The sequence below is a fragment of the Narcine bancroftii genome, chromosome 8 (assembly GCF_036971445.1).
Source record: "Narcine bancroftii isolate sNarBan1 chromosome 8, sNarBan1.hap1, whole genome shotgun sequence".
Lineage (NCBI taxonomy): Eukaryota > Metazoa > Chordata > Chondrichthyes > Torpediniformes > Narcinidae > Narcine > Narcine bancroftii.
In genome coordinates this window covers 28338927-28627284 of record NC_091476.1, presented here as the reverse complement: position 1 = coordinate 28627284, position 288358 = coordinate 28338927, and the positions used below count along the sequence as shown (strand labels likewise).

The 288358-nt window shown below is 38.9% G+C and overlaps 3 protein-coding genes and 3 long non-coding RNA genes across 20 annotated transcripts in view; 2 read left to right on the top strand and 4 right to left on the bottom strand.

Moving 5' to 3' along the window:
* The window catches only part of LOC138740561 (uncharacterized), a 58226-nt gene extending 18469 nt beyond the window's left edge, over positions 1–39757 (bottom strand). Inside the window, exon 1 of one of the 2 annotated variants that reach the window (XR_011342996.1) lies at positions 39650–39757. This is a non-coding gene — a long non-coding RNA (uncharacterized lncRNA). Of the gene's footprint in view, positions 1–13517; positions 13581–39649 lie in introns of those variants that run through there. The other variant, XR_011343000.1, reaches the window with a different exon arrangement.
* A 9919-nt stretch (positions 39758–49676) lies between these two features.
* On the top strand, positions 49677–131831 carry pof1b (POF1B actin binding protein). 2 transcript variants are annotated; one of them, XM_069893408.1, is made up of 16 exons: positions 49677–50011; positions 66831–66923; positions 69724–69846; positions 70632–70745; positions 72385–72501; positions 76544–76686; positions 84254–84287; positions 89849–89929; positions 92928–93020; positions 98965–99078; positions 101367–101519; positions 108437–108550; positions 111150–111278; positions 114331–114395; positions 116811–116905; positions 131677–131831. In XM_069893408.1, exons 1-15 carry the CDS (start codon positions 49820–49822, stop codon positions 116902–116904), a joined length of 1659 nt encoding a protein of 552 aa, XP_069749509.1. In that variant the 5' UTR covers positions 49677–49819; the 3' UTR covers position 116905; positions 131677–131831. The 2 variants fall into 2 exon arrangements, with proteins under 2 accessions (XP_069749509.1, XP_069749508.1); XM_069893407.1 differs by lacking the exon at positions 131677–131831 and adding an exon at positions 117099–118330 and having other exon boundaries at positions 49679–50011.
* LOC138740560 (uncharacterized) lies at positions 92897–122725 on the bottom strand. Of its 7 annotated transcripts, none has more exons than XR_011342993.1 (8): positions 122649–122725; positions 122241–122304; positions 121660–122048; positions 120609–120948; positions 118332–118370; positions 113041–113109; positions 101088–101159; positions 92897–93064 (listed from the first exon to the last, which is right to left on the bottom strand). It is a non-coding gene; the product is annotated as an uncharacterized lncRNA (long non-coding RNA). The 7 variants fall into 7 exon arrangements; XR_011342989.1 differs by having other exon boundaries at positions 121660–122059; positions 122596–122719; XR_011342988.1 differs by having other exon boundaries at positions 122596–122719.
* On the bottom strand, positions 131571–189002 carry znf711 (zinc finger protein 711). Of its 6 annotated transcripts, XM_069893399.1 has the most exons (10): positions 188368–189002; positions 180044–180173; positions 179398–179566; positions 155339–155438; positions 154189–154746; positions 143548–143703; positions 141409–141552; positions 137185–137322; positions 134581–134724; positions 131571–133881 (listed from the first exon to the last, which is right to left on the bottom strand). In XM_069893399.1, exons 4-10 carry the CDS (start codon positions 155415–155417, stop codon positions 132713–132715), a joined length of 2388 nt encoding a protein of 795 aa, XP_069749500.1. In that variant the 5' UTR covers positions 155418–155438; positions 179398–179566; positions 180044–180173; positions 188368–189002; the 3' UTR covers positions 131571–132712. The 6 variants fall into 6 exon arrangements, with proteins under 6 accessions (XP_069749500.1, XP_069749499.1, XP_069749501.1 ...); XM_069893398.1 differs by lacking the exon at positions 179398–179566; XM_069893400.1 differs by lacking the exons at positions 179398–179566; positions 180044–180173.
* On the top strand, positions 188675–241752 carry LOC138740562 (uncharacterized). 2 transcript variants are annotated; one of them, XR_011343002.1, is made up of 7 exons: positions 188675–189009; positions 197031–197125; positions 228735–228860; positions 236932–237133; positions 237251–237358; positions 239564–239677; positions 240884–241752. It is a non-coding gene; the product is annotated as an uncharacterized lncRNA (long non-coding RNA). The 2 variants fall into 2 exon arrangements; XR_011343001.1 differs by lacking the exon at positions 197031–197125.
* Positions 241753–243412: 1660 nt separating this feature from the next.
* Positions 243413–278622, bottom strand: LOC138741981 (ADP-ribosylation factor-like protein 13B). Its single transcript, XM_069896178.1, has 9 exons — positions 278564–278622; positions 277163–277233; positions 272167–272416; positions 269326–269431; positions 262835–263037; positions 252340–252460; positions 247964–248222; positions 245617–245730; positions 243413–243447 (listed from the first exon to the last, which is right to left on the bottom strand). The coding sequence occupies exons 1-9, from the start codon at positions 278620–278622 to the stop codon at positions 243413–243415; spliced, it is 1218 nt and encodes a 405-aa protein (XP_069752279.1).
* Between the last annotated feature and the right edge of the window lie 9736 nt (positions 278623–288358).

Below are 288358 nucleotides of genomic sequence, written 5' to 3'. Positions count from 1 at the left end.
CCAAGGTGCTCGGAGGTCTAAACTCAACGGTCAAGCCAAGGAGCTCGGAGGTCTAAACGCAACGGTCAGACCAAGGAGCTCGGAGGTCTAAACTCAACGGTCAAGCCAAGGTGCTCGGAGGTCTAAACTCAACGGTCAAGCCAAGGAGCTCGGAGGTCTAAACTCAACGGTCAAGCCAAAGAGCTCAGAGGTCTAAACTCAATGGTCAAGCCAAGGAGCTCAGAGGTCTAAACTCAACGGTCAAGCCAAGGAGCTCGGAGGTCTGAACTCAACGGTCAAGCCAAGGAGCTCGGAGGTCTAATCTCTGCTGAAAATTATTTATGAATGAATTAATGGTTGGAGAGAGGAAAGTAGGTTCTTGCAGTTGAGTTTGGACATGGGATCTCAACAAATCTGTGAAATGGATGAACAATTTAACAGCAGCAACTATTCATCCCGTGATCCCTGTAATGACATTTTACTGGAGCAGTTCACAGATAATGCATCACTTTTCACTTTCTACACCGTCTTGTAGAATTATGCTGTTCCTTAAATATGTTTTCCATATTCCTTTAGTAGTCAAAGTTTCTGCCTCCTTGTTTGCAAAACATTTCATGCTCTAACAATTTCCTGCATCAAAATGTCTTCCTCTTCCATACTGAGTAATGTTTTATTTACAGCCCCTCATCCCTGACCGTTCAAACAAAGAAACTGGTTTTCCCCTATCCATTCATGCAAAATAAGTAAATGGTACAGATATTTTAACCTGATTTCTCTGGAATCATTTTATTTTTTTTATTGTAACTACGTATCATGTTCAATTTTCATCACCATAAATCCCAAGCCTGAAAAACATGAACTATAACTTAACGCTTGGTGATTTATAGTAATGTGTGTGGAAGCTGAGAATTGCTTAAGTGTATGAAAGCTCTGTGATTTTGAAGGCAAGCTGAAGGGTAAGTAAGGGTTATAAGACAAAATTGTAGTCTGATCTCATAAAGGCAGACAAAGCTATTTTCTTTAAAAAAAAAATGTTATTAATTTTCGTATAGGACATGTACAGATAATAAAATTCAATAAAATGATATGGGTAATTATATAGAATAAAAAATATTAAATGTAACAAAAACATACATGATGTAAATCATATCCATAATTTGTTTTCCAAGTACTATATAAATTTTTAAAAATCATAATAAAGAGAAGAGGGAAAAAAAGGAAAAAAAATCTCAACCTCACTGCCTCACAGGTAAAGGAAAAAAAACATGAAAGATGTGTCAGACAATTTGATTACCCTAAGAAAGTGAATCATGAATGATCCCCATAACGTACGGAATCTTGTATCTGAATTATTGAATAATGAATCTTTTCCATATTCAAATGTGACAAGAAGTCACGCAACCACTGATCATGAATAGATGGGGCACTACCCTTTCATTTAAGCAAAATCACTCACCTCACCAAAAGGGAGGGAAAAGAGATAGTACAAGTGAACCAAAGACAAGAGAAGAATCATTCTCTCCCATTGTGCCGAAGAGGGCCATCAAAGGATTCGGTATTAAATCTATGTTAAAATTTTTTGGAGAAGTATGGAAAACCTCCCCAGTATTTTTCTAGACTAGGACAAATCTAGAACATATGAATTAGTGACGCTTCTCCACTCTTACCCTTGGCACAGCAAGAACTCCTATTCGAATAGAACCTTTAGATAAGTGTGCTCTGCGTATCCCGATCCACATCCGAAAAAAGTCAAATTTAAATCCTGTTCCCAAGCATTTTTAATTCTAACTTACAAAGTCTGATTTAAATATAACAGTTTCTCATAAATAATGGATATTAAACCTTTGAACTAAAAAAAAAAATGCATCAACAAAATTTGATTCAGACTCCATTGGAAAATCAGATAGATGTGATTCAAGAAAATGCTGGATTTGTAAATATCTGGGGGGGAGAGAAAAGATGTGGGAAGGTTAAATTTAACAGAAAGCTGCTCAAATGATGCAAAATATCCATCAATTAACAATCTTTAAAACTTCAATTCCCTTTCTGTACCATCTTTGAAAAGTAACATCATGGAAAGAAGGTTGAAAAAAGAGATTGGATATGATAGGCCTTGAAAGAGGGAAATTATGAAATGCAAAATGTTTTCTAAACTGTGGCCAAATTCTCATAGAATATTTAACAATTGATTATTAATTAACTTAGTTGCAAATGGAAGTGAAGAGCCAAGAAGTACTAAATTAGACAAATTCTGGGGGGATTCAACTCCATACTGTCCAGTCAGAGTAATTATGAATAAAGGACCAAAATGTAAGATTTTGTACATTGACTGCCCAATAATAAAATCTGATGTTAGACAGAGCCATTCCACCATCTCTTTTTGGTCTTTGTGGGAAAACTTTATTAAGCCAAGGACGCCTAAGATGATATGGTGAATCAAGTAAGTCAAAAAATTTAGGAACAAAAGTTGGAACAGATTTAAAAAGGTATAAAAATTTAGGTAATGTATTATAATAGAATTTATACGCCCTACTAAAGTTATAAACAAACGTGACCAATGGGTCATGGAATGGTTCACTTGTTTAAGCATAGCTAGATAATTCGAATTAAAAAGATGTTTAATTCTTTATAATTGTAAAACCAAGAGAGGTAAACTGATTTTTGACAATCTGAAAAGGAGAGCCATCGTATGTTGCTGCAGGAGAGTTTGGCAGAAGAAGTTCACTTTTATGTACATTCAACTTGTATCCCGAAAATTGGCTGAATTGTGAAAGTAATTCCATCTTATGGGGGAGGGAGATAACTGGATCCAAAATGAAAAGTAGGAGATTATCTGCATAAAGGGAGACCTTGTGCTCTATCCCTTTCCTCCGTATCCCCAAGATGTCCCCACACTCACAAAATGCAATGGCCAATGGTTGAATTGCCACATCAAATAATAAAGGACTTGACAGGTATCCTTGACAAGTGCCACATTGCAGATTAAAAGGTTGAGAATATTGCAAGTTAATAAAATTTGTGGTAATTGGTTGTGAGTTCAATAATTTAACCCATGTAATAAAATCAGAACCAAAATTAAAATTTTCAAGGGTTGTAAACAGTTATGTCCATTCTATCCGATTTTAAAAAGCTTGTTCTGGATCCAATGAAAGAATACATTCAGGAGTTTTCCCAGAGGCAAAATCGTAATATTTTCGTAAATGACGTATTTTAAAATAGGAATAATAATTTTTAATAAACCCCTTCTGATCTTTAGGTAAAATGGAGTCAACATTCAGTAAGGAGATCAGTCTATAGGATGAACATTTGGTTATGTCTTTACCTAATAGCCTGAGATGGTCTAATCTGGGAAGCTAAGTAGGCTTAACATATTCAAGAACATCCATAGGCTTGAATGAATATGCAACAGGTGTCACCAACTTCAAGACCTGCGTGGATGAGTGTGTGCCCACATGCACATACTGGGTGTTCCCCAACCAGAAGCCCTGGATGAATCAGAGAATCAACAACCTACTGAGGGCGAGAACAAGGGTTTTTAAAGCCAGGGCTCAAAGTTTTTACAAGAGGTCCAGGTATGACCTGCAGAAGGTAATCTTGAAATCAAAGTGGCAATTTCAGAAGAGGAGGCTAGAGACAGATACACGCCAGCTACAGCAGGGAGTGCAGCCCATTAAAGCCAACAAAGTGACGGTGAACACTATAGATGGCTGCGATGCTTAATTACCCAATGAACTGAACCTCTTCTATGTCCACTTGAGAAGTCTGAGGACCCTGAAATATCTATCACTTGAGGGCAACATCTGAACATAATTCAAGAGGGTGAACCCTCGCAAGGTGTCAGGCCCTGATGGCTCACCTGGCAGGGCACTGAAAATCTGCACAAACCAAATAGCCAGAGTGCTCATGGGCATTTTCATTGTGGCAGTCAGAGATTCCCACCAGCTTCAAAAGGTCATCAATCATCCCGGTACCACCCAGCATCACTAACTTACACTGATTAAATGCTTCAAGAGGCTGGTCATGGCCAGCATTAACACATACCTAAGTAAAAATCTGGACCCACTGCAATTCGGTTATCGTCAGGATTGCTCCATGGCAGATGCAATATCATTAGCTCTCCACTCGGCTCTGGATCACCTTGAAAACAACAATTCATACACAGACAGCTGCTCTTCATAGACAACAGCTCGGCCTGCAATACCATTATTCCCTCAGTGCTGGTCAAGAAGCTACAAACTCTAGGTCTTTATATCCTTCTTTGCAAATGGATCTTTGACTTTCCCATTGGAAGACCACAGTCAGTACAAATTGGAAACAATATCTCCTCACTGATCGTCAACACAGGCATATCCCAAGATGCGTGCTTAGTCCACAGCTCTACTCGTTATTCACCCATGACCGTGAGGCCAGGCACAATTCCAATGCCATCTACATGTTTGCCAATCACAGTTGTCGGCAGAATCATAAACTGCAATGAAGAAGCTTGTTGAATGGTGCAACAACTACAAAACGGCTATACTTTGTGAGGTGTCTGTGGATGTTCGGTATGTCAACTTCTACAAGTGTACCAGGAGAGCATTCTGCCTGGTTGCATCACTGCCTGGCACTGCCAGACTTCACTCCATCAATGATATCTACATGAAGCAGTGTCTTAAAACAGCAGCCTCTATCCTCAAAGACCAGTCACCACCCAGGCCACACCCTCTTCACTCTGCTACCATCGGGGAAAAGGTACTGGAGCCTAAAGACGAGCACACAACAATGACAGCTTCTTCCCCGTTGCCATCAGATTCCTGAATAATCAACAAACCAATTTCAGCATTTAGATTGCTCCCTGCCAGAACGTTTTCTTATTTAGCTTTTCTGTCTTGTACGTGCAAGATACGGCAAAAAAAAAATTCTCTTCGCCATATATTTGGGAAGAGAGAGAAAAAGAGATTTTGAATGTTATGTCTACTAAGAGGACAAGAACGAGACAAAGGAAATTTTCTGGGTCTTCTGTAAGTCGGAAATAGCGTACCAACATAGAAGAAAAAAGAAGTCTGCTTTTATATGTTATTGGAAACCATATTATATAAAATTTCTTTTATTACCTTTGCAAATATTCATTCATAATTTTTTTTAAAAAACAATAACAATGTTGTTAAGCATTCATAGCGCATTATTAACTGAAGCAAATAATGTTTCACTTCATGCTAAAGTGATTTTTTGGGGGGAGTGCAGAGCAATGCAGGTATGAACAGAGAAACAAAATCATGTTTCCTTACAACCCCACATGCTAATTAAGTCGTGAGTTAATTCAGGTTTTATTTGAAGGATGTCTTTCTTCTGCCTCAACCTTCTCCAGATCCATGTTTGTTCTTTGAAAAGCCCTGTTGCTGAAATATCTTACATTCTAGTAATATTTATCTAAAAATAGCAGAAGGAAATTGGCATCTTCCCCATGTTTCCCAATTCAATAGTATCAAAGAAGATAATCCCCAGCCATATGACCTTGGTCTTAGCACCCCTCTCTGCAATTGGATCCATGATTTTCCATCCCACAGGCAGAGTGGGGATCAATGACAGGTGGAGGTTTCAGTTGAACTGTTTATTTGAATTTCGCGCACACCCCTTTAAGGCCAATGGGAGTTCTGCCCCCTGCAGTGGTGACATCACATTGCCCGGGGCGCGAGCTGTGGCCTAAGCTTCGAGGCAGTGAGCAAGCTCAGATGGTGCCATCTTTCTGCAGCTGCCCCGCCAGCGCAGCGGTACAACCGGGGCCGTTTCACTCATGGAGATGTGCGCCACCACATAAGAATAAATTAATAGGTAAAATATACGTAAGAGTAAAGTTGTAAAAGTAAATGTCCCTCAAGTAACATACAAATCTTTGGTTAAGATGGGAGCAAATATTCAACCATCAGAATGGCTTGGTTATGCTTTGCTTGTTGCAGCTGTTTGAATAAAGTTGCATGAAACAGCAATAGTGTCTACCAGGATGAAGAGCTGGTTGATGCCTATCGCCAATGGGGTGGCCCTCTTAAAGTGCCTCCTTATCCCTGCTTAGTAAGAATCACCCTGGTCACAGGCTTCATCAGTAAACTTGAGGAAGGAGGGGGGGTTAAAATTATTATTTGTCTTTTGGGTAACTCCATGGAGGGGGATGAACCTGCAGATGCAGCAATAGTTAAATGTTTTCAAAGAATGTGACTGAAAATAAAGTAAAATACTTTAAGGTTTATATATTCATGCAAGTGAATTTTGTTCAGTGAAAGTTCAATATAGTTTTTGTTTTTGCCCTTTAAACTGTTTAATCTTGATGCAGGTGGATTAGTTAGGCATTATAAGAGTAAGTCTCAAGAAACCAGAAAATATATTTATCCAGCATCTACCAATCCCCATAGGTGCTGGATACTAGAGGTTTTACTGTATTTGCTAGAAACGCTCTGGATATCAAATAGTATCTGTGGAAGGAGAACAAGTGAACATTTTGGTTCAAAGGTTTTTCATCAGAACCCTTTCTCCACAGATGCTCCCTGATGTGCTGAGTGTATCCAGCATTTTTGTTTTTATTTCAGATTTCAATCAACTTCATTGTGTAGAAATGTTTCAACTCTTAGCAATACAGAGAAATGCAAAAAAAACTAAACAGACTTTTTCCACCAAAACAATTGATTTCTGAAGAAATGTTATTGTGCTAAGTCCATGATTTCTACCTGTTAGGAAGTTAGTTTTTCCATTTAATTTCTTCATTAGGCAGTGGAAGGTTTAGTTATTCCAAGAGAGCTGGTGTCTTTTTAAAAAAAAAATTGTTTATGCATTGTTTTTAGTTGTAAATATTTTTTCATGGATACAGCAGCAGAATTAAGTTGCTCACCATATCAGCAAGCACGTTTATCCAAAACTATATTATTTAGTTTGAGTAAATTGTTTAATGTAGTAACTTTGGAGTAAAACTAAAATCACAACAAATTAATGCTTCCATTGTACTGTAGCAGGAGGCTTAATCGAACTGGCTCTGGAGGTTCTGAGTGACATCATGATGTCACAATGCGATGATGTCATTTGGAGCACGTGGGGTTTTCAAAAGCTCTGCGTGACTGTTTGAGTGAACGACTTTTACTGAACTTCGAATCGACTACGTCTGGTCATTTTCTCACTCTTCATTTCACACTGCGACACAGTTGCTACATTGGTGACCCCAATAGGTCCAAACAGATTTTAGATCGAAAGTGAACAACGCAGCAGTTCGCTCACGCTGCCTGTCTTTTGGACCATTCAACCTGAAGATTGGTTCAGGCAGGCTGAGGTGCAGGTCCACGTTCACAAGATCGAAGTGGATGCCGCTAAGTTCTATCATCTGGTCAGCGCTTTCGACCAGGACACAGCCGGTTGAGTAGTGGATTTCCTTCGAGACCCATTAGCTCTTGACAAGTATGAAGCCCCAAAAGCCCTCCTTCTCCAGAGTTATAGTCTCTCATGGTGTGAACAAGCTGCACAGCTTCTCCATATCGATGGCCTGGGGGACAGTGCTCTTTCGGAGTTGATGAATGACATGCTGGCACTGGTAGACGGCCAGAGGCCTTGCTTGCTCTTTGAGAATTGTTTTTAGAGCACATGCCAGAAAATATTTGCTGGCTTTATCTAACGAGGACTTCGATAACCCTCGAACAATGGCCACCCATGCAGACGTTCTGTGGCGTGTGAAACAACAAGGGGCAAGGCCCACAGAAATTAATGCTGCATCACATCCAAAGGCCCAGGCTCCATGAGTACTGGCGATGAGGGCGCATGTTTCCCCAGAGAAGCATGACTCCTTGACAGCCATCTGGTGTTTTTTAACCATCAATGCTGGGGTTCTGGTGGTTGCCGCCACCGACCACCTTGCACTTCTCCAGGAAAATGCCATGGCCAGTCATTGCTAATGGCTATGGCAGCTGTCCACCATATCAACCTATTCTACATCTGGGATGAACTCTCCCAGCGCAAATTTCTAGTTCACATGAGTGCGGAGGTTAGTGTCTTTCCTCCTTTTGGCTTTGACACTTGTACCAGGAGCTCGGGTCCGACACTCACTGCGATGAATAACAGTTTGATTCATACATATGTCACTTGGACTATACCCCTGAAATTCAGTGGAAGTTCGTTCTTGCTGATGTGTCCCGGCTGTTGCTGGGTGCTGACTTTCTCAGAGTTCACTCACTGATGGTGGACTTAAAAGGTTGCTGGTTGGTGAACACCACCACGTTCCAGACTTTCCACTTTGGAAAAGCCTAACTACCCGCCCCGAAGTGGATGCCACTAAGTACGACTCAACCAATAAATTTGCCAAATTTCTTGCAGAGTTTCCGTATATTGTCACTCCACTGCCACACCCCGACGTGATCTTGCACACCACATCTTTACCCAAGGACCTCCTCGACATGCCCAAGCTTAACTCCTGCCGCCTGACAAGTTGTGGTTTGCAAAACAAAAGTTCCATAAAATGGAGGAACTTAGAATCATACGCAGTTCTGTGCCCCATATATATCGGCTCATCTTCATGGGATCAGGATATTTTCTAAAGTTTCCTTAGTGTGAGGATACCAATAAATACCTGTAAACCCGAAGAAGGGGCCCAAGACTACCATCTTAACACCATTTGGCCTCTTCAAATTTTTGAGAATGCCTTTTAGACTAAAAAATGCTGTACAAACATTCCAGCAACTGATGGACGTAGTGGGGCCTGGCATGGATTTCCTTTTCGTACACTTGGACGACATACTCATCGCCAGCCACTCCCACGAAGAGCACCTGCAGCATCTGTATTTATTCTCTCACTGCCTACAAGAGTTCAGGCTAACTGTGAACCCTGCCAAGTGCAAATTCACGCAGTCCTCTATCGAGTTCTTGGGACATCAGATAAATAGTGGGGTGTCATTCCATTGCCTAGCAAGGTGGAAGCCATCCTCAAATTTGTGAGGCCGATACCAACAAAGGACTTCAGGAATTTGTGGGGATGGTCATTTTCTATCGTTGCTTTCTACCCTCTACAGCTCATATTATGAAACTCGTCTTCGACCTCATGTCCAGCGATGCCTAAGAACTCAAGTGGATAGAGGAGACAATGGTAGCATTCCAGCAGACCAAAGATGCCCTAGCGAAGTCAACATTGCTGGTCCATCCACAAATGGATGCACCAATAGCCATGACAATAGACATGTCCGACGCGGCAGTAGGCGGGTGTTGAAACAGTACACCAATGGACAATGGAACCTCTAGCGTTTTTAGTAGGCACCTCCGCCCTCTGAAAACGAAATACAGCACATTCGATGGGGAACTGCTGGTGCTCTACATAGCTTCAGCTATTTTTTTGGAAGGCAGGAACTTCACGGTTTTAGGACGACTGCCGAAGAGCGATGGACAGTAATGGCACCAGAGGTTCATCCTCTATCGCTGGTTCTGGGGGTGGGGGGCCATGTAGTGGCTTACCAGATGTTTTATCGAACTGGTTCTGGAGGTTCTGAGTGACATCATGACGTCACAATGCGATTACATCATTTCCAACTTGGGGTTTTAAAAAGCTGCACGTGACTGAGTAAACAACTTTTACTGAATTTCAATTCGACTGCATCTGATCATTTTCTCATTCTTCATTTCACACTGCGACACAGTTGCTACAGTACTGCGAATATTGAGGAAGGAATTGTTTTGAATTGAAAGTAAAACAAGAAAATCTGTAGACCCGATAGTTAGTCAAATAGTGTCCTTAATATAGTAAAGTTTAAAAATACGTAACTGATGTTTCGGCTTGAGCTCTTCAAGATGTGGAAAAATGTCAGTAGGTGTCTGAATATTGGGGTGGGGGGCGGCGCGCTCGCAAAGGCAGGAAGTGATGGGTGAGAAAGGAGGGGGAGGAAAGCAGCAAGCAAGGGGAGGAGGGATGGCTGGGCGAATAGAGGGGGGGGGGAGGAGAGATGCAAGGGGGAATTGTTCAGATCGTTGGATCTCCATTGGGATGGTGGCTGCGCTAGTATTCGGGTCGGCAGCTGAAGTGTTGGGAGCTCCGGTGAGAACTGCTTTTGAATTGTCAACTCTACAACTCTCTCAGATCGTGCACCTTACTCCCATGTGAGACATAAACTAGCAATCTGACTGAGAACTGACTGGATTTACTGTGGTAAATGAATTTGATTTATAGACGCACTGAAGTTCTCACTTCTAGCTTCTTGGATGAAGGTCAACATCACCTGTAAAAGCCAACTGCCTTCTATTTACATAATTAATGTATTTTATGAATTCAGATGCATCCTGAGAAAATTAGCATTGAAACTGCCTTTGCCAGGGTTGCTTCAATAGCCTATTCCACATGCGCTTTCAAGAGTTTTAAAATTGACAAACTGCAGTGAAGACAATAGACTACAGTGAAGGATATCTATGACAACATAATTTATGTAACACCCTTAAAGATTTCAGGGCTGAAAGGTGTTGCAGAGAGACTGTAAATCTACATCATTCCACAATCAGTAGTGAGGTAAGATTTATCACAAATATTTTTATGAAGCAAGTTGCCATGCTTATAATTCACTGTCTGGAGAGGTGTTCATGGGTGATTCAGTGATAACTTTCAAAAGGAAATTTGGATATATTTTGCATGGATAAAAAAATACAGGAATAAGGGGAACGTGCAGAAGAATGGACTAAAGAGTTAGCTTCTTAACATTGAATGTCCCAAAGGCTTCCCTGTGTACTCTGACTTCCAGTGGTCATTCTCTTGATAAAGATTTGTTCCTTTGACCCAGCCTTTATATCTGATGCATTGCTTGGTAAGGCAGTCTAGTCTACCTTGCAACCTGAGCAGAAATTCCTCACAACTGCAATTAAATCTTCCCCACCCCCCCCCCCCCCCAGAATTAATGTTAAGCCATTGATGAGGTAAATGCTGGCACCACATTGTAATTTCATATAATAATTGTGAAAAATATAAAATATTCACTTTCAAGTTTGTTAATTTATCACAAAATACTTTGTACAGTAAGAAGGTTAAATGTTTTGACAGAAACTGGTTTTACAGATTGACTAACTTGACTCAATTATTCCGCATATTTTATCGCTCGGTAGAAACCTACCTCTTTTCAATCTTCTTCAGCATGATGCTGAACCAAGCCATGAAAGACCCCAACAATGAAGACGCTGTTTACATCCGGTACCGCGCGGATGGCAGTCTCTTCAATCTGAGGCGCCTGCAAGCTCACACCAAGACACAAGAGAAACTTGTCTGTGAACTACTCTTTGCAGACGATGCTGCTTTAGTTGCCCATTCAGAGCCAGCTCTTCAGCGCTTGACGTCCTGCTTTGCGGAAACTGCCAAAATGTTTGGCCTGGAAGTCAGCCTGAAGAAAACTGAGGTCCTCCATCAGCCAGCTCCCCACCATGATTACCAGCCCCCCCACATCTCCATCGGGCACACAAAACTCAAAACGGTCAACCAGTTTACCTATCTCGGCTGCACCATTTCATCAGATGCAAGGATTCTCAATGAGATAGACAACAGACTCGCCAAGGCAAATAGCGCCTTTGGAAGACTACACAAAAGAGTCTGGAAAAACAACCAACTGAAAAACCTCACAAAGATAAGAGTATACAGAGCCGTTGTCATACCCACACTCCTGTTCGGCTCCGAATCATGGGTCCTCTACCGGCACCACCTACGGCTCCTAGAACGCTTCCACCAGCGTTGTCTCCGCTCCATCCTCAACATCCATTGGAGCGCTTACATCCCTAACGTCGAAGTACTCGAGATGGCAGAGGTCGACAGCATCGAGTCCACGCTGCTGAAGATCCAGCTGCGCTGGATGGGTCACGTCTCCAGAATGGAGGACCATCGCCTTCCCAAGATCGTGTTATATGGCGAGCTCTCCACTGGCCACTGTGACAGAGGTGCACCAAAGAAAAGGTACAAGGACTGTCTAAAGAAATCTCTTGGTGCCTGCCACATTGACCACCGCCAGTGGGCTGATAACGCCTCAAACCGTGCATCTTGGCGCCTCACAGTTTGGCGGGCAGCAACCTCCTTTGAAGAAGACCGCAGAGCCCACCTCACTGACAAAAGGCAAAGGAGGAAACACCCAACCCCAACCAACCAATTTTCCCCTGCAACCGCTGCAATCGTGTCTGCCTGTCCCGCATCGGACTTGTCAGCCACAAACGAGCCTGCAGCTGACGTGGACTTTTTACCCCCTCCATAAATCTTCGTCCGCGAAGCCAAGCCAAAGAAAAAAGAAACCTACTATACCGAAAACAAACGAGAACACTAAAGTGCTTGAAGTTCTCATCATAAATCATTTGCAGAACAACTCTTATAACACCCATGACTATCACATTCTTTTTTTCCCTCCCACGCTTAACCCACGTCTTCTTGTTTTTATCTCACCTTATCACAGTGAAATAAAGCTGCTTGCATTTAATCTATCTATATTCATCATAATATTGTTTTCCACCATCAAATTGCCCCTCATTTGTTGCACTCCAGGAACCTCTTTAACTTTTCAAGCCTGGGCAACACCCTTGTAAATCCCCTCTGCACTCTTTCAATCTTATTGTTATCTTACCTGCACAGAATACTCCAAATTTTGCCTCACCAATGTCTTGTACAACTTCACCATAACGTCTTAACTCCAGTACTTTGATCTATGAAGGCTAATGAGCCAAAAGCTCTCTTAACGACCCTATTTATGTGTGGCACCACTTTCAGAAAATTAGGTATCTGTACTTCCAGATCCCTCTTCAACAGCACTCTATTGTTTACAGTGTATGACCTATCTTGGTTTGTCCTTCCAAAGTGCAACACCTTACATTTGTCTGCATTAAATTCCATCTGCCAATTTGAGCCCATTTTTCCAGCTGATCCAAATCCCTCTGCAAGTTTTGAAAGCCTTCCTCACTGTTTGTTGCTCTTGTATCTTTGTGTCATCTGCAAACTTGCTGATCCAATTTACGACATTGTCATCCAGATCATTGATCTAGATGACAAACAACAGTGGACCCAGAACCATTCTTTGAGGCACACCACTCGTCATCGGCCTCCCATCTGAGAGGTAATTATCCTCCACCACTCTCTGGTTTCTACTGTAAAGCCAATGTCTAATCCAGTTTATTATGTCACCATAAATATTGAGTGACTAATTTCCCATGCAGGACCTGGTTGAAGAGCTTATTCAACTCCATGAAGACAACCTCCTTCCTTTAATCAACTTTCCTGGAAACCTTCTTGAAAACTCTATAATATTGATTAAATACCGATTGCCATGCACAAAGCCACGTTGAAGATCCCTAAACAGTCCCTGACTATCCAAATATATATACATTTTCTTGGAAAACCTTCCAATAACTTTCATCAGGCTCAGTGAGCTACAATTTCCCATGTTATTTTAGAGACATTTTTAAACAACATGACCTACCCTCTAAACATCTGGCACCTCGCCCATGCCAGGGCCTCTGTAATTTCTACTTTAGCCCCCCTCAAGGTCTGTGGGAATACCTTGTCAGGTCCTGGGGATTTATTTATACTTACTTACCTTTAGACAGCAAGCTCCTCCTTCTCTTTAATCTGTATTGGTTCCTCGACCTTATTGCTTGTTTACCTCACTTCCAGTGACTCTATGCCAGTTTCTTGAGTAAATACAGATGCAAAAAGAAAGCAATTTCAGAACTCTCCCATCTCTTTTGGCTCCATACGTAGCCAACCATTCTGATCTTCAAGATGACCAATTTTGACCCTAACTATCCTTTTTCTCAATATACCTGGAGAAGCCCTTGGGATTTCACCTTGTCTGCCAAAGCAACTTGATGTCTTCATTTAACCCTCTTGATATCTTGAAGACTGGCTCAAGCCTGAAACGTTGTTTATGTATCCTTATCTTTGCTCTATAAAATACAGTTTGACTGCTGAGTTTCTCCAGCTTTGTGTTTTTACTTCAACCAGATGTTTGTTTTTCTTCTAGACCTGATTTGAGTTTTAAGTACTTGCATTTTTTATACTCGAGTACCTCATTTGCTCCTTATTGCATATACCTGCTATACATCTCTCTATCCTCCTTAACCAAATCTCCAATATCCTTCAAAAACCAAGGTTTTTTTTTAATTTTTTTATTTTTCACACCATAAATCACATTAGCCATGATATACACTATTTCTTTTTCACACATATACAGTGACTTTTTCTCCCCCCCCTCCCTCCTCCCAAGCCACCCCCCCACCCCCCCCCCCTCATCCATTTTAGGTATACAATCTAGGTTGCATTAAGCCAGTCAGACAATGTTGTCATTCAACAAAAATACACCAGAAATTCTACTGAGTCCATTCTTTTCTTTCCTTCTCCTTCCATCAACTTAGGTAATGTTTGTCCCCGGTAGGTTTTCGCTATTGTATTTAATGTAAGGCTCCCATACTTGTTCGAATATTTCAATATTATTTCTTAACCTATATGTTATTTTTTCTAATGGAATACATTTATTCATTTAAATTTAGTAGTTCCTTCCTTTTAATTTGGTTATGTATTCCATTAATATTTAAAGTCATATAGTTCAGCGTAGCCCTTTTATATTTTGTTTATCTTCTCTTTCCGTTTTTCCATCATTACCTTTCCTCCTTTTCCATTTCTGTTTTCTTATTTTCAACTCTTTATAAGACAACATTCCTACAACATCCAACATTTTCCTTATTCTCCTATTTCTATCTTCTTTATCCCCAATCTCCCCTTCCCCTCCTGAGTTGTCCTTTATCCCTTGTCGGACAACCACATCTCCCCTCTCCATTTGGATTTGCGAATCCACTCGCAAGCGTCAACTGATTTTGCAGTGACCGCTATTTCCCCCCACCCAGCCCCCCCCCAGAAAAGATTTCACTTTTCATATGTCACAAAGGTCACTCTTTTAATTCCCTCCTTATTCTCTCTATTCCATTACCTTCCCTTATTAATTCTTGTCTATACTATCTATATTTTCCTCTAAGTACAGATACATTCACGTATGCACATTGTCTCTATTCACTCTTATACCTCTTTACCCGCATACATATCAACCGTGATCATTTTTACTCTCATTACCCGTCTTCATCCCTCAGTCTATTTTTGTAATTGTTCTGCAAATTTTCGTGCTTCTTCTGGATCCGAGAATAGTCTGTTTTGTTGTCCTAGAATAAATATTTTCAATACCACTGGATGCTTTAGTATAAATTTATACCCTTTCTTCCATAAAATCGCCTTTGCTATATTGAACTCTTTTCTCTTCTTTAGGAGTTCAAAACTTATATCTGGATAAATGAAGATTTTTTGCCCTTTATACTCCAGTGGTTTGTTGCCCTCTCTTACTTTTTCCATTGTCTTCTCCAGCACCTTTTCTCTTGTAGAATATCTTAGGAATTTTACTACAATAGATCTTGGTTTTTGTTGTGGTTGTGGTTTAGAGGCCAATACTCTATGTGCCCTTTCTATTTCCATTTCTTGCTGTAGTTCTGGACATCCTAGGGTCTTAGGGATCCACTCTTTTATAAACTCCCTCATATTCTTGCCTTCTTCATCTTCCTTAAGGCCCACTATCTTTATGTTATTTCTTCTGTTATAATTTTCCATTGTATCTATTTTTTGAGCTAGTAGTTCTTGTGTCTCTTTAGTTTTTTTATTAGATTCCTCCAATTTCTTTTTTAAGTCTTCTACCTCCATTTCTGCTGCTACTGCCCGCTCTTCCATCTTGTCCATTTTCTTTCCCATTTCTGTTAAGGTCATCTCTATTTTATTCATTTTCTCTTCTGTGTTGTTTATTCTTTTTCTTAAATCATTAAATTCCTGTGTTTGCCATTCTTTAAATGACTCCATGTATCCTTTAATAAGAGAAAGTACCTCCTTTATCTTGCCTTTCTTTTCTTCTTCTATTTCACTGTACTCTTCCTCTTCCTCTTCTTCTTCCTCTGGGTTGGCCATCTGTTGTTTCTTTGTTGCCCTTTCCTTCTCTTCTTTCTTGTTTCTATTGTCTTCTGTGGTCTCTTCTTGCTGCAGGTGTTCTGCAGCTGTCGTTGCCGGCTGTGGAAATCGACTCCCCAGCTGGTCCCCCCTCCCGTCGGTGTGTTTTTTTTCATGCGCGGTTGCGCACTTTTACTCGGCTCAGCGAGCCATTTTTGTAGTCCATTATTTACCGACCTGAGGGAGCGGGTTTCTCTCTCCGCAGCGGGCCTCTTTGGACAGGTAAGGCCTTCACCTTTTTCCTCCATTGTCTTCTCTTCCTCTCTTCTTACCGTTGATTTTGATTTTTCTTTTTTTGTCGCCATCTTCTTTCCACCTTTATACTCACTTTTCTGTAACTTTTATTTCTGTGCCTTTGTGTTTTCCTTTGTTTTTCCCGACTTTTCTGGAGAGGGCTGGAGTTCACTGTCCGGCCACTACTCCATCACGTGACTCCCAAAAACCAAGGTTCTTTATGCCTATTAACTTTGCCTTTAATCCTTATTGGAACATACAAATGCTGTACTCTCAAACTTGCACCTTTGAAGGCCTCCTACTTATCAAGCACATCCTTGCCAGAAAACAACAGAGCCCAATCCAGGCTTTCCCGATCCTTTCTCATTTCCTCAAAATTAGCTTTTCTCCATTTGTGAATCTCAACCAGCAGTCCTCATCCATAATTATCTTGAAATTAATGGCATTATGATCACTGGATACAGTGTTCCTTATGCACAATTCCATCACCTGTCTTGCCTCGTTCACTAATAGGAAGTCCAGGATTGTACTCACTCGAGTTGGTACCTCTATATAGTGATTTAGAAATCTTTCCTTACTACATTTGACAAACTCATCCAGCCCTTTTACAGTAGAGCAGGGGTGTCAAACTCAAATTCACGGAGGGCCAAAATTAAAAACTTGGACTAAGTCGAGGGCCGAACTAAATATTTATTGAAATTTTCAACAACATCTGCATGTTTTCTCTTCTTTCAACATATGTAATGTTAAACTTTAGGATATAACTTTAGGAGGATAATGTTACAGGTCAGGAGTAGGTAGCTCAAGTTCACCCTTTGCTTGACCTGAGGGAAACATATTTGGTCCCTGTGGAGATGTAGTCAGCATTCACAGGCTGTGTCCATTTTGACCTGCATCAGGACTCAGCATTTCCTGCTCACTCCTCAGACTCTAGGCCTCTATTCACCCTCGACCCACCATCCCTCTACCTGACCAGTCCTTTACCCAACCTCTACTCACCCCTCACTCCACTCGCTCTGCCTCTACCCACACCATCCTATACACACCCCTCTACTGCCTCTCCCCTCAACCTGTTCCTCCCTCTACCCGTCTCTCACCCTCTAATCACCCCACCCCACTCACCCTGCCCCTCCCCTTTTACCTCTTCCCTATCCACCCCTCCTTCTACTCATCCCTCCCTCTAACTGCCCCTTGCACCACCATAACTTCCCCTGACCATTACTCCTCACCTACACCCTCTGCCCACCCCTGCTTACCCACCCACTCAGGCCCAGCGCGCTGCCGATCAGCCTTTGCGGACAGCCACCATCTCTCTCTTCACGTGCAGGGCCGAACCAGCCGTCCCTGGGGTCCGCGCGGGTGCAAGCGCTGAAGGCCGTGGCGACCGGGAGAAATGCGCTCGCACTGTGGAAGGGCCGTCCGGTGCCAGTCACACGGGGCTCGCGCTGCCCGGGGGCTGTACGCAGCCTGCCATGCCCGTCGCGCCGACAGGAAATCACAGGCGCTCGCCAATCCACCGCACCGCTCGACAGGTGGGAGAAGTGACTGGTTGTGCGGGGAGCCTTCCAACCGGCTTGCCGGCTGATGACATCGACAGACTTCTCGTGTTACAATAGGGAAGGATGTGCAATGAAGGGGGAGGATGGTGGTGGTGACATTACCAAAAAACAGCATCGGCTCTCGCTGCAGGGCGGGCCACCTCTAATACATTTTTTAAATGATCTTGCGGGCCAAATATAATTATATCGCGGGCCAAATTCGGCCTGCGGGCCAGAGTTTGACATGTGTGCAGTAGAGGAATCCCAGTCAATATGTGGAAAGTTGAAGTCATCTGATCTCAGAACTTTGTTTCCTGCAGCTGTGTGCTATCTTTCTGCAGATTTACTCCTCAATGGTCCATAATACAATCCCAATACCTTTCCCATTCCTCAGTTCTACCCATATAGTTCCTGAGCCCTCTGGTTTGTCCTGTCTGTGACATTTTCCCTAACGAGCAATGCTGCTCCTCCCTCTCTATTGATACAATGGATTCGTGGAACATTGAGCTGCCAGTCCTGCTCCTCCAACAGCCAAGTGACAAGAATATGTCTGGTTGCATGTTTTGCACCGAGGACCAGAGAATGCTGTTCTGTCTGGTTGTACAATCAGATGACAATAAACTTGACTTGCAAGAGGACCATATCCTTGCCCTGACTGCCATTTCCGATGTCTAAGAACTATAAAGGGAAAAGAAAGATGACCTGCCCTTACCTGTGGCTTCTTACTGAATCCTTTTGGTCTGTCAACTCGTGCACCACCACTTCCGCCTCTTCCCAATGAAACCTCTTGAGCCAAAGCCTCAACTCCCCACACTAACTCTGGCCCACTCATACAATGGCTGCTCCACTTGTAATTCTCACCATCAGAAGCTGTCCCGCTCTCAAGAAACCTTGCTTCAACTCCCGTTCACTAGTAAAGAAACTTGGCAGAACAGCACTCACCAACATAAGCTGCCCCACTCTCATCCAACTCCACTGTACAAGAAATTTTTGATTATGGAATTTTCCAATTCCATAATTATTCTAAGCTTGAGTGACCAAATAACATAAAGTTAAATATAAAATCAGAAAGTTCCATTTTAGAAGATAAATTTTTGCCCTCTCACTTGTGACGTAGAGTCTCGATACAAAATGTTAGCTTGCACCTTTTGCCTCGACAGTTGCTTCTTGATCCACTGAGATTTTCAGCAGATTTTTTTGTTCCAAGTTCCAGTATTTGCAGTCACTTTTGACTTATTAATTTTCATTTGTAAGTTCTCTTTCACCTTTTCTTGTTTGTTACCATTATAAATCTTTACCAGGAAAGAAAAACAAGATGGAGATGTATTGGATCTGAAGGGCAGTGAGGTAGAGAATTTACCAACATTTTCCACCAGGTGTCAGGGTATTCATACTCTGCATTGTTTCTGTACTGGTAAGCCCACAGCTTGTGCAGGTGTTTAGATACCTGGCCTGCTCAAATTACACTGCTGCAGTGGAAGCTGTTTCATTGCACAGTTATTGATGCAGCTATTTCTTTCATCTTTGCTGCATAAGAGACTGAGTCCATTCACAGTGCAGCTGCATGAATGGATTGATTGCATTTTTTTAAAATCAGACCTTTTACTTAAAACAGTTGAGTACAAGTGGTGAACATGGTTAAGTCCTCACCTATAAAACCCCACATCTCTTCGCCTTCTCTGACTGTATTTCGTGTCGAGTCTTGATAAAGGGTTTTCACTTGAAACATTAGCCCTGTTTATGGTGCAACCCTGCATTAAAGACAGCTCAAGGATTAAAAAAAAAGGTGCATGTACCTTTTATGGTGATGGCCTATAATGCAGCTTCAGCATTGCCTTTCAGGAGAGCAGGGTCAGGAGCCGTCTTCTGGAGCTGAGGGAGGCGGGGCAAGTGGTGCAGTAGTGCCGCCCATCACAATGATGACAAACTTGCACGCCAGCAAGTGAAAAATTAAAATAGGCATTCCCTCCCACCCAAAAGAACAAAAGCTTTAGCCATCACTCATATAAATAATGATCCTTTAGAGACAAATCACAGTTGCTATTGGCCTGTATCTGAACACACTGAGTGCTTTAAAATTCACCGTTGGGTCACAGGCTGACGACATCATCGGGATGTCATCAGCCCTCCCCTTTGCAGCCACTGTCAGCAAGGTTCATTTTATGGAGGAGCAGGAGCGCTGCACTCCACCTTGCAATGTCCCCCCCCCCCAGGCAGATGGAAGCTGGAGCGTATTCTAGCAGTCCATCCACCTTTGGACCTTTTTATGGAGGTGAGTGCAGCGATGTAAAGAGGGAGAATCTCTGTCTTTACATTGGTCCTTTTTTTTTCTCTATAAAAGGTCCTATTGACTGACCATGGATGTGGTCTGACCAGTTGAGTTCCTCCAGCAATTCTTTGTGAGCATGAGATTCCAGCATCTGCAGCTTTAACATTTCTCTACCCAGAATCCTGAAATCATTCAAAGTTCAAATTTATTGTCAGAGTACAAACATGATGTCACAAACATTTCCATTTTTTTTTACTACGGGCCAAGCAGAATTTCTACTTGTCAGTAGTGCAAAAAAACTACTGGGGAAAATACATATGCAAATAAGAAATATAAACAAACCAATACAGAAAATAAATATTCATTAATAAATAATGTGCAAGTAAAAGCCCTTGAATGAGTCTCTGATTGAGTTTGTTGTTGGGGAGTCAACATCTGTTCCTGAACCTGGTGGTGCATGTCTTGTGGCCCCGAGACCTCTTTCCTGATATTCTATATTTGGATTCTCTCATTGCTAGAGATTACCAGTTGAACACATTCAAACGTGTTGTCAAAGCCTCCTGGAAAACTTGAAACATTCTTGTATCTTTTGGCCCATCTCTGATTTCTGGTGACATGGAGGACCCAAGGCCATTAGTTGGAAGCTCAAAGAATCTCAGCATTAATGAATGAAGGAAGGTAGATTCCACCTCACACTGATGGTCACTCTGTCCACCTCCTGTCCTACTGGACTAGAAGGTGCAGCTTCCACACTGGCCTCATCGGCCATCTCATTACACACATAACCAGAGTCGGAGCAATCCCCAATGACTCTCTTAAAATAAAAGGGTAGAAAGCGCATTGCCGTATCCTAAAATAGTGAGGAGTGTCGTATTAATGAAATCTGACATTTCTTATTGGAATCCTGTTTCTGCTCATTCCTTCAAATGCTTCCTTGTGCTGACATAAAGAATAGTTCATCTCCTATACCTTCATGTGGTGTGTTCAAGTTACTCTGCAAATGCTCACTTCAACAGCAGAGGGCACTGTTGTTCCAGTTCTTTTTATTTCGGCACAGACCAAACTAATCACAGGTTTCTTGAAACATTAGAAAACTGTACCAAGACATAAAGCAGTATGTGTAAGCTTATATGTGTGTATTTTTTGCAATTGTTCAGTTTGCTGTTTTTGTGATAATATTTTTCTTCAAATAAGCATTGACAAAAAAAACTGCTGAATTTAATTTTACAGTGACATAACCTATGATTCAATGTGTACTAACAACTGGTTCAAAAACACGCAACATTCTGCACAGTCTTTATAAGTCATTCTCAACCAATATCATTCATTTGTTATTTTTATGGGGACCTCATTTTAGCTGTGATACTTTAGAAGACAGGCATGTTTCATGCAATTATATGTGTGACAAGTAACCCATTCATACACCTGGATCAGGCTTGTGATGTTCCATTTATTGTAAAAAAAAATAAAAAAGATGGCAGAGGTCGACACCCAGCTGCGCTGGGTGGGTCACGTCTCCAGAATGGAGGACCATCGCCTTCCCAAGATCGTGTTATATGGCGAGCTCTCCACTGGCCACCGTGACAGAGATGCACCAAAGAAAAGGTACAAGGACTGCCTAAAGAAATCTCTTGGTGCCTGCCACATTGACCACCGCCAGTGGGCTGATATCGCCTCAAACCATGCATCTTGGCGCCTCACAGTTTGGCGGGCAGCAACCTCCTTTGAAGAAGACCGCAGAGCCCACCTCAATGACAAAAGGCAAAGGAGGAAAAACCCAACACCCAACCCCAACCAACCAATTTTCCCCTGCAACCGTGTCTGCCTGTCCCGCATCGGACTTGTCAGCCACAAACGAGCCTGCAGCTGACGTGGACATTTACCCCCTCCATAAATCTTCGTCCGCGAAGCCAAGCCAAGAAAAAGAAATAAAAAAACTTGGGTTCTTATAAAACAACTATACTTGATTAGCTATTAGAACTCGTGACCGTGTGGAGGCATTCATCTTGAATCCACTTGAGCTGACACAAACTAGTCTCTGACTCCCTTTAGCAGTCAGGAGTATCAAAACCATTCTATTGTTACAAGACTTTTTTTTAAAACAAGGAATCAATCAGATTGCCCAGCTATGTAATTATTGAACATTTAAGGTGCAAAGTTGGAGATACAATGGGTAGCTTACAATAGGTAGCGTTGGTGAATGGGCAAATGTGATATCACTTCTGATTTGAATTCCAGGCACACTGCAACTTGCCCTCTCTGGACCATCACTTCAATCCTGGTCAAAGGGCCAGGAAGGTGAGGCAGCATAGTGTCTGATGAGGAGGTGGAGAGAGGAATTCCAGAAGACCGTCCTTTTTGGAATGTCAAAACAGCAAGGTCAGAAAGGCACAGGGTTTCCTTGTCGTTCTGGGATAATTTTAGTAAGTTTGTCACATGGGTAGAAATTAAAAAGACTAGGACAGACAGAAAAAGCATAATGCTGGAGAAACTTAGCAGGTAAAACAGTACTGTACTTCGTACAGCAAAGATAAAGATACATAACCGGCGTTTTGGGCTGAGCCCTTCATCGAGGTATGGGAAAGATGTAGGCATGGTGAGGGGGAGGAGTATGGTCCCAAAGGCAAGAGGTGATAGGTGGAGAAGGGAGGGAGGTACAGCAGCAAGCAGGGAGAGGAGGGATGGCTGGGTGAATGGAGAGGGAAGGGAATGGAGAGCTGAGGGGAAAGAAAACGGGGAAGGGAGGGAGAAAGGAGAGCAGGTCAGCAGAAACCGAAGTCGATGTTAATGCCATCTGGTTGGAAAATCAAGTGTTGCTACTCCAATTTACAGGTGGTCTTGGTGGGATAGTACACGAGGCCAAATGCAGACATGTGAGTATGGGAGTGGGTTGCAGACTGAAATGGTTGGCCACTGGGAGGCCTCTGTCACTGGCACGGACTGAGTGAAGATACTCAGTGAAGCGGTCTCCCATTCTGCACCCAGTCTCTCTGGTGGCTGTTGCTTCACTTGTGAAAGGCCTGTTTAGTGCCAAAAACTGCAGAGAGAGAAGAGCCGTGGGTGCAAGAGTGGCACCGCCTGCGGCCACAGGGGAAGGTGCCAGGGTGGGGGCGGGGGAAGAGGGTGCAATTGGTGGGGAAGAATGTGTGGGTGAGGGTGTCATGGAGGGACCTCCCAGTGGCCAACCATTTCAGTTCTGCATCCCACTCCTATATTCACATGTCCGTCCATGTTCGAACTATCCCACCAAGACCACCAGTAAATTGGAGAAACAACATCTGATATCTGTCTGGGCACTCCAGCTGGATGGAATTAACATTGGCCTCCAGTTTCTGCTAACCTGCTCTCCTTTCTCCCTCCCTTCCCCTTGTCTTCTTTCCTTCAGCCCATTCCCTCTCTATTCACCTTGCCATCTCTCCTCCCCTGCTCGCTGCTGTGCCCTCCCTCCAGTTTTTACCTTTGTGACCATGCCTGCCCCCTTACTTTTTATTCGGATATCTGCCGAGATTTTTCCATTCATTGATGAAGAGTTCAAGCCTGAAACACTGGTTATGTACCTTTATCTTTGCTATATAAAGTACAGTTTGACCTGCTGAGTTCCTCCAGCATTGTGTATTTTTATTTCATCCATGGTGTCTGCGGACTTTTGTGCTTTACCACTGAGACAGACTGATTTACTTGAGATTGAATGGGGGAAAGGACTCAAAATATTAATGTCATTCATTGGCTTGCCAAGCAAACAAAGCTAAAACCAATGGTCATTATATTAATTTAAGGGCTAAATTTTGTTGAGTTTTATTGGCAAGACATCTATTGGCAGCTGTAAACAGACTAAAATGAGGTAAAGACATCGGTAATTGTGGTTTTTAAAGCCAATTTGTAAAGTCTGAATTAAAATGTTGGGCATCCCTAGTTGAACATTATAAGGTGCTTCAGAATACAAGGGGTAAAATTTAGCTTTGTGCCTGCTGGAGGCAGATGGAATGCACTTTAAATATTTCTAGCTACTCATTACAAGGGGAATGTTTAATTTTCTGTTAATAGTCCACAGGACTATTTTGAGCCTTTAATTCAAAGAACATTCCTCAGATTCCTCAACAATAAATTGAATCAGCCCCTTTTACACAGAGAAGTTCCAGTCGTCCCTTTCCCTTCCACCCACCCAGCCATCCTTCCTCCCCCTGATTGCTGTTGTCCTCTCCCTCCCTTCTCCATCTATCATTTCCTGCCTTCCCCCTGCACCCCCCCATCCTTTTGTTCAGACGCCTGCCAACATTCCTCCATACCTTGATGAAAGGTTCAAGCCCCAAACATTGATGTATTTTTACCTTTCCTACATAAAGGATGCGGTTTGACCAGCTGATTTTCTCTAGTATTTTGTTCTTTTACACAGAGATCCCACTAAATTGGCTGGTCAACGACCTATGCTTAGTCAGGTTGGGTCGTATCGGAGTTTGCACACTGAACTAAGCAAAGCTGGTTCAGTGCGACCTTTCACATAGGGGACCTGGTATCCTGGTGTTAAAGGAGGTGGGATCTGCAGTATTGCAGCGTTGGTGTCCCGGGATGGTGTATAAGCCTTTTACATGGAGCTGATGCGATGATGCTACCTACCTTGGCAGGTAGGTACTGGGATGAAAATGACACCCCCCCCCCCCCCCATTCTGGTTTCATCGCGTTCACACAGGTAAATGAAGCAGTTAAAAGGCAGTTAATTACTATCTTTCAAGGGCAGGGTAAAAGGGCCTTCGGAGACTAATTTAAGGACTTTTTTGCATTTTATTTAGTGAATCACAAAAGAAGTTACTTGGCCACATAAGCAAAAATACTAGTTAAAGGGGTAGAAAAGAATATAATGAATAGAATGAATGTGAAGTTTTAAAGTGCAGTGGTTCCTGCCAACATAAGAATTTGATGGTTAAAACTGTTGAATCCTGTAAAGCTCCATAAAACTTTTCTAATCTGTTAAACTGTTCAAAAATCCTGATGGCTTGGTATCCAGTTCTCCAGGCTGTTTCCCAAGCTCCCTTTACACTGGGTTCTATTTTTCATGCTTGTTAGAAACTCGCCTGGTTCAAATGAATAAAAAAATTTATTCCACCATGTAACCTCTTGAGTGAATTAAAAATATGCTGGGGTATGAAGAGAAATAATGTACAAGTTTTACTCTATGGCCTTTAAAATAATAACATTTTTCTCATCACATCTTGCATCGTATTTCCAATAAAATGCCAACTTTGAGGGAGATAAATGAATTTTTTTTTATTAGTTTGCCATGAGGTGATAGCAGACATTTTTTTTTTAAAAAAAGAGTAAATTAATAGTATGTTGGGATATTAGTGCGAGTAAGATCCAAAACTCCAGAAAAGGTCCAGCGCTACTAAAATAGAGAATCAGTGCAGGAGTAGGCCATTTGGCCCTTTGAGCCAGCACCACTATTCACTGTGATCATGGCTGATCATCCATAATCAGTACCCCATTCTTGCTCCCCATATTCCCCGACTCCACTATCTTTAAGAGATCTATCTAACTCTTTCTTGAAAGCATCCAGAGAATTGACCTCCACTATCTTCTGAGGCTGAGCATTCCACAGATCCTCCACTCTCTGGGTGGAAAGATTTTTTTTCTCAACTCCATTCTAAATGGCCTACCCCTTATTCTTAAACTGTGGCCTCTGGTTCTGGACTTCTGCCTCTAGCGTGTCCAATCCCTTAATAATCTGAACTAATTTTTTTCCTCTTCATATACCTAAAGAAGCTTTTACTATCCTCCTTTATATTCTTGACTAGCTTACCTTCGTACCTCATCTTTTCTCCCCATATTACCTTTTTAGTTGCCTTCTGTTGCTCTTTAAATGTTTCCCAATCCTCTGGCTTCCCACCCATCTTTACTATGTTGTACTCCTCTTATTTTTATACTATCTTTGACCTCCCTGGTCAGCCACAGTCACCCTTTACTCCCCTTAGAATCTTTCTTCCTCTTTGGAATGAACTTATCATGCACCTTCTGTATTATTCCCAGAAATGCCTGCCATTGTTGTTCCACTCTCATCCCTACTAGGGGTATCTTTCCAGCCAACTTTAACCAGCAACTTCATCATGACTCCATAGTCCCCCCTAATATTGACTTTTGTGATTTTTTTTAACCTTCTCCCTCCTAAATGGTAAATTAAAACATCATATTATGATCACTTCTTCCTAATGGCTCCCTGGTAAGCTTTAGTATAAGCTGCTCTAAGAATCCATCTCGGAGGCACTCCACGAACTCCCTTTCTTGCGGTGCAGTACCAACCTGATTTTCCCAGTTTTATCTGCATGTTGAAATCCCCCATAACAACTGTAACATTGCTTTTGCAACATTCCAATTTTAACTCTTGATTCAACTTGCACCTCACGTCCAGGCTACTTCCATCAGGGTCTTTTTGCCCTTACAATTTCTCAGTTCTACCTGTGCTGACCCTACATCTCCTGATTCTATGTCACCCCTCGCAAGGGACTGAACTTCATTCCTCACTAGCAGAGCCACTCCACTCCCTCTGCTCACCAGTATGTCCTTTCGATTGGATGTCAACCTTGAATATTCATTGCAGCCATGTCTCTGTTATTCCCACAAACATCACACGTGCCAATTTCCCACTGAGCCTCCAGTTCATCCACTTTAATTCTTATACTTTGTGTATATATAATACTCTTAATCCATTTCTCCCCTCCCCTTTCACATCAAGGATGCAGAGTGTTTTGAATTTTATTGTTCACTTTTGCCAAAGGATATCTGTTTAAAGATGGGTGGATGAAAGTTTAGGGAAGGTATCAAAAGTTTTTTTTTAGAGAGAAGTGGATGCTGAGAATGATGGTGAGTGATACAAAAGGGATGTTTAAAAGACTTGAATAGGGACATGGATGTGAGAGAGGGAAGGAAGGTTTAGATTGATGGTATTGTAGGTTTGTGTAGGTCAGCACAACATCATGGGCTGATGGCCCTCTGCTGTGCTGCACTATTCTGTTACTTCTGATGAATTCAAGTGCTCTTTTGTTGTGAAGTACAAGTCAGATAAAAGTCACATAGGTAGTATGAGTAGGCCTTTATCGTACATCTTCATCTTGTGAAGAATCTGGATCATGCGTATTGAAAAGTCCCTGCTGTCCATATTCAGCTTTCCAGGGGGCATTGGGCCTTTTCTCCAGGGGTGCAGTGTTCATTTTTTAGGGGCCAGAGCTCATCAAAAATGCTGACATGGAGGTCTTGCAAGACCTGGCTTTGGTGTCCACCATGTTCTATTTGGTGTTGTATAATGGAGACCAAACAAGGACAAACTGCATTGGAAGAAGCAAATACCTTGTACATTCAGAATAGCACTCAGCAGGTGGGGTGGCTGCCACCCAGAGTGATGAGGTGCCGGAGCAGTGACCGCATGAGGTGCCGGAGCAGTGACCGCATGAGGTGCCGGAGCAGTGACCGCATGAGGTGCCGGAGCAGTGACCGCATGAGGTGCCGGAGCAGTGACCGCATGAGGTGCCGGAGCAGTGACCGCATGAGGTGCCGGAGCAGTGACCGCATGAGGTGCCGGAGCAGTGACCGCATGAGGTGCCGGAGCAGTGACCGCATGAGGTGCCGGAGCAGTGACCGCATGAGGTGCCGGAGCAGTGACCGCATGAGGTGCCGGAGCAGTGACCGCATGAGGTGCCGGAGCAGTGACCGCATGAGGTGCCGGAGCAGTGACCGCATGAGGTGCCGGAGCAGTGACCGCATGAGGTGCCGGAGCAGTGACCGCATGAGGTGCCGGAGCAGTGACCGCATGAGGTGCCGGAGCAGTGACCGCATGAGGTGCCGGAGCAGTGGCACTGCACCCCTGTTTTTCCTCCTGCAAATTCTGTAAAACCTTTCCCAGTACCTTCTCTGTCTCTGCTATACAGAAAAAAATGTTTTTTGCAGTATTAGGTCTCTTTTCAACCTTCCTTTCAGTCATACATTTTTCTGGTGTTAACCCACAGTTGGACCGAACCCGCTCGGGTGCTTTCTGGTTCCACCTCCACCTTTGGCCCTTTTGCATAATTAACTCTTTCCTTTCTAAGATCTTTCCCTTTTGAACATGGGGTTAATGCATGTTGTTCTTGAATCAGGGCGACGTTAGTATCTGGGTGTAGTCTGTTACAATTATCATCCTGGTACCTTGGGCAATATTGCACTCCCAGTTTCTCCAATGTATGCAATATTATTAGTGGGACTCCTCCAAAGTTGCATCCGTGGGTGTCTGGTCGCGTTGCTAGGTGATCTGCTGTATCTGTGCCTATTACAATTGCGTAAACTAGCTGCAATCTTTTGCTATCTCACCATACCATTCAACATTCATTCCTTGATGGTACTGAATTCATACAACCCCTCTCCTCCAGCTGTTTTCAATTGCTGCATCTCCGTGCTTTCAACAATTGGGCTGTACTAAGCTGGCACATGTTTATTTTAACAAATGGCTACCAGGTGACTTGGACTGTAGCTTTTAGGGGCTGGTCGAAGTTATATGCTTTCCCTGACTTTGGCAATCGAAATTTACTTCTCATGTATAGTCATGTGACTTTTTTTTTTAAAGTTTAAATTTAGACATACAGCATGGTAACAGGCCATTTCTGTCTATGAGGCTGTGCCACCCAATTAACCTACAACCCCAGTATGATTTGAACAGTGAGAGGAAACCGGAGCCCCCTGGGGAAAACCCACACAAACACAGGAAGAACGTACCACTCCTTCCATCTTTTAAGTTCGATTATTCGCTGGCTTGCTGAGAAATGCATGAAGAATCTCTGGGAGGGAAGAAATAGCCACATTTTTCTAATTTTTAGACAATGGCCTCGAGTTCTAGTTTCGTCCACAAGCAGAAACATCCTCTTCATATCCAGGACCTGATAGTCGTCACTCAAATCTACTCCCATTCTGCTAAACTCCAGTGGTACAAGCCTATCCTGTCCAACCTTTCCTCAAGTAACTCCTCACCGAGTCCCAGTTACGAGATAGAAATCCGAGTAAGAATTCGGCTCCTCAAATTTGCTCCAGCGCTTAGCAAGTCTCGTCATTTTCTATTAGGTGGGGAAGGAGTGGAAAGGGCAAAGGAATTCCAAAGATGTAGAACTCTGGGATGAGAAAAAATTTCTTCTCTTGATCTCAAATGGATAACCTTATTCTGAGACTGTGCCCAGAGGCCCCACATTCTCTCACAGATGCCTCATACACCAGGCCGCTGTTCATCAACTTCAGCTCGGCATTTCGTATGATCATTCCCAGAGGCTGATGGAGAAGCTGTCCTCGCTGGGAATCGGTACCCCTCTCTGGAATTCTATCTTGCTCTTCTTAATGGAAAGACCACATTCTGTCTGGGTCAATAGCAGAATATTGTGCACTGTCTAGCTGAGCACTGGTGCCCCCTTAGGGCTGTGTGCTCAGCCCACTCCTGTTCAAGCTATTGACCCAAAACTGCATCACCAGATCCAACTCCAACAGTGTGATCAAGTTTGCAAACGACACTCCATCAGCTGACTTCATCAGCAACAACAATGAGTCACACGACAGAGAAGAGGTGGAAAATCTTATGAAGTGGTGCAAGATTAATAACCTGAGTCTCCATCTGGACAAGTCGAAGGAGATGACCATGGATTTCAGAAAGACCAGAAACGACAACCGTCCACCACACATCAACATCTCTGTAGTAGAGGGAGAGGCACCAAATTCCTTGGAGTTCACTTAACTAGTCACTTTTCATGGACACTCAACATCTCCGCATTTATCAGGAAGGCGCAACAGCGACTATATTTCCTGAGAAGACTGAAGTGGGTAAGGCGATTGGCCTCCATTATGCTATATCAAGAGCATTATGCTTTATCAAGAGCATCCTCACCAGCTGCATCACAGTGTGGTACGGTTGCTGCAGAGAAATGGATCGGAGGTCAGTTCACAGGACCGTAAAAGGGGCAGAGGGGATCGCAGAAATCCTTCCCCCATCTATGTGATCTACCAGGATCGTTGTTTGAAAAGGGCTCACAAAATCATTGCGGACTCCTCCACCCTGCACACAGCATCTTTCAGTTACTCCCATCGGGGAAGAGATAAGGGAGTATCAGAGCTAGCACCATCAGGCTGAGGAACAGCTTCTTCCCACGGTCAGTGAGAATGCTGAATGACCGAAGGAACGTCTTACACTAAACATCTGAGACTCTCATTGATACAAAACTATTATTTATTTTTTTAGCTATAATACTTGTCCTGCATATGTATTATTTGTCTGTATGTGTGTTATGTCTGGTTATGTGCCTGCATATTTTTGCTCTGAGGACCAGAGAAAGTTGTTTTGTTGGGTTGCACTTGTACAATCAGATGACAATAAACTTGACTTGAGATGTTAACATCTCCAGGCACTTGCACTGTTCAGCCCCTAACACCTCCCATTCTAGATTTCATTAAATTCAAATCCAATAGTCAACCTTTCATTGTACGATATTTCCTCCATATCATCGTGAATTATCCTTTAAGGCAATGGTTCTCAGCCTTTTTCTTTCCACTCACATACCACTAAGTATTACCTATGTCATAAGTTTGAAGACCACTGTTTTAATCGTACCTAATTGACTCGTTATGTGCATGGTTTCATAACTCCAAAGGAAATGGGCCAATTACTATTTTTCTCAAGCAAAATATTTTGGAAACAATTCAGTGAGTGATTTTTCAACCTTCCCTTCCCATTCACGAACCACCTTAAGCAATCCTTTACTAGGAAGGTCAAAATTGAAGACAGAGTTCACAGTTTATGATTGGATATTTAACAGTGTGGAAAAATAGAGGAAACTTGGGGTCAAAATCCATAGATCTCTCAAAGTTGCCGTGCAAATTATAGGATAGTTAAGAAGGCCAATGGTTCACTGGGCTTCATTAGTCAGGGGGATTGAGTTTAGGAGTCAAGATGTTATGTTGCAGATCTATAAATCTCTGACCACACTTAGAATATTGGGTTCAGTTTTGATCACATCATTACAGAAAGGATATAGAAGCTACGGAGAAGATTCAAAGGAGATTTACGAAGACGTTGCCTGGTTTGGAAGTTATGTCTAATGGGCAAGGTTAGCAGAACTAGGGCTTTCCTCTAGAGTGAAAAACCATGAGAGGTGAGTTCATAGAGGTCTACAGGATTATGAGAGGCATAGATAAGGTGGCCAACTCTCACTTTTCTCCCAAGGCAGGAATACCAAATACCAGAGGACATTTGTTCAAATTGAAGGGAGGAAAGTTTAGGGGGGGCATCTGGGGTAAGTTTTATTTTTACACAGAGTTGTGGGTGCCGGGAATGTATTGCCAGGGGTGCTGGTGGAGGCTGGGTCAAAAGGGGCATTTAACAAACTCTTCGATGTATGGATGGAAGAAAAATAGAGGTTATTGAGGTAGGGAAGGTTTAGTTTTTTTTTGTTTAGGCATATAGGTGAGCCAAAGGGCCTGTACTGTGCTGTAACGTTCTATTCACTCTAATGTGTTACATGCATTGTGCTGTTCCTCAGTTAAGTATATTTACTCTGGGAGGGAGTCACGTGATGGAGTAGTGGCCGGACGGTGAACTCCAGCCCTCTCCAGAAAAGTCGGGAAAAACGAGAGAAAATACAAAGGCACAGAAATACAAGTAAAAGAAAAGTGAATATAAAGGTGGAAAGAAGATGGAGACAAAAGGAGAAAAATCAAAATCAACGGAAAGAAGAGAGGAAGAGAAGACAACGGAGGAAAAAGGTGAAGGCCTTACCTGTCCGAAGAGGCCCGCTGCGGAGAGAAGACCCCACTACCTCAGGTCGGTAGAAAGAGAACTACAACAATGGCTCACAGAGCCGAGTAAAAGTGCGCAACCGCGCATGCGCGACTCCTCGCGCATGCGCGATGCGCATACAAAAAAACACACCGACGGGAGGGGGGACCAGCTGGGGAGTCGATCTCCACAGCCGGCAACGACAGCTGCAGAACACCTGCAGCAAGAAGACACCACAGAAGACAATGGAAACAAGAAAGAAGAGGAGGAAAGGGCAGCAAAGAAACAACAGATGGTCAACCTAGAGGAAGAAGAAGAGGAAGAGGAAGAGTACAGGGAAATAGAAGAAGAAAAGATAGGCAAGGTAAAGGAGGTACTTGCTCTTGTTAGAGGATACATGGAGTCATTTAAAGAATGGCAAACACAGGAATTCAATGATTTAAGAAGAAGAATAAACAACACAGAAAAGAAAATAAATAAAATGGATATGACCTTAACAGAAATGGGGAAAAAAATGGACAAGATGGAAGAACGGGCAATAGCAGCAGAAATGGAGGTAGAAGACTTAAAAAAGAAATTGGAGGAATCTAATAAAAAAACTAAAGAGACACAAGAATTACTAGCCCAAAAAATAGATATAATGGAAAATTATAACAGAAGAAATAACATAAAGATAGTGGGCCTTAAGGAAGATGTAGAAGGCAAGAATATGAGGGAGTTTATAAAAGAATGGATCCCTAAGGCCCTAGGATGTCCAGAACTACAGCAAGAAATGGAAATAGAAAGGGCACATAGAGCATTGGCCCCTAAACCACAACCACAACAAAAACCAAGATCTATTGTAGTAAAATTCCTAAGATATACTACAAGAGAAAAGGTGCTGGAGAAGACAATGGAAAAAGTAAGAGAGGGCAACAAACCACTGGAGTATAAAGGGCAAAAAATCTTCATTTATCCAGATATAAGCTTTGAACTCCTAAAGAAGAGAAAAGAGTTCAATGCAGCAAAAGCGATTTTATGGAAGAAAGGATATAAATTTACACTGAAGCATCCTGCGGTATTGAAAATATTTATTCCAGGACAACAAAACAGACTATTCTCGGATCCAGAAGAAGCACGAAAATTTGCAGAACAATTACAAAAATAGACTGAGGGATGAAGACGGGTAATGAGAGCAAAAATTATCACGATTGATATGTATGTGGGTAAAGACAAAAATAGACTGAGGGATGAAGACGGGTAAGGAGGGTAAAAATGACCACGATTGATATGTATGCGGGTAAAGAGGTATAAGAGTGAATAGAGACAACGGGCATATGTGAAAGTATCTGTAATTAGAGGAAAACATAGAAAGTATAGACAAGAATTAATAAGGGAAGGTAATGGAATAGAGAGAATAAGGAGGGAACTAAAAGAGTGACCTTTGTGACATATAAAAAACGAAATCTTTTCTGGGGGGGGCTGGGTGGGGGGAAAAGAGCGGTCACTGCAAAATCAGTTGACGCTTGCGAGTGGATTCGCAAATCCAAATGGAGAGGGGAGATGTGGTTGTCCGACAAGGGATAAAGGGCAACTCAGGAGGGGAAGGGGAGATTGGGGATAAAGAAGATAGAAATAGGAGAATAAGGAAAATGTTGGATGTTGTAGGAATGTTGTCTGGTAAAGAGTTGAAAATAAGAAAACAGAAATGGAAAAGGAGGAAAGGTAATGATGGAAAAACGGAAAGAGAAGATAAACAAAATATAAAATGGCTACGCTGAACTATATGACTCTAAATATTAATGGAATACATAACCAAATTAAAAGGAAGAAACTACTAAATTTACTGAAAAAGGAAAAAATTGATATAGCATTTGTCCAAGAAACACATTTAACTGAATTGGAGCACAAGAAATTAAAGAGAGATTGGGTAGGACATGTAACAGCAGCATCGTATAATTCAAAAGCAAGAGGAGTGGCTATATTAATTAGCAAAAATGTGCCATTTAAAATAGAAGAGGAAATAATAGATCCAGCAGGGAGATATGTTATGATAAAATGTCAGATATATTCAGAGCTTTGGAATCTACTTAATATATATTCACCTAACGAAGAAGATCAAAAGTTTATGCAAGATATCTTTTTGAAGGTAGCTAATACGCAAGGGAACATACTAATAGGAGGGGATTTCAATCTGAATTTGGATCCAAATATGGATAAAACGGGGAAAAAAATTAACAGGAAGAACAAAGTAACCAAATTTATAATTAAATCAATGCAAGAAATGAAACTTGTGGACATATGGAGGAAACAAAACCCAAAAGAAAAGGAATACTCATACTACTCGACTAGACATAAAACATACTCAAGGATAGACCTATTCCTGTTATCAGCCCACATACAAGGGAGAGTTAGGAAAACGGAATATAAAGCTAGACTATTATCGGACCACTCACCCCTGTTATTGGCAATAGAGCTAGAAGACATCCCTCCAAGAATGTATAGATGGAGATTAAACCCCATGCTACTTAAAAGACAGGATTTTAGAGAATTTATTGAAAAACAATTAAAAATGTACTTTGAAGTAAATACGGAATCAGTGGAAGATAAGTTTATACTATGGGACGCAATGAAAGCATTCATTAGAGGGCAAATAATAAGTTATGCAACCAAGATGAAGAAGGACTATAATCAGGAAACAGAGCAGTTGGAAAGGGAAATAATAAACATAGAAAAAAAATTAGCAATAAAGGAAGATACAACCAAAAGAAGAGAATTGGCGGATAAAAAAATAAAATATGAAACATTACAAACATATAAGGTGGAGAAGAATATAATGAAGACAAAACAGAAATATTATGAACTAGGGGAAAAAACACACAAAATCCTAGCATGGCAGCTTAAGACAGAGCAAACTAAGAAAACGGTATTGGCAACAAGGAAAAAAGACAAACAAATTACATATAATCCAAAAGAAATTAAGGAAAACTTCAGAGAATTCTATGAACAATTATACCGAACCGAAAACGAAGGGAAAGAAGGGAAAATAGATGAATTTTTGACTAAAATTGAACTACCAAAACTACAAATAGAGGAACAAAATAAATTAACAGAACCATTTGGAACAGTAGAAATACAAGAGATAATAAAAAATTTACCAAATAATAAGACACCAGGAGAGGATGGACTCCCAATAGAATTCTACAAAACATTTAAAGACCTAATAATACCGCCCCTCCTGGATGTAATCAACCAGATTGATGAGACACAAAACTTACCAGATTCATGTAAAACAGCAATAATTACAGTGATACTAAAACAAGGGAAAGATCCACTCTCACCAGCGTCATATAGACCAATATCTTTGCTAAACACAGATTATAAGATAATAGCTAAACTATTAGCGAACAGATTAGCAGAACAGGTACCGAAAATGGTAAATTTAGACCAAACTGGATTTATCAAAAAAAGACGCACAACAGACAATATTTGTAAATTTATTAACTTAATTCATGCAGTAGAAGGAAATAAAGCACCGGCAGTAGCAGTTGCTTTAGACGCAGAGAAGGCCTTCGACAGAGTAGAATGGAATTACTTGTTCAAAGTATTGCAAAAATTCAGTTTACCGGAGAAGTATATTAATTGGATTAAAGCATTATATAAGGGACCGTTAGCGAAAGTGACAGTAAATGGACATGTATCAAAGCAATTTAACTTAAGCAGGTCAACGCGGCAGGGATGCCCACTATCACCATTATTGTTTGCGCTAGCTATAGAACCACTAGCAGAATCGATAAGAAGAGATAATAATATAAAAGGAATAAAAATAAAAGACAGGGAATATAAAATCAGTCTGTTTGCGGATGATGTGATAGTGTACTTAACAGAACCAGAACTATCAATAAAAGAACTATATAAGAAATTGAAGGAATATGGAGAAGTGTCGGGATACAAGATAAACGTAAATAAAAGTGAAGCAATGCCTATGAATAACGCGGATTTCTCAAAATTTAAGGAGGAATCCCCATTCAGATGGCAAACGCAGGCAATAAGATACCTAGGTGTGCAAATAAACAAAAATCTAGGCCAATTATATAAACTCAATTACAATCCACTAATGAAAAAACTACAGGACGATTTAGAGCATTGGAAAGAGCTACCACTAACACTGATAGGAAGGATAAACTGTATTAAAATGAACATTTTTCCAAGGATACTATACTTATTTCAGGCATTGCCAATACAACTGACAGAAAAATTCTTCAAAGAGTTAAAGAAAATAATAAGGAGATTTTTATGGAGAGGGGGGAAACCGAGGATAGCACTAGACAAATTAACAGAATGGTATAAACAAGGAGGCTTACAATTGCCAAACTTCAAAAATTATTATAGAGCCGCACAATTAAGGTACCTATCAGATTTTTATCAAACAAGGGAAAAACCAGACTGGACGAGACTAGAATTAGATAAAATAGGGGAAAAGATACCTGAACACATATTATATAAATGGGACGAAAAATTGGTACAACATAGAACTTCTCCAGTATTACACCATCTCCTCAATATATGGAAGAAGATACATGTAGAAAGAAATAAAATAAATTACCAAATACCAAAACTAATATTGACGCAAAATAAGCTACTCCCTTTTACAATAGACAACCTTGCCTTTAGAAAATGGGAAAAAAAAGGGATTAAAAGAATAGAAAATTGTTTTTCAGGAAGTAGATTCTTATCCTTTGAACAAATGAGAGATAAGTACAATATAACGGGAGATACAGCGCTGGCATATTACCAACTGAGATCCTACTTGAAAGATAAATTAGGAAGCAACTTGAGTTTACCAGAGGGAAGTAACCTTGAATATGTGATTACAGATACAATGTTAATCAAAAGATTTATAAAAAATATGTATATTAAACTGCAAGAAAAGGAAAATGAGGAAACAAATGGTAAAACTAAACAAAAATGGGAACAAGATTTAAATATAAAGATAAAAAAGGAAACATGGGAGAAGTTATGCTCTGGAACGATGAGAAATACAATAAATACGAGGCTGCGTATGATACAATATAATTGGTTACACAGACTATACATTACACCGCAAAAGTTAAATAAATGGGACCCAACAGTATCTGATAGATGTTTTCGATGTAAAAAAGAAAGGGGAACAACAATTCATGCAATCTGGACATGTGAGAGAGTAGAAAAATTTTGGGATGATCTCAATCAGATATTAAATAAAATAACAGAAAACAATATACCAAAGAATCCAGAGATCTTTCTCCTAAGTAACATAAAAAATAAAGAATTTGGAATTGACTTGGAGGATGCACAAAAAAGATTTGTTAAGATAGCCCTAGCTGTAGCAAAAAAATGTATTATGTCAACCTGGAAATTGGAAGATAATTTGAAAATACAACAATGGTATATAGAAATGAATAAATGTATTCCATTAGAAAAAATAACATATAGTTTAAGAAATAATATTGAAATATTCGAACAAGTATGGGAGCCTTACATTAAATACAATAGCGAAAACCTACCGGGAACAAACATTACCTAAGTTGATGGAAGGAGAAGAGAAGAAAAAAATGGACTCAGTAGAATTTCTGGTGTATTTTTGTTGAATGACAACATTGTCTAACTGAATTAATGCAACCTAGATTGTATAACTAAAATGGATGAGAGGGGGGAGGGATGGGGGGGTGGCTTGGGAGGAGGGAGGGGGGAGGGAGAAAAAGTCACTGTAAATGTGTGGAAAAGAAAAAGTGTATATCATGGCTATTGTGATTTATGGTGTGAAAAATAAAAAAAAAAAAAAAAAAAAAAAAAAAAAAAAAAAAAGTATATTTACTCTGATAATACTGGAATCCATACCTAGGTTTAGCAGTACAAAACATTATTTTCAGAAAAGGGAATTAAAAGTGCCATCAGTAATTATAGCCTTATCAGGAGTGCAGCATATGATCAGGAAAGCAATCAATGCTGATTGGGTATACTCTCCAGCTGCAGGTTATGAGGATGTGACCTGTGTGCTGCAGGCATCAGTACTGGGAGCCCAGCTGCTCTTGATCTACATCAATGATTTGAATGAGGGGATGAACAAAAACACAGAGATTTGCGGCTGATATGAAGCTGTGTGGCTCTGAGTTGTGAGAGGGTTAAAAAGCCTTCAGGAGCTTATGAACAGGTTAAGTGAATGGTCGATAGAGATGTATCCAGAACCAGTGTCAAAATAAAAGGTTGACCATTCCAAATTAAGATGAGACATTTCTATTCTGAGGGTTATAATATTTGGAATTTTATACCCAAGAAGGTTATACTTTAACCAGAAAGTATATTTACAAAAGGAAGATGAGCAAGGATGTCATTAAGCTGGAAAGGGGTGCAGAAAAGATTCACAAGGATGTTCATAGGACTGGAAGGTTCAAGCTACAAGAAGAGACTGGATTTGCTTGGGATTTTTTAATCGCTGAAGTAGAGGAGGCTGAGGGGTGTCCTTGAGAAGTCTATAAATTCATGGGGACATGGATAATGTGAATGCTTAAAGGTTTTCTGTCAGGTAAAATAATTCAAGAACATGGGTTTAAGGTGAGAGGGAAGAAATTTATGAGGAATGGGGATGTGATAAGGCTTTACAAGGCACGATGAGACTTTGTGGAGTATTGAGCAGTTTTGGGCTCCTCAAGAAATTATGTGCTGACGGTGAAGGGGAGATTGGGGATAAATAAGATAGAAATAGGAGAATAAGGAAAATGTTGGATGTTGTAGGAATGTTGTCTTATAAAGAGTTGAAAATAAGAAAACAGAAATGGAAAAGGAGGAAAGGTAATGATGGAAAAACGGAAAGAGAAGATAAACAAAATATAAAAGGGCTACGCTGAACTATATGTCTTTAAATATTAATGGAATACATAACCAAATTAAAAGGAAGAAACTACTAAATTTAAATGAATAAATGTATTCCATTAGAAAAAATAACATATAGTTTAAGAAATAATATTGAAATATTCGAACAAGTATGGGAGCCTTACATTAAATACAATAGCGAAAACCTACCGGGGACAAACATTACCTAAGTTGATGGAAGGAGAAGGAAAGAAAAGAATGAACTCTGTAGAATTTCTGGTGTATTTTTGTTGAATGACAACATTGTCTGACTGAATTAATGCAACCTAGATTGTATACCTAAAATGGATGAGGGGGGGGGGTGCGGGGGTGGTTTGGGAGGAAAGGGGGGGGGGAGAAAAAGTCACTGTATATGTGTGAAAAAGAAATAGTGTATATCATGGCTAATGTGATTTATGGTGTGAAAAATAAAAAATAAAAATAAAAAATTATGTGCTGACTTTGGAGAAGGTTCAAAGGAGGTGCACCTGGATGATTCTGGGAATGAAAAGGTTATATGAGGAGTGTTTGACAGCTCTTGGCCTGCATTAGTTGGAATTTTGGAGATTGAAACATTTCAAATGTTGAAAGGCATGGACAGAGGTTGTGTAGAAAGGTTGTTTCCCATGGAGGGAAAGTTCAGGACGAAAGGGTGTCCTCTTAAAATGGAGAGATGTAGGAATTTCTTTCGCCAAAGGGTAGTAAATCTATGAAAATTTTTGCCACAAGTGGACATGGAGGCCAGGTCATTGGGTGTATTAAAGACAGAGATTGATAGGTTCTTGATGAGCCAGGGCATCACAGGTCATGGGGAGAAGGCAAAGCATGGGGAAATGGTTCAGCTCGTGATTGAATGGTGAGGGCAGACTTGATGGGGGGCTGAATAGCCTATTTCTGCTCCTTTGTGTTATGAAAACTGGATTCAATCAAATCATCACAGTTATTTCGGCATCTCACCAATAAAATTGGGTGGGTCGCCTAATTGCCCCACCCAACACTCACCTGAAACTCACATTTGTAGGACTGATGCAAACATCAGCTTCTGCCCAGAGAGCACGACCTCTAAATCACAAATGTACTAAATTGCACAGGTCACTTCACACTCTCGAGTTCACTTTGTCTTTGCTGAATTCACCTTTTATTTCAAAGGCTGATAACACCCAAATAATTGCATGAATTATGATGTCATTGAGACTACGATAATGGATGAATTTGTGTATAGATTCATTATTTTGCAAGAAGGCACACCCTTTCAAGTCTCTACTTGTGGGACATTTTTTTTTGCCAAACACTTACTACTTTATAAAAAAAAACTTCAAAAACCTCTGAGTATTCTGATAAACCAATAATGTGCTGACAGTTGTTTGCAGTTTCAACCCAGCCCAATTTCATTTTTTGTTCTCTCCCTGCCTCTGTGTACCATAATCATTATCTCGACTCACTCTCCTGTGGTCTCACATGCTAAAACACATTAGTTTGTTCACTGAGCCTCCTGCATTTGAAGGACTACATATTTTGGGATTTTTCAGTTGCTAATGAGATTGAGCAGATCTTATGGAAAAGGAAATAAACTTTTCATTTAATCTCCAAGTCAACAAGTGAATCAAAAAAGTGAGACATTCCAGTTGTTTGGTTCATTTCAGATGTGAGCAATATATGGTCAAGGAGTGATACTGTTGGCTTAGCAGGCCCATTGCAAACACTAATCAATAGCAGATGAGAGACAATTCTTTGTATTATGTATGTATCCAAAAATGGTGCTATTTTCACTCACAACATGAGATGATGATCGTGGGGGGAATATTTGATTTAGTGATGTTAAAAGGACAGAAGTACCTGGCAACTATTGAACTTTTTCACTGTACACATAGCTTGCTGTGTGGTATATTGCCTCTAGCACAAAGTGGTATTAGAATACTGCAATAACAAAGAAACTAAGTATGGCCTTGGGATATTTTGATATTTCACAAGTAATGTAAGAACACTTTCAAACAAAATGACTTGGAAAAAGATTCTAGCATGCTAAATGTTATCTTTATTTGAAAATCTTTTAATCAAAGCAAATGTGAAGGATTTCGCCCAGTTTCGGTAAAGTATTTATTATAAACGAGTAAATCTGCTCCAAAGTTGCTTTGGCTTTGAAAGTAATCTTCCTGTAACATGTCCTTGTATTTCCTTGGCTTTTTTCCTCAGGCTCTGCCTTGTTATATGTGGAATTCTTTGCGCAAGGAAGCAGTAGAAGTTGCTTCATTAAATATTTTAAAGACACAGGTTTTTACATAGTTGGGAAATTGAGGGTTCTGGGGAAAAGACATAGTTGGAGTTGAGTCCATGGCCTGATCAGCCATTTTCTCATTGAATGGCACAGCAGGCTCAATGGGCCAGATGGCCCTCTCCTGCTCTTATTTCTTGTGTCCTTTTGATGAATTGTCGAGGAATAAAATTTATGCAGATGCAAAAGAGGCCACTTAGATAGTTGTTCGATTTGGGAAGGTGTTCTGACAAACCTTTTTACGGGTAGAGGCAAAATATTTCCTTTGGTCAGAAAGGCAAGGCATTTTTTAAGCTGACTAACGTAAATAGAACATGCTCTGACTTCTCATCCAAAGCCGAGTCCAAACTGGTATAAGACAGTTAGGAAAAAAAATCAATTAACATAATGTGTGTGGTAAACCACTGTATATTTAATTGTCTGGGCAAGCCCATGGGGTGATGGTACCTGTGGCTCCTCCCACAGACTCCTGAATAAGTGTGACTGTCCCACAGCCCCCTCCCCAGTTCAGGAGAGTCGACCAACAAGGACATGACTCCATTCTATTGTGAATAAGAGCCTATCAATTTTACATAACTTCCAGTCTTTTGGAGTTTTTGGATCATAGTGTAATTGTGATATTTAATTTTAGATATCCAAAATGTAGTTTGTTTTGCTTCTTTATTCTCAATTTCAACTTTGACTTAGACTTTGAATTTTCTTTATCCCTCATACAAGTAATTGGGAGTTACTTCTATCCTAATAACTGTGGCCAAGTATCTGATGGCCTGGTCTATGGTCTGGCATCTAATTAAAGATCATCAAACTGAAATGCAACAGTTTCTCTGTCTACAGTTGTATAGGACCTGCCAAGAATCTCCACCATTTCCTGCTTTAATTACTGATGTCCATCTTGAATTTTTCATTGTGATTCGACCTTCCATCTTCTATCACTTGCTAGTTTTGCTGAGTGGCTGAATATTATCATAACCCTACGGTGTTCCAAGACACTGAGAAACAACTTGATGGATAATGTTTATGGAATTCTTTGGTACCTCTTTGACCAACTCTCAATCCCCATTTCATCTAATCTGACCTACATGTTGCAACATTCACCAACATCTTCCAGAATGCTGTTACAGAAAAACCTGTAAATACATTAAAAAAGGACAAAGTCCAGTGTGCAATCCCCTCTGGGAAATGCAAGTTCCCTTCTCTTGATACCTACACTTGGATTTGAATCACCTTCTGTTTCTACCCCTTACTCCGATTTCCTGCCTGCACCAGATACAGGAAAATTACTTGGACACAAAGGGAATTTTGTTGCCAGAAGACATAAAGGAAATCTTCTCCACCAAGCCTTAGACATTGTATCCATTAGCCACTATCAATCTGTATTCAATTCATCCTGAAATAAAATGAAGAAATATTGACAATGGCAGTAAATGAGTCAACATGCAAAGAATGAATTCTATCTCTGAATTACTTAGACAAAACTTTCTGACCCCTCAAAAATACTTTGTGGCATGCAATGCTAAGAATCCAGTCAATAGCTTTTGAAGTTTGATGCTGGGTGTTTAAACCAGATGGTTGCAATATCAGACCAATAGATGGATGCTTCTTTTCATTGGTTGCTCACTGCAACCGTTTATGTTGAAAAATCTTCTAAAATTTAACAAGACATAATTTTGTAAGGTGCTGACCGTACTAAGTCTGTGCCTTGAAATTCAATAAGTTTATTGGAATTTTAAATTGATAAAGGATTTGACCTTTTTTTACTGAAGTGAAAGTGTAACACTTTAAGTTTAAAACAATGTCATTTTCTTCACAGTAATGTAGACCTCCAGAAGATGGTTGTTGAAACCTAAGCCATAAAAGGTTAATCTTGTGTGTAAGTTGAGATAGGATGGACAGCCAGTGCCTTTTTCCCAGGGCAGGAATAGCAAACACCAGGGGAAGAATGTTTAGGGGAGACTATAGGGTTAAGTTTTTTTTACACAGAATGGAGGGTGCCTGGAATGCCTTGCCAGGGCTGAAACATTTGGGATCTGCCACCTGAGACCTCATCATTGTGGACCTCATAGGATGACAGTAAGGTCATTTAAAATTGCACTGCCATAAATAGTCAGCGTGGTCACATGAATAGCATTGGGGCTTGAGAGTGGTGAGGCGTGGGATAAGCATGATCTGGACTGCTCGGGCATGATGTGACTGGCTGGGCAAATTACTACTAAAAGCTGATGTAATACTCTTTCATTGTAAGTATATTGTAGTGGGATAGCTAATCTTGGTATGGCAGCTTAAAGAAAATAAGATTCAATTACTGGTAAAGAGCCTTGGTACTGAGTGTCATTTTATTTATCTCCTCCTGCAATGTTTGTGATTAAGTGCCCCTCCTGAAGTAAGTTTGCTCTGATAGTTGAACAGGTGAAAACTAAATTCTAATTCTAATTCTGAAGATTCACTTTTGATCCCTAGTCGGTACTGACTTGTTTAAGTTAAAGCAGTAAAAAGAGAATTCTGATGAATTAGTCCTCTTGACCGTGGATTAAGATCAGGACGTGAGCTAGAAATGCTTATTATTCTGCACTTCAACTGTAAATGAGTATTTCCACTTTGGTTGAGTGCCGGAGTAGTTTGAGGATAGATTAACTCTCTCCATCTGTTGGGAATTTCCACTTGATTTCCCCCCGCCCCCTCCATTTACTGCCCTTTATATCCATCACTCACTCTCATGCACGATGTCTATTGTCTGTACATCCTACAAAATGCCATTACTCACCAGTACTTTTCTACCCCAACACCATGACTTCCACCTCCAAAAGAACAATGGTCTCAGGTGTATGGGAAGCAGTACCACCTGACGGGAATCCCCTTCAAGTTGCATGTCCTCCTGACTTGAAATATATATTACTATTCCTTTGTCATCATGAGCTCTAAATTCGGGAATTGCTGACTCCGTTGAACTTTGTCATAATTTTCTCAGAAGTTTTGAAGAGGTTCAAGAAATTCAACAACAATTAGCAATGGGCAGTAAATGAAGCCAGATCCTAAAATTCAAAGAATTAAAATGAAGCATGAATGTAAACTATTGTAATCTGGATTTTAAAGATAAAAATGCTTGACTTCTTTTCTTTCGAAGGCAAACAATCCCATGTTATAATCTCACTTCACCTGAAGTTGATGTTTGATCTGGAAAAGAAAACAAAGCTCACTACGTACATGGCTTGTCCAGCAACACTTCCTTTGGCCCATGCTTTTTGTTAATATTTAATATTGTAAATCACCATGTCCTATTTAATTCTGAGACAATGGATCCCTTGTTGCAATATAATTATGACACACAGGGTGGTATGTATTATGTTGTCCATTCATTTCACCCAGAATGTTAAAACAAAAAAAATTTGCATTTTTCCAGCACACAAATTTAAAGGACAAAAACAAAATTCAGATATTATTATGATCTATTATCTTTTTGTCATTGAAGCTTGCATTACAAGTTTAACTTAAAGTTCTCAATTCCCCACAAAACCCATGAGGTCAATTTCATTATTTCACAAAATGCTCTGGCTCCAGTGGCCAAAATCACCTTGCAGAATCAGATTGTGTAAGGAAGCTGCTCATTTGTCCATGTTCTATCAACTTGTTGAGTGGTTTACTTTGGCATAATTTATTTCTGCTGAATTAATTTTCATACTTATTAGATGCAGTTGTGACCAAACTAGCTTGCCAATAGACTTGGCCTTAAAATACTTGCAGTGGTGTGGACCTATTTTATCTGTCCATCAATTCCACACAATTTTGGGCTGATGTGTGGAACCATAGGTTTTAGAGACATGATTTGTTAAAAGGACTACAGAATTTCTCTGACACTGAAATCTTGCTTTTATCTGGGGTGGTGGAGGAGGGGTCACTTGAGGCATCCTGAGAGGGCCGCTTTTCTTTTGCTATGTTATTGTTTAAACAGCATTCCTAAAATTTTCAAAGCAATCTCATCTGCTACTAGCAGGGGTGCAGTGCTAATTTTTTAGGTGCTGTAGCCCACAAAAATGATGACAAGGAGGTGCCAGAGTAATCCCGTGAGTTGCTTGGAGCAGCTCGATAAGGTGCCGGAGCTGCCCCAAGGTGCCAATCTGGCGCACCAGCAGCACTGCTCCCCTGGCATGTCACGATATAATCTTAGAAGCAAGAAAGACATTTTATCGCTAACTGAAGGAACAACCAGACCCTCATATTTTGCAAAGATGGTGACTGGCTCTGGAAAAACTTACCCTCAAGATAATTATGATGGCCATTTGGGAAAGCAAGGAAAATTATAAACACGAATTGACATTAAAAAAAACTGACATCCAGTCCTCGTTAATTAAAATAGAATCTGCAGTATCAATACTAGCTGACTAAGTTAAGAGAATAGAGGGGCATGTATTGGCTAATGAAGACGATAAAAGTTACCATGCACGTCATGGAATTGGAGAAAGGGAGGCAGTTGTTAATTGGCAAAGTGGATGACTTGGAAATCGGGAGCAGGTGAAACAATATTTGGATTCTTAATCTCCCTGAGAAAGCTGAAGGTCGTGATGCAGCTGTATTTTTGGAATGAAAATCCTATCAGAAATCTTTGATGTCAGAAGCTTTCCTGCTCTCATGGCTGGCGAGAGAGCCCACTGCTTGGAAAACCATTCCCCTGGTAGTGATGACTCATGGAGACCAAGACCTAAAATTGTGAAGCTCCTCAACTTTAATAACAAGGAGATTATGTGCCTGGCCAGGTGAAAAGGAGAGATTCATTAACAGGATTTACATATTTCCTGACTGTAGCCCAAGATTGCAATGCCTTAAGGACACCTTCAAGGAGGTTAAGAAGAGCCCATGGGAGAGGGACATTGACTATTCCCTGCACTTTCCAGCTAAACTTTGAGTTACACATAAGGGAGTCACCAACTGGTTTGTTATTCCAGCTGCAATGGTGGAGCTTTTGAAATCTAATGACAATAATGGATGATGGTCTTCTTGCTCCGTGAGTGACGTTTACTTAAGTGATCATTGGGCTGTGATCCTGATATGAGGACATGAGTAAGTTTCACAATATAGATTCTTTAAGGTTGACTCAACACTTTGTCTCACACTAGTCCTTAAAGATATTTTTGATTTGTGATGTTTCTTTTACTAAACTTTTACAAAATAAAAAAATGTCATGAGCATTAAACCACTTTAATTAAGAATTCTGGGTTCCTCAACCTCTAAACAAATGCAGTCAAAGCCGAGGAGCATGTACATGAAAACTTGATAAAGCAACAAGAATAGAACTTAGATTCAGTGGTTCTCAACCTTTTTCTTTCCACTCACTTACCACTTTAAGTATTCCCTATGCCATAGGAGGTCTGTGATTAGTGAGGGATTGCTTAAAGTGGTATGTGGGTGGGAAGAAAAAGCTTGAAAACTACTGTTTTAATCCTACCTAATTGACTCGTTATGTGCACAGTTTTGTAACTCCAAAGGAAATGAGCCATTGACCATGTTCACCAAGCAAAATTCTTCAGTAACAATTAGGTCTAGAGCAGTGATTCTCAACCTTTCCTTCCCACCCATACCCCCTGAAACAATCCCTTACTAATCACCGATGGCACAGGAATTACTCAAAGTGGTATGTGAGTGGAAAGAAAAAGGCTGAGAACCACTGAATCTAAGTTCTATTCTTGTTGCTTTACCAAGTTTTCATGTACATGCTCCTGGGCTTTGACTGCACTTGTTGAGAGGTTGTAGAACCCAGAATTCTTAATTAAAGTGGTTTAACGCTCATGACATTTTTAATTTTTTTGCACTACTGTATAAAAAAAACCTCTTGTCTATTTAGAGAGAGTAGCCTACCCCCTGGGGATGTTTAGTGTAGGGGGTGTTAACAGGTGGTCTCGTATGGGGATATGGTATGGTTCTGTTTTTTAATCATTCTTATAGTTCTTGCTCTAACTCTATTTTTTTTTAATTTTCTTTATTTTATGACTAGTCACACCTTAATCTTGAATATATGGAGGATTAATTCTCCAATTAAGAGGGGAAAATTTCTTGTGTATTTCAAGAGACATTCCACCTATATTGCATTTATACAAGAGACTCGCCTCTCTGACACAAGACATATAAAGTTAAAAAGGGATTGGTTTGGACATATTTACTATACTTCATTTACCACAAAAGCAAGGGGAGTAGCTATACTTGTTCATAAAAATGTGAGGTTTAAACAATATCAACAGAAAAAGACAAGAACAGCAGAATTCTTTTAGTTAATTATGAACTGAAAATGAACAGGGACACGCTGATTAACTATGATCCCTTTTTAATGATTTGGTATTAAAATTTACGACAGCTTTGGACCACTGTCTGGTTGGTTGTGATTTCATTTTGGTCCTAGACCCAGCAATGGAGCAATCCACACCAAGATATTTTAATCGTTCAAGGGCAGCATCAAACCTGAATCAGAATGTTCCCTTAAAAGTTCTTACCTTTTTAACATCTAAGAAAACACTCTTAAATATTACTAACCCTATAATTCTAAAATCTTTTGCAGTACGGCAAGAAGATCATTAAATTATTAGTACAAATACCTCATTGTTTTGGAAATCTCTGTGGAATAATCCCAATATCTCCCACCTGATTGCAGATGGAATTTTTAAAAATTGGGTTAATAGTGGTATAAAAAACATCTGAAGATTTATATAGCCAAGATAACTTTGCCAATTTTCAGCAATTGTCTTGTAAATTTATTCTACCAAATCATAATTTATTCAAATATTTTTAGATTAGACACTGGGTCCGTAACAGTTACACAGACTATCCTTTAATTTCAACAGAATTCCATTTGAAAAGCATTTGCTTAGAGAAGCCCTGTACACTACAAAGGGTCTGACCTCATCTATTTATATTATTTTAAATAGTAGCTTGCCAATCTATACTAAGAGTGAATTTAAAAATAAATGGGAATCAGATCTTGAATGCAATTATGTTGATGCTAAAACAGTTCAATTGTGGAGTTCTTCAAAGGGAAATCAAGACAATGTCTTCTGCTTGAATTCTTTAGAAAAACCACATAATTGGATAATGCATATGTAATGCATGTGCTATCCATTCCTGATGAAGGGTCCAACTTCAAAACATTGGTTACCCTTTACTTCGGATGGATGTTGCATGATCTGCTGAGTTTCTCCAATGTATTTGGGTATTGCAGCTCAAATAGTTCAGTGTCTTGAAATTACAACGTAATCCTACAATACTAGAACTGTCTCAGGTTTAATAATCAATCAGTAGTTTTTCCATTCAAGTTACAAAATTTACAGTCCAAATCCAATGAACTCATTGAAAACTGTTATTAGATTCAAAACAAAATATTTGATGGGCAACCAAAATTATGTAATCTCATTCATACTGCATTTCCCTTTATGCTGCATTTATTTTTAAACAGTAATGCCTTGCATCTCACCTAGGGTGCTTTTATCAATGCAGTGGTTTACCTTGAAGATGTTCATGATCCACTCTTTCAATTTTATTTTGTTAGTTGACTACTGATAGCACCATCATTGGTTTGGAGGGGATGTTATTTTCTGCCATGGCTTTTGCATATTTAAAACTATTTTTGATATTCACTTCCTCAAATTATTTCTTCACAAAATTCTTCAGCATTTACTTTTTAAAGTCCTGTCATTCATTAATGCTTTACAATTATACTTTGACCTCTCCCACAGCGATATTCAAACAGATCACTCTCTGGCCAACACTCTCCTGAATTTTTAGAAAAAACAATTTGTAGGAACTTGCTATGTGCAAAACAGACTGTCACATTTAGTTATAGAATAATTAAAATGCATTAAAGAAAGTAATTTTCATGAAGTGTGTTGGGTTATGAATTATAACCATAACCATATAACCATTTATAAAACTATCTTGCATGTCATCTTTAACAGGAACATTGTGACTTTGTCCATATAATCTTTCTTTGACTCATTTCATAACTGTTAACTGTGAGTGAAGTACTATCAACATTTTATCTCCAGATTTCTTCTCCTGGATCCAGATAATCATCATTACTTCAGGATTACAACATTGGTTTCCTATTTATTATCTACATGATATTGAATGTAAACAAATACAAACACCTTAACTCTGCTGGCTTCAGGGTATTTCTATCAAACTTCCTCCATTACAACTTCAATAAACCTTTCTCCTTTAAATACCTGAATACTTCCAACTGAACCTCAATCTTCACTCCTGCATCTCAATCCATGCATTTGATGCAATCTCAAGCTAAAGATCTGATTTTTGATCAATACAGTGGCTCAGGACATGTGGTGTAGCTTCACAGTTGCAGAGATGCTGGTTTGATCTTGACCTTGGGTGCATTCTGTGCAGAGATTACTTGCTTTTATTTCCTTCAATATGCTGATGTGCCAGTTCATGGGTTAATTCACTGTAAATTGCTGTCTGTGTGAGTGGGTGGCAGGAGAATTTGGTGGCTGGTGGCAGTTAATGGAGACGTATAGCATGAATGGTGTCAACAGGAACAAGCCTTTTGGACAGCGGGCCAAAGGATTATTTCCATGCTGTATGACTGACGATTTAATGCTCCTGCGAGTTTTGAGTGAATCATGACTGGGGTTTAAGGAGGTACAAAGTAGAGCAGGCATCTGGACACAGATTCAAGCTTGGCATCTTGGGGCAGTGGAGGTGGCTACCTCAGAGAAGGCAGTGTATTTCTCAACCGTGTCTCACCTGGGCTCGGCTCCTCTCCGAGTCCAGCCAAGGCGTGTCTCAGCTGGGCTCGGCCCCTCTCCGAGTCCAGCCAAGGCGTGTCTCAGCTGGATTTGGCTCCGCTCCGTCGGCGTTGCCTGTTTTCTTGCATCGTTTCCGCCGGCCGGCCGAGGTTTTCGGCCGCCTGTTGCCCAACATGTCATCGCGACTGCGGCCGGAGAGTTCATCCACCGTCTCGGAAAGCTCGTACTACGGGAGTATCGAGCGCTGCGTCTCCCCCAACCCCGTGTTCATCCAGGAGCAGAAACAGAACCGTGGCGTGGCCAGTCCCACCGCCACCATCACCAGGGTGTTCCGACAGGGATCCAGTCCGCACACCTTTGAGCGGGTGAGCCAAGTGCTGATATTGAGGGGGTTTGTTTCAGTGAAGTCAGTTTCCAATCGATCGGCACCGCGTTCTGCTGTGTCGATGCTCGAAGAATTTTGAGTGATCGGTAAATTGGAGTCTATTGCGAACTTTTAGAAACTATGTGGCTCAAAGTAAGACTGGCGATGGAATCAGCTTTCCTGCGTGAGTGCTGCCCCTGCCCCAGTCCCTGCCCCAGTCCCTGCCCCAGTCCCTGCCCCAGTCCCTGCCCCAGTCCCTGCCCCAGTCCCTGCCCCAGTCCCTGCCCCAGTCCCTGCCCCAGTCCCTGCCCCAGTCCCTGCCCCAGTCCCTGCCCCAGTCCCTGCCCCAGTCCCTGCCCCAGTCCCTGCCCCAGTCCCTGCCCCAGTCCCTGCCCCAGCCCCTGCCCCAGCCCCTGCCCCTGCCCCTGCCCCTGCCCCTGCCCCTGCCCCTGCCCCTGCCCCTGCCCCTGCCCCTGCCCCTGCCCCTGCCCCTGCCCCTGCCCCTGCCCCTGCCCCTGCCCCTGCCCCTGCCCCTGCCCCTGCCCCTGCCCCTGCCCCTGCCCCCTCAAACTGCGCACAGCAGCTGGTTTTATGTTGCCTACGAGCATAAATGGCGATTTGAATTTCACTTCCAGCAGCCTTTTTTATTTTAAAACAAAAACTTCACCTCCAATTTCTCTTTTATCTTTCCTTGCCAAATTCCTCTTTTGTCCGTTTCTCCTTCCCCCAAATTCTTCTTCGCGTCCCCACTTCTACAGTTTCCTCAGCAAATAATGTGCCATTTGAGATGTGGCAGTTTATTGTCATACACGCAAGTAAAATTTACAGAGGCCCTGAAAGTCTTGCTTGCTGTCGCCTCACGGTGGGTAAGGTGCACCACCACCACCAGTTCGAATTAAATTACTGTAATGCCTTGAGACCAACTGATATGCCCACTTCCAAAATTGCCCATGGCTGGATTCAGTGAGGCATTTGAACAGTAAAACCTTATGATGTACTAACAATGATATCACAGGGGAAAGTTTGCGTGATTGACGTTATAATTTCCATTTCTATTTTAGTGCCTGTCATTAGCCAGCCTGTGTATACATATTTTCAAGATTAAGCATCCATCTCCTTCCTTATCTGTTTGAAAGGAAGAGATTTTCCTCTGTTTATTGGCAGGTGGAAGATCTTGGGATCATTTCCAGCCCATTTCTGCTGCTTGATGCTTGAGAAGATTGGATACAATTTAGATTGAGTTGGAGTGAATGGAGGAAGAGTCACAGTGAGGTGTTAGCCTTTGGTGGGGAGGGGGGGTTGTTTTGATTGATTACTGAAGCAGAATAGACAGATCTTTATTCTTAAGCAACTGCAGCAAAATGACAGCACTGGGACAAAACAAAGCAGATGACAAAAGATTTTTGTTTTTTATTGCTGTGGCAGCATGTGGAAGGGAGATTTTGTGAAAGATAGATAAGAGGAGCTGAATTTAAACAATTCCTCTCAGGATCTTTGGGTCTCCCCATGCATCTTAGAACTGCTTTGGTAGTTTCAATGAGATAAACTTGTAATACAGGAAATAAATGCTGCAGCCAGTTGAGTACATGATTAGGTACTGCTCATAGCAAGGGGACCATGTTGAGATAATGTGCAGCAGGTGTTGTTCGAGGTTTAATATTGACCACAATACAGGAGAACATCCCTGGTCTTCTGCAAAAGTGGTGTCTTTTGCAAAGGCAGGGAGAACCAGGTAAACACTGCCCATCAAGTCCTGAGTACTACCAGCTCATGTTCACATAAGGATACCTTTCACTTGATATTTCTTCCAGATCTTTGAAATTTCTCCTAAAAGTTTATCAGTCTTGATGATCTTTTATTTGACTTTCAAGTTTGATCTTGGCTGGAACTCCATTGAGATGAAGATTGAAAGGTTGGAGGGAACCCATTCAGAACGTATAAACTCATTACAGACATAATGGGATTCACACCCAGGTCCCGATCGCTGGCTCTGTAACAGCATTGCGCTAACTGCTACGCTGACCATTCCACCCCTTTTGCACTTTTTGATGTGAAATTTCTCATCCTACCATTTCAAGAATATGTGAGTTTTCCTTCTGGATTGATCAATATTTGTCACTTAACATGTTTGATTATAACTTTTCATTGATTTGCGAGATCTTGATGCACTCAGGCTTCCTGTTGCAACTCCCCACCTTGCAACTGTGTATGCACATCAGATCATTAGTTCTGACATGGCTAAACATTGCCATAGAGACAGAAGAAAAAGTTCAAGAACACCATCAAAGCATTCTGAAAATGTTTAACATTTTCCCATGACTTGTAGGAATCCTTGGGCTATGGTTGTCGAAAATGGAGTAGGATTGTTTAGATCAGTGGTTTTCAAACTTGGTGGTATGTGAGTGGAAAGAAAATGTTTGAAAGCCATTATTTTAATCGTACCTAATTGATGTGTGTGCACGGTTTCATAGCTCCAAAGGAAATGGAGCAATGACAATTTTTCTCAAGCAAAATATTTCAGTAACAATTGGGTCTAGAGCGGTGATTCTCAACCTTTTTCCCCCATTCACATATCACCTTAAGTAATCCCTTACTATTCACAGAGCACCTATGGCATAGGGATTACTTATGGTGATATGTGAGTGGAAAGAAAAAGTTTGAAAACCACTGATCGAGATGATGCCAAGAACCTCAAGCCCGCATAATGGAAAGTTGAGAATAGCTGATTGAAGGAGTGCATCAACCCCTAAACTACTCACCACTTCCCTTTAAGCATCTCCTTGGCCAAACATGCAGGGTCTGCATGTTCCATGTGGGCCTCATCAGTAACTCAGAATCTGGTCATTCTTGATCCTGAGGGACTTTCAAATGCATTGCTTTCTTGAGCTAGGAATTCCTCTATATTTGTATTAGCTGCCTCATTTGTGAAGTGCCTTGGCTTGTTATTGTTATGGATGGTAGAAAAGTACAAGATGTTGGTAGGTCACGAGGATTTAGTCATGAGCTTGCTATTTTTAAATAAAAAACAATGCAGCAACAATTTGAATTCCAGTCCAATGAATTAATGGGAATAGTTCCTTGGCTTCATTGTAATCTGGATATCCTCTATGTTCTGGTCACTGTGTTCCTACATCATTAGTTGCAGCAAAAGTAATTTGTGCAAGTGAGATGATAATGCGCGCTATTGCCATATGCATTGTACATCTTTTTAAAACTTTATTTATTAGTTCAAAAAACAAATAATATATGACATATACAACAATTAACCATAAACATGAACGTTATTTTTTATAAATAAAAAAAGAAAAGAAAAGAACCCCCCCCCCCCACTTCAGCCAACTCTCCTAAGGAGAGCCATAAAGAAAGAAAAAAGAAAAAATATTAAAGAAAAATTAAATATACATATTAAGATCTAATCAATATAAATTGAAATGTAAATATTCTGAATATAACAACCACTTATTAATTTAAAAATTATAATTATCATGTGAAACATATGTGATTTTTTTCCATTATTAAACAATATTTCATCTCATTATGAAATCTATTAATATCAGTCATATTTGTATCTTTCCACGTACTAGGAATACATTTTTTTGCTATGGATAAAGCTAAATGTACAAAAGCAAGCTGAAACTTACCTAATCCCAAGCTTTTCAAGGGTTGCAAACTGCCCAATAAAAATACTGTTGGATCTAAAACTATTTTAATCTTATACAGATATTCCAAAAACAATTGAATTTTCTTCCAAAAAAATTGTATATGTATACATGACCAAACGGCATGAAAAAAAGTTCCAACTGTATCACCACATCTAAAACACAAGTCTGATTCATGAAAAATATACTTTTTTTAATTTTTCAGGTGTTAAATATAATTGATGTAAAAAATTATAGTTAATCATTGCATAACGAGCATTTATCAATCTAGTTACACTATCATAACAAATATCTAACCAATCATCTTCGGAAAAATTAAAACCAGTATCCGCTTCCTATTTACTTTTAGATCTATCCCAACCCTTTTTATCCATACCATCCTGTAATATTTGATACATAGATGAAATACAACCCTTCTCTGGTACCTTCAATAAGAAAAGTCTCAAATGTCATTTCAGGTAAAATCATATCTCTATGCATTGTAGATCTAAACTAATATTCTTTGTGGCAGCTCAACAAGTATATCATTAAAAAAAACAATTACTATCTTTGTTTTTTTCCCTCATGATCCCATAGTTATTTTTATTAGTAATGGAATTTTCAACTTGGACAACAATCCTCATAGGGTGGGGTTTAATTCTTAGTTTAGGAATTTTTTTTTCTCTCTTTTCGTTTTTTTACGTGTAATAACATGGGGTCACATGTACCATGTTCATTGTTATTTAATGTGTGTAACTCAATATTCATTTACCTTATTATTATTATTACCATATGTACCTATGTATTTTGCAGATGTTAAAACCAATTCAAAAGATTGAATTAAAAAACCAATTGCATCAGTATATGTTAATTTAAATTGAACAAGAGATAATAATTACAAAAGCTAGATAGATAATTGTGCTTTATACCATAGTGCAAAAAAAAACGAAGGTGGCATTAGTGAAGACGATCCTCTTGTGGTGTTGGAGCAGTCCGTGATTAATGCAACAAGGGATGTTCAAGTGCTTGATACTTGCTGGAAATAAACTGTTCTTGAACAATAAGGTGTTGCTCTTCAGGCTCTGTAGCTTCACCCAAAGGTAGCAGAGAGAAGAGGTTGTGACCAAGATGACGGGAGTCTTTTATGATGTTGGCTGCCTGCCTGATGTCTTCAGTGGATGGGAGGTCAGAGCTTTCGATGGACTTTCAGGACCCTCAGCAGCTACCGCAGTGTTAGTGCAGCATCGGGAAGTGGTTCTGAGACCTCTGAGCTTGTTGAAGAGATTATTTGATGGTTCTTTATCTCTCATTTCCATGTCTAAACAAATGAAAGTCTGCTTTAAGGGTCAGCTCAAGATGGGAGTGAAGATGTGAACTTAGCAGTGCCGATTGGTTGGGCAGAGGGTACAGTCTGTCCTATTACTAGTCGCTGTGCATTATAGCCATTTTATGGGTCAAGGGCTTTGAATATACATTACTTGCCTCATTTATTTTCATTAGATTTCTGTGGTAAAATCATGAGAATTTGGTTATGAATTTGCTACTTGCAGTAGAAGCATTGATTAGAAAATTCCTTAGACCATTATTTCTCAACTTGTGGTCCTTGGGTTGGTTATTGGTACTCTGTTGTGACATGGCAAAGACAAATAATATTGGTTTAATAAATTAGTAAAATTAAGTTTTAAATTTTACACACAAAAAAAATTCCCACAAAAATAAAATTCTCAGTCTGGGAAGGAGCTTGAGTTCTTCAGAATTCCCCTGCACTAGTGGATTGTGGGTTTGTTACAGGCAGACCACAGTAAGTAAAAAAAATACATATAGGTGAGAAAACAGAGAACAATAGGCTTCACACCCTTAGCCTTGTTTGAGTAAACAGATGGGGAGGAATTGAGAAGAATTTACAAGCCAGGAATTTCCAATATGAAGTGTCAACATTTTTTCACAAAAGAGGTTTCAATGAAAGCAATTCATAACTTCTGCTAATCTGTAAAATCTTTACCTAATAGGTTCTTCAATTGACAAGAACTCACATCCATTTCGTGGAAAAAACATGAATGCAATTGCAGATTAGAATGATTATTTCCTGATTTTTTTAAATTTATTCCGGCATGGACTATTCGCTGATATATTTTAAGCACACCTTTCAGCTCTTAAACAAGTATTGACACTACTTCAAATGTTGAAATGGTTTAATTGCATATTGAGTGAAGTAGGACTTAAGGGTGTATCCAAAAGCAAATGAATTCACTGAAAGCACATTAGCAGCAACATCAAAGCTAATGATTGGGAATGGAGGCGGACAATGAAACCCCTATCTTTTATTTTGACACAAGATCCCGCTGTATTATTTTTTCTGTCTTTTAATGTCCTTGTGGAATTATCCCTTAAATGTATTTTCTTTCTCTATCCTTTTCTCCATTTTCTCACCTTGTTTTCCTTCCTATTTGGCTTTCTATGTTCCCTTGCTCTTATCCTTTAGATTTATGCAACCATTTTCCTGATTTTCTTTTTCCTTATTTATTTTCCTCTTTTTTTTGCACTTCTGGTCTTTTCCCATGCCTTCTCTGTCCCTCTTTTCCCTCCCTTCCTTCCCTCTTCCTGGTGAGTCCTTGCTCTGATTTGTGAATTATTCAGGTGAGAAAAAAGTTGTATTTGGAAGCTGCCTTGAAACATTGTGGTCTGCAATCATAATGTTGTGATTAACTATTTAAAACTACTGATGAAAGTAATGGAGGCATAAATCACTTAACTGCATTCCTGTTCCATAATCATTGCTTTACAATTATTGTTAAGCAAAAACAAATATTTGCTATGTATTTCTGTGCAAAAATACTGTTCTTAAAGGGCCCAGATCCAGATTACACCTAAAAAAACAAACACCCATTTGACATCAAAACTTACCTGGAATTTATTTCAAAAAGGAAAGTAATCTCCTAATTAATTTGTGGACAAATATTATTTGGAGGTTTTTTGGGGGGTTGGTGAGGTTAAGGGTGAATATTTACTGCACTGCCAAGCCGAAGAATGTTAAATTTCTCACTATCTCATGTGTTGAAGGGAAGAGGAGGGCCTTTATTCCAGATTGTGAAAGAAAACCTGTGGAGTTAGTAGTAATGATTTTCTCAATGTTGTTATTGCTAAAGAAACGGCAGTTGCTTCATGTTGATCAGCCACAATAAAAGCAAGAATGAACTGGAAAAAGCCAAATCCAAGTCCAAAACAAGGAAATACTTTTCATATGGAGCCAGTACATTGGATGCAAAGACACCATCGGCTTTGGTAAATCACTTGAAAGTACAGCCTGCTTATTCATGGAATCATTGAAACTTAACAACAATAGAAGGAGGCCTTTATGCTTTTAGTCTCTAGGCTCTGCATGTCTTCCGTACGCATCCAAGCACCTTCTAATTGTGATGAGGATTTTTTTTTCCCGGCACCACTCATGCAGTGAATTTCAGACCTCTACTGCTCTCTGCACCTCTCCTCTAATCCTTTTACCAGTTACTTTTGCTTTTCAATGACTTTTTTTTTTCAAATTTTAGAGTTACTGCATGTTAACAGGCACTTCCAGCCAACAAACTCATGCTGCCCAAATTAGTGTACAAACTCCATACGTTTTGGAGGTGGGAGCACCTGGAGGAAATCCATGTAGGTCACGGATAGAACATACAAACTCATTACAGTTGTCAGTGTTGAATTTGAACCCAGGTCACTGCCGCTCCAATAGTATTGTGCATGAACTGTGCCATCTAGCTTGTTAGGAATTAAAGTACCTTTAAAGAAATTGCTCGAGACAAAAATTGAGAACAAAGAACATTTATTACTACAACAATGCAAAGTTGGGTGCTTCCCCTTACCCTGGGAATACACACACATACTGGGGCTCACCCAACTTTTATACAGTCAATTTCAGTATCAGAATGCCCTCCCCCTTACATTCTTCTGCCCCCTGGATGGGTTTGGCATAGGTAATTCTTCCTGCCTACGTGCAGTTTCAGTACACTTGGAGGACCAGGGGGTATCCTGTGGGTGTCCCATCATGTCATTGTCCTTATTCACACCTTCCTGATTCTCTGGGCTACAGTCTCTTGATATGCAGAGTTGACTCATTCTATCTAGGGTTGGCTAATTTCATATGTATAAATCTGTGTATGGTTAGCTAATTAGAAATGTATGACTTGGTACTTCTGTCCAGGGCTAGGAGACCCTTATCTGATCCAGACTACCTCAACTTCCTACATTCTATTGTACCTTACCATTCCTTATCTTAGTCCTATGGTCTTGTCACAAAGGATAGAAGATTCTTATGTTAATCGTGCTGACTCTGCTTTCCTGCATCCTAAGCCCCAAACTTATCCTGTTTGAACTGGTTTCAGCCATTTTACTGATGAACTTTAGTTTCTTCCATGTTCATAATTTTAGGTCAATTTTCCCATCTCTCACAAGCTCAATCCTGTTTACCTATGCTTGTCCATGCACTGTACACCAAAATGAAAATGTCTCTCATCCCCTTTTGTCCAAATAACAACCCTCTTCTTAGCAAACCCCTAATTTTCCAGTCCTGATAACATCTGTATAAACTTTCTCTTAAGGTACAATTTGTATCTTGCCCATTTTGTAGTAATTAGAATTAAATGTAATACTCACGCTGTGCTTTAACTAGTGTGGCACAGTGAAAATGAAAAGCAAGAACCTCGTGCATGGTGGAATCTGTATGGAATCTTTGCCTTGGCTGATAAAAGAAAATATATGTTTGTCCTTCTTACTAAACTTGCTGATTTTTAACCCTTAATGATTTGTGGGTTGAATCCACTTCTGGCATGTGTTTTATTTTCTTTTGCCTGGTTCTGTATTGTGCATCTCTGGTTTAAGTGCAAATATAATAATGAGTTTATCGTCATACACATGTACAATGCACATGTGTACCAAAGTTCTTATTTGCTGCAGCCAAACATGTACTTGAGTGGAAAGAAAACAACAGTAATGTACATTAGGTTATCCCAGTATGGAAAGAGAGAACAAATATTCACATTTACTGTTAATGCAAGAAAAATGTTTGAAATGATTGAGTGTCTGCAACAACTGCAGACAGTGATCTTCACAGATTTTGAGAATGCAATTGGGTCAAATACTTTCTGAGGATTCATCCTCTTGAAGGTTTTTTTTCTGGTAAGACTCAGAAGCTGCAGAACAGAGTCTCCAGGGGATGTGAGGGCTTATTGTTTTCCCTCTTAAGCAAGCAGTTGTGGGAAAGTTAATACTTTCCTGCAATTGACCCACTTGTCCTAACCAAATCCATCTTTCTGGAATATTAAGTTAATCATAAACTAATTTAATATAATTTGAAAAGTTCTTTTCATGTCCTCTTGAGATTTATCTGGGTTTTGTGAATGATTCCAATAATTTCCCCACCAAAATGCCAAAATATATGCCTAACTGGCTGTAATTACTTCTGCGGCTTGAAGGCATTGTTTATCTCTCTTTTTATATTCAAGGGTACGACAGGCACATTTTAATTCTCTGACACCACGGCTGAAGTCAGAGTATTGAAAAACTTTAGAGCCCCACAGTGCTTCTTCTCTGAATTAGTTTCTTTGGCTTGGCTTCGCGGACGAAGATTTATGGAGGGGTAATGTCCACGTCAGCTGCAGGCTCGTTTGTGGCTGACAAGTCCGATGCGGGACAGGCAGACACGGTTGCAGCGGTTGCAGGGGAAAATTGGTTGGTTGGGGTTGGGTGTTGGGTTTTTCCTCCTTTGTCTTTTGTCAGTGAGGTGGGCTCTGCGGTCTTCTTCAAAGGAGGTTGCTGACCGCCGAACTGTGAGGCGCCAAGATGCACGGTTTGAGGCAATATCAGCCCACTGGCGGTGGTCAATGGGGCAGGCACCAAGAGATTTCTTTAGGCAGTCCTTGTACCTCTTCTTTGGTTTAATTTTCATTGTAAGAGCATTGAACAAAGTGATATGATTGGGGAACGCTGGATGTGAAGTCGAAAGCAAATGTAATCAAGTAATGAGTCTGGGGCTATTTTTCGTTCTATTTTGCACACCAAATTGGATGTACTTTGGAGGAATAGAAGAAGAGAGGTGACCCTTGTGTTTGTAGTGTATGTAATGGAAAGAATATTCTTTCAATACAAATATTGCCGCAATTTTATCATATTAGGAACCGTTTTGATTTTTTTCTATCAGTATAGACATAAAATAATGACAACTTTTGCTTAGACAAAGAAAATACGAACAACAATTATGATAAATCAGAGCAAGTTTGGTATCTGTCTTTTTCTATATATTGACTTTTCTAGTGGACCGTTCCTCTTCATTGTAAAGGAATGGAAATGTAGACATAGAGCAGGGTAACAGGCCATTTCAGCCTATACAAGTTTGTGGTGCCCAATTTACACCCAATTAACTTTTACCCCAGTACACTTCAAATGGTGGGAGGAATCTGGAGCCCCCCAGGGATAACCCACACAGACACAAACTCCTTACAGACAGTGTGGGATTTGAACCCAAGTCCAGATCACCAGTGCTAACTGCTAACACCAACCGTGCTGCCCTTTGTGGGAAATCTCTTGCATCCTGTGGCATGACCCATAACTCATTTATTTGAAGAGTTATTGTAGGATTGTTAAAATAAAGTGGACTGCAGTTTTTAAAGATTGCTCATATTTAATTTTGTTTTTAATTTTTTTGGTAATTTTTATTGCATTTAATATAAATATATCAGTTTTTACATGCTGATCTTCAAGTATTTTAAACTGTCACAAGTTCCTGGCAAGTGTTGACATGCCACACAAAGCCCACAACAAATGTCTCTTGGGTTATGCTTCCCAGACACACCTGTGAATGTGAGACACAGAAAAGGCAAGTATGCTCTTCAAATTCCTCTGTTTCTGAGAAGCTGACAGTTTGCTTTTTAAAAATGATCACAGAGTTTGCAAGCTGAGGTTCAGCCTCATATTGAAGACCATTTTTAATTGAAGATTAACAGGTGAAAATTTTTTAAAAGTGAAGTTTATTCCAGTTTAGAGTGGAATTTCAAACAATAACAAAGACTGAACTGTTTAAAATGCATTAACCATTTCAATAGAAATGAATTTATCTCAGTTTTTGACATTTTAAATGGGTCATTCTTTTAGAGAAAATTGCTTTACACTTCCAGTAGCCTTCTGAACGGCCTTAGCTGAACAAAGCTGTGATGAATTTATGGATGAATTGTGGGAGTTGACTCAAATGTGGGCATTAATTTGCCTGGAGCAGTAGTTGCTGGCCCAAGTCAGACAGGGTGTGTTAAATAAATCACATCATCCAACTTTGTTGTATGAGAGAATAAGGAAGGAGGTTTTTTTTTCTTTGATAATACAATAGATAATTATTTTGTTTAATTGAGAATTGTAAATATTGATTACATTATAGAAGGAGAAGAAGAGGGTAGAGAATTGTCAATCCTTTTTTTAAATAAGGGAAATTATTTAACTTCCTTGATAAGAAATTATAATTTCTTTTTTTTCCCCCTTGATTGTTTGTTTTTAACTATTATGTTTTGATAGATTAATAAGAATGTGCTTTGGAGTGTTCATATTTTGAGATAATTTCTTAAATATATTTGGGCTATTGTATAATTGAAATGTTCAATTGTTAATGCTTTAAATAAGATCTAAAATATTATAAAGAAAAGAATTACAGATGATTTACAATTTTTGTTAGTGTTATACAGAATGTCTTATTTATTCTGTGTAATGGTTTATATCATTTTACTGAATTGTACTTTGTATATATTTTTAAAAAATCATTTAAAAGAGAAAAATTATAAATAGAAGGAAGTTAACAGACTGCTGCCTTTGCACCTCTATCTCAGTGGACACCCTGTTGGGCACATTGGATCAGAGTCATAACAGTCATTAAAGCTGAAAGAGTTACTTAAATAGATTAATCTGGATAAGAAACGGGTCGATTGTGGCTGATGGTTATTTTTGAGACTGGAGGGAAGTGAATTTTGGTATTCGACAGGGATTGATGCAAGGAGCATTTCATTTTTCATTTTCATTGATACCTAGACTTGCAGATAAATCACAATGTCTAAGTCTGTGGATATCCCAGAACCTGGTGGCATTGAAAACTGTGGAGAGAATAGTGCCAAGCTGCAGCAGGATAATAATAGGCTGATGGAATGGGTAGATGCATAGCAGATGATGTTTAATGTGGTAAAATGTTAGGAAGAATGAGGAGAGACAACTTTAAAGGATGCTACTCTGAAAGTGGGGCAGGAGGAGAGTGTTCACAAATCATTGAAACATCAGGGACCCTTAAGAAGCGGATCCAAGGCTACAGATGTTGGAATCTGGAACAAAGGACAATCTGCTGGAGGAACTCAACAGCTTGAGCAGCATCTGCGGTGAGGTGGGGGGGCATGAAATTGTCAACATTATGTCTCGTGAACATTGTCATTCATTAACATTTTATCATTAGTAATGTTTTCCAGTTCCCTTATACAGAGCAGGGAGCTGCTGACATCATAGAATTGTTACAGCGCAGATCATTCAGCCCATCACATCCATGCTGGTTGTCTATCGAAGCCACTCTCATGCTCCAAGGTTTTCTCATCATGAAATATTATTCAATGCGCTCTTGAACACCACAATGCCTCCATTACATCTGCAGGTTGAGATTCCAATCACGTTCTGCATAAAACAGTTTCATCCTTGTGTCACTCTTCATTCCCTTCTTGATTTTATGACCAGAGCTCTTGACCCTTGCACCAAAGGGGACATGCTTCCACCAACCGCTCTGTCCAAACCTCCCTTCCATCAAATCTCATCCGCTTCCTCCTCGAAAATCTGTACCTACCTCTCATCTCGTCTGAAAGCTATCTCTCCTTATTCCAATAAAAATAGTCGTCTTTTTCCAGAACCTCTCTAGTACTTTCACATCTTTCTGAAACCATGACAGTCAGATTCAAAGTAATACCCCATCGTTTTCTGAAAGTCAACAAGAAGTGATCTCTAGCCATTACCTTTTACAAGTACTTAAATTAGTTCATTGTAAACACTTTTGACCAAGCTTTTTCAAATCAAAATCATTTGGAAACCATGTCTTTTAAAATCAAGTCATCATTAGTGTTTAATTGTATTAAAGAGTTTTTTTTGTAATACATTTAGACTTTTTTTGTGAAAATTTATTGGGATTTTCTGTCACATGACCCTTTATTATTTTCTCCAATCATTCACCTTCCATGCTGATTTTTTTTTTAAAATGCCGACTCAACAGGTTAGACTATCTGTTGGAAGAGAAACAGTCAACCTTTCAGGTTGAAGACCCTTTATTGGAACTGTAGGAGATAAAATCTTGTTTAAATGCAAATAAGGTGAGGAAGGAAGGATGGTTCAGATAGGCTGAAAACAGGGGTGACCTTGGGGATAAGCTGTGAACAATGTTATTTTGTCATTGGAGGTAGTTGGACAGCAAAAACATAGACAAAAGAATGCGGGAGTTGCCAAATGCAGAACAGGAAGTCATGTCCGGCAGGGCAGGCTGAATGACTAAACATTGCAATGTACTATTGAGTGCCTTGATAAGATTTCAAGATGGAAAATAGAAAATGAAACTTGAAGCACTTTCTGTCAGTCCTCCTTCAATAACCATATAACCATTTACGGCGCAGAAACAGGCCATGCTGGCCTTTCGAGTCCATACCGGTTCACTCGAACAACTCCACTAGCTCAAACCTCACGCTCACTGCCAATTACCCTCCAACCCCCTCACCACCATGTACACATCCAACCTTCCCTGTCTTAGATGTCCAGAAATCTGAATGAAGGAATGAACTGAAATTGTAATGTTGGTGCCAGCCATTATGTTGATAATCCAGCGTTCAACAAAGAGCATAATGATCTGTTGGTTCTGAATATTTGTTTTATGGTGTCATAATTCTTGGTTGATCTTCATTCTGCAAAAGCCAAGCTGCTGTTTGATTCTAAATAAAACCACTTGATACATGAAGAATTTTCAACAATGATTTGACTTGCTCTTGGCAATGTAGGAAGTTGGCTACATAATGTCGGTCTATTATTTATATGGGGTTTGATCACGTTGCTACTTATGATGCCATACATTTGACCATTTGTCATTTCCCTATTGTTTGCAGTTGCCTTTTCATTCTGAGTGAACAAGACCAAGCAATATTTAAACTTTTGGGAAGACAATCAACATAATTCAAAAATGAAACAATATATGTACTTTGAAGTTTCAAAAGCTAATTCTGTAATGTTTCTACTTCAATTCAACTTCTGACCAAAGTTTAGTCAATTCAGTTAAAACCTATCTATAACATCAGACTGTTCGATTGCACTTCCATGAAACACCTTTCTATACTAAAGGCACAAAAAACAGCTTTCAGTAAATGCCCACTTGGCTTTGTCGAAATAACTTATTTGCAGTGTAAGGCCTCTTCTACCAGTTCTGATCCAATAGGACCTTTCCATCTCCAGTCTTCTACGTGAAATTTATCCTCAACCATCTTGACAGATTTAACTGATCAGTCATCTCATCATTTTCATGTTTGGTCTGTTCCACGGCTCCATTTGCCAACAAAATGATTGAGATCATATTTTTAAAAATTGAAATCCGCTGTTTCACTTCCTCAGGGCTCAAAAGGTGTTTAAGAAACTCTCTAATTGTACTTTTTTTTATCACATTGGATTATTATGCTCACATACAGCCAAAGGGTCCTGTAGCAATTTGAATAGCAAACCTCCTCAAGCAAGTTTGCTTCCGAATATGGCACCACAGACAGAAATCACATCAAGGATGACTTGAGTCCCAAAGTCTAATAATATTCCCATTATAATGTGAAGTAACCCGACATGTACTTCCTCCATTTCATTCCAGAAAAAGGAAGTGATTCTCAATTGCATACAATAAAAACCCCTGTTTTTGGGAATTCAAGCAATTGGAAGCCTCAAGCAACCAGGAAAACAATTGGGAAAAATAGTTAAAAGTATGGATGTTAAAAATTAGCGCATCTCGCCTTCATGCAACGCGTAATCTCAAGCAACTGGAAAATTCACTTTGCCGGCATCTCCCAATCCCCATAAATGCTGGATACTGGGGTGTTACTGTATTGAACATTTGCAGTATTACCTTGAATATAGGTATACAAAATTCCAAATATGTTTGGGGTTAATTGGTCACATGGGTGTATTTGGACAGAGTTGAGGGGTCTTGCCTGTGTAGGCTTACAGCATGGATTGCTCCACAAACAGGCAGGTATAGTTGGGACCCATGGCTACTCCTTTGATTTGGAAAAAGAAGTTGTTTAAAGTGAGGACAAGTTCTGCCAGGCATAGAAGGGTGGTGGAAGAGGGTGACTTGTATTTCTGGTCCAGAAAGAAGCAAAGTACTTTAAGATGTTCAGTCTGGGGAATGGAGGTATAAAGGGATTGGACATCCTTCGTAAAGATGAGGCAGTCCGATTTGGGGAAGCTGAAGTCATTGAAGATATGGAAAGCATGTGAGGTATCGCAGATGTAGGTGGGGAGGGATTGGACCAGGGGAGAAAAGATAGAGTCAAGGAAGATGAAACTAGTTTGGTCTACCCAGATGGTTGGGTTTGTGTATCTTAGGTACAAACAAGCAGTATGGGGATAGGAGGCAATGAGGTTGGCAACTGTGACAGGGAAGTGACCAGAGGTGATGAGGTTGGAGATGGTGTTGAAGACGGTGGCTTGATGCACAGTGGTGGGGCCCTGTGAGAGGGGTAGATAGGAGGAGGTGTCTGAGAGCTGTCGTCTGCCCTAAGCAATGTAAAGATCAATGCACCAGACCACAACAGCAGCTCCTTTGTCTGTGGGTTTGATGGTCGTTGAGGAGAGTGGAGGGAGGAGTGTTCAGAGGAAGTAAAATTAGAATACAAGGGAGGGGGTGGAGAAGTTGAGGTGGTTGATGTCTTGGAGGCAGTTGGGAAAAGGTCCAGAGTGGGCAGTTGGCCAGGATGAGGTGTCCAGGAGGAGGAAGAAGACGTAAAGTGGGAGAAAGGATCTTGGATGGGGAGTGGAGAGTCACGGTCATGGAAGTAAGCCCAGTGGTGGAGGCAACAGAAGAATAGTTCGGCAATGTGGTGTTCATGGAACTCTTTAAGGTTGGGGATGTGGGAGAGGTCAGAGGGGAGGTGGGGGTGTGAGAGATTAGGGGAGGGAGAAGGAGGAGGAGGGTGTGGGTCAGAGGGAAGGTGGGGGTGTGGGAGATTAGGGAGGGGAGAAGGAGGAGGGGGGTGTGGGTTAGAGGGGAGGTGGGGGTGTGGGTTAGAGGGGAGGTGGGGGTGTGGGAGATTAGGGAGGGGAGAAGGAGGAGGAAGATTAAGGGGTAACCAGAGAAAGGGGATGGGAGATGAGGTCTGAGAGTTAGGATTAGAGAAGAGGGGGACAAGGGGAGATTGGGGTGGAGTAAGGAGAGGTGAAGGGGGTTAGGGAAGAGTAAGGGGATGAGTAAGTGGGATCTAGCAGTGAGATCGGGACTACAGTAGGAGTCTATGACGGGTGCCACATGGCTGGAGTCAGCATGGGAAGCTCTGGCCCAAGGGTGGTTGGGGCTCAGGTGAGAGTCGGAGCCATCAGTGTCGGGACCTCCTACAGGTTGGTGGACTGGTTCAACTCTGGGTTCAGCGGTCGATGAAGGGCTCGAGCCCCAAATATCAGTAATGTATCTTTATCTTTGCTATATAAAGGACACTGTTTGATCTGCTGAGTTTCTTCAACATTCTGTTTTTACTTGGTAACATTTTAATCGAGTCACACTTAAATCAACCAAGATTGTGCAACAATGGGACAAGTTTTATCTTGTATCTTTGTTAAACACTGCACATACCAAACTGGGAAAAGAAATGTATTGATTTGAAGCAGCAAAGTTAATTGGACCACATTTGTCTATGCACATGATTTTGAATCATTTTGTGTTTTGCATGTGGGTTTATTTTAATGATATATTTTGGATTTTGTTTAAAAATAACTTTTCCTCCCATAAAATAAAATACAGGGATGTAATAATTAACAAAAATGTGATATTACACTTGTTTGCTGCTAGCCATAAAATTGATCAAATTAGGGAATGGGTTTGAAAGAACTAGTAAAGTTTACTGATCATCAATTTTCTGACTCTTGATTATGGTGGATTTTTCTGTGCAGGTACAAAGTAATCAGCAACAATATTTATGTGGAAATGAAGACACTTTTCTACCGAATAGCTTTGGGCAAGTGGGGCTGTCAAGCCCAACAGAGGTATGAATTGGCAGTTTTACAAACATGTCTGGGTGGAACCTGTAATTGTCTTGTCACATTTATTTTGCTGTACAAGGTGTAAAATGGTAAAGCAGCAGATTTATTCTCTCTGCCTCACTGATTATTGTGTGCACAACAACGAACTGCAGCTAAATCTATCTTGTAACTATTTATTTTAGTTTTGTAGAATCTATTCAGGAGATAAATCCTTTGCATGTTTTTGTTTTTTGTCAAATCCAGACATTTCTTCTCGTAGAATCTTTTGACAATTGAATTTAATTACAATGGTTATACTGACTGCATTGAGGCAAGTAAAAGAATTTGAGCCAAGGCTAACACGAATGGAATAATGTGGGTCAGTTTTGTATTGCATGAAGCTTTATACACAGGAGAGAACTGGGCATTGTGTCACTTCCTTGTTACATGACTAAGTCTCATAACCTACAAAGTTGTAAAAGCTCTTGGTAAATTGAAGTAGTGTAATGCGCAACATAAAGTTTAAACATCCATGCATCTTCCAAAAAAACCCCATGAGTAGATCAGCTGTCTCGTTCTTGACAATAATTCTGCAAGGGAATCCAGAATTAATTAACCATCCTAATGTCAATGCAGAATCAAAATTGTGTCCTATTGATATGAAATTATATTAAGCACATCTCATAACAACCTTTGTGCCTGTTCAATTATTTAAGAATCATAATTGAACTTTACAGACATGAAAAGTTGGAGTCCACGGCTTTCCTTCTAAATTCCTCTTTCTTAAGAAAATAACAGGAGCAAATAGGAAGTTGAATTTCTTTTTCCCCTTCCTATTTCCTGATGCTTATTTTTGACCTTTTAATTTTTAATTTAAATTTATTTATTTTTTAAATTTAAACATAGAGCACAGTAACAGCCATTTCAGCCCACAAGATTGTGCCACCCAATTTACACCCAATTGCCCTTCACACCTGTATGTTTATATGGTGGGAAGAAACTGGAACCCCCAGGGCAGACACGGGAGAACATTCAAACTCCTTACAAACATGAGATTTGAACCCTTGACCCAATCACGGGCGCTGTAAAGGCGTTGCACTAACCACTACGCCAACCATGCCACCCCTTTCTTCCTAAATAAGAATACAAGATAGTGGATCAGGAGGTCATGTATGCAGACATTAATATAAGGAGTATGGCTCGGCCATTCAATCCCTTGTGTCTACTCCACTCTTCAGCAAGATCATGGCTGACCTTTAACCTCAGTGCCCCCTTACTGCACAGACTCTTTATTCCTTGATTCCACCAATATTGAATAAACTATCCATTTCAGTTTTCAATAGATACAGTGCCTTTGCAGCCCTGCAGAAAATATGAAAGGTTCATTGCTCACCAGAAATGTCTTCTCATCACTTTTGTAGATACCCGAGTTTGTTTGATGAGACAATAGCCTTTGATTCTGAATGCTCTTGGCAGGGAAAACATTATCTCTGCATCTGGCTTGCCAAGCTCCATAAGAAATTTGAACATTTCAGAGAGATCACCTATTGTTCTGAGTTTAAGAAATTAAAGCCTGTATCTGTTTAATCCGTCCTCAAACAGCAAACCTGCTTCTATAAGCCTGTCCACTGTTTTAAATTGTTCTGCTCTTTGGCTTCAATTCTAGTTTCATGCTACTTGAGCTGAGTTCAGATGAAGATAACAATATCAACAAGATTCATTTGACTATTTTTTTTTTTTTTTTTAAATATTTTATTTTTCACACCATAAATCGCAATAGCCATGATATACACTTTTTCTTTTCCACACATTTACAGTGACTTTTTCTAGATTCATTTGACTATTGATGCATTTTTAGAACTTGTAGGTCATTGTTAGGACACACTGTCAATGAATCATCACTGCACTTTGATTTTAATAAAATATTATACAGTGGACCACATTTGTTTACTTAAAGAACTTTAAAACCCTCAATCGAGAAATCAGTAAACATAGAATCATGACAGACCGTGGCAACTCGGCCATGTGAATACACTCTGATGCATCTTCACTTTGAGAGAATGCCTTTGAATTTATCATGCTTATGTGTTAAAGTCAGACCAAATTTTTTTTAAAACTAATATAGGCTTTTCAGTCGAACATTGAGCCATGACATCAATTCATTCAAAACCACGAGTGTGTTTGTTTTTAAACTCTCACAAATGGATGAAGCAAGGCAATTTTAGCTCCTATTGGTTGCGAAGATTTGGGTACCCTATCCTCTGTGAAGTGTTTTGAGAGATAATGGCAGCACAGTATCAATGAAACCTTTTTCTATCGTTTATCTTTTTTCATTAAAGTTTGTTTAAATTAAGTGAAGTGTCATGCTATGTGCATGTATGGGTTGACAACACCTTCCCTTGGATGCTTAGGAGGTAGAGATTGGTTTAGGATTAGTGGGTATTTTATGAAAAAAAATGGGTGGCACAATTTGTAACGGTGCTGCTTCACAACAACACGGCTCAATCCTGAATGCTATCTGTGTGGAGTTGCATATTCTCACTGTGACCCTGGTCGTTTCTCCTGGGTGTCCCAGTTTCCTCCTATATCCTAAAGATGTCGGTGAGCTAAATTGCTTCTATAAGTTGCCCCCTAGTGTGCAGGTGAGGAGTAGAGTCTGGGCGGAGTTAATGGGGAAGTGGAATTCACATAGGATGAGTGTGAATGGCTGCTTGTTGGTCTCAGTGGGCCAAATGGCCCATTTCCATGCTGTGTTTCTATATGACTCTGAGATGGTTTTATTCATAACTGTGTAAATCTCAATTGACATTTCTCTGTGACACAGCTACAAAACAGACAGCATCAACATGTACTGGCTCAAAGCTTGAAAGGAATAAATATTCCCAAAGATTCGGAAGTCATAGTACATAAAACCTACGTGACGGTTGATCCAGTTCCTTCCATGCAGGTACGAGTTAATATAAATAATTATTAATTTTATCTAACCATGCCAATGTGATATTTTTTGATTCTGTAGAAATTAAAGAATAAACAAAATAGAATAATTAATTTCACCAAAGTTGAATTATTAGATATAAGTGTGCTCATTGCTAGGCAGATTAACCTTTTTTCAGAGTGATTCATTTGGAGTCTGTTCGTGGACTGAGTTTCAGTAAAATTGAAGCCTTTATATACCATATCATGTTTCCAGCAGCTAATCTGTATCTCTGTTAAGATTAATTTTGGAGTTGCTTTGCTGGTAAAGTATAAATGAAAGTTTTTTTTGTCTGAACAAAATCAGTATGTCTACTCAGAGCCATATCCAATGGTTCAAATCAAGTTGGATGCAGCTGGTGTGCCCAAGGGAATCCCTGCCATTCTGTCCCTAATATAAAAGTACGTCCCCGATACGTTGATCTCTGGGATGAGCGACAGACACTGGTGCCAATATTACATCTCTCTGTCACTGGACTCAACATGGTCCAGTGATGGAGTTGGATCTTACAAGGGCTCTCCAGTGTTGTACCAGAGAATTTAACTCTATGAGACCTAGTTTAGAATTGGAACACCCTGTCATTGAAAAGGAATTTTTTGATTGGGTGATTCGGTGTTTTAAAGTATTTTTTATAAATGTTATTTACTTTTTAGAATTGTTTATTAATGTAAACTATCTCTAAAATAAATCCTGTGAGACTCTGATAGTCATCAACGCCCTGAGGTAATTACCCAACTCTCAATTGACTCTGTTTATAGGTGTACAACACGAAGGACTTTCAATCCTATCAGAACATTGGAAATACGCAAACCCAATGGGAAAATGTCAAATACAATGAAAGTCAGATAAGAAATGTGCAAAGTCCTGTGCAGGTACGGTTCACAACACTGCCTTCCAATGAATTTTAAGGAAGACTTTTTCACATTTGTAATTCCCATAAAAATAATAGTTGTCCCTTTCGTTGTTAGTGCTTGGATAATTAATTTGTGTTGTCATTGTTGATAGAATAACGTGGAGGCAGATGATTGGATGCACTATTTCACAATTATGGATTTTACTTTGCAGGATTGATTTTGGCATTTTATTCTCAATTTACGTTTTGAAAGAGCTTTTACAAAATGAAATGCTCTTTAGTTGAAGGAATAGAATTTCATAGGAAAATGTACATGTGAATTCTTTGTTTGTGCCTTTGTCCTATATAGTAATTGCAGGTGGATTTAGAATACAAATACCGTACATTTCGGCAGATAAGATGACCTTTGAAGCACCCAAAAAATTACCCCAAAAGAGGGGGTTGTCTTGTAGGCCAGAAACAAAAACCGGTGACCTTAAAATTCTGGCCGGAAAAGTGGACCGGTCCCGACACCTCCCCACTGCCACCGCTGTCGCAAACCACCTCCTCACCGCCGCCACTAGTCCCCAGCCACCTCATCACCGGTCCCTGACCACCTCCCCACCGGTCCCCGACACCTTCCCATTGCCACCTCTGGTCCCCAACCACCTCCCTACTGCTGTCACCGGTCCCGATACCTCCCCATTGCTGCCAGTCCCAATCACCTCCCCACCGTCACCCAAGGTCCCCATTCCTGCCCGGGAGCCCGAGGCGACTCCTTCATTGCGGACAGCGCTGCACCCCCTGTTGAGAATGAACTTGCTGTCACTGACTTCGGCTGCAGCTGATGCTGGATCCAAGCTCCATCCGGCATCTTCCCAGACAGAAGCAAAGATTTTGGGTATTTTTTTTCTGTTATTGTAATCACTTGCTTGCTTAATTTAGAGATTTGTTACTTGGTAATTGGGGTGTTGTAACAAAGTTTGATTTGTTGCTGGGGGGGTTGGGGGGGCTCATTCCTTGAAGCTATTTTGAGGCGATGAGCAGAAAATTGGCATGTTGTCTTATACGACTGAAATGAGCTAAAACTATGAAATTCAGGTTGAAATTGGGCTGAAGGTCATTTTATCCACTGATATGTACAGTATTTATTTTTATGAAGATACCACTTGTGTTGTATGCAATGGAGGTTTAGAGGTGGTGACTGAGTTATGAGATAAGTTTTTAACTTCAGGTTTGTGAATGATAACGCTGACTTGTGTGATTGACACATCTGGTGAGCATGGCTTAATTTTAGTTTTAATATCGCCGACCCAAACCAAAAATTTCTGTTGATGATTAAGATTGAATTTTAACAAAAGTCTCTTGGACAAATGCCGTGACTAAGCTTCTGTTTTGAAATGGAACAACAAATTCATTTTCATTAGATACTAAAAATTTCAACATTCTGAAGATCAAAGTTAAAAGAAAAAAATTTGTTAATGAGAAAGATGATCTCTGGAAGAAAATCACTGTGGTTAAAGTAGAAACACCAAATGCAGGAGAAGTTCAGCAGGTCAAACAGTGTAGCAAAGGCAAAGATACATGACTGACATTTCGGTCTTGAGCCCTTTCAGCATTAATTGAAAATGACTGTGAATGAAAAATTAATCTGAGCTGATTTTTTTTTTACATTGCAGTTTGTAAGATATCCAAGCGAATACATCAGGTCTCAGAGTGTACAAAGCTCTGTCACATCCCAGGAATCTGAAGGTCGGGTGAAATACTGTGGACGACAGAGTCCTCATCAGAGCCAGGTAATGCATTTACTTCAGAGAGTTATGTATTGTCTTACTAAATGATCATTAGATACCTTAAAAACTAAACTGTTTCCATACATTGCAGAAGAAAGTTTGTTTTTTTAAATCAAAAAAAATATCCAAGGTGTAAAGAAAAGACATTTGAAGCAATTTTCTATTTAATATTTTGCAATTTGGAAAGAAATATTGGAAGTGGGCTTCTATACTTCAGTTTCAAAAGGATAATTTGGAGAATGGTATTGTCCAGATTGTTTAAAAGGTAAAGTTTGAAGACAAATGAAATTGAAGTATCAGGTAGATTTAATTGTTGAATTCATGCAGTTAAACAACTCGAGCTTGTCATGTGCTTTGCTAGCACATTGGTGAAGACCATTCAGACTCTAGATGGTGAGACGAATAAAATGTATAATTATAATTTTCAGAACAATATTGAATTATATCTGGAAAAAAAAACACAGCAGTTGGAAGTAGTGATCCTTGCCTTATTCCAAGAAAATTGACTCTTATTGTTTAATTGTCTTCTCTTCTAGACTCTTCAGTTAGAGGAAGAAATTTTTTTAGCATCAGCCCTATAAATCACAAACCTCTGCATTTCAGTAAGATCAGCTCTTACCCTGATAGTTTAGTATCGGCTGATGCTCTTAATCTCTAGGAAAGGTTTGTGCAGCTCATCAGATAGTAATTGTGAATGTGTGGTGCCCTATTTCAAGTCCACTATCTCCTTGTCAGAGCATGCAAACCAGAAATGGTCTCTTCTGTGACCTCATCAAGATCCTGTACAATTGTAGACCAACAAATGTGCAGATTGATAGGTTAATTAGCCCCTTGTGCATAGATAAATGGTAGAATGTGTGGAGAGTAAGAGAAATTAGTTTAAAGTATGTGCAAAAGTGGATACTCGATGATCATGACAGAGTTGGTGGGTGAAAATACCTCTTTAGTGCCGTAGAGCTCTATGAACCTAACCCCGCCCGTAGTAAAGATAAATAATATATTTGCAATTCAAGGTGCTTGTTCTGCCTTGTAACTGCATTTCATGATCAACATACAAAATTCCTATGTACACTATCTGGTTTCATAGTAATTAATCTTTATTTCTATGCTTTCTCCCAAAATTAATACTTCACCATTTTCCACATTACACTCCAGTTTACTGATCAACCATGTGAGAGGCTTCAGAAATAGCGGGGGAGAAAGTTGGATTGCGGGGGGTCCACTGGAGTGGAACATATAGCTCTTGGAGTTTGGCGGTGGCACAAGTACAAGACTTTGGAAGGTGAAATGTGGTAGAAAATTGTGCTGTAGTTGATATGGGGTCAGTATGGAAAAGGATATTTTGTGAGAGATGTATGTGTCACTCAGTACAAGTCTTTTGGTTTAAGTAAAGCTGGGTTGAATTTCAAATGCCCATAATGTCAAAGCTGGCCTACTTTAAATGGTTTTCCTTTTAGTCTGTGTTTTTCAGATTAAAGACTGGAATTTTGTAAAACTCGAATCCTTATTTTTAGAAAAATATAAACTGAGGTCGATAAACAATTGTGCTTTTGGCTAATTATTTACTAAACTGTTCTGCACATATAATTACCTGTTGCGACTGTGATTAGTATGGTGACACAATTTTCACATTTGTTGCATCCAATCATTTCGTACTGAAATAACAGTAGGTGCTGCAAAAATCTGTAATTTAACTGGCACTTGTTGGTTTGCAGATGCATTCACACAGAGCTGAGCAGCCCATTAATAGATGTCATTTCTCCAGAGCATAATATCTGAGCTTTGTCTGTCGAAATGAACATAATTTCAAATGTAACAGAATTGCAATTGATCTTTAACAAATCTGCCCAAACTAATTAATGGTTATGTGTCATTTGCAGCCAATTCATGCAAAGTGCTGCCTTTATTCTTGGCTTTAATCAAGAATATGAAGGTGTTTCCTTCATATGCCATGCTTCTCACGCAACTTTATTAACAACTTATAGGCGAGGTGTATCTGATTACACATCTGTGGCAAGATGGTGTAATATGGTTGAGATATTAATTTTAATAAAAACTCCCAGGAAACAATATCTTTGACATTTTATCCAGTGAGTAGCTGAAGGCATACACCAGGAATGTACTCAACCTTAACTAGGTTTTCTTCCCAAAGGCAGCAAGAGGTCTATTGATTACTCTAGGTATCCCTGTGTTACTGAAACAAAAGTAAAAAAATGCTTGATACATTTAGCAGAGATAGTGTTTCAGGCTGAAGACCCTTCATGAGTACTGATCCTAGCTGGTATCCAGATCTGGCCTGATCTGCTGAGTTCATCCGACAGTTTGTTTTTTCCAGCAGGGAAAACATTTGGTAATGCACGCAAGGACAGCAGGCCCAGATTTTTTTACTTTCTGTAGCCATAGTATTGATTAGAAGCCACACATTTTTATGTTCAATTTCTGTATGTGAAGAGCAAACCTAATTTTGAAAGGTGATATTGCTCATTATCTGCCACCTACAGTAAAGCCCTTCTGGATAAATGAGATATGTTGCTGAAATCCTTTCATGAGATGATTTGTCCACAAGTGGCAACATGTTCTTGATGTTCTCATTGGTAAATGAGTGCTCTTAGTACTGACGTGCTGAGAAATATCCGGATTTCAGATTTATTGTCAGAGTACATACATGACATCATGGTTAGCGTAGCAGTTAGTGCAACTTTGTTACAATACCAGCGATTGGGGCATGGAGTAAATCCCATGTTGTCTGTAAGGAGTTTGTACATTCCCCCTGTGTCTGTGTGGGTTTTCCCCAGGTGCTCCAATTTCTTCCCACTGTTCAAAAATGTACCAGGGGTATTGATGTCCCCATACCAGACTGTGATGCAGCACACTTTCCACCACACCTCTGTAGAAAATTTTTGATGTCATACCAAACCTCCACAAACTCCAGGGCAAACCCTTATAGCAATTATAGATTTGATGAAGAATAAAATGAAATACAGTAATAACATTAATGAGTAAATGTTATGATAATGTTGCAATATTTCAACTTTAATCCTAGTATTGTCTATCTTATCAAAAGGGATGAGATGAGGGTCAGATAGGGCAGTGGGTGAAAAGTGGTAAAGTAAGGCACCGCAGCGCTGGATGGGCGTCAGTATACGGCAATTCTGAGGCGCTTATAAAGGAGCAGAACAACACAGGATGTTCCAAAGTGAGTTGAGCGAGGGTCCTGCTCGACAGGTAGGGTACTTATAAAGTCACAATACCACTAATTAGCGACGCAGAACGCGACAATATACACGGGAGTTGAACGAGGGTCGCATAGGGTCATGTTTGGTGCCAAACTCTATCTTTGATGAGTGGATGTCATCTACCAAAAAAAGTGCCGGTTTTTGAAGGTTACTGGTTTTTGGAATTCCGAATAAAAGGTTAAGCACCTGTGTCAACTAGAACTCGAGGATCGCTGAATTAAAATCAGCATCTCACTTCACCCATGATTTCTGTTATGTAAATTAATTCCTTGGTTTAATCTATTAAAACCATTATGATTCACCACAAAATCTTCACTTCTTTTGGTCTACCTTGGCCTTTCAGTCTCTGTAAAGACTTTTGACGTTATGTTATACTAATATGAGCCCCAATGTTGTTGTTGAGTTTGAAATTTTTTTTTCCCCCCCATTTCACTGTCAACACCAGTCTTTAGTTGAGTTATTATAATCGTGTATGGTTATCTTCATCTTTTCATGTATGGTGTTGTAGAATTCACACCATTTCTTTCATGATTGGATTGACATTGTCTGAGATTGTATTTGTTGTTCGTAATTCAAACAACAAAATAGAAAAACCTTGTTATAAAATTTGGCACAGAACGCGGTTTTGCAAAAATGTTGGGATGTTATGTGTTGCTTTGTGAACCAGATTTTGGTTTTCACCTTGTATGTGTGACCGTTGTTCTTATTCAAGTGATCCTCTCTATTAAATGATTGTCAAATATTCCAAATTCATTAAACTAATTGATTGTGCTGGTGTATTTTGATCTGTAATAATTTTCTAATAACAGATTAAGAGTGCGATGGACTATGAGAGTAGTAACCCAGAGAAATTGGATCCTCGGTACTTTGGTGAACTGCTGGCAGAACTAACATCCAAGACCTCTGATCTCCATAACATCCTGCTGGAAAATATGCAGAAGATCAAGGGGAAGTAAGTGTATATTTAAATATTCGTATCTCTGATCCTTGGAATTTTTGAGGTGAATGATTTTGCTAATTACATCAGATAAAAGTGGTTTGTAACTAGCCCTGCCAAAATGAGGCCACCAGCCAATTGGAGGAACATCACCTTGTATTCCATCTGGGCACCCTCCAAGCAAATGGCATTAACATCGACTTTACTGGTTTTCATTAGTGCCCCAACAATCTATCCCTATGTCTTGGTTCTCTGGCTCTGTTTGCCCTGCTCTGCACTCACAGAGCCAACCTCCATCCTCCCCCAATCAATTCTCGCCTTCCCTCTCTCTTGTCCTCCTGTACATAAACAATTAACACATTTTGTCTGTGGTCCTCCTGCCCTTTCTTTCCCTTCACCTTTTTATTCAGGCATCTACCTCTTTTTTTTAAATCATACCTTGAAGAAGGGCTCAGGCCTGAAACGTCGGTTACATTACCTTTACCTCCTAAGGGCACTGTGAGACCGGCTGAGTTCCTCCAGCCTTTCTACAATCACAGCATCTGCAAACTTTAATGTTTCACTTCATTAAAGCTCTCCTAAGACAGTGTATGAGTCTTTAGATTTTAACATTGGTCTAGTATTTACATTCAGAGAGTGCCAATTTGCTGAACCTACATGTTGTATTTCTTAATCCTGATATACACACCTTTTTAAAGCCTGCAAAAGATCTTAGTATATGATTGTGGATATTTTCTTGCTTAGCTGTTAAGGAAGGCAAGAAAACTTAAAAGGATGGGTCCTTTTATCTTTCTAAGATCATCCTCTTTCTTCTTGGTTACATTACTGACTTGTTTTAAATTTTGACAGGTCCACATAATAAAAAATTGATTGCATTGGAGCTATTTGTTTTAAAGCAATTCCAAACTTACACTTTGAGTGTAAGTTCAAATTTTGCTTAATATTAATCTTTGCTGAGTGATTTTTAATTTTTTTAAAAACCTACTTTTGTATCTGTTTCTCTCGCTTGGGATCAAAATCTGTTTGTTGATTACTCCTCTGTTGTGTCTTGGGATGTGTTACTATTGTCGAACTTGCTACTTCAAACATATTGATTCCATCTATCCTCTTACAACCCTTCACAACACTTGACCATGGAATATTTTGAATTGCATGTTACATTTGCTGATGGATCTTTTTATTTATCCTCATTCTTTTTGTAGTTGGCTAGTTGAAAGGAGAGTGAGAATCATTTGAAGGCCCTTTACTTAAGAAAGGGAGTTACGGCATTGAAAGCATTTCCTATGTTTTATTCAACTAAAAGATCAAATGGGCAAGTTGTCTTATGAGTAAAGGCTGGACAAGATAGGCCCAAATCTGCTGGAGTAGAGTGAAAGGGGATTTGAATTAAATGTCCAATATTCTGAGGGTGGATATGTGGGAAAATCTATAACTGGACAAAACTGTATAAACATAAGGAGTTTCCCATTTAGGTCAGAAATTAAGTGAATTTTCTTCTGAGAGTTTTAGAACTTTATTTTTCAAAGGATATTGGAGGTAGAATGTTTAAATATTTTTAATTCCAAGGTAAATAGTTGATAAGCAAGGGGGTTATGGTGCATTTTGGGTAAAATAGAAATGCAGAGTTGAAGATGAACAACCATTACCCTATTAATCGGCATCCTCGGCTTAAGGTACCAAGTGACTACTCCCACTTCTAATTTGTTTGTTGATAGTTCAGGTGTGTTTGAGGGTAATGATCCTGCCACCAAAAACAACTGTTGATTTTGAATCTACAGAAAAATGCTTCTTTTTGAGAGTAAATTATCAAATTGGCTCTCAAATAAACAGATTAAGAACCTAAGAGAAGGCCAATTCATTAATTATCTGCTCCAATTCATTAATTGTCTGCTCCATCAATGAGATCATGGTTAATCTGTGACCAACTCCATCTGCCCATTTCCCTCAATGTTTTTCATTATCAATCACAAATTTAACATTTTCATTTGACTTAGCATCAATTAAAGTTTGCTGAATAAATTTGCCTTCCTTTAATGGTTGTTTGTAAAAGTCTTTTTTTTTACCAAATTCCTGAAAATCTTACCTGTAAATATTAGACTATGCTCCCTAGCCCTAGAATGTGACACAGGTGAAAAGAGTTCTCTCTCATCTGTTGGAAAATCTTAATACATTAACACTCCACTCAATATCATAAAACATGTTTTAAACAATCTTAATTGCAGGAAATTTGGTCAAAAATAATGGATCCTATTTGCAATTTAATCTATGGGGTCAGTTTGTAACTTGTACTCTGAAGTTGATATCCCCTTGATGAGATATGGTGCTCAGAGCTGCTCTCAGTACCACGGGGAATGTCAAAACCAGTTCTTTGTATGAGTAGTGTTTACCTCAGAATTCATTTAACATGTCTTTCTTTTTCAATTTTTTTTATATATAAGAAATACAATGCAATGAAGAAAAGGGAATGAAACTGAAAATACAGTATCGCATGTGTGTGTACATATATATTTTTAGGTTGTAAAATTTCAAACAGTATAAACTCTATTTCCCCTCTACTGCAATGGGTGGAAATTTTAAAAAAAATCAAAGGTATTGTATAAAAAAAACCTCACCTAACCTACTCTAATAAAAGAAAGAAATGAACAAAAAAGAGCTGAGCAGCTTATCCTGAGGGTTACATATATTTTGTAGTTTTTGGTCCTACTGTAAATAAAAAAACCAAAGGTAAAACTATCAATTTATCTCAACTGGAAGAGTAAATATTCATTAGTATTTCTGATTATTTTCCACTCCTGTGGTTTACATTTCTATTTCTTATTTATTTCTGAAATGGCTTACCAGTTCTCTTGGTTTTATAAAACAATTACATTAAATCAAAATAAGATTTTGTGTGTGGACACACACACACACCACTTGGTCATTTCCTTCAAAGATCTCCATGAATATATTTGGCCAGATCTCAGAAGCAACCAGACATAGCCATTCTATCAATATTGCATCTTTCAAGCAAAAATCCAGAGATTTCCAACAAGATCTTTGGGTTTGTCTTGTCCTACCTGAATGGAGCAAAGTGGTGAACAGTTGGCAGGATTTTATGCCAGAAATCATCAAAATTGAGTTGGCTCCAATGAAGTTTTGAGAGAATTAGACTAAGCAAGGAACACTGTTTGACAGGAGCTATGAGAATAGAACAGGTGGAGAGTCTGCCCTGATAGGACTTCAATGTCTGCCACCAAGGGTATTTCAGCAATACCACCACTGTCTCAGGTGTCTACAGTGAAGGCATGTAACAACCTCCTCCACGATAACATTCAACACTGGGTCTGCTCAAGTATGTGCACTCAGTCCACATGGTGAAAGACTCATCACAATCCAGGCACACTCTGTAATCTCATTGGCAAGAGTGCTTAAGAATGTGAATGCATATATCAATAGGCTTAAAGTCTCTTTCCTGCAGCTATTAGGCTTCTGAATGAACCCCAGTGTCATCTTGCTGCCCTTGCTTGGTGCCAATTTATTTTTGCAGAGAGGACCAGGGAATGCTGTGTTGTCAGGTTGATCTTGTACAATTGGGTGGTATCTTTAACTTGAACATTTCATTGTAATCATAAATTCCATAATTTTTATTCTTATGTTGCTGTATATTGGAGATAATCTATTAACCTCATCACAGAAGAAATCTTCACATTGTATTATGTATTTTGTGACCAATAAACTTAAATCCTGAAGGGCTTAGCTGTCAGACTGAGTTTCCTGCAAGTGATACGAGAACTAACGCTACATTCGCTTAACACCACATTGTTTATCAGTGGCACAAATTCTATCAATCAGTTATTTTTTAAATGTTCCGTCTGCCAAGGTGCAGCGAATCAGTGACTGTGGCTTTTTAAATCTATTTTTTTTACAATAAGTCAAAACTGAAATTAATTGAACAGTTAGTTTCAAATAGGCTAGAATATTCATAGCACAATTGCTTTGAAATTCAATATTGGCAATCTGTTTAAAATGAAAAACTTAAGAACATGTAAAAAAAATGTGAGCGAGTTACCAATGAAGCTGTTTTGGAAATTAAATGTTGACGTTGCTTGTGGAAACACCTGGTCATCTCCAGCTTGACTTTTAGATGTGATACAATTGCTTAAATCCCTTTGTATTTTGTGTTGTTGATATTCTCACAACTTCAACATCCCACCTTCTCATTTTGCCCTGCAGGTAATTAGCCTCCATCTGGTCATTTCCTCAGTCATGAATCTTGCCTGTTTTAACTCTCTAGAAAGTTGGACTAGTTAACACTAGGTTTATTCCTTTTTAACCAGCATTGTTTAGGGCCCAATATTTGGGATAAACATACATGTATTTTTTGGATGATCATGGGAGACTTAATGTGATCCCAGGCAGAAAAAGACTATTTAATACATCATGCCTGTACATTGCACTTGCGTGTATATTAAATCTTAATTATTGGTGGCATCAATTGAAGCCACAATAAATGGGCTGACGGGATATCCTCCCTCAATCGATTCTTTATTATAGCCTGATATATCTGAGTTTTCATGCTCTTCATATTCCATAACTAAAGGGTGCTTCAGTTGCTACAAAATTGGCAGAGAAGAGATGATAGATGTGAGAAATACAAGGCACCAGTATGAAGGTGGTTGGAGCTTAAAAAAAAAGCCATAAATAATGTTTAACATTTTGGGTCAGACTCATCAAGACTTGAAGGGTTCCAGGAAGAAACATCAACCATTATTTCCCACCCCGCCCCCCCCCCCCCCCGCCCACCACCACTGGTGCTGCTCAATCTGCCGAGTTCCTGCAGATGTTTTTTTTTCACTCAAGATTCCATCAACTGCAATCTCTTGTGCCTTTAGTTGGGTATAAAGGATTCTTGACAGGTACTTGTAACCAGCAATCGTATTTATATCCCCACGTGATTTAATATCAACTTGCATGATATTAACTAGCAGCATAATTTATAGATAAATGTTAAATTTATGATGGTGGGGGGGGTGGAAATTAACCTCTCAATTGGAATAACAGCAATCAGTAAATCTTATTTTTGAGTTCATGTATAATGATCATGTGGAATGATTTCCTGGTCTGGTCTCACAGCATTCCCTGGTCCTCTCTGCAAAGATCAATATTTTTAACATTGTCAGTGCACAGAGGGAAAATTGTACAAGTTTGAAGCTCCCCATACCACAGAAATATTACAATATTTCTCCATTTAGCGTTGGTCAAGAAATAATTGGGTTGTAGGAGAAAATTAAACCACAGAACTGGGTGGAAGGATATCAGCCTGTAGAATCTTGTCAGTTTGACTATTTTGTGGGTGGCTCGGAAATAAAATCTTTAAATAGTATTATCATAGAACTGATTATATTGGCATTCCAAGATCACTTGGGTAAAAATCCGATGTGTTGAATGAAATTTCCTAACTCTATTTGTAACTGGGAGATTATAACCATCTATAATCTCAGCCTCGCTCCAATGCTTGAGACAAATCATTGGGCTGTGATTAAGAAGCAATGGTTTGTTTCTAGTTCAAAGCTCAGATTTATTGTCAGAGTTCATTCATGATATCACATACAACCCTGAGATTCTTTCCTGTGGGCCAGGTAGAATTTCTAATTACTAGTAACTGTAAAAACTGTACTCAAGAAGAAAGGAATGTACACAAAATTAAATGTAAACAAACTAGCTACATACAGAAAATAAATATTTAGTATGAAACAACGAACAGTGTAAGAGTCTTTAAATGATAGTGAATGTTATCTGATAGTTGAGAGTAGCAGCTCTTCTTGAACTTGTTGGTGTGAATCTTGTGGCACCTATATCTCTTTTCTGATAGTAGCATCAAGAAGAGATCACGTCCTGGTTGGTGTGGATCCTTGATGATTATTGCTGCTGCTTTCCATGTACTTGTTCTCGATAGTGGGGAGAGTTTTGCCTGTGATGTACTGGGCTCTGTCCACTACCTTTTGCAGGGTTTACTGCTCAGAGGTATTGTTGTCACATACCAAGTCATGTAGAAGTTTCTGATGACACATCAAACCTCCTGAGGAAGTAGAGGTGCTGATGTTCTTGCTTCGTGATGATGTTAGTATGAGGGCTCCCAAGAATTTAAAGTTGCTCACCCCCAATGATCACTGGATCTGATTTAACTTTCCTAATGTCCACAATCAGCTCCTTGGTTTTGGTGGCATTGAGTGTGAGTTGTTGTTAGTATGTAGCTAAGTTTTCAATCTCCCTCCTGCATGGTGACTCATCACCTCTTTTTATACAGCCCGCTATGGTGATATTGTCAGCAAATTTGATAGTTTTATAATACCAAGCCCCACATTCATAGGTGTAGAGCAGGGGGATAAATACACAACACATCAGCTCTGGTGCTGATGGAGATTGTGGAGGAGATGTTTTTGCCAATCGAGACTGCTTCTAGTTTATGGAAAGAAAAACAGTTCAATAATTTAAATTCCTACTGCATCAGTTCTATACTTTATTTTGCAATGTTTATGCCTGTAATCTAATTTATTTCCTGCAGTTATATGTAGCACTTGCATCTTGTTAAAATATGGGACTTAATGAATTGATGGTAGGGCATTTGATATCTGTGATCTGCACAGTAAATCATGATCAGGTCATCCAGTAATGTTGAAAATCCAACACTGTACGCCATCTGTGTCAACCAATTGTGGGGAAGAAGTTGTTAGTAACTGCCTCTGCCATTGACTGTGATAGTGCTACATGTGGAGACCACCTGTGGAAGTGGTTCTAGTGGAAGTCCATGAACAGATCGGAGGTCGTGGCTTTGGATGAAAATATTCAAGATGGTAGCCGCAGCAAACAAAGGAATGAAAGTAGGATATCTGTGAATAAAACTGACAAGGGAAACAAGTTTATTCTCAATCTTGGTTTACGCTCTTCTAAAAAAAGGTTGTGTGATCTCTGCTAGAAAGTGATGGCTCTTTTATACATGAAGGAGAAGTGCTAAAAGTGTCAAAGATAGTCGTAGCATTGAAATAACTGTATTCAAAATGTTCATCAGGGTCCTTCAAATAAGAACAAGAAAATGAGAGCAGTAGTAGTTTGCTTGGCCATACCGTCCAATCATGGCCAATCAAAATGCAGTTTGGCCATCTGGAACAGTGAATCATTAAATAATTTCCGCAATTTTCCACTGTTTACCCAGTGTTACCATGGAGTAATCTTAATTTATCTCCATGGATGCCCTCACCTTGTATCAGTGCCCTGTGTATTTCACAACATAGTGTGCGACACAACGACAGACTCCTCTGTTTGGTGCACCATGAACCTTGTGGTGTACTGATCCTCTAAGTCTCTTCGTACCTCAAAGAATATTTGCTCAATAATTGACCTACGTTTAGCTCTTGATGTGTGTTCCCCTTTGTATAAACTGCTAATAATTAATGGGGTTGTTCATTTTTGTTTTTGTAAACTTGACTTGCAAACCATAATCTTATGATTAATGAAGACCAGAATTTAGTTGCCAATAACTGTTTCTACATTCATGCAAACAATATCTAATTTCAAAATATTTTTATAATTTTTTTTCCCACAGAGATAAGAAGTTGGAAATTAATTTTGATCTCAATGTAAGTACTGCAACTTCTTCACAATCCATTAGAATGGCAGAGTTTGATTTTAGTTGAAAAGAATTGATCTTTATTAAACTTCTGTTTGCACATGGTCAAAAATATTTCCCTGATTAATAACTGGTCTTCAGCAATAAATTAACTGTTGATCAATCTTTTTTCAAAAGGAGCAGAAAATATAAGGTTGTAATTGTGATAGTGATTTGAAACATTTATAACACTGATATTCTGTATATTTGTTCTTTTTGAATATTTTGGCAGGTGAGATGATATTTTGATAGTGTGTTGGCACTGAAAATTCATTTGCCCTTTTGTGCAGTCATGAAAATTCTATCAATGAAAGCAAAATAAATGCTTAGAAATAATAAGTTTATCTTTCAAGATTATTATAAAAATGTAATTAAATTCGACAAATATATCATGAAAAACCACAGTATTATTGTTAATAAATTATTAGGAATTATCTGCACATAAATGTTGAAACATTTCAAATCACGCTAAAAATGTGTTTGGCAGATAAAGCACAACATTTAGTGGGTTAAAGTGATTAATTCAGTGGGTACAAAATACTGCAAGCCAATATAATTAAAAAGTTAAATGTGAGGTAGATCAGATACAAGCTAAATTTATTTTGATGAAGAATAAGGATCTATTTATTTATTTATTTTATTTTTCACACTATGAACAATATTGACCAAAGTACACACAAAAATTTCCCTCTTGAATATACACAGTGTCATTTTCTCCCCTTTATCCCCCCCTCCCTTCCCTCCCTCCTTCCCACCCCCCTCCAAACCCATTAAACATTCAACATATACAATACAATAAACCCATTAAACAATGTCATCACACAGTGAAAATAAACAAGAAAATTGTGTCATCTACTTTTACACACTGGGTCAGTTCATTTCGTCTTCTTCTCATTCGATCATTTTAGGGGGTGGAGATCCGCGGTAGGCCCTCTCTGTTGTGTTCCATGTACGGTTCCCAAATTTGTTTGAATAATGTGACTTTATTTTTTAAATTATATGTTATTTTTTCCAATGGAATACATTTATTCTTTTCTATTTTGCTGTACTCTCAGGATCTCGTCTGATTTCCAGGTTGACATTATACATTTTTTTGCTACAGCTAAGGCTATCATAATAAATCTTTTTTGTGTTAAATCCAGTTTGAGGCCTAATTCTTTACTTATATTACTTAGAAGAAAGATCTCTGGATTTTTTGGTATGTTGCTTTTTGTGATTTTATTTAATACCTGATTTGGATCTTCCCAAAACTTTTCAACTTTCTCACATGCCCAAATTGCATGTACTGTTGTTCCCGTTTCCTTCTTACAGCGAAAACATCTATCTGATACTGTTGGGTCCCATTTATTTAACTTTTGGGGCGTGATATATAGCCTGTGTAACCAATTATATTGTATCATGCGTAACCTCGTGTTTATTGTATTTTTCATAGTTCCGGAGCATAGCTTTTCCCATATTTCATTTTTTATCTTTATGTTTAGATCTTGTTCCCACTTTTGTTTGGGTTTACAGCTTATTTCATCGTTCTCTTTCTCTTGCAGCTTGATGTACATGTTTGTTATAAATCTTTTAATTATCATTGTGTCTGTAATCACATATTCAAAGCTGCTTCCTTCTGGTAACCTCAGCCTGCTTCCCAATTTGTCCTTTAAGTAGGTTTTCAGTTGGTGGTATGCAAACATTGTACTGTGAGTTATTCCATATTTGTACTTCATTTGTTCAAAAGATAATAATTTATTTCCCAAAAAGCAATATTCTATTCTTTTAATCCCTTTTCTCTCCCATTCTCTAAAGGAAAGGTTATCTATTGTGAATGGGATTAGTTGATTTTGCGTCAATAATAATTTTGGTAGTTGGTAATTTGTTTTTTTTCCTTTCTAAGTGAATCTTCTTCCAAATGTTGAGCAGATGGTGCAGTACTGATGAACGTCTATACTGCACCTGCTTTTCATCCCACTTATAAAGTATATGTTGTGGTACCTTCTCCCCCTTGTCCAATCTGATTTTTCCCTTGTTTGATAAAAATCTGATAGATATCTTAATTGTGATGCTCTATAATCTTAAAGTTTGGTAGCTGCAAACCCCCTTGTTTGTACCATTCTGTTAATTTATCTAGCGCTATCCTCAGTTTCCCCCCTTTCCATAAGAATTTTCTTATTATTTTCTTTAGCTCATTGAAGAATTTCTCTGTTAAGGGAATTGGTAACGATTGAAATAGGTATTATATCCTTGGGAAGATATTAATTTTAATTCAATTTACCCTTCCTATCAGTGTTAGTGGTAAATCTTTCCAATGTTCTAAGTCATCTTGTAATTTCTTCATTAATGGCTGATAATTTAATTTGTATAGATGGCCAAGATTATTATCTAGTCTAATACCTAGATATCGGATTGCTTGTGTTTGCCAGTTAAATGGTGATTCTTTTTTAAACTTTGTGAAATCCACATTATTCATTGGCATCGCTTCACTTTTATTTGCATTGATCTTGTACCCCGATATTTCTCCATATTCTTTCAATTTCTTATGTAATTCTTTTATTGATAATTCTGGTTCTGTTAAGTATACTATGATGTCATCTGCAAATAGACTGATTTTATATTCCTTCTCTTTTATTTTTATCCCTTCTGTTTTATTTTCTGTTCTTATCAGTTCTGCCAATGGTTCTATTGCTAAAGTGAACAGTGAGGGAGATAGTGGACATCCCTGCATAGTTGACCTGCTTAATTTAAATTGCTTCGATACATATCCATTTACTGTCACCTTTGCCATTGGACCCTTATATAATGCTTTAATCCAATTAATATATTTCTCTGGTAGGTTGAACCTCTGTAGTACTTTGAATAAACAATACCATTCTACCCTGTCAAAGGCTTTCTCTGCATCTAAAGCAACCGCCGCTGTTGGCATCGTATTTCCTTGTACTGCGTGGATTAAGTTAATGAACTTACAGACATTGTCTGTTGTTCGTCTTTTCTTAATAAATCCAGTTTGATCTAGTTTTACTATTTTTGGTACACAGTCAGCCAATCTGTTTGCTAATAGTTTTGCTATTATCTTATAATCTGAGTTAAGTAGAGATATTGGTCTATACGATGCTGGTGTTAGTGGATCTTTCCCCGTCTTTGGTATTACTGTAATTATTGCTGTTTTACATGAACCTGGCAAGTTTTGTGTTTCTTCGATCTGGTTCATTACTTCCAGGAGAGAAGGAATTAGTATCTCTTTAAATGTTTTATAGAATTCTATTGGGAGTCCGTCCTCCCCAGGCGTTTTATTGTTCGGTAGCTTTTTTAATATATCTTGTATCTCCTCCATTTCAAACAGTTTTATCAATTTGTTTTGTTCCTCTTCTTGCAATTTAGGTAGTTCAATTTTAGCTAGAAACTCATCTATTTTGTCTTCTTTCCCTTTGTTTTTCAATTCAGTACAATTGCTTGTAGAATTCCTTAAAGTTTTCATTGATCTCTGTTGTTGTCATTTTTCCTTGATATCAATACCGTTCTTTTAGCTTGTTCTGTTTTAAGCTGCCAAGCCAGTATTTTGTGCATTTTTTTCTCCTAGCTCGCAATACTTCTGCTTTATTTTCATTATGTTCTTCTCCACTTTATAAGTTTGTAGTGTTTCGTATTTTATTTTTTGTCTGCCAATTCTCTTCTTTTTGTTGTATCTTCCCTTGTTGCTAGTCCTTTTTCTGTACTTACTATTTCCCTTTCCAGCTGTTCTATTTCCCGATTGTAGTCCTTCTTCATCTTAGTTACATAACTTATTATCTGCTCTCTGATGAAGGCTTTCATTGCATCCCATAATATAAATTTATCTTTCACTGATTCTGTATTTATTTCAAAGTACATTTTAATTTGGCGCTCAATAAATTCTCTAAAATCCTGTCTTTTAAGTAGCATGGAGTTTAATCTCCATCTCTATGTTCTTGGTGGAACATCCTCCAGTTCTATTGCTAATAACAAGGGTGAGTAATCAGATAACAATCTAGCTTTATATTCCGTTTTCCTAACTCTCCCTTGGATATGGGCTGACCACAGGAACAGGATGATGAAGAATAAAGATTTGATGATAAAGATTATGATTCTGTGGGGGGGGGGGGGAGATGAATAAGTAAGTGTGCATAACAAATTATGATTCTAAAGTAGGATAATTTCAAAAAGCAAAGATAAAAGCAAATATCAGAATTATTTGTAAAGAGTTGATTTATCATTTGGTAATTGTGTTTTATCTTGTTATGGTGGACACATAGAAGGATGTGATACATTCCATTCAGTCCAATGAGTACATACAGATTCCTTTTCTGGAGTGATCCAGTCCATCTCAAAACTCTTTTAATGGGATAAAAGTGATCCCATAATCAATTAATTCCTGAGAAAAAGAACAGAGCAGCAATGGGAAAGATTTTGAGCTCTTGCTTTGACTCAGAGTGCTATGAAACTCAATCTCAGCTGTTTTTCACATTGCTAAAGAGCATTGAGGAGAGATACTGGGTTGGTTAGGATGTAGTCTGGAAGAGCAAGAGAAGATCCACCTTCACATGTGAGTCACTCTATTTCCCTCTCATTCACACTGATTACCAGAGAATTGTAAACTGGTGATTCTAAGCATGGGGCGGCATGGTAAGCATAGCGGTTAACACAAAGCTATTACAGGGCCGGTGACCCAGATTCGAATCCGCCACTGTCAGAAATGAATCTGCATGTTCTATACGTGTCTGCATAGCTTTCCTCTGCATACTCCAGTTTCCTCCCATCCTTCAAAACACACAGGGATTGTAGGTTAATTGGGGTATTAGGGCGGTACGGGCTTCTGGGCTGAAATGGCCTGTTTCTGTGCTGTTTGTCCAAAATTGAATTTTAAAAATTTAAATGGATTGGGAAGAGTGAAAGATGTGTGGCTTTAACACAGAGTTAAAATGCAGTTTCTCTCCTTCCTGATTGAATATAAAAACATCAGAAATAGGAGCAGGAGATAGTGAACCTGCTCCACTATTCTGCAAGACTGTGGACTCGGCAGTAGACTCAGCTCCTCTTACCTTTTCCCCATAACCCTTAATTCCCCCACGAAACAAAATCTATCCATCCATGACAAATATAAATTTAAATTAATTATATTTAATGAGGCAGCTTCTACTGCTTCCTTGGGAAGAGAATTTATTTAGGGTATTTGTGTTGTCGTATGTTTCTTCTTTGCTATAAGTTGTGGCTGATCACAGACCAAGGAAATGAGCAACAGCTGAACAATGAGAAGGAACAAGGGAAGTTGTAGAGAAAAAGAGGCATTACTAATGTGGCTTTGTAGATTTTCATATTCCTTTGGCAATATCACTCCTTTACCATTTCACTTTTAATTAGTCAGGTTATTTTCTTTTCATGATCTTATTTATTTTCCATTGGTCTGCACCAAAAGTTTTTAACCTTGCATTTTTCCAGCAATAACGTTGTATCAGTGTTTCTAATTTACATTAATGTGCATGGCTTTAAAAAATATATATTTTGTGCCTTACAGAGAATATGTTTGTTTTGCAGGACACCAATGAAAATGTGGAGGCTTTGATACCGAAAGGGGTTTCTGAATTGACAAAACAACACTTGCGCTATATCCTGCAGGTAAAATTTGTATTTATATGGCAACAAAACTGGAGGAACTCAGCAAGTCAAGCATGTCCTTTATATAGCAACGGTAAAAATACTGACATTTCAGGATTGAGCCCTTCATCAAGGTATAGAAAAATGTCAGAGACGTCCAAACAAAAGACTTGGGGGGAGGAATAGGTAGGTGGTCGCAAAGGCAGGAGATGATAGGTGGAGAAGGGAGGGAGGGGACAGCAGTGATCAAGGGGAGTAGGGATGGCTAGGTGAGGAGAAGGGTGAAGGGATGGACGAGAACTGGAGAGGGGAAGGGAAAGCGGGCGAAAAGAGGAGAGCAGGTTAGCGGAAACTGGAAAAGTCAATGTTAATGCCATCTGGCTGGAGAGTGCCCAGACAGAAAATCAGGTATTGTTCCTCCAAATTATGGGTAGTCTTGGTGGGATAGTACATAAGGCCATGGACAGATGTGTGAGTGTAGGAGTGTGACACAGAATTGAAATGGTTGGCTACTGGGAGGTCTCTGTCCCTGGTCCGGACAGAGCAAGTGCTCGGTGAATCAATCTCCCAATGTGTATCCAATCTATCCGATGTAGAGAAGGCCACAAAGGGAGCGCTGGATGCAGTAAATCAGTCCTGCGAATACACAAGTGAAGAGTTGCTTCACTTGAAAGGTCTGGATGAGGCCCTGAACTGAGGTGAGGGAGGAGGTGTGAGTGCGTATGGCACCTCCTTCAGCCACAGGGGATGGTGCCGGGGTGGGGACATTGGTGGGGAGGGATGAGTGCACGAGGGAGTCCCGGAGGGGGCAGACCCTATGAGGAGGAGAGGGGAAGATGCGTTTGGTGGTGGCATCCTGTTGAAAGTGCCAGAAATTCCAGAGGATAATGTGTTGGATGGGGAGGCTGGTGGGCTGGTAGGTGAGGATAAGGGGGATTCTATATTTGTTGTGTCTGGGGGGAAAGGGGGCCAGGGCAGATTAGCAGAAATGGGGGAGATTCTGGTGAGGGCTGAGTTGATGGAGGTGGAGGGGAAAATACGTTTGTGGAAGAAGGCAGACATTTCGGAAGATCTGGACTGGAAGACCTCATTTTGGGAACAGATGTGGCGGTGATGGAAAAATTGAGAGAAGGGAATAGAATCCTTTCAGGGGACAAGGTGTGAGGAAGTGTAGTCAAGGTAGTTGTGGGAGTTAGAGAGTTGGTAATATATGTCAGTGGAAAGCTTCTCTACTGAGATGGAGACAGAAGTAATTGAAGAGATGGAAAGCATGTGAGGTATCGCGGATGTAGGTGAGGAAGGATTGAACCTGGGGAGAAAGATAGACTCAAGGTAAGATTAAACTAGTTCACTAGACAAGAGCAAGCAGAAATAATGGATCTACCTGGATGGTTGGGCTTGTGTATCTTGGGTAGAAGATAGAAATGGGCAATATAGGAATGGGAGACAATGAGGTTGGCGGTTGTAAGGGGTAGGGGGGGGTGACCAGAGGTGATAGGGTTGGAGATAGTGGCTTGATGTGCAGTGGTAGGGTTCTGTGAGAGGGGTAGATAGGAAGAGGTGTCTGAGAGCTGTCATCTGGCTTTAGCAAAGTAGAGTTTGATGATAAGGTTGGGATTGTAGTGGAAAGAGTGGAGGACAGAGTGTTCAGAGGAAGTAAGATTAGAATACAAGAGGGGAGTGGTGAATTGAGATGGTTGATGTCTTGGCTGCAATTGGAAATAAAAAGGTCCAGAGTGGGCAGCTGGCCAGGATGAAGTGTCGACCCCCCCACCTCTCCCCTCTGACCTCCCCAAGTTCCTCTCTCTGAATACATTCCAGAATTAATTACTTTATTCTTATTCATGCAAAATTATTGAAAATAAAATCCAATGTCAATAAACTGGGATTGGGAAGAAAATGCTTTGTTACTGTAATGCACAAATATGGTTTGTTTCAACTTTTTTGCCAATTTTCTACTCCCACTTTTTTTGTTGCTTTCCTTGATATGTTTTATAACTATAACTATAACAGGATTCACGTGTTTTGTTTTTAATGGATGTTAACAAAGACGCTCGTGTTTCTCCAAACTAACAAAGTACCTCTCAGGATCAAGACGTCTAGCAATTTCTACATTTCTGATCCATTATTATAGTGGTCAATTGCAGTGCTTGATCCACTATACTGCAGAGACAAAATAGCTGGTAATTGAGTGAAACACGAAAAACTGCAGATGCTGAGATTGTGGTAAAAACACAGAAATGCTGGAGCAACTCAGCAGGTCTCACAGCATCCATAGGACGTAAACATAAATAACATGTTTCGGGTAGAAGACTCAGACTCGAACTGTCAGTTATATATATTTACCTCCTGTGGATGCTGCAAGACCTGCCAAGTTCCTCCAGCATTTCTGTGATTTTACTAGCTGGTAATTGAATTTGGGGTTTGTTTTGATTTTGTCAACTTATCAAAATGCTGGATAAATGTGTACCAAGAGGCAATCCTGACTAAAAATATAAAAAGTTGGCAATGGGCAGGTTAGTAGCTTTGGAAAGAGAAGCAGTTAATTGCTCAGGTTGATAAGCTTTTGTCAGAATCTGAAAGAAGGAGACACTGGTTGAATGTTTCTAAACAGGTTATTTTCAGATCAGTAACTCTGTGCTTTCCCCATTTGAGTTTGCGTTAATTTTGTGCTGTAATAATAATTATAGGTCAGAGATTTATAAAGTCTATCTCCAAACCATCATCATTATAGCTTTGCAACAGTAGATTGGAGGAAATTTGTTTGTATCATATTATTTTGGAGAAACCCCATTAACATTACCTCAGTATGTTGTTCATTTGTATTGGTGGCAAATTTTTCTATCCAATGGTTAGCCATAGGGAAATATTCCCAGATCTAATCTATCCATTGTTTGAGGGGAGGTCAGTAAACCCAGTTTCTACAGTTTGATGACAAGTCTGAAGAAACATGTTCCTCATTCATCGAATAAGATGGATAAAGTGAACTGACGTTTTGTGTGTATGTTTTATTTTTCAGACAAGGGTTACTGTGGACAAATCCTTACGACTTCTCTTGGCCACATTCAGCAACCTACGTGAAGATCTGCTTCATCTTCAAGATGACCTTAGAGTATGTCCAAGAACTGTAACAATTCAGCAATTGAAATGAAGTACCTGTAATAATGAAGGATTTAAGAATTTATTAGATCTTTCAGCACATCTAACTGAGTTTAATTAATAAAATATTATGGCCTGCAAAGACTAAAATTAAATATGTGCAGCAACTTTGGTTACAAATCTTAACTATAATATAGATTTGTTTCAGGTTGCATTTTTTAAAGCAATACCAAAGGCGTAGAGGAAATATATTTCTTAAATAGGTGGGCCTTTCCTATTCGACTCAATTTTACTCTCCAATGAGACTTATCCAGTCATTCAGTGGAATTGACCATGTAACCACAAACCATGATAAAAACCAGATCCCTCATGCCAGCAAATCCAATCATTTTGAACAGATGACTGACTTCTATGCAAATGATATTAAGGTGTAAAATTCACCTGGTCCTCAACTATTTCCACTATTATCCCTATTGCTATATATTGAGCATTCATCAATGGAGATATAATGTAAATGTAATGTCCTTGTTTGTGACTTCTGCAAAAAACAAATAGTAAAAATGACCCATTTTCTGATTCAGTTGGAGAGCAGAACTATTTGAACATAATTTGGACAGTTTATGTACTTTCCTCCTGGGCAGTATTGTGGTTGGTTTCAATCATGGTTCTGATGTACAGTAAAAGTCCTAAAATCCAGACTGTTTGGGGATTGGGTTGGACTGGATTCTCAGGTAGTACATTTAAAATTCAAATTTAAGTAGAATAAGGAAGAGATGAGCAGATAAATTTTGATAGTTTATTAACAAAACATTTTTTCATATTAAGTACAAAGTACAAAAAAAAACAAATATTTGATCATTCATTTCTGTGACTTCCATGCGTCTGTAGTGCTTACGCTTGCACGCACACATACAGTACCCTACTAAAGTGAGAGTTTGAGAAGTGCAGATTCTCAGGTGGTCCAGATTTCTGGCATCTGGATTTTTGGAATTTTACATTATTATCAATATATTGACATGCTACTTGATGCTTCTGAAGAAATTGACAACTTTATCTGCACTGGTAAATTATGAAGATCTGTGCATTTGGCATTCTTGGACATGCTACAGGGTCATTGGTCTGCATTTTGTACTGCCACTAAAGAGCTTGCACCATGGCTGGCGGCTGCACTTTAAAGTTAATGTTTCCCATATGAATTTGTTAGTAGTCTGCAAATTCAATGCTGATTCATACAAAAGTAGTTTGGTGCATGCAGTACCACTTTTTGCTGCATATGGTCATGCATGAAATTTTTTTAAGCCTTTTTTGTTAGCAGCAGGTTGGCATTCAGTTTAATTATGATTAATCGGTCTACATTTCGATTTTTGTTTCTTTTTTTTTTTTTTAAATTTTTTATTTTTCACACCATAAATCACAATAGCCATGATATACACTTTTTCTTTTCCACACATTTACAGTGACTTTTTCTCCCTCCCCCCTCCCTCCTCCCAAGCCACCCCCCCACCCCCCCCCTCTCATCCATTTTAGGTATACAATCTAGGTTGCATTAATTCAGTTAGACAATGTTGTCATTCAACAAAAATACACCAGAAATTCTACTGAGTCCATTCTTTTCTTTTCTTCTCCTTCCATCAACTTAGGTAATGTTTGTTCCCGGTAGGTTTTCGCTATTGTATTTAATGTAAGGCTCCCATAGTTGTTCGAATATTTCAATATTATTTCTTAAACTATATGTTATTTTTTCTAATGGAATACATTTATTCATTTCTATATACCATTGTTGTATTTTCAAATTATCTTCCAATTTCCAGGTTGACATAATACATTTATTTGCTACGGCTAGGGCTATCTTGACAAATCTTTTTTGTGCATCTTCCAAGTCAATTCCAAATTCTTTATTTTTTATGTTACTTAGGAGAAAGATCTCTGGATTCTTTGGTATATTGTTTTCTGTTATTTTATTTAATATCTGATTGAGATCATCCCAAAATTTTTCTACTCTCCCACATGTCCAGATTGCATGAATTGTTGTTCCCCTTTCTTTTTTACATCGAAAACATCTATCAGATACTGTTGGGTCCCATTTATTTAACTTTTGCGGTGTAATGTATAGTCTGTGTAACCAATTATATTGTATCATACGCAGCCTCGTATTTATTGTATTTCTCATCGTTCCAGAGCATAACTTCTCCCATGTTTCCTTTTTTATCTTTATATTTAAATCTTGTTCCCATTTTTGTTTAGTTTTACCATTTGTTTCCTCATTTTCCTTTTCTTGCAGTTTAATATACATATTTTTTATAAATCTTTTGATTAACATTGTATCTGTAATCACATATTCAAGGTTACTTCCCTCTGGTAAACTCAAGTTGCTTCCTAATTTATCTTTCAAGTAGGATCTCAGTTGGTAATATGCCAGCGCTGTATCTCCAGTTATATTGTACTTATCTCTCATTTGTTCAAAGGATAAGAATCTACTTCCTGAAAAACAATTTTCTATTCTTTTAATCCCTTTTTTTTCCCATTTTCTAAAGGCAAGGTTGTCTATTGTAAAAGGGAGTAGCTTATTTTGCGTCAATATTAGTTTTGGTATTTGGTAATTTATTTTATTTCTTTCTACATGAATCTTCTTCCATATATTGAGGAGATGGTGTAATACTGGAGAAGTTCTATGTTGTACCAATTTTTCGTCCCATTTATATAATATGTGTTCAGGTATCTTTTCCCCTATTTTATCTAATTCTAGTCTCGTCCAGTCTGGTTTTTCCCTTGTTTGGTAAAAATCTGATAGGTACCTTAATTGTGCGGCTCTATAATAATTTTTGAAGTTTGGCAATTGTAAGCCTCCTTGTTTATACCATTCTGTTAATTTATCTAGTGCTATCCTCGGTTTCCCCCCTCTCCATAAAAATCTCCTTATTATTTTCTTTAACTCTTTGAAGAATTTTTCTGTCAGTTGTATTGGCAATGCCTGAAATAAGTATAGTATCCTTGGAAAAATGTTCATTTTGATACAGTTTATCCTTCCTATCAGTGTTAGTGGTAGCTCTTTCCAATGCTCTAAATCGTCCTGTAATTTTTTCATTAGTGGATTGTAATTGAGTTTATATAATTGGCCTAGATTTTTGTTTATTTGCACACCTAGGTATCTTATTGCCTGCGTTTGCCATCTGAATGGGGATTCCTCCTTAAATTTTGAGAAATCCGCGTTATTCATAGGCATTGCTTCACTTTTATTTACGTTTATCTTGTATCCCGACACTTCTCCATATTCCTTCAATTTCTTATATAGTTCTTTTATTGATAGTTCTGGTTCTGTTAAGTACACTATCACATCATCCGCAAACAGACTGATTTTATATTCCCTGTCTTTTATTTTTATTCCTTTTATATTATTATCTCTTCTTATCGATTCTGCTAGTGGTTCTATAGCTAGCGCAAACAATAATGGTGATAGTGGGCATCCCTGCCGCGTTGACCTGCTTAAGTTAAATTGCTTTGATACATGTCCATTTACTGTCACTTTCGCTAACGGTCCCTTATATAATGCTTTAATCCAATTAATATACTTCTCCGGTAAACTGAATTTTTGCAATACTTTGAACAAGTAATTCCATTCTACTCTGTCGAAGGCCTTCTCTGCGTCTAAAGCAACTGCTACTGCCGGTGCTTTATTTCCTTCTACTGCATGAATTAAGTGAATAAATTTACAAATATTGTCTGTTGTGCGTCTTTTTTTGATAAATCCAGTTTGGTCTAAATTTACCATTTTCGGTACCTGTTCTGCTAATCTGTTCGCTAATAGTTTAGCTATTATCTTATAATCTGTGTTTAGCAGAGATATTGGTCTATATGACGCTGGTGAGAGTGGATCTTTCCCTTGTTTTAGTATCACTGTAATTATTGCTGTTTTACATGAATCTGGTAAGTTTTGTGTCTCATCAATCTGGTTGATTACATCCAGGAGGGGCGGTATTATTAGGTCTTTAAATGTTTTGTAGAATTCTATTGGGAGTCCATCCTCTCCTGGTGTCTTATTACTTGGTAAATTTTTTATTATCTCTTGTATTTCTACTGTTCCAAATGGTTCTGTTAATTTATTTTGTTCCTCTATTTGTAGTTTTGGTAGTTCAATTTTAGTCAAAAATTCATCTATTTTCCCTTCTTTCCCTTCGTTTTCGGTTCGGTATAATTGTTCATAGAATTCTCTGAAGTTTTCCTTAATTTCTTTTGGATTATATGTAATTTGTTTGTCTTTTTTCCTTGTTGCCAATACCATTTTCTTAGTTTGCTCTGTCTTAAGCTGCCATGCTAGGATTTTGTGTGTTTTTTCCCCTAGTTCATAATATTTCTGTTTTGTCTTCATTATATTCTTCTCCACCTTATATGTTTGTAATGTTTCATATTTTATTTTTTTATCCGCCAATTCTCTTCTTTTGGTTGTATCTTCCTTTATTGCTAATTTTTTTTCTATGTTTATTATTTCCCTTTCCAACTGCTCTGTTTCCTGATTATAGTCCTTCTTCATCTTGGTTGCATAACTTATTATTTGCCCTCTAATGAATGCTTTCATTGCGTCCCATAGTATAAACTTATCTTCCACTGATTCCGTATTTACTTCAAAGTACATTTTTAATTGTTTTTCAATAAATTCTCTAAAATCCTGTCTTTTAAGTAGCATGGGGTTTAATCTCCATCTATACATTCTTGGAGGGATGTCCTCTAGCTCTATTGCCAATAACAGGGGTGAGTGGTCCGATAATAGTCTAGCTTTATATTCCGTTTTCCTAACTCTCCCTTGAATGTGGGCTGATAACAGGAATAGGTCTATCCTTGAGTATGTTTTATGTCTAGTCGAGTAGTATGAGTATTCCTTTTCTTTTGGGTTTTGTTTCCTCCATATGTCCACAAGTTTCATTTCTTGCATTGATTTAATTATAAATTTGGTTACTTTGTTCTTCCTGTTAATTTTTTTCCCCGTTTTATCCATATTTGGATCCAAATTCAGATTGAAATCCCCTCCTATTAGTATGTTCCCTTGCGTATTAGCTACCTTCAAAAAGATATCTTGCATAAACTTTTGATCTTCTTCGTTAGGTGAATATATATTAAGTAGATTCCAAAGCTCTGAATATATCTGACATTTTATCATAACATATCTCCCTGCTGGATCTATTATTTCCTCTTCTATTTTAAATGGCACATTCTTGCTAATTAATATAGCCACTCCTCTTGCTTTTGAATTATACGATGCTGCTGTTACATGTCCTACCCAATCTCTCTTTAATTTCTTGTGCTCCAATTCAGTTAAGTGTGTTTCTTGGACAAATGCTATATCTATTTTTTCCTTTTTCAGTAAATTTAGTAGTTTCTTCCTTTTAATTTGGTTATGTATTCCATTAATATTTAGAGTCATATAGTTCAGCGTAGCCATTTTATATTTTGTTTATCTTCTCTTTCCGTTTTTCCATCATTACCTTTCCTCCTTTTCCATTTCTGTTTTCTTATTTTCAACTCTTTACCAGACAACATTCCTACAACATCCAACATTTTCCTTATTCTCCTATTTCTATCTTCTTTATCCCCAATCTCCCCTTCCCCTCCTGAGTTGCCCTTTATCCCTTGTCGGACAACCACATCTCCCCTCTCCATTTGGATTTGCGAATCCACTCGCAAGCGTCAACTGATTTTGCAGTGACCGCTCTTTTTCGATTTTTGTTTCTTAATGCACATTTTATTAGAAACTGTGAAGCAGAAGTAGAACTTGTAAACTGGAGGGACCATATTCAAAATGCATGTTAATTCAAATGTTATAGATTTTACAGGCATTGTGTATGTGTGTTTTCATTTCTACGATAAATATAAATGCAATATTGATGTTGCTTTATTGTCTATTACAAGTGGAGCTATAAATTTCGTATTTTGTTAATATATAGGGCTTTCTTTTACTTGTACAGAGGCTTGCCATGGACAAGGAAATGCTGGAACGAGACTTTGGTTTTAAATCGCAGCAAGTGACGGAATACTTGGAGCTCTTGGAGTCTGTGCGAGAGAAGAACCGGCAGTTGCAGGTAGAGTAGTGGCACGTTGGTTGTGAGTGATGCACCTTCATATTATTTTGTAGAATGGGATTTTTTTTTAAAACGGTAGCTGATAATTAATAGACAGCAAAATGTGATACTACGTGATGTTGTTGCCTTACAGCTTCAAAGACCCAGGCTCTGTCCTGACTCCTGGTGCGGACTGTGTGGAGCTGACCACCTGTGTTTCTCCAGGTTCTCTGATTTCTTCACACATCCGTTTCATGCTGTTTTAGTTTAATTGCTTAATATAAATTGTTTAGAAAATGTAAGTGATAAAGACGTGTGGAGTTGACAGACATCTGAGAGAGAATGGAAAACAGAAAATGTGTGAGTAATGGAATGGGTGGGGTTGATTGAGTGACTTGATAGGTTTTAAAAAAAGAAATAAATAATCCTCATCTTTTAGATCTTGATTCATTCCTGCTTCACATTTTATTACTCTTACTTCAAATAACTATTTTGATTTGATTACAGGTGCAGGAAGCTATAGTTAGCAAAAACAAAGGTGTGACTAATGTAACTGCTCATTTATTTTGCTGATCTCTCATCTGTTACAAATGCCTATGCAGTTAAAAAAAAACGAATATCATGTAAGGAATCAACACAGATGTTTAAACTGTAGCTCGGCATCACGAGCTGTTTTAATATAAGTGTGGACTCACGAAAATTGTAGCACTGCAGAATTTGGTTTAAGCGTATTAATGGGCTTGATGCCGAGGTCAAAGTAAAGCCCCTAAATGTGTTATTTTCTGTATTTTATACATGGGTCGGTATTAAATTTTATTAAAAATTCTGTAATGCGCCATGAAATTTTTTTCGGGGGATCAGCAACAGATGTTTCTATAAAATCAAACAAAACTTGCTATGGAGTCTGTTCCTCACAGCTAATGACATGATGTATGACATCTTCTGCCTCTTAATGACTTGCAAAATATTATTTATTTCTCCAAGGCATCTTGAGTTAGAATGGCAATGACTTTTTCATATGTGAAACCTTGTTGCTCTTCAAAGTTCAGTAAGTCATCTCTCTGAAAATCACATTTTATCACCATCACTGGCACACAATAGCTACAACGTGTAGCATCCGCAAAATGTGTGTTGTCGTCACTCCTTTAGGCCACTGCAACAGCACATCCCGAATGTGTGAGCGCCCTCACCAAAAAAGATCAGGACAGCAGCACGAGGAATTTACCGGATCAACCAGCATCAGTGGGAGAAAAACAATGGTCGGTGTTTCAAGATGAATACACGTAAAGAGTTGCAACTGGAAAATGGAGGATCAGTGTTGATCCTCGATCTAGGTTCTGGGGTCAAGTCCCAATCAGCAGTTTCCTTCCCTTGAGGAATGAAAGACTCAGACCTTTCTTTAGGCAAGTCTCTTTATACTTTGCACAGGCCTGCGGGAGGTCAACCACCTTGTGGAGAATCAAGGAGTTCTCTGCACATACAAATGAATGGATTTATTTACTATGCTGTAATCTGACAACCAATCAAAAAAAGTAGTCTTCTCCCATATGACAGGCATTACCTTATCAATATTAATCCACACACTATTCATCTGCAATCATGTAACTGGTTTCCTCTTTCCTCGGGCATTGTTCTCGTAAATCACCTGATCTGGGGAAACTTCAGGATGATGAAGATTTACTGGCTCGGCTGGGGTTTTCCCAGCATACAAGCCACTTCTTTCGATATTTACAATCCTCGGCTATCTTTTGCAAAGCAGCAGGGCACACCCTTACTTAGCAAGGCAGATCCTTCTACAGACCACTGACCATTCTTTCTCTCCCACTGATGCTGAGTTCCCCCAGGAGATTCTAGCAACTGCCTGTCACCAGTGTGTCTTAAGGACAGCAGGAGCATGGGAAAACCCCACACTGCAGGTTCCCCTTGCACACTACACTAATTTGAAAATGTATCGCTAGCCCTTTTTTGTTGGATCAAAATAATACAAGTCCCCACATAACAACGTTGTGTGAGTAACTTCAGCGGATTACCTGCAGTGGTTCAAGAAGACAGTCGACAAGCACTCTGTCAATGGCATTTTGGAATGGGTAGTAAATGGTGGCCTTTGGTGACAGTGGTTCAGAGGTTTTATAAAGGAAAAAACAAGTCATTACTTTTCACAGAAAGATCACAGCTGCCTTAAATGTTGTTATGTATAATTTAATAATTCCATGGCTTTTGTTAGTTTTGTAAACCTATGTGGAGAAAGTGGTAAGAAGAATGGAAAGGATTGATAAAAGGCATAACCCTCCCATATGTCTTTTATTCAGAAAACCATAAAGGAGAATGGCTCAAGCAACAGATCTCTTGAGGATTTGATCTTAACTTTGAGGAACTCTGAGGCAGATAAGGAATTCCGTGTGAAAGAATTGGAATGCAGCAAAAGAGCCCTGGAACAAGAAAATGCTTCACTTCGGCAGCAGGTAAAGACCCAAACCTTGTCTACATCCAACTAAATTATACAAATACTTTTCAAGCAAACCAGAGAGAATGAAACCTCTTCCAGATGCTCTGGATCCAGTCAGTGACCTGATTAATGCCCAAGGGGACATCTCCTCTTTCACACATGTGTTTGCTCTGGAAATAACGAGTAAATTGCAATTTAAAAAAAAGATCAAGATCAAAATTTGGGTTTGGCAAAACAACCTCCTACCACCATGAGTGAAGCCTTCTCTCTAGAACTTACCGAGTGAGCAGTGCAGTATCTTCAAAACACTGAAGTTATTTGACATCCAGTTTAAGCCATGCCCTAGGTTGTCAAGTGAATCAAACATTTTTGAATGTTTAACAACTTGAATGCAGGAGAAACTCAAAAATAATTAAACCATTGTAAAGCACTAAAAAGACACGAATTTGACACTTAAATTACAGTCTGTTATCCAACTTTCATATGGAATAGCATTACCATCTCCAAGTCTCCCACCATCAATATCCTTGAGGGTCATTATTGACAAGAAACAAGTGCTGTCCAAACACTGGCTATAGTGGCAGTTCAGAGGTTGAGTATCCACAGAAGAGCAACTCACCAGCTGAGCCCCTAGACTGGGAAGGGGGTCAGCTGGAACCCCTTAACCTAATACCTGTGTAACCAATTATATTGTATCAAACCTCATGTTTATTATATTCTTCATGGTTCCAGAGCATAACTTTTCCCATATTTCATTTTTATCTTTGTGTTTAGATCTTGTTCCCACTTTTGTTTGGGTTTATAGCTTATTTCATCATTTTCCTTCTCTTGCAGTTTGATGTACATGTTCGGAATGAATCTTTTTATTATCGTTGTTTCTATAATCTCATATTCAAAGCTGCTTCCTTCTGGAAATCTCAGTCTGCTTCCCAATTTATCCTTTAAGTAGGCTTTCAGTTGGTGGTATGCAAACATTGTACCATGAGTTTTTCCATATTTGTACTTCATTTGTTCAAATGTTAATAAATTATTTCCCAAAAAACAATTTTCTATTCTTTTAATTCCTTTTCTTTCCCATTCTCTAAAGGAAAGGTTATCTATTCTGAAAGGGATTAGTTGATTTTGCATCAATTATAATTTTGGTAGTTGGTAATTTGTTTTTTTTCCTTTCTAAGTGAATCTTCTTCCATACATTGAGTAAATGATGCAGTACTGGTGAACTTTTATATTGCACCAGCTTTTCATCCCACTTATAAAGTCTATGTTCCAGTACCTTCTCCCCTATTTTATCTAGCTCTGTCTTAGTCGAATCTGTTTTTTCCCTTGTCTGATAAAAATCTGATAAATACCTTAATTGTGCTGCTCTATAATAATTGGTAACGATTGAAATGGGTATTGTATCCTTGGGAAGACATTCATTTTAATACAATTTACCCTCCCTATCAATGTTAGTGGAAATTCTTTCCAATGTTCTAAGTCTTCCTGTAATTTCTTCATTACTGGCTGATAATTCAATTTGTATAGGCGGCTTAAATTATTATCTAATCTAATACCTAGGTATCGGATTACTTGTGTTTGCCATTTAAATGGTGATTCTTTTTTAAATTCTGTATAATCCACTTTACTCATTGGCATTACTTCATTTTTATTTACATTGATCTTGTACCCCAATATTTCTCCATATTCCTTCAATTTCTTATGTAGTTCTTTTATTGATATTTCTGGTTCTGTTAATTATACTATGATGTAATCTGCAAATAAACTAATTTTATACTCCTCCTTTATTTTTATCCCTTTTATTTTCTGTTGTTATCAATTCTGCCAATGGTTCTATTGCTAAAGCGAACAGTGAGGGAGATAGTGGACATCCCTGCATAGTTGACCTACTTAATTTAAATTTGTTCAATACATATCCATTTACTGTCACCTTCGTCAATGATCCATTATATAATGCTTTAATCCAATTGATATATTTTTCTGGTAGGTTGAACCTCTGTAATACTTTGAATAAATAATTCCATTCTACCCTGTCAAAGGCTTTTTCTGCATCTAAAGCAACAGCCACTGTTGGTATCTTATTTCCTTGTACTGCATGGATTAAGTTAATGAACTTACAGACATTATCCGCCGTTCATCTTTTCTTAATAAATCCAGTTTGATCTTGTTTTACTATTTTTGGTACACAGTCGGCCAATCTGTTTGCTAATAATTTTGTTATTATAATCTGAATTAAGTAGAGATATTGGTCTATATGATGCTGGTGTTATTGGATCCTTCCCCGTCTTTGGTATACTGCAATTATTGCTGTCTTACATGAATCTGACAAGTTTTGTGTTTTTTCTATCTGGTTCATTACTTCCAGGAGAGGAGGAATTAATAACTCTTTAAATGTTTTAATGAATTCTATTGGGAATCCATCCTCTCCAGGCGTTTTATTGTTCGGCAGCTTTTTTAAAACCATTTCAAATGCTCCTCTTCTTGCGATTTCGGCAGTTCAATTTTAGCTAAAAACTCGTTTATTTTGTCTTCTTTCCCCTCGTTCTCAGTTTGGTATAACTGTTCATAAAATTCCTTAAAGTTCTCATTAATCTCCATTGGATTATATGTAATTTGTTTGTCCTTTTTCCTTGATGCCAATACAGTTCTTTTAGCTTGTTCTGTTTTAAGTTGCCAGGCTAATATTTTGTGTGTTTTTTTTCTCCTAGCTCATAATACTTTTGCTTTATTTTCATTATGTTCTTCTCCACCTTATACATTTGTAATGTTTCGCATTTTATTTTTTTGTCCGCCAATTCTCTTCTTTTTGTTATATCTTTCCTTGTTGCTAGTTCTTTTTCTGTACTTACTATCTCCTTTTCCAACTGTTCTATTTCCCGATTGTAGTTCTTCTTCATCTTAGTTACATAACTTATTATCTGCCCTCTAATGAAGGCTTTCATTGCATCCCATAATATAAATTTGTCTTTCACTGATTCCGTATTTATTTCAAAGTACATTTTAATTTGGCGTTCAATAAATTCTCTAAAATCCTGTCTTTTCAGTAGCATGGAGTTTAATCTCCATCTCTATGTTCTTGGTGGGATGTCCTCCAGTTCTATTGCTAATAACAGGGGTGAGTGATCAGATAGCAATCTAGCTTTATATTCCGTTTTCCTAACTCTCCCTTGAATATGGGCTAACAAAAACATATCAATCCTTGAGTATGTTTTATGCCTACTCGAATAATATGAGTATTCCTTCTCCCTTGGCTGCTGCCTCCTCCATATATCCATAAGTTTCATATCCTGCATTGATTTAACCATAAATTTGGCCACTTTATTCTTTTTGCTAGTCTTTTGTCCAGTTTTATCCAACTTTGGGTCCAAATTAAGGTTAAAATCCCCTCCTATCAATATATTCCCCTGCGTATCTACAATCTTCAAAAAAAAACTTGCATAAACTTTTGATTCTCTTCATTAGGTGCATATATATTGATCACATTCCAGAATTCTGAATATATCTGACACTTTATCATTACATACCTCCCTGCTGGATCTATTATTTCCTCCTCAATTTTGATTGGTACATTTTTATTGATTAATATAACTACACCTCTGGCTTTTGAATTATATGATGCTGCCGTTACGTGCCTTACCCAGTCTCTCCTTAATTTATTATGTTCCACTTCAGTTCGATGCGTTTCCTGCACAAATGCTATGTCAATTTTTTCTTTTTTCAGGAAATTTAATAGCCTTTTTCATTTAATTTGGTTATGTATTCCATTAATATTTATTGTCATATAGTTCAACATGGCCATCTCATATTCTGTTTACACCTCATTTCCGCTCCCTCACCACCACCTTCCCCATTTTCATCTCAGTTTTTTCCCTTTTTGAACTCAATGCATGCCAACACTTCTAAAACATAAAATACTTCCATCAACTCCCACATCTAAAATTCCCTTAACCCCAAGTGTCCCCCCCCCCTGAGTTGCCCCTTGTCCCTTGCCGAGCAACCACAACTCCCCTCTCCATTTGGATTGCGAACCCGCTCGCAAGTGTCAACTGATTTCGCAGTGACTGTTATTCTCTCCCACCCAACCCCCTCCAGAAAAGACTTTTATCTTCACATATAACAAAGCTCACCCTCTTTTTCCCCCTTATTTTCTTTCTTCCCTTTTCTTTCCCTTCTTTAGTTCTTACTTATACATCATTTTTACACCTTTATATGTAGTTTGTCGTCATTCTTCGTTCTTATTACATCTCTTCATCTCTCCTTCTGTCCTGCAGGCATTCTGCAAATTCTCGTGCTTTCTCCTGATCCGAGAACAGTCTGTTTTGCTCCCCCGGGATAAATATTTTAAGCCCAGCTGGATATCTTAACATAAATTTATAGCCTTTTTTCCACAGGATCAATTTTGCTGTGTTAAACTCCTTCCTCTTCTTTAGGAGTTCAAAACTTATGTCTGGGTAAAAAAATATTTTTTGACCTTTGTATTCCAATGGTTTATCGTCTTCTCTAATTTTATTCCTTGCCCTCTCCAGTATATTTTCTCTTTTCGTGTATCTCAGAAATTTTACTCAAACGGATCTTGGTTTTTGTTGTGGCTGTGGTGTCGGAGCTAGTGTTCTGTGTGCCCTTTCTATTTCCATTCCCTCCTGTATTTCTGGCATTTCCAGAACTTTTGGGATCCATTCTTTTATAAATTTTTTCATATTTGTGCCTTCTTCATCTTCCTTTCGGCCCACTATCTTTATGCTGTTTCACCTACTAGTTTTCCATTATATCCGTCTTCTGAGCGAACAATTCCTGTGACTCTAACTTTTTTGTCACTTTCTTCCAATTTTCTTCTTAAGTCATTCACTTCCATTTCTACAGGCATTTCTCATTTTTCTACATTTTCTAATCTTTTCTCTACATCTGTTATGACCAGCTCTATTCTACTCACTTTTTCTTCTGTACTTTTCATTTCACCAAATTCTAATGTCAGCCATTCTTTTAATGCTCTCATTTGTTCTTGAATTTTTTTTAAAATCTATGTACTGTCCATCTATTTTACCTTCTATTCCTCTGTGCAGAGCTTGGTCTTCTTCTTCCTCTTCTTCTGTGTCTGCACCTGTGTTTGTATTTTCTATTTCTCTTCCTTGTATCTGTGTCTCTTCTGACTTTCTTGTTGAGCTGCTTGCCTCACTTTGCTGGGTGTTTTTTTGCATGGCTTCTTGCCGTTGGTCCTCTTCTTCTGGGCAAGTTATCTGTTGGGCCTCCGGTTGCTGTTCTTCTTTCCTTTCACTCCCTTTCCTCTTCTTTCAGCTGAGAGCCCTGCTGTCGGGCATCTCCCAGCTGGTCGCGCTGTGTTAGTTCGCTCCTCAGCTGGGCCCCCCTCCCGTCAGTGTTTTCTTTTTCCTTAGTTTGCGCATGCATGAGGTTTGGCTCAGAGAGCCATTTTTGCAGTCCAGCAGTCGGGAGGTCATGACTCTGCAGGGTCATCACCAACCTTGGGGAGTGAGCTCTTTTCTCCATGACGGCTCCCTGTTTCTTCATACAGGTAAGGCCTTCTCCTTTCTCTTCCGGCGTCTTTTCTTCTTTTTTTCCCCGTTGTTTTTGCTTTTTCCTTCTTGGGTGCCATTTTCTTTCTTTTCTCCACAACTTATCTTTTATTTGTTGTGTTTTGTGTTTCTTGAACTTTGTGTTTTCTCCACTTTATTTCTTCTTTTCTGGAGAGGGCTGGTATTCTCCTACCGGCTACTACTCCATCACGTGACTACCCCCCCCCCCCCCCCCCCCGCCTTACTCAGACACTTCTGACACAATGTTATGCTTGTTCTTTCAAGAAGAACAACTTTTACACTTAACCGATTTTATTTTCCTTGAGCTGCTTCTACTGACTTCCAGCGACAACGCCCGCGACTCCCATCCTATACCACTTCCGGTTTCCATCCAAACTTTTTCTGCACTTTTTAAAGTTAATTTTAAACCAAATCCCTTAACTGCTTTATTTAGTATTGTTGGAGAGAGTGACATAACTTTAATGACATCTGAGCTGCATGTATTAGCTTTTATTTCTCTTGTGGCTAGCTGGGCGGTATTGCTCAGATGGAGGGACATTATCCTGGCTAATTGGGCTCAATGGCTATGTGGTGTCATGTTTAAATTTAGAGAAGATTAGATGCTCAATTTCCAATTTGAATTTAATTTTTCAAACACTGTGGAGATCCTTTTTGAATTACTTTTATAATCTTTGATTTGTTATGAAGGTGGAAGTGTTGACTAATGAGGTAATTTATTACCCTGATAAGAAATCTGTCTTTTTTTGGCCAAACATCTTCTTTCTTGGTAGTGGGTTTAGATTTTTTTTAAATGTAAAATATCAATAAAATATAGTCTTGTTTGATTAAAATGTAGAGTTTTTTGAATGAAATTATATGATTTAATTTTTGAATTTTAACATATTTATATGTACTCTATTTTTGGATGTGAAATTTCAATGTTAATAAAAATAATGGAAAAAAATTGAAATGGGGGAAAAAGTGCTACCCATGGTGTATCTTAGACACAATTGACTGGAAATATGCAGAGGAGGTTTGATTTAATCTTTATCATCAGGATTTACAGTGAGCTTTGCCAAGCTAGAGGGGGTAAATAAGTGAATGAAATTGAAATTAGGCTCAAAGTCAATGAAATTAAATCTGGGAATAGGGAAGTGACGCTATCCCTTAAAATGAATCAATTGCATTGGCAAGTTTTGGAAATACATTTTTGTTGTACTAAAACAATCTGAAAAGTTTTTCCTGTAGAAAAATTGTGACCTTAACCAATAAGTATTGCATACACAGAATATAATGCAAAATAATAATTTAGACTTCAAATATAAAATGACTTGAACCTTCAAATTGCCACAAAACTGACTGTCCTACCAACTATAAATACATTGACAATATTATTTATTATTTACAGCATATGAAGAGTCCATCCTTCAGCTCAGTAACTAGCACAGAAATTACAAATAATTACTATGAAATGGTCAATCAACTCCGTGAAGAAAAGGACAAAGAGATCAGTGCATTGAGGGTATGGAAATTCTTTTACAGTGTTAACCCATGTTGGAATTTGTAAAAATCTTACTGGATGGCAAGATGCAATTATGCCTGAGTTGATTGATCAGGTCTTCCAATCTCACTCCTACACTGTTGCTATGTAATCTGTATTTTTAACTAGGGAGTTGGATATAAAATTGAAAAGTTACTGTTGAATCTGATACTCCCATTGTCGTGAGACGTGCTTTATTTAAGTGACACGAGTTGAAAATCCATGTCAGAGTTGAAGATATCACAGGCCAAGGGTAAGACACAAAGCATGAAGGGATTTAGCTCTGTAGGTAGAATAGAGAAGCTGGGGTGGATTTTCTTGGAACAGGGAAGGTTATGGAGAATTTCAGTAGGTATTTAAAATCTTTAATATAAGAGGGTGGGGATTTGGAACAGCATGGACTAGTGGGGCCGAACTGGCCTGTTCTGTGCTTAAATGGTTATATATGGTTATATCTTCTTTGGCTTGGCTTCGCGGACAAAGATTTATGGAGGGGGTAAAAGTCCATGTCAGCTGCAGGCTCGTTTGTGGCTGAAAAGTCCGATGTGGGACAGGCTGGGGTTGGGTGTTGGGTTTTTCCTCCTTTGCCTTTTGTCAGTGAGGTGGGCTCTGCGGTCTTCTTCAAAGGAGGTTGCTGCCCGCCAAACTGTGAGGCGCCAAGATGCACGGTTTGAGGCGTTATCAGCCCACTGGCGGTGGTCAATGGGGCAGGCACCAAGAGATTTCTTTAGGCAGTCCTTGTACCTTTTCTTTGGTGCACCTCTGTCACGGTGGCCAGTGGAGAGCTCGCCATATAACACGATCTTGGGAAGGCGATGGTCCTCCATTCTGGAGACGTGACCCATCCAGCGCAGCTGGATCTTCAGCAGCGTGGACTCGATGCTATATGGTTATTTATTAAATGAAGAAACACCTTGATAGGATGTAGAATGAAGGTGACATGAGAATTTTATTTTACACAACAAAGGTCTGGGTCTGGAATGTACTGTCAGAATGGTTGTTAGGGGAGACAATTGCACTCGGTGGAATTTGGGGCTAGGTGTGAGTGGGGGGGGGGGGGTGGGGGTGGGATAATGGAATAGCAGTTAGTCTTGTATTGAGCCACTAAGACTCAAAGAACCAAATGGCCACATTTGCTGACAACATTTGTGAATACAAAATGTTTTTATACCCAAGCTTTTGGGTACAATAGACTTATTGCTTTTATACATATTGTTATGTATACGAGGCCTGTAAAATATTTTTAGATGAATATCATGGCATAGTACTGTACATATTGTATCCAAGAGTATTGCTACTTTTGGTAGATTGAATGTCATTTGTAATCGTTGATTCTGAAGAGGCACTTTCGAAATGGAATTTAATTTTAAAAATATATATTGTCTGAGTGCAGTAGAAGTCCAAAAATCCAGACTACCTGAGAATCAGGACTTTATGAAAACTCTCATTTTAAATTTAGCGGAATTTTGTGTGTGCGTGTACACAAGCACCACAGCAGCAACAAGTGACCATGCTTGTTGACTTTATTTTTCTTTAAAACTGCTAATTTTTATAAATGAGGCACACTTTATTTGCTAATGAATAAACTTTTCTCCCTGTTCATCTATTCTTTATTCTGAAGGTTTCTGTTTGCACTGCCAAAGAGTGGTAATTCTGCCTCACCCACAGGAAAAAAAGAATCTCAGGGTTGTATGTGATGTCATGTATGTAATCTGAAAGGATATTATCAGAGCCAAATGGTGAATTTGGATGTGGATAAAGTGTGTGGGACAGAAAGGTTAAAGAAATGGGAAGGGATGAAGATGTTAGGCATTTATAACAAGAATGAGCAATTGTAATTTTCAACATTTAAGGAGGAATGAGCAGAAGGATGGTTAATTTGCAAGAGCCTCAAGAGAGCTTCATTTGTTGAAGAAATTGATGATAATCGACTTAAAAGGAAAGTGGTTTATATAAAAAAAGGAATCTTAATGTCAGATTGTAAAGCAGCTAAAAGCTGAAGCGAGGTAGCCAGTATTTTAGACTTGAAGAATTGTATTTCCTTGAAATATATATTTATATTGAATATATCTGTAGACTTTTATTTAATGATCAGAGCCTAACATCTTCATCCCTTCCCATTTCTTTAACCTTTCTGTCCCACACACTTTATCCACATCCAAATTCACCATTTGGCTCTGATAATATCCTTTCAGATTACATACATGACATCACATACAACCCTGAGATTCTTTTCTTCCTGTGGGTGAGGCAGAGTTACCACTCTTTGGCAGTGCAAACAGAAACCTGCAGAATTTATATAATTCTCTCTTTCTATATCCTTTGACTTTCCTTTTGGGCTACTGGACCACAAATGTGCCATTTAAATGCAGATTGTTGATACTTATTGTCCATACAACCCTTTCTAATACTTTATTTAAACTAAATCACTTTAGGTCTAAAGATGAACAGAAGTTTTTAAAGAAATGGGTAAAAGTTCATGCTATCTAGTATCTTCGTAATTTTGCTTTTCAGGGTTCATTGTTCATATGAATTGTGGATATGCCTTTTTGTTTACATATAACTTCTTGATCTCTTTAAGTCACAAATTAGCAAAATGAAACATGAAATGTCATCAGGACAAAGCAGTACCAGCAACATGCAATTGAAATTAATGGAATTCAGTAATAACCTAAGTGAGAAGGACTTTATTATCCAACAGAAGAATGAGGTAAGATCACATGGCTTGTATCTGATTTCATTGACACTGTTGAACAAGCATCAGAATGAATCAGTGAAGTTTGAGGGAGAACAAATGTTCAGTATTGTGGTTCACACTGAAGGTTTCATTGGAAGTGTTTCATTTCATTCTGCTGCTGTCAGTCCAAGATTTCCTAATGCCTTTAGTCTTGCTAAACTATAAATCTAACCCATGTCACAGCTCCTACCCTTAAGTACTGTTCAAATAGAACTGAAAATGATAATTAGTGCATATATATAAAATGTCAGAAACATTATATATATGCATCAAAATTCTTACTTGCTGCAGCTGAACAGGTACTTTGTAAAAAAAAACCCAAATACTGTATAATTACTACAATATAGTTTACTTAAAAGAGATAATAAATATAACATGAAAATCTTTTGAAGTGTTTCTCCTCTAATTTTGTAAATTATTGTTCCATGCGTTGGATCTTTCCTAACTTATAATTAATGGCCCTCAACTTGGGAGGTGGGGCGGAGAGTGGTAGGTGTTCTACCCTCTACCTCATTTCCACCTTTCATTCAGTATAGGGAACTGTATGGATCCACTGTGGCGATTAATGCAAACCACTTTTTACTTGGAAAATACTTCTGCTTGCTTCATTTAGTCTTTAGTGTGTGATTATCAAGCTTTGACCAACCAAGCTAAGGCAATAATATCAGTAAAGCTGCATCCTACATTCTGGTAGTTGTAAGCAGTATTTGTATAATATTTGATATTTGTCAATCCTCCAGACGTGTCTGTCTGTAACTAGATATTAAACACATCTATCGATAAGCTGCCAACTGAAGGTTCCTTCAGGATGATAAATTAAAATTTTAAGTCAGTCTCTTACAACCTCACTGGGGAAATATTATTCTTATTTGAGCTCCAGGCCTGATGAAAATAGTGCTTTCACCAAGATCAAAGAAAAAAACTTTACTTAATTAGTGGCTATTTGGGATGCAGTGGATTTCCTGCCTTGATTGGGTGAAAAGAAATTCTCCTGTTATTGATTAATAATTTAGGTAAGCAGATATCTTTGTAGCCCATAAATGAAGATAATAAGAGTTGGTAATGTGACATTTAATCTCCATTTTCTGGGATCTGGATATACCAGCAGATTATAGACATAATATACAAACCTGACTAGGCCATATTCGAGGAAGCTGTCTTGATGTGTGCCTTCTAATTTATTAATGAGTGCAATGCTATGGCCCAGGCATGTAATTTCAGTCACCATTCAACAACAAATGCTGAGTGTAATCTCATTTATCATTAAGGCTTTTTGTAATCTCAAATGCATTCATTAGCTCTACCAAGAATGGAAAAATATATAGATTTTGCAAAAGGTTAAATAAAAGTTAAGTTTGGGGAATCGGCCTTTTAAACATAGTGGAATACTGCAGTAATGTCAATCTGCGTCACTTCGATTGCAGAAATATCCTTGCGTAAAAATTATGCCAATGCCAGCCAGAATTGCTCTTTTAATCATGTCGCCAATAGAATAATCTTCATTTCTAGCAGAGCTACCATAAGACTGTGAAAATTCTTTGCCTTTTTATTGCAACCATTGGTGAGGTGCTTCAGGCATAACTAAACACTTGGTTTCAGAGGGCCATTCTCAGAATAGTGGGAGACTCCTGATGAAGTGTTCTCTCAGAAGTGTAGTGCCATAAGAGCATTTGACATCACTTGTATATACTTCTTTGCAATATGTAGCTTTTGAGAACATAAAAGTGGGTCTTACCTGGTGGTTGTGGCATTCTTCGAGATTTAGTCAAAGGGGTTGGTTCCATTAGGGCCCCTGGCAGAGAATCTGTTTGGCAAAAAAAAAATCTAATGCATGTAAATCAGATGCCATTACTGTTTGCCCAAACAGTGCAAAATGCTTTTTGATTATTAGATGCATTAACCAAACCATATCTGATGACTAGAAAGATGACAGATCTGATCAACTCTGACAGTCCACTGTGAAAGCAAGAAACTGTACTCAACTGTTATGTGAGATTTAAGTCACCTTCATTGGGTTCACAGAAGCGAGTCCAGATACAAGCTGACAAAAAAGAATGCTCTTTATTGAACACATGGGGATATCATAGCAGGAAGACATAAAGCAACACAATACTAAAACTACATAGTCATTCACATCGGATACAGCAATCTCCGATACCAGTGGGCACCTTCTCTCTCTCTGTTACACACGTGCTATAAAATACAATTACTAATACATCCTTGCAAGGCAGGGACTCCAACACACACTCCCAATTTCCCATACCAATGGGGTGCGGCTCAATACTAACTATTCTCACACAATACTATGGTTCTGCACTAAGTATAGTGCACACCTTATTAACGACTCCTCCAACAATGGCCACAAGTTCACATATGTAGTCAGAACCAAGGAGCAGAGAGACCAGTCGGCTTCACATGGCGGGCTTTTAAAGTGCAATAAGCTGGGGAGTCCACAATCTGTCTGGAACTCAAAGACCACGTGACCCCCACAATCCACACTACACCATGTTATCTATTTTGTTCCTCCAGAGGTGCTATTGTTCATTATAGTTTCTCTACTCATCAACTCTTGCTACTGACACCCATTTCATTGATCTTCTGAGCCACTAACCTCCATTATCTGAGTATCTGTTGTTAAGAAATCACACTCAAAATTTGCTGAAGTGCATTGACTATCAATGAGACGACCTGGCTTTCTGTTTAAAAAGGGTCATTCTCTGGCATGTCTGTAAAAGGATGTATTCCCACCTGCCACAGCCTAGTTTGGAAAACATAACTAACATCATAAGATGGTCAGATATTATTTGCTCAGGAAAAATTGCCAGGACCACATCTGCAAATTTTTTTACAGAAGAGGTTCCAAAAGCAGGAAGTTCAATGACAAGATTTTATGTACTGACAGTTCTCAATCTAAGGAGAATATGACCTGCTAAACATTGGACTGATATTTTGAGAGTGCTCCAGTATGAACAGTTATGGTCAAAATTCCAAAAAAATGAACTCTTGATAACTTTTAATCTTTTAGGAAATCCAAAGACTGAAATCATCATCTGGGGCAAACAATGTGAAACACACGATCATCACAAGACGGTAAAATCAACATTAACTGTAGTTTAGAAAGTGTAAGATTTTAGAAGGTCCTTTTAAAAATTATTTCTTTCCAAAACTGATATTCTGTGATAATTAGAATTTGATATTAGTTGCAGCCAAAATAATCGTAATCTTGGTGAAATAAAAATACTGGAAGTTGTCACTAGCTATGAAATAAAAAGTGCATGGGATATTTCACTGACAAGGCTATATGGCTAATGTACAAGAACTCAGTAGATTGCAAATGTGACTAGTTCAATGGCTCCATTTTCAATCATTCATCTCACTGAATTAGAGGAACAAAGAAAAAAATTACAAATGACCAGTTAATAGGTAAATTTAAATGGTGACAGGCCATTTCGGCCCAAGAGCCCATGCCACCCAATTAACCTACAGCCCTGGTATGTTTCGAACAGTGGGAGAAACTAGAGCCCCCGGGGAAAGTGTACAAACTCCTTACAGACAGCACGGGATTCAAACCTCCGTCCCAATTTCTGGCACCGTAAAGGTGTTGTGCTACCTGCTATGCCAACCATGCCACCCTATTTATTAAGTACGCTAATTGGTAATACTATGTAATAATTGTTGCAACTGTTCCATTTTATGGCAGTTGAGTTTGAAGTACCTGTGCCTCAGATTAGTATCAGCCTCTATGATGTCTTTTTGACTGTAGCATGAGATCTTGAGTTCACATGGACTAGCTTAGAGTGTTAGGTCTGCTTTGTTCATGAATGAGTGAGACAAACACCAGACTGAGTCGAAATCAGGGTTCTTTGTTCTTTATTACCGGATTGTAACACTTGCAACTAACCATGTTAGTCGGAGAATGCATTCTGCCGTTATCAGCAAAATGGTGATTTTTTATACCCTTGGATACGTGCTTAGAACATCATCATATCATTACTTGTCCAATGACTAAAACTGTTGCTATCCTTTCCCTGCTAGCTTCCTGCCTCTCAATCCATCAATGTCTCTCTTATCTTGTAAGTACAAGGATGCATTCACATCTTGTTACAGCCCTGTACAGGGTAACTCCTTACACATTCCCATCTCATGATGTTTTACCTTACAAGAGACATGGCTTTTGAATCAGATTGCACTGGATAAATGTGACCATAGGGAAATAAAATAAACTTGCCCAGCCATAGTAATGATAATGGCTTCCTTGGGCCACAGAGGGTTTAGAATGGGATAACAACCCCACCAGCTCCAGTTGTGGCAACAGGACAACCTCTTCTCATGCTGTTAGACCCCCTAGGTTCCCAGGAATAGGGAGGTGGTAAATGACATCCTGCTATTTAAGAAAAGAGGGAGAAAGAAAACAAGGAATGTGCACACTTGACTGTTTGAGAAAGGAATCACAGATGACAACGAGGAAGTGTACATTAGTGAGATAGATCAACTAGCTGAGTGGTTTACAACAACAACGTTGCACTCAACATTAGCAAAACTAAGGTATTTAGGAGTTACAATTTACTTGTGATTTTTAAAAAAATCATTAACAGTTGCATAAAATAGTGATGTTATAATTGAATGTAAACGACCAGTGGCAGTACTTTCATAATGTTGTCCTGGTGAACACAGAATTATGATCAAGGCTCAGAGAAGACATTATGATTCTGCTTACGTTTGTCAGTGGGGGGAAAAAACTACCATATTAGATGGCAAATAAGACCCATTTCCCCCCCCCCCCCAAAATTGGCTCAAAAATATCCCTTGGGTCTTGAATGCAAAGCTGGTCACCAGCTACTTGTCCAGATTCAAGAAGCCTACGGAGGCGCTGCCGCTGTTCAGGAATCGAGCCTGCAGCTTTGTGGGCCACCTTCCCTCAGGTGACCTGTGCTTACTTTCCCTGGTGAGAAGGCCGATCACGGCGGCCCCTGCCAGCAGTGCTAGTGGTGCAGGCCCAGTCACCAATTTACCCATAAATACACTTAATAAAATGTCTTCATATTCCTTGCTGAATGGGTGTGGGGCAGGTGTATACATGCCTGTGGGTTTTATATGCCATCAAATATGGTAACTAGAATAATTCCTTCAAATATTGATTGATACCAAGTCCTGTGTTAAATATTAACCTGTCGTTTTGGCTCTTATTTAAGTGCAATGCACAAAAGTACTGGAAAAATTCAACAGCTCACTCACCATCTATAAGAAGTAAAGAGCAATGAACGTTTCAATTCAAGGTACAAGTCATACCTTGATGAAGGGGTCAAGCCCAAAATGTTTGTAACACTTCCTATAGATGCTGCATGATCAGCTGAGTTTCTCTAGTACGTTGGTGCATTGCACTGCAATCAATGTGTTTAATTCAAAGGTTAATATTTAATTGCTATTCCTGTTTCCGTGCTCGAGATGTGAATTTGAGTCTTTGGCTTTGGAAGGGTAATTTTACATTTTTTGTTTACAATGCAGGTACTTTGACTACCCAATTCTGGGCCTTTTGAAAGATAATAAAATTTCTTCACCAAGTAAAGAATTAAAGACTATTTTCATTGACAGACATTGAAGTAAGTAACAAAAATGGGTACATTTAATGTAGCTCCTCAGTTATGTAACCAGCAGAACACTAATGTATTCTTAGAAAGTTTTTACAGACAAAATTAACATTTTAAAAGAGTTTATGTTGAAGATGCTGGTACCTTGTATTTTCTCAGCAAGGACAAAACTCTGGAATAATCTCTCATAAAACTTTCCTGTTAGGTCGTGTTTTCAGCATACCGAAGACCACTACTGCGTCGGATGTTACTCAACATACATATCTTACGGAGTCCTTTCTTGTCTTTGATTAGCCAAAAATGTGATTTTTGTAGGGGAGGAGGGGCTGTATCAGTTTATTTTAAACTACTTTTTATTATTGTTTACTGTATTGCCGAAGATTTCAGGTGTGAGGGTTTTCTATTTTACCTTGTAATATTAAAAAAGATTTGACTCTAATATAAAGTTAAATTTCATATTCGAATCAAAAAGAAATGTGGATGGTAGAAGAATCATCCAAAAATGGAAGCATAAGTGTTGTTGAGCCAGTGCTCTTTCTCAGTATATTGAATGGTGATAGATGTTTGTTCATTCTGTATAGTTTTTCCAGTACACTGTATTTCAGTTTCACTTGGACAACATTGATTTAGCACACAAAAGAGAATTGCTTTTATTTGTGATTATTCTCATTTCCATGTAAATATACTTAAGTTTATGAGCACAAAAGACCAGAAATGTTGTTAATGACTAATTGGGTGTTTAGTAAAAATACATGACATTTTGTTCTGAAGCTATTTTATCATTTGTATATGACTAATTCATTAACATTGAAATAGATTAAGGTGTATAGAATTTATTGGTGACAGATTTAAAATATGCAGAAGATTAAATTCTATTTATATTTAAAATACCATTCGCAATTTATGAACTAAAGATTGCTCTCTCAAAATTAAGCATCTCGCAGTATCCAGAATGCTTTCACCAATTCTAATTTAACCAAGATCTGCTTGTCAGTTTGTTCTACTCAAATCATAATATTTGTAAGTGAAACATATCTGAAACTGATTTTAACTACAATGCTCATTTTAGGTTTTATCCTTTCTGCCTGAAGAAGTTATTCCAGCGTGCTTTTAGTGCAATAAGCAACTCTAAAATAATGGTGCTAATACTTTTTATTAAGCATTGGTGACCATGTATGTACCCAACTTTCTGCTTGACTGTGGAGACATTAACTGTTACCCTAAATAATATACTGCACATTAGCTAATTGTTTAAATCTAACGTTGCATTACACCCTCAAGGATGTTATAAATGACTGTGTTTTAAGTTAATACAAGTAGACACATTTCTGTATTGCTTGGATGTTTTCAAAGCTATCACGTGAAAAGGCAGCCAAGGCCACAAATGAATCTATTTGTATCCAAGGATTTAAAACGAAATAAAAAAGATAAGAATTACCTTTAGTCCGGCTGTTTTATCTGATCTTTAGTTTGAAATCTTTACAAAAGCAGAAAAATTGTACATTGAAAAATGAGGGGTGCTAGTTTCTTAAGAATTACTCAAAAATTGCTGTATATCATTCACCAGTATTCTATGCAAAAGCCTTAATATAAATTGCATATCTGCCATCGTACCATTATAAGTAATATTTTACACTACAATTCTGTATTTTAAGGATAAGATGGAAATAAATCAAATGAATGACTTCTTCACCACCATGCAAAGTGCCAAATTTTCAATGAGGTCATCACTACTAATCAGCCTACTTAACTTCTGCACTGCTTTTATGTATAAATGTAAATAAACTACAAGTGTCATTTCTCACATTTTGTATTACACATAAGAAGGTAACGGATCATGAACATTTTTGTACTACCCTAAGCATTAACTGGTCAGAGATCACCAAAAGATCTGTTGACACTATTAATTATTTGTACACGTTTTTTTGGTCATGAAGAAATTACAGCACTTTTTATAGAATCCCCTCATTTCGGGGCACCATAAATGTTTGTGGTATTTGGCTTCACAGATGTTTGTAAGTTCTCAGGTATGTTTAATTAGTTCATTGGACCAGGTATAAGAAAGCTAGGTTTTCTTCTAAGCTTTTGATCACCTTTGGAGCCTGTAGTTAACATTTTTTTCTACATGAGGACCAGATTTGTGTCAATGAAAGTCAAATAAGCCATTATGAGACTGAAGACAAGAATAAAATAGTAAGAGACATCACCCAAACATTAGGATGACCAACAGTTTGAAACATCATTAAGAAAAGCGTACTGGTGAGTTCAGTAATTGTAAAGGGACTGGCATTTTTATTCTTAAAACTCCACTGCTGGTGACAGAAGAATTCTCACCATAATGAAGAAAAATCCCCAATCGTATGTACAATAGATCTGATACATTCTTCAGGAGGCAGGAGAGGATGTGCCAAATAATTAGTATCCTCAGAAGACTTCATGAACAGAAATACAGAGGCTACACATACATATACATACATACATCTATGCATGTATCTATACACACAGATATGCATATAATACACACACATACACACTTATAATGATTCACTTTGTCATGGTACCAATAAACCAGTCAATGAAATATGATAATCAATCGTAAGTTTAAAAAAGTGCTATATTACATTATAATAAAATGTGCAATTAAAACCAACAGCACTATTCTACAATGAACTGTTAAAAGTACTGCTTTTTTGAGTGCAGAACCACTCAGCGCCATTCAACATAGTCACAACTTCCTTAAAAAAAGCTCTTTCTGAGCCCACTGGTGCACGATTGAAGGCATCCGTTGTGTCTGGGAGAAGAGTGAATAGTTTGTGATTCAGGTGTATTGCATCTTTGAGAATGTTTCTCGCCCTACCCAGACATCATTCCCTATAGATGTTTTCAATGGTAGGCAATTGATTCCAATAATCCGTTGGGCAGTTTTTACTACTCGCTGGGGTGCCCTGATCTTATGCAATACAATTCCCATACCACAATGAAGTACCATATGTTAGCATGCTCTCAATTGTGCATCATAGCGGTAGAGTGCTTCAGCTCATGCACGATGGTAGCAGTCTTAAAGCTCATTGGAACAACTGCCTGGGTTAGGGACAGATTGAAAATGTCCATAAAATCCCCGGCCAGCTGTTCTGCATGAGCTCTAAGCACACAGCCAGATATGCCATCCGGACCAACTGCCTTCTCTACATTCACACTCAGGGTGACCCAAATATCAATGACGGAGATTGAGACCAGGTATTTCATCACTAAAAGGTCCACCTTCAAAGTGACCTCACTCTTTTGGTCAAAGTGAGCATAAAAATAGTTAAGCTCCTCAGAGAATTTTAGGAACTAGAATGAGGCACAATAACAGATGATTTATAATCTGTATACCCTACCAAGTCAATGAGGGAAGGTAAAGAAGAAATGGAAAGAGGGGAGTTACCTGAAACAAGGACAATCTTAGTTCTAATTTCAAGTCGGGTGAATTTTTTTTTCCAATCTGAGGTCAGTTCGGCTCTAAAAAATTTTAGATAAATGAGGATTTTGGAGAATCCGATTTCGGAGAGTGTGAATGCGTGTGACCAAACCATTACAGCTTAGGCACAATTCTAGAAAGTTATTCCAAAGTCATCCTTAGACATCAAGTGTTGACACGAACACTTAAATTGATGCAGAGAAATGATTACAAATGAGGTGGGAGATACTGGGTGACAGACTGCAGAAAACTCACCAAACTTTGACGAATTACATACAGAGCGAATGTCCTTTTAGGCGAGTGGTAGTCGCAACTCCCCTTTTCCTTTTCTAGGGGAACCGATGAGTGACTTTCACAATCCTTCCAAAACCCAGACGTGGGTCAGTCCAGAGTGACCATCACTATGGTCGCGATCCAAATGCAGTAGTTCTCTGCTTTTAGAAACCAAAATATGGGCCAAAGTGACATTTTCTTTGGCCACGTTGGGTTCAACAATTCCCCTTCAAAAATTACCTTTCCTTTGGTCACGATGTGGTACACTAATTCCCTTTCAAAAATGACTATTCCTTTGGCCACGGTGGGAATCAAAATCCTCCTGACAGGGAGAAATAAACAAATTGTCCACACAAAGGCACTCCAGCACAATATTCCTTCCCTCTTTAAAATGGCCCCAATCAAACAATGTACTGTTTCTTTAATATGTTGGTCACACAACTTTGCACCTATGTCCCTGGAACACTTCCTCTCTTCAAATGTAGAGAAATTAGTACATACTACCCCAGTCTGCTGTCAGCCACAGTCCTCTCCAAACTTGCAGCTTGATTTGTTAGCTCTTAAAGTGTCAGTCCCACTCAAGTGGAAATGAAAATGAGAGCATGTAATAATGTATATAAACACAGATATATACATATATGAACATACATATATATATGCATATACACATACACAAACATACCTATCTATGATATATATGCACACACAATAGATATATGTATGTATAAAAATGCTGTGATACACATAAAAATACACACACTTATCTTTTTATCCGAGATCCTTGGGACCAGACGCTTCATGGTATTTGGATTATGGAAATAAAATGACGGCTGTACAGATTCATGTAAAACATAAGCCCATTTTATGGAATGACAATGCATTGAAGCCAGCTCAATGAACAATGGCCATCTTCACTGCCCATCATCCCCCACGCAGCTGAATTGCTCTGTTTCCCAGAGTGACTTCCAGCTAAGTGGGGGATTATGAGTGACAAAGACAGCAATTAATCCCACATTTAAAAAAAGAGGCTCACCTGCTGGGCTCTGCCATGCCCTTGTTTGACTCCTACCAGCCTTGCTCGGCTGCCGTTGGGCTGCTTCCCATCATCTGGTCCCTCTGCACCGGCTCAGCTGCGGGGGGCTAGCTACCCGTCACCTGCTCTTGCTGCTTCTTGGGCTTGGTCGCTGCCCGTCATCCCCTCGACTTCTCGCCCTCCGACACCACCTTCTCCTCGGTGCTGGCTCGCCTCTCCATCCTCCTGGGCCGTGAAGCTCAGCACCCGGATCCCTTCGCCCTCTGCTCCGGTGGCCTCCACGCTCTTCGGGCTGCATTCTCTCCTTACCCTCTCCCCACTCGCCCGCCCGAGTTGCGCTGCTGCTCTCTCCCAGCCAGAGCTGCATTCTCTCATTCTCTCTAGAACACCTGAAAATATACTGTAGATGCAGTAAAAAAATGTTTGGTTTACAGAATCATTGATAAAGGGACAAGAGTGTGTGTGGGGGGGGGGAATTACACATGACAGTCCCGCATGTATTTGCAAACTACTGAAAAATAGATGGAATTCAAGGGGAATTTTCCAAAATATAAACTGAACAAGCAGTTAATCAATTTTACCTTAAATTAAAACACAAGCTTTTCTTTAAATAATTATTCTGACATTGCATGTTCATTCATATAACTGAAAGATATAAAACAGGATTGATTGCAATCAGTGATTCAGTCACAATGGATGTCATTTTTCAAAATCTTTTATAATTGAAGATTTCTACGAGTATCTTTTAACGCACAATGAACACCAGCTGCACTGTCATTGATTCCACAATTGTGTTATAATTATGCAGTGTAAAATTACATTATTTCTTCTACCCAGTATGATCTGAACTAAACTACCTCAGTGTCAAGATATTCATCTAACTTAGCTTAACCTGCCCACATATTTTTCAAATATATATCTATCATACTCAAATACCTAATTCACTCCACCCTTCATTGAATGCTTTAAAAATTGAAAATTATCTGAACCTGTTCTACAGGTTTCATCAACTCTACTTTAGAAAACACCTTGTGGCACCTAAGGCCTCCACCCATTTCATTTATCATGATGAATGTTATGTGTCATGCTGCAGTCACCTAGCAACACATTGTGCAAAATTAATTAGGTAGACCCATTGTGATATCCCACGGATAAACTTAAAAAGCATACAATTATTATGACAAATATTTGGTCATCATTTTTTCATGTCTGGGAGAAAGTCAGTATTTAGATGACAAAGTTCTGTGGCAGAGTTTGCAACTTGTAAACACAAAATGCGGAAAGTCGACGTGGATATGCATGAGATATGTAAATGTAAAATGCCCAAATTATTTTTAACTATAAACAAAAATCTGAATTGTCAAAGAATGAATGACATATTTTAAATGAGAATTCCTTGCACAAAAAGTGTTAATGAGTTTGTCACGCACAAGTACAATGTGTATACACTGAAATTTATACTTGCTGCAGCCAAACAGATGCATACTTTTGTTTAAAAAGAAACAATTCTAATAGTATCCATTAAACTACCCCAGTATGGAAAGAGATAATATAAAAGATAGGGAATAAATATTCAACTACAGTTAGGGCAAGATTTTTTTTTTAAGTGTTTCAATATTGCAATTTGGGGTCCCAGAGTAGTTTATGATTAAGGCAGGATATCATAAAATTAAAGTGCAAGAAATATACAACACATTTATTCACTGTATTCCTTTCATCATTTAGTTTACTAGGGTACAACTCATTACCATGAATGAGCAAGCATGTGGAAGATGAAATTTTGAAAATGTGAGTTAGGAAATAGAGTATTTTTCCACTGGAGAGAGATTCAAAGATACTTCAATATTAACTTTGTTTTATGTATGTGCAGCAAGCAATTGAGAAGTTAAATGTCTTTGTTGTCTTTATTGTAAGTAGATTTGAGTGCAGGAGGTGAGATGTCTTCCTCAACTTACAAAAGTGCCTCATGGAACTGATTTTGTATCTAGTCTCTCTTCTAAAGAAAATATAAATTTGCAGAGAAAATTAATCAAACTGATTCCCAGAATAGTGTGTTTGTCACACAAAGAGCAATGGACTTAAAGCCCTCCAGCCTTAGTGGTATGAGAAGTGATCTCATTGAATACATGCATTCCAACCACCCCCACCCCCCACCCCCCCCCCCCCACACACACACACACACACACACACACACACACAGTTTCACTGGATGGAATGATGGTTCTTCCTGTCTTCAACAGGTGGTCACAGCCTTAAAATAATGCATTAGCCATTCAGGATGAAATGAAGAGACATTTTTCCATACAGAGAATGGGCATTCTTCAGAATTGTCAACTGGAGATGGTTGTGGAGGTGTAGTTGATGAACATATTCAAGGCATAGATTACCAGATTTTTAAAGAAGAAAATCAAGGAATATGGATTAAAAGGATTAAAAGAAGGAAGTAGCATCAAGTAGAGGCTCAGCCTGATCTGAGGTGGAATAGGTATGAGACGGGGCAAATAGCCTACTCCTGCGTCTGCTACTTATGCTATCATGTAATGCTCAAGACTCAGTTCTAAGTAGCTTTGGTGCATGTATAACGATGCATCTGCTTTTGAAAATGTCAACAGTACAGTGGGAGATGGTAGATGAAAAAAGGAAATATAGAAATGCATTTGTTAAAATAGATTAATAATACTGGACAATGAAGATTTTGCTTCCTGAATGCTTTTGGACATATCTAATGGATTTTGGGCACGAAATCACCTTAAAAAATTCTCATCATGTACCTTTTGTTAGTTATAACCTATTTTGTGATTTCATGTCATGTTTTAAGTCTACTGGTATATTACTCACAAAGCAAGAGCATGCACTCAGTTCAGGTGCAATGCAAATGTTGTCTTAGGCCTGGATATGCTTCTATGGATAGATGCAGACAGCCTATAAAAGCAGCTCAAATCTACAGATGCTGTGCAACACATTGATATAGATTGAACACATGGATGCATATTTTCTTCAGGCAATAGCATAGTGAGTGTACTTAACAATTGCATTTATTGTCTTTAGGAAGATTCAATACAGCAGAAGTATCTCATTAATGTCGCAACAGCTACAATACATTCTGTTACATTTGTAGTGTGTATGTGCTTAATGCTAAATTCAATAAAAGTTAATAAAGTGCAACTCTGATTATCCAAAATGGTCGGGACCGGGCTTATTTCGGATAAATGTTTGTTTCAAAGAATTGGTCAATTTTTAAAAAAAGCTCAGTAGCAACAGCAAATCACTTGTAACAGTGTTTAACACCAATAAACAAGAAGATAAGGCTTTTTAAGCATTAAAATAATGTTCAATTCTCACCAGAAAAATGCTGGTCACCACCGATCACTGACACTTCCCCACCGAGGCCCTGCTCTTGCCAGGAGCCCGAGGTCTGCTGCCGCCAGCGTCAGGAGCCCAACATCCACTGCTGTTGCCATCGGGAGCCTGACGTCCCTGGTCAGTTCGGCTCAAAAAATTTTCAGATAACGGAGGATTTTGGAGAATCCCATTTCGGATAATCAAAGTTGTACTGTATAATATTTCTCCAACTTCCTAATATAATCTAAAATTATACTTGCGTTCAGCTTGTAATTGTCTATCATAATCCACACTTTCTTTTCAGGAATCAAACCTTTTGAAAAAAAAAATTGTAGTTTAAGGTAATCAATGATGGCCAGACATTTTTGGATCTGTAGACCAGTACTGAATGGGACAGAGTCTTCCTCTTACCAGAAGGATGCCTTTCAGTGTAGGACTTGCACGGAAGAGAATGTGTGCTGTTAGAAGTATTGACCTACATTGGAATAATGAAAATTACCAAGATCCTGTGGCTAAGAGTTGTGAAGTTAGGAAAAAAAATTAAAGAACAGAATCTCAAAGATATTAATTTCTGGATTGCAACTGATGCTGTATGTAAATGAATACTGAAGTAATTATCTGAAGAAGTAGTAGAGAAGAGATTCAGGCTCTCAGCCGTGTGGGATTGATTCTAGACCAGAGACAAGGCTCGTCAAATTACCATATATACGTGTGCAATAGTTGATAGCATGTAAAAGTTAACCCCCTATTTTTGGCCCAAAAATCTGATATTTTCCATACATCCCGTGTAAAAGTCAATCCCCTATTTTTGGCCTTGGTCACCCGTCCCCCGGAGCTCTTAGTGCCCCGACCGCCGTCTCTCGCCTAGACCCCGGTTCCCCAGCCATCTGAGCTCTGATGCATTGACCACAGACCCTCACCTAGGCCCCAGCTACCCACCCATCCGAGTTCCCAAAGCCACGACTGCAGACTCTCACCTGGGCCCAGCAACCCGCTCACCTGTGTCCTCGACGCCCTAAACACGGACTTGCTACCCAGGGTGCTTTTGAATGGCTTCAAACTTGCTTCAACTCTTGCTCTCGCTGCTGCTGTGGAGAACTTGTTCTCCATCTGACAGACCCTTAACCTTGAGGTCCTGCTCTATAGCTTCCTCCTCACTCCCTATGTTCACCCTTCAGGACCTCATCACTATTTCTATCAATGCAATTGGTAACATCGTGTACCATGCCCTCCCTCCTCTTAAAAATTCTATGGACTCGATCAGAGACTTCTCTAAACATGCACTTGGGAGGTCACACATCATTCAAGAGTCTCGATCCCTTTCACAAAATCTCTCATCTATTCTCACCAATGAATGCTCTCCCCGTTTATTCTCTTCCCTTTTAAGCCACAGGGCCAGTCTCTGAGCCAAAGACCTACTGCTGTGGCTTTTATCTGCTAGGTTCCCCGCCACAACAGTATCCAAAACAGTATACTTGTTATTGAGGAGAACAGCCACAGGGGTACCTTGCACTGACAGCCTGTTCCGTTGCCCTCTCCTGATCGTCACCCAGCTCCCTCCTTCCTGCCTCTGAGGTGTTACTGCCTCCCTACAATTCTTTCTTTATATTATTTTATATATTTTCAAATCAACATGAAATCATAAAATTCATCAATTACATAAATAAACATAATTTTAACATTAGATGTTGATTTTGAGTAAGTTAAAAAAAACAGGAAAAAAAAACATGTCTTAATTCTCTCCCACTGCCCCCCCCCCCAAAAAAAGGAGAGAAATAGTCAATAGAATTGAAGAGAGAAATAAAAAGAGACAAAAAAAGGGTTTCATTGGATTCATCAATCTCCTGCCATGGGACAAATATCCTAACTTACCTGGAATCCCAGGTGTTTCCCGGATGCAGGGGGCTGAGGGCAGGGGTTCATTAAGATTTTACACCTACGTGTTGAAGATATGGACTCCAAAGTTTTAGAAAAACATCCTATTTTTTCCTAAGGTTATAAGTAATGTTCTCCAGGAGAATACAAACATATATTTCTGCTTTCCAATGGGACATATCTAGATGGGAATCAGATTTCCAGGTATCCACTATACACTTCCTGGCCACCGCCAATGCGATCTTTACAAATTATAATTGATGTTCGACAGCCTCATTTTAGTTCTTACATCTACTATATTTCCCAGTATAAACAATTCCAGGATCTGTATAAATCGTATCTTTGCGATTTGATTTTGAAGATTTCCCAAATCTTTCTGCCTCCCTACAGTTCTTGTCTATCACTCACTCTTCCTCCTAAATTATTCAGCTACCCGCTGATGTGGTAAATGTGGGCTCAATTTTAACATTTAAGAAACATTTGGACAGTACATGGATGGGAGAGGTGTGGAGGGCTGTGGACTGGGTGTGACTAGGCAGAAAAATGGTTTGGCACAAAATAGAAGGGCCAAAGGGACCTGTTTCTGTGCTGTAATGTTCTAAGTGCATCCAACTGTAGCTCTTCAAGACTATCCCGAATCAATCCCTGGCTATCCAAATAGTTGTATATTTGATTTCTTAGAATCTCTTCCAATAATTTATCTACTAAAGATGCCAGGCTCACCAGCCTATGATTTGGGAGCCTTTTTAAAACAAATGAACAACACGTGCTACCCTCCAATACTCTGGCACACCCGTGGTTAAGGGCATTTTAAATATTTCTGCCAGAGCCCCTGCAATTTCTACACTAGCCTCCATTAAGGTCCACGTGAATATCTTGTCAGGCACTGGGAATTTATCCACACTTACTTGCATTAAGACACCAAACACCTCCTCCTCTTTAATCTGTATAGGTTCCATAACCACACTGCTTGTTTTCCTTACTTCTCTTAAGGCTGTGCCAGTTTCCTGAGTAAATACTGAAGTAAAAAATGAATTTAAGATCTCCCCCATCTCTTTTGGCCCTGTACTATTTGCAGGTGAAGTCATCAGGGAAACTTGTGCTCTCAGATTTCCCACATTCTGCTCGGCTTCCATTCCCACTGTTTACACCAGTGGTTCCCAAATCTTTTCAGGCTGTGGCTCCCAGGCCACATCCTTAGTCCTCCCTCTCCCCCTCCCCCTCCCCCCCCCCCCCCCCCCACCCTGCATGCCCATGCACACACACACTGAATTTTAAAACAACTAATTAACACTATAAACAAGCATATGTATTTCTCAACATTGGACAATGCCCAATTCTGCCAAGGAATGGGTAAAATGTTAAGGTGCCAGAAATTTTTTTGAAACTGGACAGGGATTGAGGTGAGTTTGGGCAAACACAGGTGGAGACACTGGAGGATTCCGATGCTCTGCAGTCGATGGGTAGGCATGCAGTGGGTTTGGTGGGTCGTGGAGGGCAGGTTTGCTGGCGTTCCAGGCATTTAGCAGAGGTGTATAACACAAAATGAGTTGGGTGGCCAAGGTGTGAAGGTGGGGTGGTGGGTCACTCAATCTGCTTCCAGGGAATAAAGGGGCTCACTTGTTCCTCCAGTTCCTACTGCTTTCAGCTGCAGTGGTGGGACAAGCAAGCAAGAAGACAGAGAAAGGGACTCACCACAGCTAAGAACCCCAGATCTGAAGAAGTTGACAATCCCGGCGGAGGGGGTAGTGGAGCGGACAAAGAGACCAGAAGCAAGAGGAAGTGGCAGTGGAGCCACAAGGGAGCGGAGGGCATCCTGTCAGCAGACGCCAAGGAACTGGCCACCCTCAAGGCGCTGGCAGCCAAGGGCTATGATGTGGCATGCCTTGGATCTTTCCACCATCCCCGGTGGGCGAGGCACCCTTTGAGAATGACTGGTTTAGACGGTTCTTACCTTTGCCTTTTTCCAAGAGGACTGCTGTCACCTCTCCACAGCCTCCTCAGCCTCTTTTCACTGAAGCCTCCCAAGCCAATGCCTTTCAGTCCCATTGTTACACTGGTCACTCCAACAGAGGTCGCTCCACTTAAACACTCCTTCCTTTCTGTGGCTGCAGTTAATTTTCCAATAACAAACCAACAAGTGCCTACCTTCGCCGGTGCTTACGGCCCCACCTTCGCTCCAATTCTTGCTCTCGCTGCTGCTGTAGAGAAACATTTACCAACATTGTTGTCCATCTGCCAGACCTTGGCCCACTTATTTAACCTACCAATAACCCTCTGCTGATTCTCAGCATCTTTTGCATAATTTGCTTTCTACTAAATTTAGTACCATCAAGAAACTTAGATACATAACTTAGTACAAGCCTCCTATGGCCCTCCACTCACCACTGATTGCCAACCAAAGAAAACCCATTTGTCCAAACTCTCTGCCTTCTATTGGTTAAATCCTCTATCCATGAGGATACATTACCCCCATCTCTATGCATGCCTTCTGGAAATGTAAGTATATATCACCCATCTGTTTCCCTTTATCCACTGCACTTGTTAGTTGCTCAAAGACAGTAAATTTGTCAGGCAGGGGCCTGCCTTTCCTGTATGTATTTAATTTGTACCAATGGAACAATTTCCAGAAGTCACATTTTTCCTTGATGATAGGTGCAAGCATTTTTCCTACTGCAGATGTTAAGTTAACTAGCCTATAGTTATTTGCCATTTGCCTAGATCCCTTTTAAAACAGTGGTGTGACATTTACCGTCTTCCAATCTGCCAGGACCTGCCCTAAGTCCAAATAATTTTGTTCGGTTTCTACAAACACCTATAACTTCCATTTTGTTAAGGTTCCACAAACATTTATAACTTCCACCATTTCTTTCAGTATCCTGGTGTGCATTCCATCAGGGCTAGAGGCACCAAAAGAACTTTGAAGGATCAGATAACAGGGTTCATTTGGTCGTCTACTCGGAATGAACACATTGCAGGTGCTGTAAGGAAATAAAGAATATTTGACCATTTTACATGAGTTAGGTTTACCTGAACAAGGTGGGAATGTTGCAATTATTCCCAAATAGCATGTTGATCAAATTCATATTCACATTCTACACCCTTCGCTGCTCTGAGCTCCATCTAGAGTTCAATAAGAGAACATCTGCATCCTGGAGCATTGGAAGTAGCAAAGGAATGGTGGACGTCATCATGCATTACATAATGTCCAATCTGACAAAAACACTAAAGACAAGCAAAACCAAAAGGCACTGAGTGTGTCCTATTTGTTGAGGGAGCAAATAACAGATTTTTTGATACCATACCATTTACAACCATACTTTTTCTTTCTAATCTTTATTTCATTTCTTATATCATAAAACTAGGTGGGAAGTTGCAGGAATGCTGCCGTTTAGGAGATGCACTGGGTTGGTTTTGTTGTCTCACACCTCTAGAGACTTGGATTTTATTCTGGGTAACTGTGGAGTTGCATGTTCTCCCTAAGAATGAGATTTTCCCTGTTGCTTCAGTTTCCTCCCATTTCTCAAAGATAAATCTGCTAGTGGATTAATCAGTTGCAGTAAATTGCCTCTTGTGTAGGCACGTGACAGAAGATTTGGAAGGGATGATGGGGAATTGAAAAGGATTGGTGTAGGTGTCTAATTGAGGTACACCACAAGCATAGTGGGTTGAAAGGCCTGTTTCCATGTAATGTGACTATATTACATTACAGATTCCAGTCACCAATTACAAAGGAACTGCCAATTAGTCTGGAATATTAAATAGTGCTGTGATCATTAGTCAACAAAGAATTACTGAAGGGACTAGTCAGGTCAGACAGCATCCATGGATAGAAATGGTCAGTCAACGTTTCAGGCCTGCACCCTTTATCAAAACCAAGAAAGAGTAGATAAAATTACATATATAAAAGGGAAATAAGCTGGGGAGGGGCCCAGATATGATAGAACCTTGGGCAGAGGCTTGGGTGCTGGAGAAACAGTGGAGACAGCTTAAGGGAGAAGCCATTATGGTGGGGAAATAAGTTGGACAAAGAGAGAGAGAGAAAAAAAAATGCAGGAGTAGGTAAAGAAGAGATGGAAATAGTGGAAGCAGATGGAGGTAGGAATTAACCAAAATTAGAAAGATCAATGCTCATGTCATTAGGTTTAAGGCTCTTCAGTGGGAATATGATGTTGTTCCTTTTATATATGCAATTTCACCTCTTCCTAAACAGTTCAGACCCAAAACATTGACTAACCATTCTACCCACAAATGCTATCTGACCTATTGAATTCCTTCAGCAATTCTTTGCTTACTCAAGATTCTATCACCTCTAGTGTTCTTATCATTGCTTAACAACTATTGCCACAATGAAGCATACATCTACTTTATTTGCTCTAAACTTTTTAGCCTTATGTATTTTCTCTATGCTGGAGCAAGTATTCTAAATTATTTTTACACAACTTATTTCATAGGAATGCATTTTATTTTCACAAACTGTATTGTCACTTTACAGGACCCAAAGAGTAAAAAGATATTTACCATAACTACACACAACTTTATTTTGGGTTCAGAGATCAAATTATCATAAATCCTATTTCATAAGGTGTAACTTATGCAACTGACAGGAATCAACAGCAAGAGAATGCAACCATCATTGTAAAACTGCAATGTGATTGGGTAACCTCGGTAAGTAGAATTGACCAAAAGCTAACTTCCAGTGCAACGGATGTAGTTTTATTGATATACTCATCACATTAAGAACATTTAGAAACAGTAATCCCACAGAACAGTGACAAAAGATTTTTTTTGTTTTTACAGAGTGTACAACCTTTACAGCCACAGGAAACACACGTGTTTTTCTTAAATCTAAGAGGCATTGCTAGATCAACATTTTGAATTTTGAAAATAGAACATTTTGAATTCTCGAGCAACTGATTCTCATCTGGTGCAAAACAAAAAGTGACAACAATTGAAGAAACACAAAAATTATCACAACACAAGAAATAAAGTTAAAATTCACCAAGTGTGAGGAGTAAACCAGCTAAAATAAAAGCTATATCCATCCTATGCATTATGTGCATAACAATGTCCAAACAAGATCTGTATCCCTGAAATAGACCTCAACTAAACTGTATGGTTCCTAAAGAACTCCCATGTTATAATTGCACATGGATGCATAGAATTATCACACATGTCCCATGGTTAAAAAAGAGTCCAATTTTGGTGCAGTACAAAATTAATACAGACTGGCTGCATCATCCTTGCTTTGATATTAAAACAGCAAGTCTATCTCAATTGCAGACCTACAAGGAGTGAACTAAAATGAATCAATGAAGTCTGTTCACAAGCATTTTTGAACATGGTACTTGCTGGATTACTTATCACAAATTATTTATTGGAATTCATTTTTGATTTTAAAATAGTTAAAAACAGATGTGTGAAATATCTGTTCCAGTAATTAGATATTTAACAGAATTAACTGTAAAATGGAAAAAAATTGACGGGTTGAAACGTGAGTTTTATAGCAATGCTGTGGAATAACGATATTTTGCAACTGCATATGAAACAAAATTAAGACACCAGAAATTGTTAAAAAAGACAATGAACTCACTGAATGGCTTCACAATTATGGCAATCCCAGAACACCACTTGTCAGATTCAGAAAAGAAACAAAAACATTTGTACAACTGACTCTGCCTCCCAAATCTCATACCTTTTGACAACTTTTGATACAAACGATGGAAGGTAGGTTGAGAAACAACACTCAAGGCGAGACCAGGAGAAACAGTTCACGAGCCATGCCAATTAACTTAAGAGTTAATTAAGTTTGTGTAAAATATTTTGTGTCTCTACGTCACATTATAGCCTCTTTATGATGTCGCATTATATGCTGGTTCTTTTCTGAAGGCCTGCGAAAGCCTTTCTTACAGAATTCACAACGGTGAGGGTAGTCCTTTGTATGAATAGATATCACGTGGCGTTTGAAGCCTGAAGCATCGGTAGTGCTATACTCACAATATTCACACTGGTAAACTTTCTTTCCACTATGTGTCTTCATGTGCTTCTTTAGCTCACTTTGCTGTCGAAATTCTCTCTTGCATCTTTTGCATTTAAAAGGAAGGTCCTTAGTGTGAACTGAAAGAATATGGCGGCTAAGTATAAAAGGATCTGCAATTTTGAAATCACAGTGCCTGCACTGATGAAGCTTTTTACCCTTGTGAGTTGAAATATGTTTCTTCAGCTCTGATGGACGATGAAATCCCTTATCACACACCTCACATTTGTGTGGGAATTCCTTGGTGTGCACAGATATAATATGACGTTTAAGGTCACTAGAATTGGAGCTCCTGTGATCACAATGAGGGCACTGATGTGCCTGAAATAAAGTGGCATGCTTTTGCAGATCTTTGTCATCCAAAAATGTTTGAGGGCAGTGGTCGCACTTGTATGGCAGCTCATTGCTGTGCTTGGTTTTCACATGGGTTTTCAAATTGGATGCATCAGCAGACCTATACTCACAGTACCGGCAATGGTATGGTTTCTCCCCTGTATGAGTTCGCATGTGTTTCTTAAGTTCTGATGGATGACGGAATCCTTTCCCACACTCCACACAGATGTGTGGGAAATTCTTGCTATGCACTGCCAACAAATGGCGATTGAGAAGACCCTGTTCAGCTGTCTCATAATCACAAAATTTACATTTATGCATTTTAGTTTCTTTTTCCCTATTAACCACTTTGTGAGTGGCTAATGTCCCAGCCTGAATGAATTTTTTTCCATATTCATTGCACTCGTATGTTTTCTCTCCTTTGTTGATGAGCTTGTGACTCTCTAAATGATTATGAAAACTGGCTTTTTTATTCGTTGTATAGTCACAATCTGTACACTGATACTTCTTCTTTGCGCTTTGCTCTGGATGGTTCTTCATATGCCTTTTTAAGAAACCCCTCGATTTGAACTTCTTCCCACAGATGTGACATGGGTAGACAGTTATGGGTTGTCCATCAGGACCTATAATGACAGCTTTAAAAGAAAAAAAAAATTAAAAAAAGACCTAAGTAACTGCTAAAATTCCATGAATTTTGAATCTGAAAATTAAAAAGCCTAGTTTATAGATATTTTATTGACACAAGGCAATCCTTCATAATACTCCCTCACCAGAAAAACCATTATTGTCAAATGGAAATTAATTAATCTTTAAGATGGGCCCAAAGTAAAATACCAAAAAAATCTTGATAAATATTTGTCCCTGCTGGACAATCTTCATAGTTCAGGTGTTATTCCTTGCATCCTGCAGAAGAAGTGGAGTGAATGAATGCTTTTTGGATAATTCTCATGGTACCATGCAATACGGATACCAGAACTTGTGAAGAAAGATCTCATCTTACTTTTTCACTGTGGGAATATATTTTTACTCTTCATAATTCTTATGTAATATATACTATACAACACAAATATATCTCAGAAAGGAGATATAGTAAATAACAATTTAAAGTCAAAATTGCTTGTGAAAAATTCCACTTCACTTTATTTTTAATATCTTGAAGTCAGATTCTATACTTGATGGTCATAATGATCTGCAAATATACAATTAATACATGACAAATCTCTAATGTTTTATTTAATATCAATTTAAAATAGTTAGATATTGATCAATAATATACAATACTTGCTGAAGTATTTATTTTCTTTGCTACCATTTTGCACATTAGCCACGCTTACCTGTATGCCATTGTCTGCCTTCACCCCTTCTCTTCTTTCTGGCTTTTTGCTTTAGCACCCTGGTTGTACTCGTGCTGTCACTTATTTGTAGGAATTGACTTGAAGTACCATTCTTATTTTCTATCTTTCCTTCAAAGTTGTTACCTTGAATAAGATAGCACAATCTTTAAAGACTGCAGTTAAAATTTATAATAAGTTGAGGTTCATAATTTTGTAAAACTGAAGAATATTTATGCCAATTACGACATCTAAAAATTAGTTAAATGAAAAAGTCTGCAGACACCATGATAGAAGCTTAACACATAAAAGTGTTGGAGAAACAGCAAATCACACAGCATCCATGGGAAGCAAAGATATTCAACCAATGTTTCGGGTCTCAGCCCTATGTCAAGGTTTGAGCAAAAACAGGCAGGTGCCTGAATAAAAAAGTGAGGGAGGAAGGAAGAAGGGGCAGGAGGAAGAGCACAGGCCAACAAGCAAGAAGTTATGGGTGGGAGAGTAGAAGAGATGATGAGGGGTGGGGGGGCTGGGAAAGCTCTCTAAATGGAGAGGGGGGAAGAGGCAAAAAGCAGGAAGAAAGGAGACAAGGCAAGAGAGAAACAGGGCAGGGGCCTAATGGAAAGTGGAGGTCAATGTTAGTGCCACCTGGTTGGAGAGCGCCCAGATGCAATATTAGTTGTTGTTTCGCCAATTTACAGGTAGCCTTGGTTTGGCAGTGCATGAGGCCATGGATAGACATGCCAGTGTTAGAATAGGGTGTGGAATTGAAATCGTTGCCCACTGGGAGTCCCCATTATTGCAACAGAGCGAATGTGCTCACGCAACAATCTCTCAGTCTGTGTTCAGTCTCTCTGATGTAGATGAGAGACCAAAACGAGAGCACCAGATATATCAGATGACCTCTGCAGATTCACAAGTGAAAGGAATGTTTGGGATCCCGAATGGTGGCAAGGGAGGAGGTGTGGCACAAGTACAGCAATTCCTGCAGTCAAAGGTGTAGGTACCAAAGTGGTGATTAGTGGGAAGGGATGAGTGAGTCACAGAGGGAGTTGTCCCTGTGGAAAGTGGAGAGAGGAGGAGAGGGAAAGATATGTTTGGTAGGATCACGTTGCAGGAGCTGGAAATTGCATTAGATATTATATTGGATGTGGAGGCTGGTGGAATGGTAGGTGAGAACTAGGGGAATCCTGTCCTTGCTGCATCTCAGAGCAGAGGGGCCCAAGGCAGATGTGTAGGAAACAGTGGAGGTGTGGGTAAAAGTTGATAGAGGTAGAGGGAAGCCATGTTTATTGAAGAAGGACACCTTGGGATGATCTGGAATGGAAGACCTCACCTTGGGAGTCAATGCAACAGAGGTGGAGGAATTGAAAGAAAGGAATTCAATCCTTACAGGGGACAGGGTGTGAAGAGGTGTACCTGAGTTAACTGTAAAAGTTGGTGGGTTTGTAGAAAATGCCTGCAGAGAGCTTGTCTCCAGAAATGGAGACATGGAGATGGATCGAGAAAGGGAAGAGTGTTTCCAGAGATGGATCTTGAATTTGAGGTTGGGTGAAAATTAGCAGCGGAGTGGATAAAGTTGACAAGCTCATCATGAGAACATGAGGCAGCACCAATGAAGCCATCAATGTAGCGGAGGAAAATTGAGGAGCCTTGCTGTGTTGGCTTGCTCCATATTGCCAACAAAAGGTCAGGCACAGCTGGGACCCATGCCACACTCCTTTGACTTGGAGAAAGCATTATGAGACAAAGGAGAAGTTAGCCACCAGAGGAGGTTGGTGGTGAGAGACTGGTTGGGTCTGTTGTTGAGAAAGAAACAAAAGCTTTGAGACCCTTGTTATGGGGGATGGAGGTGTATGGAGATTTGATGTCTTTGCTGAATGTGAAACGGCTGAGTTCAGGGAAGTGGAAATTGTTGAAGTGATGGAGATCAGCTAAGATATGGCAGATGTAGATAAGGAAGGTCTGGATTGAGAGGGACAAAATGGAATTGACACAAGATAATAATCAGTTCAGTGGAGCTGAAGCACGTGGAAACAATAGATCTACCAGGACATTTGGCGTTTGTGTATTTTGGTGGGAGATAGAATCAGGCAGTAAAGAGCTGGAAAAACAATGAGGTTGGAGTTTGAGGGAGGGAGACGACAGGAAATAGTGAGGTCAGAGATGGTGTGAGAGACAATGACTTGTTTTTTTTGGTGGGATCCAATACAAGGGGTAAGAGGAGGTGTCTGAGAGCTATCACCTGGCCGTGGCAAGGTAGAGGCCAGTGTGCCAGATACAACAGCACCACCCATGTCTGCATGTTTGATAGTGTTGTGGGGGAAGGTCAGCGTTGGGGGTTGCAGGGATGGGGAGGTCAGTTGTGGGAGGTGGGGAGGTCAGTGTTGGGGAGGTCAGGGGCAGAGGGATGAAGGGGTCAGAAGGGGTGAAGATGGTCTGCTATACATTTTCGATCTTAAACGTTGCATACTTTTATCATCATTTATGTTTACACAACAGATTTTTCTTATGACATAATAAGCATTCTTATTCCACCCATCTTTTCATGCAGTGTAAAAAAAAAATTATTTGGTCCTAGTCTTTGTCATTAAATGCAACTCCTACCGTATGCAGCAGCCCATGCGACAGGTACAAAGGCTTTACTGATGCCAGAATCCTCAATTTGGGCCTCGTGAACTGTTGTTGCTTCTTCATCTCCAACAATGACCTCCATGTAAACTTCATCAGCAATATCAGTACAGTCTGAAAAAAAAATGTAAACTAGTTCCTTTTGCTGAAAGTAACTGCAGGTTTTCAGTTTTTGAAGATATTTTGAAAATTTAAATTTGAACAAATATTGCACACCATCCCTAAAATCCAGTACAATTAGCAAAAAGGAAGAAAATGCAACAGCTTAATTTGTTAATGTTGGTACAGTGAAATTATGCTTCTAATAGATTTTATAAATAGAGTCAAAATATGCAGGGAGAGCTCTGCACCTGAATAAGTGACATCATTTTATTCATTTAGAATACCTGGTTAAAGTATGTTTTTCCCAAACACAACTTAAGGACATGATTTCCTCATATGGCTTTTTCTATGTTTACATTATTTCACGTACAACTAATTAGGTTTAGCAATTTCTTAAAAACTTCCTCCAAAAAAGATGCAGATGATACTCTTCCTGAGGTCTATTCTTTCACTAATCTCTGTTTAGTCATTCACAAATTCAATATTCTGTAAACTCATCACAGCTGGCACCATGGCTTAATTAACCTTTTTCTGAAAATTAGCATAATGAACACCCATGCATGAATGAATAATGAATCTGAGATAAAATGTGTCGTTCGCAATTATAAAAAATATAATTTTACTGGAAAAATTTGGAGGTTTGTTGATATCAGCAAGGATTCAATTTTGGATGGTGATTCAACATGACAAATAACATTGAAAGTCAAAAAGTGGGGGACATCACATGATGCAGTGGAGAAAGGAGGTGGCCTCTCAAAGCTCCTGGGTAACTATAAAATAAAAGGAAAATAAAATAATTTAAACAGAAAGACTATACCTTTATGGTGAAGATGTTGAAGAAGAATCAACAATTGTCGGTGACTGAGCTCCCAACAGTTTTTCAACCGAAAAGGGCCTACTTACAGGAAGAGCCGGGGTTGTGGTTTGTTCTGCCTCCCGTGCAGCCTGGGAGGAATGGTGGAATGTCTTCGGCATTGAAGCCAAGAGACATTATGGAAGAAGAAGAGACTGAGTATGCGCACAGTAAAGGAGAACTGGAAGAAGCAAGAAAAAGGAACTCTCTCCCAAAATGGTGATTTAGAGACTGATCAAAGTACAGAAGAAAAGGAAGAATTGGTAAATGTTAAATCAGTGAACCAAGTTAAAAAAGTTAAAGTACAAACTAAAGAAAAATATACTAATGAAGATATAATTTAATAGTTTTATTGAAAGATCAGAATACTAACAAGAAACTGGATCATATTTTAAAAGTAGTGACCAGACTAGAAACAGAAATTGGGATTTTAAATGAAAGAGTAATGAAAGTGGAAGAAAAAAATGGATGAAACTACAGAAAGACTGATTAGAGTAGAAAAATAATTAAATGAATGGGCTACAGAAAAAGCAAAAATATTGGAAAAGACAGATTGTTTAGAAAAGTTTAGTAGAGATAATAATGTTAAAATAATGGGACTCAAAGAGGGAGTGGAGGGGGTAAATCCCATCCTCTTATTTCAAGAATGGTTCCCAAATGTCCTGGGAGTACAAAATGTTGGAGCAAAGATAGAAATTGAGAAAGTATATAGATCTCCTCATCCACGTTCAGGAATGAATCAAAAACCACACTCTATATTAATTAGTTGTACGAAATTTAATGATTGTGAAAAAATATTAAGAGCTGCAGCAAAAAAGGTAAAGGAGAGAGAAGAAAAACTACTGGAAGTTGGTGAAAAAATATTTTTTTAATCCTTATATAAGTGCTGTGCTAATGTGTAGAAGGGAATTTAATCCACTGAAGAGCACCTTTTGGAAAAAAGGTTACAAATTTGTTCTGCGTCAACCAGCCAATTTGAAAATCACGATGCCAAATGGACAAAAAAAGATTTTTACTGATATTCAAACAGCAAAGAATTTTTGTGAACAAATTACCAACTTTGAAGGAAATTGAAAGAGAATGAAAAACTTCTTTAAACGTGAATCTTTAAATCTGAATTATGATACTGTTTCTTCCTGTGTATTTTTATTTGTTTAATATTAATCCTTTGGAAAAAAAAAGTGTAAAATTTTCTGAAATTGTTTTGCCTGGGAGTTCGGGAGGCTAGCCTCCAGAATCCATACATAGTGTAATTTTGATTCTTATACTAAAGGGAGGGTTTCTCACTTTTTTCCTTACTTTATACTTTTTCTTGGGATTTCATTTTTTTTTTACATTGGATCCTATGTTTGAGAGAAGTAAAAATGGGTTTTGAAAGGAATGTGGTGTTCGGGGATCGAAGGAAAGGTGTGAAGTATAACAATGATAATAAGATTTTTTTTTGTGGAATATAACTAAAGATTTTAAGAAATCTTAGATTTCTTTTCTACATTTTTTAAAACATTTTAGAACTGGTAAAAAGAGAAAAAGATCCCTTAGGTTTTGATTTTAAAATTTTTTTATTTTTAATAATAATACTTTTTTTTCCTGCGAAGTGTTGTTAGTAGTGGGCCCTATCTTTGAGGGAAGGGGAATGACTTTTGAAAAGAGTGAGGTGTGGGGGGGAAGTGGTGGGTAGAATAGATTTGGGTTTTAAAGTCAACATGAAATGTGGTTTATATGATTATAATGTACAATGAATTTTGAATATATTAAAAAATGCCAAAAAGTACATTGTGACAAAGGGAAAGGAGAAGGATATTAAAAATGCTTATTTTACCAAGAAGCAACTAATTGAAAATAAGGCAACAATCAAGCTTTTTCCAGCAATTTAATGTCTGCTTCCAATTCTTTAACCTACTTGCATTATTTAAATTAATGCATAAAAGTCTCATTAACAAGAGTTCAGAAGACATTTGAACCATGAAATTTATCTGTCTTATATAAGATGGCTGCTCTTTCAAATACTGATACACTTAACCGAATTTTCAGCCACTTCTTTTACCTCAGATTCAGATTTATTGTCAGAATACATACATGATATCACACGCAACCCTGAGATTCTTTTTCATGTGGGTAAGGGAGAATTACCACTTATTGGTAGTGCAAAAAAAAACTGGACACAGTTTACTCATGTAAACAAATAAAGAAGTGTAAACAGATTATGAATGTAAACAAACTGCAATACAGAGAGCATTAAAAAAAATAAAGTGCAGAAGTAAGTCCTTAAATGAGTCCTTGAATGAGTTTGTTGTTGAGGAGTCTGATTGTGGAGCTGATCCTGAACGGGTGGTGAGGGTCTTGTAGCACCTACATCTCTTTCCTGACGGCAGCAGCGAGGATGGAGCATAATTCCTGCTGCTCTCTGACGGCACTGTTCGCGGTAATGTTCTCAATAGTGGGGAGGATTTTTGCCTGTGATGTCCTGGGCTGTGTCCAATATCTTTTGGAGGGCTTTATGTTCAGGGGGATTGGTGTCCCCATACCAGACTGTGATGCAGCCAGTCAGCAGACTTTTCACCACACATCTACAGAAATTTGCCAGGGTTTCTGATGTCATACCAAACCTCCGCATATTCCTCTACTACGAATCTAGTCAGTGCCAAAGTAACATGCTAACGGGATAAGGGGTGAAACACAAAAGTCTGCAGATGTCGAAATTGTAGTAAAAGGGCCCAAATCTAAACGTTAGTTATATATATTTCCCTCCTATGGGCGCTGCAAGACCTGCCGAGTTCCTCCAGCATTTTTGTGTCTTTATTAATGGGATAAGAATTAGTTTGTACAAAATGCTAAATTGAAGCATCAAACTATTACAATCTCAGTCTTTAAGAAGAAATGAAGCAAATATGTCAATGATGCACAAAAGTGAACTATATTTAAAATTGGTGAACTCTGACATTTTTCGACTAACGTTTTTCTATTTTGATTTTTAATTCTTTATGCTGTCTATACTTACACAATACAATTTTCTGTTGACATCCTGTCTTCTATTTTGTTTGCTGACTACTGGAAATTAATTTTATGTTATTTTATGTAAATTTCAGAGTACAAGGTTTGTCTTTTTCTGCAAAATTTTACTACTCTAAATCGGTAATTGATTCTCTCAGAATTCGACAAAATTATTGCGTTAATAGCTAAGATGACAAAATCGATTATGTCACAGGTCAAAGTTCTTTTTGAAAAATATATATAGAATTCCTTACTAATGTCATCTTCCTGAGATGGATCTTTGACTGCCATATAAACCATCTTTTCCCGTGACATTCGACCAACATTCCCTTGATCAAGCATGCTGGTTATGGCATGACCATTCTGATATTCATTTTCTGTAACAACTTCAGTTTCGCCTTGAAACAGCAAACAATCAGATAATAAATGAAACATTTATTAACTTAATTAATTTACTATCAGGTACAATAACCTTGAAGACATCCTGCAGCAGCCATGTTGCACAATTTAATTCCCAAGCTTTTACTCACACAAACCTGCTTGACAGCAAACGAACTAAATTTTCATTTTATTAAATGTACCATAATTTGCAAAATGGCATGATTATTTGAACAAATTAACAATGGCAACAATAAATACATAGATCTGGCCATCATATCAGTACACTTGGCACACAATTGAAAATAACATTGATTTAATTTCATTCATTAAAATTTGATATCAGTTCTGCATTTTCCTCATTCATTTTAACAAGGATACTTGTAGGCGTATTTTCAGAATCCTTGAAGATAGGATAGCTCGGCTTAAAATGATGATAGGCAGCAAAAATTGCTGAGTTCTGCATGGGTGCTGGAAGCAACTCAATGCAGTCATCAATGTAATGGAGGAGTTGGGATATGGTACTGGGGTAGGTGCAGAACAATGACTGTTCAACCTACAAACAAACAAAAAACAGGCATAACTAGGATCCTTAAATTAGTGCCCATGGCTACACATTTTATTGGAAGGAAACAAGAGAAATTGAAAGGGAAATTATTAAGGGTAAAAACAAGTTCTGCCAGATAGTTGAGAGTTTTAGTGAAAGAAAATTGGCCAGGTCATTGTTCCAGGAAGAATGTTGATTCTTCCTCCCTTTTTTTTTTTTCTCGCACCTTTTCCACCCATCCCCTCACCTATTCTCATGTCCCCACCTTTGTTTCCATCCTGTAAACCCTTATCTGCCCACTGGATTCTTCTGCTTTCAACCCCTCAAACCCCGCCCCCCCCTCCACTCCTTTTACAGTATGGAGTCCCAGTCGGTATGTGAAAAGTTAAAATAACCTACCATTACAACCTTGTTTCTTGCAATTGTCAGCCATTGCTCTACAATTTTGCACCTCCAATTCCCGGTGACTATTGGGTGGTCTAATATATAATCCCATTAATGTGATTATCGCTTTCTCTTTCCTCAGTTCCAGTCTGTCTGGTATGACATTTTCCCTACTAGCAACATCACCCCTCCCCTTTTCATCACTTCCTCTTTATCACATCTAAAACAACAGTACAATGAGCTGCCAATTCTGCCCCTCCTACAATCAAATCTAAACAATGGCCACGATACCTTATTTCCATGTGCTGATCCATGACTTAATCTCATCTACCTCTCCTACAATCCTCCTTATTCCTTAACACTGAAATAGACACAACTCAGTACATTACTCCCACCCTGCTCAACCTTTCAATTTTTGTATATGTGTACCGGCTGAACAACATCTTTTTTCACAAACACTCTACTGCTCTGGCAGTCTTGTTCATGTCCTCCTGCAACTCTTTTTTAAAACCCCCAGAGCAGCACTAGCAAACTTTTCTGCAAAGATATTGGTCCTCAGCCAGTTCAGATGCAAACTTCCCTGTAGTTCAGGTCCCACCTTCCCTGGAAGAGAGTCCAATAATCCAAATAGCTCATGCACCAACTTCTTAGCCATTTATTAAACTGATATTTCCTCTTTATTTTGATTTCACAGTTTGTGCCTTCTAGTCTTACTAAAAAATCAAATAAAAACTCAAACCAACCAGTGGCTAGTTTTCCAGCCAAACCAATTATTGACATATTAGAGCTAAAATTCAAATAAAGTTTATAATTATAAATATGAAACATCACTCACATTAAAAAATAATGAATTGTAAATTTCAATTCTAGAAAAGAAACAAGTCAATTCTCTATCAGTTCACTATTCTTGCTAAAATAACCATAAAAAATGGCTTGCATTCTTTGTTAAATTATAGCATTTCTTTAATGGCAAATATAGCAATTGGACACTTGATAACTGGTTGTTAAAGATTGATACAAGGATGTACTCAAACATTTTCAAAAATATTGTTTCAAAAAGAAAGTTAGTAAACAAATATTTTACCTATTTCCACGTCATCTTCAGGTTCAGCTTTAAAAATATATACTTTTATGACCTCAGCCCCAAATCCATCTTCTTTGGAAGAATCATCTTGCTCAATATCAGTGCTTATTTTTATTGGTGTATTTTCCATCCGGTCCAATTTCTCTCCATCATCCACTACATAAAGCAATATAAACTTAAGCTTAATACATTTAATTAGTTCTTGGGCTCAGTACCCATTTGACTCGAAACCAATTTCTTGACCAAGAAAATATTTGAAAGGTATTGAGCTTTTCATGCATTTTCCTTCCTTTCCACACCTGCCATCAATCACAAATGATTACAATCAAATAATTTTTGCTTAGCCAAATTTGGGTGCTCTAGATATCTCTTCAAGATATCTGAATATTGCAATGGGAATTATCAGTTTTATCATAGCGCTGAACATCATGTACACTTAAATGCTGTAAACTAAAGCCTCGGGAATGCTCCATTGCCATATTTGCCTCTGTGAATAACAGTCAGAGATGGTCCAGGGGCACTGCCTCGACACTATATATCCAAGGCCTACTCAGCCCTGAGACCCTACCATGCCTTGTTTCTGAACTTTTGGGTACAGCAAGCTGCTGTGATCTGCATTCTGAGTCATTCAGATTAAGTGCAGGTGCATGATAGATTCATCCAAATGATCTATAATATTGTCAACAAAAGCCATTCTCAACCTTTCGTCGACTACGGTCCCCTAGGACTGTGCTGAAAGTTGTGCGTGCATGGGTGCCAAGGCTCACAACAGGAAAAAACTCCACACGATTGTTAACTCAACCTGCAACATCACAGGCACCAGTCTTCACTCCTTCGAGGACATCTGCAAGATGCAGCGTCTTAAGAAAGTAGCCTCTATACTCAAGGACCCCCACCATCCAGGCCATACCCTCTTCACTCTGCTACCCTGGATACAGGAGCCAGAAGACAAGCATTCAATGGTGCAAGGACAGCTTCTTTCCCTCTGGCATCAGATTCCTCAATGAATAATGAACCATAAACACTCCCTCACTTTGACCTTTTCTTGTACTATTTCTTTAAACTTATTTTGTAAGGTGATTTATATAAATGTTTGCACTGTGATGGCGCCACAAAAACAAATACATTCGTAATATTTTCATGGCAATAAATTCTGATTCTGATGTGCCCCCCTTCCCTGTGAAGCAGTCAAGTTTTGGTTTCTTCCTGGCTTCTCTCCTACCAACTAAATAAAAAAAACAAAATCATATTTGTGTTAAGCGAGGTGAAAAGAAAATAATGTTTTAACTTGAATATGCTGTGGCGGCCTCACTGAGAATGGCTATATTCACCCTTCACATTTCATAAACACTCTAAAATGTAACATCAGAAATAATCATCAAAAACACAAGGTGAAACCAGCAATATTTCCAACAAAAACATTAAAGTGATTTACTTCAGAAAACAAAAGAAATTCTATTAAAAATATCGTAAACATACCTCTGTTCTGAAACTAATTTAAAACATGAGAACAAAATAGTTTATAATTTCTGAAAAATGAAAATATTCCACATATTAAGGAAATATTTCTGTTCAGTTAATTGAACATTTAATTCAGTTAACTGACCTGTAAACATCATCAGTGAAGATTATCTTTACCAAATTCATAACCTGCTACAGAGAAAAAGCATGTGTTGTGAATCTAGAAATAGGTCAAAATAGGTTGCTGTTGGAAAAACATACCGTTACAAGTGAAATGCAGATAATGGAGTAGGTTTTCAATCTGGGAAATCAGGATCTGCATTCTTATAGTTGATTACTCATTTCAGACTTGCCAAAGGAAAATGCCTACAGAAGATCGCTGCTTCCTCAAAAAGTAAAATTCACAGGATGAAATCCCAGGCTGTTGTCACTTACCTCCTAGTAGCCAGATCAAGAACACTGGCAGAAGCCTAGGAGAAAGTCACCCTTTATTTTTCTAGATGGGGAGGTTGACTATAGGAATCTAAAGGAAAAAAATTAAACATCTAAAGAGTAATAAAAAGCAAAAAAAATTCCAAAGAAAAAATTCTAAAACTTCATTGCAAATTTCTAATGATGCAAGGCAACATTATTGAATGAAAAAAGGCCATTGTCTCCATCAAGCCTCAAAGCAAATGAATATGCAATTATTCAAACAAGAAACCCTCCTCCAACCCACCATGTTTATGGAATATTAATCTCATATTCATCCTCACCAAACTCTATAAAACCTCACATGGCTACCTTATCCTCAATTTCATATTTACAACCTTATTTCACAACTTTGTTCAAAGGCTGAAAATAACAGTGAACAATTTTAAATGAACTGGCATCCATTTTGAGTTAGGATGACTGAAGTTTATGGCAAGCCATAAACGTCTCTATAATATCAAATACTATAATACTGTAATTCCTTCCTGTTGCCAAATGAGACCTGACGCGTCTCATGAGTTATTTCTCATTGATCAATTATTTTTAAATGTAATTAAGTCAGTCAAACTACATTCCATTTTAACTTTTGCTATGTACTTTTGTTATGCAATTTTTGTTGCCTATTCCAGTATCCTCAGCTGATAATATCCATATAGAAGTCCATCTATCTCAATCAATGGTAACACCACCTTTGCACTGGTTTCCATTATTTTGATCAATATCCCCAGAAAAGTTACTATTCCAGTTATTTTATTGTCTTAATGCTGTGTTATAAACAATCAGCATAGCTATTATGGAGTAAATAAGGCATTAAACTCCAGAAACTGCACTCATTCAATGGCTGACAAGAGTGACCTTGTTTCCTCTGTTGCACTGGTACATCATTAAGGGCTTACAACACTAGTGAGACAGAATATAGAAATGTTTTTGGGAGATAAATTGGGGCAGGGTTTTTAGTGTAGATCGCATAGAGAGAGAGAGAGAGAGAGAGAGAGAGAGAGAGAGAGAGAGAGAGAGAGAGATCAGTTCTACGGTTTTACAATCAGCAGCATGACAGGACAAGCTTGTGGAAAACCCCATTTGGAAAATGGGTTCTGAATGCTTAGTTCAGCCTGGTCAAAGCCCTTGTGGTTCATGCAAGAGGAGAGGACTGGCAGTCTTATGTTTCACTTGGAATAAGGGAAACAAGAAGGAACTCTGTGATGACCTGAAAGAAAGAGGTTATCATCTGGAGAACCCTGAGGGAGAACCCTAAGGGAGAACCCTGAGGGGGGAGGGGGGCAGGTTTCGTCAGCAAGACCACTGTCTGATGGAAGTAAATCAGTTGTGGGTGTCCTGAAACAACAAATCTCTCTCTGAAAATCAACAAGAACCTTCCTGAGCGGTAACCATTTACCTTTCAAGCAACAAAGCCTGGTGAACTTTATAAATGTTAAATTCTGTGCACAGTACAAGAATTGTTTGCAACCAGTGAACTTGGAGGAATGAGAAGTAAGATTGGACTGTGAACCAAATAACTTTTCTGAACTTACACGCACATTACATACACGTGCGCTTAGAATTAGAAGGGGGTTAAGTTAGGTTAGTTAGGTCAATAGTTTTAAGTTAAAGTGTGATTCTTTTTTCATGTTTAAAGATAATTAAATGTTTAAGTAACCATTTGTCTTGGTGAATATCTATTGCTGCTGGGTTTTGGGGTACTCTGGGCTCATAACACTGGTCATTAAACACACTAGAAAGGAGTTAGGCCTACATGTCTATTCACATGCAACTGAGATCACCGATAGTCATATTACTGAATAACTTTGTTAAAACTGAAAATGTATGGCCACAACTGTGGAGCCCTATTGCTTCAGGATTTGAATGATTGTTGGAGATTTGAAAAAGCAATTCCCCAATTTTTTTTTTTTACTATTTCTTATCTCTTAATAGCTGTTATGTTCCTCTTCTTGTGACTTTCAAAAATGACCTTGCATTAAACATTTTATCTAATGATTCTTGGCTTCGATTCTCTGAGAGGACACTTTAATTTTTTTTGGTTCACATGTATTCCAGAACCACTAAAGAAATTGCTGAACTTTTTCTGCGCTTAAGATTTTTGCCAAGTGAAAGTAGCCAAATATCTGTGTGTAGCTTTAAGCATCATTTGTTCACAGTGACTGTCATATAATCCAGAAACACTAAAGCTGCAGGTGCTAGAATCTTTAGCAGATAAAGAATTGCTTGGAACTCAGTAGGTCAGACAGCACACATAGGTAGAAATGGTCAGTCAATATTTTGGGTCTGAACTCTTTAACAAGATTAGAGGGAGGGGTGATATTACATGCATAAAGGGGGAAGGAGCTGGGGTAAAGGTCTCAGGACAGAAGGTGGAGAGGTAGAGGGAGAAACCATTAGAAAGAAAGGGGAGAGAATTAGAGAGGGGTCATTTTCTTTTTGAAACAGTGAAATCAGATAGGGGAGGGAGTTATTCAACATTAGAAAAATCTATGTTCACCCTAGGTTTATGGCTGCATAGGAGGAATATGAAGTGTTGTTCCTCAAGTTTATATTTGGTCTAAGCCTGACAGTGGATAAGGCCAACAACAAACATGTCATTGTAGGAAAGGTTGGAGTAGTTAAAGCAGTTGGCTATTTGAAGCTCATTTAGACCATGAACAGAAGCAGAGTTCTTTATTTTGTAGGGACACTCTTGTGGGCCCTTTTAATTCATTTTGCCCTTTTGTTAAATTTGCTCCATGTCTTGCTGTCCATTGCCTTTGTATTGTCCCAGTTATTTCTCTTCTTTTTCCACATTTCAGTATTCAACCAAGTCCTTTTGGTCATGTTCCATTTTATTTTAAGGGATATGGTTTTGCACATCATCTTGCACATTTAAAAAAAATACAATATCTTCTGTAACTCAAATAATAATTCCTAACAAATATTTTGTAAAAATAAAAACTTTTAAAATGTGTTTTCTAAAGTTTGCTTTTATTAGATAGATGCATTAATATGCAGGGAAAAAGAGGAACATACATCATGTGAAAGAGACAGATTTTTAATTCCATTTGGGATAAAGTTTGGCACAGACAAGTGGGCTAAAGAGCTTGTTCCTGTGTTGCATTGTTTTGTGTTTTGAAAGGTCTACATTATGAGTTTGTGACTTCCACATTTATTAGAAGGGTTTAATTCCATTCTGTTAAGTTATTCTTTCACTCATTTATTATAGAAAGAAGAATCTGCAGTAAAATACCATAGGAAAAGCATTTGAGGGATGGATCTCCTAAAAATGAACCCCATGGCACTTTGTAATCATTGGAAAACAGTCTTGAGACCAATAAATCATGGAAGTTTTTTTTTAAAATAGTGGTACTACTCTCCCAATTAAATTTAGTCTGTTATACTAGAATATACATTTTTAATCTATCAGTAAATCTTATCAATATCATACATCTCTTTAAAACAAACATTTTGTCAAAACCAAACATTTGAATGGTTAATGACTGAAGCATATCTTAGGATATACTCAAAATGTAAATGTTTAATTTTGCTCATGTCAAACATCAGACAAAATGTAATTCCATATTGTTCCCTTTACAAAGCTTGTACAGGTACAAAATCATTTATACAAAATTCTGAAAACCGAAAATCTCTGAAAACAGAACATTTTTTCCAAGAATGTCATCTGCACACCTAAGCTCATGTTTGGCACCAAACATGACCTGATGCAACCCACGCTCAACTCATGCTTGAATATCTCGTTTTGGTCCATGTTGATAATTAGTGGAACCCAAGGGAATCCTTATTTTATAGGTGCCAATGGAAAAACAGAGTCCAGCACCTCTGATTCACCATATACTAAAGTCCGATTCATTGTAGATGGCCCGATGCACCCCACCTCCTGTCCAACACCGTGTCTCAGTGCTTCTACCAGTCAGATGTGTCTCTGCTGCTCACAGACTACGGACAGCGAAAATGTCAAAAAGAGCTGCAGAGTCCCCTATGGATAACACTGAAAAGCAGAAAAGGAAGCATCGATAGCACAGAAAGTAGAGTTATTGCAGAAGCTTGATTGTGGTGTATCTGTGTGGCATCTTACCCTCTCCCCACCCACCCGACCCCCCGTCCAGCGCCACTGCAACCCCCCCCCTCTCACCCCCCCCGTCCAAAGACCCCTCTAGTTAGAGTGTGTCTTTGATTCAGTGCAAAATCAGCACAATTACTTAACGTAATGCCATTACAAGTATACTATTATCCAATAAATTCCAAAAAGTGCCCAGTCCCAAGCATTTCGGATAAAATATTCTGCACCTGTATCACAGACCGCAAAACAAAATCAACTTGTTCACTGGTTTGTAACACCAGGCAGCATGTTCATTCTGTGGAATGACTATTATTTTACTTTCAGCTGGGTGCAATGGGGATGATATTCAGAAGAGCTATGCAAAGCAACAGTATCAATTTTTTTTTTGTATTTTCTCAAAATTTGATGACTTAATCAAGACATCCAATTATAAATATTAATTTAAATTTAAATAAAAGGATTATTGGAAGCAAAGACTTTATGAAATTTAACAAGATTCATTATTTGTATTTAATGTATACAAATAGCAAATACACTGCAGTTTTATAATGCATCATAGAAATAACATTTGCACTTTAATGAAATTAAAATGCACTTTTGTTTTGGTGATTTTGTAAATAATTGTTGAAACTTATCAAGAGAATAAAATTAAGGATAACTACAAGAAATATCCACACACACATAAAAAGATGAAAGGATCGTATGCTAACTAGTATGCCAACTAGTATTCTAGTATGCTAACTAGTATACTCGTATGCTAACTAGTATGCTAACTAGTATACTCGTATGCTAACTAGTATGCTAACTAGTATACTCGTATGCTAACTAATATGCTAACTAGTATACTCGTATGCTAACTAATATGCTAACTAGTATACTCGTATGCTAACTAATATGCTAACTAGTATACTCGTATGCTAACTAGTGTGCAATATTCAAACCAAACAGTAAAGCACAACAAATGTCTGATTTAACCTTCCAAACATTTTTTAGGAGTTTTTAAAAGAGATGTCAAATTTTATAGATACATTATCCTTCTGGCAAATGGATCAATCCTTCGTGTGGCAAAGAAGTGGGAATCGAAGGTAAAACAATTCTGAAATGTATTAAAAATTGGCTGAAACAAACAGCAAAAACAAATAACAGTATGATGAGTAGGAAACTAACAAGGTGCCCCAAAGATCAGTGTTGAGGTCATTCCTATTTATATTCTACCTTTTAGTTAAGGAGATAGAAACAAAACTATTTAAGACTGCTTAATAAAAAGAATTATCTCTCTACAAGGTGAATACATGCTCTGGACAGGAATGGAAGCATAACTATGAAAGTGAAAAAAGTACAAAGCCTTCATTTCGGAAAGGATTACAAGCAATGACAATGTTGAGTTAACATATATTATTCCACGGAACACCATAGATGAAAGATATTTGAATGTACTGAAGGACAGATCGCTGAAGCCATCAACACAGTGAATCAGATTTTATGGTCATGAACATCATGAAATTCATTGTTTTGTAGCTCCATTACAGGTGCAAAATTGCTGTAAATTACATTTTAAAAAATACATTAGTGAAAAGATGAGAGAGATTGTACCTGTGGTTCAGACAATTCAGGAAAGTGGTGGCAGAAGGGAAGAAACTGTTTTTGTACGATTGCATGTTCATCTTCACGTATTTGCACCTCCTTCTTGATGGTAGCAGAGAAGAGGGTATGGCATGGTGGTGAGGTTCCTTGAGGATAGAGGCTGCGTAAGACACCTCCTCTTGTAGATGTCCTTGATGGAGTGAAGACTGATGCCCAAGATGGCACTGGTTGAGTTCACAACTCTGTAGAATTTTTGTGTCCTGTGCATTGGCACCTCCATTCCAGACTGTGATGCAACTGATCAGAATGCTTTCCACAGTGCACCTGTAGAAATTTGCAGTAGTCTTTTGTGACATACAAAATATCCTCAAACTCCTACAAAGTATAGCTGTTGACAAGCTTTCTTCATGATTGCATCAAAATGGAGAACCCAGGATAGAACTTCAGAGATGTTGACACCCAGGAAATGGAAGTTCTTCATTCATTCCACTGCTGACCCCTCGATGAGGACTTGTTTGTGTTCTCCTGATTTGCCCATCCTGAAGTCCACAATCAGTTCCTTAGTTTTGCTAATATTAAGTGCAAGGTTCTTGTGATACCACTCAACCAGCTGATCTACTCACTCCTGTACACTTCCTCATTGCTGTCTGTGATTCTGCCAACAACAGTGGTGTCAATTGCAAGTTTGTAGATGGCATTTGTATTGTGCCTGGCCACACAGTCATGAGTGTAGAATGAATGATGCAGTCTGCTAAGTACATATCCTTGAGGTGCACCTGTGTTGATTGTCAGTGAGGAGAACACATTGTTTCCGGTTAATACGAAATGTGGTAATGAGGAAGTCCAATAAGTAAATCCAGTTGCAGAGGGAGAGGCACAGGCCAAGGTTTTGAAGCTTGCTGACTAATACTGAGGGTACAATGATGAAAACTCAGCTGTAGTTGATGAAAAGTACATGCTACTGGTGTCTAGTTGATCCAGGGCTGAGTGGAGAGCCAGTGAGATTGTATTTACTGTGGAACAACAGTGGCAGTAGGTGAATTGCAGTGGGTGCAGATCTTTATTTAGGTACACGTTAGTTCAACCTCTTAAAACACTTCATTTCAGTAGAATGTGAGGGCTACTGGCTGATACTCATTGAGGCAGCTCACCCTGATCTTCTTGAGCAGCGGTAGAATTGATGCACTTTTGAAGCAGGTGGAACGCCCAACTGCAGCAACGAGAGATTAAAAATGTCCGTGAATACTCCAGCTAGTTGGTTGGCAGATTTTCAGAACCCTACTAGGTACGCCATCAGGGCCTGACACCTTGTGAGGGTTCACCCTCTTGAATGATGTTCTGACGTTGGGCTCAGAGACAAATATCATAGGGTCGCCCACTTCTGCAGGGATTCTCATTAGTATCGTTGAATTCTCCTTTTCAAAGCGAACCAAAAAGGTGTTCAGCTCATCGGGCAGTGAAGCATCAGAGCCATTTATGATGTTCACTTTTGCCTTGGAGGATGCAATTGCCTGCAACCCCTGTCTTAGCTGGCTAGGACCTGATTATTTGTAGCTTCTCTCGGAATTGCCTCTTTGCTGCTGAGATGGCCTTCCATAGGTCATACCTGGACTTCCTGTAGAGATCTGGATCACCTTAGCAGGTTGCCAGTCTTTTGATTCATCCACAGCTTTTGGTTGGGGTACTCACAGTATGTACATGTGGGCACACACTCATCAACATGCAGGTCTAAATGATGTAGGTGACATCCATGGTATAATATTTCAAGTTTGAAGATGAGTCCTTGAATATGGTCCTGTCCAGTGATTCAAAGCAGTCCTGCATGTGCTTCCCCCACCCCACCCCCACCTGTATCCACCTCTTTCCTCACCACTCCCCCTCCCCACCCCACCTTTTTATTCAGACATATGCCTGTTTTTTGCTCATACCTCGACAAAGGTCTCAGGCCCGAAACGTTGTTTACCCTTTACTTCCTATCGATGCTGTGTAACCTGCTGAGTTTCTCCAACACACTTGTAATTGAATAAAATTATCACTGACTTTTGAGGCGCTGATATTCATTCCTAAATAAGTTCATTTGTACAAATGAACAACTTAATGTATTGTAGGTTCCTGGATTCTCTCATGATTTAATTCCTCAATTCAATTTCTTCCCTGTAAAAGTGTTGAAAATTACGTGTCCAGGTAGTCCCTGACTTACGACTGTAATGCGGACCAAGGAATCAGTTGTATCTCAAAATGGACATAAGTCAAAATTGTGCCTGTACGCGTGGAGTACCGAAGTCTTAAAGCAAACTTTTTAACTTATTTTTTTCATCGTACATTTGATGATAAAAACTTAAAGCTTCCTGAATCTTGGCAAGTCTTTCCACATTCTGGTCCATGCTTACCATGTTAGACGGCATTGTAGGGTCCCAGAGCTGGGCACAGCCATCTTGATTCCTGTGCGCACACGCTAGTCTTCATTTGGTGCATGTGCAAGTCTTCAGTGGGTTCACATATTGGAGTTTGGTTAGCGCATGTGTGAGTTAAGCGTTCTGACGATATTGAAATTGCATCTTTAACTCTCACGCATGCACCAACCGAACTCCAATACACGAACCTTTTGTGCAGGAGTTCGATTGGCACATGCATGAGAGTTAAATGCACTGACAATATTGAATTCGCGTCCTTACCTCTCACGCATGCGCCAATCAAACTCCAATACGTGAACTTCCCATGCATGTGCCTACCGAAGACTCGCACATTCGCACAGGAATCAAGAGCCGCACCCAGCGCTATGACGCTGACCAACAGGTACACACATTTTGGCTCTTACATGCCCTGTATCCCTGTTATAGTTTGTGAAATAAACCACGTAAATTCTATATATTTTTTATATATATATTTTAAAATTTGATCATGTTGCATAGGTCGTAACTCGGGAACTACCTGTATTTTAATAATTAACAGAAACTTGCTACACATCTTCATTAGTGTAACTTTTACATAGTAAACTAATACATTATTTCAATTCCCAACAATGACAAACAGAAAAGATACATATTATGTCCACTTACAGGATATCATTAAGAAATCTTCAGATGCATCTTTGCCATCTTCTTGGACTTCAATTGTCATGGTCGGACCAGCCTCTTGATTTTGAACTACTAAATCGTGGTTTTGAATTACAGTCTCTGATACAGAATCGACTTCCATAACTTCTTCCGAGACCATCGCAGGAGAGAGAACATCTGTAACAGAATCCTGGACCACATGTTCAAACTGCTCCTCATCCTGCACTGATACAAGGTCTGACACTAATACTTGATCTGGAACACCAACCGTCTCAGTTATAAGATCTGAAGCTAGAACATGATCAGGAACTGAACTGGCATTTAAATCTTCTTCAATGGTAACATTGGCTTCTAGGACAGAGTCTGAAACGATCACACCATCTGTCATATCATCAGTTTCAGCGATAATATCCGGGCCCTGTACAACTTCATGAATATTGGTTGTGAGACCATGTTCTAGGGTAACCTCTTCCCCAGTGACATCTGAGACTAGTACTGCATCAGGCACAGATACAACAATGTGATCGCCATCAATATGGGCTGCACCAGCCATTCCAGATACTGTAACACAAAACAACAGATTAGATAGCAAAATATTCACAGAAATTTCTCCAATTACATTTTTTCTGGAGGTAAAATGCACAAGGCATGGTTTATCTGTACTACAATGTGTTCTTAATAAAGAGCAAAACAGGCTGAGTGATAGATTTGGTCCATGGTTTTAACTCGTATGCCAACAAATAACACATAGGAAACCAAACAGAGCTAACTAATACCAATTCAATAAAACAGATAATTTCAATTCACTAAATAATGTATTTCCACCCAGAATTGCATATCTCAATTTGTGAAGTAAACATGCAACTGATGATCTGAGTGTCAGCAGTTAAACTGATCTTATCTTGCCACTTCTCCAACATCCCATTTGCTAATTTCCTCGTATTAAATCTGCCTAGTTCGCTGCCTAGTGTCTTCAATGTTATCAGATATGCTGGGGATCAGTTGGCTATACAGTCCCAAATGTTGTTGCTTTAGAACTCCCCATTAAATCTCTACTTGAATATTTCAGTGATCTGTGCCTTTATTTTGACATACTAAATTATTTTTAAAGTTAACAACATAATTTTATATTTATTTCCAAATAAGCACTTACCAAAATCCTGCATAATCATTGCATGAGAGACTTTCGAGTCTTGTGAATGTAGCTCAAGTCCTCCCCCTCCTTGATCCATGATTTATAATTTTCATCAGTCCTTAAACAAAATGTGCAATAATTAGTGTCTAAACTAAAAAGATTTAAAATGTTTTCTTGAGCATTCCTATGGCTCTGACAAGCTAACTATATCATCATATACAAGCTGTGTTGCATATGAACTGGCCATTGATGGACTGTAAAAAACAATAGGCTTCAAATAACTTTCCTAGCACAAATCCTGTACAAAAAAAATCAGGTAAGCATTGCAAGAACAGCACAGAAAGCCAGATGACAAATTTAACCTCTGCCAGTTCTTACCAGAGCTATCTATTAACTCATTTCTAGAACCATTTCCTAGGTAATACAAAGAGTTTGCTTCTATCATTATATCACTCAGTGCATTTTGGTTTAGAGAGCAAAATATCTTCATAGTATCTCTGGATCTTTTGAAATTCTCACATAGAGTGGATTGACAGAATGTTGTGATGGAGATCTCAGTATCATAAGTGATAGCCACAATATTCAGTCTTAAGATCATTAACAAGATTTTCACAATCCACCTGGTCAAACAGAAGTAAATTAAATGGCTAATATTTGGGGAAGCATTTACTTAGTGTTTTAAAATAAGATTGACTGAGTCTTTGAAACTTTTAGTCTTTCATCAGATAATTCAAGTACAGGGTTACCTCACATGACCTCTAAAAATAGCATTACGGTTACATTTCTAAACTACCTTCAGAGACCCAAACTACTGATGTGGTGATAGAAGGTCAAATCTCAAGTTGACAACCGTGAATTTAAAATTAAAGTCATTAAATAAAAATAGAATAAAATGGTGAATATGAAACTATCACGGTGTCATAAAAAGCCATTCTTCATTTAGGTCCTTCAGGAACTCCACTGGAATTCAGATACCAATGGATCTGATGCTTTGCTGACTGATGGGCCAGAAAAAAAATTAGTACTGTTTATATGTAGATTTGAAGGATAAATTCAAGGGTTGAACATGCCAATGGCTCAAACATTTCCACCAGCAGCACTGTCTAGACTAAAAGAACCCAGGCATCCAATCGGGTACTCCCAGTATCCAGCCTGCCTCCCAGTGATGAAGCTCTGCACAGCAGCTGTATGCTGTGCAAGCAAACTTCTTCATGTTGGTTATAGGGGATTACAAAGTATTTAAGTAGCGATTTTGTGGAAAATATTGAATAAACTTATTCGAGCAACTTATGTTGCTGCAGCTGTGAAACAGCCAGTTGCTCTCCATTCAAGCAAAATGAAAGATTGTCCTGTACCAAGTCTGATCACATGCAGGCTCTTTGGGCATTTTCCCAACACGACTGTCACAACTGCCCTGTCGAGTCCAAAATCAGATTCCCTTCTTGAAAAATCCTGCCACAAATACAGAACTTCTGCATTTATGAGGAATCCCACAATTGCTGAATAGCGTGCTGGGGAGTGCTGGCAATTACTACAAAAGTTTATTAAGTAAATCTAGGCCATTGAGGGTATGAGCTGTATGGTTCAGCCTGAAGAAGAGTTGATAAAGATATGAACTGTGATTTTTTTAGCCTTCCCTATATTCAACTGGTGGGAAGAAAACCACAATTTATCCAAGAGATGACTATATGACAAGACCGTGGAATGGAAAGAAAAGACAGAGCACGACATCATCTCCTCCCCTCCCTGTGCACAATGTTCATAGGGAGTGAAATATGGCTTTGGATATGGAAGGTGAGCAATAATAGTAGATGAGTGACTCAAAAGCTAGCAAGGAAAGGATGGGAGAAGAGGAGCCACAGCTGTGAAAATCTGTAAATGAGCATTAGGACAAGGATGCAAGAAGGATCTCATTATTATCTGGAATAAAAATGGAAAGAAGATAACAAGAGAATTTACAAAGTCAAGCAGCAGGACTTCTTGGAAAGGAACTTGTGTGGCCAACAGGTTTAATAGGATCAGAAGCCCAATGTCATTTACAGAATAGGCTCAAAAATGAAAGGAAATAAAATCCAAATTGAAAGAAAACATCCAGTATATCCTCAAAGAAAGATGACGTATTATTTTTAAAAGTTTTGATGTTCTTGTTTGGACAATTGTATTTTTATTCATGTGTTTATCTATTAAAATGACGACACAGTGCCCTGCATGCTTGGGATAAAGATACATTTTCCCTTGTGCTCCACATAAAAGATTGTTTCTTAGGATCTTTTTTCTTAACTTTTGATCAGTTAAAAGATAAATACAATATACATAATAATATAATTTTTGCATATTATCAATTAAAAATGTATTTGAAAAAGAGACTGGGAGCAGATTTGAGACTCCCTAAACAAAGTCAATTTGAAGATATAATAACAGATACATTTGTTGTTAAGAAATTTATTACTAATAGGTATATAAAATTACAAGAGACTGTAAAGACAGAAGATTTATATAAAAATCTGATGTGAGAAAGATTTAAATATACAAATTCAGGAGGAGATCTGGTCAAAATTATGTTATGAAAGTGTTACAAATACAGTAAATGTTAGATATCAAATGGTTCAATATAATTTTCTTCACATTTAACGTAAGTTAAACGGACTTAATCCTATTTGTTCAAATAAGTGTTTTCGATGTGCGAAAGCAAGAGGGACTTTTTTTTGCATTCAGTGTGGGCTTGTGAAAAAGTGGCAAGGCTTTGGAATGAGCTGAGTTTATTATTAGGGCGAATTATGAAGATAAAGATACCAAAGGATCCAAGAATATTTTTACTTGGAGATATTTATGAAAATGATATAAAATTGAAATTGGATAAATACCAAGAAGAATGTTTAAGTTTTGCAATAGCAACTGCAAAAAAAAATGTACAGTGCTATCATGGAAAGATGAGAGAGAAGTGTTATTAAGTAGATGGTATAATGAGATGCAAAACTGTATACCTTTGGAAAAAAATTACACATAGTTTAAGGAATTGAGTTGAAAATGTTTATAGTTTTTGGAAACCATATATGGATTTTATGGATAGTTTTCCATCCAGCTCTATCTTATCCACTCCTCTTAATTAGTAATTTTTAATAACAATTAATGATTGTCGATGCTAATATTATTGTATATTAAATGATAGGTATTTCTTTCCTTTTCTTACTTTTTGGCGGGAGCGGGGATTGGGAGAAAATATATAAAAGTTCTTTTTTTGTATGGATATTTGATTAATGTTTTATTCATTTTTCCTGTCATGATGCAAACAATTAAATAAAATTTTAAAAATGTTAACTATCCAAAAAAAAATTCACATGTGATTAAAGTGCACGTTCCAGCTTTTATTCATTTTGGTTTGACCATGTAGAAATTATAGCACTTTTTATACATAGGGGTATAACTTACTCCGTTGTTAATTTAAATAATTATTCATATGCCTTCTCTGGATATTTAGCCACTCAAGGCTATAGCATTGGGCATAGTTACCATATTTTCTAGCTAATGCTACTGAAGCTTTGCATATTTCTTTCCACATATTCAAACCATGGTTTTCCCCAAGAGGAGAGGCATTTCAGAGGGAACAAAAGATATTGATTAGCTTAGTTTGCCAGTCTGTTAGACCAGAGAGCAAAGCAAGAGAAATTAAATCATTAAATCAAGGAAATATATCTGTTTTAACCACAAAAACTATGCATTCAAACAGGCTCTGTTTCAATTGAATTACTCATTTTTTTGCCCCCCCCCCCATACAATCTTGAATCAGGATTACACAACCATCTTAAACAGGGGCATGAGAATGCAAGTGGGATGCAAAACAAGCTGAAAAAGAAAATGTGGGAACTTTTGAAATAATTTTTCTATCTTAAATATTTTCTCTTAGTTGCTGGTAAGCTTCTGGGTGTCAAACAATAGATATTACATTGTCTTTCTTTCCCCATGTACAAAGATATGAAGTTCCAAATTAAAAAGGTTTTATAAATGTTATTTATGTTATAGTACAGGTCATAATTTCTTATTTTATCAAAGTCTAAAATCTGATGTTTTGTATTTGTGTAAATGTTTTGAATTTGCATTTATTTCTCTTCATACTAGGTTCTAGGTCAGTGGTTCTCAACCTTTCGTTCCACTCACATACCACTTTAAGTAATCCCTATGCCATTGGTGCTATGTGATTAGTAAGGGATTGCTAAAGGTGGTATATGAGTGGGAAGGGAACAAGACCAAATTGTTTCTGAAATATTTTGCTTCAGAAAAATTGTCAATGGCCCATTTCCTTTGGAGTTATGAAACCGTGCACATAACAAGTCAATTAGGTATGATTAAACCAGTGGCTTTCAAACTTTTTTTTTCCACCCGCATACCACCTTAAGCAATCCCTTACTAATCACAGAGCCCCTATGGCATAGGGAATAGTTAAAGTGGTATGTGAGAGGAAAGAAAAAGGTTGAGAACCACTGTTCTAGGTACTTTTAAAAGATCTTTGCAGTCTCACCCAAGAGAGAATACTGAGAAATAAAATATGGGAACAAACAGAACTGATGTTAAGGGAAAGCTGGCCTGAAACAAGTCACTAAAATAATCATAAGACAAAGAGTGAACACAAGACTGAGTCCAAAGTATTTCAACGTACCAATGCAAATCCAATTAAAAATCCAAATCTAGTGGCTAAGCTGGTCATGGACCAACAAAATTAGCACATGTACCATTTGAAAATAGTAAGGCAAACCATTATCAGCACTGAGCAGTTACTTGATGCTAATAAATAGCTCTCTTTCTATTCCCAGAAATGCACATTCAATGCCTAATTTCTCACACAGTTGAGGATCTGTTACCTATATATTCAAGTCTTGGAAATATCTAAAGTGTTGGACCCTTCCAGCAAGTACTGACAAAAGGCAAAGGAGGAAAAACCCAACACCCAACCCCAACCAACCAATTTTCCCCTGCAGCCGCTGCAACCGTGTCTGCCTGTCCCGCATCGGACTTGTCAGCCACAAACGAGCCTGCGGCTGACGTGGACTTTTTACCCCCTCCATAAATCTTCGTCCGCGAAGCCAAGCCAAAGAAAAGAAGTATTGAAACATTCACCAGAGTCATGTGTATTGGGGGAATTGTACCATGCAAAATAAACTCATTTCCTGTTTTTTTTTGCTGTTTGCACCTTCATTTTGTGAAACAATTATCACAAATTATCATGAATGCCATCATATGACAATAAAAATTCTTCAAGTGCCTGTGGAATTACATGCTCCTGTGATTGCAAACAAGAAACCAAGATATTAAGGAAATTTCACTTTAATCACACTCTAGTGGAAACAGATCATCACAAGTGTGCCTTGTGTCAGCTGCCTAACAGACAAGAAACATACAAATGATGAGAAAGAAATAAAGAAACCCCTGGTACTCAGAATTCAAACAAGCGGCAGCCTCAAGCAACTAGCAATAGAAAAATGTGAGGAAAATAAATAAAATTAAAATACCGTAAATAAGAATAAAACAATAGATTAAAAAATAGGCAAGTTTAAAATTGTAAAAATAAATATTCTCGTAAGTAATACATAAATCTTTAGTGGAGATGGGACCAAATAATCAGCAAGCAGAGTGTGCCTTGGTTATGCTTTGCTGTAGCAGCTATTTGAATGAAGTTATGGGTGGAGAGCAGGAGGGGGAAGCTAGTGGAGTTGTTCAAGTGAACCGGCGTGGACTTGAAGGGCCGACGTGGCCCGTTTCCACGCCGTAAACAGTTATATGGTTATATGTGAAACAGCAATGGCGTCGCCCAGGTTGAAAAGCTGGTTGATGCTGATCACCGTCGGGGGTGACACTCCTAAAGTATTTCCTTATCCGTGCTTAGTAAGAGTAATAATCTCGTCAGAGGCTTTATCTGTAAAACTTGGGGGAAGGTGGGGGGGTTAATAATCTATAATATTGTTTGTCTTTCAAGTGACTCCTGGGAGGGGAAGGAAACTGCAGATGCAGCGACGGTTAAATGCTTTCAAAGTATGTGTCTGAAAATACAGTAAAATGCTTTAAAGTTTATATATTCATGGAAGTGAGGTTTGTTTAGTGTAAATACAGTATAGTATTTTTGTCTTTTAAACTGTTTATTAATGCAGGTGTCTTGGTTAGGCATTGTAAGAGTAAGTCTCAAGCAACTGGAAAATACACTTATCCGGCATCTACCAATCCCCATAGGTGCCAGATACAAGGGTTTTACTGTACAATGATTACTTCAGGTTAAGCCATAAAAAGGTTAACAACTTCATTGGGCTGTGATTGTCACAGAACATCTTAGACCACTGAACACATGGAGTGAATACTTCAAATCAAGCTCAAAAACATATACCTTAAGCAATCAACCATTCAAGATGGTGATCACAGGTGACAGGATGGAAAGTTTTCCCTGAGCAATGTTTTGCCAAGAACAAGTTCAAAAACTACAAATTATAGACACTTACTTAATAGATAATAACCAGTGAGGAGAATATCTGGATCAGAAAAGTATACAGGTGGCCTGGGCACTTAAGCAAATTTCTCAAAAGCATTAGTGGGGGCTCGAGCAACCCTGCAATTGAAGAGTTGTTAAAGAATTTTACATGGGTAAACAAAATTATTACACCTTTTATGGTCTTGTAAAGTGCTACCTTGCAAAATGTGCCAGTGACGTTGGAAATTTTCAGTTATATTTTTCCTAGCAAGCATTTACTGCGTGACAAACTACACTCATCTGTGTAAATCAAAAACCATGATCCAAAATTTACAAAGTTACTGAATAACAAATTGGGCTGTATTTCTTTTCAGAGCCAAATATAGTTGAAAATATTTTTCAGTCATGACTACTTTACACATGCCAATTAACTGGATGTTATATCCACAGAACAAGTGACACTCTATAAACATACTGGTAATTGTTAACTGCCAGAGGCAACATTCGTATTCAAATCAAGAATTACTTTGCTTAAAGTTAGTCACCATTACAAAAAAAATATGGAAGCCATTTTGTGCATAGAAAGACTCTATGAACAACAAAATGAATCAATCCATTTTTGGTAACTTGAGCTGAGTTTGCCATTGGATGAACTCCCTTTGTCTGGCCATGAAACCAATAGTATCTTCCCAAACAGATAAAAGTTAAATTAACTTATGGTTTAATTCCAGATGGTAATTGAAAACACATCAAATAGAAAATTGAGTGCAAAGGGCATACTTAATTTCAAAGTCCAAACCTTACTTCCAAATTTATGGGAAATTAAAAATCAATCTCTAGGAGCCTACTATATGTATTCACAAAATTAAATCTCTTTAACAGAGGTAGCAAAACTTTATTTGGAATCCAAGGTTATTCAGAAATGAGAACACCACAAATCCAGCTCCATGCTTAATTTAAAAAAATTCCTGCTGATATTCATTTGTTCCTGAAAATTAAATTTCAAATGCAGTCAATTTGAACTGCTTTGATCTTATACTAATGCATTACTTGTTCAATTCCTATATATTCTTCCTCTTGCTGATCTCGTTCCCCAGTAGGAGATCTGTCTACTTGCACTCTCTACTTGGTATCTCTATATATTGATTTAGAAAACTTTCCTGAACATATCTGACAATCTAAGCCATCCAGCTCTTTTCCAGTATGGGAGTTCCAATCACCTACTATCACAACTTTGTTCCTTGGAGCTGTCTGCTATCTCTCAGCAGATTTTCTCCTTCAATTCTCGCTTTTAGGTAGTCAAAAATACAATCTCATTAATATGGTCATACTTTTCCTGTTCCTCTCAGCTCCACTCATATAACCTCAGTAGAAGTGCCTTCTCATCCATCCTGACAGCACAGATGAGACATTTGCTCTAATGAGCAATGCTACTCCTCCCCCTTTCACCCCTCCAGGTCTATCATGTCTGAGTCATAGAACCCCAGAACATTGAGTTGCAGTCCTGCCCATCCTGCAACCAAGCTTCACTAATCGCCCCAATGTCATAATTTCACTTGCCAGTCCACGCTCTACACTTATCTGCCTTTCCTACAACATTAAAAAAGATGCACCTGAGAACATTATTTCCACCATGCACAACCCATTGATTTCTCTTTAAACACAATCTTAATGTCAACTTTTTTTCCCATCATTCTACTATCTGCTCTGGCCCTGGTTCCCTCCACCCAGCAAATACAGTTTAAACTCCAACCCCCTTCTTCCCAGAGCAGCACTAGGAAACCTTCCCAGGGGGATATTTATCATCCTCCAGTTCAGACGCAAACCATCCCAGTGGTACAGATCCCAGCTTCCCTGGAAAAGAGCCCAATGATCCAGAAATCTGAAGCCCTCTCTCCTGCACCATCTCCTTAGCAATGTGTTAACCTCCAATATCTAACCTCATTAGCACATGGCATGGGTACCATTCCTAAGATCACAACCCTGGAGGTCCTGTCCCTTAACTTGGCACCTAACCCCCCTGAACTCTCTTTGAAGGAGGTCATCACCCTTCTGACCCATGATTAGTCCCTAAATGGATCACAACATCTGACTGCTCAACCTTACTCTTGAGAATGCTGTGAATTCGATTGAAGATATCCTGGACCATGGGCGCTTAGAGGCAACATACCATCCAGGATTCTCAAACCCCTCCACAGAAACGCTTATCTATTCCCCATACTATTGAATCCCTATAACTACCGCTTGCCTCTTCTCCTCCCTTCATTTCTTTGGCATAGGGCCAGTCTCTGTGCATCACGCAGGCTCAGCATGGATTCAAGGGCAGGTCCCATTTGACAAATTTACTGGAGTTCTTTGAGGATCTAACAAGCACAGTGAAAAGAGGAGAGCAGGTAGATGCCTTATACTTGGATTTCTAAAGATATTCAATAAGCAGTGCAAGGCCTATAATTGCTCATGATGTACATGAATAATTTGGAGAAGGGGACTATGTGTAGCGTATCCAAGTTTGCTGATGGCACAAAATGGACTGGAAAAGCAATTTGTGCAGAGGATTCAGAGATATACATGTTAACTGAGCGTACTAGGGTCTGGCAGTGGTGGGGGGGGGGGTGGTACAATGTTGGTACATTGTACCAAGGTCATCTACTTTGGAAAGAAAAATAACAACAGAAATTTTTTAATGGTGGAAGATTGTAGCATGCACTTGTGTAGAGCCATAAGGGAGTGCTTGTGCACAATAAGGTTGATTTGCTGGAGGGATTGTATTTAAGAGCAGGGTTGCAACCAGTGTACTGCATACAGTTCTTGTCTCCTTACTTGAGAGAGGGTATACTGACTTTAGAGATGATGCATAGGCTGTTCACAAGATTGATTCCAGAGATTTAGCCTACGAGGAGAGATAGAGTCTCCTGGGACAATACTCGCTGGAATACAGAAAGATATAAAATTATGAAAAGGATAGCAAGATGGAGGCAGGAAAATTGTTTCCATTGATAGGTGAGACTAGAAATAAAGGACATTGTCTTAAAATCTAGGGAAGTAGATTTAGGGCAGGGATAAGGAGGAACTACTTCTTCAGAGAGTAGGGAATCTGTGGAAATCTCTGCCCGGGGAAGCAGCAGAGGTACCCCATTAAATTTATTTAAGACACAGTACAACTCCGATTATCCAAAATAGTTTTTTTGGAGAACTGATCATTTTTAAAAAAAAAACAGCCCAGTAGCAACAGCAAATCACTTGTATCAATGTTTAAACAACAAACGACAAAGAAGACTTTTTAAGCAGCAAAATAATGTTTAATACCAAAAAAAAATGCTCGGTGCCACCGATCCTTGATATTTCCCAATATCACCGAGACCTCCCAATCGCCGCTGCCGCTGATCCCTGGGGAGGCTTCCCAAGCCGGTGTCGAATCAGCGGGCTCCTGTCTCCCCAGACAGCAGAGCTCCTGACGCCCAGGTCCCGACTCTAAATCTTCTCCCAAGCCTACTGCATACACACATGAGGGAGAGGAGGGAACACCACTGAGCCCAAGGTCGTGCTCCTGCCTGGAGCATATTGGGACAATGTGGCTAGAAGACAGTAGCATGCAGTTTGAGCATTGAGAGTTGGAGAGAAAAGTCAATGGGGAAGGTAAAGAAGAAATGGAAAGAGAGGGGAGGGAGTTACCTGAAACAGGACAATCGTCATTTTAATTTCATGTCAGGTCAATTTTTTTTAAAACCTGTGAGGTCAGTTCGGCTATTAAAAAAAAATTTGGATAAATGTGGATTTCTGACTTGTTTCGGATATCCTCATTTATTTGAAATTTTATAAGATTTTCAGATAAATAAGGATTTTGGAGAATCCGATTTCAAATAATCAGAGGTTATACTGTAGTTACGTGGAATTCTGGGTAGCAGAGGAATTACAGGCAATGAAGAAAAGGCGGATATGTGGAGTGGAGTCCATGCCAGACCAAATGTGATCTTACTAAATGGCAAAACAGGCTTGATAAGCTAGATGGGCTACTCCTGGTTCCATTTCTTATGTTCTTATTCATGTTTGTTCGTAAAGTGTAAAATACACAAAAATCACTTGATATGATAATCATATCACCACAGCATTGTTCTTTCTTTGGCTTGGCTTCGCAGACGAAGATTTATGGAGGGGTAATGTCCACGTTAGCTGCAGGCTCGTTTGTGGCTGACAAGTCCGATGCGGGACAGGCAGACACAGTTGCAGTGGTTGCAGGGGAAAATTGGTGGGTTGGGGTTGGGTGTTGGGTTTTTCCTCCTTTGTCTTTTGTCAGTGAGGTGGGCTCTGCGGTCTTCTTCAAAGGAGGTTGCTGCCTTCCGAACTGTGAGGCGCCAAGATGCACAGTTTGAGGCAATATCAGCCCACTGGCGGTGGTCAATGTGGCAGGCACCAAGAGATTTCTTTAGGCAGTCCTTGTACCTCTTCTTTGGTGCACCTCTGTCACGGTGGCCAGTGCAGAGCTCGCCATATAACACGATCTTGGGAAGGCGATGGTCACATAAAAACACTTAAGACAGACAAGAAAGAACCATCGCTAAAAGTGTAAAGAGGAAATAAGTTCAGCTGTTCATAGGAATAAATGTTTGTACATTCATCAGACTTTTGAATTTAGTAGATTATGGAGCTTGTCTGTATGTTGGAGTACCCACAATCAGAATTTCAAAACCGAGAGATGGCATGTATTCAATTTTGGCTTCACAGCAAAAACAAACAGCTGAGCAAAGCTCTAAAATCTCAGAGCTCTGTCACCTATATGCAAGACATTTATGTAAATTCAGGACATGTAGGAAAAAAAGACCCAAGCCACATTGCATAGGGGTAATTAGAAATAAATGGATGCTGTATTATGCACGAGCATAAAGGAGAAGAAATAAATTCCAGTGCTTGGTGCAGAGTGCTGTTTCATCAACATGTATTCATATCATCTGACTGTCGACCCACGAATTATCAAATGGTGACAGCTTAATCTGATAACTAATGCAATCAAAACATTTTTAGAGAAGTATGTCAGTGTTCATAAGAATGCAGTGGAAATATTTTATAAAAGTGATGTTTAAAAAGGTAGGCGAATAAAAAGTGAATATTTTTGAAGACCCACACTCTTTTTGAAAAATGTGTATTTGAAAAACAATTCTTTTGTTTGCACAATATTAAGATTGAGCTTTGTGTAAATGAGTAATATTTGAGGGAGGAATCACGTGATGGAGTAGGGTCAGTAGGGTAAAACCAGCCATCTCCAGAAAAATGTCAAGAAAAGACAAAGTTCAACAAATATAAAATATAAGAAATAGAAGATAAAATTGCAGAGAAAAGAAAGAAGATGGCACCTAAGAAAGAAAAAAATAAAACCAACAGGGAAAAAAAAGAAAAGTCACCTGAAAAGAAAGAAAAAGGCCTTGCCTGCACGAAGGAATAGGGAGCCATGGTGGCGGAGAACGTCCATTCTCTGAGGTTGGTGCCGGCCCTGCAGAGTCGCGACCCCCCGACTGGTGGACTGCAAAAATGGCTCTCTGAGCCAAACAGAAGTGCACAACTGTGCATGCGCGAGGAGTCACGCATGAGCAGTACGCAATCAAAGGTAAAAGAAAACACCGACGGGAGGGGGGGCTCAGCTGAGGAGCAGGCAACACGGCGCGATCAGCTGAGGGTCGCCCAACACCAGGGCTCTCAGCTGAAGGATGAGGAAGGTGGCAGGAGAGGGAGTGAGATACCAAGCGAGAAAGAAAGTCGACGGGGTGAACGGCAGGAAGAGCAGCAGGAGGCCCGACAGATGAGCAGCCCAGAAGGGGGGGACCAACAGCAAGAGGCCCAGCAAGAAGAGGCCCGACAAAGTGATAAAAGCAACTCATCAGGAAAATCAGAAGATATACAGATACAAAGAAGAGAAGAAGAAGACACAAACACAGGTACAGACACAGAAGAAGAGGAAGAAGACCAAGATTTTCACAGAGAAATAGAAGGTAAAACAGATGGACAGAATATAGATAAAGATTTTTTTGAAGAACAAATGAGAGCATTTTAAAAGAATGGTTGTCATTAGAAATTAGTGCAATTAAAAGAAAAATGAAAAGAACAGAAGATAAAATGCAAAGATTAGAACTAGTCATGGCAGAAATAGGGAAAAGAGTAGAAAATGTGGAAGAACAAGAAACGGCTGTAGAAATGGAAGTAAATGACTTAAGAGGAAACGTGGAAGAAAGTGACAAAAAATTAAAGAGTCACGAGTTATTATCTCAGAAAATTGATATGTTGGAAAATTATAGTAGACGAAACAACATTAAAATAGTTGGTCTGAAAGAGGGTGAAGAAGGCACAGACATGAAGGAATTTATAAAAGGATGGATCCTGAAGGTCCTGGGAATGACAGAAATGCAGGAAGGAATGGAAATAGAAAGGGCACACTGAGCACTAACTCCAAAACTGCAGATACATCAAAAACCAAGATCTATCTTAGTAAAATTTTTGAGATATACGACAAGAGAAAATATACTGGAGCAGGCAAGGAATAAAATTAGAGAAGATAATAAACCATTGGAATACAAGAGTCAAAAAAATATATTTTTACCCAGACATAAGTTTTGAACTCTTAAAGAAGAGGAAGGAATTTAATACAGCAAAATCGATCCTATGGAAAAAAGGTTATAAATTCATGTTAAGACATCCAGCTGTACTTAAAATATTTACACCTGGGGAGCAAAACAGACTGTTCTCGGATCTGGAGGAAGCACAAGAATTCACAGAGCGTTTGCAGGATAGAAGGAGAGATGAAGAGATGTAATAAGAATGAAGAACAGCAGTAAAGTATATACAAAAGATGTAAAAACAATGTATACGTAAAGAACTAAAGAGGGAAAAGAGAAGGGAAGGAAGGAAGGGGGAAAAAAGAGCTTTGTTATATGTGTAAAAAAAAGTGTTTTCTGGGAGGGGGGTTAGGGGAGGGAAGAGAATAACCATGACTGCAAAATCAGTTGACGCTTGCAAACAAGATCGCAATCCAAATGGAAAGGGGATAAGGGGCAACTCGGGGGGGGGGGCATTTGGGGTTAAGGTAATATTGGGTGTGGGAATTGTTGGAGTATTTTATGTTTTAAATGTGTTGTCATACATTGAGTTTAAAAAGGGAAAACAGATGAAAATGGGGAAAAGGGGGGTGGTGGTGGTGGTGCGGAAGCAGAAATTAGCTATAAACAAGATATAAGATGGCCACGTTGAACTATATGACTATAAACATTAATGGAATACATAATCAAATTAAAAGGAAGAGGCTATTAAATTTACTGAAAAAAGAAAAAAATAGATATAGCATTTGTGCAGGAAACGCATCTAACTGAAGTGGAACCTAACAAATTAAAGAGAGACTGGGTAGGACATGTAGCGGCAGCATCATATAATTCAAAAGCTAAGGTGTAGCCATATTAATTAATAAAAATGTACCATTCAAATTAGAGGAGGAAATAATAGATCCAGCAGGGAGGTATGTAATGATAAAGTGTCAGATATACTCAGAATTTTGGAATTTGCTCAATATATATGCACCTAATGAGGAGGATCAAAAGTTTATGCAAGATATTTTTTTGAAGATTGTAGATACACAAGGAAATATATTGATAGGAGGGGATTTTAACCTTAATTTGGATCCATTGTTGGATAAAACTGGACAAAAGACAAGCAAAAAGAATAAAATAGCCAAATTTATGATTAAATCAATGCAGGAAATGAAACTTATGGATATACAGAGGAGGCAGCACCCAAGAGAGAAGGCATAAAACATACTCAAGGATTGATATGTTTTTGTATAAAGCTAGACGATATATCTGATCATTTATCCTTGTAATTATCAATAGAACTGGAAGACATCCCACCAAGAACATAAAGATGGAGGTTAAACTCCATGCTACTTAAAAGACAGGAATTTAGAGAGTTTATTGAACGCCAATTTTAGTTATGTAACTAAGATAAAAAAGGACTACAATCGGGAAATAGAGCAGTTGGAAAGGGAGATAGTAAGTACAGAAAAGGAACTGGTAAAAAGGGATGATATAACGAAAAAGAGAGAATTGGCGGACAAAAAAATTCAAATACGAAACATTACAAACGTACAAGGTGGAGAAGAACATAATGAAAATAAAGCAAAAGTATTACGAACTGGAAGAAAAAAAACACATAAAATATTAGCCTGGCAACTTAAAATAGAACAAGCTAAAAGAACTGTATTGGCAACAAGGAAAAAGGACAAACAAATTACATATAACCCAATGGAGATTAATGAAAACTTTAAGGAATTTTATGAACAATTATACCAAATTGAGAACGAGGGGAAAGATGATAAAATAGAAGAGTTTTTAGCTAAAATTGAACTGCTGAAATTGCAAGAAGAACAAGCTGATAAAACCATTTGAAATAGAGGAAATACAGGATATATTAAAATACCTGCTGAACAATAAAACACCTGGAGAGGATGGATTCCCAATAGAATTCTATAAAACATTTAAAGAATTATTAATTCCTCCTCTCCTGGAAGTAATGAACCAGATAGAAGAAACACAAAACTTGCCAGATTCATGTAAGACAGCAATAATTACAGTATACCAAAGACGGGGAAGGATCCATAAACACCAGCATCATATAGACCAATATCTCTGCTTAATTCAGATTATAAGATAATAGCAAAATTATTAGCAAACAAATTGGCCGATTATGTACCAAAAATAGTAAAACAGGATCAAACTGGATTTATTAAGAAAAGACGAACAGCGGATAATGTCTGTAAACTTATTAATCTAATTCATGCAGTTCAAGGAAATAAGAAGCCAACAGTGGCTGTTGCTTTAGACGCAGAAAAAGCCTTTGACAGAGTAGAATGCGACTATTTATTTTAAGTGTTACAGAGGTTCAATCTACTAGAAAATATATTAATTGGATTAAAGCATTGTATAATGGGCCATTGGCAAAGGTAACAGTAAATGGATATGTATCAAGCCAATTTAAATTAAGTAGGTCAACCAGACAGGGATGTCCATTATCCCCTTCATTGTTCGCCTTAGCAATAGAACCATTGGCAGAACTGATAAGAACAGAAAATAAAATAAAAGGGATAAAAATGAAGGAGAAGGAATATAAAATCAGCTTATTTGCAGATGACATCATAGTAAACCTAACAGAACCAGAAATATCAATAAAAGAATTACATAAGAAATTGAAGGAGTATGGAGAAATATCGAGGTAAAAAATCAACGCAAATAAAAGTGAAGTGATGCCAATGAGTAACGCGGATTATACAGAATTTAAAAAAGAATCACCATTTAACTGGCAAGCACAAGCAATCCGATACCTAGGGATCAGGTTAGATAATAACTTAAGCCACTTGTACAAACAAAATTATCAGCTATTAATAAAGAAATTGCAGGAAGACTTAGAACATTGGAAAGAATTACCACTAACATTGATAATGAGGGCAAATTGCATTAAAATTAATGTTTTCCCAAGGATACAATACTTATTTCAATCGTTGCCAATTCCCTTAACAGAGAAATTCATTAATGAACCAACGAGAATAATAAGGAAAATCTTGTGGAAAGGGGGGAAACCAAGGGTAGCATTAGATAAATTAACAGAGAGGTATAACCAAGGTGGTTTGCAGTTACCAAACTTTAAAAATTATTATAGAGCCGCACAATTAAGGTATTTATCAGATTTTAACCAGACAAGGGAAAAACCAGACTGGACTAAGATAGAACTAGAGCTGGTGCAATATAAAAGCTCACCAGTATTGCATCATTTACTTAATATATGGAAGAAGATCCACTTAGAAAGGAAAAAAACGAATTACCAAATACCAAAACCCACTAATCCCTTTTTCAATAGACAACCTTTCCTTTAGAGAATGGGAGAGAAAAGGAATCAAAAGAATAGAAAATTGTTTTTTTGGGAAATAATTTATTAACATTTGAACAGCTGAAATACAAATATGGAATAACTCATGGTACAATGTTTGCATATCATCAAATGAAAGCTTATTTAAAGGATAAATTGGGAAACAGACTGAGATTACCAGAAGGAACCAGCTTTGAATATGTGATTACAGACACAATGATAATTAAAAGATTTATAATGAACATGTAGATTAAGCTGCAAGACAAGAAAAATTATGAAATAAGCTATAAACCTAAAAAAAAAGTGGGAAAAGGATTTAAACATAAAGATAAAAAATGAAACATGGGAAAAGTTATGTTCTGGAACTATGAAGAATACAATAAATGCAAGGTTACACATGATACAGTATAATTGGTTACACAGGTTAGATATAACGCCTCAAAAGTTAAAAGAGTGGGATCCAACATTATCAGATAGATGTTTTTGCTGTAAGAAGGTAATGGGAACAATAGTACAAGCAATTTGAGCATGTATGAAAGTGAAAATGTTTTGGGAAGATCTAAATCAGATATTAAATAAAATCACAAAAAATAACATACCAAAAAATCCAGAGATCTTTCTTCTAAGTAACATAAGAAGTAAGGAATTAGGCCTCAAATTGGATAAAGCGCAAAAAAGATTTATTATGATAGCCTTAGCAGTAGCAAAAAAATGTATAATGTCAACTTGGAAAATGGAAGAGACCCTGAGAATACAGCAATGGTACATGGAAATGAATAAATGTATTCCATTGTAAAAAATAACATACAATTTAAAAAATAAAGTGACATTATTTGAACAAATTTGGGAACCATACATGGAACATAACAGAGAGGACTTGCCTCGGACCTCCACCCCCTAAAATGATAAAAAGACAAAATGACTTGATTCAGTGTGTAAAAGTAGATGACACATTTTTCTTGTTTATTTTTCATTGTGTGAAGACATTGTTCTATGGTTTTATTGTATTATTTATGTTGAATATTTATTGGTTTTGGAGGGGGGAAGGGAGGGTAGGGGGGGAAAAAAGGGAGAAAACGCCACTGTGTATATTTAATGAGAAACGTTTATATATATTTTGGTTGATATAGTTCACAGTGTGAAAAATAAAAAAATATTTAAAAAAAGACAATTGTTAAGCAAGGAATAAAAGGTAACTATTGGGAAATTTTATTCAACTAAGCAATCAAGATGTTGTTGACCAATGCTTTTTTTTTGTTTCTTCTCCAATTATGTGTATTTCTGTGCAGGTTGTGAGGTTGCACAGAACTTGCTCACCTAGAGCAATTTTGTGCTCCCATTAATGATTCTGTGTCATTGAAACCCAGTGAGGGTTTTTCAGTGCTTGAACCGATTTACATTTTCATTTTTATTAAACCATTGATAGTGCAATAAATTAGGGCTTGTTGTCAAGATAAATATTGCTGCGTCATGCTAAGCAACAGTGAACTTGAGCTACCTACTCCTGACCTGTAACATTATCCATAAGACAAATTTAATTTAGCTCCAAAATCTTACCATAAATGTTTGTAAAGAAGGGATCACTTGAAATTTGATGATATTTTCATACCAGTAGCTTGCATCCAACTTTAAAAAATGTCTGAGTACATGGGTCATACATTAAGGAATATGTGTATATTAATGACTGTTCAATCTTATGACTCATCTTCCTCCACCATTTTTCTTTTCTCTCTTTGTTTGTCTGGCACCTGTCAATCAATTGCCCTTGTTCATCACCCTTCACTCCCCCGTGATTAACCAAACCCCCACTGGCCCCTGTCCAATCTCGCACCCTGTCCAAGTTATACCAGCTGCCTCCCCTCTGCACCCTCAGTCTTGATGAAAATTTACAGCACAAAACTTTGACCATTCTTTTCTTCTACTGATGCTGCTTGGCCCACTGAGTTCCCCCAACAGGATTACTTATCGTTTACTAAATAAATATCAGGTATTTTGAAAAATATGGCACCCATTCTTGAAAACTGTAGGTATAAATGTTTAATAGACTCTCTGAAGACCTCATCTCTTGGTAAACTCCAGCATCATTATACTATTAAAAACTTTACACTATATTGTTTACTCTCTTGACATTCTTCAGTTTTTTTCATTTTTCTATTCCTTTTTTGAGGGTTTGGGGAGGGAGGGGGGAATTTTGTATACCACATGTATAATTTTTTTGAAAGTTTTTTTATTGAAATGAATGTATTTACTGTTGTGGTTTAAAAATTCTTGAATAAGATATTCAAAATTGAATTCCCCGAATTGGTTGTTTGTAGCTCCAGTTCAAGCCAAATTGGTTTGGTTGTATTAATTTTTTTTTTTTACAAACCTTTAAGTTTCTATTATTAGAACAAGGCCATTGGATAAATGGGGTCAAGACACTTACTCAGCTGTATTTTGGAATAATCTTGAGTTCTAAAACTGCACTGATGTATCACCAAAGGTAATGGTTTCAGTTTAGCACTTTTCCTAGGCCAAAGATCACTGTACAACTACCTTTTTCAAAAAAGGATAGGATGAATGAACGAATGCTTTATTGTCACATGTACTGAAATACAATTAAAAAAGCTTTATTTTGTTCGCCTGTAAAAAAAAGGAGTAATAATTGAAAAATTACTTTTTATAGTTAAACTAAAGATTAAAACATGCTTATACAAAACTCGTGATTCAAAATTTGAAATAAATTCCATGCATTTAGTTCTTGAATCAAGGATCACAGGGGAAAAAAATTATTTGAAGCATTTCAAGTGAAGAATAATACATTTCTGAAAGACAAGGGAATCAAGGACAATGAGAAACAGAGACAGAAGAGTGAGGCCACAGAGATAAACTGTGGTCTTAATGAATGCAAGACACACTTGATCCAGCTGTTCAACATCTATTTTTTTTGTATCCATCCACAGCTTATAATACCTTAGAGCAGTGGTTCTTAACCTTCTTCTTTCCCTCCCCAAATATCACTTTGCATTCCCTATGCCATAGGTATTCTGTGATTAGTAAGGGATTGCTTAAGGCAGGTGAGTGGGAAGGGAAGGTTGAGAATCACTGCTCTAGACCCAAATGTTATTGAAATATTTTGCTTGAGAAAAATTGTCATGGCCCATTTCCTTTAGAGTTATGAAACCTTGCACATAACAAGTCAATTAAAACAGTGGTTTTCAAACTTTTTCTTTCCACCCATATACTACCTTTAAAAAATCCCTTACTACTCACAGAGCACCTATGGCATAGGAAATACTTAAAAGTGGTAAGTGAGTAGAAAAAGGTTGAGAACCACTGCCTTAGAGCAAATCTCGATTAAATACAGACCCTTCTATCTAACCCGAGAGTTCTCCAGTGATTCTCACCAGTGTTTATATCCCTACCAATGCTGATTACAAACAGGCACTTGCGGAGCTGCATAATGCGGCCGACAACTTTAACCAGGCCTGTGTCAAGAAAACCCTGCCCAACTACCACCAGCATGTAAACTGCTGTACCAGAGGTCCCAGCGCCCTTGATTACTACCACACCAAGAAAAGGAAAGCCTACTGTTCTTTCCTGAGACTGCATTTTGGCTGTGCTCTTTCTGCCTTCATATAGATAGCGCTTAAAAAGAGAGACTCCGGAGATCAGGACAGCTAGAAGGTGGTCACAGGAGGCTGAAGAACTGTTAAAGGACTTCCTCAAGTCAACAGATTGGGTGGTGTTCAAAGACTCAGCTAAGGATCTGAATGTTTACACCAGAGCTGTCACAGACTTTTATCAAAACAGCTGTGGATGAATGTAACCCCCTTCAAATCATTTAGTGTTTTCCCCAACAAGAAGCCCTGGATGAACAAAGAAATCCAGAACCTGCTGAGAGCCTCATCACAGGCATTTAAGTCCAGAGGAAAATGAAAGCGACAAGGGATACCGACAGCTGTGGCAAGGCCTAAATGCCATAACCTGCTATAAAATCAAATCTGGTGTAGTAGCATATGGCAAAGCTTTGCTCCCAGAGGAACTCATTGCCTTCCACATCCAATATGACAATAGCAACAGCAAAGAACCACCTTCCTCACCCCTACATCCTCTGATGATCCCATCCTGTCTGTTACAGGGGATAAGTGTGTGTTGTCTTCAGGAGAGTGATTATGAGGAAAGCATCCAGCCCGGATGGAGTACCTGGCCGAGTATTAAAAATCTGCACTGACCAACACCAACATATTCACGGTTATCTTCAATAGCTCATTCCAGCTGGGTGTGGTACCCACCTGTTTCAAACGGGCATCAATCATACTGGTATTCAAGAGTGTAGTAACCTGCCTTAATGGCTATTGACCAGCAACACTTTCAACAACAGTGATGAAGTGTTTCACTGGCTCTACACAAAGCACTGGAAAACCTGGACAATAAAGATGCATTCATCAGGGTGCTCTTTATCATCTACAAACTGAAAGACTTGGGACTCAACACTCCATTGGATCATGGATTTCCTCACCTCCAGACCACAATTACTGAAGATGGAAAACATCTCCTCCACAATCTTCATCGGTACTGGAGCACTACAGGGCTACATTCTTAGCCCCTGTTCTACTCACTTGACATCTACCAGTTTGATAATAACATCATTGACCAAATTTGTCAACTATACCACCAGTCGTGGGCTGTATAAAGATGATGACTCAGGATACAGGAGCAAGATTGTAAATGGTGCACCAGCATCCTTGCACTTAATGTCACCAAAATTAAGGAGCTAATTGTTGACTTCAGGAAGGGAAACCAGAGGCATACAATCATTGGATGGATCAGAGGTGGTGAGGGAAAGCAAATTTAAGTTATTTGGAGTCACTAGCTCAGAGGATCTTTCCTAGACCCAATACACTGATGGCATCAAAAAGAAAGTACGTCGGCGCTTCTACTTCCTCAGGAGTGTGTGGAGATTTGTTATAACAACAGAACCCTGAGAAATTTCTACAGATGTGTGAAGTATTTTGAGTGGTTGCATCATGATCTGGTACGGAAACACCAATAGTCCTGAGCATATCCCTCCCCAATATCAAGAACATCTGCAAGGAACGCTGCCGTTGGAGAGCAGCAATCATCAAAGATCTACACCACCCAGCACATGCTCTGTTCTTGCTGCTGCCATCAGGAAAGAGGTATAGGTGCCACAAGACTCACACCACCAGGTTCAGGAACAGCTGCTACCCCTCTACCATCAGAATCCTCAACAAATTCAATCAGGGACTCATTTAAAAACTCTTATTTGTGCACTTTATTGATTTTTTTAAAAATTCTCTCTTTATTGCAGTTCATTTACATTCATTATCTGTTTACAGTTCTTTATTCGTTCACATGTATACGCTGTGTACAGTTTTTGCACTACCAATAAGTGGTAATTCTGCCTTGTCATATAAGAAGACGAATCTCAGGATTATATGTGATGTCATGTATGTGCTCTGACAATAAATCTGAAATCTCAATTTATTAACGTCCAATTTTGTGAGATTATTGGCATGATATACAAATAACTTTATCAGTCCTTTTTTGGTTAAATTAGAACCTTCCCCTTAATTGCTCTATTTGGTTTTTTCTCAAGAAGAAATATTATTGACTTCATCTCAAAAGCAAATTTTAGCTTTTACCTCATTGACAGCTGGATGGGCAATTTTGATGAAATTAAAAGACAGCACTCCACCTATTTGTACAATGTTAAAGATGTAAATGTGAACTTTTATAAGACATGGGGCCCATTCATGGAGTATTACCATAATTTAAAGAATTATGGTGCTTGGATGCTCCTAAGCAGCATTGTCTGGTTTCCAAATGTCTTCCTTTGTTTCCTGTGTATATTAGATATGCAAGTTTACCTTGTTTAGAGGGAGGGGTTTGATTAATGGGGGAGGGGGATTTCCTTTTTCCTTTTTTTTAATTATTTTGATATATTGGTTTGATTGGGAAGGGTGCACACAATTTGTACTATATATGATCTTTCTTTTTCAATCTTTTTATTGTTTTTTGAGAAAATAATAATATCAAATACATTGATATATATATATAAAATTCAGGTAAAAGTAAATTAAAATTAGATAGTAAACAACTGTAAACAAGATACAGTTGTCGATTAAAAAGGAAACGAAAAAAAGAAAAAAATCTATAACTAATATAATTTCTAACTCCAACCTATTATCTGAGCGATTACAATCAAAGCCAGACATCAACTACTAATTTCAATACTATTCAAAAAATGAAGAAATTTTTAAAAATTAATAAAGAGCAAAAATAATTGATCGATAAATTATAAAAATAATTTAAAAAGGAATCCCAAAGAGGAAAAAATGTTTTACTCATTTTGGTAGTTGAGCATCTAATTGTCTCTAGAAGGATGCCGTCAAATCCAATAACCATTGTGTATGTGTGGGAGAGACAATATCTTTCCACCACAGCAAAATGAGCCGTCTAGCAATCAGGGCAGCAAAAGCAACTACATGGGATTGAGATGGAATCAAAATTAAGTCCATTGGTCCACTCATTCCAAAAATAGCAATAAAAGGATTTGGATAGAGATCTATATCAAAAATTAAAGATAGTGTAGTAAATACCTCTTTCCAGTAGTTACAAAGGGAGGGACATAGCCAGAACATATGATATAAAGAACCTTCCTGAGTTGTACACTTACCACATTTAGAGGATGTACTATGTATGATCAAGGTTTTATTTGAAATGTACAAATTATTTATATTTTCTTATATTCTATCTTATGTATTGGATTTATATGTGTGCATTTTTTTTATTAAACTCAAAAATATTTAAAAATATAATAGATATGCAAAGAATCAAGCAGTAGTTCCAAAATCTGAGCTTATTTCCAAGAATTTCTTTTGTGAGGTAATAACTGCATTTTAATTGTTCTTCAATCAGTGTTAATTATGGTCTGTCATTAGCTCAATAAAGTTACAAAACTATTTTCCACTTTAAAAACATTTTTACTTCAGATTAGGGCAAGTACTGGAATTATGAAGACGTGCTTGAAAGACTCAAGTCAGACCATTTGAGATGGAAATTCTGACGAAGATAATTGGTTCAAAATCTATCACTAGAGAAAGAAACAGTAACTGTAAACATATTGATAGCCAACTGATTAGGTCCCTGGAGCACCACTAGCTAGTTGCAAGGAGCTTGTCAGGAACAAATTAAAAGGTCAGATTATGTACACATTTGAACCTTGCTCTGTCCTGGTCTTTATTGTTATTCTGCAAATTACTGATCTAAGGGCCTGGTGTACTTCCTATCTGGGCCCTTTGTTTTCTGCAATTGATGGCCTAATTCATTTGAATGGCATTGTCTACCTTTTTTTAAAAAAAAGCTTGTTTAGGCAAACTCTTATTCATTATTCTTTAATTAGATATTGTTTTTAATCAATCAATTAAAAGCAATTTCTTTTGTTTTAAGTGCATTATATTTTTTCAGTTTTACAGATCAATTGTAGTATGCCATTCTAGCCCCAATTTTCCAATTACGCCATGGCAGGCCACTGTTTTCTAAGCTGGAGCATATTTAATTACATTACTTACTAAAGAAACTGTTCTGCAACATATTTGATGCTTTTTAACCTGTATAATTGATAGATGGGCTCCCCTCCATTATCTTGGATAACTGAGACTCAACTCTAACAGTCATTGATTTATTATTATTTATTATAAATAAGCAGGCAAGTTTATATGCTCACATTCTTGAATATGATAATGACAAGATAATATTTTGAGCTTGGTTGAAGAATCAAATATTGGCCAGGATACTTTACTTGATACAATTCCACAAGTAGAGCAACTAGAAACTCAGTCCATGGATCACCATGACGACCTTCTTACAGACTCCTTCATTGTTTTAAAATGTCACTAAAAATCAAGAGTTGTCAAAACATTAAAATCACTTCAAGTTGTAAAAGGCACCATATAAATTTATGCTTTTTTATTTCTGCATTCCCTGCAGTACTTTAAAAAGCACGAAAATTACAAATTATTGCATTCAAATTTTTCAAGAGTGCATCCAATTCTGGTGAAATGAAGTATGGTAGTTTAAAAGGTGCCCGCTCTACAATTCAATATTATTTTAATTATTGACCAGTTTGCTTCAGCATAAATTACAGAATGGAAAGAGGACATTTGGCTTGTTATGGTCATTTTGGTTCTATGAAGAATAATCCATCTGATTCCATCACCCTGTGCTCTCTCCATACCTCTACAATTCTGTTTTTCTTTCTGATGCTTACTCAATTCCTTGAATGCCACAGTTCAATCCAATTCATTGCTTCCCCATCCCCACACAGCACATACAAGACCTATTGTGAATTTTTTCCCCCTTATTTTACTTACATGTTTTAGAGCGCCACGTCATTGTGCATCAACAATAATTCTCAATCTGAAGAATTTAAAATATGAACTTCTCCATAATTTCCACTTTGAATGTTAGCCCTCAAAATCAGCCAAATGGAGAAAATCTTATCTGTGAAGGTAATATAGGTGAATGAACGTCAGTACACTGTAACATCAACAAATTCACAACCAGCTTTTCAGGTCCAACGTAAAACATTCATCTTTTGTAAAACAAAATAAAGTGGTCAACATGACAAGTCATTTAAAAAAAAAAAATCAAAATTTAAGGTTAGAATTCTGATTTTTGAACAAAACTTACAAATTCTACTGACCATTAAATGACAATTCTCTATAAATGTACATCATATATAAAAGCAGACAAGAAATTAAAGGTTCTGCATAATACGCTACTTACTACAAATATATTTAGAGTAAAACCCTGGTAATCCGGAATTCAAGCAACTGGCAAAAAAATTGTGGAAAATAAATCTTAAAAATACACAAGTTTAAAATGAGTGTACCTTGCCTTTAGTTCACCAATAACGCAACACACCATCTCAAGCAGCTGGGAAGTTCACTTAACCAACATCTACAAATCCCCTAGGTGCCAGATACCAGAGGGTTTACTGTAGTTTGCTCAAACTACATTTCATGGAAGGAATATTAATGAGAGCATCAAGTAGCTGAACTAATGTTCAGTTACATTTCTATGATTATGGTTTTTTCTGCACTATCTGCCTAAATGGGAATTCCTTCCCTATCTGATTCTGCATTTTTATAACCAAACATACTGTTTGGAACAAAGATACTTTTTTTTCTTTTATTTGCCCCTGTACTCCACAATTTCATATTGAAAATCAAACAATTCACATGTGATTAAGGTGCACATTCCATGAGAAAAACCAAATAGAGCAATTAAGGGGCATGGTTCTAATTTGACCTTAAAAATGATTGATAAAGTTTGAAAGTAATTTTTCCAAAAATTTTCAAAACTAGGACGTCCAATGAAGCCTCAACAATGTTGCACTTATCACATAATGGATAATATCAGAATAGAAGAGATAGTTTAACTTCTGAAATATATGTTCTATGCGCCATTTTGAATTGCTATAAACAATGTTGTGCACAAAATGAGAATTCATTAATCAAATTTAGAATAGCCCAGTCCTCATCTGTAAGTAATAAATCCAAATCATGTTTCCAATCACTCTTGATCTTAACTAGCGAAGCGGTTCTCAAATCTATTAAATAATTGATATTGAACTTCTATGAGAAAATTGAGTCAAAAAGTGAATCAAGAATGTTTCAGAAATTCATGGAAAATCAGAAAACTTGAACTGAATAAAATGTCTGATCTGTAGACATCTGGGAAAAAAAATGACTATAGGGTAGTTTAATAAGAGGAAATATTATTGCCTTCATCTCTGAAGTGAATTTTAGCTTTTACCTCATTGATAGTTAGATGGGCAATTTTGATGAAATGGAAAAACAACACTTCCTACTAATATTCATTGGTTACAGGAGGTTATGTATTTTCTAAATAGAAAAAAAAAATCAGATATAATATTAAAGATGCAAAGGTGAATTTTTATAGCACATTTTAGTGAATTTTCATGGAGTATTACCATAATTTAAAAGAATCAGGGTGTTTGGATGCTCCTAAGCAGCATTGTCTAGTTTCCACATGTTGTCTTTCAGTTCCTATGTACATTAAATATGCAAGTTAACGTTGTTTAGAGGGAAGAGTTTGATTAATGGGGGGGGGGCCTTTTCTTTTCTGTTTTTCTTTTTTTTTATAAAATGTTTTGAAAATGGATTTATACTAAGTATATTTAAGGTATTATCTGAGAAGTATGAATTATGTCTTTTTTTTAAATATTTCATCCCATGTAGTAGATTAATATGTGAATGGGTTTTTTTAAAAATTAAACTCAATAAAGGTATTTTAAAAAGAAGTTGCACATTCCAGATTTATTCAAGGTTATTAGCATATAATTTGATTTGACCATGTACAAACAACAGCACTTTTTATCATTTCAGGGCACCATAATGTTTGGGACATTTGGCTTCACATGTGTTTGTGTTTACTCAGGTATGTTTAATTGTTTCACTGGTACAGGTATAAGAGAAATAGGCTTCCTGCTAAGCTTTAGAGCACCTTTGGAGTCTGTAGTTGCTATTTTCAACATGAGGACCAGAGTTGTGCCAATGAAAGTCAAAGAAGCCATTAAGTGGCTAAAAAACAAAAAGAAACCGCTCAAACCTTAGGATTACCAAATTCAACTTTTTGGAATATCATTAAGAAGAAAATACTGGTGAGCTCAGTAATCACAAAGGGAATGGTCAGCTAAGAAGACCTCCACTTCTGATGACATAAGAATTCTCATCATTATAAAGAAAATTCCCCAAATGCCTGTCCAGCAGATCAGAAACACTCTTCTGGAAACAGGTGTGAAAATGTCATTGATACTGTCCACAGAAGACTTCAGAAATACAGAGGCTACACTGCAAGATGCAAACCATTCGCTAGGCACAGAAATCAGATGGCTAGATTACAGTTTGCCAAGCAAGAAGCACTTGAAGCCAGCAGAATTCTGGAAAAAGGTCTTGCGAACAGATGAGACCAAGATTAACTGGTATCAGAGTGAAGGCAAGAGTACTGTGTGGAGGCATAAGGGAACTGCCCAAGATCCAAAGCATACCACCTCATCTATGAAACATGGTGGTGGCTAAAAACTGGAAAGTTCTTGAATGGCTAAGGCAGTCACCAAATCTAGGACATCCAATCTAAATCCAATTGAGCATGCCTTCCATATGCTAAAGAGAAAACTTAAGGGAACACACCCCCAAACGAGCAGGAGTGAAGATAGATGGCTTCAGTAGAGGCCTGGCAGAGAAGGGTGGCATGGTTAGCGAAATGGTTAGTGCAATGCTGCTACATCATCAGCGATTGGGACTGGGGTTCGAATTCTGTGCTATCTGTAAGGAGTTGGTACATTATCCCTGTGTCTGTGTGGATTTCTTCCAGGGGCTGGGATGTTTAATTTAGATAAATTTCCAAGCTGGGTTAAAATAGAATTGAGTAAAATAGGAGAGGATTCTATCCAGGATTTTATTTATAAATGGAATTCAAAATTGTTAATAGGAATTAGAGATATACCTATTTTGAGACATTTAATTGAATTATGGATTAAAATAAATTACGACAGGTAAAAAAGATTTGATATCTCGTAAAATGCCTTTGTATCAAAATAGACTTCTTCCTTTTTCTATGAATACTCATTATTTGAAAATTTGGAATCAAATAAGAACTAAGAAAGTAGAGGATTATTTTGAAGGTAATAAATTTATTACTTTTCAATGAATGAAAGAGAAATTTAATATTTTTCGTTATTATCAAGTTAGGGTTTTAATGGTTGATAAGTTAGGTCATGATTTAATATTACCTAGACAGAATGAATTAGAAATATTGATAAGTAAAGGGAGTATAAATAAGTTTATTTCAGAGATGTATAGATTACTTCAAAAAGTTGTTCCCAAGTTAGGAATTCATAAATCAAGATTAACATGGGAGGTTGATTTAAATAGATGAAAATGATTTGAAACAACAAAGTATGACAAAAATTATTCATGTTAGATATAGATTAGTTCAATATAATTTTTACATTATATTTATTTCCTCAAAAATTAACCAAGTTGCATTCAACACTGTCTGATTTATGTTTTATATGTGGCCAAGAAGTTGGTTCCTTTTTTCACTCCACTTGGGAGTGTTCTAGGGTAAAGTCTTTCTGGTTACACGTTAAAGATTTTGTTTTAGAGAAAATACTAAGTTAAACTCCCACAGGATCCAATGTTCTTATTGTTGGGTAATATTAAAGTGGTTAGTATTAAATTATGATTAACTATGTATCAAATTGAATTTTTACGATGGGCTTTAGCTGTTTCTAGGAAATGCATAACCATTACTTGTAAATCAGATATGGATTATGGGATGGAGAGGTAGTATGCTGAATTACGTTCATGTATTCCACTTGAGAAAATAAGTTATAATTTCTGTAATAAATATCATTGTTTCTTTTTCTTTTTTTAGTTTAGGATTAGTGGATGGGAGGAATGAGGGGTTCTTTTTATTTTCTTTTCTATATATGTACCACATGTGTTCTTTCTATGTATCTTCTTTGGCTTGGCTTCGCGGACGAAGATTTATGGAGGGGGTAAAAAGTCCACGTCAGCTGCAGGCTCGTTTGTGGCTGACCAGTCCGATGCGGGACAGGCAGACACGATTGCAGCGGTTGCAAGGGAAAATTGGTTGGTTGGGGTTGGGTGTTGGGTTTTTCCTCCTTTGCCTTTTGTCAGTGAGGTGGGCTCTGCGGTCTTCTTCAAAGGAGGCTGCTGCCCGCCAAACTGTGAGGCGCCAAGATGCACGGTTTGAGGCGTTATCAGCCCACTGGCGGTGGTCAATGTGGCAGGCACCAAGAGATTTCTTTAGGCAGTCCTTGTACCTTTTCTTTGGTGCACCTCTGTCACGGTGGCCAGTGGAGAGCTCGCCATATAATACGATCTTGGGAAGGCGATGGTCCTCCATTCTGGAGACGTGACCCATCCAGCGCAGCTGGATCTTCAGCAGCGTGGACTCGATGCTGTCGACCTCTGCCATCTCGAGTACCTCGACGTTAGGGGTGTGAGCGTCCAATGGATGTATACTCTTATTCAATACGTATGTATGGATGTGGTTTTGACATTCTTAAATAAAATGTTTTAAAAAATTCCTCCGGGGCTCTGGTTTCCTCCCACTCTTCAAAACATACTGGGAATTGTTGGTTAATTGGGCAGCACGGGCTCGTGGGTCAAAATGGCCTATTACCGTGCTGTATGTCCAAAATGTAAATAAATAAAAAGTAAAATACTCATGTCTATGAGTCACAGGCTTCAAACAGTCATTGCATGCAATGGATATGTAACAAAGTACTAAACATGACTACTTTGATATACATACCATTGCTTTGTCCCAAAAATTATGGTGTCCGAAATGAGGAACGATATATAAAAAGTGTTGTAATTTCTACATGGTCAAACGAAGATGTATACAAATAACCTTGAATAAAATCTGGATTGTGTACTTTAATCACATGTGAATTGCTTGATTACAAATTTAAAACTGTGGAGCACGTGGGCAAAAAAAAAAGAAAAAAAAATGTATTTGTCCCAAATATTAAGGGACCGAATTGTATGTATGCATATAACACATACTGATATATAAAAATCATTACTTTGGATGATAATAAATTAGTGGAGAAAATCTGCCACAATAGATTTTTATCTTAGAAATGCCAGGATCACAAAATTATGCCTAAAAATATATGTTTTTTGTAAAATACAAGCAGCTTTGATATTGAGAATGACTGACAATACAAATTATGCTATACTAGTACCTGAAGTACACTGTTCTCACAATCTCCCCTGTTATCAAAATATACCCTTAAATTGTTAAAATTTAGATATTCACCAGTTTTATTTCTGGAGTACAATGTAATTCAATAACTGCAGGATAAGATACTCATTGAATGTGATCGACAAATGACATTTATTAGAATAATTCTGGTAACTGCTGTTAAACAAGAAGACATTTGATTTGCTGCATTCCCAGAAAACCAATGCAAACTTCAGAGGCACTACATTAAAAGTACAGTTGTACTACATAAATCCAACAACACTTGCTGTTGACAAATATGTACTCATAGATAAAATGAAAAAAACTGAAAATAAGCACCAAGTCACATAGCACCTGTAGAGAAGAAACAGGTTAATACTTAAACTGACTTAAAACAATAATCTCCAGTCTATTCATCAATCCTGCCTAATCAGTTGAATACTTCCAATATTTTTAGATCAGATATGAAAATATTACACAATATTGCTTTTAGTCTGCCATAAGGCAAAGATTCAGCATTAGCACTGCCCGACACCCCCTACAGTCAGAGAAAGAAAACCAAAAGAGAGTCCCCCAGTGTCACTGAGTGTTCGTGGATTCTCCTATAGTGCTCCCGCTGCATTTGCAACAGTATCAGTTCAAACCAATGGCAAACCTAACCCAGATCCAAACTTCTTAACATAATGAGGAAGCCTTCAGCACCGAAGACCCTTCGGGAGCCCTCAGCATCCTTTTGAATCCCAGTTTCGATATCTGGTTCTCAACTGCCAGTCTCCAACAGCCCGTGTGGGTTCGTCACCTGGAAATCGCCTACAGCTTGCTGCCTGTGTGTGTCATTCAGCCATCGAGCCCCTCACTGGTCGCCACCAAGCTCTTCGTCCTTGAGGATGACCACTCTGCTTCTCCTTCTCTACATTTAAAACCTGTGAATAGCTGTTGGAAATTGGACTGGGTGGTAGGACCCACTCTCCCCGGGTCCACACAACCCCTGCCATTTTTTTTTCTGTATTTTTCAGTTACAGGATCCACATTATTTTTATTTTCTTACAACTCCAACAATATCCATGTCACTAACTGTATGTAGTGAATTCTACAAAATATTGTCCTTTACTGTTAAAACAATATTAGATCCTTGTCATAGCAACATCGAGAAGTAATCACTGTTCACTGAAAGCATTTTCCCCACAGGTACTGCCTCTTTGCAGAGCACAAATATATTACAAAGCAGAAGACATCATGGGGCAAAAAGATCAAAAGAAGTGGAAAAAGGGGGGAATCAAAATAGCTTCAGGATAATGCAGCTAGAAGTACAAGGGACATGATTCACTATCAATAATACCAAAAGGCTGGAGTTGCAGGATGGGATACTTTTAATACCGTAAGACATGGACCATGCTCTTGTTCCAGCCTGATCTCAGGACTCGTTCTGAGGGAGGGTCTTGGCATAACTGCCGTTATTAGGGGATTCCAGGGGGTGGAGTCACTGAGGGAAGCCATACATATGGACCATACATACACACAGTTCCAGTAACAGTATACAGTGGTGTAGCACCACAGGACTAATATCTGGAAGTTTCTTAAACTTTAAGATAAAACCCTTTACTCCAATTTACAAATTTTAAATGGAAAATTTTGATTTGCAATTTTTTTTCTCCATCTGAATCAGCATGCAGCAACACCTGAGGAACTACAACAGGGAGATAAGGGAGGACACAACAGCAGTGGGGGGGGGAAGGCTCTGTGAATGGAGAGGCAAGGGGGCAGAGAGCTGGAGGAAAGAATGCAGAGGGATAGGGAAGAGAGGGAGAGCAGTCCAGCAGAAATTGGAAAAGTCGATGTGTGGTGATATGTTTCCTCCATTGTATATAGTTATGATTGACTACTGTGTATATATATATATATATAAATATATATATGGAGCTGGCCCACCCACTGATGACTCCTCCCCCATGGTTCTGGGCCATAAAGATCAAGCCACCTCTCCCTTCCTCCCATTCCTCCACCTGGATCTGGGCCAGTGAGGTTCTTCTGTCCGTTAAAGCCTATCGTTCCCTGCCTAGTCTTTGTGGTTACTAGTAGTGCACTACACGATGCTAATGCACATCTGGTTGGAGTGCGCTGACGGAAAATTGGGTGTTGCTCCTCCAATTTACGCGAGGCCTTGCTCTGTCAATGCAGGAGGCCGTGGATAGACATGCCAGTCTGGGAAAGGGGCACAGAACTGATCTGGTCGGTCACTGGAAGATCCCTGCCATTGATGTGGGCAGAGCGAAGGTGATCAGCTTATTACCTCCTGCCTGTGCTCCAACCTCTGCCCATTTTGTTCTTGCGCCTGCCCATTATTTTGTTCATGCCTTTAAGTCCGAAACGTTGGCTGTGTATCTTTATCTTTGCTATATAAAGTACACTGCTGACCAGCTGAGTTTCTCCAGCAGTGTTTTTAAACTTTAACCACGGTGTCTGGCAACCTGATTGTTTTAATTTCGGCAAGTCAGGTTTGCTGCCAAATGCTGCAAACCTTCCTTTTGCTTAAATGTGTGTTGAGCCTATAACCTCCTGCCTGTGTCCCTATAGCATCAGGGCCGCAGCCCTCGTGAGGAGGGGGGGGGGGGGCCTTTGCACTGAACTTTAGACGGGGAAAGAAGGCCTATCACGGCCCCTAACCACCCCCCCCCCCCCCTTCCTTTCTCCGGGTCAGACACCAACTACCCGCCCAATTGCCGACATGTTGTTTCTCCGCCATGTTTCCCAGTGTTTGTTCCCGCACATTTAGAAAGGGGGGGATTATCTCAGTGCACGAAACCCTGGCCCAAGCCCCCCACATTGGGCCACGCCGCCCTCCTCCCCCGCTATTTCACTGCACCCGGCCGCGAACAAGACACGAACTCACTTCTCCTTCGTGCCGCCTCCTCCTCCTTCTTCACAGCCCAAAGTCTGGGACTGAGCGACGAAAAACGTTTCCCGTCTCTCTCCCGATTTGCTTCTTCCCTTTGGTCCGCCAAGATTGCAGGCCTTGCGTCGGGCCGGCCAGAGGGGGAGGGGGGTGGGGTCGACTGGGCCGCGGCCTAACTGCGGCCTTAACCCGGCCTAGTTCGGCCCGCCCTTCGGTTCCCTCAGTTTACGGGGCCCGAGGCGCGCTCCCTCCCACCCACCCCTGCTGGGCGGGCCCACTCTCAATCAGCGGGCCGCTTGCTCGCGGCGCTGCGGCTTGTCCGGCGACGTGGTGCAGTCTGCTGCCCGGGCGGGCGAGGGAGAAGGGAGGGCGGGGAGGGGGGGGCCGAACGCGACCCCGATTCCGGGCCCCGCCAATTAGGCTTCGACCTGGCGGCAGCGGCGGGCTTCGCGCGCGCGCCCCTTCCGCCCGCACCGGCCTTTTCGGGGTTACGTCAGAGCGAGGCAGCTGAGGAGCTGCAGCCTTGAGCCGCAGGGTAGAGCCGAGCCACAGGCTGGGCTGATGCGCTGCAGCGACAAAAACCGCAGGAATCGGGCAAAATCTGCAGTCACTGCCGCAAAATAACGCAGGGCGAAAAAGGTGCGTTTCAAAAATCCTGCAAGCGAGCAGCCACACTATATTCTTGGGGGGGGGGAGGGGAGGGGAGAGGGGGGGGGGGGGGTGCAGGATGATCCACTCCAGGCCTAGCGGACTTATTGTTCCCATTTCTGTTGTAATATTGGGCTTCCTTTGATTCAAGTGGGCATGAAACCCCCCATGTGAAAGTAACCCCTTCAGTTTTAAATGGCCTCATCGGGCAGCAGGAGGAATGGGGGAAGGGGTGGGAGAGAACTTGCAAGGTTTTGCCATTTCTGGAATATTGACATGACCAAACAACATTCAGAGCCAGAATTTATTGTCATGAACATGTCACGAAATTCGCTGTTCTGTGGCAGCATCACAGAGCGAGCCGATAAGCCACCTGACCCAATGCCCCTTGAACAACTTTGCGTGGGTCTAACGCTCAAGCGACTTTATTTTGCGAGCTGCCTGGACCAACCACGCCCTCGACACCTGTCGACGTCTGCTTTTGGTACCCGTGCAAACTGGGGGCATGATTTCCTCCCGTGTCGCCAATTTAAAATGCCCTCTCTTGATGGCTTTATTGGGATCGCTTGGGTCCAGACATATTCAGTACGCAATGCTCCATTTTTCTTTCTGCGCCAAAAAAGAGTACATGATAAACATGAAAAATGTGTTTGAAACTGTGACAATGGCCCACTATTTTCGAGCAGTGATTTTGAGTGCTTTGCCTGAGGTGGAGGCTGACTTGCTCAACAGGTTTCCGCCTTGACAAAGGCAGAAGAAATGCATGGGAGTATTATGCAAAATAGAAATAGTGCCAGAAAAAGTCAAAGTAAGGTGGTGGCTGTGGTTCATTGTTTATTCAGGAATCTGATGGCGGAGGGGAAGAAGCTGACATTGAGCCGCTGAGTGCTCGTCTTCAGGCTCCTGTACTTTTTCCCCGATGGTAGCAGAATGAAGAGGGCATGGCTTGGGTGGTGGAAGACTTTGACGATAGAGGCTGCTTTCTTTAGAAACCGCCCCTTGTAGATGTTCTCGATAGAGTGAAGCCTGGTGCCTGTGATGTCGCAGGCTGAGTTAACAACTCTGGAGTTTTTTTTCTCTTGTCCTGAGCATTGGACTTTCCATTCTTGACAGTGATGCAACTGGCCAGAATGCTCTCCATGGTACACCTGTGAAAAATGAAAGCCTGCAGAAACTGAATGTAGTTAATACACAAAAGTGCTGGAGAAACTCAGTACGTTCTAGAGATGCTTTTGTGCCTTAACAAACAATATTTAAGGCAAGAATCGCCCACTTATTAAAATCCACATCTCTAAAACATTTACATATTGTCAGGGAGATAGTTTTACAGAACCAAATGAGTTACTCTAGCTGTCCTCATTTTCATTGTCAGAACACTGGCCCTCATTGAAACTTGAAATATGATATAATACCTAACTAAATAAGTATAATGCATGGTTGACAACTATTTGTTCATATGAAAATCTGTCATAAATTTGTATGCATCACCAATTAAAGAATCTGACAAAATAAGTATATATTTTAAGACTGAGTTTTTATTTTTATTTTAAATATTTTTATTGAGTTTAATATATAAACTTGCATACAAAATATTAAGGAAAACACATAACAAGTCATCTCATATACATACAAGTACAAAAAAATTGATGGAACTACATTAGAGAGTTCCTTAATCTACATGAGAAACAAGTTATTGAATTAATCTGTGATAACCAGGTTTAAATCCATATTTCCCAAATTAATCCAAATTAAAATAGATAAAAGAAAACATAGAAAACTAAATCTAGTCTACCCCCTCCCTCTAATCAAGGTAACCTTTGTAAAAGAAAAGGGAAATCATGGATCGGATAGTGACCTCCAGACATCGGACAGAGAATCTCCCATGCACCGCAGTACCCCAGTCCACAACCTAGCTTATGCCGAAAACCTCCACCAAATGGATGAGGGATATGAGAAATATGATTCCTTTGATTCCTCTTCTTCTTTCTCCTACCTCCAGCTGTTGCAATAATTTAAGAGTTGGCATCATGTCTTGCACAACAAATTGTTTATTGGTGTTTGCTCAAGTTGACAATTGTATAAAGTTATTCAAAGTTGAATTCACAGTTTTAACTGTTAAATGTTATTTAAATCTTTTGTTTGCACTACTCTTTCCCAACTTGTGCAATAAAATTTTACAAAAATGCGTTATTTCTTGGCGTTATTTGTTTACAGATTTGACATAATAACTTCACGGATAGCTTGTGACTCTGCACTTGTGAATCCTGATAAGCAACATGATCAAGCTCAGGGAGATCTTGTAGCTCAGTGATCCACTCAGGCATGAGCTGGTCCTTGCTAATTTCACATACATTGTGTAGGGTACAACAGGCAACAACATTGTTACAAATTGTTACAAAGATCAAGTCGTTTGGCTAGGCACCTCCAGCGATCTTTAAGACATCTGAAAGCATTCTCCACCACCTATTTTATTGAGTTCAAATGGTAGTTGAATCTTCGCTGTGGTTGATCGAGAGCCTGTTGCTCAGTAAACCTCTTCATTAGCTAATTACTGAGAGGGTAAGCGAGGTCTCTGATTAGATGCATGGGGATTTCCACTGTATTAAGTCTTAGATCTCTATGGGCAGAGAAATGTAGATATTAAAGAACTTTATGCATACTCTTACAGCATGAACAGTCAGTTCATGGATGCCTTCTAATGACTTCTGTACAATACAAAAATTGAATCAGATTCACAGTATTAATTTAACTTTGATTGCATGTGAGAAGTAAAACGATTGCCTGCTTGAGCTAGACATACGTCACTGCACAATGGGGCATTACACTTACTTCACATGGGAAGAGATACCCCCCCAATCCTCGGCCTTTCTGTAGATGGGCGAGTTGGCTAAAATTCAATAATCATACAAACCCACATGCCCATCTGTGAAGCTGGAACAAAAAAGGAACAGAGTGAGGCACGTTGATTGTTGAAGACAAGTAATTGTAATTCAGGCTGTGTTCCTTACTGGCAGTTGTCAACAACAGCTTGAAGAACAATGGAGTGCCACCCTTTCTGATTGTCATAGGCTGCAATGATGGGAATATGTGTGCGATTGATGGCACCAACACACATTGGGTACCCCATTCTGCAAGTCTGAAAATTGTCTCCTGAAGATGTGCACCACTCGCTGGTCAACAAAATGTCTGAAAGGGGTCCTATTCAACGCTCCACTAACTTTGTGCACCAACACAAAGTTGTGACACCTACACCAAAAATACAACTAATGAATGTGGCAGCATACCACCACAGAGCAACAGCAAGTATAAGCCAAGGTACAGAAGGCATGGCGATGTTGTTACCTTGCGCCTTAATTCCAGCACCAAGAGTTCCAAATCAAAGTCAAAGGAGTCCTGAGATATTCAAAACTGACTCCACCAATCATCTTCATCAAAATTGTCAGCCATTAGACCAGAATTCAGACCTGTCTCTACTCAACATTCTTCTTTCAGATTGCACCTCAAGAAGACTCAAAACAGACAAATGTTTCTGCCCACCGTTCTTCCTCATGTAGCTCCATGCTTCTCTTCGATCTTTCCGCAAACGTTCTTCTGATCATTAGCATGTTATTCATACAGGACAGATAGTGTACACATCAAGTCGAACATGACATGCAGCAAATCTGTGTGCACTTGAAAAATGCCATAAATGGAAATGGTTAGCATTTGCACGTCAAGAATGCCCTCCATATTGTTCATTTGAAAGCTGTCAGTGCCTGGTGCGGACATTACATATCACAAAGGATGCCAACACTGTTGCTGTAGGTCCCACCTCCTTTGGGACTGGGATACCAGAAATGTCACACTGAACTGGTATTTCTTGGTTCAGTATGAACACTGCGATCCGACCCAACCTGGTTGCAACACGGGTCACTGACATGACAATTTACTTGGATCTCAGTGTGAAAGCACCTATTGAAAGACAGAGCTGAGGGAAAGGCAACAGGGGGAAGAAGAAGGCAAGTGGGGAGTTTAATGGAAACTGGAGAAGTGGATGTCAATACTGTTCGGTTGGAGGGTGCCCAGATGGAAGATGAAGTGTTAATCCTCCTATTTGTGAATGGTCTCAGTCTGGTAGCGCATGAGTTCATGGACAGACATGTCAGCAAGGGAATGGGATGGGTAATTGAAATGGGTGGTCGCTCGGAGATCTATACTATTGCGGCGGACAGAGCTGAGGTGCTCCACAAAGTGATCTTCCAGTCTGCACCCAGTCTCTCTGATGTAGAGGAAACTACAATGGGAACACCAGATGCAGATTCACAAGTGAAATGTTGCTTCACTTGGAAGGACTCTTTGGGGCACTGAATGGTGGTGAGCGACAATGTATGGGTGCAAGTGGGGCATCTCCTGCAGTCACAGGGTTAGGTGCCAAAAGGACAAGGGAGTCATGGAGGGAGTGGTCCCTGCGGAAGTTGGAGTGGGGAGGAGAGGGGAATGTGTTTAGTGGTGGGATCACTATAGAGGCAAGGTTTATTTATTTGATATCCTGAGCTCCATTCATAACTTACCACAGGGTCTTGCAAAACAAGAAATTTTGTGATGCACGTTCATGACAATATTCTGATTCTGACAGGATAAGGTGGAGAAGCAAAAGAGGAAAAAGGTAAATAAAATTCATGTGAATCAAATACCCATTGTATGATTAACTAAATTATAAATGAGCAACTTATTCAAGGTCACAAGACCAATCTCATAAACCAAAGTATAATCAGTAATAAAAGGCTTCTGATCCAAATAGATTAAACAGAAAATTTATGAAAATAAATCACTGTTGGTTTTGATTTACTGTTGCAATTCTTCTGAAGAGAATGGAGTGACAGTATTTAAGGTTGTGAGGAATACAATGATACCAACCAAAAGCCAAATTAAGTGAAACCATGGAAAACTAATATGAATATTCGATTCCAAACATAGACATTTTATAATTTCTGCTAATGAACATGTACAAAAAAAAATTAGTGGCAAATCTTGCGTAATTTCTCAATCTAGAATAATATTGTCCAGATTTTGTGGTTGTAATGAGGGTGAAATATATTCACTGTGTTTAAATCTTAAAACAGACTTAAAGTTCGGGATGATTCACATGTTGAGTTAATTAAATCCAGCAGTTGTCATCATTCATTCCCACTCCTCATGGTATGCTCTGTTTTTTTTTAAACTTTCTGGAGCATAATCAACAGAAATCCGTAAATTTTCAAGAACTCATTGTTCTGAAAAAAAAAATTGATGTTTAAAACTTGGAAAAAGTTGTGATGTGAGTAAGATTTAAAATGGCATTCTGGCCATGATTACTCCTCTTCAACGTCTCTAGTATGTTGATGTCATTCCCTGATTAATATATCCTGTTTGTTAGCTATCAGAATTATTCAATGTGATTATCAGGTCAGTCACCTTGATGTCATTGCTGCTAGAGGCCAGAGATCCCTTAGAGTTGATGCAGTCAGAGGTTCCCACCTGCTTCAAAGGATCATTGATCATCAATCATAGCAGTACCGAAGAAGAGAGAGTGAGCTGCCTCAATCACTGTCACCCAGTAACACTCACATCCACTGTGAGGAAATGCTTTGAGAGGCCGGTCATGGCCAGAATTAACTCGTACCTAAGTAAAGATCTGGACCCACTTCAATTCGCCTACTGCCACAATCGCACCACCGCAGATGCAATATTACTGGCTCTCCATTCAGCCTGAATCACCTGGACAATAGTAACACATAAATCAAGCCACTTTTTGTTTTCTACAGTTCAGATTTCAACACCCTCAGTTAATGAGTTTCAAAACCTGGTCTTCTGTATCTCTGCAACTGAATCTTTTACTTCCTCATCGGAAGACCACATTCAGATGGGTAACAACTGTCTCCACTCAACACAGATGGAACTCAAGGATGCGTGTTTAGCCCACTGTTCTACTCACTCTATACCCATGACTGTGTGGCTAGGGATCATTCTAATGCCATCTACAAATTTGCTGATGACACCACTGTCAATGGCAGAATCGCAGACGACAATGAGGAAGTGTACAGGAGTGAGATAGATCAGCTGGTTGACTGGTGTCACAGCAACCTTGCATTCTATATTAGCAAAACTAAGGAACTGATTTTGGACTTCAAGAGGGTGAAATCAGCACAGCACAAACCAGTCCTCATGGAAGGGTCAGCAGTGAAAGGGTAAAGAACTTTGTTCCTTGGGGTCAACATCTCTGAAGATCTATCTTGGGGCCACCGTGATGATGCAATCATGAAGAAGGCACCAAGTCTCTAGCAAATTTCTACAGGTATACCGTGGAGAGTATTCTGATTGGTTTCATGACTGGTATGGAAGTGCCATTGCACAGGAAAGGAAAAGACTAAGGAGAGATGTGAATTCGGCTCCCGCCATTCATGGGATTAAGGATATCTACAAAAGGCGGTGCCTCAAGAAAGTAGTCTCTATCCTCAAGGACTCTCATTCCCCAGGACATGCCCTCTTCACACTGCTGCCATCAGGAGGGAGTTACAGGAAACTGGACGAACACCCTACAGTACAAAAATGGCTTCTTCCCCTCTGACATCAGGTGGACAATGAAGTACAGTCATTACTTCTTTATGCACTAATTTTTTAATTTATTGTAAAATGTAACTTGTAGCAATATTTGCACATACTGCTGCAAAACAACCAATTTCATGACATGTTCAGGACAATAAATTCTAATACTGAATTTGATAGTAATACAGCAACCATCATAGGAAAAGGGCAAAATTATGCCTTCAAAATAATTCATTCAACATTGGTACATTGGTAGGAATTTGTATTTGATTTACTAATAGCACATCGTGAATAATTAAATGTTTTATTTTCATGTTTTGAGTACACACTTGCCATATTTATCATGCTTCTAAGAAAAATATGTATATTTATTTTGCTAATTTAAAATAGTTACATTATGAGCTCCTACTCTGGTGTCAACATATACAGTGAATCAATGATTGGCAGACTACTAAACTTTATTTCAATATGTAGGCCGCAATATTGCTAAGAGAACTAAAGGATAAAGTTAACTGACTTCAGTAGTATTTAATAGATCATTTCTAACTTAGAGAGACTCTCATACTGCCTAGATTTCTGCTATTAGTTGAGAAGACAGATAAGTCCAAAAGTATATTGCTTAGAGACAAATATCTGAACTGGGAAAATATAACAAGATTATATCTCAGAAACTTGTAAATCTAATATAATCCATTGAATCTTTTTTGTTTTAATATAAAACAATCTCACAATTTATGTTAAAAGCAATTATGAGAGCACTCAATGTTATTCACTGCACTACCATGCAAAATTACCATGAATGAATCTTGAAATTAATAATATAAAATCAGTTAAGGTTTAGTTTTGATAGCCTTTATATTGATTCATCTTTTTTGTGAATAAAGTATTTTCCTTAATTTCTATTGAAATATTGATGTGCTTATTAAATTTAAGTCTTTTAACAACAGGAATAAAGTATTATTTAAGTAACTGTACTTCATTAAGCATAATAGACTCCTTTCGAAAATATTCTTTGGAGATCTGAGTAATCTAAGATGAACTCTTCCAGCTAATTTATTGCAGAATAATGTTCACCGAAGTAATCCTCCCACTTTCACGAAAATGGCACGTCAAGCACAAGAATTCAAAACATTCAGTTCTTGAAGGATATGTGCAAGATTGAGTCTGTTCCAAATATAAGATAAGCATTTAGTTTTCTTGTCCTGATTTGCAAAAAAATGTGAATACTATGATGTGCAGCAATCTTTTTTCTAATTCTGCTGGAGACTGGGTCATGAGAACCAGCTCTCGGAACCAGCTCTTGGAACCAGAATTTGATAGGATGCCAAAGCCAAGGAGAGCTCCCAAAGGCCCCTGAACAGTTAAGGCTTCCTCATCATATGGGAGATTTGGATGTGGGCTCAGGTTGCCCATGGTTTGAACTGAACTGGAGTCTTGTGCAATTGCAGAGGCTGTCAGAGTGCTGGAGGCAAATCTTTTTCTCTGTCTGTAAGGGGCGTCGGGCAATGCTAATGGCGAATCTTTGCTTTATGGCAGACTAAAGGTAATTTCTGTTTTTTTTAACATGATAATAAATAGTATTTGATCTCTAACAAAATTGTAAGAGAGATTAATAATTAGTTATGCATGACAAAATTGCAAGAGAGGCACAAATAAAGTAAGCCCCATCTCAGGTCATCAAACCTAGAGTCTGTAATTTCTCCATTACAGTTAAGATCTGTTTTCCTTTTCAAATAAAAAGAGATTTTGAATTCTCCCACTGGGAAAGTAAAAGAACATTGTGCAGAATATCTTGCTAACCTATTTGCTGTTGTGCCTATAGCTTGTCATAGCCTTCCTCTTCGCTTATTGCTGGATTGGCAATTTTAATATGCAGAATTACTAATTTTTGTGGTGAAAGGCATTTGTAAAGATGTATGGACTGGCCAGTCTGAACCTACCTGACCTTCTCTAACCATCCTTTGGCTCCACCCTGGATTTCCCAATGAAGGCTGGCGTTGCCGGACTTACCCTGACTTGCTCCTGTACCTGGAATCTGGCCAAGTAGTGTATCAGTAATGCTTAGGCTTTTGGTAATTAAAGGCGTTTAATCACTGCATCATGTCGACATGATTATTGTATGTAGCACAATTTATTTACTGAAACAAAAGTCATGGAAGCTCAGCATATAGGTCAAAGCAGTAACAATTGGGAAGATGCCTGGTCACCCAACCCACAGGTGGTGGAGTCAAACCAACCACATGGTGCAGTAGCGGACACATCCCTGGGGTCTGCATAAACTGCAACGGGTAATGGGAGAAGTTTTCCGGCTGACTACGCTCACGATTGAACCCAGGGAGCCCAATGCAGACATTATGTTCGAGAGGTGGCTGCACAGGATGCAGACGTTCATGCGCCGCCATAACCTAAGGGATGCTGAAGATAAATATGATCTTCTGTTTGCATCCGTGGGCAATCGGGTGTTTCAAATAATTAGATACTGCTGAACGTATGTGATGGCGACTAGCATCAACCACACGAGACAGAGTGCAAGTAAAACGCAAGGTTTAATAGGCTAATATATACAGCTAAGCCTTGCCTCTGTGCAAGTTTAGGCCAGAATGAAGGGGGATGAGCTGCAACCAGTTTATATATACAAAGTCACCACCCTGGTGACCTAGTGGTGCCACCACATTCACCCCCCCCCTTAAAAATTTTTGGCCTCCCTCCCCCCCTTCTTCTCTTTTCCATGCATTTATAAGTCCAGTATCTGGCGAGGTTTTCTTTTCCTTCTGGAAATTCGGGGTACTAGAGCAGGAAGGCGGGGGGGGGGGGGGGAGTGGAGGATATTAATGGTCTAGGGTCCTGACATTGGGTGGGAATATGCTGAGGGGGTGTTGGGCTTCCCATCGGGGTACTGGTTGTGGGGGTGTGTTGTTCGGCGGGGCCCCATGGGGTGAGTGACAATTGTCTGTCCTGGTGTCTGTCATTCTTTGCGCTGGTCTGTAGGGGTCCACGACCCTCCTGCATCATTGTAATGGAAGATTCTAACCTATTTTTTAACCTGTTTTTTCTTAATTTCCAGCTCTTGGTTTTGCAGAGCTGAGAACCTTTTTTTTTAAATTTGCAGCTTTGGGTTCTGCAAGGCTGAGAACCTAATTGTTTTTAGAATCAGCAGACATAAGCAAAATTTCACTGAGGGGCCAGAGATGCTGTTATCTGAAGAAAGGACATCTGTGTACTGAGAACATTTAATCTTCCTGCTTGTTTTGGTCACAGACTGTCAGAGGCCTAGCCTTGACGCAATGTTTTGGTCACAGACTGTCAGAGGCCTAGCCTTGACGCAATATAAACCATTTATTCAAAGTGATAAGCTATGAATAAGCAGTTTTTGGGTAATATAAGCCATGGTCCCGCTACTGAAGTTAGAGACTCTCCGAGAGGTGGCAACATCTCTCAGCAAGAAGAAGAAGAACTTCTGGAGTCCAGCCAACGTCCCAGTCAGGGGAGGTGGAGAAGCTGCTACCGGCGCCCTGACAACCTACTACCAGTGTGCAGTCGTTGCCTCGCTTCGGCAGTTGGGACCAGTCCAAGCGTTGATAAGTATAGTTGGGAAGGGCTTGCATATTGTAGTGTGAAATCAGCTTTTGAATTTGTAATAAACATTTGTATAATCTGAACTGCTCTCGGTGTGTGTGTCTATTTTCTTTCGGTAGTTCAAACACTGACCAATCTAAAACGAACAAAGTGAGAGGTACAAGTTTACCCAAGACAATCATCCACAATTCCTTCCCGCTGATCCGTAGGGGTCTGCAGCTCTCCTGCGTCATCCACTGTCCCTGCTGATTCATAGGGGTCGGTTCTCCTGTGTCGTCTACACGTCTGGCTGGAGCGAGGTCCCTGGTGGCCACTGAGTCTTCCTGTTCATCCCTGAATGCAACGTATGCGTAGTGGGGGTTCGCATGCCTCGCTTCCACTGGCTCCACCAGAGGGTCCAATTTGTGGGGCCTGCAGTGTTTCCAGAGGAGCTCCGGTCCCGGTGTCATTAACCATCTAGACAGCACCGTGCCTGTCGTGGCTTTCCTTGAGAAAGAAAACATATGGTCATGAGGTGTCGTGTAAATGGCGGTACACAACAGCAACCGTATGGAGTGCAAGGCCTCCGGTAACACATCTTGCCACCTTGCCACTGGTAAGTCTTTTGCCTTTAAGGTCAGTAGGACTGTTTTTCAGATAGTGGCATTTTCCCTTTCTACCTGCCCATTACCTCTGGGGTTATAGCTTGTGGAGCAACTGGTGGCGATGCCTCTATCTCTCAGGTACTGCTGGACCTCAGCACTCATAAAGGTGGCATCCCTATCTGTGTGTATATAGCTGGGGTACCCACACATGCTGAAAATGGATTGCAGGCACTTTATTATCGTGGCTGCGGATACATCGGGACACAGAATAGCAAAAGGGAAGCGTGAATATTTGTCTATGGCATAAAGGAAATAGATGTTTCTGTCATAGGAAGGGAGCGGGCCTTTAAAGTCGAGGCTGAGGCACTCGAAAGGTCTTGTAGCTTTTATCAGTCTGTGAAACTGCAGTTTGCACTCCACACAAATGGGGCAGTCCCTGCTTACTGTCCGTACCTCCTCTACCGAGAATGGGAGATTTTGGACCTTTATGAAGAGGAACAGTCTAGCGACTCCCGGGTGGCCCAGCTCATTGTGCAAGCTCTGCAGCTGAGACATGTGATTGAGGGCTGCTCATTGAGCCTCCCTGGACGGTATAGAATGTCGTAACTATACGTAGTTCTATCCTCCAGTGCAGGATTTAATCATTTTTTTAAATCTTCCACCTTTTCTGGTTATCAAACATAAAAGCCACGGATCGTTGGTCCGTGACAAGGGTGAAGTGTTTACATGCCAGATAATGTCTCCACAATGGTTTGAGCCTCCTCCACTGCCGAGTGTCTTACCTTGGACTCCTGTAGGGTCCGCGAGAAAAAAGCTACCGGTCGCCCCTCCTGGTTCAGAGTGGCAGCCAACGCTACATCTGAGGCGTCGGTCTCTACCTGAAAAGGAATCGTCTCATCTATGGATCACAGGGTTGCTTTTGCAATCAGATCTCTAATCTCTGTAAAGGCTTTGATAGCTGCTGGGCTCAGAGGAAAAGCTGAGGCTTTTATGAGTGGGCGGGCCCTGTTGGCGTAGTTGGGGACCCACTGTACGCAATATGCGAAAAGTCCCAAACATCTCTTTAAGGTTTTCTGTGAGTGTGGGACCGGGAAGTCTAGAAGCAGGCACATGGGGCGGGGTCCGGGCTGATTTTCCCGTTCTGCACCACATAGCCCAGGGTGGCCAGTTTCCTAGTGCCGAAGACGCATTTATCCCTATTATACGTTAGATTGCGTTCCTCTGCTGCCTGAAAAAAATGTTGAAGGTTAGTGTCGTGGTCAGCTTGCTAGTGGCCGCAAATCGTAACATTGTCCAGGTATGGGAACACCGCCTGGAGATGGTACTCGTCCACTATGCGGTCCATCTCCCACTAGAACAGGAGGTGATGCCAAAGGGGAGGTGGAGGAACTGATACAGCCTGCTGTCTGCCTCAAACACCGTGTATATGTGGTCTCTCTCTAATGGGCAACTGGTGGTACGCTGCCTTGAGGTCTTTGGTAAAGAACACTTTATACTGAGAAATGTGCTGTTTACCATGTCCGGAATATGTGGTGGTGGGTAGGCATCCAGCTGTGTAAATTTGTTCATCGTTTGACTGTAATCCACCACCACGTGCCTCTTCTCCCCTGACTTCACTACAATGACTTGTGCTCTCCAGGGGCTGGAGCTCTTTTCTATAATGCCCTCTTGCAGGAGTCTGCGGACTTCTGTTCTAATGAACTCTCTGTCCCTCAGGCTGTACCTCCTGCTCTTGGTGGCTACTGGGGTGCAGTTGGGAGTGAGGTGCATGAATAGTGTGGGTGGGGGGGGGGGGGGGGGGGGTTCTATATTCAGGGCCGTCAGGCTACAGTGTCGCCTATGCTCAAGGAGCAGTGGGGGAAGCGGCCCATTATGTACTATCGTGATGCTTTTCAATTGGCACTGGAAGTCTAGCCCCAGTAGGACGGGAGCACAGAGGCGTGGGAGAACTAGCAACTTAAACTCTTAATGCTCTTGCCCTGTATTTCCAGTGTGATCCTGCAGAAATGTTTTACCTTAGCTACGTGTCTGTTAGACGCTAATAAAATCTGGTGGTCACTTGGGTACATGTTTAGAGCAAGGCGTTCTACCAGCCCTTGGTCTATGAAACTTTCCGTACTCCCGCTATCCATCAAGCAATTTACTGTCAATCCATTAACTTTAATACTAACAGTAGCGTCCGATAAATTGTGTGGACTCGCCTGATTCAAACGCAGAGAGGCAAGCATAGCACGTCCTCCATTCCGTTAGTACTCGGCATCCTGGTCGTAGTAGCACTCTTTATTGTAGTCATCCCCCGATAGTGATGTCCTCTGTCCGGCATCCTTTGCCCAAGATGGCCGACAGCACATGGCACTCTGCTTCTGCCTGCCTGAGGAGGAAGAAGAAGACCTCTCCCACCTCTCATTTGCATGAGAAAGGGCTTTGGCGGGAGCCTTAAGGCTTCTACAGACTTTCACATAATTTCCTCTCTTTCCACACTTTGAACAGTCCTTTTCCTAGCCGGGCACTGAGCTCTGGGGTGCTTGGGCTGTCTGCCAAAAGGGCACGTAGCGCTCCAGTGGGTCTGCAGCTGCTATATGCTGCCCTTGATCACTCATATTCCTCTCCCTGTGAGAGGCTACCGAGTCCAGCAGTGAGTACTCTTCTAGTTCTCTCCTAGAGTCCTCCAGAGCCTCCACAATAGTCTCTGCCTCTTCCAGCTTAGCCATCCCTTTTTCCATCAGCCTTTGTCTGATTTCTGTAGATCTGACGTCGGCCATGATCCTGCCCCATCTGCATACTCTTGGGCTGATACTGCTTTAAAAGTACAGGCCCTTGCTAAGTCTTTCAGCGCCTGTATAAAATCTCTCACTGACTCCTCTGCTTGCTGTGACCTGGTCATAAGCCAGTGCCTAGAGTGTAGCTCACTGTGCCCTCCGTTATAGTGCCTCTGTAGGGTGTTCATCACCTCTTGGTACGATTTAGCATCTTGTATAAGCAAACACGGGCAATCCCCTAGCTGAGCTAACAGTAGCATTAGCATCTCCTCTTCTGACGCTCCTTCAACCCCTGCGTAATTTAAAAAGCATCTCTGCCATCGGGCTAAGTGCGATCCAGCACCAGCCTGTCGGACCACCAGCCTGTCGGACCTCAGCATTTGGCTAAACCTGAGCCTCTGATTCGGAGGATGGGGGGGGGCGCATAATGGGCCTGATCCTGCGGAAACGTGGGCCCCCTCTGGGGGATCAAGGATAGTTGGGGGTGTCTTGGGGGTAGTAATCCGTCCCCGCAGTCCTGACGATAAATCGTGATCGGGAGGGCGACTTGCTGTACGCCCTCCACTCGCTCTTGACGCGATCCTTGGTTATAAACCAGAAACCCATTGGATTGCATGGCCGGTCCCGGTCCCGGTGAATTAGCTAACAGGCAGGGCCCTTGGCCTCTCTTTACCTGCTCCGGGATACTTCTGTCCTTCTTGTAGTCCACTACAACCACTGGGTGAGTCCCTCTTTCTCCCACAATTTTGATCCCTCAGCTCTCCGTCCTTTCTGACTGGTCCATACTCGGCGGCACTTGCGTGGGATCCATCCACATTTCTAGGTCCCTGAGCCGGGCCTCGGCTGAGTCAGGAGCATGGGCAAGGGCAGAAGTAACATCCATTCTGGATATATATTAGCCTATTAAATTGATGGTGACTAGCATCAACCACATGAGACAGAGTGCAAGTAAAACACTAGTTTTAATAGGCTAATATGTACAGCTCGGCCTTGCCTCTGTGCAAGCCTAGGCCAGAATGGATGAGAATGAGCTGCAACCGGTTTATATAGACAAGGTCACCAACTGGTGGCCCCTGGTGACGTAGTGGTGTAATAACATACCACCACAGTATGACGGGGCGATGGTCCTGCTGCAAAAGTAATACAGGACCCTGATGAATCCAGTCTATGTAAGGTACAAATTAATGACCCGGCATCAAGACCTTTGAGGAGCCCTTTGCACAGTTCGCCCGGGTGATGAGAGAGCTGATTAGAGCCTGTGGGTGTACTGTGGTGAGTGTCTCCAAGCTGATGAAGGACGGACTGCTGACAAACATGCTATTGACCCAGGTTTGTCAAAGACTTCTGGAAAAAGGTAACTTCACGTTGAAAGAAGTACTGGATTTGGGGGAGGTGATGGAGACTGCGGTGCAAAGTTGTGAAACACACCACCAGGGATCCGGTGTCCTCATGGGGAACGAGGGCGCCATCATGTTGCGATATGACACCGACGGCAGAGGCAGCCGGGGCCAGGAAGTGCAGGTTCTGTGGGCCGGCCAGGTACCCCTGCAAGTCCTGCCCAGCCAGGAACCTAGTGTGCTCAAATTGCAAAAAGAATGGGCACTATGCAAAGGTATGCCGGGACAGCCCACTACCAACAGTACCATGTGCAATCTGAGGGACGGGTCGCCATCTTGGGGGGAGTTGTCATCAAGATGACAATCGTTAACATCACTTCTGGCTTCGGATCAGCGCTTGCTAACTTCATTTCTGGTCCCAGCCATGTGCGAGTACTGAGGACGGTCATCTTCTGAGGTGCTGAGTCCAACATATTACCAACAAGAACAGTACAAAGGTGCCTCTGAATCGGTCCTAACCCTGGCCTCCATGACGCTGTATCAGCTGGCACGATCAATATGATCATTGAGGTAAATGGTCGCATCACAGGTTGTTTGTTTGACACAGGGAGCACTGAAAGTTTTATCCACTCAGACTTAATGAAGTGCTGTGCACTGAAGGTGTCTCCAGAAAAGTGCTGAATATCCTTGGCATCTAAAGCCCAGTCCACAGAGATGTGGAGGTACTGTCGAGTAGACTTGAGGGTGCGGGTAGGGAGTACAAGGATTTTAAAATCATGGCAATTGTGCAGCAGTTATCCTGGGGTTAGAATTCTAGTGTCGGCTGGAAAGTCTTAAACAATGCAGTTTGATGATTCACACCTCTCAATCACAGTGTAGAATGAGGAATTCGGCCCAGCCAATGAGAGTAAGCTGGGCAGTATATGTGGGTTGTTCACTCTTCGGGTCCTTCCGTTCCTGCTATTTGAGCACTTATCAGAGAATTGCAGACCAATAGCCACAAAAATCAGGAGACATAGCCTGGAGGACAGACATTTTATTAAAACCTAAGTCCAGAGGCTGTTGGCCGGAGGCATCATCGAGCCTAGCAACACCCGCTGACGAGCGCAGGTGCTGGTCGTAAAGGAAGAGGAGAAGAACCGGATGGTAATAGACTACAGTCAGACTGTGAATATATTTACGTTTCTGGATGCCGCGTATCGCCAACATGGTGAACGAGATAGCCCAATATAGGGTCTTCTCCATCATAGACCTAAAGTCAGCATTCCTAACCCTAACCCAACCCACCCAGAGGACAGGCCCTACATGGCTTTTGAAGCCAACTGCCGACTGTATCAGTTCCTCAGGGTGCCATTCGCTCTGACGAATGGTGTATCAGTGTTCCAAAGGGAGATGGACCACATGGTGGATGCTCACAAACTAAAGGCAATGTTCCTGAATTTGGATCATGTCACCATATGCAGCCATGATATGGAGAAACATGATACGAATCTAAGGACTTCCTCGCCACAGCAAAAACCCTAAGCTAGCTGTATAATCAGAAGAAATGTGTTTTCCGCACTTCACGGCTGGCGATACTAGGGTACGTGGTGGAGGGAGGGATTGTGTCCCTGGACTCCAAAAGAATGCACCCCTTAGGAAACTCCCATTGTCCCAGAACCTGAAAGCCCTAAAAAGGTGCCTCAGGTTCTTTTCCTTTTATGCCTAATGGGTCCCCAATTATGCGGACAAGGCCATTAGTGAAAACCACGATTTTCCCGCATCAGCGGAGGTTCGTAAAGCTTTCAAGGGCATCATGAATGAGATTACCAAGGCGGTGATGCACGCCATTGATGAATCCATCGCACTCCAAGTGGAAAGTGATACCTCTGATGTTGCCCCAGCAGTCACGCTGATTCAGGCAGGCAGGCGATGGAACAACAGGGACCTCACCCAGCACCTCGGAAGGCACAGAAGATCACGAGACAACCGGACAGGCCGAACTTGTGATGGACACTATGAACTATGTATATATGTAATAAAGTAAAGTAGGTGCTCTGTGTCGCCATATCACCACGCCTGGTTTTATCTTGAAGGGGTGAATGTGGTGAAAGGCATTTGTATGGATATATGGACTGGCCAGTCCAAACCTACCTGACCTACCCTAACCCCTCCCTTAGCTCCTCCCCAGATTTCCCAATAAAGGCTGGCTTGCCCAGACTTTCCCCATCTTGCTCCTGTACCTGGAACCTGGCCAAGTAGTGTATCAGTAATGCTCAGGGTTTTGGTAATTAAAGTCGTTTAATCACCATGACTATTGTATGCACCACAATTTTACCATTTTCTCTCTAAGCCAACCCCTTGTTGTTCAAAATAACATTTTGCAGGTTAATATCAATGCTCCACTAAATCAAGCTAGGGCTTGAAATCAAACATAGCAAGAACCATTTGCCCCAGAGCTCTCCAGCACCTGCTTTCATCTCCCTCAATAACAGCTCCAATTTTTGAATGTTTGTTTCAGGCAATAAGCAAGCACATGGAATGAATTGAATATTTACAATTTAGGCAGTTTGACAATATAGGTTAAAACTACCTTATCTTATGTAAATACCTCAGCACCAACTTGTGATATCACTGAAAGGAGAGAGAGGGGTACATGTGAAACAAAAATTCATTGTTCTTTCCAACAAGCAGCAATTCTGATAGGTGGCTAATTGCCAATTTTATAACAATAATCGGGGATGAGTACTAAACATTGATGCCTTGCTTCTATACATTTTTTAAAAATCTGTGACTCCATTCATTTTTGTGTCAAAGTGAAGATTTGTGACATCACACAAAATATAAATCAATCTAAGTTTAATTTATTTTTGGGATAAATTAAACTGAATTGCAGATGAGTGAGTTCAAGCATAATTGTAAAATCAATTGAATGTTCAGATTGTATTACCCAGGGATTATGTATGTTCAGAGTGATGACAAAGCAATGTTTTACTTCAGTCGTTTAAATCGTTGTGTAAACTGGATCTTCCAAAATCTGATTGTAATAACCTAGTAATCTAACTTTAAGGAGTGATTCAATTAAGTTATGGATTTCTATATATAATTTTTAACATTTAATTTAAATAAAATCTTTTTATAATGGGGCATGTATCAGGTAACAGTGTATAACTGTCAATACTACTTTCTCCACCACCTTTTATAAGGAAACAAATCATTTCAATGGCTAGAATATTACAACATATTTTTGTTCTTGAATGACCATGCAAATGATGTTAGGATTAAATTAGTGCTTTTCTATATGTCTTTAAGCTCTTTGGTAATAACGCATCATACGTTGGGAAAGAGTACTGATCGGTTCAGAATCTTAGGTTACTTGTGGGAATGAGCGCAAAATTGTTTACAAGGAAAATTAGTGGGGAAAGAGACAGCTCTGAGGTGTATAGACTAGATTCTTTATTTGCAGCCGAACTAGCCATTTCAGCTTTAAGCTATCAATTTGTAATATTGGCTCAGCTTTGTTTTTTTTTATCTCTCTCTCCATTAGCATCACCTGATCTGTTGAGCATTTTCTGTGGTCCTGAATTTCACAACCTTTTAGCTTCCCTGTTCACATTTTCACCTGATACACTTTGTTCATTTTCACTCTAACTTCCAAATTAACCTACATCATTGCTATATCAATGTATATCCAGTAGTGTATTATCATCAGTTTCAGGCAATATATGGGTCCACAACATTCTAACAAGTGTCTTATCACTGAATCATGTTAACATATGTGTAAACAACTGCACAAAGTTGTTATGTTAATCGAAAGGCATCCAGCCAGAGTCATAGCATTTAATCATAAAATATCAATTATTATATAATACATGATGAATCTTTGAACAAAATAATTTTAATAATTTTTCATATAACATTACATTCAATTTTTTTTAGAAATCAACAGTAAAAATATGGATTATGTAACTTGTACCAATTGATAATGGCTATCTTGTAATTATTACTTTGCCAGTGAAGTGAGAAAATATGAAGGTTTACATTTTTTAAAAAGAAAGTTTTATTTCTTGCAATTGTCCATTGTGAACCTGTTGTTGATAACAAGAATATGCTTCTGAGCAGACTGCTCACAATGGAGTCCATCGTGTACATCTCTTTTCTTGATATTCCACTGCAATCCTTTGCTTTTTCTCTTCATGCTGCTCTCATCCACTATCTAAGTTCCCCTTATTATAACACTAGGTGCATTTGACCCAGTTAATTGTTGCTTTGAAGTTACTTGAGCCCATTGCCCATTCTCAGACTACATTTGCTTATTAGTTTCCTCACAGGATCTTTCCTCAAATTTAACATGTTGTCTGGACATGATCTCAACTTCTGTGCTGAATGTTTCACCTGCTATAATCTGTTGCTCATTTGCTTAATTTTTTGATTTACTTACATCTGCTGATATTCTCTTCTACCACTATTTTTTCAATATGGCTATTTATTCAACTTTTTAGTTTCAGCTGGAGTATAGTTTCTGGTTTGAGTATCATTGTTCTGTACTGAAGCGTATTCCTATAGCTATACAGCTTTCCTACAGATTGGAGGAACAACACAAATCTATCTTGGCAATCTCCAACCAAATAGCACCTATATCAATTTCTGTTAACATTCCCTCTCCCTGTCTCCTTTTCTCCAATTCCCCATCCCCTTCTTTCCATCAGAGAGCAACTCTTCATAGCCTTCTGCCCTCTTCTCAGTCACTTCTCAGCTTCTTTCTCTTCTACTCTCCCACCTGTATCTGCCTAATACCTCTTGCCTGTTAGCCTGTACTCCTCACCTTCCCCCTTCTCCTCCCCTCCTCCCCCATCTCTTTATTCAAATAGCTACCTATTTTCTGGCAAAGTGCCAAGACCCAAAAAATGTTGATTGCCTTTTACTTCCTGTGATTTGCTGTCTGACTCGCTGAGTTTCTCCAGCACTTTTGTATATTGCAACTTTGCCACAGTTCATTTTTCACTCCTATGTTGGAACTCTCTGTCATGCAAAAAATTCTGCATCAATGTGCATTTTATATCTAACCATTTACTTATCTATGCCATGTCACTGCACTTGGCCAACAGTTGATGCTGACTTCTTCCAACCTATGTTTACTCCATCTCTCCATAGAATCTCTGACTTTAACTCTGGATTTCTTCGAATTTCCTCCAATACCATAAGTTCGATGATCTATTGTATGTGCAGTTTTGTTGCCACTATTAACCTTAGTCCATTCAATCAATTTCCCTCCTTTTTCAATATCTTTTTCTCTTTATCCTTATTGGACTCTTTTTCTAACTCCAAACTTTTCTCCCCAAATCTTTGCCCCAAACTTTCAGCTTTCCTCAATCATCCTACACTTTTGCAGCTCTTCACAAAGTTATCCATGACATCTATTCTGCCAATTACAAATGTAAATAAGGAGTTTTGAGAGACTGATGAAACGAATACTTCTGAGCATCAGTCATGAGGGAGAGATTGTAAGGCAAAAAAATGTTAAAGATAATTTATTGGGAAATAAGATGCATTCTCTTGCCATCAGCCAGATAAGCACAGGCCCTTTAACTAATACTGAAGAATGTCTTGACTTTCTGTGTAGACCAGTTGTTAGTGTCTGAAGCCCATAATAATTATAGGGTTTCTGGAAATGAAATTACATAGGCGCTGTTTTTAATCGAGCATCACCACATGTACCCAGCTATCCAGCACCTAATTGCCTGAGATTGTCTGATTTTGGAAGCTAAGCAGGCTCAGGACTGGTCAGGACTTGGAGGGAGACCACTTAGGAACACCAGGTGCTGTTAGTTTCTGCTGGACAAAGTGGTGGCTCTCTGACTTTTGGGAGACAAAGTTAAAGAATTTCTTATATGCTACATTCTCAATGTAACATTACGTGGCAATAATGGAATTTTTACCTTTACCTATGTCTGTGCATTTGCACTTCTTGTAGAGGAAGTACTGGCAGGAAGTTCAGTCTGTAGTGTTGTGCTCTGACATGAAAATGGCACTAAGCAAGCACTTCCCACTAGCTTGGGTAGAGCACAGAGATGAGGTTTAGCTAATTACATTTCTTGTTTTATGTTGTAGAGAGATGGAAGGTTTCTGCTTCCTTTCTCAATGCCAAGCTGAACAACTCTTGCTAAAATTTAACATATGGGTTTTTGAAGTTGAAATGAGAAAAGGTCAGATTGCTTGTACTGGCTTCTTCATAATTTCCACTATTTAAAAGTATAATATGCAGAAAATCTTTATTATTACTATTTACTTCAATAGAGAATGCCAATTGTTAATTTTAATCATGGCTCATCATTTCACCACAGAATATTTATAGAAAATTCATTTATGCAATGAGTTTTAAAATAACAAGATTCTCATTTAAAATATCTTTGTTCCTTAGTACTGAGGCCGTGTATATCCAGAATGATGCTGGAAATGCTGGTTTCCTGGATACTCTTCTTTGAAACTTGGTCTGGTTGCAATTGGAGGAAGGACTTGAATCCCCTTTATCTGAAAAGAAAAGTAAAGATATGATGTTGCTTTTCAGAAGAATCTACATTTCAGTTTGTTTAGAAATATTTACACAGCTAAGGATGAAATAATTAAATAGTTTCATTCAGTGAAAGGATGGCAGACATTTTTGAACTTCCAATTACTGTGTATCCCTGAAAATTAGGCATATCGTCGCCATTTTTTAAACAGCTTTGGCTCAGATAATATCCTTTAATCTGACTTAGAAGGTTGTGGGCTGAAGTCCCACTTCATAGACTTGAGGACAAAATCTTAATGAGAGAGTACCACACCATTGAAAATGGCATCTTCTGAATTAAGATATTTAAGAATTTAAGAAGAGTAGTTGAAGAGGGATGTAATGATGGGTTATCCAATACTGCATTTCCAGTGTTAGAGTGATGACTATAATAAGCCTTTATAATTCTTTTGAATATCCTGAAAAGAATGAGAAATTTATATGTATACAATTCATACAATGACAAGTATTACTCAGAAACACTTCTGGCTGCTTGTCAAGGATCTTTCCTTCATCATAAGGTCAGAACTGTGATAGATCATTGATGATAACCCGCTGATGAGTTCTCCAGAGACAATGAACATGTTCATGTCCACAAGCTCCAAGACCCTGGTATAATTCAGATTTGAGCTGAGTGCAGATTGGAAGCAAGTTGAAACACTTTGTGTTGGCCTGGATGAGTGTCATTCCTGCAACACTCACGAAGTTTAAAATAAAGCAAAACAAAGCATTCACCATTTTAAACACATACTCCTTCCAGTACGAAAAATCATGCCTGGAATGTTGAAGATATATTGTCAACGCCCCTTCAAAACCATTTTCTCAAGTCTTCTCAAAAAGAAGAAAGACTACAGAAACATCTTCAAATCAATTTCCATGACACACACTCCTGGGACTTGGACATATGTTGCTGTTCCTTCATCATTACTGGAACAAATTATGGAGGGGGACACAATGTGAGCCTCAGTGAGCACACAAAATCAGTGAGGACGCATTCCACCCCATGCACAGCATCTTTCAGCTGCTCCCTTTGGGAAAGAGATACAGGAGTATCATAGCCGGCCCAATCAGGCTGAGGACAGCTTCTTCCCACGGGCAGTGAGAATTCTGAACAATCAAAGGAAATGTTCACACTAACCATCCAAGACTTACGCGATCATGAAATAAAATCTATTAATCTATTTATTTATTTGTTTATATCAGTGGTTGTCTTGACCATATATTGTTTGTCTATATGTGTGTAATGTCTGCATGTTTCATTGGATTGTACTTGTGAATCAGATGACAATAAACTTGACTTAAAACGCAGAGGGAAATCAGAGCTGCGTCAGTGATATCCACACGGGTCCTTGCAGTATGATTTGGAGTTAGTTTGCAAGCATACTTTATCAAACTTTATAGTTTTTCCAGTCAAATTTACCTGCAAAATACTTGTCAGCACCTACTTCAGATATACTGGACTTACTTTAAGGGCTGATTCTGTGATGTGCATATTCTGATCATTTTTGCTGTATTGTTGACTAATATCATTACACATCTGAAAATCTTTTGTATGCACAAATAGCAATGTCTAAATAAAATAAAATTTCTTTGGCCCACTAGCATCCTGATAATGCCAGCAAATTCCAGGAAAATGTGCCATAACCAGATAAGATCCTTTGTGCTATTGCAGTGATTTATGCTTACCTCAGGCCTCTTAAAGAGTGTTGGAAGAACCATTCCATTATCCCTTTGGTTATATGGTGGATTAAAACGTTGATCTGCCTCATATGAAGAGCATGTGGGTGGCACAGGAGGTGAAAATGTTACTTTGGTTAAATCTGATTCAGGCTGATTGCTCCTTTAATAAAGAAGTTAATATTATTAATTAGTCTTAAAACATCACTTTGGTCCTTTTTTATTTATGAGTTGATCTGTATTTAAAAACATTATATGCTGAGTCTTGCATTTTCACTTCAAACTACTTAAAATGACTCATCAATTATACATGAAAAATTAGTCTTGGCAATGATACAATATTCTGCAGTTTCATATATGTTATATTACACAGAAATTTACCATCAGTGAACAATTTTTTAGAGATTACAGATGCTGAATAACTTTACAACAATTTATAGTTGAATCGTTACATCCCATGCTGCATAAGTCACCTATCACATTTATTCAAACTCCCAATGTTGAATTTCCACAATGAACACAGGAATATGCCCCATAATCATTGAATTTAAAACACTTGAAAACTGTGTTAACATTTAATAATAAAACATAGAAACTGCATGTAAAGTATGAAAAATAATTCCAGTTCTGTGACTTTTACCATGAGGAGATTTTTAATCCCTGATAATAACACAACAAGCCATCTTCTATGTTATTCAGAGATATATTTTGGAAGAGATATATTTTTTTTTGTTTCAAGGTTAATTACTTCATGGATTCTGTGATAGGAATTTGTGCTGCATGCAATGTACCCAGGGATCCACACTGAGACAAACACTAACTACTACTGAAAGACTATCTAATTAGTGAATTACTTTGGTATGTATACCCAAAACTTGCTGGTCCTCCATTGTAAAGAGCTGACCATGAATGAATGAATGTCGTAGATGTGCTTGTAGTGATACGTAATTACACCACTAGGTCACCAGGGGTGACCTTGTATATAAAGCAGTCCAGAGCTACAGGTTCGTCTTGCAGAGAGACAAGACCTCTTAGTGTACATATTAGTTTATTAAAGCTGTTTTATACTCGCACTGCTGGTGTGGTTATTGTCAGTACAGTGCATATTCTAATATCCAGGGAGTCACAAAAGCTTGAAGTGGCCTTTGCAAAGATCCTGTGGAAACAGGCCATAACCTTAGGCCAGCTGTCACTGAAACCCATGAATAACAGCCTCTACACTGCATAGAAATGTATGGTTAAATAAAATACCTGCTGATGTAAAACAGATTTTGTACTTATATGGAGTTAAGGTCCCAACATAATGAATATAAATCTATATTGCATTGAATGAATTGTAGTTGCAAATCCTATGAAAGATTTTTTTGTAAAACTTCAAAAAATTAAGTTGTCACAATATTTATAAATTTAAATTTAGACATACAGCACGGTAACAGGCCATTTCGTCCCATGAGCCCATGCTGCCCAATTACACCCAATTAACCTACAACCCACAGTATGCTTCGAATGGTGGGTGGAAACCAGAACACCAGGGAAAACCCACACAGAGATGGGGAGAACATACCAAATCCTTAGAGACAGCATGGAATTTGAACACAGTCTCACTCATTGGGGCTGTAACAGCTTTGCGCTAACTGCTACACCAACTATTGATGTTGCCCATTGATCATACAATTCTATGGTGATATATTCGAAGTAATTTCTTGGCTACATTTCAAAAAGAATTGAGATAATAGGATGAATACATATTTACGATGATCTGTCTTTAAGTTCCTCGAAGAATTTATACTCCATATGAAACAGAGACAAATTAATATAGCTTTACCTAAATTTATATCAAAATACATACTGTAAGGTAAAAACATCATGAGATGGGACCGGAGAAGGAGTCACCCAGTACTAAGGAGTAACAGAATGCGGATGTGACCTTGTACACTCAAGATAAGCTTTGCACTAACAAGAATGATGTGCAGCAGACTAACAGAGAAGGATAGCAACAGTTTATTCATTGGACAATGTCATGGTATGATCATTTATAAGTACGTATCCTGAGGTATAAAAAAAACACCACTTGCTGATAACGGCAGAATGCGCCTTCTCCAACTAACACTGTTAGTTGCAAGTGTTACAATCCGGCAATAAAGAACAAAGAACCTTGATTTCAACTCAGTCTGGTGTTTGACTCACTCATTCATGAACAAAGCAGACCTAACAATACTTAAGACACAAAATGTTCCAAACCTTAGAGTGGGACCATATCTCACTTCTGTGTCATGAAAATATTTCATCTGGTCCACATGAGGTATATTAACATGTTGTTTTCTTGGAAGGCAATGCTTGTGACATAAAGAAACAATAGACAGTTGAACAGTGAAAATCTTTTTTTTTAACAAATACATTTTAATACAGTAGTTATTGAACTGAGGAAGTAGAAGAGTACAGTGGCTCTGTGGGAAAATATCTCAAATGATCATGATGAAATAACCACTTCATTCTGTTACTGGTTTAGTGATTCTGTGCCCATATCCATACATAAAATGTCATTATTGTTCCCCTAACAGAAGCAATGGTATTGATTTGTTCAACAAATGGTTTTACCAGGATCAGAATTCAGAAAAACTCAAATGGCCACACAATCTAGATGTTGCTGTTTTGGTCCTTGGATTACAAATTCTGCTCGGTTATTAAGAAGACAGTGTCATAAAGATGAATGATGTCACCTGCTGTCAGTAACTAATTAGTGGGATTGTGCAAGCTTTGGACCAGCAATTCACAATCTATATCACTAGATATCAGAGCAGAAGTAGGCCCATTGGCCCATCGAGTACGCTGCGCCTTTCTAATCATGAGCTGATCCATCCTCCCACTCAGCCCCACTCCCTGGCTTTCTCCCCATAACCCTTGATGCCCTGACGATTCAAATATCTGTCAATCTCTGCTTTAAATACACCCAACGACCTCACTTCGACAGGCACCTGTGGCAAAAAGTTCCACAGATTTAATAATTTAGTTCAGATTGAATCTCGTGAAATTACTAAACTAGGAGGGATTGTGAGGATATAGAAAAATGTAAAGAAGTATCAAGGGAAAATGGACGACTTGAGTGAATGAGTGACAAATGAAAGATGGAAATTAAATGTAGAAAAATATGAACGTATGAACGTCTTCCTTACTATATATGCCCTAAAAACTAAGTTTTTGTTAATTGGTGAGAGTTTAGTAGAGTTGAGATTATGTATCCTTGCACTCAATTCACTGAAGATGCTGCAGGTAATTAGGAAAACAAACAATATATTAATCTTTATTATTATATAATTTAAATTCAAGAGTAAGGGAGTCTTATTGCCATTTTATCGGGTTTTAATGAGTCCATATCAACTATGTTATGTACAGCTCTGGCCTTGTCACCCAAGAAAGGATATTCTGGCTTTAGACTGAGGACAGAAAGGCACCATAAATGGGTTCCAGAGATATCACAGGAGCAACAGGAGAGATTGGATAGATTGGGATTGAATTCTCTAGATTTCAGAAATATTAAAGAAAGTCTCATTGAAACTACAAAATTTCATGGGGTCTTGATAAAATTGATACAAAGAAAGATATTTCTCTGGCAGTGGAATCTAGTGTTAGCATTTTGGGGATGGGGTGGGGGTGGGTTGGTTGCGAGCTACTTAGGAGTGAAATATGAAGAAATTACTTCACTGATGAAACTTTTGGAATTCTTTACTCTGGAAGACTGCTTATCCAAAGTAGAAATTGATCGATTCCTTGACATTGTGGGATTCAAAGAAATGGCAATGAGGTAGAAAATCAGCTGTGATTTTAATAAATGGAAAAGCAGGGTTGGAGAGATTAACAGCATATTCCTGTTCCTATTTCTTATGTTATAAAACTCCATGATTGAAATATTTATTCTCATATAATGTGCTATGCAGTGAACATAGATATAACTTGAAAAATTATACCCATTTATGGACCTTTAGAGTCACATGGGAAATTCAATCCTTAACTTTTTTGTAGATTTTTATATGAATTAGAAATGGCCATCTCTTGCCTATTATATTTCACTCAGGGAAGCAAATGTCAAAGACAAATTATCTGAGTTTATATGTTATCATAATTGCAATACATTTACATTTAGGACTGCTCACGAGGGCTCAGTAGTTCCATGGCCAAAATTTAATGTTAAGGAGTGGAAATTTCCAGTATGACCTCTAGCACCTCTCTCTCCTTCTCATCTCTCTTCCTCTTGCCTTTCTCTCCTCTCCCTCCTATGAATGATACTTTCCAATCTCTCGTATTTCCCAATTTCAAAACATCATCTTCACAGAAATTGTAAGCAATGATATTCTGAATTACCATATTATTAATCAAATAAATCAAACTTCATATTTGCAGCTGTAAGTAGCTTTAATTTGTTGATAAAACATTTTGCATAACTTCATATTGAGATTTTCATACAATGAGTAACAAAGCATACTGTATAATAATAACCATATTAAATTTTAAATATAAAATAAATAAGCATAATAAGATGAAATTAAGATGATTAAGATGAATTAAGATGATCATTCAGAATATCGTTGCTTACATTTCTGTGAAGATGACATGTTTGGAAAATGGGAAATTTGAGAGATTGGAAAGTGTCATCTATATTCTTATTCAAAGAAAGGTATCGCGAGACCTTACATCTCTGTCATGATTCTCCGATGAATGAAAGCAAGCTCTCTGTACGCCTGGATATTATGACATATGACATCATAGCAACTATGGTAACATTACAATCAACAATTTTCATTAAAAGGATAGTCACAAAATTAACTATAAATCAAAAACACAAGGTTTTAACTTTTACACTTCCCTCTCACCTCTACACTCTTACTCATAAGCTACCACATGGATTTGATAAAGCAAGACCTTGATCCAGTGATAATGGGGACAAAGAGAATTGGAGACCAAGGATCACCCCAATGAATATTAACGTGCATGCAGACACAAATATTCTTCAGTGTATGTATTTTTAATATGCATATCATATACACATAACAGATGTGACCAGCTGCACATGTCCTCATCTCCCCACCACATCTTGATCCATCTTACTTCAATCCACCCATCTCTTAACCTCTTCAGCATACCCTTACCCCTACTCTGCATCCACCTTCTGTCAAACCCTTTCCCTCCATATCTGCTTGTTACTTCTTCCCTCACTTTCCAATCTTTTTTTTTTAATTTTTATTTTTTAATTTTTTTTTATTTTTCACACTATAAACCATATTGACCAAGATCTTGAGAGAAATCTTTCTCACCCTAGCTCTGTGGCATTTCCTTGCCAATGGACTGGACCAAGGCTGTTACTTTCTGTTTGTGATGGTCTCAGGACACTTGCAAGGTGATGTGCCAGGCTGCATGGTGTAGCTATTGCAGGAGAGGAGCTGGTCCACATGAGGAAGACCAGCCTTTGGAGATACCCTCCTTCTCAACCTCTTTTCTCTATACTTCAACCCTTTGTACCTTTTCCCCCCTCAGTTCCCTCACAATGTCCAAGTTCAAATTTTATGTTGCTGATCCCCAGCTTGAATGTACCCAAACCCCCCAAACTTGCCCAGAAAACCATCAGCAGAAATCAGTCTAATTGTTGCTGTTTGGTGATAGAAGAGAGCAGTCTCCTGGTGCTCAGACTTATCAACTCAATGGTTGTAAACTCAGTCACCATCTTTAAATCGATAGGTCCTCTGCCTTTGATCAATGGACCTAGGCAGAGAGTGCTTGAGGCCAATATATACTACACCCCAATTGAAATCCATGTAGTTTTCAGCACATGTTTGACCAGATTATGGTAGCATTACATTAAAATAATAGAATTCTAATTGGGTCCTAGTGCATCTCGTGTATACCCTTCCAAATTAATTAAACCTGTAGCTGCCTTACCGTATTTTGCTGTTGATCTCTGAGGTCTTCGTCACTGCTTTCATCATTCACAAATGCTTCATTCTGGTGATGAATATTCATAGCAGAATGCTTTGATATGGCTTTTTTTTGTGTGAATTCTTTCCCATCAGTCAGTCTTCATTTTGCATAAAAATACAAAACAATTTATTATCATGGAAAATTGAAATAAGGAAATAAATAAGGATTGCCACATAGCCATATTTGGCCTTTCTCAGTTATTCGAATTTAATGGTTCAATTTTTAGACCCAAATTTCTTGACTTTTACAACATTCTGTAGTTGCAAATTTAAATGTTTCATAAGTCTAAAATTGAAGTCCCAAGATACTGCAGATGCTAGAAATCAAACAATTTTTTTTTCTCTCTCCACAAGTGCTATCTAATTAAAATCTGTTGAGTATTCCCAGCACAGAAGTATGTCCACAAGTCCAGCTTGTCCATAGTGAACTAATATGCCCTCTTGCTTTAGTCCTTTTGTCCACATTAGGCTCATGCTTCTCCAATTCCCTTCCCCCCCACCCAGCCAAGTAGTTATCCATGTGTTCTTTTAAAAAGAAGCTAATGTCTGGCAGCTCATTCCACATGCCCAACATTTTCTAAATCTGTCTCTTCACATCCCTTTTAAATCTCACCCCTGTCCCTCTTGCCTTAGATTCTGCTACTCCTGGAAACAGACTGTCACGATTCATTTTTTTAATGCCCCTCTTGACCTCAATACAATCCCCTCTCAATCTAAAACAAGCCTGGTTTTCCAGTTTCTCATGATAACTCAACTTCCCAACTTCTTGTAAACCTCTTCTGTACCTTTTCTCACTTTATAATATCCTCTGACAATTAGACAATATGTGAGAGAAACAATTTAACATCTATCTTGAAAACCCTCTTCTGATCTTTATATATTTCAATCTAATAACCTCTTAATTTTCTTAACACCTTAATTTACAAGACAACTTTCTCAAAGAATAGCTCTCTCATTCTGGTATTCAATCTAATATACCTTTAATGTTAGTTTCAATTTGAGGAAAGCCGTCCAAATTTAAGAAATCACCATACTCCATACAGTTGTAACAAGATGTTCTGCTGTATTTCAGCCCCCTTGCAATTATAGGGCAACATCTCACTTGCTTCTCTAATTTCTTGCTGTAGCAATGTAGAAATTTCCTGTGATTCATTTATGAGGAAATTAATTTTTTCTGAAATTTATTTTCTTTCCAGTATATCGCTTTTTTGATTCTTTACACCAAAATGCTTGACCTCACATTTGTCTTTGCTAACTTTGACCCTTTTGTCAATTCAGTTATTAACCTCTCTGTATCCCTTTGTGTCTTTCTTATAGCCTTCTCAACCAGGTTTGTATTATTATCAAACCTGAATACATTTCAGTCATTTCCTTCACCCATCATGTCTCTAGATTGTAAATAGCTGAGGGCTAAGCACTGGTCTTTCTGGCACCCCATGTCACTGTAGAATGAATGACAAACAGCAAATGACTGATTTATTCTTATTAACATCTTTTATCCTAATACACGTTCGTAAAAACAACAAGACCGTTTTCTTATGTAGCAGCCTTTTGAGTGGCATCACATCAGATGCCTTTGTTATGTCCACTGGTTCCTTTTCCTCGACCCTGATGCTCACATAATAAATTTTCCAAGCGCAGTTTTATAAAACTATTTTGATTCTGCCTAAGCTTATTGTGCATGTTTACATGCTTTGGTGCCACTGGCTTAGCAATGGACTACTGCATTTTCTTGATAACTGAATTCAGACCAGTTTTCTCATTGCTTCTTTTTATGGACTGTGTTGCTCCTGTTTTCCCATGTTCGACTTGTATTTCACATTTGATTGTTCCGCCATCTGAGAGTTGTTTCAATATTGGAACTACTATTTGATCAGCAAGTACAACTAACACGTGACTCACCTTTTCCTTGCTTTTTCAATGTATTTTCGTTTCTTATGGCTATAAACACAGTGCATACAGACAGCCACAATCAAAGTGAGGGAAACTCCAGGTAGTACAGCCACTAGAATCAAGTCATAGGTATTCCACTGTTGTTCACATTTTGAGCCCAATCTCCAGTAATCCCCCAAGGGACCTTTAAAATTGTTGCACCTAAGAAAAACGTGATTTAATTATGAGGCAACATTGTGAAAATTCCATTTTAAAATGTTCTAAATATGCATTTAAAAATGACCATTTTATTCAAAACCATTTTGGTTCCCTTGAAAAATTGGTGGTAAAATTTAACTTACTTACCAAACACCCACTTTTTTAGATATTTTCAAGTTAGACATTATGTTCAATCTCAGATCCTTGACTTTCCTCGAATTCCTGAGGCAAACATCCTCGATACACTTTTTGATTTACAATTTACAAAATTTGCTTGATTTAAAGATAGCCTTGCTGGTTAAAATCAAGAACAATTGGGAACAGGATTTAAATCTTTCATTGTCAGATGAAATTTTGGACTTTTATTTGTAATTTGATTAATACTATCTTGTTTTGCGCATGACACTGCTGCAATTTATTAAGTGGTCCATAGAGTACGTATGTCTAAAGTTAAATTGTCTCAATTTTATTCAGATAAATTTTCTATGTGACAAATGTAAAATTGGTTATTCTTCTGGACTTGCCCTAGTTTAGAATTTTTTTTTAAAAGCTATCTTTCAAACATTATCGGCGATTCTTAAGCTCAATATAATTGTACTGTTCAATTTTACATAATATAAACCTAAATAAAAATATTTTAAAAAGAAAAAAAAAAACATGGATTTATATTGTGCCTCTCACATCATCAAGCATTACAAAGGGGAGGAGTCACGTGATGGAGTAGTGGCCGGACGGTGAACTCCAGCCCTCTCCAGAAAAGTCGGGAAAAACAAGAGAAAACACAAAGGCACAGAAATAAAAGTTACAGAAAAGTGAGTATAAAGGTGGAAAGAAGATGGCGACAAAAAAAGAAAAGTCGAAAGCAACGGTAAGAAGAGAGGAAGAGAAGACAAAGGAGGAAAAAGGTGAAGGCCTTACCTGTCCGAGGAGGCCCGCTGCGGAGAGAGAAACCCGCTCCCTCAGGTCGGTAAATAATGGACTACAAAAATGGCTCGCAGAGCCGAGCAAAAGTGCGCAACCGCGCATGCGCGAAACTTCGCGCATGCGCGATGCGAATGAAAAAAAACACACCGACGGGAGGGGGGACCAGCTGGGGAGTCGATCTCCACAGCCGGCAACGACAGCTGCAGAACACCTGCAGCAAGAAGAGACCACAGAAGACAATAGAAACAAGAAAGAAGAAGAGGAAAGGGCAACAAAGAAACAACAGATGGTCAACCCAGAGGAAGAAGAAGAGGAAGAGTATGGTGAAATAGAAGAAGAAAAGATAGGCAAGGTAAAGGATATACTTGCTCTTATTAAAGGATACATGGAGTCATTTAAAGAATGGCAAACACAGGAATTTAAGGATTTAAGAAAAAGAATAAACAACACAGAAGAGAAAATAATTAAAATGGAGATGACCTTAACAGAAATGGGAAAAAAAATGGACAAGATGGAAGAGCGGGCAGTAGCAGCAGAAATGGAGGTAGAAGACTTAAAAAAGAAATTGGAGAAATCTAATAAAAAAACTAAAGAGACACAAGAACTACTAGCTCAAAAAATAGATACAATGGAAAACCATAACAGAAGAAATAACATAAAGATAGTGGGCCTTAAGGAAGATGAAGAAGGCAAGAATATGAGGGAGTTTATAAAAGAGTGGATCCCTAAGACCCTAGGATGTCCAGAACTACAGCATGAAATGGAAATAGAAAGGGCACATAGAGTATTGGCCTCTAAACCACAACCACAACAAAAACCAAGATCTATTGTAGTAAAATTCCTAAGATATACTACAAGAGAAAAGGTACTGGAGAAGACAATGGAAAAAGTAAGAGAGGGCAACAAACCACTGGAGTATAAAGGGCAAAAAATCTTCATTTATCCAGATATAAGTTTTGAACTCCTAAAGAAGAGAAAAGAGTTCAATACAGCAAAGGCGATTTTATGGAAGAAAGGCTATAAATTTATACTAAAGCATCCAGCGGTATTGAAAATATTTATTCCAGGACAACAAAACAGACTATTCTCGGATCCAGAAGAAGCACGAAAATTTGCAGAACAATTACAAAAATAGACTGAGGGAGGAAGACGGGTAATGAGAGTTAAAATGATCACGACTGATATGTATGTGGGTAAAGACAAAAATAGACTGAGGGATGAAGACGGGTAATGAGAGTAAAAATGATCACGATTGATATGTATGCGGGTAAAGAGGTATAAGAGTGAATAGAGACAATGAGCATACATGAATGTATCTGTACTTAGAGGAAAATATAGATAGTATAGACAAGAATTAATAAGGGAAGGTAATGGAATAGAGAGAATAAGGAGGGAATTAAAAGAGTGACCTTTGTGACATATGAAAAGTGAAATCTTTTCTGGGGGAGGCGGGGTGGGGGGAAATAGCGGTCACTGCAAAATCAGTTGACGCTTGCGAGTGGATTCGCAAATCCAAATGGAGAGGGGAGATGTGGTTGTCCGACAAGGGATAAAGGACAACTCAGGAGGTGAAGGGGAGACTGGGGATAAATAAGATAGAAATAGGAGAATAAGGAAAATGTTAGATGTTGTAGGAATGTTGTCTTATAAAGAGTTGAAAATAAGAAAACAGAAATGGAAAAGGAGGAAAGGTAATGATGGAAAAACGGAAAGAGAAGATAAACAAAATATAAAAGGGCTACGCTGAACTATATGTCTTTAAATATTAATGGAATACATAACCAAATTAAAAGGAAGAAACTACCAAATTTAAATGAATAAATGTATTCCATTAGAAAAAGTAACATATTGGTTAAGAAATAATATTGAAATATTCGAACAAGTATAGGAGCCTTACATTAAATACAATAGCGAAAACCTACCGGGGACAAACATTACCTAAGTTGATGGAAGGAGAAGGAAAGAAAAGAATGGACTCAGTAGAATTTCTGGTGTAATTTTGTTGAATGACAACATTGTCTGACTGGCTTAATGCAACCTAGATTGTATACCTAAAATGGATGAGAGGGGGGGGGGGGGTGGGGGGGTGGTTTGGGAGGAAAGGGGGGGGAGAAAAAGTCACTGTATATGTGTGAAAAAGAAATAGTGTATATCATGGCTAATGTGATTTATGGTGTGAAAAATAAAAAAATTTAAAAAAAAAAAAAAAAAAATAATCAAGCATTACAAAGTATATGAAACCTAGGAATGCCATTTGTTTGTCTCATGGATGATGCAACTTTGAAAGTATAGTAGGTAATTTGAGTATGTGACAGATTATGTATTTGTTTTGTATATAGATATGTTTTTAGGAGATAAATTGGGGAAGGTTTTTTAGGGTAGGTCACATACAAACACTTTAAAACAGATCTTATTTAAAATACTGGAGCTCTGCTCATGCTAGACGGGTTGGTGCCAAGAGCCTTTGTAAAAGCTTTGGAAAGTGCCAAGAGATTATTGTTTACAAAAAGACAACAGATGAAAGAATGCTCAGAGCTGCAGGCTGTCTGGAGGGGAACTTGCTGTTCTAAGAGGGTCATGTGGTTTTGCAAGCAGAGAGAATCAAACAGGCTTTCTCTCAGAGAGAGAGAGAGAGAGAGTCAGATCAGTTCTTCAGTTTGACAGTCAGCAGCAGCAGCTGGGACTGGAACAGGACAAACTGGCAAGCTTGTGGAAAACCCAATTTGGATGATGGGTTGTGACTGCTTAGTTCAGCCTGGTCAAAGCCCTTGTGGTTCATGCAAGAGAAGATGACTGGCTGCCTAATGTTTCACTTGAAATAAGAGAAACAAAAAGGAACTAGTGGTGACCTGAAAGGAAGAGGTTATCATCTGGAGAACCCTGATGGGGCAAGTATCTTTGGCAAGATACTGAAATGGCTGGTTATGAGGAATCAGTTGTGGGTGTCCAGCAAATAACAAATCTCTCACTCTGAAAACCGACAAGAACCTTCCTGAGTGGTAACCATTTACCTTTCAAGCACCAAAGTCTGGTGAACTTCATAAATGTTAAATTCTGTGCACAGTATAAGAATTGCTGGCAACCAGTGAATTTGGAGGAATGAGAAGTGAGATTGGACTGTGAATCAAAGAATTTTTCTAAACTTACACACATTACATATATGCATGCTTAGAATTAGAAGGGGGCTAAGTTAGGTTAGTTAAGCTAATAGTAATAAGTTAAAGTTTGATCCTGTTTTCATGTTTAAAGATAATTAGAAGCAACTTTTGTTTAAGTAACCATTTGTTCTGGTGAATATCTATTGCTGCTGGGTTTTGTGAACCTCTGGGCTCATAAGAAGTACAACAAAGAAAATTGTGGCAATATAATAATTACTTGATCTGTGTGATTAAAATTAAAAAGAGCTGCAGATACTGGAAATCTAGAAGGAAGTCAGGGGAACATAACCCAGTCCTCATCGAGGTTCAGTAATGGAGAGGGTCAAGAACATCAAATCTCCAAGGCTCTATCCTGGAGCCTCCATGTTGATGCAATTACAAACAAGGCTTGCCAGCGGCTACATTTTGAGGACATTCTTTACATCAAAAAACTTCCGTAAACTTCTACAGGTGTACCGTGGAGAGCATTCTGGCTAGTTGCATCACTGACAACTCTCAGGACAAGAATACACTTCGGAGGGTTGTTATCTCGGCCTGGTACATCAGAGGCATCAGACTTCACTTCATTGAGGACATCTACATGAGATGTGTCTTTAAAAAATGCAGTCTCTATGCTCAAAGACCCCCACCACCCAGGCCATGCCCTCTTCACTCTGCTACCATCGGGAAAAAGGTACAGGAGCCTAAAGATGAACACTCAATGATAAAAGGACACCTTCTTCTCCGCTGCCATAAGATTCCTGAATAATCAATGAACCAAAGACACTGCCTTACTTTTTGTGCAATATTTTATTTTTTTATAGTAATGTTGTGAGATGATTATAATATGAATGTCTGCTCTATGATGTTGCCACAAGACACCAAATTTCATGACTTGTTCATGACAATAAATTCTGATTCTGAATGTAAAAGAAAACAGAATATATTCAAAATACTCAGCAATTTCTTTTGGTAATGTGGCTTGGGATAAGTTTTGGCCAGGAAGACCAAACTAAAAGGTCCAAACAGTTGTAAAGTACTGCAGAACATTATGGGCCAATTACAGGAAATTATTTTAAAATGGTCCTGTTATCTCAACCTAAATCTTACGCATTAACAGAACAATCTGTGGTGTGATTCTTTGTTGTCCAAAAACTTATTTTTTTAAAAAATTTGCAACAGAAAAGATTTTTCTTTTACTGTACTCTTGTTTTCAAATTCCTTCATGGCCATGTGCCACTTTAAACTTGCCTTCCCCAGATCATGTTATATGGCGAGCTCTCCACTGGCCACCGTGACAGAGGTGCACCAAAGAAGAGGTACAAGGACTGTCTAAAGAAATCTCTTGGTGCCTGCCCCATTGACCACCGCCAGTGGGCTGATCTCGCCTCAAACCGTGCATCTTGGCGCCTCACAGTTCGGCGGGCAGCAACCTCCTTTGAAGAAGACCGCAGAGCCCACCTCACTGTCAAAAGACAAAGGAGGAAAAACCCAACACCCAACCCCAACCCACCAATTTTCCCTTGCAACTGCTGCAACCGTGTCTGCCTGTCCCGCATCGGACTTGTCAGCCACAAACGAGCCTGCAGCTGACGTAGACATTACCCCTCCATAAATCTTCGTCCGTGAAGCCAAGCCAAAGAAAAGAAACATCGACACAGCTTTGTGGTCACTATATGCCTCCACTTTGAATTGCTGCTCTTTTAGCATTTGTGTATCCAGTTGCCTAAAGTGCAGTTCCTTCCTTCCTTTCCACCTCACTAATTTTCCCTCCTCAACTGGTACTCTTAAACCAAAGAACATTTTTTTTTAAATTATTTGTCCTTTGGCTTACAAAATAGTAAATGATTTAACAGTGCGAGCCTGCAGCTGACGTGGACTTTTACCCCCTCCATAAATCTTCGTCCGCGAAGCCAAGCCAAAGAAGAAGATGTGTACCCTTTGTCAAGTAAAAGATGTTATTGAAGTGAAAGTTGTTGCCATTTTGTTGCATTTGTGTAATACCTACTTCTCATAATTTGCCTCTTTCAATGTGTTTATCCTGCGAAGTTTATTCACTGGCCACATTAAGAAAATAGTTCCCTTACCATTGCATTCTGCCTCAGGGCCATGAGTTTAATTGTGGCTGGAGCATGCATGACATCTTATTTAGGAAATACTGACTGAATTACAGGCACCCCATGCAGGTTTCTCACTGAGGTTCAGGCAGAAATATTATGCCCTAAAACCAAAGGATGAATATGGCTGCCTGCTATGAAACCTTCACCTCTCCCCTCATTTATATGGTTATATTGCTTTACCCGCCATTTGCTTACTCTCCCTGTCTAGCTACAGGAATTTGCTTATGCCATGAAGTCAACACATTTCCTACCAGCTTCTGGTATAATATTCCCTGCAGAATTTAAGAACAAAACTGGAAGTAATAAATTCTCATAAAAATCAATCATCTCCAAATTGCTATAAATAATTATTGATGTTTTAAATAGTGCTGTTTTCAATTTTCTTTCCTGCTGCTGAATGTTTGAACATACTTTTTAAAACTGCATCCATGCTTGACGCCGTGGCTTTCCGACTTTGCTTATTTTCTTCAGATGATGATGTTATTTATGCTAGTGCCCTTCTCTTTATAATGGCCAATGCATTACAAATATATGTATGTGCTGCAGACTCCAAATTAGAAGTAAATCATCATGTACCAATCAATGATAATATGTTGAGGAATTTTGTTTTTTGCTCACGAGTTTATTTCAGGTAGATATCCCAAATTATTCATTTCAATTTATGGGAAGTAAAGACTCATGAGAAGAAGCTTGTGAAACAAATCTGAAAATTAACAGTTGGCATTAATGTCACTATACTACATTCACAACTTAAGTGAATAGTGTCATACTGAAAAAAATGACTTTACCCAGAGTCTTTTCAATCACTCTAATACTAACTAAGCATTTCCTGTAATGATTAACCCCTGTGTACCTGATATAATTTCCTTTTTTTTTGTATATGTGTAGTGCGTGTTGAAAGAACCAAAGACTTGTTAATCCAAATCAAGGCTTTTATTAACTAAAAGACTGGAGTATATCACAAGCAGGTTGACCAGTCCAGAATGACCTGGTCTGGCTTGGAGCAATCCTTTAAGACCTGCCAGTAGGTGTGGCTACACTCTCAGCCAATCACAGTCATCCTACACTACCATCTGTACATATGTACATATACACATTGGTGATAGAATCTGTACTATCACAATATGAAATGACATATGGTCTTTTTGAAGCATTGCAAGATTAGGTTGCTGAGGGGGGAGCCAATATTTTTGGCAGATTTTGGTCACCTGACTTCCTCCCTTAGGGCCCCAATTTTATACATATATCCCCACCTTTGTTCATTTTCCTTGACCTTCAGAGGGGCAGTCCCTGATAACCCAACTTTATAAAACACGCAAGTCTGCAGATGCTGTGATTGTAAAAAAACCGAAATGCTGGAGGAGCTCAGCTGGTTTTTTCAGTGTCCATAAAAAGCAAAAAAAATTGCCGAAATTTTGGGCCTAAGCCCTTCTTCAAAGAAGTTCTTATTCCTTGAAGGCACTCAGGCCCAAAGTATCGGCAATATATCTTTGCTTTTTATGGACGCTGAAAAGACTGACTGAGTTCCTCCAACATTTTGGTGTTTTTATTTAATCCAGCTTTTGTAACCCTTGAGATCTGGCCCCTGAAGTTTCTAAATTTCTCAAGTCCATACCCTTACCTCAATTTCAATGCTGGGCCATTTACTTGATCCTGCCCCTTCAACACATTCTCTACTCCAGTACCTATCCAATCTCCTCCAACAACCCTCAGACATTTACGCTTTCTTCAACCGCCCCCCCCCCCCCCAGTTCTTCAGTCCCAGGGAGGTCACCATCCCCTAACCATATTTATTATTAACTTCACTTGTCTCCCAATTTCATGCACTCACATTCAATCCTTGGCCTGTGGGTGTTTCTCATCCATTTACCCCTCTCATGCTACCATACCTGGCCTCAGACCTCAGCCATATGTATGCATTATACTATTGAAATTTGCAGTGGTGCACTGATGACTCACTGCTGCAGTGACAACCTCTTGGACATAGTAAAATCCAATGACTTTGACTAAAGATGCATAACTGAGTGATGGACGCCATTCATAACTGTGAATGATGGATGTCATTAAGAGTCTTAAAACTGGACAAGCTCAGGAAAATGAATATTAATATAATTACTATATCATATTTCATTCAGCAATAAAAAAGATGGGCTCGGGTTTGCTTATGGTGTGTCCCATTAGTTACAAGGATTTTACTCTTTCAATGCTACTTGAATTGATCAATGGTATACAAGGATGCTTCCGAACAACGTACCAAACATGTGAGTCTTCAATCCCTAATATTTAAGGAATGAGAAATAAACAGAAGAGAACTTCAACATTCAATGAGGAAAAGGGGATAAAATGAGGAGAAAAAAAGTTGGATTAGAAGAAAGGAAATAAAAATGAAATGAAAGGCATGGAAAAAAATAAATTTAACATGAAATATTTTCTAATTTTCTTTGAACAGTTATCACGTTGGAGGGAACCATTTCTACTTTTCTAACTGCCTGCTTTCTGGATAAGAGACAATGATAACTGTCACGAATTATGTTGTTATTGAAAAAATATTTCTACCATTAATTATTCATCTGTGGTGAGTAGAATGGACAATTAATGTACAAAAGCAATAATGTCAAGAAAATAAGGAGGTAATTAGGTGCAAAATTTAATTTTTGCATGGCTAATGGTAGAGGTCTGAGCCGTGGCAATTTGTGAATCATAAGATGTATCTTTGCTTTAAATTTGTTGATTAATTTGTAGATTAATAATCTATATGCCATTTAGATATTTATAACAAAATCTTACTCAAGTACAATCCAAATATATTGCAAATCTGACTCTAAATAATCTAATGGTGAAACAGCATATCTTTGTTAAGAAGAACAGTGAGGATTAATAACATTAAAAATTTAATTATCGATATGTCTTGAAATATGTTTTTACCGACAGTATTCTTTCTCCTCATTACAGTAACAAGGCATATTCTCTGGGCATGTGTTCTTTAAACATGGTTCATAGTCCTGAATATTTTTGCAATTTTCTGAAAAATAATAATAAAAGTTGAATTAAGGACTATTTGGGAACAGAAAAATAACTTGCTCACAAGTTGTGAATCATTTCACAATTCATAAATGTATTAACTTGAAATGTTTGGGAACATAGGCTACTAGTTGATTATGTAGCCCATAACAAAATAGCTGACTGTTATTCATCCATTCAATATTTTAAAATTTTCATTCCCATTGTGATTCTTTAAGCTAATGAAGCTCATTTTATTCCTATGACAAAGATTAAGATAAAAATACTCATAATTTGCATAGCCATTAAAATTCAATATCTTATTTTTCTAGCTGGTATGTTGTTGATAGCAGAGATGGGACTGGATTGCTAAAACGAGGTATATTGTAATAAGTATGTTTTATATTCCAATTAACCCTATTATATGAATTCCCAACCTCAAGATATGTTGCTGCAGAGGCTTATTATGCATTTTAGATTGGAGTTTGGATTTTAACTACCTCTGTCCAGTAAAAATATGATCAGTTTAAAATCAAGAAATTCTATTTGCCACTCATTGTTATCAGAATCATTTCAGCTCGATTGACTTTCTTGCCCTAAGTGGGAACCTCATTAAATTAATATTTTTAAATATATACAGTGTGTGTGTGTCTACACACACTTACACGCGCGGGCAGTAATTGAAATCCTATGATCCCTATAGAACTCAGATGAGATTTTAAGAGTATATTCTAGAATTTTGCTTCTGTCATCCTGCTCGTTAACACCAAAGGTGGAGGTGATGAAAAAGAAATTAGTTCAATAAAACCCATGGAATATTTATGTTTTTATTTCTCACATTCTGAAATATCTCCATATGAATAAGCTACTCCTGAAAGGAGCATTTGCCACATTAACCATGCCCATTCCACCTATAATATTGATATTAGTAGCGTACTGACCTGATTCTACATTGCTTTCGGTGGTGATGTCTGTAGATAGAGTCTCCAAAGTTTGTTCAATGGAAGTACTAACCAGCATCAGCAAAACAACTGGAAATGTAATGTGGGGAAGAACCATGGTTAGGATTTCAGTTTTAAATCAAAACACAGTCGTATATTTCCACTAGGCTTTATCGGGATTTAAAAAAAATGGATTGTTGAGTGTTTGCTGTTAGTCTAAGACTACCACTCCCAACAAGATCATAAATTTTTATGAAGCTATTATAGTTCATTCCAACCAAGTTACATATAATGTTTATAACCGGGCTAGAAATTGCACCTGCAGGTCACTATTTAACACTTAAATGAACACATTGCTGAGGTCAATCCTATGCAGCTGGTGAAAAATTCTCTATTAATGTCTACTCAGGAATATGTACCCTTTGATAGAAAATAAATCTGCTACACTAGGCCCAGAGAATCCCAATCAGCTGTATTTCTATTTTATGTCCAGTGACTGCAAGTTATACATTGATCTGATTTTGAGCTAGCCGGCAGAGTTTGGTGCCACTATGTTTTCATAAATCAAGCTTTTGTTGCAATAATCACTTCTTGTGTTGATTTGGGTTTTCTTCAGTGTAGATAGTGGTCATTTGCATAAGCTTCATGTTTTAAAAATATATTGGCTGGAAGCTCCAGACCATCCAGGTACTGGTATGGCTTTGTCAGGAATAAAGTCACTGGTTGTGATAAAGTTGTGCCATTGAGGCCTCCATTGTTCCTCCTTATTTAACCCAAACTGACTTTCATTGTAAAAGCAATTTTGACGTCCCTTGCTTCCTACAGTGGATGAATTTGTAGAGATGCGACTGGTAAAAATGTTGAACAGTGTCTTCCCATCTAATATCACGGGGATTATGATCCTTGCATGTGTATTAAACTAGACGATGGCTTTGAATTTAGTTCTCTGGTTAAAAATACACGTAGTAGCTTCAGCTGCACATGTGTATTCTTGGTTCAGGTACTACTGATATAGGTGCACAAAGCCCTCCACTGGAGTACATCAAGGTTAACTCAGGCTTTTTTAGGATCTCTACTCTTGTTCCCTATGACTCTAAGCAGAAGGCTTGTTTGGATCTTTACTTTTGCTTCTCCTAAAACATGTCCAAAGGTGAGAAAACAGTCTAGCCATATCGGTAGGTACTTTGCAAACTCCATAGTTCATGCTCTTTCCATAGAATTTGATATCAAGATTTATAATAGTGTCTTTATTGTTAAAGCTATTATTTTAAAAATCCAATTAATTGGGACAGAAGTATTGCTGCAGTTCCTTTTTCATTACTTAAGACAATGGTGATTGCCTGCGTGACTAACCCTATGCTTTCAGCTGATAAGAACTTGGCTGAGGCTGTATCAGGGATATCACTTGCATCAATAGCGAAGACCTATTTGGAATGGGAAGTTGTCCTATTGAAGTATAAGATTCAGAGGAGGCTTTACAGGATAGGTTCTGTGAGGAACCTTTCTTTGAAATCTGGAGTCTGTGCATAATTTTAGAATAAAAGGGCCTCTATTTAAGACTGAGATGAGGAAGGTTTCTTTTCTCCGGGACTTTTGATGTTAGTCAAGATGGCGGCACTGCCGGAGCTGCTGTAATGGCCACTGGTGCGGACTTGTGGAAAGCAGAGACGCAGAATTCCCTTGGGGTCCATCTGCCTAGTCCGACAGCTATCAGCTCTGTATAGGCATTAACTGGCCTGTTAATGAAGCTAACAGTTTAAGTTTTAAAATACTGTGACCGCAGGGTCTGCGTCCAAGTTTGCCTATGATTGGCAGCAACCTTGAGGGGATGCAGACTCTGGGGGAGTAGCAGACTGGCACACCCCCCATTTGAGAAGGAGAAGCAGAAGAGATGACCCATGGAAGAGTGACCACCATGGCAGGCCAGTAAGAGGTTCTGCTATTGAAGAAGCACACAGATGGCAGCTGTTGGAGAGTCGAGGCAAGGAACCCATGCAGGCTGCAGGCTGCTGGTGACTGTGGCCAATGGATTTATTCCAGGCGGTGGACTGTTGGATATTGGCTTAAGACTGGCTGAAGGGGCACCAGGTATAGGAACTGGGATGCGAGATGGTGCCAAGGGCGCTAAAAACTTCCTGGTTGTGTCCGAGGTTTGGATCTTGAGCTAGGGATGTTGATGGTGTAGCTGCAGGGGCTGTGGAAGTTCTGGAGGTGAATCTTCAGACACTCAGGGACTCTGAGGGGACTCTCTTTTGCTTCTTTTTCTCTGACTGTAAGAGTTGCTTCGGGCAATTCCTGCTGATGGTGCATCTGTTTGTCTTATGGCAGACTAAAGAGAATTTTGTTTAATATGACATTGTTTTTATTACATGACAATAAATTCAATCTTGAATCTTTGGAATGTTCTGACTTTAAAACTGCCAGATTAAGATTTCAGATTTATTGTCACAGTACATACAGAGTACATACATAACATCACATACAATCCTGAGATTCCTTTTTCCTGCGCGCGTGGTAGAATTACCACTGATTGGTAGTGCAAAAAAAAACTGTACACAGCGTGAGCATGTAAACAAATGAAATAAATGTAAACAGTTAATGAATGTAAACAAACTGACTTTGCAATAGAGGACAAAAGAAAATCAATAAATGCACAAGTAAGAGTCCTTAAAAGAGTCTCTGATTGAGTTTTTGTTGAGGAATCTGATGGTGGCAGGGTAGCAGCTGTTCCTGAACCTAGTGGTATGAGTCTTGTGGCACCTATATCTCTTTCCTGATGGCAGCAGTGAGAACAGAGTGTGTGCTGGGTGGTTTAGGTCTTTGATGATTGCTACTGCCCTCTGACAGCTGTGTTCCCTGTAGATTTACTCAATAGCGGGGAGAGTTTTACCTGTGATGTCCTGGGCTGTATCCACTACCTTTTGGAGGGCTTTTTGCTCAGAGGTATTGATGTTCCCATACCAGACTGTGATGCAGCCAGTCTGCACACTTTCCACCACACCTCTGTAGACATTTCTCAGGGTTTTTGGTGTCATACCAAACCTTCGCAAACTCCTGAGGAATAGAGGTGATGACATGCTTTCTTCATGATACCATTTGTGTTGGGTCCAAGAAAGATCTTCCGAGATAGTGACTCCAAAGAACCTAAAGATTTGGTGACAAGGTTGTTGTTGTTGGTGCACTATTCAGCTAAGTTTTCAATTTCCATCCTGTATGCTGACCCATCCCCATTCTTTATACAACCCACTACTGTGGTATCATCATCAAATTTGTAGATGGTCATACCAAGTCACACAGTCATAAGTGTAGAGTAGAGCAGGGGGGCTAAGAACACAGTCCTGTGGTGCTACAGTACTGATGAAGATTGTGGAAGAGAAGTTCTTACCAATTTTCACTGATTGTGGTTTGGAGGTGAGGAAATCTATGCTCTAATTACAATTACTGTGATTTATTTGGATTCATTAAATATAGTCAAAACAGACTGCAAAGAATTTGAGGATTATGGACATAAGGCAGAAAAGTAAAATTGAAACCAATAATATGTGATGATCTAATTGAATGGCATGGCACCCACTTCAAAATTGAACCTTTTGTGCTACCTTATCTCATTCTCCCTATCAAATTGTCACTTCACATCTCTGCATTTCACCCAACTGTTCATCAGAATTCCATGTTTATTGTCTTCATTTGTTGGCTCATAAAGTTCTATGCAAACCTGTCCCCATGGATCCAAACTTAGTGAATAAATGCATGTCAAAAGATATAGTGGTTCTAATACAGGTCACTGGGATCCTAGATATCCCTAAGTGCAAGAAATAGCTATTTACCCCTATTGCCTGCACTCTTGTATTATAATTGCCTAGAAATGCTTATCCAAGAAAATGTTTCACACTTTAAATGATTCTGAATTGTGGCATTCATTTTGAATAAATTTCAGAAATCAGCCACATCAAATCAATATTTAGGAGTGATGAAGAGATAGGTACTTTCTTGCATTCATCTTGGTAATGCTCCAAGGTAAGACTGTTTTGGGTGGATTTAGGGACATTTTTAGAACAAGTTATGGTGATTGTATTTCCACTAAACCCAGATTGAGAAATATCGAAGGAACAAGACCTCAGTTGAAATTATCAATAAATCAAACAAAATTTGTAAAAATACCATTAGCAGTGGCAAGGAAAGATATTACAGTAACTTGGAAATTGGATTCACATTTAGGTATGAAAAGATGGAATGCAGAAATTCAAAGCTGTATCCCTTTAGAGAAAATTACATATAATTTGAAAAATAAATATGCTACATTTTTTGTGAATTTAGGGCCTGTACATGCAAATTTTAGGTATAAATACATAAAAAATGTTCTTCCAGCCTCTGAAGACCTGTGTCCATCTTCTTCCTTAAATTGATCATATAAACTTTGTTGAAGTCCTGTGTGTTGGAAAGTGATACTCCGAACAATCCATGAAACTATTTTTCTTTTTCTTTTTTCTTTTATAAATATAAAAAATATTTGAGGATGTGGGGTTGGGGAGGGAGGGAAGGGGATGGGTTATAACCATCATGTAATGAATGACATTTTATTTTAGCTTTAAACATTTATTGTTCTTTATTAATTATATGTATGGATTTTTTTTTTAAAACAAAACATTAAAAAACGTCAGGCTCCAGCAAAATAAGTATAAAACACCAGAGATAAAACATTACACATGAAGTTTACTTTTACTTTAGGGCATTTTACAATTCAAATCTCACCATAAGGAAGTACAAATCAAAAAACATGAAAGATCCAAAGTCCAATTAAAGATTGAGAACAGTGACCTTATTGCCTTATTGTGAAAGAAGCCCCAAGGTGCACATTTTCTACCTCTTATCCAGATAAAGACATCTCCATTTAATTGTTTTTTTATTAATTTTTTTTATTTTTCACACTATAAACCACAATGATCAAGAAACATACATTTTCCTTTTCAAATATATACAGTGTCGTTTTCTCCCCCCCCTCCCTCCCTCTTCCCATCCCACCCTCCCTACCTCCCCTCCCATTTATTTAAAGTTCAGAATGTTTTAGGCAGTAAACTAAGCATTCTTTCGGGAGGAACATCTCTGCAATTTGCAATATGAACTAGGAAGCTTTAAAAGAAACAGTATCGATATATAAAAAGTGAAAGGCATAATAACCTCAAAACAAAACCTTTTACCTCATGGTTAACTTTTATTTATTTATTAACTCCCGTTTTTAACTGCATTGGGACGGAAATTGAAAAAATAGAATGGTGGAGTTACATAACACAGAAGTAGGCCCTTTAGTCTAACCTGTTCATAAGAACCAAGATGCCAAGAGCTAGTCTCATTTGCCTGCATTTTCCTTCCTCTCTCTCTCAAAACTTTTTTTTTTATATAGATGTACAGTATAGTAATAGGCCCTTCTGTCCCATGCCCCTCAAATACCATCATTAACCTACAACCCACCCCTTCAAAAATATATATTTTCTGAAGGTGGGAGAAAACCGGTGTACCCAGAGGACATCCACACAGATGCAGGGAGAATGTACAGACAGCTCCAGATTCGAACCCTGGTCACTGGTGCTGTAATTACTACAGTAACAGTGCCTTTCCTAAACCTATACATGTACCTGTCCATTTAAAATAAAATGTATTTTTATATATAACAAAATTAATTTTTAATAACCTTTAAGTATAATTACTTTACTTTTTGACAAATATGACAGCTTATCAGCCTGGAAAATGGCTATCAAAGCAGACTTGTGGGTGGAGTTTGGAAATTGGAACCCAAAGGCCCTTTGTCCTACTAGGCTCCACTTAGTTCTTCCAGTCAGAGCCATCTGGGTTGACTAATCTGCCTACGGAAGTATTCTAAAGCTATTAAAATTAAAAAATGTTGTTTGATGCACTCTGCTTTCTGAGATCAAATTAACTGATCTTTGATCGTATAAGGAAATAGCTGGTAATTGTGTAAGTTTTTTTAAGTTTTGTGCAATACACATCTATTTGATTTACTGACACAATTTTCTGAATAAATTCTTTCAATTTTAATCATATAACTGCATTAAACTAAATCTAGAATATTTTAAATCTTCCTGATTATGAGTAACATATTTCTCATTAGGTGCTGCACATGCTTTTGTGTACAGATGAATATTTAAGTATAAAAGAACACCAGCACAGAATGCACAAATGTTCAGTGGAGGTCACACTCTGTCAAATTGCCAGATGTTGGAGAAGATCTAGAAATTACTCAAGAAAACCAATCATGTACATATTAGGATCCATTCCTTTATTTATATGAACAGATCAATAAGCATTTTAATATGCTTATTCAAATAAATTGTGAAACATTAGGGCATTTAATGGTGATCAACCTCCAAATGCTTATGCAAACCTCCCAGGAAAACTAAAATATAAGAGCAGGGGGCAGATGAGACCAGAGCTAAAAGGGGGAAGCACCTCAAAATTTCTGCATTTCAATAGATGATTATAGTTAACCTATTAGTCTTCACAGACAACAGGAATTCTCCATAAATTCAGGTCATCAGTGTCAAAAATCAGTATTTAGAATCCAAAATACGACCAAGGTAAATTATTTTAATTATTTGCAGTGTCCTTGCTTTCTGTTTCTTTCTCTCAATCTAACCACAAAATTAAAATGCCATTTTTTCTTGGTTTTAATTTCCTTCACAAAAACAGAATTCCTTTATATTAGAGTTAATCTACCATGAAGTAAGATATATAGAGGCAAATGTTACTACAGTTCAAATATCAAGATGCCAGAAAACCAGACCACCCGAGAATCCGGACTTTTTGAAAACTCTTGGCTTTTCTACGCATGCAAGTGTAAGCACCACAGATACACAGCGGCAACAAGTGACCACACAGAAGTTGCGGAAATGTGAGAAAAAAATTATTTATTTGTTTTTTTGTACTTGTATTTTATATGAAAAAAATGTTTCCTTAATAGACTATCAAAATTTACTTGTTTATTCTCCTTAAATTTGAATTTTAAAAGTACTGCCCGAGAATTCAGAAAATCTGAAAAACTGGACCGACCAAAGAAGTCAGGATTTTAGGACTTTTACTTAGTTGATTGAAAGAGGAACATCCAAGCAGCTTCTCGGTGAGTGAGAGATGTACATTGATATTTTAATCATTCTTTAAATTGGAAAAGTATTTTTTGAAATGTGGTCAAATATATGAGCCAATCTCGAATAAATGCAACAAAACGTGGTGGTGTTGATGCATGAAGGACAATAGAGAAGAGATTCCCTGGTTTTCAAAGTTTCACAACTAAAAGTGATCCCTATTTAAAAGGGGGAAAATCAATCGATCTGAGTACCAATATGCTGCAAGTAAGGTCGCCATATTCTGATGAATGTGTCTATATGTTATTTTCTCCAGGAGGATGCAACTCTGCATTTCCATATTCCATTGTCTGGTATTTAGTTGGGAGTCGGACTTTCACGAAACTGCTATACATTTCCTGGCTGCCACCAAAGCGACATTCACAAATTAAATTTGAAATTTAGTAACTCTAAGCTGCACTTCTTCAATATCCCCCAAGAGGAATAGCTCCGTATCCTGTGAAAAATCTACTTTTGCAATTTTTTAAAGAATATCCCGCAAGTCTTCCCAAAAATGTCTCATCAGGACACAGCCAGGTAGAATGGACAAAAGTTCCCACCTCCACACCACATCTAAAACACCTTTCTGAAATCTCAGACTTTGATTTGTGTAATTTCTGAGTTGTAAGGTACAATTGGTGCAGAAAATTATACTGCACCATCCTGAATCTGGTGTTGACAATCCCCATCACACTGTCCAGACACAGGTCCTGTCACCATTCTTCATTGTTTGTTGTACCCAAGTCCAACTCCCATCTCTCCATTGACCTTTGTAGGCCCAGTTTTAAGCCCTCACTTTGGAATATAAATACATCTTAGAAATAAATTTATGCACATTCCCCTTTTGAACTAGAATCTCCATCTAAATTATATGTTCACTGGGACTTAAACTATAATCCCTGATTCAGAAACAATCGCTGACCAAGTAAAAAAAAATCCTCATTCCTCTGAGAGTCTGTTATCACAGTAATAAATAACAAGTGATCTAAATGTTGCATAAATGAAGAGTTCTGAACATATTGTTCTCGTATCAATGTTTCTATTGTTAGCCGATTAAGCATATTAATTACGAAGAGGGATATATAAAATGCAGTTTTGTTTAGCCCACAAAAAACTTTTTAGGATTAAGATCTGAGCCTTGATTTTACTTATAACTTTTACATGGCATCATTACAGAATTGGATCAGCCCAAATGTCAATCAGGGTCTAAATTTATTGTGATAATAGATGAAATTAATGAGTGAAATATGTGAAAATGTGGACTGGAAAAAAAATTCTATTATTTAACCTACAAAGAGATAGGAACATGGAATTCCAATAAGATTTAAGAGTCTATTTGTAATGATCATTAAATATGGGGCAGACAGGTATGAAAAATCCAGAGAGGTCTCTTCACTGAGGGGATATTAGCAACCTACAACAGAATAATAAAAATGAGGACATTTTCCTCGAGCTTTACAAAACCAGAAACAGCTGGAGTATTATTGGCAGTTCTAGACACTTTATAAAACATTATTGGGATTGAAGAGTGCAATGAATATTTATCGCACTGCTGACAAGGCTCCAAGGAGAGTTTACAGAAACTGGTCGTGTATTATTCATAATAAAGGAGGTAAAATTGAGGTTTGATTGCTATTATTATGGCTTTAAAAGAAGTCTGTATAACGTGGAAATAAACTCTTCCACTGATGCCAGAGTTACGGCAAGGAAACTTTGATTTAAAGGGTGACTGGTAGAAAGGTGGAACTGTCTCAAATCTTGCTCAAAAATTTTCAATCTGAGATTGGTGAGTAATCAATAGGACCAGGATCTGGTGAGAGGGGCTAAATTATAAATCACTCACAATCCCATCTGTAGGTTGAGAAAGTAATGACCTACTTTTCATCTTTTCTATGTGGGTTATCCCAGACTTTGAGTTTAGATTAAAGAAAAATTGAGACACCAGTGGACATTAAAGTACCTTTCTTCAACATTACAATTTATGGAAAAGATCACATCTTTTCTATGAGGATATTTGACAAGTAACAAAGAATGTAAATGTATTCAAGACATAAAAAGGAAAAGACAGCATAGCATTGTGTACAAAAGAAACTTAACCTACTTGTGGATCAGGATCTCTCAAGCCTCTGTCAAGCATCAAAAATAAAACAAATTATGGATATTGATTACTCACTTTCATATTTTTTTGATATTTTCTGGAGATGCTACCAGAAAGAAAACTTAATGTGTTGACTGACAACCTTCTACTGACCTATCCATGCACAAAGACCTACGAGAAAGCATGGACTTCCAATGACTGTAATAACTGTTCCAATGTAAGTGAATGAAGACCCCAGCTTATTGAAATATTTGTTGAATTAATTGTTTAGTTGTTAGCTCGAGGTCTGGTCTTTAATGCAAGGAATGCTTTTCTGTAGAGATCTAAAAAAGAACAGAAAGGAAACAAACTGATTAGAAGCAAAAGTACACAAGACTGTGGAGTCTCTTGCATCCTTTGAATTATTAAAATTAAATTTTCAAATTCAAGCTCAGGTTTATCGTCACATGTAAGAAAATGCAATTGTTTTATGAGCAGATCAGTAGATATCCCATACATAGAGGAACAAAGTTAAATTTCAATACAAAAGTACAGAGTTGCAAATATGGGTTGGTACAGAACCAAGTCAAATTAATTTTAGACCTAAAGACAGGTGTGGAATTAGGCAATTTGGCTGATCGAATCTGCCCCACCATTCCATCATGACTGATTTACTATCCTTTTCAACCCCATTTTCCTGCCGTCTCCCCATGATGCCCTTCCTATTCAAGAGATCCAATAATCCAATATACCTAACAATTTAGCCTCTACAGTATTCATGGCACTGAATTCCATAGGTTCACCATCCTATAGGTAAAGAAATCCCTCCACATCTCTGTTCCAAAGGGACATTTTTGTATCCTGAAGCTGTGCTGTCTGATCCTCGACTTTCCCACCAGAGGAAACACCTCTCTTTCTTCAAAACTCCAGCAAATACAGACCCAGAGCCACCAAATGCTTGGCATTTGATAGATCTTTCAATCCAGCAAACATTCTAGTGAACCTTCTTTGGATCATCGCTAAGCCAATTCATCCTTCCTTTAATAAACTGCTCACAATACACAAGTGCAGTATAGCCAGTGCCTTAAGCCTCAACATTAAATCTCTGCTTTTATATTCTATCCCTCTTGAAATGAATGTTGCCATTGCATTTGCCTTCCTTAGCACCAACTCTACTTTAGGAGATCTTGCATGAAAACTCCCAAGTTCTTCTGCTCCTCCAATTTCTGAATGAGTTGCCCATTCAGAAAATAGGCTATACTTTCAAATTATACACTTCTCTACACTGAAATCCATCTGTTATTTTATTTTGTTATATGGTCTTTTTTAATTTAACACTTCACCGTGAACCACATCAGTAACAATATATACACATATTCGATATTAGTATGTACAGAGTGACATTTTCTTTTTTTCCCCTCCCCACCCCTCACTTAACTTAAAGCAAGAAAAAGCAAATGGAAAAAAAAGGAAAAGAAGAAAAGAGAAATCGTGCTCTCCGAATATATTATGCTTGACTATTTATTTAAATATAACATGTCACATCAAGAGATGGAGGTTTGAAATTGGTGGTCGCCAAATTTGTTCAAATAAAGCGTATTTGTCTCTTAGGTAATTTTTTCTAATGGAATACACTTATTCATTTCTATGTACCACTGTTGTATTTTTAAAGGTGTTTCCATTTTCCGTTATTTTGTTGTCTAATTTCCTAAGCCAAGTCCTTATATTACCTGCCCCTTCTCCTATCTTTGTATTGTCCACTAACCTAGCCACAAAGCCACGAATTCCATCATCTAAATCATTAACATATGACATGAAAAGAAGTGGCTCCAACTCTGAGCACTGTGGAACACCACTGGTCAGCAACAGCCAACCAGAAATGGCCCTTTTATCCCCATTCCCTGCCTCCTGCCAGTCAACTAATCTATTGTCCATGCAAATATCTTTTTCTATCACACCATGTGCTCTTATCTTGCTTAGTAGCCTCATATGTGGCACTTTGACAAAGGCTTTCTGAAAATCCAAGGAAACAATATCTACTGACTTTCCTTTGCTGTTCTTCCTGTTATCTCCTCAAAGAATTCCAATGGATTTGTAAGCTTTATTTGGAGTCTGATAATAATGGGAAAGTATCTATTCTTGAATCTGGTGGTGTGTGGTCTCATACTTGTGTACCTTCTTTCTAATGGGGGATGAAGGTGAAGTGAAGAGAGTTTGGCTGGGATGGGATGAGTTTTTAAACATGTTGGTACTTTTCCAAAACTGCACGAGTTGCAGTGGGAGTTGATGGGAGGGAGGGGGAGTTGTTGATGACCTGAGCCACAATCCTCTGCAATTTCTTGTGGACTTGGGCAGACCAGCTCTACACAGGAATTTGATGTTTCTGTTTAAAACAAATAAATTACTTTTAAATTTCTAGTCTTCTGTCTTGTTCCCTGAGTTACATGCAATTATATTGTTTGAAGTGAATGAAATTATTTATGACCAGGAGTCAAGGCACCAAATGGGAAGATGAAACATTTTTGTGTGCAGACTTTAATTATACTCGCAGTATTAATGTTTGCAACAGACAAGCCCATGCATTCTCTTCTGGAATCCAACTAATAACTGCAGATCTGTACAGTGTGTAATGGGTGATTGTTTTACACAAGATCCCCTAATGTCTCAACGAACATCTGGACGATAATATTGAGTTAGTTTGATATTCACAATAATTGGCAATTCTCCTGTCTTTTAACTTGTGTTTAATTCTCATGCTCTGCATAGGGGTCTGAACAGAATTAATTCTTTTTCTTTTGCTGGATCAAAAGTCAGGCTTATACATGCACAATTTTGGAGCTAAAACCTGAGAATTGAGTGATTGCTTTGAAGATCCCTAGTTTTGTCCATGAATCCAATCATCAATTACTTTCCATTTCCATTCTGATCACTACCTTAATTCTCCTTCATTATTCTAATTCCCTCATTTTTTAAGTTCAGTATATTGCAGCAATAAAGACAATGTTGAATTTAACAATTTCAGATCTCCCTCCCCCTCCCTTCTCTGGATATGATGTATATTTGGTTCAATAAATTTCAATTTTCCATATGGTATTCAATTATCAGTTTTGAAATAATTGCTACCTTGACAAATTTAGTCTCATTCTACCATAGATATTCCCTGCTTACTGTTACCCAATCTTTTTCTGCACATTAAACATACCCATCTTCTCATTTTTACATGCTGATGAAGAATGCCTGACACTAAACATTATCTCTCACCACATATCTCTGACCAAGAATAATTCTAGCATTTTAGGTTTCTATTGAGCTTAATTTATACCTTCCTTACCCTTAATTTCTCACCCCTTCCTGAATATCTTCATGAAATGGCTCAGCATCCAATTTTTGCCTCTCACCTTAGGATAGCTCTAGGTTACACAATCTCAACCCCTCTGAAAACAGTAGGGTTAATTAAGCTGTTAAAATGATCTTCACTTCATTCCTCTACAGGTAGATGAGATGAAAAATTAACTTGCCTGGGGGAAGTCTGATGCTAATCAAAATCCAAAGCAAAGTCTTGAATCTTCATTTCATAGATTTATTTGCAATTAACTTGCAGTGAAATTTACTTACCTGTTTTAGCAGAGCCTATCAGTCAATTTCCTTGATGACTTAATTGACGCTATGAATAATATAAAAATCTTGGATTTGCCAAAAGAACATGTTAAGTTCTTTCTTTAAATAGTAAATTACTTTTAAAGTGCAATGTATTTTTATGATAGCCATTATTGTTCATATAGGCAATTATTTACAAATGAACATTTTTCTTTAAAATCAATTAATAAGACTTCAAACATATTAATTTACATATATTTTTCTTCCTAAAGTTAAACATATTATGAAGGCATTTTACAAAACCATACAAAGATTGGAAATATAATGATAAATTAGTTAATTTTAAATTAACAGAGAGCTGGAGAGGCAGAGATCTTTAGAGAGTGACTTCCAGATATTGCTGGCTAAAGGCTAAAGAGAAGTGCATTGATAAAATTAGAGGAAGAGTTAAAAACACAAGAGGCTGCAGATGCTGAGTGATCAGCATGGTTGTGATTGGCCAAAGGGCCTGTTTCTGTGCAGTGTGGCATTAATTCCAATGTCCTGATTTGAATCTCACTTTTGCTGGCCTGCCCAACAAAAGAATTTGACTTGTACATGTTGAAGGTATGCAAATTATAACTGTATGGGACAAACCAGATATGGGTAACTGCTGCAAAAATGGCAAAATAAAGTCAACTCCTTAGTCATTGTGGAGTCCCAATAAACAGGGATGATATTTATGGCCTGAATGCCAGTATTCAAGGGTTTTAGTGACTGCTGTATGACAGCACCAAGCACCATCTTGCTTGTTTACTAACCAGTGTGATCATCTAACCATCACTTCAGAGAGGACACTTGAGTTAGATGATAATAATCAAACTTGGTGAAGGAGGTGATAATAAGGAGGTCATTGTATGGGATGTGATGTAAATTGGAGTTTTGAATGAGGATGTGAGCCTTTAGAGCAGGGGTGTCAAACTCAAATTCACGGAGGGCCAAAATTAAAAACTTGGACTAAGTCGAGGGCCGAACTAAATACTTATTGAAAATTTTCAACAACATCTGCATGTTTTCTCTTCTTTCAACATATGTAATGTTAAACTTTAGGATATAACTTTAGGAGGATAATGTTACAGGTCAGGAGTAGGTAGCTCAAGTTCACCCTTTGCTTGACCTGAGGGAAACATATTTGGTCCCTGTGGAGATGTAGTCAGCATTCACAGGCTGTGTCCATTTTGACCTGCATCAGGACTCAGCATTTCCTGCTCACTCCTCAGGCTCAAGGTCTCTATTCACCCTCGACCCACCATCCCTCTACCTGACCAGTCCTTTACCCAACCTCTACTCACCCCTCATTCCACTCGCTCTGCCTCTACCCACCCCATCCTATACACGCCCCTCTACTGCCTCTCCCCTCAACCTGTTCCTCCCTCTACCTGTCTCTCACCCTCTAATCACCCCTCCCCTACTCGCCCTGCCCCTCCCCTTTTACCTCTTCCCTATCCACCCCTCATTCTACTCATCCCTCCCTCTAACTGCCCCTCGCACCACCATAACTTCCCCTGCCCATTACTCCTCACCTGCACCCTCTGCCCACCCCTGCTTACCCACCCACTCAGGCCCAGCGCGCTGCCGATCAGCCTTTGCGGACAGCCACCATCTCTCTCTTCACGTGCAGGGCCGAACCAGCCGTCCCTGGGGTCCGCGCGGGTGCAAGCGCTGAAGGCCGTGGCGACCAGGAGAAGTGCGCTCGCGCTGTGGAAGGGCCGTCTGGTGCCAGTCGCGCGGGGCTCGCGCTGCCCGGGGGCCGCGCGCAGCCTGCCATGTCCGTCGCGCCGACAGGAAATTACAGGCGCTCGCCCATCCACCGCACCGCTCGACAGGTGGGAGAAGTGACTGGTTGTGCGGGGAGCCTTCCAACTGGCTTGCCGGCTGATGACATCGACAGACTTCTCGTGTTACAATTTCTCGTGTTACAATGGGGAAGGATGTGCAATGAAGGGGGAGGATGGTGGGGGTGACATTACCAAAAAACAGCATCGGCTCTCGCTGCAGGGCGGGCCACCTCTAATACATTTTTGAAATGATCTTGCGGGCCAAATTGGCCCGCGGGCCAGAGTTTGACATGTGTGCTTTAGAGGAAAAACATGAGTCAAAGCCAAGGATGGCAAAGGTTTAAATGATAGATCTGTGCATCAGCAAAATGATGAACATTTTTGAATATTATTCACACAATCCAGGTGAGCTAAAAATCAATTACAACATCAGTCACTTGCCTGAGATCAGAAAGCTGAGGAAAGTTTGGAAAATAAATTTGGAGACCTCCTGGTTATTACAACTCATTTACAATTTGAGTCACACATTGCCAATTAAATCTTTAGGAAGGCATTGCCATCAGAGAGTCACTAATGAAGATCCTATATCCCAGTATTCCCCACTAGTTTAACTAAGGTTTCAGTCATCATTTGCAAAAATGGGTTCTTTTATATCTAATGGCCTAATAAGAGTTGCAGGTCACATACTTGATTCATTTTTTCCAAAAGATATCAGAAATTTAAATTAAACAGCTGGACCTTTGAGTACATATTGGGCCCTTACCCAGAGGAGCCATTAAATCCATATTTCTGGTAAAATCATCTTCGGAGTCAGCAGATTTGATCTTGTTTTTGCACTTTTTCTTTGATTTCTTCCCCTTATTTGTCTTTTCAGAATCTAAACCGGATTTTCAAAGATATGAAATAAAATAAAATCTTATTAGCTTAAATCCAAATGGGGCACACTGCATGGAAGATTTTTCCAATGCTTTTAAATATTATTAAATAATTACATTTTCATCATCTATTAATTTCAAATTATTCCCACCTTTTAGAAATGTAATTAGTTCACAGTATTTCGACTCTGGTGTTATTTTACGCCTTTGATGTGCAACCGAGTGGCAATGTAAATAAACCTCATCAGGAATGTATTATAAACCAAAGAGTAAAATATGACAATTATATGGTTGAACTTTGATAAGATGATGTTATTAATAATAAACATTTACAACATGCAATGTAGGTTCTCACTGTTATGTTGATATTTGTTCACTCCCTTCACTGAACTTTAAACAGAGGACACACACTGAATTGAAGGTCGTTTAGGCAGGGATCCAATAAATGTAGACAAACAACAATGAATATCAATGAACTTCTTAAAAAAAATGAACATCAATTAACTTAAAAGTCAGTCATCAGAAATAAACTACTTCTACCCATTATCTGCTTCAAACTTAACAATTACATGACCCCAGTTAGAATTTGTCATGAAGATGCTGTGAAATTTGTTGTTTTGTGAGTGTTACAGGTGCAAAATTGCAATGTTACATTTAAAAAAAAATTGGTGCAAAAGAAAAGCGAGGTCGTGTTTATTCTCTATTCAGAAATCTTGACGGCAAAGGGCAGGGAACAGTTTTGTTACCCTTTCATCTTCAGGCTCCTTCCTAATGGAAGCAGTGAGAGTAGGACATAGGTTTGGATGGTGAGGGTCCTTGAGAATAGAGGCTGCTTGCTTGAGACGCTCTTGTTGATGTCCTTAATGGAGTGAAAACTGTTGGGGCTGACTGAGTTCACAACTCTCCATAGTTTTCTCCTGTCCTGTGCATTGGCACCTCCATACCAGACGTGATGCAACCAATCAGAATGTTCCTCATGGTACATCTGTAGAAATTTGTGAGATTCTTTGGTGATATACCAGATCTCCTCAAACTCTCATGAGGAATAGCTGCTGGCAACCCTTCTTCATGATTGTATTGACAAGGAGGCCCCAGGAGAGATCTCCAGAGCTGTTGACATCCAGGAATTTGAACTTCTTAACCCTTTCCTTTTGCTGACCCCACGTTTTGTATTCTCCGGGTTACCCCTTCCTGAAATCCATAGTCAGTCCCTTAGTTTTGCTAACATTGAGTGCGAGGTTGTTGCTGTAACATCACTCAACCCAGATAAATTTCCTCACTGCTGTCTGTGATTCTGCTGACGACCGTGGTGTCGTTTGCAAATTTGTAGATGGCATTTGTATTGTGCCTGGCCACACCGCACAAGAAGTGTGGCCAAATTCGAGGGGGTTAAGGAGCAAAACCATGGATGGACTGGAAAACCAGGATTTAAAAAAGGTTAAAACTGTTGGTAGTTGTGGATCAGTCTTAATATTTCTAACTTAGCGTGGTCATCATAAGTGTGTCCTTGGGATTTGATGTCCGTCGTAGAACTGGTACACCAAAATTAATGGAGAGCGAGAAACTGGTGAGTTACTATGGGAACACTGAAATCATTCAGTGTAGATAATAACAAAAACATGGAAAAGGGTTTGAACAGAGGAAAGAGTACATATTATTGAGGTCTTGCAATTAAATAACATTTGCTGAGGACCCAATAGGGATCAAGACAGTCAACCTAGTTAACTTTGAAGCATTGGTCAAGGAAAGGGACTTATCTGGTGGATGAAAAGTAAATTCGGCATCCTTAATTAATTAATCTGAAAGTTAGTTCAGATATTTCCCCAGCTGTGACTGAATAGTTCACATTGGAACTTAGTGACAGTAGGACCATTCACATGGAGAGTAGAACAGTGGCTTGGGAGAAGGATAGGGTCTTCAACCGTGGTAGAGCAGAGAGAAAGGGTTGTACACTAAGTTTGTAAATCCTAGCGGATGTCATTTGTGGCTATGGTTATGGAGTACTATTTAGCAATAAAATGAAAAGTTAGTAAGTTATATACAACAAATCAAAATCACAACAAGCATCCTCATGTTTCCAAATTTCAAACAATTGTTCATCTTGGAAAATTCCAGGAGGAAAATACATCCAAGTCAATCTTATCCTGCAGCTTTAGTTTTCCATTTAGATTTAGTTTGATTTAATATGTTGATTTCAATGCTTTTGATGTGCTGCCAGCTATGGAAGGATTGTACCTGTAACTCCTTTGTTCACAGAGTTTGGCATCGGTGTGTTCTTATTTTCTTGGTGAGAATTATTCGACTGAGGGGCATTTCCATCATGTCTCTCACTCCTCTCTTTGCATGATACAAGAGTATTGTTAGTTGTATCTGGGGACGAAACACTTGCACACAAGAGCCTCGGTGTTTGAGACAAACTCAGATTGGTGCCAGAAAACTTGATTCTCTTCTTTCTTTTCTTGGTCACAAAAGCATGTTTAATTTTTTCTTCATTCTGTGACAATAACAATGAAGAATTTTGCAAAATTTGAGATTCACAGTCAATTCAGCAAAGTGTGCAGCTAACAGATGGCTATCAGTACTTAAATAAAATCAATATAATGAACTTAACTGGCATTTATGCAGACTGAAGTTCCTGGTGCAACATAATTAGAAATAAAAATAAACCTATTTTTTAAATATTAATTTTACAACTTTTTCAGCTTGGCATTTAATACATTAATTCCCCAGTGGGGAATTAAGATGTTGATCTTGCTGGGACTCAACACCTCTCTGCGTAACTGTATTCTGGACTTCAAATGGAAAGACTATCTGGGTCAGTAGCAAAATGTCAAACAGTCATGCTGAGCCCTGGTGTACCTCAGGCAGACTCAGTGTCATGGTGAGGGGTGGGGAGGGGGGCATTCGTGGGCCATGCCTCCCCAAATGAGTTATGGTGTCCCCCCCAACCCACCCACAGCACTAATGTCACTAGGGGGCTGCAGGCCGTGGGAAAAGTCAGCTCAGAGGCTCTGGTTGCGAGAGCATGTATCATCTCGAGTGGGACATGAATGGGATTGCCTGTGAGCCCCTAGATACCTGAGAGACTGACACTCCTAACCATAACGTATTCACAAAGGCTGTCAACAGGGCCAAAAAAAAGACAAATGAAAAACTCTCAGTAGCTGCCAGCACGTTTGGGCAAGTGTGGATTGAGAAAGTCTGGGGGATGTGTGTTGTACACATGGGAACAGATCCAGCAATCTTTATTGGAATCTACACAAACCATACGGATCCCATGGAAAATCATTCTCTTCTGAATTTCAGTCACCGGAGACAATATTAAAAGAATCAACAAACAAACACTGATTAAATCAAAAGCCACGTTCCTCATTACCCTAATGGACACTTGTCAGTGGTGGAAAATCTCATTGATTGAAAGACTGTAGTTTTAATTTACAATTGCATACCAAACCCCCACTCCCCCAAGTGAGTTCTCGAACAGTGGTTTGTGCACCTCCCCCCCCACTCCCGCAGTTACCCTAATCCCACACGATTAGATCTCTTCTGATACCAGCTCTGACCTCAGCCCACTCCTGACTCATGACTGCATCACCAGATCCAGCTTCAACAGTGCCATCAAGTTTACAGATGACACAACAGTGGTTGACCTCATCAACAACAACTATAAGTTGTATTACAGAAAAGAGTTGGAATCTCATGATACGGTACAAGAGTATCAGCGTGACTCTCTGTAGAGCGCGTCGAAAGAACCAAAGATTTGTTGATCCAAACCAAGACTTTTAATAACTAAAAGACGAGTATATCACATGTAGGTCGACTAGTCCAGAATGACCTGGTCTGGCTAGGAGCAATCCTTTAAGACCTGCCAGTAGGTGTGGCTACACTCTCAGCCAATCACAGTCATCCTACACTACCATCTGTACATGTACACATTGGTGATAGAATCTGTACTATCACACTCTCAAAGTGGACAAGAGGAAGGAGATGATTGTGGACCTCAGGAGGACCAGGAATGACCACCCACCACTACATGTCAACAACTCTGTAGTGGAGGGAGTGAAGAGCATTGTTCCTTGGAGTTCACTTAACATGTGACCTATTGTGCGAATCCACTTCCTGAGATGACTGAAGTGGGCAAGGCTACTGTCATCATCATGTGAACCTTTATGATCTCTATCAAGATCATCCTGGCCAGCTGCATCACAGTGTGGTATGGTTGCTTCAGAGAAATAGATCGGATTAACCATAAGAGTGGGAGGGTGAATCACTGGAATCTCCCTCCCACACATTCGACATGATCTACCAAGAATATTGTCTGAAGAGGGTGTGTAAAATTATCGAGGACCCCTTCCACTCTGCACACAGCATCTTTCAGCTACTCTTGTTGGGAAAGAGATACAGGAGTATCAGAGTCAGGACCATCATCGGACAACGCCACTTTGTCGGGTTGTACTTGTGCAATCTGATGACAATAAGCTTGACTTAACTTTCCTATATTTGCAACATAGATTTTCAGAGTTGAAGGAGAATGTAAATTCTGAATTCTTTCATCTGCCAAAAGATGTGAAAGAACTGTGCTCTATTACTCTCCCTTCCCTTCCAAAAGCAAAGACCTTGATATCCACTCTGGGTTTTGATATCCAGCAAACTCATGGGTGATCAAGAACATCAGCAATCAACTGTTTAATTTCTGTAAGGAAACTCAGGATGCATATAATTGCTGAAACAACATGAAACAAACAACCCAATCTGCAGTTAATCTCATTGATCAGTTCTTTCCCTATAACCCGATGATTTTTCATTTTCAATATCCATTTTCATATGAAAATTACTATTAAACCTGCTTTCAATATTTTTTCCAGACAGTGCATCTTCACAATACAAATAAAATGTTTATAATAGAGTAAATATTAAGTTTGGAAATCAGATATAGGTTTTCATTAATGCTGTAATATTAAAAATTTAACTTTGGAAATATAGATTGCTTAGCAATAGTAAAATCTGGAAGAAAGGTATTCATTCAGTCAGTCAACCACCTCAGAGAATGCCTTGAGGACAAATTATGATAAAACGATTGTTTATAGATTGTTCAGATTTTGGAGAGGCTTTAGAAAAATGCCATAGCACATGATTGTGACCAAAAAAGACTGAATTCTGAAGGATTACTGAAGAAATATGAGATATCTGTTGATTGAGAAGTGATATTATAGAAGCTTATTATACTTTCTCTAAGTATAAAAATGTGGAATAATATTGAAATAAAGCATGACAAAAGAACAATGAAATATTGTCTTTTATTGGCTAAAGGCAAACTTTTGGGCATTCTTCTTCTTAGGCAGACTCTCGGAATAAAAGATGGGTTCCACTCCAGAGATGACTGATGAGGGTAATGTGGGCCTCCAGTCTCTATCACAAGTGATCAGGGGGTGTTTGATGGGCTAGGTGAGTGGGTAGGTTGGGAGGTGGTACATTCTTTTTGTCCTATGTGTTGCAGACAAATAAACCTGAGAATCTCAATGTTATCCTGAATGCTCTTATGAGTAAGTGGTTATGGTGTACTTTTTCAAAAAAAGCTACGTGAATATTTTTGCATCTGTCCACTGGTAGCAACTTGCTATAACAGAACCTGAAATAGAGTGAATATCATTAGAGCTAATGAAAAAAAAAACTCTTGACAGCATGAGCTGCCAGATAGCTATCAGGATGACCTAGAGACTTAGATATGCATGTGGATGCAAGAAGAAAAGAGGGTTATGATTGTGTGGAAAAGAAGGATTAGATTGTTGTGGAGTAGATTTACAGAGGTTGGCACAAATCAGGTTCTGCCATCTGATGTCCAGTTGCTACTTGTGGACTATTTTCCCTCACATATGTTTAGACCCACACAGCCACAAGAGGTTAGGACACAAGCAGAATTATGGAGTAAATAAACTTGAGTCAAGATCTGGGCCCTATTAATTAACTATTCTATTTGGAAAAAAATTAAATATGTTGTAATATTGCAGGTCTATAAAACTCTACTTAGAGTACACTTGGAGTATTACATTCAGTTCTGATTGCCTCATTACAGGAAGGAAATAGATGCATTGGAGAGAGTGCAGAGGAGATTTACCAAGACATTGCCTGATTGGAGAACATATGAAGCAAGGTTGACAGAGCTACGGCTTTTCTCTTTGGAGCGATGAAGGATGAGAGGTGATTTAATAGAGGTATATAAGATTATGAGGAGCTTCTATAGGGTGGGCAGCCAGCACCTTTTTCCTGGGATGACAATAGCAAATGCCAGAGGACACCTGTTTATGGTGAGTGAAGGAAAGTTTCATGGAAGATTCAGAGGTACGCATTATTGTACATAAAGAGTGGTAGGTACCCGTATCAGGGTTGGTGGTGGAGGCTGGCATATTAGAGACATTCAAGCAACACTTAGATATGCATGTGGATGCAAGAAGAAGAGGGTTATGATTGTGAGGAAAAGAAGGATTAGATTGTTGTGGAGTAGATTTACAGAGGTTGGCACAACATAGTGGATTGAAGGACCTGTACTGTGCTGTAATGTTTTCTGTTCCATCTGCATTAATTAGCAAATAATCTTATTTTTATTTTCTTACCTGAGCATTGATGACGTTATTTAAACGCTTAAATGTGTTGAATTTTGTGTGAGTTTTGGCTTCAAGGTCGTTCAGGTGTTGACCATTTTGCTCTTCTAAACCAACTCTGGTGTGTCTTTTTCTATAAAGTAGAATCAGTATTTTAGTGGATATTTCAGAGAATCTTCTTCCAAACTAGGTATTCAACAACCAAACCTATAAAAGCCCTGAATTAAATACAGTGCTCGATGCATTATGTTATGCGCTAATATGTATGTCATGGGACATACATGATGTACTTCTTGCATTTTACACTTGCTTGGTTTTTTTCTTCTCCACCAAGGCATTTGTCCCCACATTTACTTCCAATAGATTGTGCTGAGTTGTTTCATCATGCAAATTATTTCTGTTTGTGTATATTTCACTGGGTTACTCAAAAGAAATTCTGAAAATCTTTCTTCACTTTTGAGTACAGTGAACTTTTGTTAATTATGATCCCTCAGATTCGGTCTCAAGTGCAGATGGGCCACTGGTTATAAAATAAGGATTAATCCTATTCATCACTCCTTAGGTAATTAAACAGTCCATGTCTATTTACAATTAGACTTGTGTTGATAAGTGGCAAGTAATATTATGTCGTGCAAATACTGAACAGTGACCATCACCCATAAGACAAAATATAACCACTAGACTAGAACATTGCAAACTTTCCCAATGCCAATGTCTTGCTGCTAATGCAATGGTCATGAGCCAAAACACTTGGAGAATGAGCCATCTCCTAAACAGTTTAAGCAACTAATATAAAATTTGGTTTGCTCTTCCTATACCCCTTTCAGATATTATTTATTTGTGGGTAGTGGACAACATTTATGGTTTATGCCCAATTGCTATCTGAGCAGAGGGACCAGGTAAGCCATTTTGGAGAACAGATGAAACACATCCTACTTTGGGTCCAGACTCAGATTGATCAAATGTTAAACATGACAGATCTTTTTTTTCTATGGAATATTTAATGTGTAGACCAGAAAAATGAATGCCACTAAGTTCATTTGCTTTATTATTATTTCAACTTGGCCTTCTCGTCACTAAACTGACAGTGATATCATCCCAACTTTTAGATTGAAACTGAGATTTGCTGGTATGAACAGGATAGTTTTTCAGAGGCCCCCAAGCGAGCCATGCAAAGCATCTACAGAAATTAAATATTATTTTTTTTCCCTCAACTTCAAGTAACCCAGATTTTTAAAAAAATTTATTAATTGCATCCTAAAAAGTTGATTTTACTATTTTTTTTGGCTAAATGTGCAGTGTGCCCTATTCTCCATTCTCCAAATGGAGAATTAAAAAAAACACTAAATAGACATAGGCACGTGGTGTTCAGATACTATAGCTATTTCTCAAACATGATTCAGTGATGTGTAGAACTGGCAGCTGAATGGGCTAGGATACACATGCCACATGTTGAAGGCATTAGATAGGAACTTGCAAAGATTGATCAGGTGAGGCTGTTTAGCAGGTAAAAGGATGTTTGGCAATTGGAAAGCTTTTTATAAGACAAGGAGAGTTCAGGGCTATTCTGCTCCTGTTAGAGTGAAAGGCTGACAGGATTAGGAATCTTTGGTTCATGAAGGATATTGATGCTCTGGTCAGCAGAAAGGAGTTGGGCCAATGGTCCCATTTCCAAGCTATATATCTCTGTGCCTTGATAAAAACCATGAGAGTACTTTCAGAGTGGCAGTTGAATACAGAATGGCAAACCCTTAACAGTTCACAACTGCTGCATTATTGTTGATAAAACTCAAGGGAAGTGGGTCAGAACCTTAAAGAAATGACTCCATTGCAGCTGAACATAGGGAGAGAAGGGAAATGGCAGTGGAGGAGAGGCATGCATCTACATTATGTCAGGTCACACTCTATCCACCAGGAATCCCATCCATTCATTACCACCATCAAAGTGATTTTAAGCCACACAGAGTCAGGGTCAAGTAGAAATCCAAGCATAGTTGCCTGCAGCTGCACTTTGTTATCAGGCACAAACGTTTAGTGTCTGGCACCAACAGATCAAATGGAAAATATCTGATGTCCCAATGAGAAGATTTTAACAACATTTCTTTGTTGACTTGCTGCTTTTATACAGTATATTAGAGCTTTATTGTGTTTAAAAAGTTCCCAGTTGTAGCATCAATTTGAAATATTAACTATGCCGTGCACTTTGATGACTTCATTGCACGCATGAAAGACGGGCTATGATGAATCTTGCTTGGAAGTGCCATGGGAATTGGGAACAATTAATTTAAAGTGTGAAAAATGTGTCTGTTTTGTCAAAAAATTAAAATAATGGGTCCAGTTTCTTCGGCTCGTATATTTAAAAAAAAAATCACTTTCTTGATATAATTTTACTTGCAAATTATAAAACCATTGGAGAAGGTCAGATCTATTTGAATGGGATGGGATTTCAACAGCAAAATCCTTTGAGAATTGGCACAAAATTAGTTCTCCTTTCAGTGATGTTTGCTGCAGTGAAATGTCAATAAAAGGCTGCTTCCCATCAGAGGAGAGAAGAATGCAGTCCTTCTTCTCAATAATTTTTCCTGATAATTGCAAGTGGCAGCCTACGCAGTGGCAAGTTTATGGGGCGAGGAATGGGTCATCGAGCTGGAGTAAAGTAATGAAGCCGGCATCAGAAGGTCAGAACTGCAAGTACAAAAACCCCGCCGGACAGAGAATCCGTACATTTAAATCATGTTTGGTTAATACCTGTGGATGTTACTAATAATAGTCCTTTAATCAACCTTTTAATTTACAAATATCTTCTGTAGAAGCCAATTGATGGTTAAAAAAAAACCTTATTTTTGTTATTAGTCATCTTTATACAGTAACATGAATAAAGAAATAATAGGAAAAAAATAGTAAAAGGTCATCCTCAATTCCCTAAAGTGTACATTAGTAAACACATTTGGATATATCTTTTTCCTAACAATGGCCCACAGTTTTTTCTGGAAATATAGACCCACCAGTGCAAGTTAAGCCAACACAAGATAATCCTCAACACCTGTCATTCCTGCCTCTTAATTCATTATTATTATTCTTAACAGTAAATATTAAGCTTCCAGGGAATATTTTCTGTGTTTTGTTAAGTCTGGCTCAGTGATGTTGGATCTTGCTTATAGAACAATGACCACTAGATGGAGGTCTCTAACTACTATCCAGAAAGATCATGGCCTCAGCCTGAGAATTTGACCAACAGCTTAAAGTCCCATTCAGTGATGCATCATCAATTACTCGAATGACCATTGTTGAAAAACCAATAGGCTTTTATTCACTTAAAAACGACTGTCCTGCACTGAGGAGGGAGCAGTGGAACAGTCACCTTTAAACACGAGCCTGTGGGAAGGGGTCACAGGTACAATCGGTCAATTGTCTGACCAGACAATTATATGCAACAGTGGTTTACCACATTCACCCTTGTTTTTATAAAAAGAGTGCAATGGGGTGAAGTGGAACTTACAAAGTTATAAATTCAAAAGGTCACAAATTCAGTCTTGCAGGCGGTCTGGTCGTATGCTGGCACCGTCATAGTGCCTGTTGTGGCTGCAGTGCCACAGCGGAGTCCTGGACGGTCTCGAGTGCTTATAGGTACTCATTCAGTGTTGTACTAGTGGATAGGCCCTGATGAGTCCAATATATCCTCCCTTGGGCCAGAGGTAAGGTACTAGATGCCAGGTGAACCATGTGTGGGATGATCAGCAGCGGTTACCAGGGCCCCTGAGGGAGCCGTCCCTGACAGAGATGGTGTCTTTGTGACTGTCAAGGTATGCCACGTAGGCATATTAGGGGTTTGTGTAGAGGAGGTGGACCCTTTCGACCAGGGGTGTCAGACATTTAGCTCCTTGCATGCTTCTGGAGTAAGACTGGCCATGGGACATCAGCCACGTCGCAGATTTCCTGGGAAAGGAAAACATACATTCATGCGTTTTGGCATGTGGCCATAGATAGTAGGGGCCTGATAGAGTGGAGTGCCTCCAGGAGGACCTCTTGCCAGTGGGAGACTGGGAGGCCCTTAGACCGCAAGGCCAGGAGGACTACCATAGCACTCTCCCTCTTCTCTTGCCTGTTACCCCAGGGGTAGTGATCCAGCTTCTGGCAATGCCCCTGGCCAACAGGTACTGGCGCTGCTCATCACTCAAAGGAGGGTCCCCAGTTACTGTGGATATAACTGGGGAAGCCAAACAGAGTGAAGAGGTGGAGCAGGGCTTTGATGACTGTGGCAGCAGTCATATCTGAGCAGGGGATGGCAAATGGGAAACAGGAGTATTTATTAATGATGTTAAGAAAATGCAGTCAGTGGAGGGCAGGGTTCCTTCAAAATCGACACTGAGTCGCTCAAAGGGGCGGGTGGCTTTAAATAATTGTTCCCGGTCTGGCCTGTAGAAGTGCGACTTGCACTCAGCACAGACCTGGCAGTTCTTTGTCATGGATCCAATTTTGTCAATGGAGTGCGGCAGGATGACGTGAAATAAACCTGGTAACTCTGGGGTGACAGAGATCATTGTGGAGGTTTTGTAGCCAGTCGATCTGGGCACTGACACAGATCCTGCGGGACAGGGTGTCTGGCGGCTCATTATGTTTCCCCAGCTGGTACAAGATATTGGTGTAAATATGTAGGTGGACAGTGCAATTCTCCACCTTAGTATTTTATCATTTTTGATTTTGCCCTGCTGCTGATTGTTAAACATGAACGTAACTCCACATTGATCAGTCAGCAGGGTGAATCTCTTACCGGCCAAGTTATGGCTCCAGTGCTGCTCTGCCTTGACAATGGCTTGGGCCTCTTTCTCGACCAAGGAATGTCGAATTTCGGGGCTCACCAGGGTATGGGAAAAAATGCGACTGGCCTGTCTGCCTGCCTGGGTAAGGGTAGCAGCCAGGGTGAAGTCCAATGCATCGCTTTCCATCTGAAATGGGGGTGGATTTGTTCATAGCATATATTGTGGCCTTGGCAATATCTGCCTTGATGCACGAGCTTCTGCCATCAGGGAGAAGGAAGTGGATTTGATGAGGGGGGTGAAGCTTGTTTGCATAATTGGAAACCTATTGGGTATAATAGAGGAACCTAAGGCACCTCTTCAGGGTCTTGAGGCTGTGTTGAAGTGGAAGCTCCAGGAGTGGCTGTATGCGGTCAAGCTCCAGACCAATGACTCCATTCTCCACGACACAGCCAAGGATAGCAAGGTGGGTTATGCGAAACAGGCACTTGGCTTTATTATAAGGTTAAGGAGCTTGGCTGTTTTGAGAAATTTCTGGAGATTGGTGTCATGGTCCTGCATGTTGTGGCCACAGATGGTGACATTGTCAAAGTACGGGAAAGTGGCCCACAACTCGTACTGATCCACTATGACGCCCATCTAAGACGCCATTCAAGAGACACCAAAGGGGACCCGTAGGAAGTGGTGGAGGCGGCCATTCGCCTCAAATCCCATATACTGGTGGTCCTCTGGGTGGATAGGGAACTGGTGGTATGCTGACTTCAGGTTAATGATGAAAAGACCCAATACTGGGCAATTTGGTTGACCATGTCAGCGAAGTGTAGGAGGGGGTATGTGTATAATTGTTGATGGTCTGACTGTAGTCCATGACCATCCTGTTCTTTTCCCCATTCCACACTACCTGTGCTTTCCAAGGGCTGGTGCTGGCTTCAATAATCCCCTCCTTGAGTAAGTGCTGTACCTCTGCTCAGATGAAGGCCCTGTCCCTGGCACTTTTAGTGGCGACAGGTTTACAGTTGGGAGTGAGGTTAGTGAATAATGATGGGGAGAGGGTAATTTTAAGTGTGGGGAGTCTGCAGGTTGTGCGTGGTGAGTGGTTGGGTTGTTGGCAGTGTACGATGGGGTGTTACGGAGGGTGGGTGGCGCGCAATCGCCAGTTTCAAAATCGCCAGTTCATACAGAGAGGGGTGAATGGGGCCCATCGAACTCCATTGTCATGCTTTTAAGGTGACACTGAAAATCAAGTCCTAATAGCATAGCATTGCAGAGCTGTGACATTACCATCAGTTTAAAGTCTTTGTATTCAGTATACCACACTGTTAGAGTCACTATGCAGAAGCCCCGGACATCCGCTGGGTGCAACTTGGATGCCAAGGAGACCTTCTGTTCACCGGCAATACTGTAAGGGAAAGATGCCCCACTTTGTGTATGAAACTCTCCATGCTCCAGCTATTGAAAAAGCAACTCGTCATGTGACCATTTACCTGAATATCCATCATCGACCTGATGAGTTGATGTGGACTGTCCTGGTTAAGTATGATGGAGGGTGGCTTCTCATCGCTGTTGTGGAAGATAACAGTGTGCAAGATGGTGGTCTCCAAGACCTACACGCAGTGCTGCTGGATCATCAAGATGGCAGCCTCCATGGCCCGCTAGGTCCTGGAGATGGCACCCAAGATTATGGCCCCCACGGATTGCGCATGTATTGCTGACCCCAGGTGATGACGGTGTCCAGGACAGCGGGCCCCATGATCTGCACGCAGTGCTGGTAGGAAGAGGTTTTAACTTACACACTTTGGTGTAGGGGCCCTTCTTCCTGCAGCTGGAGCAAGTTGAATCCTTCGCTGGGCAGTGTTTCCTCTGATCCTTCCCCAGACCACAGAAGTAGTGTTTTGGGTGATCCTGTAGTTCCATGGCTGTGGTCAAGCCACTGCAGCCAGACGAAAGCGACAGGAGGTGATCGTGGAGTGCTGCTGCCATGGTTGAGTCATTAGTGGAGCAAAGACGTGGTGGCGCGTCCCAAGATGGCAGCGCCTAAGGTAACCACTTTGTCTGTCGAGTAGCCTCCATGTTCTGGAGGGCCATCTCCAGCATACCTGCCAGTTCGACTGCTCTCCACAGACTGAGCTCCTCTTGCTCCTAGAGTCTCTGTCGGATTTAGTTCTACCTGATCCCCATGATGTAGGCGTCCCAGATCAGGTCCTCTGTGTACTCCGCAGTGAACACAGCTTTGCATTCACAAGCCCTGCCGAGAGCTTGCAGGGCCTGAAGATATTCAGCGTTGGACTCATCAGGTTGTTGTTTGCAGGTCACAAGAAGGTATGGCATAGATGTCATTGATCTTGAGCAGATACTGTCCTTTGAGTATATCTATGACCTCCTGGTACAATGTAGCATCCCTGATCATGGAGTACACCAGGGTGCTAACCTGGGAGTGCAGCACTTGTAGTTTATCATCTCTAATCACATAATGGTGGAAGCCTGCAGAAATGCTTCAAAACAGAGCAGACAGAGCTCAAAGTTGGTGGAGGCCTCAGCCGATTGAGAGTTGATTTCCAGCTCTTCAGCCTTCAGGATCTACTCCACTCTAAAACTTTAAGTGAATAAAATTGATGCACCATCAATTACTCGAAAGACTATTGTTGAGAAACCAAGAGACTTTTATTCACTTAGAAACGAAGTCACATCTATACTGTTTGATTGTCCTGCACTGAGGAGGGGGCTGTGGAACAGTCACCTTTATACAGGAGCCTGTGGGGAGGGGCCACAGGTACAATTGGCCAATAGGTATGCCTGACCAATTATACGCAACCGTCCTTTATCACCTATCGAGCTGCATGACAGCCAGTAGTTTTATGGGGAACCCAACCATGATTGATCATGGTTCAGCTTATTTTGTATGTCTATGTCTGCTTTGCTAAGCACAGAAGGCTGAGATTAACTGGAGTTCCGGAGTGACAGGTTTGACCTCTTGCCCTGAATTTGACCCACTAGAAAGAGGGACAGGGTATGGAGTGTTTGGACTCAAGGCTTTATGCTGATATACAAATTGCAATTTCATTCACCTCAATTATGTTCGTATTCCGCTGGTGAAAGGCAAGTACCAGTAAGGGTTATTTTATTTTGAAGTCTTCAATTATTCGTTGGTATTTCTGGTACTTTTAATTTACTTCCTTGATTTTTATTTATTTTTAGGATCTGTGAACTTATCTCAATTTTTCCATAAACACGTCTGATTATGTTAGATGCTAGGTCATTCCAGCAGCAGAATCTCACAATGCTTGAAATTCATATTGCATTAGGAGGCCCCTCACAGATGTCGAAGGTCATTTCATTCAGCTATCCATATCCCAAGAAGTTAAATCCAAAAGGGCAGGGCAGTGATCCAAAAATTCAGCACATTCTTTCACAATTTAAGTTCGTTTGAAATTACAAGATCACTTTGAGTTTTAAGAAAAGCAACAATTTTTGTCTGGGATTAGCAGATGGCTCTTGGACTGTACTTGGAGTTCAGAAGAATGAGGGGGACTTCTTAGAAGCATTTTGAATGTTGAAAGGCATGGACAGAGTAGATGTGGCAAAGTTGTTCCCCATGGAGTGTCAAGGACTGGGGGCACAACTTCAGGATTGAAGGGTGTCTATTTAAAACGGAGATGCGGAAACATTCCTTTAACCACTAGAATTTGCTGCCGCAGGTGGCTGTGAAGACTAGGTCATTGAGTGTATTTAAGGCAGAGATTAATAGCTCTCTAAATAGTTAAGGTATCAAAGGTTATGGGGAGAAGGCACAGGAGTGGGACTGAGTGGCAGAATGGATCAGCTCATGATGGAATGGTGGAATGAATGATGGGCTGAATGGCGTAATCCTGTTCCAATATCTTATGGTCTATAGTCTTATTAAGTGTACTAGTTATCCAATTGCATTTTTAGCTCAGATTGCTTTTTTTCCCCCCCACATTTTTTCTCTCAGGGAATGGAGGATAGTCCAGTCTTCATTTGCATCTGCCACATTCTATGTCTTAATTCTTTTTCTATGTTTCCAGGAGTAGACTGCAAGGACAACAAATATTATTGTGTGCATTTAAAGCTGACCAATGGAGAATGAATTTCTAGGCACATATAAAAGCAAGTTATTATTTGAGGGGTGGGCAAAAAAAGTATAGTGGAAATGAGTAATTTTCATGCTTTTCAACTCAATTAAAAATATGCAGAATTTGCATTGATATAATACCTTTTGCAAGGTGCTTTGAGCAACATATAGTCACTGAAACAGGAAAAACTAGTTTAGTTGCAACTCTAGTCTAGGCACCACAACTTAGGAAAGGATGAGCAGTGCTTAAATGGAGTACAGAAAAAAATACTGGAAAGATTCTTGAGACGAAGGACTTCAGGTATATGCATGGACAGATTGTTTCCTTCAGAGCAGTGAAAACTTCATTGTATAAAAACATGAAGAGTGTAGAAAGATAAATAAAAAAACAAATTGCTTCCATTCTTTCTTTGGCTTGGCTTCATGGACGAAGATTTATGGAGGGGTATGTCCACGTCTGCTGCAGGCTCGTTGGTGACTGACAAGTCCGATGCGGGACAGTCAGGCACGGTTGCAGCGGTTGCAAGGGAAAATTGGTTGGTTGGGGTTTGATGTTGGGTTTTTCCTCCTTTGTCTTTTGTCAGTGAGGTGGGCTCTGCGGTCTTCTTCAAAGGAGGTTGCAGCCTGCCAAACTGTGAGGCGCCAAGATGCACGGTGGAGGCGATATCAGCCCACTGGCGGTGGTCAATGAGGCAGGCACCAAGAGATTTCTTTAAGCAGTCCTTGTACCTCTTCTTTGGTGCACCTCTGTCTCGGTGGCCAGTGGAGAGCTCGCCATATAACACTATCTTGGGAAGGCGATGGTCCTCCATTCTGGAGACGTGACCCACCCAGCGCAGTTGGGTCTTCAGCAGTGTGGATTCGATGCTTGCGGATTCTGCCAGCTCAAGTACTTCGATGTTGGTGATGAAGTCATTCCAATGAATGTTGAGGATGGAGCGGAGACAGCGCTGATGGAAGCATTCTAGGAGCCGTAGGTGATGCCGGTAGAGGACCCATGATTCAGAGCCGAACAGGAGCGTGGGTATGACAACGGCTCTGTACACGCTGATCTTTGTTTGTTTCTTCAGATGATTGTTTTTCCAGACTCTTCCATTAATCAGTGGTTTATAAACCAGACAGTATATATTAGGTGACTGGCAAAAAAAACTAAAAAAAATACAGGAAACATTCTCAAACAGCAAGTTGCTGTGATGGGGAATTGAAATGGTGGTGGAACTAGAAATAATCAAGGTTGCAAAAAGGAAGTGAAGAAGTATTAAAAATAAATCAAATATCAGATTTACAGCAATAGAGTCACAAAATGTATTATTTATACCAAAAAAAAGCAAATAGCCTCCTTCTGTATGACTGTGTGAAAGACAATTTGTTGAGACATGGCACAATCCCACAAATAGGATTGAAATAAATGATCTGATTACGTGGCATTACTCACTATAGGTCTAGGGCTAAATGTAGGCCAGACTACTAGAATTTTCCTGCTCTTTAAATAAAACTGTGCAATCTCAATTTATTAGCTTTTTAAAAGCCTGTAAATTACATCAATTCTTCAGTACAGTACTGAACGACTAAACATAGTTTAAACTCTGAAGTGGAAATTGAATGATCAACCTTCCGAACGAAAAATAACTATGCCATGGCTAACTCAAAAGATATTTACCTTCCTCCTTGTATCCTGCATATTGTCGTGGTTCCCTCTGGCATTTCCTTCACTTTGCTTTTTGGTACCATGGTGTCTTGAAGCACTCTTGTGCACAGACTGGTATAGTCTTTGGCAATAGTATGCAGGAGCCAGCGAAGCCCTTTCAGAATCGTCTTGTCCAGTTTCTTTTCAGCGTAGTCCAGTGTGGCTGAACATGGTTCCTTTTAAAAAAACGAGTCACTGATAATTCACTTCACAGGAGGCAGTGTCTTAAAAAAAGCAGCCACTATCCTCAAAGACCCCTACCTCCAATACGCAGGCCATGCCCTCTTCACTCATTAGATTCCTGAATAATCAATGAACCAAAGACATTGCCTTACTTTTTTTTATTTTTATAGTAATGTCATAAGATGGTTATAATATGAATGTTTGCACTAAGATGCTGCAGCAAACACTGAAGTTCATGACACTCGTGACAATAAATCCCGATTCAAATGCTTTTATTATTGTTTACCACCTTATCTTAAGTAAACCTCATAATAGGGTAAATAATACCATACAGTGATAAACAGCACAAAAAACAACATCCATCATATTACAATGAATAAACCAGGAAGTTAAGGCCTGTTGAAAGTCCATGAATAGTGAGAGGTTCACATTTAAATATCCACATGCACAGTTTGCATTTAGCTGTGTTGGCCTGGCTGTCAACTGAAAGAAAGAAACCATTTGTAAAGCTTAACACTGGGATTGGGCAGGAATCAGAAAACAGAGTTTGGTGGGGTGTCATTCTACTTGGTAAGCAGTTGGGATAATGATGCTGAGGTCAATTTACTTCAGCAATAACTTGCAGAAAATCAACCAAATAACTGATTTAAAAAATCTGATTGCAAGGTTAGAACACAAATAACCAACTGGATACAAAATTTACTTGATGGTAGGAGGCAGAGGGTATTACTAAAGACCCAGCATCAGTCTTGCTAATTCCTTAGATATTTGTCATCTATATTAGGACGGCAGGGTTAGATCAACACCATTAGAGTGTCAGTGACCAGGATTGAGGTTTGAATCCGGCACTGTGAGGAGTTTGTTCATTCTCCCTGTGTCCTCCCACCATTCAAAATGTACAGGGGTTGTAGATCAGTTGGGTGTAATTGGGCAGCAAGGGCTCGTGGGCTGAAAGGACCTGTTACCGTGCTGTATGTCTAAATTTGATTTAAATTTGGTTGAAAATGCAAGTTGCATGATTAATAAGTTTGCAGATTACTTAAAATTGGTGGTGTACTACAGAAGATTGTCTAATGTTCCTACCGGATATTGATCAACTGGGAAGTGGCCAAAGGAATGACAGATGGAATTTAACTCAGCCAAGTCTGAAATGCTGCAGTTTGGGAAGTTAAAGCAGGCTGGTGAAGGAGGCAATTACATGTTTACTTTCAAGGGCCAAGGCACTGAATACAAGAGCTGGAATATCATGTTACAATACATCCACAATACAGGAATGATATGATTAAACTAGAGAGGATGTGGAAAAGATTCAGAAGGATGGTGCCTGGATTGGAGGACTTCAATTATGAGATGAGTTTGGATAGACTGAGGGTTTGCTTTCCCTAGAGCAAAGGATGCTGAGAGGATATCTAATAGAGGTGCATAAAAATTATTAGAGGAATGGATAGAGTAGATGGGGTGGCATAGTTAGTGTGGTGGTTACTGCAATGCTGTTACAGCAGTAAGGACCAGGGTTCAACTCCCATACTGTCGATAACGAGTTTGAATGTTCTCTCCGAGTCTGCATGGATTTCCTCCAGAGACTCCAGTTTCCTCCCAGCCGTGTGTGTTTTCCATGGTGGAAGTGTCTAAAATTAGAAGACACAGGTTTAAGGCAAGAAGTAAAAAAAGTTAAATGGAATGAGGTGCAACATTTTCAGAGTAGTTGGTACCTGGAATTAGCTCCCAGAGGAGGTCGTGCAGGCAGCAACAATAGCAATATTTTACAGGCATCAAGGCAGATAGGTGAATGAGCAAGGCATGGAGGGATATGAAATTAATGCAGGCATGGGATTAGTATAGATATGTCATCACATTCAGGGGTGCACGGCTGCCATAGCTCATGGAGCTGCTCTGGGGCAGCTCCCCCCACCCCACCCACAAGTGCTATTCTAGTCATACAACGAATCTATTTCTTCCATGACTGGTTATCCTCCTTCCTTGTCCGACTGTTCACTCTCAATTGTACAATGCCAGATACAATATGGCAGCCACCAAGGCCAGGTCTTTTGAGACCTCCTTGTTGCCATTTTTGGTAAGCTCCAACACCTAAAAATTTGGCACTGCACCCCTGAAAACACCCTGTTTCCATGCTCCAGATCTCGAAGTGTCCAGTGTGGGTCAAGGGAACTCCACCTTACAACTGATTGGGTGAACCGGGAGGCTGAGGGTGGGTTCGGTCTCTAAATTTAATTGCAAAAACTGGCAGAAGAGCAGAATCTTGGAAAAAAGGAGAAAGTGAGCCTCTCACTGAGGATCTATGTGAATCTGTAGGCAGAAAACCCTGGTCACCTCAAGAGATGTTGAAGGAGATACATCTGGAAGTCACTAAAACCTAATGATTCTGCAATCTAAGATACCGGCATTTATTTAGTGTGAAATGGGTTCTTCAGATCTGCATGTTATAGGTTGCATTTCAATTATTCAACTTCTACCATTTCTACTATAATGATTTATCACTTCTCAGTAAAATTGCCTGTATTATTTTTCAAACCATTAAGCAATCAGTGGTTTTTTTTAAAAGTGTTAAAAACAGTGTTCCACTTGGTTCATAGGTCATAGCTGTCATGGTGGGGGGGGGGGGGGTGCGGGGGTTTATCTCATTATCAAGTTATAGCTTTTGCCTTTAAAAATGACTTCCATTTGTTTATCATCATTTTGAGATAAACTCTGCCTTCCCATTACTTAGCCTCACTTATCTTTCACTGTGGTACAGAATAGCTTTACATTTGGAATCTGGTGATGCCTCACTGAAGAAAGATACTAACACAAATGGCCTGAAGTAGCAGTACAGTTTGAGTTTCTCCAGGCATTTTCTGCCAAATGACACCATGAGTTACAAAGACATGAGTAGTTCCCCTTCATAGGTTAGTGCCTTCAAGCACTGATAGCACCAGGGCATATTTCAAACTTAGCTGCAATCTTTGCAAGTTTCACTCCCTCTGGTATGTGTCTTAATGAGGAGGATGTGAAACAATTGCACTCCTATTAGCAACAGGATTCAGAGGGTTACAGGCAACTAAATCAAGAATTTTCTTATGTCCAAGAACCATAAATCATGTCATTGCAAACATGGAGCTGCACATTATGAATAATTAATTTCATCACGTTATTGAATATATTATTTTTTCCCTTTTGATGAGATTTGCACATTACAAATTGTATTGAGCTAGATGAAATGGCATTTTAAAGTGAAAGGTACATGATAATTATAAAAAAAGATATCCTCATTTAAGATCAGAATACCTATGAGGCTAAATACACAGCATAGAAACGGGCCGTTCAGCTCACTGATTACAAATTTTACATTAAATTCCATTTTTTTTTAAATTGTCTCCACATTCTCAAGTTCTTTGTTATTAGTAGTTTTATTTCTTTTTGCATTCCCATTTTTCAATTTGTATAATGGTTAAAAGATGAAAAAAATGCATTGGCTAACTGGTAAATTGACAGAAAAAACCTATAATTCTTCAACATGTTTATAGTTCATAGCTCAACCCAGACAATAACAGCAGGAATGAGATGCAATCTGTTATTTTAAATGGAAATTAAATTATCATGAAAAAAATATGTATACATGTAGCCACATTACTTTTGCCTCATTGAACAGTATTTCTATAATTAGTAACCAAAAAAGTTCAACTAATTTTTTCATTACAAGACTTCTTATTGGCACCTACAATTTTTTCTGTTGTTTTACTTAAAGGAGTTCTGGGTGTGAATCTTGAATTCTTGGAAACACTAGGACAGTTTTGGATAGTTGGCAAGACTAGCTGAAGAAACATAGAGATGGAGAACATTAGCAAATTTAAGTTCTTGGGAGTCACTATCTCGGAGAATCTTTCCTGGACCCAACAGATTAATGGCATTAAGAAGAAGGTATGTCAGTATCTCTTGTGGAGGTTTGGTATGACTTCAAAAACCCTGGCAAATTTCTCTAGATGTGTGGTGGTAAGAGTGCTGATTTGCTGAATTGTGCTCTGGTAGGGGAACCACCAATACCCCTGGGCATAAAACCCTGCAATAGGTAGTGGACACAGCCAGGACATCACAGACAAAACCCTTCCCACCATCGAGAGCATCTACAGGGAGCACTGACATCGGAGAGCAGCAGCAATCATCAAGGATCCATCCGTCACACACTCTGTTCTCACTGCTACAAGGCAAATGAAGAAGTATAGGTGACACAAGACACGCACCACCAGGTTCAGGGACAGCTGCTACCCCTTCACCATCAGACTCCTCAAACAGGGACTCATTTTTACATTTTATTGTTTTTTTTGTATTCTCGGTATTACACAATTTGTTTACATTTCTTTATTTGTTTACGTGTATACATTGTGTACAGTTTATTTTGCACTACCAATAAGTGGTAATTCTGCCTGGCACGCAGGAGAAGAACCTCAGAGATGTGTGTGATGTCATGTATGTACTTTGACAATAAATCTGATTTAAAGTAAATGGATAGAAGTGATGGAGAAACTCAGCAGGTCCTACAGCATCTATAAGAGGCAAAGATATATAACAAAAGTTTCAGGCTTGAGCTCTTCATCAGTTTTGCACTGTACCTGCACCAGGTATATCAGGAGAATGATGCAGAAAATCACTGTGATTTTTGTTGTTATCAGTTTTGAAGTTCAAGGTACTGATGATAAAGGTCACACAAATACCAGTTAATAGGCCAGAAATGCAGTCAAATAAAGCAGATTTTGTAAATATAGGTCCAAGCGATACATATTCTGCCATTGGCATGTATTAATGCTAATATTTAAAAATCCTTGCCAGTCAGTAATGTCAGAGAAGTTCAAGTGGTCCCAGAAATTTACAGCCTTTAAAGTGTCTAGTGTGAAAGGAAAATAGTCTCAATGCCAGCGTCAGATGACGTCATCTCACACCGAGAATTGACGGCCTTGACAATCCCCAACGTCTGCAGATGCCGGTGTGGCAATCAGGCAAGTAGAGAATGGGCAATTGCATTGTGGGATTGAAATGACCCAAGTTTTTGCGTGAGTGCAGGAATATGAAGGAAAAAAATATTGAAATGAAGGTATAAAGTTTGACATGGGAAAGTCACAGCGGGAGAGGGAGAGGAAATAAATAGCAATAGCAGATCATTTTTAAACAGCATGGGCAAGTTGGTAGCTCTAGAGCGCACAATTTATAAAGACCATGGGGAAAAAGCGATAGTGGACCTGACTTTCCAGAATGCCGAGTGGAAGAGAAACCCTCCATGAGTGCTCCATGCATGTAGCTACGCACATAGCCCTTTCTCTACCGCAAAGAATTCTGGGAAGGCAGGTCTGCCATCATTTTTTCCCACTGTATTTATAAATTGTATGCAACAGCACTACTAACTTTCCCACCCCGTTTAAAAATTGTCCGCTATTGCTATTTATTGCTAGCACTTTCCCACGATCTCTTATAAAGTTTTATATAAGTCGGCACAACAACAACAGGGGCTGAAGGGCTTACCTGTGCTGTACATAAAGCATAAGGCATAATTAATTTTGTTCAAATATAAGATCATAGTACATTGATCAGGATTTAGGGCAGGTTCACCATTGCTCAATGCATCAGGATGTCACCGGTAGAAGGTAGAACAGACCCAAGCCCGGGGATGGCTCCTTGCAAGTGTGAAAGCGTTCAGTGTCCCAGTTAGGAGTGGTCAAGTGTAGCTGCTTTTACACTTGCATCCCACTAAATTGGCTGTTTTGTGTCCCGGAATAGAATTGGGGTTTGGCTTTTCATACTTGACCACAAAGGTAAGAGCTGGCCTGCTTCAACACCAGCCTCTCAAAACACTTAATCGCTGTGGATGTGAATGCCTCTAGTTGGTAGTCATTTAGGCAGGTTAAAGTACTCTTGTTGGGTGCATGAAATATGAACATTTCAATGCTAATACAGGAGTGTCCGAAGAATCAGATGATAGGAACTGGCAATGGAACCCATGGAGAACAATGCCCTGCTAGGTTCCAATGCTTTAGAATATTCCATTGCTTCTGCTGCCCAAGTAAGCAGATGCATTCCTAATTACAGTTAGCCCAATGCCTTGACAGTGGTCCAGGGGATGGAATTTCAGAATCCTTCATTCTCTGATAGATGTATTGTACCTCATATTTGAGTTGGAGAGTCATGGGAAAATATCTACCATTATTAGTGTAAAGATGTATTAATGGACTGAGAGAAATATGATAGAAAAAGTGAGTTATTCCTCAATGATATAGAAACTTCATGAAACTTACAATATGACAGATGGATTTATTTTCATTGGCCTGTTTTCCCAGGGACAGCTGTTCAATAATGTCAAACTCTGGTAGGGCCTCGGCTTTATCCTGTTTGTTTGCAAGTCTGAATAAAAAGAAAAGACAAAGCGCTCAAAGTGAGAAAATGCACAATATACAAAGATACAAGGATCAGAGTATTTGAAGGAATGACCTTTGTAGAGAACCTATGCTTGTTCATACAAATTAAAGTCTGCTGATGCTATAATGTCAGTTGTCGTACATAGCTGTGTACATTCATGGTAGGATAGCATAATTTCGAAAAAAAGAGTATGATGTGTTTAGCACTTTATAAATTGTCAGAGCGACTGGTAGTTCCAACTCCAACCTCTGAAAGCTGACTTGCCAGTTCGGTGACAGATTGTTGGTCCAAATTAGAAAGCTGTGGGGTCAAAGACTCCAGGTTAAGCCAATTGCCACACCTTATTTTCGTTCATGTGGAAGTCCTTCAGATATGACAATGTGAACTGGTTTTCCAGAGAACCTCATGCAGGGTATCATAACATGTTATGATTATATATGTATCAAGTTTTAGGGAATTTAGTGGACAACATTAGGATTGTGAATTGTCATGAGGTAAAGAATGGGAAAATTAGGTAAAAATTAGAAATGTAGCTACAATTTTGCTCCTTAAAATGGGTTTGATTGATGTTTTTTTTTAAAAACAGACTCTCTTTCTCACAAGATTGAGAGTAGAAGCAAATGCTCTCTCACCACATCTGACCACATCTCCCAAACCTACATTATATCCAGGTGTTGAAAGTCATGAATGTTTCCACAACTAAAGAGAACCTTCCTAAAAAGTTATTTGATTGTTATTCATGGCGTTGAGGTGAAAATCCTCCTTCTATAAAGCTACTTGTTCCTCGTGCACTTCAGCTCACTCCTATTACATTCAGATCAGGTCATCCTAATCTCATCTTTCCTGATCTCAGCAAAAATGTTTCAACGATTCTTCTTCTCTGATAGTATAAACTGGTATCTACATTTTAAAGCTACTTTTGCACTTGGAAAGGTTCCTTTCTCTAAAGAAAGAAAGTACCATACAAGAAGATGAAGGAGTTTCAAAGGGAATTTACATCATCTAAAATTAAGATTTCTGATGAGGAGTGACAAATCAAGAATGAAAGAATTTGCTTAGATACATTGCCTTTCATAACCTCAGAGTTTTCCAAATCTCTTCGTTATCAATTAAGTACTTGAAGTCCAGTCAACATTGGATGAAAAAAAATTACAGTGCTCTGCACCTGCACACTACAGGCATTGTTAAATATCACATGAACAATGGAATGAATACAACAAATATCAGGCACATCCATCTCACTGATACTTGCAAGTGAATACCTGGGAATGGAAATCTGTACTATGTTACTTTTACCAGACTCACAAGATCATAACGGTTGCATATTGTACAACAGCTTTAAAATCCAGTTTCTATGACTTCAATGGGACCACGTTTAGGAAGCAGAGAACAATGTACAGCCACGAAGGTAACCAAATGATTTTCAACTCTAGCAATTTGAGAACATTTTTAAAGCCCTTTTAGTTGCAGCAATTTTAAATTATGAATATTATACAATGTTATATTTTGAATGACTATTGAATAGATCAGTAATTTATTTGGGTTGGGATTACCTTCCAAGAACAACAGAATTGTATTCTGAATAACCTTCCTTATATGCTGTTTCATCAACAAAGAAATGTGTGTGCTTTTTGTATACTGAAGTCTAGGGCTCTATCAAGTGCCCAACAACTTGAGTGTCGTTTTTTCCAGTGAAGAGATGACCACAATGTGAACACTGAATGCAGTATACTCAGCTGGAAGAAGTGAAAATAAATTCTACAGATGTCTTTACGATGCTCCTTTTCACCATGCTTCCTACTTGGACTCCATTCCAATCTCCGCATTCCACTATATTTCCACACCGGTGTCTCTGAGAGGTCTTCTTCCTGAACAATGGCTTCTCCTCCACTGTAGTTGACAGAGCCTTTGACACATCACATCTACTTCCCACACCTTCTGCTATCATCCATAGAGCAAAAATGATAAGAGTTCCTCTTGACCTCATCATCCACCCCACTGGCCTCAACAGATGATCCTTCACAATTCCTGTCAGGTTCAGCAAGATTTCAGCATCAGTTATATTTTCCTCCTTTCCCATTTCAACATTTTGAAAGGACTGTTCCCTTCACTACTCCCTTGTCTCGTCTTCCAATCCCACCAACCACTTCTTCTCACAACACATTTCCAAGGGATACTGCAACTGACCTTTTACACCATTTCTTTAACACTAGCTTCATCCAATCGGAAATATTTTCTTCAAGGAAAGTCAAAGCAATATATGATTACAACTGCAGACTACACAAGTGTGATATAAGCTGATGAAAGGATGGTAGAAAAATTTGGTATATTTAAATAGTCAGAAAATCTGACCTCTATTTAAACTTTTTTTTAAAAATTATTTATTTTTCACACTATGAACCATATTGACCAAAATACACAAACATTTCCCTCTTGAATAAACACAGTGTCATTTTCTCCCCTTTTTCAGACCTCCACCACCTAAAATGGCAGAATGAGAAGACGACAAAATGAACTGACCCAGTGTGTAAAAGTAGATGATACAGTTTTCTTATTTAAACTTGATTGATGTTACATGTAAATTTTATCTAGTTGTTACATGCTGATTAGATTTACTTAGATGTCACAGAATAAGAAAGGCATTACCAAGTACTCGATGCCCCTTTGATCATCCGTCAATATTTACTACCTTGTCCTTTTTCCTATTTCTTTGGACTTACACGAGTACTGGCTTCCCAGACATCTTTTCATTCTTCATGACTTCTGATAGAACCTTTCCAGCTTCCTCCATTCGTTTCACATCTGTAGAGTCCACGATGAAAATAAGGCCATGGACTGCAGAGTAATAATTCTTCCAAGTACCTTGGGTTTTCCCTCCACCACCAAGGTCAAATACTGTCACATTAAACCGATCTACCGTGAGATCAGTCCTGGAAAATTTCCCTTTTGGACGAATGAGGTAAGGAGATTCTGTTGGGGGAAAGAATACAAATGCACACAAAATGTATCCATTGTGTTGAATTTTCTGGGAATAAGTATTTTTCTCTACTCCTGCCTTGATCAGATTTTTGACCAATTAGCTTAAAATCATCATAAGGCAAAGCAAAAAGCCCCTCTCATTTAACAATGGCATTTCATTTAATGATTGCATTAGAGGGACAATTATCACCTGCATAACACTCTTAGAAGGTCAAGTGACAACAAAAAGATAGGTAATAAAATAATGCAATTGTAAACTCTGTTATTAGAGACAGATAAGATGATAAACTTCAAAATAATTTTTAAACTATCCATCCAGACTTGGAATGTTAGAATTGAAATCACATCACATTCTATATTTTTCCTTTACATCAGGCCATCACATTAATGGGGCATTACTAACACCAGTATTTTGGGAATTTTCACAAACAAAGAGAGTGCAATATGGACTGAGTGTAATACATTCAAATTTTCTTATGATATAAAGGTGGGCCATGTGACCTGTGAAGTAAAAACAAAATGTTGCAAAATTATATGGACCATTCAATGGGTGAGAAAGTGGCAAATGGAATATGTAATCCATTTTGGTTGGTAGATTGTACATAGTTGAGACCAAACACCGTTGTTTTACACTGCTAGACACAGTTTACAAAATTATTTATTCTTACTGTGTATCATAGAACTGATAGCCAACTCTTCACCTTTGATTATTATATTGCTTCCAAAGTCAAAGACACTAATGGTGTATATACTCTGTTGTGTGGAATCTTACTCTGCTACTTGGAGCCATAAAGAAAACTGTCACAGGTTTATCAAGTTTTATTCCTCTTTTACATATCTATGTTGACTCTGCCCAATATATCCTAACAATCAATTCTAATATTTTCTCTACAACTCCTGTAATGCTAGGTGACCAGGCTTATTGTTTTTCTTCACTATTTCTCATTTCTTGAATAGCAGGATTACATTTACAATCTTTTAACACGCAAAAGTCACTCTGAAGTTCATCATCGTCTCTCTTGCAACTTCTTCCAAAATCCTAGGTCTAAGGGATCAGTAGGCTTATAGTACCATTAATTTTCCAGTACCTTTGCAATCAAAACAGATTTATTTTGTGTCTTCTGTAAAATCTTCATTTGCAACTGTTAACTGAAATTTAAAATGTATCTTTAAACTTGGTGAATGATATAAAGCCTCAGTAGTTCCTTATTGCCTGTTATAGGTTTCCTTCTCTTTTTATAAAGCTGATTTATTTCCACTGTTCTCCCAAAAAAATCTTTTAGTCTGTTTTTTGTATTTCCATGCAGTTACTCTCATATTCTCTTTCCTCAAGCAACATCCTGAAAAAATGTTTTTTTAGAAATAATTCTTTAGAACAAATGAAATTGAATAATGTCTAGACCAGTGGTTTTCAAACCACCCCCCCCCCACCAACTCACATTCCACCTTAAGCAATCACTATGTCATAAATGCTCTGTGATTGGTAACGGATTACTTAAGGTGGTATGTGCTTGAACAAAAATTGTCATTGGCCCATTTCCTTTGGAGTTATGAAACTGTGCACATAACGAGTCAATTAGGTACGATTAAAACTTTTTCTTTCCATTCACATACCACCTTAAGCAATCCATTACTAATCACAGAGTACTTATGGCATAGAGATTGCTTAAAGTGGAATGTGAGTTGGGGGGGGGAGCGCAGTTTGAAAAGCACTGGCCTAGACTGTCCCACCATCCAGACTGTTTCTTCAAAATCCCTACTTGCTTGTTTGCCTGCCAGTCATGACATGATCTCCACTGATACAGAGATGTAAATGAACTGACCGTGTGTAACAGAGTAATGTTCAGTGAGGCATAACAAGTGCTGAGTCAATACTGTTCATGGAATGCCCCAACAGCCTTTGACAGAAAATAAAGCTAAATGTGGATGCTTTAAGAAAGTCTCTCAAATCTTTTCAATTTTAAATTGTCTGTGATATTCAGAGACATTTAAAAAGTGTTAATACTGCTTTAAACAATTGAACAATAAAAAAGTAATAAAAATGCTTAAACATTTAAAATAATACAAAATACACCAAGAAGTCATTAGTAATTTGAAATAAAGTAAATATCTAAATAATAATTAACAGAACAAAACTTTCAACATTTTAATTTCCAAGGCAGTAATTCCCATTCCACTTAATGAGGACCTAATTATTCCAGGGTTGGATATTGCAGGATGAGAGAGGCATGATGCTGTGAATCCCTGACACAATGGGCTCTTGCTCCTGCACTCAGCAAAAAAATAAATTGATAATGGCAGATGCACTGCAATTTGTCACTCCACACAATCCTAACTTTACTGCAGTACCTGGTGATAGGGAGAGGAAAGCGAGAATGGATGGGGAAGGGTTAAGTAATCAAGGTTCATGAGAAAGTCCACAGGTTGTGCTCATGTTATGAATATGAAGTAGCAATATGACGGATCATATAATGAGAGGCAAGTCAGGGATTCACAGCGTCATGCCTCTCTCATCCTGCAATATCCAACCCTGGAATAATTAGGCCCTCATTAAATGGAATGGGGATTCCTGCCTTGGAAATTAAATGTTAAAAGCTTTGTTCTGTTAATTATTATTTAGATATTGACTTTATTTCTAATTGCTAATAGGCTGGGACTTGGATTCAGTAACATTGGAAGGGTGGGAAACAGTATTGTCATTGGAGGATGGGATCCAGAAAGCCAAAACGCAAATTAAGTTGTAAGTAAAAGTTGGAAATTTCCAGCATTAGGCAGAGACTTATTCAGGAAGCCACTTTAATTTAAGGCAAAGCAAATGGTTGGGTTGTGGGTGTCCAGTGACAGGCACATATCAAAACAGCGTGAGCTAATTTCTACTGTTCTCATGATGCTCAGTGTGAACGGGGTGGGATGAAGAGCCTGTTCCCATGATACCCAGCGTGAATTGGCTAAATTGAGCTTCATTGGAAATTATGTCATTACATTTGAATCTAGTACAGAAATTCACTCTTTCGAGCAAGCTTACTTTGCAATATTAAGTGCTTAGCTTCATTTCCAGAGAGACACAATTCAACCTGGAAGTCATCAATATCATGTTCTACTCCAGAAAACACTGACTCTCACGAGGGACTTTATGAAAGTAAATACCAAGCAAACAAACGTTTGTTGAGAGATGTGGTGGAGGCAGGTTTAACTGGCAGTCAATTCTTTTGTCTCATCTGGATGCGTCTCTTCTGCTTCCCACCTTTTCCTCACGAGATGACGTTATTTCACTAAAAGCTTGGTAGACCTGCAAGATCGCCCAGATGGGATTGCGGGCAGCACTCTTCCATAGAGTCCTGCTGAAAAGTCCAAACTTTGTTAGGGCATCCAGTTGTAAAACAGGTAGCTTGCTGCTAATCACAAGTTCTATGTTTTATTTCAACTTATTTTGGGGGGGGGGGGGTAGAACATCTGGGCATCACTGACAAGACAGTTTTTGCGCATCTCTATTTACCCTTGAGAAGATGATGATGAGCCACCTTGCTGAACTGCTGCAGTCCTAACTATTAGGTTTAAAAATTATTAGAGAAACCCACAGATAATACTGTAATTATGTTTTGTTTGCAAATACAGCACACACACAAGACTTCTCAAATCAACTTCAAAACATTATAGTCTTAGGGACACATCAAATATTTTTAAATTAAAACAAAATTTCAAGAAATATAAATATAGGACATCGTTCCCAAAACTATTGGCAACACATCATAAAGTCTGGTAGAAATCTCTCTGTGAATTTATCAAAGCCCTACATTTCCTGCCATTTCTTTCTGTTATAAATTTCAAACCCACTTTTATAATTGGAACAGCCAATCCAGACATATGATGAGCGATTGGCAATGGAGGTGTTTGCTATCACTGTTCGTGTTATTCTGATTGCACAATTGAAATGTCACTTTCTTCTTGCCCCAACTATAATTGTATTTATATATTTAATCTTTTTATATTTATCCTTTCTTGGCATACTGTGGAAATTTTATGTACACACTTTCATAGTTGGTGCATTTATATAAACCTATTTGGCTCCAACAAGGGATAATGTTTAATGCATCAGTACATTGTACTTGCATATATGACAATAAACTCTCATTATGCATTATAAATTTATTTGTAGCACATACTACCTGTCAAATATTTCCATTTTAAGTACTAAGATCCACGTTTAAACTGGAGATAGATTATACACGTTTATCACACCCTTACCCAATAATTTACGAGTTCTTAACACTACTTCATCTCAAACTGTTCTTGGTTTAACCTTCCCATCATAAGTTATTACATAAAAATATAATAAAATTCCCATTATGATCTTGCATTCAAATATTGTCATAAGTAGAAGGGAGATTCTTCATCCAGCTATGTTCCAACATTCCTCTAGTAACCTTTCTTGATTCAGTGGAACAAATATTCAGCAATAAATCTTCCCTGGCAGAGAATATCCATAACTCCAAATGTTTATCCTCCAAAACTTTAGTATTTCTCACCCATGTTTCCCATAATATAAACTGCAATTCCAAGTTTCCTACTCTCGGATGGGTCTTAGTTTCCTTTGAACTCTTAATTAATGTTAATTAATTTTGTCTGCCTTCCCATGATTCAAGGTTTCTGTGTATAATAAACAAGTGACATAAATTAATTTAAAAAATGTAATTATGCATCTTTCCTACTCAGATCGTAAAGCAGCCGTTTCTTTACCTTTCTGTATTCCTTTGAGTATTGAAGTTTTCCCTGCACTACTCAGTCCAAGGATCAGCAAAGTGACATTCCTAAAACAGAGATGAAGAGTTTGTAGTGACATATCAACACATGGATTTCCATTAATTGTACACATTATAAAATAAATACAATAATGTCAAATGTGAATGCATTAAATGGCTTGTCATTGTGTTGAATGAAAGCTGAAATTCACCCAAAAATCAGGCTCTTCTGCTTGAAAGCATTGGTCCTTCAGCAAGACACACCACCCAAATTTAGCTATGATCCTACGAGTCGCTGCCTTTTCAATTCAATCAATGCTCATTTGCCTAGATGCCGAGAGCAATGTAAAAGTAGCTTGTATAAACATTGCCATTTCATTCTTCCCTCCTCCTTCCAATATCTAATGCACTTACAGGAAACTGAGCCCAATTCTTTTGTTACTGCATGACGCTGTGCATCAATATTCAGTGGAAATATGACTTTTCTTCTCTTTTTAAAATCAGATATTGAAAAATGTACAGATCAGATCAATTTTCTGTCATAGAATTGTACAAGCACTCCTTTAAATTAGACAGTTCATCATTTTGGCACAGAGATCAATTTGAGCAATACTTGATTTATGCACAAATCCTCAGTGACCTGCTGATTCTAGCTGCTGGTTTGCATAGTGCAAGTGCCTAGCAACCTAGCATGGAATCTTCAGGGTGTTTGCATGAGCATCAACTTTTGGCAGAAAATTCAAAATATGTGCTTCGAAAAATGCTACCCTGCTAATAATCCCACCCCTAAAACTACATAGACCTCTGGTTTATCCCATCCAGCACCTTCTGGTACCAATTAATTCTTTTATCTCTATGTGTAAAACAAAGTGATAACTAAAAAAAAATATACAATTGAGCCTTTAATTTTTTTCCCTCCTAATCAAAATCAAGATCTGATTGTGACCTCCTGTCAGGGATCTTCCATGTCTGGTGTACAATATGATATGAGAGGTTTTTTTTTTGTCATATACACAAGTACATTGTACAGGTGCATCAAAATTCTTACTTGCTGCAGCCACACAGGAATGCAAGGTACACCGACATGTTAAATTAACATAGTGCACCATGATACTATAAATATTCACAATTGCAGTTAATTTAAAAAGTAAGTGTTAATAACAATTAATATTATAATTTTCCCACTCAATTTTAGTCCCAGTCGGAGGTGGATCATTTCATGTAAAGGTCAGTTCCTAAAGTAAACTATTCTAAAAAGCAGCATGCAGGGCCCTCATGTCAGGCTTCAGACCTCATTGAGGTGTGAGGAAAATACAATGAAAGAGAGTGTAAAATGTCATGCCATTTTCTCATTCTCCAAGTACAAATACAATAACGCAAGTTATTTAACATAACTCACCTTACCGGCTCCTGAACTTTCCGAGCCCAAGTACAGCAGTTTGCAATTAGACTGAGCATAACGTGGGATGAGTGCGAGATGTAGGCAGGTTGGATCATCTAGGTTGGCAAATTGGCTGATTAGCTTACGTCGCCTAGATTCAGGAGGCAAAATAGATCAGGATAAAGAGCTGAATTGGAATTCAAACAAGATAACAGTTGGGAACATTCTCTCCCCACCCTTTTCAAAGTTTATTTTTCATCTTAAGTTATTTTGCCCAACTCTCCTCCTGCCAATCACAGAGGATTCTCCTCCAAGATTCCTAGCAATTCCAGTCCTGTGGCAAAGGCATAGATACATTCTAATTCTCCTTGCTATTTTTCACTGAATAATATTGTCTTCTCAAACAGAGCATTGCCCAGTGACAAATCTACAAATGGCATTTTTGAACCCAACAGTTTGCTGGGACTCCAAACGAAGCCCTGTTACTGAGCTGACTTCTTTTTTAAGGTCAAAATATCTCTTTAAAATTATTACATAGAAATTGGATTATGCAGCACTTTTTTGCTTCAGTACATGGAGTAAATTACGATAGTTTTTAGTTAAATTGTGTCAACTGCTCAACTGGACTGGTTGCAATCTAACTCAGCATGCCTGGTGATTAGACATACACCTCATGACATAAACATCATGCAACACACAAATCATAAATTGGAGCATAACGAATGAAAGAAAAACTAGGAGCAAAATGTGCCCCTTGATTGACCGGCAATTTTAGGGACTCTGCTACAGGAACCTCAGAAAGCCAACAGAGAATTGATGATAGAGCCAAACCCAAAGTTCACAGATTGTGTTAAAATTAACAGGGAGGGCTTATTGCACAGAAAGTTTCTAAGCTTCTTATTTATTGGGTTCCTCTGTAATAACTCTGTCCCACCTACTGGAAAATTCAAGCCAGCTGTTACAGATGACATAGAATATTGGGAAAGAGAGGACGAAGGATAAAAATGGGTATCTATAAAGTTTCGATGCAAGGAGACTTTTTTTTGAGATGCCATGTGGTACTTGAACCTCTGATGAACAATGTTTTTGGAACATCAGGTTATTCAAAGCTATAATAACAGGGCTATGTCATGTTCTGTGGGACAAACGGCAGGCATGGTCTGCTTTCTCTTTGGAGGTAAAAGACCTCAGGTATCAAGTATACTTCTCACTTTGCTGCTCATATAGTTTTAGAGAGGTAAGTTTGGCTCTTCACTCAAAAAAGAACGACTTCATTCACATTGATTTTATTGAAGGGAAAGCGACTTGTCAGCATTCTTGGCTTGTCCAGATGGCAAGCAGCCATCACTTGCAGTCATGCTTTTGTTCATTATGCTGGATTTTTTTTCCCATTAATAGAAAGGGTTACAACTCCTGAAATGTACATGAATCATGAGAAGAACACTAAACTAGTGAATGCTTTTTTTTTTTTTGCAAGTTTCAATAGTTGTGTTGTCCTTTGGACAACTTTTGTAGCCAGCACTTCTCCAAGGATCCAATTATGATAACAATTGGCACCCTCTATTTCCATGGTGGCACAGATATGAAGAAAATTAGATTTGTCTATCTTCTACACTCCAAGGGTGCACTGTTGTACATGGCCAACTTGCATGGAAATTTCAATGTAGTGAACTAACTGCTGCATATCCAGGCTCACAAGAACACAGCAAGAAGTGCCTGAGGTAGATCAGCCTTGTGACACCGCACCTGATGTTCATGAAACATACACAGAAGACCAGTAGAGGTGGGGGGGGGGGGATTGAACAATGTAAGATTTTAAGGTACTGTTCAACATCAAGTGCTTTACCATTTGGCTGAAGGAATGAGGCCTTGCCTGACAGGTAATAAAGAGAGAAGATTCTTCCGAACACCCTCCTCCATCATAGTCCCCAAGTAACCCTCTTATAATCTATTTGTGCCCATCACCACATGAGAATAATAGACAGCCAAAAATGCAGAGAAGCAAAATATTGCTTACCTTTGTAGATCCTCAGCACTGCTAACACATCATTGAATTATGCCCTGCTCCATTTATTTATATGGCTTTTTATAACACTTCTATATTTGCTGGTGGAATGCACCTCCCTCACTTCTGCACAAAATACATTTTTCGACAAAATACCCAAGATAATGAAAAATGCAAATACAATCCTGAGGTCTTTCAAGGAACAGTTAAGAAATTCATATTCATATATTGAATCAAAACTGAGGCTTATCTTTAAATTCAGTGATTTTTTTTTTGTTTTAGAATTCATTGAACTTACCTATCCTCGTAAACTGTTCCTGTAGGGATAATCAGTTGTAAAGCAGCATTCACTGATGTTTAATTTAAACAGACCAAAAGATGATCAACTTGAACATTAGAAGTGATAAAATTTTATCACATGATAAAATTCATTTATTATATGGAACATTGCAGGACTAATCTTGTTGCTTGTCAATGCAAACTTGTTCACTGTGCCAATCACTTCAGACTCTAATCCGGATTCTTACAAATCCCCTGTTAATCTTGGTGGGGGAGGGTAAAATGAAAAATGTACAAAGTAGGACACACAAATTGTGATTCCTTTCCTTCCTCTCTTGCAAAATGCAAAGCATTTCCCACTGTTTATACAGTAGTTAATTAAAAAAAGAGATTCACCTAAAATGGATTTTGGTAACTTCAGAGAGATTTTGCTACGTTACTTTTGGGGAAATGCCCAATTCTTACAATAGAATACACCTTTGGCAATAGTTTGTCAAATCCAACTCCAAAGGAGAAGAAAGGAGGACTGATGTTAGAAAGAGTGAGAATTGCAGTGTGCATTTTGATGTTTTCTGAGTTATGGCTATTCGTGACTTTAATGACACCATCACCACACAATGTCAATGGAAAAAATAGATTTTATAGATTTCTAATTACAACCCAATTTTTTAATGTGCTGTTTTTGTTGAGGATTGGATATACTCATTAATTTTCTCAGTCTACAAGGTAGTAAATGTGTTCATTTTTATAGAAATTTAGCATACAATGACAGTATTTACACGTGGTCATACATATAGTACAAGTTAACATACTTTGAACTGTAAAATTTAATGTATGGCAAGCTTTGTTGAATTCTGAAATATCTATTCTTCATATTTTACCTTCATAGGGGGTACATGTCACCAAACAATTTTCTGATCCCATTATTAACATCTTGAACTTTGATTTTTACAGGAATAGTTTCCACCTACCTGATCCAGTGTTCATGCTAATTGATTTGAAATTAATGATTTGGCAACAGTTATAGAGGTCCAAAACTTTACCTAAAATAAAACAGAAAGTAACTGAAACATTAATTCTATTTTTCTCTCTCCGCTGATGTTCCATTTTTATTTCAGGAGGATGGAGGATTGTTAATTTTACTTGCAGACTTGCAGAATATGAAGGAATTGCTTTAAAGTCTCATTGACATTCTAAAAGAGAAAATTCGGGTTAAAGGTTCGATTGCAGACTCTGAATCCTGCTGGAACTAACAATTTCTGAGAATTAACTTCATTAAGATTTTCCACTTTACAGGAAGAAGTGAATCTGTTGCATTGTTCAAGTGAACCGGCGTGGACTTGAAGGGCCGACATGGCCTGTTTCCACGCCGTAAACAGTTATATGGTTATATGGTTACTTGCAATACTCATTAGGTCAGGGAGCATTTTATGGAGAGAGAAAAACAGAACTTACCTTTTCAGTTGTTGATCTTTCATCAAGACATCTCATTAATTTTAATGACAGCAGAAATGTTAACAGCAGATGCTGAAAATTTGAAATAAAAATAGAAAATGCTGAAAGTACTCAGCAGATCCAGCAGCAATGTAGAGGGTTAACAATTTACCTAGGTGAGCTTTCATCTGAGCTAGAAACTCTTTAATTTGCTACAAGTGCTGCCTGACCTGCTCAGTGTTTCAAACTTCAGAATCCACTGTATTATACCTTTATTCTAATAACTTAATTAATACTTAACCAAGTTCCTCCACAATATTCTAGGAGAAATAGGCTGGCCTAGCCTTCTAATGGATGGTATCATTGACTTGTCACTGTCTTCAAATCTGTTCAACCAATGGATATTGACCGAGGCATCTCAACCTCAGAGGCATCTACCTCTGCTTAAGTCTTCTCTATTTTGCTTTTCAAGTCCGTTGAAAAGTATTTTCCTGCCTTCCAATAAAACTAATTTCACAGGCAAAAGTCAGAAATTAATATAAAATAAATTAATATCAATGCACTCCATAGAACATTGCTCTTTCATCCATTTCTGGCCTTCAAGTCTGGTTCATATTCTCTAAGCAGAAAATTGATCACAGAAGCAGATTCAAGATTAATTGGTAGTACTAACACATGATGCTGATTTTTTAAAAACAAATTTATCATCAAAAACTTTATCAATACTGAACTGTACAGAAATGGCTGGTAGCTCTCCACCATATGGATTAGAGAAAAAACAAATCACATTGCTGTAATTAATGTTGACAATTCTGTATTGATTGGAACAATCTGTGGGGATTTTCCCCAGGGGCTCTGGTTTCCTCCTACTGTTCAAAACCTACCGGTGGTGTAGATTAATTGGGTGGAATGGATTCATAGGCCAAAATGGCCTGCTACTGTGTTGTATATCTAAATTTAATTTTTTAAAAATTTAAATCATAAAATAAAAGACAAAGAAATAGAATAGAGGTAACAATTATTTACTTAATTACCATTTCAGGATGGCAGTAAGAATCAAAAACTAATTTTAGTCTAATCTTCCTTTGGACAGTCTAGTTTCACCTTAAAAATTACACACTGAAAGTTTTTGCTTATCTTATGCTCATTACTCATCCACTATCAATTTATCAGCCTTTATGAAAAAATATATATATTTATAAATAATTAATAAAACAATACTGTAAAAATCCCCACTAGAGGGTGCCTTAAGGCAGTGAAATAAGGTGTAGAAGTCATTAACTTTCTTTGTATTGAGGAGGCATTCTCCCTTGGGAAGTCTTCAGGAGTTCTGATGAAGGGCTCAGGCCTGAAATGTCAACCACACTTTACTCTGTGGAGAGTTTTACTTCCTGCAGGATTTCTCCAGCACTTTTGTGCACTGCACTAAACAATGAAATTCTGGAGTTGGTTAATAGACCAGATTACCCAATCCCAAGGGATCAAATGCAGAAATCTTCAGGACTAGTAGCAGCCTGGAATCACTTTTTCTTTCTTGAGTGTGATTACTCTCCCAGGGATATATATGCAAATATACAACTATCAGCAAATGGTATCCAATTACTGAGTTAGGCTCAGCATAATTTCCCCAAATTGTTTTGTTTTCTCAGCAATCAGTGCTTCAGGCATTTTGCTTTTGTTATATTATTATTACCACATTCATTATTACACAAATTCATTCCAAATGATAGCAGGTGCATACTTCCTATTAAAGTATCCATAATTTAATCCTTTCACTAAATCTACCAAAATTTTGTTGTAACAATTGCTTTCTTTCTTACTTCTTCCATGGTCTAATAGAGTTTGACATGCCCACCATGTGCAATATCCTTGTAATAAGAACTTTGGTAAGTTAAAGGAGAAATTAATTTCTAACTACTTATTATTATCAGTTCAATTATTAGATCTTATCAACTTTATAATTTTAATCTGCAGAGGAGGGATGTAGAATAAAGTAATAATAAGTGCCTTCTGGGTAATTAGTTAAACAGTTGGAACCAATTAACTGGTCAGTGGATTCAGAACCAGGGTTTACAAATGTTTAGATTCAGTATGTTTTAGCATATCCAGGGTATGGATTTTGGTGAATTGAAGGTAATGGAGCAATATTCTATTTAAATACATATTAATTGAATTAAGATAGATATGGCAGAGTTGTTGATGTCCTGCAGGTGTAAGTTAATAGAAACCACAGTGATGTATGGAAAACCACATCTGTGGAAAGTATTTGCAGCTCAAAGAATTTGGTTCAGGGATGATGAGCTTGACCCAAGAGCCAGATGTTGCAGCTCATCAGGGAAATTATCAAGATACTTGGTTTCTAGATGTGTAGTCCCACCCTTTTTACCAGAGGTGGGCAACCTTTTGTTTAAAACTCACATTCCACCTTAAGCAATCTTTATGCCATAAGTGCTTTGTGATTGGTCAGGAATTGCTTAAGATGTTATATGAGTGGGAAGATTGAGAATCTCTGTTACTGAAATATTTTGCTTGAGAAAAATTGTCATTGACCCATTTCCTTTGGAGTTCTCAAACAGTGTACGTAATGAGTCCATTAGGTATGACTAAAACAGTAGTTTTCAAACCTTTTCTTCCCACTCACATACCTCTTTAAGCAATCCCTGACTAATCACAGAACACTTATGGCATAGGGATTGCTTAAAGTGGAATGAGGTTTTTTAAAAAAAATAAAGTTGCTTTAGACTAAAGTTCCAGAGGTCTAACCATTCAAGAGTGACAGCAGAGTATGACGACAAGTGATGCAGAATAGGGGGTCCAATGCTTGCATTGGAGCCCCAGCAATATACTTGTCCAGCAGGTATGCCTTTGTTGCAGCCCATGTGTACAAGATGTATACTAGAGAGAGGATGTTCAACTGATCACAACACAGTGAAACATGGGGGTATTCAAGTCAAAAGCCATGTAATAGTGATAGGGGACAGTATGGTTTTGGGTATTGATATTACCTTCTGTGGAAATGAGGGTGAGTCCCAAAAACTGTGTTCCTTGGCCAGAATTAGGGTTGAAAACATCTTGCGGCAGAGAATATTGGATTGGAAGGACAAAAATCGATTTGTTGCAGGAATGTTATAGATCGGGCATTGAAGAAAGATCTGCTGAAATGTTATGAGCAGCTGGTGTCTAAATTCTAAACTTAAACCTCAGAGATAATGATTTCTATATTACCACCTCAGTTTCCTGCAAATTGGCATAGGATCAGTGAGTGCATGGAGGAGCTAAGAAATTGATGGGGGCGGATGGACTTCAGTTCATGGGTCAATGACATCAGTACAGGAGTAAAACCAAACCATTCCATCGGGATTGGCTCACTTGAAACAGGCTGTGACTAGTCCCTTGCAAATTGATATCCAAGATTTTAAATAAGGCTTTGAACTAAACAACAGGGAAGAATTTTGGTGAGGGGAAATTTAGTAAGAGAAGGGACAAGGTTACGATTCAGGGTAGTGAAATGTCTCCTCCAATTAGAGTTATACCAAGTAAAATGTCATGAAGGCAAAATTGATGGTTCTTCATCAGAATTTACATAGCTTTGTAATACAGTAGGTAACTTAAATTTTTTATAGACATACGGTAACATACAGTACTATAACAGGCCAATTTGGCCCTATAGGTCTGTGCTTCCCAATTTGCACCTCATTAACCTACAGCATTTTTAAAAATGGGAGGTAATCAGAGCTCCCAGAGAAAACCCATACAGGCACGGGGAGAACATACAAATTCCTTACAGACAGTGCAGGATTCAAACCCAGGTCTGGTCCTGATAGCTGGTGCTATAAAGGCATTGTGCTAACCACTACACCAACCGTGCTGGCCAATATAAATTAATACAAAAGTAGAAATCGATGGATGTCAGGTAAGTGTGCGGAGGCAGAGTTGCAAAATAATCTAAGTTAGGAATTAAATATTACAAGAAAACAAAATGGAAAAAGAGAGGTAGCCCTAATAATAAAGGATGGAATAAAAGGAGTTGAATGAAAGAATTTTACCCCAGAAAATCAAGAAGAACATCAGTTTTGCTGGAGGTGAGAAATGCCAATAAGCAGAATAAATTGGTGTTATCTGCTAACCACAAACATTAGTGGTAAAGTAAGATGTAGCACAAATCAGAAAATAAAATGTGAATACAAGGGTAAAACAAAATTATGGAGGAACATATTGATGTGCTATCAATAACTCAAAAGATAAATTTAGTGTCCCAAATAATACCTTTTTTTGTTATTATCAAGTGAAGGCTTTCTTGGAAAATAAATTAGGTCCCAGTTTGATATTACCTAGACAGAATTATTGATTTGTAAGTGCAGTCTGAAAAGGTTTATTTTGGTGATGTATAAACTACTTCAAAAAGAAGCTCTTAAATTAGGAATGTAGAAATCTGATTAAGAAGGGAAGTTGATTTAAATAGACAAATGGATGAAAATGATTCTGTGAAGAAAATATGATGTTAGGTATAGATTAGTTCAATATAATTTTTTGCATCAATTATATTTAACTCCTCAAAAATTTAAAAAAATTGAACCCAACATTATCAGATTTATGCTTTGGATATAGTTAGGAAGTGGCTATCATTTTCATTCTACTTGGAAGTGTCCTAAGGTTGAACCTCTTTGATTAGAAGTAGGAATTTTTTGGAGAAAATAATAGGAGTTAAACTCCCACAGGATCCAATGTTCTTTTTGTTGGGTAATATTAAAGTGATCAGACCTAAATTGAGGTTAACTATGTATCAAATTGAATTTTTACAAATTGCTTTAGCTGTTTCTAGGAAATGTATAGCCATTACTTGGAAATAAATAGATTTAGTGTTCCACTTGAGAAGATGGCTTACTATTTACGTAATAAATATAATTATTTTAAGAAAAATATGGAGCCTGTATTCATATTATTTGAAAATTTACTTGCCTCTCTGAAAGCCCATCCTGTTGGTAACCCCCAGCTCCATTATTAGTTTTGAGACTGGATGGTGTATTATTTGTTTTCTTGACATTCTCCAGACTTTCTTTTATTGAATATGTATACATTGATGTGGTTTTAAAATACTTAAATAAAATATTAAAAAAATACTCAAAAGACTAGAGTTACGGAACTATAGGCTTTTATTTACAATAAACGAAGGTCATCCTGTACTGTGAGCCAGGTTTTCTGGGGAGGGGTTATGGTGTTGGAGCCTTTATACAGGGTCAAGAGGGAGGACCCACGGGTACAGAAACAGGAGAGGCGGAGCCAGATTAATGAATATACCACAGTTCGAAACATTCACCCTAGATTTTTTGTTATTTTGTCCAGTGGGGTGACATGGGGCACAAAGTCCTACAAAGGTCTTAGAGGTTAAGTCTGTCCAGCAGCCTGGTTTTCCGTTGTGACCGGTGGAGTGTTGGTTCCTCTGCTGTTGTTTCATCCTGGACCTCCAGCGCTGTGTTGACCTGCTGGGGGCATGGTGACTCAACTGGAGTGACTGGGGCAGGAGAGAGACTAGGGTGCCATGGTAGGTAGTGTGTGTCCATGGGAGGGGTGTTCGGTGGGTATGCTCCTCAGGTGCTCCCACACATGAGGTTACAGATAGAGACAGTTTCCTTGTGCCCATCTAGGTAGGCCACGCATGCGTACTGGGGATTTTCATGGAGGAGCTGGACCCTTTCAACCAGTGGGTCGGTTTTATGGCCCCTTGTATGCTTCTGTAGCAGGACCAGCCCTGGGGACATCAACCAGGATGGGACAGTGGTTCCCAACATGGAGTTCCTGGGGAAGGAGAAAATTAGTTTGTGAGCATTAGCATTGGTAGCAGCAACCAACCTAATTGTGCGCAGTGCCTCGAGAAGGACCTCCTGCCCGTGAGAGACAGGCAGGCCCCTGGACTTGAGGGCAAGGAGGATGGCCTTCCTTATGGTGGTATTCTCCCTATTTACCTGGCTAATACCTCTGGCCAGCAAGTATTGGCGCAGCTCGTTGCTCATGAATGAGAACCCCTGGTCACTGTGGATGTCTGGCAGGTACTCAAATAGGGTGAACAAGTTGTGTAGAGCCCTGATGACTGTGGT

Bases quoted from the DNA above. Each gene is read 5' to 3' on its own strand.
- znf711 (XM_069893399.1), bottom strand. From the start codon at position 155,417: ATGGATCAAGGAGGGGGAGGACTTGAGCTACATTCACAAGACTCGAAA. The intron at 154,747-155,338 runs GTAAGTGCTTAT...TTTGTGTTACAG, and splicing joins AATGATTATGCAGGATTTTG to TATCTGGAATGGCTGGTGCA. The intron at 143,704-154,188 runs GTAAGTGGACAT...TGCTTTATGTAG, and splicing joins AGATTTCTTAATGATATCCT to TGGATGATGGAGAGAAATTG.
- pof1b (XM_069893408.1), top strand. From the start codon at position 49,820: ATGTCATCGCGACTGCGGCCGGAGAGTTCATCCACCGTCTCGGAAAGC. The intron at 50,012-66,830 runs GTGAGCCAAGTG...TTTTCTGTGCAG, and splicing joins GTCCGCACACCTTTGAGCGG to GTACAAAGTAATCAGCAACA. The intron at 101,520-108,436 runs GTAAAGACCCAA...TATTATTTACAG, and splicing joins ATGCTTCACTTCGGCAGCAG to CATATGAAGAGTCCATCCTT.
- LOC138741981 (XM_069896178.1), bottom strand. From the start codon at position 278,622: ATGCTCAGTCTAATTGCAAACTGCTGTACTTGGGCTCGGAAAGTTCAG. The intron at 263,038-269,325 runs GTAAGTTTCATG...TTTTTTTAAAAG, and splicing joins ATAAATCCATCTGTCATATT to GAACCATGTTCAGCCACACT. The intron at 248,223-252,339 runs GTAAGAAAATAA...TTATTGTCACAG, and splicing joins ATAACGTCATCAATGCTCAG to AATGAAGAAAAAATTAAACA.